A 288,358-nucleotide genomic window follows, 5' to 3' on the forward strand; every position below is an offset into this window, starting at 1 on the left:
TGGGTGCTGTTAGCTCAGGCCTGTACTCTTAACTGTTCAGGAGGTTGAGTTCTGAGGATCATGATTTGAAGCCAGCCTGGGCAGGAAAGTCCATGAGACTCTAATTCCCAATTAATCATAGAAAAAGCTGGAAGTTTATTCGTGATTCAACTGATAGAGTGTTAGCCTTGAGCAGAAGAAGCTCAGAGTCAGAGTCTAGGACAGAGGGATAGAGGCTCAGGGACAGAGGCTAGAGACAGTCCTGCGTTCAAGCCCCAGGACTGGCAAAAATAAGTTTAAAAAATCAAATTGCTCTCTTAGTTTTTCTTTGCATGACTTCAATTCCGTTTGATTTACTTTTTGTTGTTGTTGTTGTTGTTGTTGTTCTGGGGCTTGAATTCTGGGTGCTGTCCCTGAACTTTTGCACTCAAGGCTAGTGCTCTACCACTTTGAGCCACTGCTCTGCTTCGGGAAATTGGTGATAAGAGTCTCACAGTTTTTTTTCTGTTCTGGCTGGCTTTAAACCACAATCTTCAGCTCTCACCCTCAGATTACAGGTGTGAACTACCAGTACCTGGCTCAGTTGTCTTTTAATTTAGAGACAAGAAAAGCATTACAAACTGACTTCAAATTTATCTTTTTTCCCCCCTTTAAATGACTGAGTTAGCTTTTCACGTTCTTTCATTTCAGCCTTTGGGACTTCCTTTAGTATTTCTTACAGAGTGTGTCTCAGAAAACAAGAATAAACATAAAATAAAAAAATAAAATAAAATACAATTCTGATTATTCTTTCTCTTTTTAATATTCTTTTTTATTGTAATTAATAGAAGGGTTACATTATATTCACCAGACAGAAGGTGCATTACTGCACACACATTGATTGGTACCCCTTCTCATGTTTTTGTCCCCATTTCCCTTCCCCTAGCCCTATCTTTGTTTTCTTGTGGAAAGACAGAGTCTGGGGGAGAAGTGTAAGGAACCTATATGTTTATACACATTCCTGCACACATGTCAAACTCAGAATGTTAGCAATGGCTTTTCACCGAATCCTGAGCTTTTAACTCGTTGTTGGTTTCCAGTTGCTAGCCATCTCCCTGGGAGTGATGAATTCCATCTTCGCCTGGAAGCATCCCCACCCAGAGGGTGAACGGTCTGGGCGCGTCTCAGGGTGGCGGCTCCTTTAAGGAACCTTTTTCCCCGTGGGGCACTGCTGTCGTTCAGTGCGGGTGTTCAAGGATTCTTCGCAGGTGACTCGGTCCCAGAAGGTGGGATCCGAAATCAGCGCCGGCGTCTGGGGCACCCATCTCTGCTGCGGAGGAGGCGGGTCCAGCCAGGGGCGGGGCCGCGCCCACCGGGGACCGCCGGGTGCGCATGCGCGGGGAGGGGGCGGAGCTTGGGCGGGGCCGCGCGCGGTGTCTGGAGCGGCGGCGCCTGTGGTGGTGGCTGAGTTGGGGCTGCGCGCGGGCAGCGGGTTCGCGGCCGGAGCAGGCGCCGCGGGCCGGGGCTGGAGGACTGGCACCTGAGTTCCCTCCGGACTTCCCTACCACGCAGTGACGCTGTGGCGAATAGGCCCGAGCGCACCGCCCGGGACGACGGAGGACGGCCGGGCGACGGGTGCCGCGGGCCAGGGCGCGCCAGGTAAGTGGGCCGGGTCGGGCCGAGCAGGGGCCCGAGCCGCGCGGGGGCTGCAAGGAGCCCGGCGGCCCGGGGTGCGGAGGAGCACATCCCGGTACTGCTGGGCCGGACGGGGACGGCGCCCGCGGTTGTCATGGAAATGCACAGCCGAGCAGTTCCGGACGCTGGCGTCCGTGGGGCGCAGCCCGAGCCCGGCCGAGCTGTACCCCGAGGAGGACCGGTCGCCCGGGGCTGGCGGGAGCCGCGGGATGCCGGGCGCCGCGCCTGCCTGGTGCGTCTCCCGGGTAGGAGCCAGTGACTCCAGACTGCGAAGGCCTCGCGCTGTGCAGAGTGTCAACAGAATCGCGTAAAAATAAACATGCGACTTGGCGCTGGAACTGGCTCTCCTCCTCCAACGCTCCTTCCCCTTTCCTCCAGTCCATACCCACCCCCCGGAGCATTTCTGGAATTTTAGCTTTTTATGTTTTATTTCCCTTTGGTTTTGCCCGTCAGTGAATTGAGGCCTGAGGGATTTGCTGGGATCTGTGGCTGTCTTCTGAAAGCAGGTCATGAAATGTGTAGGCCATCCTTGGAGACCGAAACACTCAAAATGTCAGACGTAAATTTATATCTTTGTGGGAGAGGAAGAGCAGTGTTGATGGGCTCCACTTCCCGACCCCTGACGTTACATAAGGATGGGTTCCTGCCCAGGGTTGACAGGTCATGCAACTATTCCTCTGGGTACCAGAGGAGTGTAGGCAGTTGCAAACGCCTTCATCTGGTCTTTTGCTCTGCCTCGCTGAATGTGTCTTGTATTGAGAGGTTAAGAGTAAAATGTAATTGGTCATCTGCCCATGAGGGCAACTGAACCAAAGGAATGGGGGTGGGGCAGTGGATGTTGGGGTGTTCCAGTGGAATTTTGCCTCGTTCATCTGTGTTTACAGTGGGTTATGTGGCGTATGGAATATTTACACCCAGAACTGCCCTGGGTGTGAATTCTGGCTTCTGTCACTTGCAAATTTTGGCTTTCAGTGTTCGTGTGTGTGTGTCTGTGGCTGTCGGTCTTGAACTCAGGCCTGGGTGCTGTCCTTCAGCTCTTTCTCTTTCACACAAGGCTAGAGCTCTACCACTTTTAACCCACATCATCACTTCCCGTTTTCTGGTGGTTAATTGGAGATAAAAATCTCACAACAGACTTTCCTGCCTGCTGGGGCTGTCTTTAAACCAAAATCCGCAGATCTCAGCCTCCTGAATAGCTAGGATTTACAGATAGGAGTCACCGTTCTGTTCTCAGCTAATGTTCTCATTTTTAAAAGGTGAAACAGATCCTCCTTTGCTGAGTTTGTTTTGAAAGCTAGATGACTTAAGTATCGGTACACAATCTAAGGTATAGATTATCCTAGAATTACGCCTCATTTTTCTGTGGTTGAAAACAATCTTTAATAGAGATTTTATCTTTTGATCTAGGCTAGGGCCTTGTTTTGGGCGTTCTTTACCACAGTGTTCAGCCATGGAAAATTCTTTCATTGGTCTCTTCGGCTGGTTCCCACAAAGCAAGTCAATGTGGTGGCTCTATTGGAGTGTCAGTGTCAGGAGATCAGGATGCCTGCCCAGGAGTGGCATTGCATGTGAACAGAGCTGCTCAGGGCCTTGATTTCTGTAGTGTCTTGTAAACACTCTACCAACAAGCTGAAGTTACTGGCAGGGTCTGGCCCAGAGGCAGGTATTAAATACCTGCATTCTGGATAAATTCAAAGAGAAAGGAGGCCTGTATTTGTGCTGAGCTCTCTGATAGAATTAGCTCTACTTACTGGGCTACAGTCCCTTATCCATTTGCTTTTCATTTCTCATCTTCCATCTCAAAGTATTCATTTACTTAGCTAAAGCCATCTCCCATGGCTGACTTATAGCCAAGGACAGAAATTATAGTTTATTGTTGTGGAAACTAGACATTTTGTAATACCACTGTTAAAATGAACATGCCTGTATCCAAGCTACTCAGGAGGCTGAGATCTGAGGATCACGGTTCAAAGCCAGCCTAGGTATGAAAGTCTGTGTGACTTTTATCTCCAGTTAACCACTAGAAAACCTAAGTGGCACTGTGCCTCAATGTGGTAGATTACTAGCCTTGAGCTGATGAACAGCGCCCAGAGTTCAAGCCCTATGACAAAAAAGAAAGAATATTAATACTTTTAAAAAGTTACTTTAGGGAAATGCTGAAATGAAATAATATACATAAAAGCTTTGGGTAAGTGGTAGAACAGCAGAGAGATGGTATGACAGAGAACTAGTGGCCCAGCAGGTCTCTTTAGCTGGCTGCCTATCTGGAGCATTCAGTCAGCATCTCTGGGAATGCACGATAGGAATGGATTGGAAAACAAAATTACAGCTCCCTCCCTCATTGTGTGGAAGCAAAAGCTCTATGAGCACAGACCTCTTTGGGGAGAACATATTAACCAGGCTTGCTATATTTTGCCTACTGGTCTCCCTGATTATAAGGACAATTTTATCCTCAGGAATATTTCTAAGCACACATACACTCAAATCTCCTTTTTATTTTTGTTTTTATATTTTGATATGATTTCAGACTCACTTAAAAGTTGCAAGAACACGGGCCGGGAGTTTGGCCTAGTGGTTAAAGTGCTTGCCTAGCATGCATGAAGACCCGGGTTCGATTCCTTGGTACCACATACATAGAAAAAAGCCGGAAGTGGTGCTGAGACTCAAGTGGTAGAGCTCTAGCCTTGAGAAAGTCCAAGGACGTTCCTCAGGCCCTGAGCTCAAGCCCAGGACTGGCAAAAAAAAAAAAAAAAGTTGCAAGAACAAGCCAGGCACTGCCTGTAATCTTACTTACTCAGGAGGCTGATATCTGAGGATTATGGTTTGAAGTCAGACTGCGGATGAAAGTCTGTGAGACTCTTATATCCAATTAACCACCAAAAAGCCAGAAGTGGAGCTGTGGCTCAAGTAGTAGAGAACTAGTCTCTAGTCTTGAGCACCAAAACTTAGGGACAGTACCCAGGACCTGAGTTCAAGCTCTAGGACTGGCACCAAAAAAAAGTGCAAAAATAATGTAAGAAATTTACAGATATCCTTTCTCTAGATTTTATAATGTTAACATTTTGTTATCTTTTATTCTCTTTAATATTTAATAGCAATTTGCAGACTCTGTGTTTTTATACCTCTAAATATTTGTTGTGTATTTCCTAAAGACAAGGATATTCTCTGACAGGACAGGAAAATTAATTAATTAATAAAATGGTATTATTTCATGTAAGGTCCTTGCCAATTGACCCAGTAAGTTTCTTTTTAGCCAAAGAAAAACCCTAGTCCTTTCTAGCAAAAGAAAACCCCCTAACTCATTTGTGGCACTAAGTTGCACCATCTCTAGTCTTCTTCTGTAACAGTTTCTGAGTCTTTCATTGTATTTTATGACATTGACATTTGAAGACTACTGCCTTATGTTTAGATAATGTCTTTTAGTTTGGGTTTCTTGTGGTTTCCTGGTGATTAGAGTTAGTTTATGCATGCACTATGCTAGTAAAACAGTACAGGCTGGTGCTGCAGTTTTGCTAGTCCTTTCCCCCCACCCCTGCCCTTAATCTAGCTGAACATCCCAAGATTTATCCCATTCACCGGCCTTGTTAACTTTCATGACTTGATTAGGATGGCATCCACTTCCTTGAAAAGTTATTTTCCCTTCATAATTAATATATATCTCCTAGAGAATGACTTTGAGACTGTGTAAATACACTGCTGCTTCTCATTCTCTTACCCACTAGTTTTAGAATCCATTGATACTTGATTCTTATCTGAATCCTTATAAGAATTGACAGATGGTGATTGTCTACCTACTCATTAACTTCTACATGTATTAGTCGGGATAATACTTGAAAAGAACTTTTCTTTCTACCATATTTATTTACTTTTTGATTTATAACCCTGGATTCATAAATTCTTACTTAACTCAACAGATTGTAGTCTGTTACTCCCACTATGCATCATATTGCTCAAATTGTTCCAGATTTGGCCAGTAGGTGCCCCTTCAGCTGGCTGTTTCTTTTGAGTTGTCCCCCTTATTCTTTGAGTACTTCTTTTCTTCCTAGCACAAAAATCTAGACTTGGCTTGTATTTTCCTTGCCCTAATCCTGGAATCAGCCATGGTTAGAGCTCATTTTCAAAACTCCTGGTTCATTTTGGTGGGAGCTAGTGTTAGAAACTAAGCTGTGGGCAGTAGGTGTGCTGACTGCTTCTTAAGTGTCATTGCTTTCACTTTGTGTGTGGGGAATGGGGGCGGGGGAGGGGGAGTGCTAGGATTCAGCTCAGGGTTTCACACATGCTAGGCAAGTTCTCTACCACTGAGCCATGTTCCCATCCCTTACATCATTGCTTCTAGACCTATTTTGTTAATTCAGTACTCTCATTGCAAACCTAGGTATAGTCACATTATACAATACTTTCTGTGTAATTTTCTTTTTAAAATTTGATGGTATGTCCTGGAGCTTTTTCTGGACTGACAGGATAAATTTACTCCCACTCTTTTGTCGTGTGTGTGTGTGTAGTCTACATTCTAAATTGTGGGCATACCATAGTTTATTTATCCATCTACTGATGGGCATTGAGGTTGTGTCAAATTTTTGCTCTAAAAATGGCCAGGAATCTATGAACTACATCATCATTAACACTCATTTCTGTTTTCTAGATCTCTAGAAGAATTTCTGGGGCAAGGAGTCATTTTAAGCTGATGAGTTTACCAAATTGTTCTCCAGGAGGTTTTATCAATTTACACTCCTTCCATTAGTGGGCAAAATTGTCTGCTTCCCTTTGACCTGGCCAGCATTGAAGAGAATACATCTTGTTAATGTGGTCAGTCTGATGGATAAAGAAGACTTCACATAGTACTTTATCAGCAGCTTAGTAATTTCATCAAGGACCTACCTACATTCTTCTCTCCTCTCCTCTGCACAGCCTTCAAGGCTGATTTCTCTGTAGGCTCAGTCACCTCATGGCTTTTAGATGGTCATTGGGAGTGTGGTGGTTTGCTGCTGCTCTCCAGTAAGAGCAGGAAAGGAGACATATGAGCTGGATCTCCACTGCAGTGTGTCCCAGAACTTCCCTCCCACTGTGGAAGTTCAGGGGCATGTACCTTTCCTGGTCCACTCACTAACAGAGGGCTCAGAGAGTGCTGTGTGCTGATTGGCTTAGGTCAGTGCTTCTTACAGTGTTGTCTTCAGACCACCATTGTCTTTAACACCTGAGAATTGGTTAGAAATGCATTGTTTTGGGCCCCATCCAAGCTTCAGCAATGTCAGGACAGCTTCTAGGTCACATCGGCTGCTTTAAGGCAGATGCATTTTTTTTTGATACAGGGATCAGTCTGGTTCAAATAAAAAATGATATGTTTGGTATATTTCTCTGTCATGGGGGAAAGGTAAAAATTGAAGTATGGGTAGAAAAGGTCAGGATGTGAATGGTCAAGGGTGGGGGAGGGGTGAAAGGATTGATATAAAAGAGAAATTTGTGATCTTAAGGACGCTTCTAGACCAGTGCAGCTAGAGGTCTTAAGGCCACTTGTTCAGTTTTACAGCCTCCAGTGTTTCTTCCTCACCTTTGTCCCCATTTCAGAACCCTAGTTCTGCTTCCTGCCCAGAGCACCTCTTGGCAGGGAGGAGGGTGATGTTAAGAAAAGAAGGCCAGCAAAAGTCAGGGAGAAGGATGTAGGTGGGGTGTGCCTGTGCCTGTGCCTGGCAATCCTGGGGCTAATTCTCTACCACCTGAGCCACAGCTCCACCTTTGGCTGTGTGTGTGTGTGTGTGCGCTTATTTGCAAATAAGAATCTTGTAGACTTTCCTTCCCTGGCTGGCTTCTAACTGTGATCCTCAGATCTCAGTCTCCTGAGTAGCTAGGATTACAAGGGTGAGCCACAGGCACCCAGACAGAAGATTAAGCACCTTCTATCTGGTGAATATAATGTAACCCTTCTATTAATTACAATAAAAATATATGGAAAAAATAAAACTCCAAGATATAGAAATAAGAGGTAAAAAAATAAAGTATAAAAACTTGTGGTTGTGTGTGAAATGTTGAATATTATCACCGTTCTTAGTTATTGCTTTGATTTTTGTTCTCCCTATATGACTGTCACATATGAAATGATCACATCACATAATTGGGTGGTAATAGTGATGGTGTGATTAGTAGAACTTCATTATTATGAGATTAAGTGCTAAGAAATGTCAGTGTATCCTGAGTCTTTCCCTGGTTTGGAAAAGGAGACAGAAGTGGGAGAGTAGATTGTACTCTTGAGGGAAGCATCCAGCTGGTAGATTTTGTCCACCTCAGGTCAGAGGGAAGAGCTAGTAGTCTCATTTGGGTTTGTTCCCAGCTTGCCCATAAGGTCTAATCATGCCTAAATCTTACTTCCTTCCCTCCTACTCATGTTGAGAAAGTGTTTCTTCCATTTCTGTCCTCAGCGTTCTCTCCAGTGGCAAAATGGAGGTATGGTAGTGCCTGAGGGCTGTGTGGATGGAGTGTTGGGTATTCTTGATCTGGTTAGCATTGGACTGACATACAATGTGTCTATTTAGGGAAGTCCTGCTTCCCTGGTTTGTTGCCTTGGAAATCCTGCCTCTTCTCCTTTCACTTCTCTCCTCTGTTCAGTGATTCAGCAGTAGCTTTCTAGAGTAACAAACTCCTGTGAGTCAGAGGCCCTGAAGTGCCCAGGGGTGTTAGTGGAGAGGGGAGCTGCCTGGGTATTGTGGATTATGCTCTTCTGAGCCTACATAGGGCATGCAGACCCCTCCCTAGATCCCCAGCTTGCTCCCTATCGTCAAATACCTCCTTCTGAGATTTTGGCAGACACTTCCCAGTATCTTCCAGGGTTTATGTTGTATTCCAAAGCCTTGTCATTTTCTTGTGAACAGATGGGGATACTTACCACTTTACTCCAGCATGCTTCCCCCTAATAATTTATACACACTTACCTGTTTCAGGTCTGGACCATGTTTCTTTCCTAGTGGCTGGATAGTTTCTTGACTCCTTCACGAACCTCTTTCTTTCACTTTGGTTTTTTGCCAATTCTGGGCCTTGAACTCAGGGCCTGAGCACTGTCCTTGGGTTTTCTCAAGGCTAGAACTCTTATCACTGGAGCCACAGCATTATTTCTGGTTTTTCCTATATATGTGGTACCAAAGAATCGACCTGGATCTTTGTGCATGCTAGACAAGCACTCTTATCACTAGGCCAAACTCCCGGCCCCTCCTTCACATGCCTCTTTCTATGATTGGGTTTTCTCCTATTTTTGGCCTATTTTATTTCCTTTTTTTATTTTTGGCAGTGCTGGAGTTTGAACTTCAGGTCTTGTGCTTGCTAGGCAGGTGCTCTACCACTTGAGCCACCCTTTTTGCATTAGTTATTTTCAAATAGTACCTCATGCTTTTTGCCTGTGCCAGCCTTAGACCATGATTCTTCCTTATAGCTATGATTACAGGTGCATACCAAATGCCTGGTTTGTTCACTCCGTCCCCCAATAAATAATGTTTTTTATATTTTTATTATCTTTAAGTAGTTGCATGCAGGAGTTGTCATTCAACAAAGAAGTTTACAAGTATTGAGCATCTTGCTCACTGAACCGCTTTCAACATTTTCACCTGTCTCTTTCAACCCACCCCTTCCCTCACTTTTCTTAATTTTGTAGGATAAACATTGAATTTTGAGTGCTACATCCTCCCCCTCCTTCTCTTCATTTGTCTCTGGTTTGTTGTTTGAGATAGAGTTTTATTAGCTTTTTGCCTGGGTTGACTTCACACTGCTGTCTTTCAATTTTTGCCTCCCAAATATCTGGAATTACGATGTGAGACACAGAGCCTAGCTTATTTTTAATTGACACATAATAATTGTACATATTTATAGTGTATAGTGGGATACTTCAGAATCTGTATACAGTGTGTAATGGTTAGATCAGTATAATTGGTTTGTCTGTCAGATCTTAGACATTATCATTTCTTTGTGTTGGGATCATCCAGAGTCTTCACTATTTAGTTATTTTGAAACATTCTATTAGTTGTCAACTATAGTTATCCTATTCCACTACAGTCTGCAGGGTAGGGTGGTTACAGAAGTTATCCTAACCAGCTGTGCTCTGTACCCATGTGTGTTCTCTTTCTAGCTGCTTTTCCTCTTCCCAGGTTCTAGTAGCCAATATTCTAATCCCTACTGATTGAGATCAGCTTTTTAGCGCCTACATACAGGTGACAGACAAAATGTATTTTGTTTCTATCTCTGCCTGACTTGTTAACATAATTTCCTCTAGTTGCATCTTTGTTTCTGCAAGTGACAGAAATCAATCTATCATCTAGAGGTTTATTATTTTTGGCAATGTTAAGGATTGAATTCAAGTACTAGGCAAGCATTCTACCACTTACTTGAGTCACATCCTGGGTCCCTTTTGATTGTGCATATATACATTCTCTTTATTCATTCATCTTTCAAAAATACCTAGGTTGAATCCATGTCTTGGCTATTATGCTGATTTTTAATACTGCAATAGGGACAAGAGATGCAGCTGTTTTTTTACAATAACTGATTACAATTTCTTTGAATGTATAGTCTATAGTGGGATTGCTGGATCATATGGCAGATCTAGTTGTGTTTTTTTTTTTTTTTTTTTAGGTGCCATCATACCATTCTTCATACTAGTGTGTGAAAGTACATCCTTGCTAGCATATGTTTCTTTGTGTCTGTGTGTTTGTCTCTCTGTCTCTCTGAGATAGGGTCTCATTATATTGTCTGGTGCTCCCTTCTGCCTCAGCCTCTTGAGTACTCGGTCTTATGGGTTTTATCTTTGATAATAACCATTCCAATTGAGGTGCAATTCTTATCACTGTGGTTTTGATTTGCATTTTCCTGATCAGTGATGCTGAGCATTTTTATATATGCTTGTTGGTCATTTATACATCCTGTTTCAAGAATTTTTTTTTTTTTTTTTTTTTTTTTGCCAGTCCTGGGCTTGAGCTCAGGGCCTGAGCACTGTCCTTGGACTTTCTCAAGGCTAGAGCTCTACCACTTGAGCCTCAGCACCACTTCCGGCTTTTTTCTATGTATGTGGTACTGAGGAATCGAACCCGGGTCTTCATGCATGCTAGGCAAGCACTTTAACCACTAGGCCAAACTCCCGGCCCTCAAGAAATATTTATTGAGTTTTTTTCCCCCCTGTTGAGTTGTATTCCTTCTGAATGCTAATTCCTTGTTCAATTAGTTTTCAGACATTTTCTGTAGATTGTTTCTCTAGTTTTTGGTTGTTTCTTCTGGTCCACTGAAGCTCTTTTTAGTTTGATGGAATCTCATTTGTCAATTTTCTTCTTGTTGCTTGTGCTTTTGGGGTCATAGCCAAACACTTTTGCAAAGACTAATGTCTTGAGTCATTTCCCAGTGAATTTCTTTGTAACTTTCTTTATAGTTTTAGTTCTTATATTTAGCTCTTTGGTCCATTTTGAAGTGACTTTCTTTTTAATATAGTAAGGGATAAGGGTCTAGTTTCTTTCCTTTGAATGAGTAACAGTTTCCCTGGCACTTTTAATTTTTTTTTAGAACAAATAAGATTTTTACTTTTAACCAATTTACATTCCAATTGCAGACAGATACACAGAAGACAGTTATAACATCTTTTATGTTTCTTAAAATATTTTTTATTTTCTCTAATGCCATTTTTTTCTTTATTATGTTCTGAATTCCATGAACTATAACCATTCAGGACTTTTTTTCACCATATTAGCTAAGATTACTATAACCACGTAAGTTTAAATAGACATTATTTTAAATGTTCTCTGACTACCATAATTTTAATTTAGGTTCTGTGTATTGTAAATGTTGGCATATTCAGGAATATATAATATAATTTATGAGACAAGCTTCAGACCCAAAAGTCTTACTTTGAGTCCTATGTCTGTCAGCAAGCCAACCTATAAAAACCTTGAATCCACAACCATGAAGGACTATTATACAACACACCCTGCTTATGTCACAGGGTTGCTGTATGAATCAATTAAGTCAATATATTTAGAGTTCTTTTGATGACTATAAAGTTCTTAGAATGATAATTACAGAACAACTAGTAAAGGTGGCCACCAAAATCACATTCATGGCTGTAACCAGAAACTTAAAAAAAAAATGAGCAAGCTTAAATGTGGTCAGGTAAGCAAACGAAGGCTATAATACACGATATGTTTCTAGCCTACTCTACTGAGTCTAATCTTTGGGAAAACGTAATTTATTGTAAGGGAGAAAAAAATACCTCAACAAGATACAACCATTTATTCAGAAAAAGGAGTGCTTTCCCCCTGAGAAGAGTGCATTCTTTAATAGAACTGTATTTGAGTAAGAATTCCATACAAATAGCATACCTTAACACAGAAGAGCAAGGAATAAATATTTTATATTACATTGAACTTTCAGGTGATTTGATCAAGTTATCCCTCCAACCAAATATGTGTGTGTGTGTGTGTGTGTGTGTGTGTGTGCTTTTTAAAAACTATTATAGATGTTAACAGTCAGTTCTATATATACCATCAATCACAGTTTTTACATGTAGTTACGTGAAGCACACTTGACTGTTTGCAGGGAGACACAATGTCATCTCTGTTTCAGAGGAGCTGGAGTGATTGAATTACTGCCCACCTTTCAATGTTTCAACCAGCCATTCCATTGCCTCATCAAGGCCAGTGCCTTTGGTTGCTGACGTTTTGAATATCTGCCATTTCCAATCCTTCAAGGCATATAACCCAAGTGAATTTGCCATCTCTGAGGGTGTCATATTCTGCTCCTGCTCCATGTCCTGCTTATTTGCAAACACCACTAAAATGGCTTTTCTCAACTCTTCCTCCTCCAACATGGCAACTAATTCTGACTTGGAAATGCCAATTCTGTCCTGGCCACAGCTGTCTACCATGTAAATGATGGCATCTGTGTTTGAATAATAACACCTCCAGTATGGCCTGATACTTGTCTGTCCTCTTAGGTCCCAGACTTAGAACTTAAGATTTTTGTACATTACTGTCTCTACATTAAATCCGATAGTAGGAATAGTAGTAACCACTTCTCCAACCTGTAATTGGTATAAAATGGTGGTTTTTCCAGCACCATCTAATCCCAAAATCAAAATTCTCATTTCCTGGGTTCCAAAGAGACTGGAAAAAATACTTGAGAAAAAGCCACCCATGGTGAGCCGCCTGTCCGCCCTCGTCCATCCTCACAGACAGGCCGGGGCTCGGCACCACCTCCGCTCACCTGGGTCTCCTCGCCATCCCGGCCTTCCTGCTAGCACTTTTGATTAAAAAAAAAATTTTTTTTTTGTTATAAAGGTAACGTACAGAGGAGTTACAGTTACAAAAGTCAGGTGATGGGTACATTTCTTTTGGGACATTGCTATCCCTTCCCTCTCTCTCTTCCAGTTTTTCCTTTTTATCCCCTCCTTTTCCCCAGCATTTTTATTGAGGGAGTTTCCCTCTCTCCAATTATATTTTTGCTGGCTTTAAAGAAAATCAATTAACTGTAAATAGGTTGGTTCATGTATCTTTTTTTCTCTGCTCCATTGGTCTGTGTATTTTAATGTCAGCACAATACATTGCATTATGTAGCTTTGTGGTATGTTTTGAAGTCAGGTATTGTAATGCCTATAATTGGTTCAGGGTTCCTTTGGCTACTTGGAAGCCTATTTTTAGTAGTGATTCCCCCCTCCCCATTTTCAGTGAAGAACACCATTGATAGTTTATCATTGATTTTATTTACTACTAACTTCCTGACTTGTTGGAACATGATAGGTGGGTTTAAACTTATCAGTTCAAAGGTAAACTGATTAAAAGGATACAAAGAATTTTATATGGATATAACTACCTGAGTATTTTCCTTTCAGGAACTGTCCTTAAAGAGCTTATTAACACAATTCTTCATTCCTGTGCCTCTCTCCTCAAATACCACAGAGCCCATAAGGGCAGGGGCCTGTCTCATTTGATAGGGCACATGGTCTTGCATAGCCAGCCATCAGCCATTGCCCAAGACACAAGTTTTGAAGTTCTCATTATAGGTGGAGTGAAAGTGTATGGAATTTTGAATAAAATCTCTTATTGAACCAGGTTAATTATTTACTCATTTTTAACTTGTCAATAACGTTTGCCAAGCTAGGTATTAATCTCTTTGGTAAAAGGGAAAAGAAAAGCCAGTGGGAAGTGGCCTTTTGTAGCACTGGGTTGGTTGACTCAAAGAGAAAGGATTCCTCAGTGAGAGCAGAACCACTGGAAATGGCTACAGTACCGACTTGATTATTAAGAAGCATGCAGGTTTTAAAGTTGATCCCAGTCATTTCTTCCTGTGGGGTGACTTTGGTCTTGGTACAGAGGATTTGACTGTAGAATTGCATCCCTGTCTGTATCCCAGTCCTGATGCTGTCAAGGCACTGGCTACCCTGTCTAGTATGTAGAAAACTACAGCTGCCAGTACCCATCCAGGTGATAGCAAAAAAGCGTTCTAAGTTGTAGTAGATGTAACTCATTTCAAAGAGAATTAGATGAGAAATTTTGAGATTAGATGAGAAATGAAGAAACTAGATGAGAAATTATCAAAGTCAAATTCCAGGACAGTCATCACTGTGTCATTCTGTGAAACCTGTGTTATAGACTCAGGTTGGCAGTTTTGTAAATTGTTAACAGTTTACTATTATTGATCCTGGCAACCAGCAGTTATGGTTTATATTATGAACATAAGTTAGTGGACTAAATGTAGTAAATGAAAATGGGTTATTTTTACATTATAACCTAGATTTGTCTGCACTGAATATGTGCAGCAAGCTATTAAAGTTTTGGGGCAGTACACAGGAATTTGGAATGTGAAAGCTGTTTTCACTGGCTACTCAGGCTGGCCAGAAATAGTATTGATAGCTTTTATAGGATTATAACTGTTGATTATATTAGGGAAAAACTGTATTATAACATAACTCTACAATAGATTGAATCTTGTTATGCTTATAAAGGCCTCATGAGAATACTCTCACACTATTCTGGAGCCTAGGGTACATTCAAAAATGTTTCTACTTATTAAAAACCTCTTTCTGGAGTTGTTACTAAGCTTAAGCCTAAAATACACCATTAACTGACATTTCTCTATCATTGATATAAATGACAAGTGGTGAGAGCATAGAGATTAGATATGGCCACACAGAAAAAAAAATCTGCAGAAAAAGAGAGTTTGGATAGGCATTTGTTTGTCTACCTACACTGAAGTGTGGAGATGAGCACTCAGAGCTTGTTTCTGACATCCAGAGTGAGGCCCCGGGGCCTCATCTCCAGGATCCTTGCTTGAGGTTTAGCCAGATTGTGGTATTAAAAAAACGACAGCTATGGCTGAGATTTAGTTCAGTGGTAGAGTACTTGCCTAGAAAATTTTCTAGCATTGCATAATAGTAGTAGTAGTAGTAGTAGTAGTATTAGTGGTGGTAATGGTGGTGGTGGCAGCTGCATTCCAAAAGGCACATTTCCTGGAAGTATCTCATAAAACTTCAGTCTTACAGCTCACTGGCAAGAATTGAACTCCTGGCTAATCCAGCCTCACTTGAGGTGGGCAGCCTTGAGTTCTGGATTTGTTACAAAGGATAAAGGGGAGAATGAAGATACTAATGGTAGCTAGCTATACTGCTCTTTCAAGTTGTTAACTTCTTTGAAAGATGGGCATTTTTATTTGTTAAGAAAATGTTGGGAGAATGTTGGGGTAATTTCTTTGGGCTAACAATTGGGAAATTTAAAAAAGAACTCTTGTCACTCCTGTGTGTGCTTCCTTGATTGAGCTTGAAAGAGGTCATTTTATTTCTTTGTGCCTTAGTTGCCTTATTTAAAGAATAGATATAGTATAATTCTAATCAAGAGTCTCAAAGGGCAATGCTGAGACTCTCAGACCAGAGCTGTTTTCACCAGGACCCCTGTGGTATTTCTGGACCTGAGGGATGTATCTAGAAGGAAAGGACTTCATGGGTCTTAGAGGTGAGTTGTACAGTCAGAGGTCAAGGTCCAGATTAGTGTGGAGGATGATGATGCCTGAACTGAGAGGAATTCCAGAGTTAAAGGAGTACACAGGGAGACAAAGTCTCCTGTGGTTACCAGGGGAGGAAGAGTTTGCTTCTCTCCCTGAGTCTTCCATAGACAGTCCCCTCCCTTGAATAGGAAGGTCTACCTCCTCAGCTGAACTGAGGACAAGTGTTTGTTTGGTTGTCTCTCTGTCCTTCCTTTACCCCACCATATCCCAAGTTTCCTTTAGGAGGGTAACTTCATGTGCCCTATCTCAAGTAGAAGAAATCTAAAACTTACTCTAGAACCCAGTGAAATTGGGCATATTGTTTTTGGAGAAGTTGCCTTTTCAGAACAGAAGTACTAGTGGTTTCTGAAATCAAGAGAAAGGTTTTTTGGAGGGATATCAGACCCAGGAAGAGGCATGGATAGAAGGAAGTTCGGACTTTCCTTGTGCTTGCAAACACTCATATTTGGTCAGGCCAGCTACTCTGTCACCCCAAATGAGTGGGCATATAGAAAACACACCATTCTCACACACCCTGTGCAGTAGGCCTGGGCGATTGGGCTTCTAGAAGGAGCCATGCTTTGCTTGCAGGCTGCCTAGAACCCTGTGGATTTAGGGACATAAATGTGTACTGCACATTCAAAAATCTTGTAGAGCTGGGCGCAGTGGCACAAGCCTGTAATCCTAGTTACTGTGTAGGTGAAGATGAGGGTATCATGTTTGGAGCTGGCTTGTGCAGCAAGAAGTTTGTGAGGTTTTAACCAATGGCTGGGTACATGCCTATTAGGGGAAGCACAATAGTTAGGTATCAGTGGCTTGCCCTTATATCTCCACCAACTCAAAGTAGAAGGATCACAGCCCAGGAGAGTCTACTAGAAACTAACCAAGACAAAAGTGGGATAAGAGGCATGACTTACGTGGCAGGGTGTCTGCCTACCAAGCTAAAGTCCCTGAGTTCAGTCAGTCTCCAGAATTGTGTAGAGGACCAGTCCCTAAATTCATGTTTCAAAATAAGGATTATGTTTCCAAAACCAATGACTAAAATTTGCTAATCTGCAACAACCATTTCCCCCAGCTTTGTAGTTTTTTTTTCTTCTGACTTTTGGTACTGGGGCTTGAACTCAAGGCCTTGAACTCTTGCTTAGCTTGGTTGGTTGGTATGTACTCTACCACTTGTGCCATACTTCCTTTTTAGCCTTTTTGCAATTAATTGGAAATAACAATCTTGTGGATTTGTCTACCTAGGCTGGCTCTGAACCTTGGTTCTGAAATCTTAGCCACCTGAATAGCTAGGGTTATAGGTATGAGCCTCCTGTTCCCAGCAGAACTTGACTCTCCCCCCGCCCCACCCCTCCTGGATCCTGGGGTTTGAACTCAGGGCCTGGGCACTGTCCATGAGCCTCTTTGTGTTCAAGGCTAGTGCTATACCGCTTAAGCCACAGTGCCACTTTTGGCTTTTTCTGAGGAGTTTATTGGAAGTAAAAGTCTCATAAACATTTTTACTTGGGCTGGCTTTGAACTGTGATCCTCAGAGCTCATCCTCCTGGGTAGTTAGTATTTTTTAAAAAAATTTCCCCATATATTTTTATTGTAATTAATAGAAGGGTTACATTATATTTACCAGATAGAGGGTGCATTACTTCACATACATTGATACCCTTTCTCATGTCTTGGTCCCCATTTTCCTCCCCCCAACCCCCACCCCTCATCTTGTTTTCCCCCTTCCCTATCCGATTTCAAATAATCAAATGCGCATATATCCAAAATATCAAATAACAAGGTGAAATATTGTAACAATATGAGAAAACCAAGGGACAGCAAAGGAGATGAAAGATAACATAGTACATTAAGGACAACAATCACTCATTATATGGCTTTTGTTTCAGTATCCTGGAGGTCCTTTCATTTAGGTTCATACTATATGGCCTTATGTATCTAGGGTTTTCTCTATTGTAAATCTCTGCTAGGAGAGCCCAAGGTTACTACTGATTATGACAAATGAGGGAAACCATTGAGCCTATGTTCCTTTGAGTCTGGCTTACTTCACTTAATATGATTTTTTCTAAGTCTTTCCATTTCTTTACAAATAGGGTGATGTCGTTCTTTCTGACAGCAGCATAGAATTCCATTGTGTACAAATACCACATCTTGTTGATCCACTCATCAACTAAGGGACATCTGGGTTGGTTCCATATCTTTGCTATGGTAAATAGTGCTGCAGTGAACATCGTTGTGCTAGTGGATTTAGTATGTCCTTGTTTCTGGACAATTGGGTAAATGCCAAGTAGGGGAATTGCTGGATCATAGCTCTATGTTTAGTCTTTTGAGGAACTGCCATACTGCTTTCCATAGTGGTTGAACGAGTTTGCACTCCCACCAGCAGTGTAGTAGTGATCCCTCCTGGCCACATCCCCTCCAGCATCTGTTGTTATTATTTTTTTGATCCTGGCTATTCTAACTGGAGTGGAATCTTAGCGTTGTTTTGGTTTGCATTTCTATTATGACCAGAGATGTTGAGCATTTCTTCATGTGTCTATAGGCCATTCTTATTTCTTCTTCAGAGAAGACTTTGTCTTTGGCCCATCTTTTAATGGGATGGTTGTTTCTTTGGAGATTAGTTTTGGAGTGATTCAATTTTATAAGCTGTTGATATATTTTAGATATGAGGCCTTTGTCCGTTGTATTGTTAGTGAAGATCTCCCACTCTGTATCTTTCTAGTTAATTTGCTAGCTATGTCCTTTGCCATACAGAAGCTCTGCAGTTTAATGCAGTCTCACTTATCCAGACTTTCTCTCATTTGTTGTGTTTCAGGGTCCTTATTAAGAATGGTTTGACCTGTGCCAAGGAGGCCTAGTGTATCTCCTATTCCTTCCTGTAAAGTTTTTAGTGTATCTGCTTTTACCTCCAGGTCTTTGATCCATTTGGAGTTGATCTGGTGCAGGGTGACAGTCCTTTCACTCACTTGATCTGTTCTTGGAGTAGCTTCTGATAGGAGTAGATGAGCATATCTTTTGCAGTATCCTGCTATGAATTGTTGGTATTGACAGTGTCTGAGCTAGTAATTATCTTCCAGGTGGTATTCATCTTTGATAGTGAAATCTTTTGCTTAAAAGGGCTTGTTGCACACCAAATTCAATAGAAATACCTTTCTTCACCTTTCACGGGTATGCTGATCTATGTGTAACTTGGGTCTTACCCTCTTTAAAAATTTTTTTTTTATTTTCGGGGTAATGTATAAAGGGGTTACAGTTACATTCGCCAGCTAGTAGGTGCATTGCTTCTCACACATTGATACCCCTGCTCATGTTTTTGTCCCCATTTCCCTCCCTCCACCCCCTCCCAATCATCTTGTTTCCCCCTTCTCTTTCCTATTTCAAATAAATAAATAAACGTTTATACAATATATTAGGTAATAATGTCAGATACAGTAACAATATGAGATTAACCAAAGGGTGAAAAAAGAGAAGAAAAATAACATAGTACATTAAGAGCAATAATCACACAAGATAAAGCTTTTGCCCTCTTTTTGACTATGCTCTAGGTGGGCATCTGATCCTGACAAATGGGTAGTTGCACAATTTTTGGGTAGGAAACAAACGCAGGTAGGACATGCAACATATATGCAGAAAGCCAAAGGCCTGGGCCAGGAAGGAAGTAGATCTGTCTTCTGCTCTTAAAGGGAAAGGAACCACTGATGGAGAGAAGTGCCCATGAGGCTATGATTCTCAAATGTTTGGCCCAGTGTGGAAGATGACTCACTACTTCGTGTGGCTACTGGCTCTGGACACACTTGTTAGTGATATACATAGTGGACTCAGGAAACATCAAGAGGGTAATCATGACACGTATAAAGCCACGGAAGCACTTGGTTTTTAGTGACCTATTTGTCACAAGTGTGATTGGAGCATCCACAGGACGCACAGGACACAGAATATTGTATATTGTAATAGGTGAGGATCATAGTATGCTTTGGCAGAACTTCGTCATTCAGGAGCTGTGCTCTTGGAGAATAACCTGGGCAGTGCAGGTTTGGAGCTCATGGGAAGAAGTCACATGGACTGGCATTCCTAATCCTATAGTCCCTGTCCTGGTAAAATTAGCATGCTGAATACTTGGCATGAATCCTCTGCTCATTCTTCCCCATTCCAGCATAGTACACTCAGAGGGTTCATAGTTCCATGAGGATGGGTTAGAAAAGTGATATTAGGAAGAAAGGAATGGCGGTCAGTGTTGGCCAGCTAAAAGGCAAAATAGCATAAAGTAATACACTCTACGAGGCACACCCTGGCTCACCCATACCCAGGCATGGCCAGCTCCCTTACCCACCCCTGGTGTATGACCCCTCACAGTTATTCCTGAAGGGCCTGATGAAATCTTTTACCATGTTAGAATCTGTCTTTCTGTGTTTCTTGGGGAACTAGGTGGCCCCCAATGGCATTCACAAGGGTGAAGATTGCCAGAGCTTTCTGAGGACATGCTCTGTGAACATTGTGGATCTGGGCTGCATAACACTTAAGTGTTCTTCAAGGCAGGGACAATAGCCCAGCTCTCCTGTATCTCCAGAGTATCTTATAGTGCCTGGCATAAAGTAGGTACACAGTCCGTATTTGTTATAGTAAATGGGCAAAGTCAGTCATTATAAGTAGCAAAAAAAAGTCTTTTATCCTCTCTGAGAAGATAGTCACTTACTAGAAGTTTAGCTGGGCTTTAGTCCATCTGATGAGAGCGAGCCCCAATAAATTCTTTGGGTTCAACAAGAAAGTTCACCATATCTCATGGTGCTGGTCACAGGCATCAGCTTCTTCTCAGCTCTGCTTCTTTTTTAATCCTTAGACCCAAGGACTCTCATCCAAAGGGCCAGAGCCTAGGGGCTGCTCTGCTCTTCTGGGTCAGAGGGTGCCACTTCCTTCAGTCTAACCATCTTGTTTTTGGATTTGCTTTTTAAATGTAATCAATTTAGAGTAAATTTCTCCCCATATACATGTGTGTATGCAAATATATGCAAGTACTGAAAGATCAAGAGAAGTCTAGAAAGGTAAAGAAACCAGGAAAGGTGGTCTTCTCCCCTAATGCATTTGGGGTTGCATCATGAGACTCCATGGAAGGATGAGTTCTGTGTCAAGAGAGGTAATGGGTCAAGCTGGGGTTTCAAGAGAGAAGTGAGAAGAGCTTAGGTGCTTGCTCACCTAGGGGCTTGAGGTCTGTCAGCTCTTTGCAAGTGAGTTTTTAAAACTCAGTGGTTCTTAGTGAAAGGGCTGGGACTTCATTTCCCACTAGAAAGTCTAGATATATTTTTATCTTGGTTTTGCTTTTGTCTGTATTATTGTTTTAGATGACAGAAGCTATTCTACTGAGGAGATCCTTTCATATAAATCATATTTAGGCTCTAACTACCCATCTTAGACATCTTTGAGCCTTGCCTGCATTCAGTGTCACTTCTCCTGGAGTGGGCCCTCAGCACACTCAGCCCTGAATGGTGATGGGTCCTGACAAGGGTGGCTGCAGTGTCCAACCACATGCAACGCATCCTAGATACCCAGTGTCAGAGTTGATGCCATATCTATGAAACGATAGAAATGAAATCTATACCTCTTCAGACCACCTGTGAAATGTTGCTGACTGTGAGGAAGAGAAAGCGCTGGGATGTAACGAACCTCAGAAATCTGGGTTCCTGGACAGCACCAACTGCTGTGGGGCTCTCCTCGCAGAGCTGAAAGGTTAACTTCCTTACCACCCAGTATCCTTCTTGTGACCTTGTGGGATCTCTGCAGAAGGTATGGTGTGGACATAAAACACAGTGAGATCCTTTGGCTTGTGGCTCTGAGGGGTGGTTTGATAGCGAAAGATACTGAGGACAGAGGCTGTCTTGTGATTCTGCTATGCCACCCTCCATTTCTAAGACTGTGTGACTTGGAGCATGGAATTTACTGTTACCTAGTGTGACAGCAGGGGAAGGAAAACAGTGGAAGGAGCTGTGCTGGAGAAGGAGGAAGGGAAGGCAGAGAGCAGGAGATGCTGTCTGTGGTCAGGTGATAAGCAGTTATCACCAGCAGTGGTGGGGTCCTCTCTTTGCTTCTCTCACTTAAGTGTATGAGGACAGTGCCCCAGAGAAGGTCCCTTAAAGTCCTTTGTCCTCTCTTCAGGGCTTTGCACTCTCACTTGGTAAGAGTTCTTTTTTTTTTTAAACTTATTTTTTTATAAAGTCAGGTTACAATTATATAAACCTGATAAAATTATAAAGCAGGACTGGAGATGTGGCTCAGCAATACAGTACTAGTCTAGTATAACCAATCCTATGTTTCATTCTCCAGCACTAGTAAAAATTATATAACCATATTTGTGTTACAATGTGAGAGTTCTTAAAAACTGATGGTTCTTAGTGTGATTTTACAAACTTAGTAGTACACATACACACATACACATATGTGTATATATATATCTATATATATATCTGCCTCCGCAATGAAAATGTTTTTCCAACTGAAAAAAATAAAGTCTTAATAGCCAGGTGCTGGCTCTGCATGTGGTTTGACACTGCAGCCACCCTTGTCATTCAGGGCTGAGGGCCCAAGCCAGGAGAAGTAACTCTGAGTACAGGCAAGAAAGCTCAAACTTGAGCTACAGATGCCCAGGATGGTTAGTTAGAACACACATATGGTTTATATGAATGGTTATAATCCAAGAAAGGATCTCCTCAAACTACAAGAATGACAGTAGAATAGCTTCTGTCATTTAAAACAATAATACAGACAAAAGCAAAACCAATATATATGTATATATATGTATATATGTATATGTGTGTATGTATATATATATATATATATATATTTGTTTTTTGGCTGGTCCTGGGGCTTGAACTCAGGGTTGGGCTCTGTCCCTGAGCCTCTCTGTGCTCAAGGCTAGCACTCTACCACTTGAACCACAGTACCACTTTCAGCTTTTTCTGAGTAGTTGATTGGAGGTAAGAGTCTTACAGATTTAACTGCCAGGGCTGGCTTTGAACCACAATCCTCAGATCTCAGCCTCCTTAGTAGCTAGGATTACAGGCTTGACCACTGGATATACATTTTTATAGCTAAAAAATAGTAAGTTATATCAGGTGCTGGTGGCTTACAACTGTAATCCTACGTTGAGATCTGCAGATCATGGTTTGAAGCCAGCCCCAGCAGGAAAATCTGTGAAACTCTTATTTTTTAATTAACCATTCCAATTTTGGAAGTGAAACTGTGGTTCAAAGTGGTAAAGTGCTAGCCTTGAGCACAAAAGCTCAGGGACAGTGCCCAGTCCTTTAAATTCAAGATCCAGGACTGAACAAAAACAAAATGTAAATTACAGCAGGATATATAGTTAACTCTATCTCCTGTCCCATCCTCCAGCCTTCCAGATCCCCTCCTCAGAAATACTAGTGGCATATACTTCTCAGGGTAATTTATATGCAGGCCACCAGGCACACATAAACATACCTTAAACAAGTTTTACTTTCATTATGTTATGCTGCACAGTTGCTACACATATTTACTTTTTTGAGCCACAGTTCCACTTCTGGTTTTCTGGTAGTTAATTGCTGGTTTTCTGGTAGTTAATTGGAGATAAGAGTCTCAAGGACTTTTGTGCCCAGGTTGGCTTTGAACAGTGATTCTCAGATCTCAGCCAAGTAGCTAGGATTACTGGTGTGAGCCACCGGTGCCTGACCATATTGACTTTTATATTACAGTAGATCATTGGAATATAAGGAGTTTTGCATTCTTTTGTCTAGCTGCATGTCTCCCCATTGCCACCTGTGTTGTAGTCTTATCTGGTGCTTTCTGGGTGCAAGTTAGGCTCTTACTAGCCTGTTCTTGGCACCAATATGTTAGCTTTTGAAGGAGGCTGCTCCCTCTCCCACTCCCCTGGCTAGGGACCCTGGACTCTACCCCAGCTGGAAGGAGAGTGTGCATTTATATTTCATTTGGCATTATAGATAAATTTTATAGAGCCATGTGGAAAGGTTGACTTCAGGTTCTATATCTCTAAGATGCTATAATAATTGTGTGAAAGTATGTCACATAAAAGCAACAGTATCATGGAGATTGATAAGACTCCTCTGTGTGGTCTACCTTCAGAGCCAAGAGGTTGATAAGCTTCTGGGAACACACCTGCCTCTTCTTACCCACTTGTCTAATAAGTTTGAGGGTATAAAGGAAGTCATTATTGCTAGCTGGCCATGCAGATTCACCAGAGAGCAGAATCTGACAACCCCTTCCAAAGAGCTCTCAAGTGTTTGCTTATAAGACTGCTTCAGGACAGATTAGAATCCTAAATAAGCCTCTGTGGGTGAGTGAAGGTCTTGCAGAGTTTAGCTATTAGCCCTCCAGAGTCTACTTCATGGATGCCATTGGCTGAGGAACACTGGGCAACTCTTGCTCCTGGCTCTGCCCCCTCTATCAGCAGTGCTTTGGTGGTAAATTCAGCTACCTTGCAGCTAAGGTCTCTGTTGAGTGAACCCAGCTCTTGAGGAAGGCCACAGAAGAATGGGTGCAGAGAAGATAGCTCAGAGGACTTGCAGATGGCACTTTCCAGGGAAGAGACAGTTTGGTTCTTTCTGTTCATTCTCACCCCCCTTAAATACTCTTGAGGTTTTAAATTTCTGCATTGGGATCATGTTGGGGTCTGTTGACACAGTGAGAGAGATGCCCATCAAACCAAAGCAGGGAAGAAGGGTCCTTGTGATCATGGGGCTTCATGCTTCAGCAATCCAGGAAGCTGAGCCTCTGGTTTGCACAAGGAGATCCAAGAACAATGGAGGAAGTGGAAATTTTACACATAGTAGATTTCGACACTTGTACTTAGTCTTCAAGAAGGAAAGTGGAGAGTTGGGTGGAGTGCATGGACCAAGAACTGAAGAAATTAATAGGAAGAAGCTTTAGAGGGGAGGGAAGCCTCTTTGCATGAAAAGATGCTAAGAAGCACTTTGAGGGCCAGCTGTTAACTAATCCTGTCTTTCGTTTGTCAGCCTGTATTTTTTCACTGTGGTCCAGCCTTTGCCTTGACAGTTGCAGGGCCTGTGGACTAAGAGAAGGTTTTGGGATGTTTAGTTAGGTGAGGTGGTTATAGTCACAGTCCATTATACGTGAGATGAGGAGGGTCTGCTCTTTGAGATCTCAGCAGAGGACATCCTTTGAACTCTTCTAAAGTTAATTGTACTGGACATTTTGCTTATGGCAAATTAGGTTTATGTGGAACAAGCTGAGGGTCTTTAGGCAGCTTTGGAGCCATCTCTCCCTCCTTTAAGGACAAATTCAAATGAGAGATGTTACAGAAAGGAACTTTAGTGAACAGGGTGCAAAGATTGCTTTTTAAGCAAAGGCTGTAGGTTTTTTGCACAGTTTTTGGGGATGGTCTAGGCAGTATCTTTCACTAATTGGATTTCTAGAGACTTTAACATATATACAGTGAGCTGATTGCCTTATTGTATAGCCTTTCTATCGAATCACTTGTATCAGTTTCCTATGGTTTCTATAACAAATATGGTAGCTTAAAGCAACAGAAATGGGAGCCAGGAGTTTGGCCTAGTGATAGAGTGCTTGCCTAGCATGCACGAAGACCCGGATTCAACTCCTCGGTACCACATACATAGAAAAAAGCCGGAAGTGGTGCTGAGGCTCAAGTGGTAGAGCTCTAGCCTTGAGAAAGTCCAAGGACAGTGCTCAGGCCCTGAGCTCAAGCCCAGGACTGGCAAAAAAAAAAAAAAAAAAAAAACCCAAAAACAAAAAAACAGAAACGTACTCTTTCACTGTTCTGAGGCAGAAGTCCAGAATCAGTGTCAACAGGTATAGCCATACTCTTTCCAGGTAGCTGAAGGAGAAAACCATACCTTAGTTTTTTTGTCTTCTAGTGGTTTCCAGTATTCCATACATAGCTCATTATCACCTTCCTCCATCTTCAGAGTCACCTGTCCGCTGTCTTTTCTCTGTGACTCTCTTTTCCTCTGCTTCCATTATATGACCTTGTTCTCTTCTCCCTGAAATCCCCCTCTGCCTCTTTATTTATGATATAATTTAAGGCCTTCTGGCCTAATATAAAATAATCTCTCTGTATCATAACCTCCAGTTTAAATTACTTGGGTAGTCTTTTCTATGTATGGTAACATGTACAGGTTCCAGGGATTAAAAGGCAAACACCTGTGGGATAGAAGCACTATTTGACCAGCATACAACGGACACAATGAAGGCTCTGCGGCTTGATTAATGGAAAATGTCCTTATTTTCCTGAGTTTGTTAAATTGATCTGAAAAAAATGATTGTCCAAGTCAAGTACTATGGCTGGGTTTCTTTTTTTGTTGTTGTTTGTTTGTTTTGGCCAGTCCTGGGCTTGAGCTGAGAGCCTGAGCATTGTCCTTGGGTTTTCTCAAGGCTAGAACTCTACCATTTGAGCCACAGCACCACTTCTGGCTTTTTTCTATGTATGTGGTACTGAGGAATCGAACCCTGGTCTTTGAGCACGCTAGGCAAGCACTCTACCACTAGGCCAAACTCTTGGCCTCTACTATGGCTATATGATAGACTTGTTTGTTAAATGAACAGATTATAGTTTCATTTCATTTTCGTAATGATGTTAGAACAACCAGTGGCCCCAGGAAGAAAGGGAAATGGAATTACGTACATGGCATGAACCAGCAAGGGTAACCTAGGACAAGTCTGTGCTGGATTCTTATTTAATGCAAGCTCTTGGTCCCACGTGAGAGAGATCAGGTAACTTAGAGGACAGACTGTTTCTATCTGAGAAAATAGTACATTATTAGGAGATATGCACTCACTTGTTGAATACCTTCTTAGCTGGGTAGCCTAGTAAGTAAAAGAGAAGTAGTAGATAAAATACACAATTTTTGTTCTGGTGAATGATAATCAAAGGATTTTTTTTTTTTTTTGGTGGGTCATGGGGCTTGAACTCTGTCTGGCGCTGTCCCTGAGCTCTTCAGCTAAAGGCTACCACCCTACCCTTTGAACCAAGCCCCACTTCCTATTTTCTAGAGGTTAATTAGAGATAAGCCAGAAAGCTTGGGCTGGCTTTCAACCTTGATCCTTAGATCTCAGCCTCCTGAGTAGGATTCTAGGCTTGAACCATCGTGCCAGCTTAGAAATAAATATTTCTTAAAAAAATCATATCATTTCAAAGTAGAAATAGAAGAAAAGTACTCTTAAAATGAATATGTATATATATATATATTTGGTGAAAATTCACAATAGTTCGTGTTCCCGAGTATGTTTCATTTGTTTGTTTCTCCATGCTCAAGTGTTGCTTACAGGTCACCAGATTCCTCAGCTACTGGTTATAAGTAACTGAAGTTTCTAGTGGTTGGCTTTCAGGTTTCTGAAAGGCGCTGAGTGAGTACTTTCCTTGCTTAGAATGATGGAAGCTACTTCCTCTTTCAGCCCTGTGCTTGCCCTGGTTCCTGTTGAGGCTTCTAGCTTCCCTTGGCTTCTGTCAAGACCTTCAGTGAGAGTCCCTTGGCTTTCGTGTGGCCTGGAGTTCACTTTGGTACTTTCTTTGTGCTTCTCCAGCGAACCCCTTCCAGCATTTCTGTCTTCACTGTCTTTCCTACCGTCTTTCTCTATTTGCTTAGGAAGGGACCTTCTCTCGTATATTTTAAGCTAAACCTAAAAAGCACTCACTATGCATAGTAGGACCATTTAAGTGTTTGGAACCTCACTGAATTCTGGTTTTTGATCTCAGCCCCAGTAAGCACAGCTTCATTTACTCCTCTGTGCTTCCTGTTTGGTGTCTGTCATCCTAGTTTCCAAGCAAGAGGCTGGAGCCTCCCAGAAGTCAGTGGCAAGCAGGATTCACAAAGCTCACATTTGTGGTTATATAAGTGAGTCTGTCTAAGCATAGATCAGCCACCAAATTCACAGGATAGAGGAGTGGATCTATAGTTGACAGTATCTGCCTTTTTTAATGGAAACTCACATTTTTCTTTCCCCCTCCTTCTCCCCACCTCTTTCCCAGCCTATTCTGGGCTTCTCTGCCCAGGTTGGCTTTGAACCACGAGCCTCAGATTTCAGCCTCCTGAGTAGGATTATAGGCGTGAGCCACCAGTGTTTTTTAAACTGCTTGTTGAGACAGGCATGTTTTCTCACATTCTTGAGGAACCACCCCAGGCTTCTGAATTCTTAGTTTCTTAGAGTGGCAAGAGAGAGGTTCTTCTCTCTACCCATGCCATTCACACCTCTCCAGAGGAAAGTGAGGCAGTGAGACCACCTGTTCTTAGGCTACAAGGGGGTCTGGATTGGGGGTCTTCCTCCTTGATGGCCAAAGGCTAAGCACTGAAGGAACAGGAACTGAAAGAAATCTGATGCCATACCAGAGAAAAAAGTGGTGGGAAGTTGAGTGGTTACTTCCTTCCTGCTGCTTCTGGTCAGGTGTGGTTCTAACGGGCCTTCTTTTCATTTCTGGTGTGCTTCCATGGTATCATGTCTGCCTTTCCTGATGTAGGAGTGCCATTCATATGGATCGAGACCTGGGGGGCGGGGGGAGGGCGGAGGGTGAAGGTCATTGGGCTATGGAAGTAGTGGAATGGGGGCCCGTGGTGAGAGAGGATGGCTCAGAGTATACCACTATGTTCTACCAAACTGTGTTCCTAATAGTCCCCTTCATTGTCCGGAGAAGGAACAGCAGGAAGAATACACATAGAGGGCAGTGCACACAGACTTGATCCTTCTTGCAGATGCTCTCTGTTGTCTCAGGCCCTCAATTTGTACTTTCTCAGAAGGGAGATGAAGTAACAGTTTTCTGAGGAGTCAATCTGCCATGGAGAGATGAACCCAGTGTTTTGTATTGAAGGAGCCAGGGTATTTTGGCTCCTTATGTTGAAGAAATATCCTTCTTCTTGTGTAACTTCTCTTCATGGGTTATTCTTATACTCTGAACAATGACTTCCTGAAGGAGAGGCCAAAACGGACACTTTTGTCACTTCCCTCAGCCTCAGCCTTGGCTTTATGGAGATCTGCTGTGGTGTATGTTTAGATTGAGGCACCTCCAGCGTAAATCATCTGAGGAAAAGGGAAGTGATGCTTAGCTTTCAGAGCTACTCCCTTTTCCCTTAGATGAGGTCCAGAAAGGGAGAGGACCTTGCCCAAGTCTACAGGTTTATTGGGGGCCAGGTTTGTTGAGAGCCAGACTTGAAGCTTTCCCTCTTGGTGATCATAGCACTACGACACTGCACCAGTAGAGGAGAGGCACAGCAGGTGCCTGGAGCAAGGCTGTTGTTTTCCATGTTGCAGCAGGTGAGAGTAGACTTTTATCCTGCTAGGTATTGGATAAGGCTCACCAGAAGGGTTTTTTGTTGTTGTTGTTTGTTTGTTTTTAAAAGGATCCAACCATGAAAGCATTCTTTGAAGTAGTTAGGATTGGAATTTAGTTGCTGTGGTTTATTACCTTCTTTGTAAAGTAGGCTCACGTCCATAATCATAGCTGAGAGTAGGAGGATCTTAGTTTTAAGTACTCCATCTCAGCCAGTACTTGGTCATGGTAATTCACCTGTCATTTCAGTTACAAATAGGAGGCATCAAATTAGGATTGTTGTCAATAGGAAGATTGTGTTGTGGGCAAAAAGTGAGGCCTTATCACAAATAGCCAGAATAGAAGAACTAGAAGCATGGCACCTGTCTAGCAAATGTGAAGCCAGAGTCCAAACTTTAGCACCATTGGGGGAGTGGGGGAGGGAAATAAAACCAGGCGTTGGTGGCTCATGCCTCTTAGGAGGCTGAGATCTGAGAACTGCAGTTCAGAGCCACCCTGGGCAGGAAAGTCTGTGAGACTCCCTCCACCAGAAAAGTGAAAGTGGCACTGTGGCTCAAAGTGGTAGAGCACTAACCTTGAGTGAACAAGCTCAGGGATATATATAAAAATGATTTTCTTTCATATAGTATGAAAATCATACTATAGAATTTATTTGAACTATGTATAGTTTCTAGAATTTTTTTGCTTATGTGACTCCCATTTTGGGTCAGGTATTGCCAGGACATACATAGGCCAGGGTGTGTGTGTGTGTGTGTGTGTGTGTGTGTGTGTGTGTGTGTGTGTATGTATGTGTGTGTGTGTATACATATGTATACATACCCCCCATATACACAGGTAAATATGTATATATATACATATACACACATACTGGCCTGCCTGTTTGCCTTGGTAATACCTGGCCCCAAATGCGTAATTCTAGACATATACATACACATATATGTATGTATATGCATACAATACATATATATAATATACACATGCAAATGTATGTGTGTATATATGTACACACATATATATTTATGCACATCACCTGAGTGGCTGTTCAGTCAGGCTAAAATGCAGAAATTCAGTCCTGTGTCTGAGTAGTGATGGCTAGCTGTTGGAGTAGCTGATGAAGGGTTGAACCCAAATCCAAGTGCTCCTTAGATCACAGACTCTCCTGTCCGAGTGAATCCATGACTCTGGGAAGAGACCTCCCCTCCTATGTGTAGGGTCAGGAAGGCCCCACAGCTGCCACACTGCAACCCAACACAGGGTGAGTACATAGAGGAGACCTGCTCAGGGAGACTCAGGAATGAGTTTCCTGGAGGCCTTTCTTTGTCCCTAAGTGAGTTCAGTGTTACCAGAGTGACTCTGGTGAAACAGAATCACCTAGAAAAGGTCCAGCCTGCCTTGCGTCTCTTCTAGAAATTCTCAAAAGATTATCCATTCTCTTTCTGCCTTGTGAGTACACTTTTTACTTTCAACAGCTGGTTGGCATCATCCTAGTCCTTGCTTCCTCTTTTCCCTGAGTACTTAAAACTCCTAGTTTTGAGGCAGTGCCTCAAAAGGCTAAACATAGAGCTCCCCTATGACCCAGCAATTCCACTACTTGGCATTTACCCAACCATCCAGAAACTAGGGCATACTAAATCCACTACCACAACAATGTTCATTGCAGCATTATTCACCATAGCAAAAATATGGAAGCAACCTAGATGTCCCTCAGTTGATGAGTGGATCAACAAGTTGTGGTATTTGTACACAATGGAATTCTATGCTGCTGTCAGAAAAAAACGACATCACCCCATTTGTTAGGAAATGGAAAGTCTTAGAAAAAATCCTATTAAGTGAAGTAAGCCAGACTCAAAGGAACTTAGGCTCAATGGTTTCCCTCATTTGTCATAATCAGTAGAAACCTTGGGCTCTACTAGCAGAGATCTGCAATAGAGCAAAACCTAGATACATGAGGCCATATAGTATGAAGCTAATTGAAAAGACCTCCAGGATAGTGAAACAAAAGCCATATAATGAATGATTGTTGTCCTTAATGTACTATGTTATCTCTCATCTCTTTCACTGTCCCTTGGTTATCTCATATTGCTACAGTATCTCACTTTGTTATCTGATATATTGGATTTATTTGTATTTGGTTATTTGAAATTGGATAGGGAAGGGGGGAAAACCAAGACCGGGGGGTGGGATGGAGGGGAGGGTAATGGGGACCAAGACATGTGAAAGGGTATCAATATATGTGAATTAATGCACCTTCTATATGGCAAATATCATGTAACCCTTTTATTAATTACAATAAAAAATATTTAAAAAAAAAAGAAGCTTTAGCTCCCCTCTACCCCATGGCCATTCCTGGAATTGCCCTTCCTTACGTTGCCTACTACTCCAGATCCCATTTTGTTGTGAGCTCTTCTTTTCTCTCTGTGTGTCAGTCTCTGGAGCTTCATTTCTATGGGCCTTATGGATAGGCATAACCAAACCCTTTACTCTCCTTATGAGCCAGGGCCCAATGTGGCTAGTAGGATGGAGGAAACATGTGTAGGGAATTGGGCTGAAAGGGGATGCAAGAGGCCAACACAGAAGACAAAACCACTGGTTACTTAAGTTACTTCGTAGGTAGGGTCATGAGCTGTTGTTTTTTTGTTTGTTTGTTTTTTCACTGACCAGCCTTCGCTTACTTATGTCTCCCATATAGTTGGCTGACAGCGTTGAGCCACCATACCTGGTTTCTTTTGCTGTGTGAAAAGAATCTTTACTATCAAAATAGTTTCCTTCTTTTCTGTTAAATCTTGAGAGAATGGTTTTCCTGAAGGTTCCTGATTTGGCCAGATGGGTTAGCCTTGTTAATTATATGTTTTCGTTACATCTTTTTCCTGTGCACTTTATTTTAGTTATATCCTGTTAATTAAGCCACATCATTTTACAGATTATGATCCTGAATTCAGCCAATATGAGTAGAAGGGCAGGGCCTGCTGCGTTAGGGACAAAAAGGGAGCAGCCTGCGTGCTCAATGTGCTTGTTTGTCTGCCTTTTGGCTAATGGTGCACCCTTTTGCCTTCCCAGTTGGTGTCCTTATTTCCATGTGACACCCCAATATCCGGAGCTATTTCTAACATTGCTAACTTTTTAAATCAGACTGGCTTCAAACCCTGAATCTCCTGATCACTGACTCCTGAATATCAGCTTTGTTTCATTTTGCCTGGCCCTATTTACACATGGAATCATATCCTTCATTGGGAAAATTTGCCAGAGTCCACACAAAGGAGCCCAGGCTGCTTGTGAGAGCTATTTGGAAGAGGTTTCTCCTTGAATTTCTCCTTATAACTCCCTAAAAGGCTCATTTGCTAGCTTTTTGTTTTCTGAATTTCTTCATGGATTACTTAATGGATCAATATTCCTTTCTGGAATTTCATTTATAAATTGTAATTACAGAGTTGCACAGACATTGTGGGCACTCTTAAAACAGTTAAGAGTCGGATATGTCTAACTGGAACCTTGTGAAGCAGCTATAAACTCTGATGTTCTGAAAGTCCAGGATATTTAGAAAATCATCCCCCTTATCCCATGTGATACTTTCCTGTGCCCTCTCTCTGTCCACTTGCTTTCCTTGCTCTTGGTGATCTTCTGAAAGATGAGAACCTTTGATTTTCCTGTTCCCTGTCAGCTGATACAAGGTTAACTATTCCTTATCCAAGATACTTAGGACCAGAAGACTTGCAGATTTTGAAATTTTGGAATTGAAATATTTACATAGACTTTAACTGATTTAGTATCAATAGGATGCTCACAAAGCTTTGGATTTGATAACATTTTGTTTTTTGTATTTGCAGATTGGGGTTTTTCAACTTATATTCCTTTGATTAAAGCATCTGAAGGACCTCAAAAAGGTGTGAAAATTCACATAGTTCATATCAGGCTTGAGAGAAGCTCCTCACATTGATTTAGAGGGTCTGTAGTCTGAACTGCGGAAAGCAGGTCTAGATCAAGGGCTTTTCTGTGTAGGGCTGGATTTCTGCAGACAAGTTACATCAAGAAGGCTGGGGGAAAATTATCCTAGAAATGTTATTGCCTAAGATAAAGTGGAAGGAGTCCTGCAAATACCAGCTGCTTCTCAGATGTCTCAACTTCTCTGCTTTTGATAGCTGGAGGAAGCTGGCAGAAGGATATCTGCTTGTTTTGACCTGCAGTGTTGACCTGAGCCTTGTGCACCATTGTGCAGGGAGTGGGCTAGGGTAAGTCTGGAAGCAAATGCCAATCCACAAATGGGTACTGATTGGTTCTTAGGGTGGCCAAAGATAGCTAAGTACTAGTGGGAGATAAAGTGTGGCTTACCATCTTTGCTTTTTGCAAAGAGAGGAAAGGCTAGTTGATTCAGGCTTAAGGATATTTTAAAAACAGACCTTTAAATTTTAGAATAGTTTTAAATTTACAGAAAAGTTCCCAGTCAATACAGATACAGTCATTCCCTACTTCCCCTCCCACTCTCCTTACCCCCTTTGTTCCCCCTACAGTTATCTTTTTGCTTGGCAAGGTACATTAGTCATAACCAAAATTGATACATTACTAACAAAGTGTATTTATTTAGATTGAGATTTCTTTAGCTTTTTACTTAGTGAGCTATACCTGCTCCACAATTCAATGCAGCCTAAAACATTGTATTTATTTGTTACATCTCCTTGGATTTCTCTTAGTGCTTGTTTTTCAGGATATCATTCTTTTAAAATGTCCTTGACAGTTTTGAGGGCAAGTAGTCAGGTATTTGTAGAACACCTGTATATTTGGCTTTGACTTATGTTTCTAATACCCTTAAATTGGAATTATTTTTATGAAGAACACCATAAAGAGGAAGTATCTTTTGTAGTATAAGACATCAAAAAGTACATGATGACCATGAAATGGCCACCTAACCAGGTCATGTTCGTTAGGGTACCTCCCCTGTAAAGTCATGCTCTGGAAGGCAGTAACTGTTCACTCAGGGATTGGAGTCTACTTTTTGAGTAAGGAATACATACATAAATTATTTGGAATGCTTCTGATGTAGATTTGCCTCTTTCTCTATTTTTTTCCAAATCTTTTATATCAATGTGGATTCCTGGCCCTTTGTTTTATTCTTTGGGTTATAATTCTATGCTAGGTTAATTCATTGCTCACACTGCTCTGACTTTTGCTACTGGAAACACGGTTGGCTTTGTGTTGTCTTTGACGTGCCACCATTGTTGGAGAGCCTTTTGTTTATTTACTTAGCTTTGTGCTGGTCCTCTGGCTTGAATTCAGGATCTGGGTACTATGAGTGTTTTTGGCTCAAGGCTAGAACTCTACCACTTGAGCCACAATTCAACTTCCAGCTTTTTTTGGTGTTTAATTTTAATTAAACTTTGAACCACAATCCTCCGATCTCGGCCTTCTTAGTGGCTACGACTACAGGAATAAGCAACCAGCACTCAGCTCTTTTTTTTTTTTAAGCACTTTCTTACATTTTGACAGTATAAGGGGTTCCAGGTTCATTTGGCATCATTGTTGTGCAACCTCTAGAATGAGCTATTTTTCCTAAGAATCTTCATTTCTTTTATATAGAAATTAAAATCTGGGTACCAAGTGACTAAAGTTATTATAATTTTGATCTTTGTATACTGAGCTGAGAAGCAGTACAAAACCTCTAAGTTATAAGAGCAGCAAAAAATAGCTGAGAATTCCTTTCCATGTAGCCACTTCTTGCCTCTGGACACATAGTTGCAAATTGTGTGCTTCATTCTGAGTTCTGTGTCTGAAATTGTCTGTGTAGTGCAAATAATCACATTCCCACTCACTGTGGTGGCTCTTGGTTAACTGCAGGTTAGATTTCTAGCCTGAGGGGAAAAGCCTGAGAGAAAAAAAGTTTCCTGCATAGTAGACAGGAAGCAAGTAGGAGCTCCTTAGAGAGTTAGCTTAAAGCTGGATTTCAGGAAAAAGGCTTAAGAGGTGGATTGATGCTCATTTCTCCTATAGGTGCTATAGAGTAGTTATATGGAAGAATATGCTCCAGTTTCAGAATTTTTTTTTTTTGCCAGTCCTGGGCCTTGAACTTGGGGCCTGAGCACTGTCCTTGGGCTTTCTCAAGGACAGAGCTCTACCACTGGAGCCATAGCACCATTTCTGGCTTTTTTCTATATATGTGGTACCAAGGAATTGAACCTGGGTCTTCGTGCATGCTAGGCAAGCACTTGGTCAGTTTGACCACTAGGTCAAACTCCCAGCCCCCAACCTGAGGGTTTTTGTTTTGTTTTGTTTTTGGTCAGTTGTGGGGCTTGAATTCTGGGCCTGGGTCTTGTCCCTGAGCTCTTCAGCTCAAGGCTAGTACTCTACTACTTGACCATAGCACCACTTCCACTTTTCTGGTGGTTAATTGGAGATAAGCATCTCATGGACTTTTCATACCCAGGCTGCCTTTGAACCATGATCCTTAGATCCCAGCCTCCTGAGTACAGGCATGAGCCACTGGTGCCTGACAACTTGAGGATTTGCAGTGAGTGTATTTGCATGTATATAATATAGTCTGTGGGCAGGCAGCCTCAGAATGGGGCTAGTTTCTTTAGCCCTAAGTGGAGTACAGGTGGGAATAGCAAAAAAGGGTAATAACACCAGTAGAGAAGTCTTAAAGGAGACTCATTTGCTAGGTATCCGGATTACTTAGAGGTGGGACTGGGCAATAGGATAGTTATTAGGGCCATGGTGAACGATTTAGACATGGGTGTGCCAGATACCCATAGTGGATAACATTGGCAAGGTGAAAAGATCAGTCTTGGTCCAAACCTGTCCCTGTCCCTTTATGTTAGGAAAAGTGTGATCATACTGAGTAAATCACATAGGCCTTGGGACACTGAAGCATCAAGTGAGACCTCTTGTCTTTAACACAGCATCTACAGACACTATTGATAACCAATGGTGTCAGTTCCTAAACTTTGGGGATTCTGGGCTAATGTGCTAAAACATCAAGGTACTTTTCTCCTTAAACGGTCCCATTCTGAGAGGAAATTTGGCACTTATGCTTTTTAGTACAGCAAACTGCCCCCTTTTCTTCCTGAAGGGATATAGAAATGTGTTTTGTTCCTAAAATTATGAAGATGTAATAAATTTCTGGAAGGTAATTAAATGAAGGCATCTTGAACTGTTTGGTTCGAATGTTTGTTCTTGAGTGATTTAGGAGATTCACATAGTATTTGTATATTTCCCTCTAAGGGGTCACCAAATTTGGACTGCATTTCCCCCTCCTTCCATTTAGAATTAACATGTGTTTGTGGGGTAGACAGTCCATTAAGGCCAAGAATATTGGGGCTTATCCAGAATTACCTGTGACATCTTCAGATATAATGGTTGGGATCAAGGTGTGGGAACCATAGGGAGAAGTGCTCCAGTACTGACTGCACCATCAGAACACATGCAAGGACTGAATGGGGGTGTGGAAGGGGTTGATGCAGGAAGGCAAGGCTGCATTTTCGCAGGCCTTTCTGGAGAACCGGGATGGCATCTTCTGAGGTAGAGAAGACCACAGACAGAGCAGGGCTGGACATGGGCGCAGCATGCACACTCATAGAAAGTTGAGGATCCCCCATGTGAAGGTCTGGGGTTGGTTTTTTTTTTTTTTTTTTTTTTTTTGCCAGTTTCCTTTTTTCTGACTACCGTTTATCACATGGGAATCTCTCCAAGCAGATATTTTAATAGTACCTTCTCTGGAGAAAGGGACGCATATGAAGATAACTGGCTAGAATAGTGTCCTTAGGCCTTGGGCCTGTCATCTCATGGTTAGATACTGGAGAGCTGACACTGAATCATGTGTGAGGTCTTTTCCGAAGTACCTGGTCTTTCTTCATTCCTGACCCTTTTTATCATCCTCATGGGGTTGCATTCTTCCCTCCCTTGTTCTGTGTAAAATGTACTCCACATCGCTTTGTCTTGTGATCATAAGCTTCCTGGGCATCCCCCAGACCCAGGGCTTCTAGTAGCAGGATTGAAATAGCTTACTGCTTGCTCTCTTCCATGTAGGTAGCCACAGCAAGGAAGGGTAGAGAGTGTGCCTGGGACTGACCAAATAACAACTGAAGCTTTAGTATAGTTCATCCTTTGGATGTTACATCATTAGAGATCCCCCCCCCCAGTATTATTTCTACAGTGGGTGAACTCTGGTTAGAAAATAAAACGTGTTCAAAAGAAGATACATTTCCTTATATTAATGGAGTGAATAATGAAAACCCAAACTGGGTAAGATAGAAGATAGTAGGAAAAACAAGTTCTGTTTGTATCGAATTGCAGCCAAGACCCAGTTAATAAAAAAACACAATATATTCCCCAAAAGAATGAGGGTTCGTTTTGTGCATTTCCAGGGGAATATTACATCTAGATTATAAGTAATATAGATGATAGGTGTTTCTGAGTTTTGAGTAAGGTTTCTACTTATGGTAACTGCCACCTCTGAAAGGGCTGCTGTGCCCTGACCTCATGGCAAAGCAACATCCAAGGTAGGAGCATCCCATGAGGTGCCAACTGTGACCTTAGGGCAGGGTGGACCTGGAAACAGAAAGGAAACCTAGTGTTCTTGAGGCCTAGCTCTAATCTAGGAACTGTTAAAGTCTTTTCACAGCCTTTTGGAGAGTTTGGTTTTCAAGCCTCCAACCTGGGAGAAGCAGCACATTTTTATTTGATAAGAACACTGAAAACTGGTAAGTTAGTGGCATGTGAAAAGAGTGAACCTATCTAATGAGTAAAGGTAAAAACAGAAAAGGGACAGAAAGCTAGGTGTGTTTAATATGGAAACAAGATCCTGTACATCCCAAGAGATGACCCCTCTGTATAATCACAGCCCTGAGCTATGTTCATCTTCTGCCTTATATGATAGGAGTGGTACAGTAGAACCCCAGGGAAATGACCCTCAGGTATACCAGTCATGGGTAGGGTTGGCTCTGTATTCTAATTTAACTGTGGTTCAGAATATTTCTTAAAATCAGAGAAGAATAATGTATTCAGGATAATTTCTTCTAGTGTGTGTTGCTTTTAAACCCCTGCCGCCCAAATTGTATCTTGTGACCAAAAGCCATGGCCAAAGGGTTCCCTACTGTAATGTCTGTTTTGTCTAAAGGAGTTGACCCAATGGTACACTGTCCCTGGAAGGACTGTACTTCATACCCTTGGACAGTCACTCCCATTTTATTCTGAAGTCTATGTTACTTGCTGTCTGAGAGATTTCAAAGAGTTAAGAGGCCAGGAATCTAGAGACCCTGAGGCTCTTCAGGGAAGACTGGCTTGGTGTGATCATGAAAGTGGTCACAGTCCTGCCTGTGGGATCTGAACCTGTAATATATGCCCATAGGTGCCATTTAAGAAGCCTTGGAGCTTGTGGTGTCAAGCTTTTATAGGTGAAGATATCACATATGGGACATAGAGCCCATGGAGCTCCTATCCAGTAAAACAGCAGCTATAGTTTGCTAAATACTGACTTTGTAGGTTGTTGAGGATTTCCATATTTTAATGAGGAATCTGTATATGGATGGTATCTTGTTCTCCATCTGCTGAATGACATAGCAGAGATAGCACTGGAGCTAGTATCTATATCTCCCCTAATACTGTGAGCCAATAGGTTTGTCCTAAAGCTTCAGTCTAAGGAGCATATCCCCCTACCCATACCTGCCCCACTAGGTGCCCATCAGGTGATAGTAGTTGGCTAGCATCTTCATAGCTCCAGTTCCCTCCTCAATTCTGAGAATACCATCTACTATCCCTTGGGACTAGATAGTACATGATGACTTGCAAGAACATGCTGGTGACTCACTTTTCCCAGGCCTGACTTTCTAAGCCAATTGTTTATCAGGTGGGTGAGCATGATATTTGTTTTGAATGTTGATTGGAACACTTGGCTTTCTTAGATGAGTGGCCCAGAATGAAATAACGCTTTCTGTAGAGAGAGTTACCTGAAGGCAGTTTACTCTCATGGTAGCAAATTTTTCTCATATTTTACAAATCAATTGCTAAGTAAAATTTATGTCTGAGTGACTTATTATTTTTTTAAGCAAAAAATGTCTTTTTAAAGTCATGGCTTAGTTCCTGCTGGGGGAAAGTTTCTTCACAGTATATTTCATTTCCTGTTGGTTAATGTCAGCTTTCTTAAAATGGAGCATTAGAATGAAATGAATTTTACATGTAATATTTTGTTCATATATATTTTGCATATAGTAGTTTGCTTAAAGATGAAGAAATTGAGAATAAGTTTTTTGGGATCCTTTTTGGAAATGGCAGTTTTAGGGAATTTGTGAACCTATTTGTCAGTAAAACCAGAGCAACTGGTGAAAATTGGTTTAGAAAGTACCCAATTAAAAAAAATAAAAAAAAAGAAAGTACCCAATTAAATTCTCTGCCCCAAATCCTAATGATACATAAATAATGAATAAACATCTATTTGTGAAATTCTACTGAATCTTAGTAAGAACAGCAGGAGTCTTTGGGGAATTGAACCATCACCCAATCGTTCCCTTTTCGCAAGCTCCATGTGATAGAGGCTAAGTTCCAGGAGAGTGTGAGCCTCTATTTTATAACAGGCTGGTGACATGGGGCCCCCAATAGCCATCCATCACCCTACCTTACTTATAAGGTGAAGGCTTCTCATCTGGAAAGTGAAGCTAAGAAGGCCACTTAGGACCCTGGGTTGACACTCCCATCCAGTACCCCTTTTATGACATGTAAGTGTCACTCTGAGGCCACCTCCAGAACAGTGACTAAGAGCAGTGCCAAGTAGGAGAAGTGGGTTGTCAAACAGAAAGCACTGGAGTATTGGCTTTATTTATAATACAGTGAAGAGGGAGTTTGAGCCTAAGAATACTCTCAATAAATACTGAGATTTTGGTGGTAAGCAATTAAGAGGCTGGCAGCTTCATGAAAGCAGCTGAAAACACCGTGGCCAAGCAATGAGGAAAGGAACAGCAAACAAGAATTGTTCTTGAATCAGAACAAACCTCAAGGACTGAGAAAATCTCTCTGCAAACACATCTAATTTGACCAGACTTAGAGCAGTTTATGCACACTGCCTTGTCCAAAACAGTAGAGAAATCAGACAGCAATTTGTTGGGCCCAATATATGGGTGAGGTAACATAAGAGACAGATAGCCAAAAAATTCAGAAAGGGCACAGTAAAAGAGAACCCATGTAAAAGCACTGTCACCAGGGAGAAACTGTTGTGTACCCTCAAGGTGGTGCCTTCTGTTAGCAAGATCAGGCACTATACACTGTGGCAGCAGATGAGGATGGATTCCACTAAGCTAGCCCAGTCTAATCACTCAAAAATAAAGCAAAAGCAAGCCCTGGAGGAGAGGGATGATGATCCAGAGTGGCTACAATGTCATTTTTAACAGGAGATTATAAGACATGTAATGAAATAAGAAAATATGACAGGAAAAAAAATGTTAACAGGGCTGGGAGTTTGGCCTAGTGGTAGAGTGCTTGCCTAGCATGCACGAAGACCCAGGTTTGATTCCTCAGTACCACATACATAGAAAAAAGCCAGAAGTGGAGCTGTGTTTCAAGTAGTAGAGCTCTAGCCCTGAGAAAGTCCAAGGACAGTGCTCAGGCCCAGGACTGGAAAAAAAAAAAAAAGTTAACAGAAGCTGTCTGAGAGGGGGCCCAGATTTTTATAGTAAAGAATTTGTGAACTTGAAGATACAATAATAGAAATTATGCAATGCAGAGAAAAGGAAAAAATGAAGAAAGTAAACAAAATCTCAGAGAAGTAATAAGACAGTAATGTGTATTAAGAGTACAAGGAGGGGAGGAGAAAGAGATAAGTATACGAGCAAAAGATACCTGGAGAAATAATGGATAGAAACTCCTCAAATTTGACAAAGAACATTGATAATCAAATTCAAGAAACAATGAACACTGAATAGGTTAAATTATAAAATATCTAGTCCAAGGCACATCATAGCAAAAAGTTTGAAAGACAAAGAAAAAAAACTACTCATTGTAGGAAGCAGTCCTGTATTTCTCATTAGAAACAGAGAAACCTAGAAGACAATATAATAACAAATTCAAAGTCCTGAAAGAAAAAGAACAAGCAAAGAAAAGAATATGTTAACCCAGTATATTATACCCAGCAAAACTACCTTTCAGAAATGAAGGTGAACTAAAGACATTCTCAGATTTAAAAAGGCCCAAACCAAACATAAACAAAAGCCAAGTGCTGACAGCTCACATCTATAATCCTAACTGCTTACAGTGTAAAATACAGAGTCTCAGTTTGAAGCCAACCGAGGTAGCCAAATCTATGAAACTCTAATCTCCAATGAACTGTGACTGTGGGAAAGGGATCAAGAAGGGGTGTGGCTCATTAGGTAGATCACCAATCATGAGCAAAACAATGGAGTGAGAGTGAGCTGCCTGGAGGTCATCCCACTAGAATTGGCACAAAGCAAAAACCAGAACAAAAAGATTAAACCCCAGAATGTATTATTGAGTAGAACTACCTAGTAGGAAATACTAAAGGAAGTTCTTTAGGCTGAAAATAAATGACCATTGACAGCAATTTAGATTCAATGAGAATGAAGAAACTGTGCCAGTAAAATAATTATGTAATTACAAAAGACATTTAAAATGCATAATTGATTCCTTTTGTCTTTTAAAATGATTTTATAAGGCAGTTTATGAAATTATATGCACATAATTATGTTGTTGGGCCTACAATATTTAGAAAAGTAGAAGATCTGAAAATAGCAGCATAAAGGAGGCAGATGGACCAAATCTGTATTTGAGAGGAAATGATAAGCATACTTTAGAATGATGAGATCCAGACATGATCCTCAAGAGGTTCAGATAGCTAACTCTGTAACTTTGTACTTGCTGTCCCCTCATCCTGGCATTGAAGATATCAAGTCACACAAAGTAATAACTGTAGACCTATATTTTGGAGTTTATAACATGTTTAGGTGTAACGTATATGACAGTAACAAATGGTAAAGGGGAAAGTGGGATTCAGGTACATGGGAATGATGTTTCTGCATCTCGCTGGGATTGGAGGAGGGAATAAGAAGTGGCACTAGAAACTCATCTTAATGCATAGGGGAAAGCATTCACAGAGAATTGAGGAAAATGAGGTAAAGAAGTCTATGCCCTTTCCATCCTCAAGGGGTTTGTATTATAAAGGTAAAACAAAGTATTAAAATTTTACTGTGTTAAAAAATCTTACTGGAAAAGAAATATCAGCTTTCTGGATGTGGTCTTTAGCCCTCTGGTTTACTGTGGGTCCAGTTTTCTGTTCTAATCACAACATGTGCATACCTGACCTTGGGTTGTGAAGATAGAGGGATCAGACCTGCAGTGTGGGAGACACTTGAGGCCTGGAGTTTACACATTGGGCTGGAATGTTCTGCTTCTGCTCTTTGCTTTGTGACCAGGAACTAGTAGCCTTTCCCCCTGATCTTGGGATATGTTGTTACGAACTAACTTGTAGCCTCCTCAGATTCATGTGTTGAAGTTCTGACCTCCATTTGCTTGCTTGGGTCTGTAAAGAAGTAAGGTTAAATGAGGTAATAAGAGTGGTGTGGCACACAGCTGTTGTTCCAACTACTTGGAAGGTGGTGCTCAAGACAATTATGGTTGGAGGCCAGCCCACCCCAAAAGTTGCAAGATCCCAATTTAGTCAGCGGGTCAGGTGTGGTGATAATTTGTCTGTGGTCCAACTTCTTGGGAGGATTAGGGTCTGACGCCAGTCCTGGGCAAAAACATAAAACTCTCCTAATGCTTTGTGGATGTGGCTCAAGTGGTAGTGTGTGTGGGGGTGCCCAGAGTTCAAATCTCAATGCTACCAAAAGAGAGAGGGGGAAATCATATAAAACAGCAAAAAAGCACTGTATGCCAGCCAGAGAGAATGAAGGAGAGGGTAATAGGGGAAGGCAGGGGAGAGGGAGAGGGAAAGGGAGCTCTTTCCAGGAACTGAATCAGCTGAACTTCTCAGCCTCCAGAACCATGAGAAAATATATTGCTGTTATTTAAACCCCTAGTCTGCGACTCTTTCTTAAAGCTACCTGAGCAAACAAGTGCATGTCTGATGTGGAGTCACAGTGTTCTTTCTCAGTACCCACCAGCATTGCTGCCAATGTCTAGCAGGGAAAGCAGCCTCCTTCCATGTTATAAAAATATGCATATGAATAGAAGAGGCAAAAAGGCTGTTCTGGAGACTGTCCTCTCTATGTCTCCTTTCAGATCTATTTACTGGTCAGCCTAGTAATAGATGCCGTCTGTCCACTTGCTGTGGGACTGTCTGGTGTCAGTGGCCTATGGGAACAAGATCACAGGTAAGCAGAAATTCTGGATTTGTTTTGGAGTTTGTTCCCTTTATTTTTTCTCCAAAGCCCAATGGTGGTTCATCACTCATCAGAGAGTATTTTTAGAATGGCTTTTACACTTTCTCTGTTTTGGTATAGGGTTTGATCCTCTTGTTTGGTATAGGGTTTGATCTATAGAGTGCTACATTTATTTGACTTCATTTGAAATTTTAAGGCTTTTCTTGAATGTTGCTCCAAGTAATCAGATGAGTGCAGAATTCTAGAATTTGTGCTTTAAAAGGCTGAACTGTTGACAAGCTAAAACCCACTTGGAATTTATTTATTAGTTCTTTTAGTATTTTGGATCAGTTTTAGGAACATAGTAAAATGGAGGGAAAGTAGCTAGGGTCTCATGTCTCAGACTCCACACAAAATCTTTTGATTACTGCTGTGACCTTTCAAAGTCAGGAAGAGACTCCCTTTTGGAAAAGCAGAATGCTTCTTGACTTGGTTGATAACCTTCATTGATCAAGAGGGTACAGATTTCAGACTGTCTAGCCTGGTTTGTGGGTTTGTAGCCTAGGGTTCAAACCATCAAAGCCATAGGTATCATTGGCAGGACCATATCTAATTCCTAGGTAAGTCTTCCCACTTGTCACATTAGGTTGTCATTCTTCGGAACGTGCAATTTAAGATTTAAATATGAATTCTACCTCACATCCTGTTCATTTAACCTTTAGCAAGGTCTAGTGTTATTAAATGTAGTGACATGTGGCTTATAAAGCCTTTCCCTACTTTCTTTTTTTAAAATTAGATTGTTTTATGTAAATGTCATATACAGAGGGGTTACAATTACATAAGTAATGAGTACATTTATTGTTGAACAGTATTACCTACTCCCTCGTTTTCTCCTGTTTCCCCCCTAGCTCCCTTCTCCCCAAGTTGTAAAGTTGTTTCCAACATAGTGTTCTGTGCATATCGCTGTTGCATTGATTCATCCTTTGTCTCACCATTTCCGCTTTATTTAGTGTAGGAATATCTTCCATGTTTTCTGATAGTTGAGTTTGGACTCAGAGACAAGCTTTCTCATAGAGACACTGCTGGTTGGGGTTGGGATAGATATGGTGTGCTACTACAGGTTCTGTGTTTCTGAAAGGTCATGTCTGGAGTTGGAGATGGTAAACTGTAATGTCAGTACTTGGGAGGCTTAGGCAGACAGGTCTTGAGTTTGAAGCCAGACTGGGCTACATAGCAGGTTAAAGCCAACCTGTACACACTGAGAACCCATCTCTAGACTAGACTATGCTAAACTGCATGTCTGCCCTTAACAAAAATGCTGTTCAGTGATGTTAAGTTAAAGTGCAGTAAGGAAGACATTATTCAGGACCATCTCTATAGGTCCAAGGACCAGTATAACAGAATGTGACTGGGCAGGATGGCAATTGAAATGACTCTGAATATAGCATAGATATGGAATTTATATCCACAGAACAGAGTAGGGATCAGTTGATGGAAAATTCTGAAGAGGAAACATAAGGGGCCAGAGGATTCTGGTTATGCTAGACTGTCAGGATTCTTGATGATGACAGACCAGGGTTACCAGATATCTCCTGGAGTGTACGGGATAGAGGTTACTGGAGTCTAAGGAACCTGATCAGATATAGATGGTGGCTAGACATCAAAGACAGGAAATTCTTGCTAAACTCACTTAGCAGGGCTCTAATCCATTTTGCTAAAACTGGATTTTATAAGAAAGTGCACAGATGGGGCCAAAGTTCAGGAGCCTAAGTATGGCCAAAGAGAGAATCTTTGTCATTGTTTCTGATGGGATAGTTGCCAGTTATTAAACTTGAGTAGTATTTATTTTACACTTACATTCTTAGCTAATTCAAATACTCCAGGTAATAATACTTCTAAAAATGCATTGTAAGAATGCCCACAAACCACAGTGCAAAGTTATGGTGGAGGCCATAGCTCCATGAGTGCCTGCAACTCAGAAATACTGTAGTTTTTTTGCCCACAGTGGAGATAACAGAGTAGCATAGTCCTGTCTGTCACAGACGTGGGAATTGTACATAGAACGATTAAGATCAAGATATTACCCGTCATTAAAAATTGATGGCCTCACTGAGACAGAGTAATGATCTACCTGAGCGGGCAAGCTTTTCTGTAAGGAGCAAATGGCAAAGCAGTGTAAGCATGTTATTTCGTGTATCCTACTGATGTGGTGTAGTATTTTGGAGGAAAGAGGTGAATGAGTCCGGGCAGGAGGGATCCACATCTGGCAGGAGGCACTAAGTGCTCTAAGTTGTGATTTGCCTGAGCCTGGTGAGCCTATGAAAGCCTGAGCCAGACCAAGAGCTCAGGGGTCCCACGTGTATGTCATTTCTGTCTGTCAGCTCTGCCTCTCACTTGTGGTTGATGAATATGTGCTTTGGTGATGGGCTGAGTGACTGTGTGAGATTTCAGCTGCCGATATTGGGCTTACCATCTTTGGTTTAGTGCAGAGTTTCTCTGCCTTCATACATCAGTTCCTTCCCAAATAGTACTCTGGAATGACGTGTGAATGTGTTCACACCCACTCATGGGTGTGCAGCTGGCCTCTAAGAGCCTAGTTCTAAGTCGTGTTTACAGGGTCTGGTAATAGTCCTACCATATTAGGACAAACCAGTGTTCTCCTGGGTGCCTGAGTTCCTCAGAGGAGGGGGAGCATCCCACCTGAGGGAGGCCTGCCCTCTTCTCCCATCAGTGGTCTGACAAGTGCTGAGGAGGTGGGGTGATAAAGGAGCATTGAGAGACTTGGAGGATGTGCCTGCTACCTTACAGGTCCCACCTTTTAATTTCTCTACAGGTTTCTTCCTGTGGGAGATGGGAACAGTTATAAAAAAAATTAATTTGGAAGGTACATTTTCTCTGTTCTCTCTATTACAGAATAACAAGAATGCTTTTAAAAATGTAAAAGCATAGAGATTTTAATTAGCTTTTACTGTCACTGTTCCTGGTGATAGCAGTTTTACATGCAATTTGTGGCAGGCAGACAATTGTTGGGGCCTGTTTCTCAGTGCATCCTTTCCAGTTCATCATTCAGCTGCAAATTTTGGGAAATAATGGGAAAATTAACTCCTGACATTTTTCTTACAGTTATGCAGATATCCTGACTTTCTCATTTTCTTTGGAAACCATGGCCACAGTGACAATGAAGATGGTTCTAGCAACTTTCTTGAGCAGGCTTATTGTTGCACTGTTTAGGTCAAAGTTATCTAGGAGGCCTGGCTCAAAGGTAAAAAGTGGCCTTAGTATAACGTTTTTGCTAATGAAGCTGAAACTGAACAGTGTGTTGAAATGCAAGGTGATTTTAGTTTAGTTGCTGTTGATGCTGTTGGGTTTTTACTTTAAACAATTATAGCTTCTTTCAGAGCTAATCTGACTTGAGACTTAGTTGTTTGATGCCAGATTGATCATTGGAGTTCTCCAGAGGCCTTCTGGGACACAGAAGTTGCTCTCTTAGTGTTGGCAGGGAGTGTTGCCCATCTATTTCTTAGTGAGTATCATCTGAATCCAGCCTTACGAAGCTGAGGCTGAGCAGTGTCATGATGCTCGTCAATGTGATCCTTGTAGAGTGGGCAAGTTTGTACTGAGTGAACAATGTTTGTTCTCAAAGGACCAGTTGGAGAGTTCTAGGAGAGCATTAATACTTCCTGGATTTATTTGAATGATTACAACTCTTGAGAGTTCTGCGTTGCCCATAAGCTGAAGCCTAGCCTGACGATCTGATAGTAAAAGTCCCCAGAACTCACCCTATCCCCATTTTTTTTCCTGTCCCTTAGAATGTTGGACATTCCTGTTCCTTTCAATTACTTACTTTCACTGAGTATACCTGAAGCATTTGAGCTTATTTCTGTCCACACCTTGCCTGGGGCCTCTTTTGCCAGGCTTTAGGATTCCTTCTTACTTGCTCCATAGCACTGGGCAGGTGATTTATTTGTATTTTGGTCTTGGATTATTTCAGTGTCTTATTTCCTCATTATACTTCTAGATCCTTGCAGAAAGGGATTACTTCTTATCCAGCTGTGTGTCCTCTGCATGTGCCTGGCTTGGTACCTGTTAAGAAAAAGGACAACTTTGAATCTAAATTTTAGGCTCCTATGGAGTCCCCTTAGAGGGTGTTGAGACCATTGAGCCCGCTTGCCAGTGAAGGACAGAAACTTCACCTCTTGAGGACAGAGCCCTCAGAGCTATTCTTTGTTCTTTGCTTCTGAGTCCCTCCTTTATTGGCCTCATCTTCACTAATGTTTGAGTTGAAATATCTGATGCAGCAATGAACAATGCTCCTTCTTGAGCATGAGGGTGCCAAGTGTCAGCTGGCACCTCTCCGGCCTATTTGAAGCAACCGCAGCAGTGGGCATTTCAGAAGGATCCCCCAAAGAAACACATGGGCTTTAGAGTCATTGCTTATGCTTCTTTTCCTAAAAAAACTTTTTTTTTCTTAAGTTTTTAAGATCCCTGCCACTGTCATCTTTAAGAGCTATAGTCAGGCTACTAGGGGAAAGAATCATACAACTATAGCCAAAGCGTTAGACTTCTCTCCAGAGACATCCTGGAATAAAGTCTGAGGCTGTTGTCATCATCATTTGCTGCTGCTGCTGTTCCTCCTGCTGTTCTTCTGCCCTCCTATCCCTTTCCCCCTCTCCCCATCTTCTGTCTCCTGTCTCTTCTCCTTTCTCTCCCCTCCCCCTCCCCCTCCCTGTCTCCCCTCCCCTCCTTCCTTTTTCCTTCCTTTTCCCTCCCTCCCTCTCTCCCTCCCTCCCTCCCTTCCTCTTCCCCTCCTCTTTCTTCTTAGAACGTGGAGTACTAAAGTCCTTTTAGGTCTTAACCAAATGTTCAGCCAACAATGAACAGTCAAACAATATTCCATTTTTAAAGCTAAAGCAAGCATGTAACTTCACTTTGCTAGAGATCTATGCATAGCAAAGCATGCAAAATGTTTCCCTTCATTTCCAGGTAACCTAGAGGACTGGGGCATTGTTCCTTAATTTTGATATTTTGGTGAGGAGGCTAGAAAACAGAATTGGTTGATGCTACTAACTTGAAGGCTTAGGTCATCCCTAGTTTTCTGGCTTCCTGCCTTGTTCCAAAAATAACAGCCTTCCCATCAATTCATCGATCTGTGGCTGTTTTGTCACATTCAGAACCCTTTATGGAATTTTGTTGCTGCTCAGAAAATGTCATGTTTTCTCATGACTCAAATTTTGACACTTTTTATGAATTAGAAAATAAGCTTTCCAAGTAATGGATCTAAGTTTAGTCTTAAAGAATTTGGCTTGTATTTGCAAATTCCTGGGTTCATCCACCAGGGCCACCAAAACAACAACAACAATAGCAACAACAACAACAACAGCAACAACAAAAAAAACATAATGAAAGAATAGAGAGGCTTTCTTAATGATTATGAAGATAATCTACCCAACTCTAGTCATATGAAGTGCAATTAACTTTATTATAAATTCTCTTCACTCAGTAGTGATCTATAAGTAAACAATGTTTTTGAAGTGAATCTGCCAGTGCTTCTTCAGGCACATATGCCCTCCTACTGCAAAGAGAGAGGCAAGGGGATGGAGGAGATTGGCAGGAGTACTGTGAGGAACTGGGCTGCTGGTAGGTTTGGCTGGAGGTTCAGTTCTGTATGGTGTGATGCAGCACACAAACACCAGCACTTGTAGTGAGACTGAAACCATCTTAGGGAATAAGTATCTTCCCTTTGTTTTTCCAAAGCTCCATTAGTATGCCCAGATAGTAAGATAATTACTCACTTTCAAGAAAACCAAAGCCTGGCTTTCAAAGTTCCAGTGGCAGGACTTCCAGAGTGTGTTACTTCTCCTCAGCTTCCCATTGTTATGACCAGCCAAGGCTCAAGTAGTCAGCTGGCTCACTTTCTTTGTGGTACTTCCTTTGAAACCTGAGAGAGGACTTGGGGCTGGGGGTTTAAGGAAAGGGAACACATGTTTTTCTATTGAAATATGGAGTATGTGTGTCTTAGTGTGAAAAAGAGGAAGATAAAGGCTATTTTCTCAAGGGACCTTGACAACAGTTTTCATTTGCCAAATCTGTACTTTAGTGAGTGAATAAAATATGTTGAAATTAGAAAAGGGAAAGAAATTTTAATTTTAAATGCTATATAGAAAGAATTAGAGGGCCCTGTCACCACAGATATCCAGCCCTGTAGTCAGGGGGCAGTGTATTACCCATTCTAGATATTTACTGAAAAACTCTTTTTTCTGTGCAAGATGTTTGGTAGTGCCATCTCCATGGTCAGAAATGGAAGACATTTTTGCATTACTGTTTGTAGATATTGTCAATCTTGTTCACAACTTCTTATTTTTTTAATGTGTATTTTGAAATATTTCTTGACAAAAATAATTGACAAGCCAGGAATGGGTGGTCCATGCTAGTACCTACCATGCTTGTTAAGCAGAGGCAGTAGGATCTCAAACTAAAGGTTACCCTGGACTGCATAGTGAAATCCTATCTCAGAAAAAAAAAAGAGGATATTGGCAATATTTTTTCAAAGATTAATTATAACTTAAGAAAAGAAAATCAAGCATCAATGATACAAAGAAATGGCTCTCACCCTCTAGTCCTATCTTTTGTCTTCTCTGGGAATAATCAGTTCCTCTTGCTATACGTGTTGCTTAATGAGCAGGCTGGAGATCTGATCCGAGCCTGGGCAGCCACATAGGAGTGCCTCCCTGTAAAGATGATGGGGAGGGCCAAGGAAGGAAATACTGTTTTTATGTCATGAATCTGAAGTGTTTCCTTCCAGCGGGTCAGCTAGGAAGAAGAAAATAATATTCTGGCAAACAATGTAGGATGGAACTAATGCATGTGCACATACTTGAAAAATGAGCCGGTTATGGTGGCCCATTCCTGTAATCTTCATTATTTGGGTGGTGGAAACCATGAAGGTTGTAGTTTCAAGTCAGCCAAGGCAAAACATTCAAGGGATCCAATCTCAACATGTGGTAGTGCTTGCCTGTCCTCCTAAATTATGAAAGAAGCTTAATAGGAAGGTCTTGGCCCAGACCAACCCAAGCATAAATGTGGGACCCTATTTGAAAAATAAGCAAAAGAGCTGAACAATAACATAACAACATTTGTTTGTGAGTTCAAACTCCAATACTGCAAAAAAAAAAGGAAAGAAAAATCAAGTGAAAAAGATGATGTTTATAGTTAGCATTTGGTGGTAACTTGAATTAATTAGCTCTGTGCTTTATTTTAGATAAAGGAAAGAACACTGGGCTAGGAAGGCCTGTTTGTTTGTTGTTTTGTTTTTGTTTGTGCCAGTCGTGGAGCTTGAAATCAGGGCCTAAGTACTATCTCTGAGCTTTTGTGCTGAAGGCTAGTGCCATGTGTGCCACCTATCTTCTTCCTGGCTTTGTAATATTTAGTTGGAAATAAGAGTCTTACTGGACTTTCTTCCTGGGCTGGCTTTGACTTGTGATCCTCAGACCTCAGCCTCCTGGGAAGCTAAGATTATAGGCCACCAGAGCCTATGTTTAGGTTGTAACTTTCGTTAAAGCGTGCCCTTGAGGGAACCCTCTACCAAGTATCATCTCAGGCAAGGAATGTAGCTCAGTCATTAGTAGAGCTCATGGGAGAAACTTTAGGCTTAACCCCCAGCACCATAGAAACAGACAAAACGGATGGACTGACAAACAAAAGTTTTGAATGCTCTATAGTATGCTTAAGGATCAAGTCAAGGAATCAAGTGACAGGGAAGGCGCTTAAAAGCCATGTCATGGTTGTGTCTCCTCCCCAGTGAGAATTACTATCCAAAGAGATTTTTAGGGGACGTGTATCTCTCTCTGGAGGCCAGATGAGGCAGGAGAGCTGTCAGAAGCATGATTGGCTTGGTAGTCCTTGGTCTCCTCCTCTCTAACCTTCTCCAGAGAGTTGGAAATAAGAGAATTGATGAAACCCTGGAGGAACATTTACAAATGGAGAAGGAAGGAGTCATGGGCATCGTCTTGAGTTTGCCACCTAGACTGGCCCTTTTTTTTTGCCCTGGTTATTTTTGAGATAGGGTCTCATTTTCTGCCCAGGTACAGGCCTGTCCCATGATCTGCCTATTTTAGGTTTTCTGTTGTTGCTGGGATAATAGGCATGTGCCACCATGCCCCAGGTTTTTTTCCATTTAGATAGAGTTGTACAGATTTTTCTGTGTGGACTAGCTTGGAACTTCATTCCTGCTAATGTCAGATTCCAGAGCAGCTGGGATGACAGGTGTATGCTGTTGCACCAAACTATTGTTTGAGAAGGGAATCTTATGTATGCCCAGACTGGCTTCTGACCATGGTTTTCCTAATCTATCACATAATTTGATTTGTAAATAGACTATTAACATATATAGTAATTGTCATAGTTAAATAAGGATTTCTTGAAAACAAGCTCTTTGATATTATGCAGTGGGTCTCATAATTGAGATGGCTTTTAAATGTATAGGCAAGTAGCCTATACATTGAGAGGAATAGAGGAGACCGGACAAAGGAATGACTCATATTCCAGATAGTATCAAGGAGGATAGTTTGAGATTACATTATTCCCAGAATGTCAGGAAGTTTAAAATTTATGAAATATTTCTAGATTTAATATCTTCAACTGTAGTTGGTCTACAACCTTGGAAACTGAAACCACAGATAAGGGTGACTGCTATGTATGGTATTTTGGTGAGGACGTGAATCTTCAGTACTATGACAGCCTCATGGCTGAACCCCAGAGAGTCTAAGCCTGTGGTTCATAGGAAGCACTATCAGGGTAAGGCAAAGGGCATTGCTGTGGAAGGGGCCAGGTCACTGCCTCAGGAATCTTCCTTTTTTCTGGGGCTGTTCCTGGGGAACAAGAGCAACTGTGGCCCCTCTCTTCTACAGGGGAAAGAGAAAAGGAAAAGCAGAGTGTGAAGTGGAGGCTACCATGGTATGTGGAGGTCAGGGTCCATGTTGCACTCATCATCTCTGGTTAGGAGAGGTTAGAAGCCTCTGCTCCAGCCTTAGGTTTGGGTAAATGAAGGAATGGAAGGAAAGAGACCTGTTTCATGCAAAGGATGGGCCATACCCAGCTTGCTATTGAAGTTTGGAAACCCCCACCAGCCACAGAGGAGCCAGGGTGGGTTTATATTCTATAGTCTTCCTAGAACCCACCTTTAATAAGTGCTTGGGTGGGTAAGGTACATCTTGAGTATGTACCATGTTTATGTGTGATCTTTATGGACCCATACTCAGGGATAAGCTAATCCACATGTCACAGAGAAGCAAGCTAGTTTCTTCTTCAGTTGACTCTTGTTCTGGGAACTGCCTGCCTTCTTTGAAATAGGAGTTAATTGAAATACTAGATAGTTTTTTCTAGTCTTTTTATACACTTACCTGGAAATTTCAATGGCTTTAATTGAAGGCCATTCTGGCCAACATTCGAAGGAATTTTCAGTTAATTGTGTGAGTGCTTCAAGTGACTTGAGTTGACGTTGGAACAAGAAATAACTCTTGTCAGAGACATTGGCAGCTTCAGGAGAGAGAAGACAGCAGGGACACTGGTAGGCATTGTCTAGGGACTAAATAGGCAGTCCTGGACTGTTGGGCTCAACACAGTGATTCCATTATTTTTGCTGTGTTGGGAAACTTCCATGATAATTAGATGACAAGTGAAGTTGCATGCATTGGAGTGAGAGAGGGAATGGTTAAGAACCTAGATTGATTCATCCCAAGAAAATACCCACAGAATCCTTGGTACTAGCCCCTGGGGGCTTGGGAGCCCTGCCTGGAAAGGAGCAGCAAGCTATGTGTTTAATAAATTGGGGAGATTTTAGAAAAGGATTAACCAACTCTAATATGACCTCAGATTGCCTTTCATGATTTTACTAGTTTATTTTTTGCCAATCCTGGGCTTGGGCTCAGGACCTAAGCACTGTCCTTGGGTTTTCTCAAGGCTAGTGCTCTACCACTTGAACCACAGTACCACTTCTGGCTTTTTTCTATGTATGTGGTACCGAGGAATCAAACCCAGGTCTTTGTGCATGCTACTCAAGCACTCTACCACTAGGCCAAACTCCTGGCCCTTACTACATTTTTTTGTGTCATGGTTCCTGATGAAGCCTTTCTGTTCATTTTTGTGTTCCTAAGGCCTTCTCCGTGATGGGTCCTCTTTCAACTTTTCATTAAAATGATTGCCAGCTCATGAACACTAAAACAGCATGGGGTACAGAAGCAGGAAAGTGTAGGCATTTAGGAATCAGTGGCTCAAGTGTGAGAGGGTGAGAGAGTTTGTGATAGCATAGGTGTTCCGGCAGTGCTCTGCCACCCCCATCCACAGCTGTTTGGCACTCCCCAACATTATATCTACCATCTATCTCTATCTACCATCTTGAGCCCATTATTCTCATCTTTTAGACACTGAACATTTAGGACTTGATGGTATCTTTGTTGCTCGGCACAAACAATTTAAAACATTTTTTTCAGGGCAGATTGTTTTCAGATTACTTCCTCAGAAACTTCTCTGAAGGTTCATGATTTGTAGAGGATCTACAAGTAGCTGGGCTGCAATTCTACGCTGGAGTGCCCTTCAAGAGTCTCAAAGAAGCTGAGATTCAGGAAGGACATAAAGAAACTAAAGGCACTATCCTGCTATCTTCCCAGGAAGATTATGGTGGCTTGGATTATGGTGGTTTGATCCAAGCGACATTAGGCAAGGTCTAACCAACAGGGAGGTGTGGGGGAGACAAAATGAAGATGCAGCTGGAAGGTGCATGGCGTTAGAGGTGGTGTTGTAGACAGACTGTGGAAGGGATGGTGGTCAACAGCTCAACTGAGCAGATCGAAGTCTGTATCTGTGGAAAAGATGGAGCTAACAGAATTGGGATGTGAGAAGAGGATGGGGAGTAAGCTTGCCATTTTGCTTCTTGTCTAGAACAAGGAGAAGATGGAACTACCATTGACTGAGATGGGGACACTTCAAGGCCTGGATAGGAAAAGGAAGCTGAAAGACAGTCTGGACTTTTTCTGCTCGGAGGGAACTCTCCATTTTTCCGTTGTTTAAAGAAATGTCCATAGACACTTCAGAGATGTCTCAGGCATTATGGGCTACTGTAACCAAGTACCTGAGACTAGGTAATTCATAAACAACAGATATTTATTTCTTATAGTTCTAGAAAATGATTAGTTCTAAATGCTAGTATTAGTTAGAAATGCCAGTATTACATGTTTAGTGGAGGCTTTTTTTTGTGCCTTCACATAGCAAAAGACAGAAAGGCAATGGACTTACCTAGCTAGTTCTCTCTAGCACTTTCTTAAAGCATCAATCCCATCTACAAAAGCCCTAATGATCTAATCACCTCCTAAAGCTCCATATGTTAATACCAACACATTGATTATTTTGTTTTAATGGATGAAACTTGAGGGGACCCATATAGACCAAAGCACTAGGTGATTGACCTCCTGAATTAGAGTCGAAATTATATCAGTTGTCATACTCATTAAACTAATGAGGCATGTTAATTAAATGTAGTTAAATCATTCCACTGCTATTTGTTCATAGTAGCAGAACAGAGCTTGGAGAATTGGGAGACAATAGGTCCTCTTTATTGGACTAAAGTCCAGATTGCTCATTGCTTAAAAGCCAATAGTCCAGAGCCAACACTTGGTAAAAAGAAATCACATTTAAAGGTCAGTGTATAGAGTATTGTCTTAGAACACCATCTTGGAGAACTGATGAAATACAAAGAGCTTGAATAAAGAGGTTAAGAAGTGAGACAGTGGGGGCCGGGAGTTTGGCCTAATGGTAGAGCGCTTGCCTAGCATGCACAAAGACCCCGGTTCTATTCCTCGGTACCACATACATAACAAAAAGCCAGAAGTGGTGCTGTGGCTCAAGTGGTAGAGCTCTAGCCTTGAGAAAATCCAGGGACAGTGCTCAGGCCCTGAGCCCAAGCCCAGGACTGGCAAAAAAAAAAAAAAAAAAAGAAGTGAGACAGTGGTCCAGAAAGCCACTTGCTGAGTGGGTCTTTGTCACCAGGGTCTGTTTGTCCTTCCCTCCCCCTCCCCCATCCCTAACTTTTTTTGCAAGTTAAATCTCACAACAGTGTATATGCTTTGTGTTAATTGATGCATGAAGCTAGATAAGGGGGATTCTTATATATTTTAATGATTTTGATGTCCTGGTTCTCTACCTCTAATGAATGTATTACATACATAAATTCATATGCTGAATTGAAACCTCTGTACAACATTTAAACATAATTTTTTAAATGATTGAAAATAAAGAGAAAGATTAGTTTGCAGTTAATATCTTAACTGTTTGGGTGAGGCCTTTCTTTAGAATGCTAGGCAAAAGAAGAGATGTAAGACTACTGAAAAAATTACTGAGGGGAAGTAATTTGGCTGGGGGAATGGGGAAGGAGATAGCCCAAAGGAGTGGTACTGTCACATTCTTTTGGTGAGACTGTACAAGAAGAGCTGGGCCCTGACTCATTGAGAAGAGGGCAGAGACCTCTCCAGAACAGGTGAGACACTGCTCAGAGTAGAATCTGTTTTCCTGGAAGCTGGTTTCTCCTCTGATATTCCAACTTCCTTCCCCCCCCCCACCCACTTTTTTTGGGGGGGGGAAAGAAATCTGTTCTTTTTTATTTTTATTTTATTTTATTTTTTGCCAGTCGTGGGCTTGAGCTCAGGGCCTGAGCACTGTCCTTGGACTTTCTCAAGGTTAGAGCTCTACCACTTGAGCCTCAGCACCATTTCTGGCTTTTTTCTATGTATGTGGTACCAAGGAATCAAACCCGGGTCTTTGTGCATGCTAGGCAAGCGCTCTACCACTAGGCCAAACTCCCGGCCCCCTATTTTTTTTTTGTGTGTGTGTCAGTTCTAGGGCTTGAACTCGGGACCTGAACACTATCTTTGGGTTTTCTCAAAACTAGAGCTCTACCACTGGGTCCTCATGTATGCTAGGCAAGCACTGATAGTCCCCTTTTTAGAGGGCCATGAATTCTTCCTGTTAGCACTTAGACCCTTATTTTACAATTGAGCAAACTGATTCACAGGGTTGTACTTGATAAAAGATTTGACATGCTTCCTCAGATGTGGTACCAGTGCTTATTCCTCCCACCAAATAGTGTCTCCTGAATAGCCTTCCATGTACATATTTCTTCCCAATAATACCCATTAGATTTAGCTTTTGATTTAGAAGACATTATAAATGGCAGCCCAAACAAGTGCTATCTATGGACCATGGTGAAGACTCTGGTTGGAAGAGTTCGAGAAGGCCAGGAAATTGAATAAAACTGTGGCTATAGGAAAAAGCCTTCTTGGCTCACAGTTCAGTGCCTCCGGAAAGATGGAAAAGGCCAGGGCGAAGACCCAGTTGAGCACTAAGCTCAACAGCAGCTGCTTCAGGAGCTGCTCCTTACTGTGTCCTTGTGAGATAGACACTTTTCTCCGTACAGAGATGATTAAACAAAGGCTCTAAGAACTGGGCATCTCTAGCAGTCACATGCAAGGAGGAAGGGGGCTCTGACGTTGCATTAACTGAGCAAGTAGTTGGACTCATGAACCTTGGATTCAAAGATTCATCCAAGATCCAGGTTGCAAAAGAGCAGGTGATCCTCTAGTGGGTGGGGTAGGGACTAGAGTAAAGGACATGATGAAGGCTTTTCTCTACCCTTCCATCCAAACCCTTGGTCCTGGAGCATCCGGTCTTTGTTGCCCAGCTATTACCTGAACCTTTGTGGGAGGCAGCATTTTTTTCCATATATTTTTTATTGTAATTAATAGAAGGGTTACATTACATTTGCCAGATGGAAGGTGCATTACTTCACATACATTGATACCCTTTTCTCATGTCTTGGTCCCCATTTCCCTCTCCTTCACCCCCACCCCTCATCTTGTTTTCCCCCCTTTCCTATCCAATTTCAAATAACCAAATACGCATATATCCAATATTTCAGATAACTAAGTGAAATACTGTAGCAATATGAGATAACCAAGGGATAGCAAAAGAGATGAGAAATAGCATAGTACATTAAGGACAACAATCACTTATTATGTGGCTTTTGTTTCTATATCCTAGAGGTCCTTTCATTTAGCATCATACCGTATGGCTTCATGTATCTAGGTTTTGCTCTATTGCCAATCTCTGCTAGAAGAGTCCAAGGTTTCTACTGATCATGGCAAATGAGGGAAACCATTGAGCCTATGTTCCCTTGAGTCTGGCTTACTTCACTTAATATGATTTTTTCTAAGTCTTTCCATTTCCTTACAAATGGGGAGATGTTCTTTCTGACAGCTGCATAGAATTCCATTGTGTATAAATACCACATCTTGTTGATCCACTCATCAACTGAGGGACATCTGGGTTGGTTCCATATCTTTGCTATGGTAAATAGTGCTGCAATGAACATCGTTGTGTAGTGGATTTAGTATGCCCTTGTTTCTGGACGATTGGGTAAATGCCAAGTAGTGGAATTGCTGGGTCATAGGGGAGCTCTATGTTTAGTCTTTTGAGGAACTGCCATACTGCTTTCCATAGTGGTTGAACAAGTTTGCACTCCCACCAGCAGTGCAGTAGTGATCCCTCCTGGCCACATCCCCTCCAACATCTGTTGTTATTAGTTTTTTTGATCCTGGCCATTCTAACTGGAGTGAGGTGGATTCTTAGAGTTGTTTTGATTTACATTTCTTTTATGACCAGAGATGTTGAGCATTTCTTCATGTGTCTATAGGGCATTCTTATTTCTTCTTCAGAGAAGACTCTCTTTAAGTCTTTGGCCCATTTTTTAATGGGATGGTTGTTACTTTGGAGATTAGTTTTAGAGTGATTCAAATTTTTGAGCTGTTGATATATTTTAGATATGAGGCCTTTGTCTGTCGTATGGTTAGTGAAGATCTTCTCCCATTCTGTAGGCTTCCTAATTAATTTACTAGCTATGTCCTTTGCCATACAGAAGCTCTGCAGTTTAATGCAGTCCCACTTATCCAGCCTTTCTCTGATTTGTTGTGATTCTTGGTGTATTGTATGTGGGAAGAGGATAGGGCATAAGTCAGACATTAAGTCCAGGTAGTGGTGATTTGTTTACTCAGTAGGTACATGTTGGACATGTAGTCTGTGTGGCTTGAACTGGATATCTGTCAGGATATAGGAGTAAAGAGTTTACTTCTAGCGCTTTTGAGACACAAGTACCTAGATGATCCTTACATAGTCACATAAAGATGAGAACTATCACGAAGTATAGACAGCTTGTCTGTTAGGGGAACCCTTGTAAGGAAAGCCACAAGAAAGGCTTCATGCAGAAAGGGGGCACTTGTCTTTCTTCAGTTATTACTCATTTGGGGACTAGTGAGTGTTATGACAGACACTTCATTGGATCTATGATTTTTAGCTACCCTGGATTTGGAGTTTGTAGGGAAAATTCCTCCCCCCCGCCTTCCCCTTTGGCCAGTTCTGGCACTTAACCTCGGGACTTGGGCACTGTTCTTAGAACTTCTCAAGGCTAGTGATCTACCACTTGATCCACAGCATCACTTCTGCCTTTTTCTGTGTAGGTGGTACTGACAAATTAAGCCTAGGGCTTCGTGCTTGCTAGGCAAAGCACTCTACCACTAGGCCATATTCCCAGCCCCACTTTCTCCCTTTTAAAGTAAGCTATCCTTCGAAGATTGCTATGCATACTGACTCACTCAGGACTTTTGTGATACTTTCTCTCCCACTGGCCTTTGTGTGTGGAGAGTAGAGGCAGTTCTTAGTCTGTGTGTAGACACAGAGCCAACAATACATCTGAGGGAGTGGGCGGGCAATAGGATTGGTTTCCTATTTGGGGTTTTTGCTTTGGGTTGATTTGGGCAGTTCATCTTTCACTTCTTTATGACTTTGACAAAACTGGCTGCACTTCCATACCCTCATCTGTGCAGTTATTTTCAGAAGAATGTTAACGCATAAAATGGATCAAAATGAAGAATGGCAATTTGTAAGATGGACCAAAGAGTGCTCATGGTTAATCTTCCAGGCTCTAGCTCAAAAGCTCATAAAAGATCGCTGAACTTCTGAACTCCTTCCTGGCCTGAGATTCCATGGAGGAAGAAGGCAGTCAGATATTTCCCAAGACTAGCTTAGAAGATGCTTCTCTACCCCTGGCGAACCTCATTCTCTATACAAATACCTCTCTGTTCTCAAGGCTTTCCTCTACCACCATGGCTGGGCCACAATGGAAGGGGATTGGTGCTGTCCCTCTGACAGGAAAGGAGTAGGGAAAGGAGCAGTGAGTTTTTATGAAATGTTGCTACTCTCTTTTCTCCAGCCTTCTGAACTATTCCCACACCTTTTCTGTCCTTCATATAGGTGTAGTTTTTCTTCTTCCTAACGAACTCCTATCTTCAAACAGAACTGAGTAAAAATGGGGACTTGGGGAATATAGGAATTCCTTGGTGAATTACCTTAAATTAATGGTACTAAAAAGGGAAATCAAGCTCAGCTGTGAAAATTAGCTTCTCATTCTAGGACTCAATAACTTAATTTGCAAATGATAATTAAATGTCCCAAATAACTGTGTAGTGATTGCTAAGGTGTTTTTGACCTAAAAATTTCTGTGACTTATGAACCAGTGCAAAATCGGTCTGTAGATGCTCCCCTTTAAACGTTTCTATCTCTAATGATATCACAATGTCTATCATACACACTGCACTTCTGAAGGAAGAGCTAGGTTAGGTAGATTAGGCAAGAGCCTACCAGGGGAGGAGAAGAGGAGCAAGATGGGTTGGTTGGGAGTCCCTTCTTCTTCCAGAGCAGGATCTCAGGGTTTGGATGTGTCATTTTCCTTAGATGGTAAGTCTTTGTTGTTCCAAGTTAAAGGGCTCACTGGTACCTACACTATAGGGCTGAGCAGGGCAGCAAGACAAGTGGTATAGAATGATAAGAACCTGCTAGGAGGGAGGCCAAGAGGAAGAAGCTGGCCTCCTGATTAGCTAGGATTGCACATATGAGCCACCGGCGCCTGGCTTAAACTTTGGATTCTTGTCTGTATTTTTCTCATCTTCTGTTCATTCCTCTATCCCTTTTTGAATACCCACTTTCTTGTATGCAAGTGTATTCAACTGTGTTAACTGAAATATGGTAGGTTTAAGGGAGATCTCAGTTCCTTGGAAAGGCAAAATCAAAGTTCAGCAAACTAAATGTACTGTCTGTTGAGCTACAAAAACCACTGGTGGACAGCTCAATACATTTTCAGGCAGTTCCAGTACATTTCTGGAGCCAGGACTCTTCTGATGTACTCCGGCAGCACCCAGTCCTGCACAATACCACTCTCCTTACTTCTCATACCTCAGGCTTATTTGGTCTTTGCCTGCGCTTCCCACAGGCAGGCTCGCCAACAGTGGAATCTTGTTCCTCTGGCTTCTCCCATGACATTGTTTCTAAAGTTCATTTGTGGTGTCCCATCCGTTTACTATTGATAAACATTTGGATTGTCTCTAGGATCTTATTGTTATGACCATCATTGCACTAAATAAATAGCCTCTGTGTTTTACAGCGAAGTTAAGGATGTGTTTCTATTAGCAAGTGCAACCTGAGTTGTAGCCCAGGGCAGCAGGTAGACATATCTGCAGATAGAGTAGACTTCAGGTATCCACGGTGGTCACACCTCTGAAATATTATTATAAATACAGGAGAATTCTCTATAGGTTTCTTCTGCCTTCCAGCCGTGTGTATTTTTATTAGAAGAACAGACCAGCATTCTTTGGAGGACTAATTTAGGTGAAGATATATATATTTAGAATTGCTTTATTATAGAGTTTGACCTCTTTAAAAAATATTAACATGTGTATTCCTGTCCTGAATTCCTACCATTTTACACTCGAATTACCAGTGAGATTTTTGTTACCTTAAAATGCACTTTTTTTGGGTGCCAGCCCTGGGCTTTGAACTGGACTTGGAAACTGTTCTAAGCTATTTGTTGTTGTTTCGTTTTGTTTCTTCTCAAGGCTAGCTCTCTACCACTTGAGCCACAGCTCTACTTCGGACATTTTCTGAGCAGTGAATTGGAGATAAGAGCCTCAAAAATTTTCCTGCCTGGATAGCTTTAGCAGCGATCCTCAGATTTCAGCCTCCTAAGTAGCTAAGGTTAGAGGTATGAGCCACCTCTGCCTATCTAAAATGCAGATTTTAGTACTTCAGGTGCTTACCCAGTTTTACCTTTGTATAGTGGGAGTGGCCTGGGCATTCTTTTCTGAAGGTATGTACCTGGTCTCCCAGGCAGAGTGGCAGTGTGAGTATGTGGGGGGGGGAGGGGCTGGCAGAGTCTGTAGAGAACTTCCTGTTGTTACACGTTTGTCTTTGCAGAAAGCAGTTTCCCTGAGCCCGTTTGCTGCTCTCAGGATCTGTATTTTCTGATCAGAAAAGCTAGGACTCTGCTTCACCTGGTTTTCCCTGAACTTTCCTCAGCTGTTAACATGTTTCTTTAGAGCAGACACGTGCTCTCTAAACAGTTCACTGAACTGGGGAAGATGACTGTGTAGACTGTGTACTTTCTCCTCCTTTTGGGTTTGAGCCAAAAGTTGGATGCATGTTTAGAGGTATAGAGTTCCAGTGAACATAAAATAGAATAATAGTTCTTGGCTCCACACTTTTTTAGTCATTGTGTTTTTTGAGATTTGCATATCTGGTCAGCTTATTAAGTTGATGCTTTTCTGTTTGTAGGTGATAAATTTGGACATGCCACTATGAAGAAATGCCACGTGGTCCTGGAACAAGAATGTCCAGTAAGTTACTTGATCATCTGAGTCAAGAGCCATAGCCCAGGTTCTTCAAGCACAGAGGCACGGACTTTCCTGGAGAATATGGGGTAAATCTGGATATATAGAGACCTTTGAGACAGTGTTTTTAACCAGGCCAACGGCCCTCTCTAATGATCCGAACCTGTAAAGAGTGCTTCCTTCCAGAGCCAGCAGGAACACACAGGATTGGGCAACCCTGAAACTCCTCTCTCAGTGCTTAACCTACTTCTGAGACAAGACTCTGTGCTGCCCTAAGACAACCTCAGTATAATTCAGACTTCAATGCTATTTTGCCCACCGTGCCCTCCCCTCCTGAGAGGGCATGTCAGTTGACTTTTTACAGGAAAGATATACCCTAAGCCTCCTTTATATAGGAAGTTTGTGTAGCTCAGGGAAGAATAAACAGGTTAATAGCATCTCTGCAGTGTTCTGCCACGCTGGGTGCTTGCGGGCAGCAGATGTCTTCATTTATATCTTGTACTTCTGTCAGAGGTTGTGGTGAATTCATGTAAGGTTGTAAAGATTGTTTTTAAGATTAGCCAAGCGAGCATAATAAAGCAAGAAAATCTCAAGAAAAAAACATATTTTATGATTACATTTAGGCCATCATTAGTGTGATGTATCTTCGTGGAGGCAGGCATGATTGCTTTATGAGATTCCTATGGGTATACTATGTTGGGGAGTGAGGAAGAAAAAGTGACTAGAAGGGGTGGAGAGTGGCAGACAGTCCACTCTAGTTTCTTAACAGAAGAACATGAGCGTCTTGCCCATATTAGGTCACATTTTTTTTTTTCTTTATGGGAACACAGTGTTCACAGTCATCATCCTTGGCTTCTTACCAGTACTTGATTCTGTTTCTTAGGGTTACTGCTACCTTAGGAAACTTGGGTTTGCTAACAGCACTTGCCAGGGAATCAGGTGTGGTTTGACCCAGAAGCAAGAAACACATCATCACCAATGACAACATGACAGCAAGAGAGCACAGCCCTCGCCATGGCGCCAGGGCCCGTGCAATGCAGCGGGCATCCACTATTGACGTGGCAGCTGACATGCTGGGCCTCTCTCTGGCAGGTAATCCTCACAGGACCTGTACCAGGGCTCTGGTACACACTTTCAGCATGCAAGTTCTATACTGTAGCAGTTCTGGGAGGCTCTGTTCTGTCTCCTGGATTATGCAGTGGACAGGTAGAAGGAGCATGCCCTATGGCATTCTGTTAGTTGAATTAGTAAATTAGGAGAGGAAAGCTGCCATCCTTCTGGGAACCAGTGTGTTGGAATCTGACTGCCACCAGTTACTTAGTTTAGGTAAGCACTTCTGGGCTACCTGCCAATCAATAGGAATGTTCACAGTGCTTGTGTGACAAGCACTTAGCCATGAGAAAAGCCCTCCACACTGTAGGAGGAATAGGTTTGGTCTTTGGATCTGAAGTATCTTTGGAATCTCTGAAGCAATGTGTTGAAAAAAATGTGGAAATCAAGCTGAATATGATTGTGCATGATTGTTATCCCAGCAATTGGGAGACTAAGGGAAGAGGATTTGAACTCAAGGCCAGTCTTAACTACATAGTGAGTTCTAGATGAGTGTGGCTTACATAGGGAGAACCTGTCTAAAAATTAACAGATTAAAAGTATATGGAAACCGATAGTAATTTGGAATGGGAGAGGAAGAGGAAGAAAGTAGAGTTGTTTTTTGGGAGGGGATATTAAAATTAAAGCTGGGAAAAGTTTATCGAGGGTGATATTCTGTCTTTTTTCTGTTTTCCTCAGGAAATATACAAGATCCAGATGAGCCCATTTTAGAATTCAGCTTAGGTAGGTATCTTACTTTTGCTTTTGTTTAAAAAATACATTGTTTAAGAGTAAAAACATAAACTCACTGGGATAAGTTTGCCTCTGGGAACTTGCTGCTGCTGCAGCTGCAATATTTTTTCTTTTTTTTTTTTTTTTTTTTTGTGGGTCATGGGGCTTGAACTCTGCCTGGGCGCTGTCCCTGAGCTCTTCAGCTCAAGGCTACTGCCCTACCCCTGAGCCAAGCTTCATTTCCCATTTTCTAGAGGTAAATTGGAGATAAAAGTCTCAAGTCCTTTTGTGCCCAGGATGGCTTTGAACCATGATCTTCAGATCTCAGCCTCCTGAGTAGAGCCACTGTGCCTGGCTAAACTTGTCTCCCTCCCCTCCCCTAGTCCCGGGGCTTGAACTCAGGGCCTGAGCACTGACCTTGGGCTTTTTCCTCAAGGCTGGTACTCTGACACTTGAGCCACAGCACCACTTCCAGCTTTTCTGTGTGTGGTAGCAAGGAATTGAACCTGGGTCTTCGTGCATGCTAGGCAAACACTACCACTAGGCCAAACTCCTGGCCCCCTACTGCAATATCTGAGAATATGAGGTAGTACACTTCCTGTGGGCAGGAAAGAACCTTGGAGGACATAAAGCCCACAGAGCTCTTGTCTCTTCAGCAGGGCCTACCCTCCTTACAGCTCTAAGTGGCCAGTGAGCTCACGCAGAGCTTATAGAGAGACTGCTGGATTCTTGAAGGATTGAGAAAAATGGGCTTCTTGCTCTGCTTTGTGCTCTCTGGATGGTTAAGAATCTAGCTTTCTAAGCCAGGTACCAGTGGCTCATGCCTATCATTGTAGCTACATAGGAGGCTTGATATCTTGACAATCAAGGTTCAAAGCCAGCCAGGCAGAAAAGCTCAAGAAACTCCTTAATCAACCATCAAAAAATAGCTGGGCTGGAATTGTGGTTAAAGTGGTAGAGAACTTGTCATAAGTGTAAAAGCAAAGTGAAAGCACAAGGCCAGAATTTAAGCTCCCCACTACCCCCAATTTAGCTCTCGAGTCCATAGATTCCCCTCTGTAGAAGAAAATGATGATGTCTGTGTGCTGTCCCTTTCAGGGAGGATCAAAGGAGAGGATTTTCCCATTCAGCGTTCAAGGTCAGGGAAAGCATAGCAGTACTGAGATCTACATAAGAGGCTGGAGACCTCCAAAGTCCACATTGTCCCCTGTTCTTCCTCTCTTACCTCCAACCCTTGTTAGTGATCAGCATTGGTTGATAGCCTGGCAGATGTTCACGAGGTAGAGGGTCATAAAAGAGCTACCTCTGAGGAGTTGATAACAGACTCTGGTTCAGCTCTGCCAAATCAGTAGGGTAGCTTCAAGCTGCCAATGAATCTTGTGTAAGGACTTTTCTCATCTGCTATGTAGGGGGCACTACTGCTTGCTCCAAAGATCAAAGCAGTCAAGTTTCCTTCCCCAAGAAAGACTTAGATAATTTGTTTCTAGACAGTGAGCTGACTGCAGAGGACTGTATTCCTAAGAGCCAACCCTAGCCCTTCTCTGGAGATAAGGGGCTGGACAAGTTTAAGTCTTATTAGACTTACAAGCTTGTATCCCTCAACCTTGCTCTCCCCCTCATTCTGCCAGACATATGCCTCTAGAGAGTCAAACAGCTCTTTTTTCATCTGTATTCTTAAATGAATATACAGTGAGCTTTCACACGTTTTTTGAGGGGTGACATTGCAGCAGGTTAACTGTAGAAGCACGTAGAGAAATCAAACTCTCTTCTCTTTAGACATAGAAGCTTGCAAAATGACAAACAACTCTACATCTCTCACTATGCATTTTCATTTTGTTTTCAAAAGACTCTTTATGTGGAAAAAGCAAACCACCCATTCCCCTACAAAGAAACAAAGAGATGCTGACTTTTTGGATCCCAAACTGAAATAGACATAGATTTCTACTTACTATGGTGGAGCCCACTCAACCTATTCTAAGTACTCAGTATCACAGAGTCTTCTAATGCATCATTCTTAAAAATGTGGAATATTGCCCACACAAAGATTGCTACACAGATGCTCATTACAGCTTTGTTTATAATCATTTGTGCTAGAAACAACTTGAATGTCCAAGAAGCTTTAATGAAGTGGAATAGTTAGTGATGAGAGGAATTCCATTCAGAAGGAAAAGAAATGAATGACTGATACACATAACTGATAAACAAAACACAAGGGAAGAAAGAAGCAATGCAAAGAAAGCTATGTATTGTATGATTTCTATTTGCATGAAACTCAGGAAGGTTGATCTATATTGATTTATATTGATTGTTCTGATTGGGGTGAAAATTGACTAGAAATCAGCAAGGAAACTTTTTGGGGTGGCAAAAATATTCTGTATCTTTACTGTGGAAGTGATGTAAATACCATATTCACTGACTTGCACTCTTAAAACGGGAATACTTTATGATGTATCTTAAAGTTGATCTTAACCTAAATGCATGACTAGTCAAAAGACCCATAACTGTGTATGAGAGGCTTATATCATGAAATAAAAAAAGAAAAAACTAGAAAGAAGGAACAGAGGCATTGTAGAAGAAAATATCAAAGAAATTATAATTTATATCCTCACGAAATGAAAATCTATCCATGTGTGCCCAAGAATATAATTCTATAAGGAAAAAAAAGCACTTGAACAAAGGCAATCTAATTTAATATTTCATATCTTACAGATGAAACTTGGAAATTTAATAAAATTTGGCAGATGTTTAAAGAATTCTTTCATAAAGTAAAAATTTATCCAGGCGCTAAAAGTTCACACCTATAACCCTAGCTACTCAGGAGGCTGAGATATGAGGATTGCATTCAAAGCCAGCTTGGGCAGGAAAGTGCATGAGACTCTTTTTTTCTTTTTAATTTACTCTTATTGTCAAGGTGATGTACAGAGGGGTTACAATTACATCTATAAGGTAATGAGTAGATTTCTTGTCGAACATTATTACTCATAAAAAGTTGGAAGGGGGAGAAAAACAGAGGGAGGACGTAACCATGAGATTTTTATCTTCAATTAACCACCAGAAAACTGGAAGTGGCACTGAGGCTCAAAATAGTGGAGCACTAGCCTTGAGTAGTAGAGTTTAGTGCCCTCACCCTGAGTTCAAGCCCTACGACTGACAAAAAAAAAAAAAAAAAGAAAAAAGAAAAAATGCAAAATCAAAACAGAAACTGGAAGATGAATGGGAGTGGAAAACAAAAAGTTAATCCAGAAGGTCCAACATTAAAAGAGAAAAATAAAAAGGACTATAAGAGATGAAATTACTAAAAAATTATACAAGGAATTATACAGAACTAAAGAACATAAATCTAGGCTAATGGTACCTTCCAAAACCTAGAATAATGATTTTTTTTGGGGGGGGGCAGTCCTGGGCTTGAGCACTGTCCTTGGACTTTCTCAAGACTAGAGCTCTACCACTTGAGCCTCAGCACCACTTCCGGCTTTTTTCTACGTATGTGGTACCAAGGAATCGAACCCGGGTCTTCATGCATGCTAGGCAAGCACTTTGACCACTAGGCCAAACTCCAAGCCCAGAATAATGATTTTTAAAAGACATATAACAGGGCACAAATGATGAAATTACAGAACTTAGGCAATAAAATGAAGATGCTAAAATTATCCAGAAGAAAAGAAGGCTTTATTCAAGGATCAGGAATAGAACTGGTATGGAACTTCTCAGTAAAAAAGGAAACATGGAAACAGCAGTAGAATACTTTAATTATATTTTTAAGCTAGAATTTTCTATTCAAGCAGACTATCAATAGAATGAGTGTAGAAGGCAACTTTTTAGCTCCACAGAATCTCAAATAAATTGACTTTTTCTAGAAGCTATAGGGGATAGTCTGTCTCCCAAAGTGGGACTAAATAAATTAAAAGATAATATGGTATACAAGAAAAAGGATCTAACCTGGAGAGAAGTGAAAGAAATCTTTTGTGGCTTGTAATATTATTTGCTTAAGTTTAATCTTATAAAATGTAAATTTAACAACAACAAAAACAAAACTATTAAGAGAAGATAGGAGTGTATAATTGAATAAAAAATTTCCTATAATACAATGTTTCTTTTCTGTTCTGTTCTTTTCTTTTTGCCAGTCCCAGGAGCTTGAACTCAGAGTGTTAGCACGGTTTTTTGGCTCTCTCAAGGCTAGAGCTCCACCTTTGAGCCACAGCACCAATTTTGGCTTTTTTTTTTTTATGTATGTGGTACCAAGGAATTGAACCCCAGTCTTTGTGCATGCTAGGCAAGCACTCTTACCACTAGGCCAAACTTCTACCAGACATTTCTAAGTCTGACAAATCAACAAATCAGGAGCAGTAAAACAGTCATGTTAATTAGAATGTGGAGGATATAAACAGGATGGATTTTATGTTAAATGAATTTTACCACAGTTTTTTTTTTTAATTTTTGTCAGTCATGGGGCTTGAACTCTGGGCCTGGGTGCTGTCCCTGAGCTTTCAGCTCAAGGCTACGGCCTGGAGCCACAGCCTCACTTCTTGTTTTTTAGTGATTAATTGGGGATAAGAGACTCATAGTCTTTAGTGCCTGGTCTTGGCTCAATCCTCAGATCTCAGCCTTCTGTGTAGCTAGGATTATAGGCCTGAGCCACTGAGCCCAGCTCATGGTTGTTTTTTTTTTTTTAATAGGTAAAAGGAATATGATGTTTGGGCAAATATTTGACTTCTGCTAGAAAAACAATCAGTAAAAGTTGAAAAATTTAGAAACAAACTAAATATGTACACATCATAAAATCATTGATATATAATATGTAGGTGAAAGAAAAATGTTGGAGAGCTTGTCAGTTAGCATTTTGGTTAGTAATTAAATGTGAGTGACTCTTAGGTAGGCTAGGTTGCCAGTGAATGATGTCAGGAAATAATGTCAATTGTAGAAAGGCTACAAGGTGTTTGGATGCTAGCCAAGGGACCATTGGCCTTTAAAATGGTATTTGTCTTTCTATTCTTTGATCACCTGAAACCTCAGTGGAAACCAGAAGCCTAGAAATCACTGAGAGACAGACTGGAGGTACCTATAAAGCCCCATTCTCAGAGAGCTATCTTTACTTGATGGCCTCTCTTGTAGGACTTGGCCTCAGAAAATACCCATTGGGAACTTTTTCCCCCCCAAGTGTGTTAGTGAAAAACAGTGACCAGTGCTGAGTGTGTAGCTCAGTAATAGAGCATCTGTTTATTATGAGTGAGGCCCTGGTTCAATGTCTGGCACCACATCTAACAACAAATAAATCATTGGCATTTAACAAAAACATTTTAGCTACCCATGTAAGTTAGTACTAACACTTGAAGCAAATAAGAAACAAACCTCCTCTTTCAAAAAGGACAGTAACTACAACCCCAGAACTTAAAAAGGAAAGTGGAGAATGATATGTTTGTTCACCAGAAGCTTTGAAAATCTGGTATGTTCATGGATGCCAGCTGTACCCATGTTCAGGGCTGTATACATATTCAGGACTATTTATGTTCTCAGGGAAGACCTGAAAAAGCTATCAGAAATTAACCTTTAGGCTCAGGACAAGCAGGCAGTGAAGAGCATTTATAAACTGCCTGACTAAATATTGAGGATATGCCCCAATATGTACACAGAAATTCCTAGCAAAAGCCTTATCAAAAGATATCAAAGGTCCACCAAGTGCTAGGGTAACTCACACCACTAATCCTAGTCTCTCAGGAGACTGAGATCTGAGGATCACTGAAGCCAGCCAGGGCAGGAAAGTCTCTAAGGCTTATCTCCAGTTGCACCCCAAATAGCCAGAAGTGGAGCTATATATCAGTAGTAGTATTCGTGCTACCTTTGAGCAAATAAAGTTGAAGACAGTGCCCATGCCCCTGAGGTCAAGCTCCAGAACTCTACAAGAGAGGATATGGTATGTCATACACAGGAGAATAGAAAAGCAAAGCAACCACTCATAGTAAGATGAGGAGATGTTAGACTTGCTAGACTAAGATTTTAAATCAGCTATTTAAAAAATATACTCAAAGACTAAAGGAAACCATATTTAAGGAACTAAATTAGTAAATAATGAATAATCAATATCAGTGAAGAGTCACATGAATATTAGTGAAGAAACAAATAATAAAAAGAACCAAATACAGAGTCTGGAGTTCAAAAGTATAATAACTGAAGTGAAAATTTCATTCAGTGGAGTTCAACTGTGGACAGAAAAATTACTCAGTCCAAAAACATTAAAAAAAGAATGAAAAAGAAATGAACAGCTTGAAAGATCTGTTGGATACCATCAGTTGAACCAATGTAGGATTAATGGGAGTTTTAGAAGTGGAAATTGAGAGGGGGAGAAAATATTTGAAGAAATAATAGCCAGAAACTTTCCACATTTAATGGAAAGTATTGAACTGCAAGGATAACCTCAAGAGAGATGTGTCCAAAGATGATCAGAAGCCAAAGACAGATTTTAACATGCAAGAGAGAAGTGATTTCCTATGTACAGGACATCTCCAATAGGAATAATGGCATATTTCTCATCAGAAACACTCTATTTACAAGACAGTAAGATGATGTTGAAATTCTGAAAGAAAGAGACAGTCATCAGGAATTCTATATCCATAAAAAAATTTCCTTGAGATGGGGGAAAACAAGATGAGGAGAGGGGGTGGGGGAGGGAAAATGGGACAAAACCATGAGAAGGGGTATCAGTGTTGGTGAAATAATGCACCTTCTATCTGGTGAATATAATGTAACCCTTCTATTAATTACAATAAAAAATCATTTAAAAATTTTCTTGAAATATAAGAGATGAAGACATATATCCACACAGAAACTAATGTTTACATAAACAGTATTCATAATAATCAAACTGGAAACAATGAAAATATCTACCAGTTGATAAATGGATAAACAGTACATGTTATGCTCATTATTCATCAGTAAAAGGGAGCAAAGTACTGGAACTTGCTGTAGCATGGGCGAGACTTGAAAACAGGCCAAATGGAAAAGGCTAGACACAAAAGGCAATATATTGCACAATTCCGTTTATATAAAATTTCCAAAGTAGCCAAGCCAAATCTGTACGGAAAGAGATTAATGGTTTCTAAGGGATTAGGGATGAGAGACAGTGAATACTGATAATGGATCTGGATTTTTTTCTTTTGAAGCATTAACAGTGTTAAGGAAGTGTAGATAGTGATAATGGTTACATGACCATAAACTCCTAAATTGTACATGTTGGGTGAAATTTATAATATTTGACTATGTCCTATTAATAGTTTAAAAAGAAAGTCAAAGATAATCTACTGAAAACTATTGTAAACTCACAAAGGCAAATGAAGGAACAATCTCACATCTTGAAAATAAGGCATCAAGAGGCAGAAATTTTGAGAGAAAAGCTGTGACACAACCTGGCATTATAGTATTTGATAGTTAGGATACCCAGGAGAAGAGACAGAAAGAGAGACAGCAGGTTCCAAGTAATCAAAGAAGAATCTTTTCTAAGTGAAAGGTAGATTTAAGTCCCAATATGTTCACCAACAGCCAGCCATCTCCTCCTTGTAAAACTTCAGGGTTCTCAGAGAAAGAGGAACATTTTACATGCTTCTGAATAAAAAACAGATAAGCAAAAATGAAATGTTTCTTTTAAGGATAGTTTAAGAAAAAGGAAGACAATCTAAGCAATTCCTTGTCCTTGTTTCCAGAGAGCTGATAGGAGAGTAAAGGATCTGAAGATAAGAAACCTAGTTACTCTTTCAAGGGCTCATAAATCAGACATGTTTTTCTGAATGAAAAGCAGACGAACAAAATAAAATCTTACCATTTAAGGACTTGACTTTAACAAACTATTGACAATTTATTCTGGAGGGACATACAGAATCTGGGAAAGTAAAAGAATTCACCCCCTATGAACTTTACATTGAACAGAGACAATATATTACACAATTACTTCCCTGAAAGTTAAAAAAAAAGATAGCAACAACCACCCTCCTCCCAAAACAACAGAATAACATAAATTTTAACAAATTAGAAAAATAACACAATGATACCTTAATTTTTTCTGTGAAAACCTCTAATATTTTGTTTATCATTGAATTCAGATGAGTAATTTTTAGAAAAGTTAAAAATAAGAGTTTCCTCTGTGCCTTAGGCAGATAGCATGTCTATAATAAACAAGTTACATGGAGAAAAGGTTAGTTTTGACTCCTTGTTTCAACAGTTTCAGTCCAGGGGACTTAGCTCCCTTGCATCATGGGAGAGGAAGGGAAATGGAGGAAAAGATTTATTCATCTTATGACATTGAGAAGTAGACAAAGGAAGAAGATAGGCTGGAGTCCCAATAAAGATTTGCTGGACCCGCTCATAGTGATTTCACTTCCCTCTCCTGGATTCCACCACCTTCCAATAGCACCACAGGCTAGCAATCAAAATATGTCATCTCAGGAGTCATTTGCTAGACCCAAACTCTAGCAGTGTTTATTTGCAGTTAAGGGTTTTTTTTTTTTTTTAAAGGAGCAAAATTTAAGTAATACCTTGTCCTTGTTTCTAAAGAGTTGATAGGATAGTAAAGAATCTGAGGTTGGAAGCCCAGTTATTCTTTCAAGGGTTCATAGTGACTTCCAAGAGTGAGGCTAAAGGGTCTAGAGGCTGGGCAGTGCTTTAAACAGCCTCTCAGTACTAAAGTAGTTGTACAGTACTAAACGCATGTATCATAAGACTGTAAGGGGAGCCAGGCAAGGTGGCTCATGCCTGTAATCTTAGCTATTCAGGTGGCTGAGATCTGAGAGTCACAGTTCAAAGCCAACCCAGGCACTACTAAGCCTTGAGACTCTAATCTCTAATTAATCACAAAAGGGGAAATGGGCTGTGACTTAAGGGTAGGGCAGTAGCCTTGAGCTGAAGAGCTGAAGGACAGCACCCATGACCCCCCAAATAAAACCAAAAAACAAACAAACAAACAAACAGATTGTAAGGGGAGGGATGCTTGATAACTCAACTCTCACTTATATGTAAAATCTGGAAGGCTATACTTTCACAAATGGGTATTCATAGGGACTTGAGGTCATCCTAGTCCTTTAAAGTGCCAGCTTAGAACCAGGAGAAAGACAGCATCAATCTAGTCTTCCCAGCATGGCTTTGAACCACAATTGTCAAATCTCAACCTCTTGAGTAGCTAGGATCACAGATATGAGTCACGAGTACCCTTGCCAATAACATCTTTAGTCCCCTTTAACACAATGATACAGACTGTATGCACCTCTCCCCTCACCCCTACCCCAAAATACATTAAAATCTTAACTCTCTATGTTATATTAAAAAGTAAGGCCTTTGAAGGACAAGGAGATCATCAAAGTAGAGGTCTCAGGATGGGACTGATGCTTTTAAAAGAAGAAACAAGAATATTTGCTCCCTTTGTTCCACTCTCTGCCATATGTGTATACAATGTGATACTTATCTGCAAAGACAGCAAGCCAGCTCTCACACTATATCTTCTGGCACCTTGACCTTGAATTCCCTAACTCCAGAACTAAAAGAAATAAATTCTGTTATTGAAGCCACCCCATCTACAATATTCTGTTACAGCACCCCACACACTAAAACAAAGAAAATAGTTATTTTAACATGTATCTAAATTAACTCTAGTATCCATAGGCCCCTTTTACTGCTTGTTATTTCTGTTCATGTTTCTTGTCTCCTCACATTTCTAAGAATTTACATATTTGTGCTTAATAGAATACTTGAAAAACTGTTCAGCCAGGCACCACTGGCTTCCATCTATAATTCTAAAGTTCATGAAACTCCTATCTCCAGTTAACCACCAGAAAACCCAGAACTGTACACTTGAGCTGTAGCTCAGTGGTAAAGTGTTAGCCTTAAGTAAAAAAAACTCAGGGACAGTGGCCAGGCCCTGACTTCAAGCCTCAGGACCACACAAAAACTTAAAAAAGATTGAACTTTTCACCAGAAAAGTTGAAACATAAAAGAACCTACTAGATATTCTAGATTTAAAAAATAAGACAAGTTAAAAATCTGTGAATATAGGGGCCAGGAGTTTGGTCTAGTGGCAGAGTGCTTGCCTAGCATGCATAAATACCTGGGTTTGATTCCTTGGTACCACATACATAGAAAAACCAGAAGTTGTGCTGTGGCTAAAGTAGTAGAGCTCTAGCCTTGAGAAAGCCCATGGACATTGCTCAGACCCTGACTCAAGCCTGGGACTGGCAAAAATAAATAAATAAAAATCTGTGGAGGTGGGCTGGGAATGTGGCTTAGTGGTAGTGTGCTTATCTAGCATGCATGAAGCCCTCAGTTCAGTTCCTCAGTAACTCATAAACAAAAAAATCCCAACAGTGCCCAAACCCTAAGTTCAAGCTCCAGGACTTGGGGGGTGGGGAGGGAGAAACTGTGGATGGATCTACAAGCAAAACTGACACAAGAAAACTGATGATTTTTAGAGACAAATGAAAAAAAAATATGAAGAGAGTAGGAGGGGAAAGGTGAGGCAGGGGAGACAGAGAGAGAGGAAACAGTACAATAAACAAGAGACTGTCGAATGCATTAATCTCATTAACTTGTGTCCAAGAAGAAACAAGGAGTCAGAAAAGTTAATAAAATAGTATAAATAAAAATAAAATATTCCTAGATACTACATAGTGAAACAGGACACACATTACTACATAGTGAAACAGGACACACACACACACACACACACACACACACACACACACACACCCTTCTAGTAGCCATAATTAGACTAATTTGTGGTTTTATAACAGAAAAGATAGGAATCTAGAGATGATATATTTAAAGGTCTTACAGAAAATAATTACTTAGAGGGAATATCTTTGGAAATTCAGATATGGTAAAGATGTTTTGGAGCAATAAAAGCTGAAAGAATAGAACAATAAAAATGAAAGAATATGTCAGCCCCAGGCTCTTTAATAAGGAAATTTCTTATTATTTATGAAATTCATAGTTTAATGACAGTAGGCTTTGTTTTTTTTCATAGTGCCTTTTGTCTTAGGGAATGTGTTAGTGAAATGTAATAATTTTTCCTATGGATCACATCTATGATAGAACTATTTGAGCCTTGTAATCTGTTTCAAAGTTTGATGCATTTTCCTAACTGAACTGGTTCTACAAGGTATTGTTAGTTCCAAAAAGTAACTTTTAATAACTTTGCATTTGATATGAATTGTATAAGGCGAGTAAACTGGCATTAAACTGGCTTTTTATTGCAATTAATAGAAGGGTTACATTATATTCACCAGATAGAAGGTACATTACTTCACATACATTGATACCTCTTCTCATGTTTTTGTCCCCATTTACCTTCCCCCATCTTGTTTTTCCCCCTTCCCTATCCTATTTCAAATAAACATATATTTTAAATTTATTCTAGCGTCCATCCATCTACATACTAAGGCTTGTGGGAAACCAAACATTCAGCTGTATTCCCTTTAGGACACAGGCATGGAGAGCTGTCTTAGACTTTGTGATCCCTTGGCTTAGTTTGATAGAATTCCACTAGTTTTTAAGGTCCAGGGGTAGGATATACAGTCAGTCCTGTCTGAGATCACTGGTTCTGTGTTCCATTCCTAGGACATGGAGAACCATCCTTAATGCAGTCTTCTCCTGTACTGATTGTCCTACTATCTTGTAAAGTAGAAGGGGGAACATTTTAAAATCACTTCTCTGCAACAGCTCACAAATTGATCATCTGATCCTTTCGAGTGTTGCTTTAAAAAAAAATTGTTTGGAGCAGATAACTAATTAGACATAGTCTAAAGTGATTAACATTTCTTTCCCATCTTCCTCTTATAGCTTGCAGTGAGTTGCATACTCCATCACTAGATCGAAAACCAAATAGTTTTGTAGCAGTGAGTGTTACCACCCCTCCTCAGGCGTTCTGGACAAAGCACGCACAGACAGAGATCATTGAGGTGGGTGCTGTTGGTATCCTTTCCTCGAGGAAGCTCAAGTTGTACTCGTGTTATTTGTAGCCCTGGTGAAAGAGCTGTGCAGTTCCTGGGCATCTGTAGCTATGTTTTTTTCTAAAAACAACTCAAACAGAAACTGTAAGGAAATGTGGTAGAAGTTAAAGGCAAAAAAGAATAAAAAAGTTTAGGCCTATATAGTATGATGCTAAATGTAAGGACCTCCAGAATATAGAAACAAAAGCCATGTAATGAGTGATTGTTGTTCTTAATGTACTATGTTATCTCTCATCTCTCTTGCTGTCCCTTGGTTATATCATATTGTTACAATATTTCACCTTGTTATCTGATATATTTTATATATGCTTAATTGGTTATTTGAAATAGGATAGGGAAGGGGGAAATCAAGATGAGCGGGGGAAGAAGGGGAAGGAAATGAGGACCATGACATGAGAAAGGGTATCAATATTTGTGAAGTAATGCACCTTCTATCTGGTGAATATAATGTAAACCTTCTATTAATTACAATAAAAATATATGAAGAAAAAAGTTTAGGCCTATGTCAGGCATGATAGAAAATAAGTTTTTTTGAAATCCAAAATCAGACTCAAGAAATACCACTTTCAGAATGTCTTATTGGACTAGGTATGCTTTTGTCTTGGATGAAACAGATTTTATTCTACTTTGTTTCTTGACAGAAGTATTTTTTCAAAGACTCCCTTTCAGTTGTTTTATTATCAGAGAACTATTTTCCTCAATTCCTTTGCTTTTCCAGTTTCCAGATTCTTAGCAGAATACTTTTTTTTAAATATATATTCACCTGTTTGGTCATTTTCTCTAAAGATAAAAATACTATTTATAGATAATACCTGCAGGAGAAGTTTCTGAAGTGGAACTTGCAGTAAGAATTTATGATTACAGACATGATAGATACAGCACCAAAATGTAAGCTGAGGTTTTTAGTCTACTGGGGCCTTCACCAAGAATGGTGTGGGGAGAGGTTGAATCAAAGGAGACCCCAGAAACCCACCCCCCAGGTGGAGCTGTCCAGCAGACTTTGATGCACTACATGGGAGGTCCCAGTTAGAGGCCTCACCATTATAAAAGGTAGCAACAGTAATGGTACAGAGTAACCATTCAATCTAGAGAAAGGGTATATAAATATTAAGAAAACTTGTAGGCAGAGCTAGGCTACCAGGAAATAGCTACCTTTGATCTAGAAACTAGCAAGCTGGTCTTAGATCACTTAAAGCAAAAACAAAAACAAAAACAATAAACCAACTTCAGTTATTCCAAACAGAAGGTTTTTGAAATAATAAACAAGTAAAGCCATTCATTCCTCTTTCATGTGCTTGTTTGTACATGCTAAAGAACCGCCCCAGGTTGTATACCCAGATATATAATTTATAATGTTATAACACTAAAAATATACTTGGATTTTAGACACACTTCAGTTTTAGAAAGTTTTGTTATAGTATCTCACTTTGTTATCTGATATATTGAATTTATTTGTATTTAGTTATTTGAAATTTGATAGGGAAGGGGGGAAAACCAAGACAGGTGTGGGGTGTGGGAGGGGAGGGAAATGGGTACCAAGACATGTGAAAGGGTATCAATGTATGTCAATTAATACACCTTCTATCTGGCAAATATCATGTAACCCTTTTACTAATTACAATAAAAAAAAAGAAAAAAAAAAGAAAGTTTTCCTTCCTTGTATGAAACCCTTAGAAATGAGTCCCAGCATAGCTCATATAGTGAGCCTGTTGGTTGTGTCTGGGTTTGTAACATTCTAGATCAGGCTACATTTGCCTCTTTTGGAAGAGGGTTTTGTTTATATGCATCCACTTATGCCACCATTAGCAGTTAGATGTCAAACAAGCAAAAGTGCTGGTTGCATATTCTTAAAATGTTGGTGTATTTGAAGAACAATTACTTTAAAAATCTAGCTCTGATTATATTCTTTTCTATTCTAGGGAACCAACAATCCTATATTTCTAAGCAGTATTGCCTTCTTTCAAGACTCACTTATCAATCAGATGACACAAATCAAACTGTCTGTGTATGATGTCAAAGATAGATCTCAGGGAACAGTTAAGTAACACCGGATTCATGGGATTTTTTTTTCCTCTATAGATATGCAATCATTTGAGTGAGAATTGAGCACCAGAGTTGTTTTACTACTGGCTCACAAATTAACTCATGCCTTTATATGTATTTGTCTTTGGGAATTTTTTTCTGAGCATTCCTATTGGACCCCTGAGAGGAAGGTGGGAGGTGTGGTGAGAACTAGCCAGACATCCGTGGGCCACAGAAATTGGATCAGAGGCAAAACAAATGTGCTTATGCTGCATCTCCTTCCTCGTCCTCAGATGTATTTACTGGGCTCTGGAACATTCATTGTCAAAGACCTGCTCCAGGACAGGCATCACAGGTTACATTTAACACTAAGGTTGGTATTCGGTTATCAGGTTGTTTTTTGGGGTTTTTTTTTTGGTCAGTCCTGGGGCTTGAATTCAGGGCCTGAGCACTGTCCTTGAGTTTTCTCAAGGCTAGAGCTCTACCACTTGAGCCACAGCACCATTTCCAGCTTATTCTATGTATGTTGTACCAAGGAATCGAACCGGAGTCTTCATGCATGGTAGGCAAGCACTATACCACTAGGCCATGCCCCATGCCCCTGGTATTCAGTTTTATTCCTTTGAAGGGATCTGGAGTCAAGGGTCCAAGGACACACAGACTAAGGCCCCATTCTTATTCTGAGAGAACATTCAGGCCCTTTCCAGGAGCTGATCTGGAGTGGAAGTAGTTGTTCTCAGAGAGCTTGTCAGAATGGGATGTGCAAGGAAATGTCTGTAGGACTATGTTCCAGGAATAGCCATAGGAAATATAAGCACAGCTATAATTGGCTATCCTGCTGCTGACAGCACTAGAGCCCTGCAGCAGCGGTCTTAGTATGTACAGAGAACTTGATATAGAAGGGATCATGTGAGAGATCGTGTGCCAGAACTAATCTAGTTGGGTCAGAGAAATGGACATCTTCATTTTAGAAAGAAACTAGAGGGTGATTCAACAGATGACGCAGGAAGGACTTTCCCAAACTTGAGAGCAGTGTGGGCGAGAGAAAGTCATAAAGGAAATGGTGAGTAAATGGGATGACATAAATATTTAGAACTGGACTGAATTAGGCAACATGACTGAATTAGGCAACATAACTAAAATACTTGAGGCTTCCCAGGTTGCCTAAGTTGGATGTAGGTAGCCATCACAGGCCTTGAAAGAGCCTAGGGGTTGAGCTGACCAGGCCTTCAGTTACCTGAGCTGTATTACCTCAGGATTAGTAAACTCCAGGAAATCCTAGGATGCCTCATTTGATTTAAGTCCAGGTTTGCACTTTGAAGTTACTCAAAGCTTAAAGATGAAGTGGAAAGGAGAAGAAAGTGCCTAGCACTGGAAAATGTCCTTCTCAGCCATGTCCTGTGGCATGTTCTCATCACCTCATGACTTTCTGGGTAAAGTTGGTCCCAGGGGGCTAGCAGCATCTCTGGAGCACCAGTAGCTCATCCACTGGGCAGCTCCTCCAACCTCACCAGGTACATCTTTCCCATCCCTGGTCAGACAGCTCTCCGTTGTGTCCTGTGGTTTCTTTGTTTGCCTCCGTTCAAAGGTACATAACAGTGAGTGTTAACTGGTTGATCAGCTGGCTGGGCCTTGCTTCTCTAAGACCATAAAAAAGGCTCAGGATGTTTGAACTTTTTTTTTTTTTTTGCCAGTCCTGGGCTTGAGCGCAGAGCCTGAGCACTGTCCTTAGACTTTCTCAGGGCTAGAGCTCTACCACTTGAGTCTCAGCACCACTTCCGGCTTTTTCCTACATGTGGTACTGAGGAATCGAACCCGGGTCTTCATGTATGCTAGGCTAGCACTTTAACCACTAGGCCAAACTCCCGGTCCGGATGTTTGAACTTTAAGCAGAAAAAGTACAGTCTCTGTGCAACTCATCAAAATATAATGTTCATTGTAGGTCTGCAGAGAGTGACCGTGTGGGTAACATCACAGTGATCGGCTGGCAGATGGAGGAGAAGTCAAATCAGCAACCCCCTGTGACCCGATCTGTGGACACAGTCAATGGAAGGGTAAATAGACTCTTTCCTCTTCTCCCTCAGATAGACTTGTGGATCTTTCCTTGTACAGACAACTTGTGTACTCAACAAACGACAGAACCTGCTAATTGATGCTGCATCCCATGGAATACTCTGGTCCTCTCCAGACATGGTTCCTAGTAGGTAGAAAGGACTCCTGCCCAGGCCTTTGAGACTGCTGCCCTACAGCCTTCCTCTGCTCCCTGTACCATACTGCTACTTTTAATGAGCAAGGACAAGAAGACAGGAAGTTGGCCAGGAGTGGCATTGTGAGAGAAGAGGCGATTGAGACCTGGATCCTCTGTTCTATTCTGGTAGTAACTGTCTCTCCCAGACATTGACATGTTCCAGTCACCTGGCATACTACCCTTTTTTTCAGCATCTTTTCTATCTCCTCTCTCCAGCATGCACCTTTCCATACAGTCTCTCATACACCAATGCCCTCAAATGAAAATTCTAACTTAAAGAGTCCCAACACCAAGTAGTCATTGTTAGAAAATACAAAGATATTTTGTTTTAACCAAAATAAGCCCAAAACACTATCCTGAGGAACCCTTAGCATCACTTTGCACATTAGAATTCTCAAATACCAAGTGAAGTGACTCAGAAGACATGAATGTGAGGAAAACCGGCTATGTATGGAAAATGCTCAGTATGTCAAGAGGTGAATCAGTTTGTGGCTTGGGCAGCATATTCATTGTAGAACTAATGGTTGGTACATACTGAGTTTAGATATTATGCATGAAGTCTCCGTTTCTGTGGGCTCTGCAGTCACCTGAGTCTCCACGTTTCTTTTATCAGATGGTTCTGCCTGTTGATGAGAGCCTGACTGAGGCACTAGGAATCCGATCCAAATATGCTTCATTGAGGAAAGACGCTTTACTGAAATCAGGTAAACAGCTTCCTCTGTTGGTATTCTTGCCACTCTTGTGAATGTCCACTTAGTCCTGTGGTCACCTCCTGCTCCCACCATCTGGGATTGTCATAGTCATGCCTTGATCATTACCTGTCCACTGCTCATCAATCTGCTGTTCTTTCCGCAGCATATAGAATTAGCAGTACCCTGAGGGAAAGGGGATGCCTTTCTTTTCATTCTTTCTCCTTTCATGTTGAATTCAGTGACGGCCTCCCCACCTCAGCTTTTGGCACTTTAGAGTTAGTCATCTTCTGGGACAAGAAGATTGCATGTCATAGAGGATGAACATCAGGTATAGTCAGTTCATGGGGCTTGTTTTCTGAGCTTAAACTCCCTTGAGAAGAATAGAGAGAGGTCTTAATGGTGCCAGCATCACTGAAAGCCTGCATGGGGAACCCATGGGCAGGTCTTTAGCCAGCTTATCTAGAGCCTGTCTCCTTTACCTTCCTACCTCAGTGTTTGGAGGTGCCATCTGCCGCATGTACCGATTCCCAACCACTGATGGCAACCATCTGAGGATCCTGGAGCAGATGGCAGAGAGCGTGCTCTCCCTGCATGTGCCCCGGCAGTTTGTGAAGCTCCTACTAGAAGAAGACGCAGCCAGGTGAGGCCATATGGGAAGAGTGGACACCCATCACCCCATTCTTTTCCGAGGTGTAGTGGGCAAAGACAGGCTAGGCAGCAGACCCTATCTCTGCTACTTGCCTGTGGCTTTCTCTTGCCATCTGTATTTTGGGTCCTTGATGAGGATTTCATTAGACATGTGTTTGAAGCCCCAGAGGTGAGCCCAACACTCTGTCTCTTCCCTTCCCTTCACGTCCTTCAGAATGTTAGAGACAGCTGGTTATTCTTTAATCATAGCTGCTCAGAAGTTTTCTAGATTGGAGCACTAGTACTCTGGGTGGGCACCTGGAATGGCCAGAAAGAGAGAGAGAAGGTAACCACTTCCAGATGTGCTAAATACGTCAGTGTATTTCCAACATTGAAAGTGGGGAGCTACGGCTGGGAACTGGAGGCTCACACCTGTAATCCTAGCTACTTGGGAGGCTTAGATCTGAGATTCTTTTTTTTTCCCATATATTTTTATTGTAATTATTAGAAAGATTACATTATATTCACCAGATAGAGGGTGCATTACTTCACAAACATTGATACCCTTTCTCATGTCTTGGTCCCCATTTCCCTCCCCCTCCCCCCACCCCTCATCTTGTTTTCCCCCTTCCCTATCCTATTTCAAATAGCCAAATAAGCATATATACAATATTAGATCTGAGATTCTTTTCCCCAGTTAATCATTAAAAAGCTGGAAGTGGAGCTATGGCTCAAGTGGTAGAGCAAAAAGTTCAGGGACAATGTGCCCAGGCCCTGAAGTCAAACCCCAGAACTACAATAGAAAAATAAAAAAGGAACTGGGGGAGAGAGGTGAGGTAGGTCTTTGGGATATGGTAGCATTAGCTGACTCCAGAGGCATAGGGGATGGCCATATACAGAGGCAAAGACATTCTCTGAGAGTGGCTAACAAGAGAGGCAGACAGGGCTCCTGTGTTCAGAAGTGGTCTGAAATCAGCAGACTGGTAGCTGCCACGGATTAAGAATCTTGGTTTCACTGTAGCCCCACCCTCACTGGGTTTTATTGTACATCAGGTTTGCTACTTTAATAATAATAAAATGACAAAACAGGTTTGCTACTTGAATAATAATAAAATGGCAAAACTTTTAAAAAGCTTTAAATAATTCAATAGATTTCTAAAAACACTTATAAAAATTGTTTTTTCTTTCAAAGACATAGAGCCCTGTACTTTTCTGTTTCCTACAAGCAATCGGTTAATGGTTGTAATGTTTACTGCTATATGTATTTTTTAAAATTGTTTTTCTGTGCTAGTCCTAGGACTTGAACTCAGAGCCTGGATGCTGTCCCTGAGCTTTCTTTCTCAAGGCTATTAAGTCTACCACTTTCAGTACAGCTCTACTTCTGTCATTATATTGGTTAATTGGAGATAAAGTCTCACAGCGTCTGGCTTACTCTCTGTCCTTTTAAATGTGTTTAAAGAACCCTCTATCATTTTCTGGGATTAGTTACTGATTTCCTGTGATGAGGTACTTAGGCCTAATACAGTTGTCTATTTTTCAAAATACATCTCATGTTTTTGTTGTTTTGATTGTGTTGCTACTATTGCTGAGCTAAGAGTTCATATTTCAGCTCTTACTCACAGCTTATATTTTTCTGGAGATAATTTGTTATTCTTCTCTTCTTCCCCTGTCCTCCATGCCTTCCCCTGTCCTGACATGCCTCCATGTCAAGGCATACAAGTAGAAGACAAGGCTAGAGACAGTCTTTGTTTTCCTTCCATAGGCAGTGAAAGGAAGAATAGCCAAAGGCACCAGCTCCTAATGGGCTGTTTCTCCCAAAAAGGATGACTTTGAGTTCAAAGGGACTGATGATGAGAACATCCATTGCTGAAGAGCCACCTCTAGGCTTCGGCCCAGCAGTGGGGTAGGGGTAGAAAGCCTGCACCTCATGGGAACCTGGGAAACAATGAGACACTGTCCTGACAGCCACTGAGCAGGGATGGGGAGGCACGTGGAACATGTGCTCATGACAGTTACTGATCCATCTCTAGTGCTTCTCCTCTGGACAGTCACACATCATCTTACTCAGCTTCAGGAAGGCCATGCCAATGTCAGCGTGGTAGTGTGTATGTGTGTTTTCACTGGGATACCATTCCAGAGACACTTCCTGACAGCCTCTTTCCTATCACTGTCTCCACTGTTTCTCTTGAACATTCTACTGAGTGCCTTAAAAACCTCTTTGGTATATTTTCTCATGTGTGGTCTCCCTTTCAGGTAGCTATTCGTCTGTCACCCCCTCAGCTGCTCTTTAGGTTGGCAAACCTAGTTTGCTCTGGTATCAGTGCTCCTTTTCATATGTCTCTTGTTCTTTTAGTAAGGATTCCTGGATTTCTCTGAGGAGGTGAGCTATCCCCAAGGACCAACAAGTGTGTCTTCTTTGCAGAGTGTGTGAGCTGGAAGAGCTTGGGGAGCTGTCCCCTTGCTGGGAAAGCCTCCGGCGCCAAATCGTCACCCAGTATCAGACAGTAATCCTCACCTACCAGGAGAATCTGACTGACCTTCACCAGTACAAAGGTGGGTGTGACCCATCCTCTCCAAGCATGTGCACTCCCTACTTTCCTGGCCAGAGAGCTGGAGCCCAGGCTCATTCGTATACTCTCACTGACACTCTTGAGAGGGGTTTTAAAAATAAATTTCATATAGGTGTGAATTCTTTCAAATGTACGTGTTCCTATCTTAATTGAAAAGACAAATCAGTGACTTGCACTGAAAAGTCCTTCTTTGATGTCATCTACCAACACAATCACTGCAGGGTGAAATTTAGAGGAGATAGAATCACAGCCTATTAATGGTTCATGTAACATCTTCATCCTGCTTTAATGTCCCTGAAATGACCAAAAGGATATAGGCCATCTGCATTGAGATGAAGCAATTTGGTAGACTTTCTGGTTTAATTATGCAATTCTACTTTATGGAGTATATAAATTGTCAGAATGGAGCTCTAGTTTAAGGCTAAGAAAGTGAAGTATAACCACTTTTTTTTTTTTTTAACTTTCAGTGCTGGGGATCTAGGTTCTTACCCATGACAGACAAGTACTCTGCCATTGAGCTGCAGCCCTAGCCCTACATTTTTTTTCCTAGAAAAATGCCATTTGATTTTCAAAACTCGAAGGTTAGATTTAGAAAATGATTCTGAACACTTTCCCCTTTTATTCCAAATAGGATATAGTTTTTGGTTTTCATTACTTTATTTATGGATTTAGTATTTCAAAATGATTTTCTGTCTCCTTATTTGTCTTTCTTCCACCCTCCACTTTCCTTAAACTCTGAAAGAATTTAAGGAAATAAGCCCTTATTTTGGTTTTGACACAGAACATATAAACATGTTCATAAACTTCGGAAAGAACAAGCTAAATATAGGTTTGACAGAATGGTATATATGAGGTTGGTTTGAGCCTGAAGAATAAGCCTTAAGTGCATTGCTAAGAGAAATGATAGCATTTGTCTGAAGGAGCAAGAAATCTACCAATGAGCCTGGCAGGTGGTTCACACCTGTAATCCTAGCTACTCAGGATCTTGATCTGAGGATCAAGGTTCAAAGCCAGCTCAGCACAAAAATACCTGAAACTTTTATCTGCAATTAGCCCTAGTAAGTGAGAAGTGGGGCTTGGCTCAAGGGTAGGGTGGTAGCCTTGGGCTGGAGAGCTCAGGGACAACACCCAGGCCCAGGGATAGGGTGGTAGCCTTGAGCTGAAGAGCTCAGGGTCAGCGTCCAGGTCCAATTCAAGCCCCATGACACACACACACACACACACACACACACACACACACACACACACACACACACACAAAGACAAATGCTCCCTGGGTAAGTGTGAAAGTCACACAACTTTACATTGTCTAGAATAGATCTCAAATATCAACATCCAAATCCTCCAAGAAAAAAGAGCATGTCTGGGAGTCTGCATTTTTCACAACATCTTGGTGTCTGCATTTTTCACCCACACTTGCAGTGTGAGTTTCAGGCCTCAGGGACTAATTCCTGTGATAAGATATAAAGAATTACCTGCTAATCTGCACAGTGACAAGCAAACTTTACTGTTTTTTTTTGAAGGATTTTATTAGCACTGATTTTATATCATATTTCAAATGTCATGTGTAACAAATAAGCATTCAAGAAGGAAATTTCTATATGCAACCACTGGGACATAGATTTTAGAACATAATTAAAATTAAGCTGAGGGTTTGTATATCATAGATACATATCAATCTATATAACATAATCTATATAGATATAACCTATTATATCTATATATATTTATATAACATATATAATCTATATAGATATAACTTATTATATCTATAGAGTATATATCCCATCATAGATTTTTATGGCTATGTAGTTAAGTTTCTATCTCCAAGACCATGTTCAGAACCTTGGGTACTCAAACAGCAGAAGAGTGATAACTTTACTGTTTTATATGAATTGGAATGTTAGTTTATTCTACAGTTCTGTCATTTTAATTCTTGGTTTGTTAGGTCTGTGGTTCTTCACTTAAGTAGTTATGGATTCTGAATTCTGATCATAGAAATGAGATTTTAGAGACAGATTACAAAACATCATTCAACCTTCTTACCCAAAGAAGTATAACAGGAACATTTGTTGAAGTCTGTGTTTTGGAGGGCTGAAATCAGTTCTCTGTTGCATTTACTCATCTTATTGGACCTGAGTACATATTTTTATCCCTTTTCACAATTGAATTACATTGCTTTAGGTGACCCAGTTTCTCAGATGTTGGGTGGTGGCACTGTGGAGTTGGGACAGGTAGTTTCTCTCATGGACCTGTTTACTTTTTTATAGTGGTGCTGGCATTATGTTGCCCAGGAATACTTCTGTGTGTCAGGTCTTTGAGTTTCGAGCTGAGTCTTAGGATGAGCTGGTTTTCTCTGGCTCTGTTTACCATCTAACTCAGAATTGATCTTGTGGCAGTAAGTAGCCACAAATGGAATGTGTTCGTGGACAATTTAGAATTTTCTAGGCCATTGTTGGAACATGCAGCCTACATGCAGCAGCAGAAATGAAGAGTCATTTACCTATAATAAGTGTTGATGACCTTTGTTTTTTTTATCTTCCATTTTCTAGGTCCCTCTTTTAAAGCAAGTAGTTTGAAAGCAGATAAAAAGTTAGAATTTGTTCCCACAAATCTTCACATACAAAGGATGAGAGTTCAAGATGATGGAGGATCAGGTATCTATTTTTCTGTTCTTGTAATTGAATTGAGTTGCATTTTTCTCTCTCTCTCTTTCTGCATAGTTGGTTTTTGTTCTGTTCCATATCTGCCCCAGTTTTCCTGCCATTGGGTGGCTTTGGCAAAAAAGCATATTATCCCAGTTACATCAAGATGACTTCTGAAAGGTTTTGGTTAAAGAGCCCAAATCTGTGGGTGCAAGTGACTTATGCCTATAATTTTAGTTACTTTGAAGTCTGAGAGCCAGGCAAGAAAAGTTCCTTATACTTATTGGGTGTGGAGGTATATACCATTCATCCTAGCTTCCTGGGAGCTGAGATTTGGAGGGTGGTGGCTTTAGGCCAATCTAAGGCAAAGAAGTCCATAAGACTCTCTTTTAACAGAAATAGCTGAGGACATGCCTGTCATTCCTATCTGGGAAGCCCTAAGTAGGGATATCTCATTCACATTTGACCCTAGGTAGGAAGTGAGAAGCCATCTCTAGTGCATCTCTCACCAGTAGAACATCTGCCTACCAAACATGAGGCCCTGAGTTTTAAACTCCAATACCACCAAATAAGAAAAAGACACTGGGCTATAATAAAAAGGCACTCAGGCCTAAGTTGTGAGGATTCTTACAACTTAGGAGGATGAAATTTGAGAAACCAGTCCAGGCAGGCAAATCTATGGAATTTACCTGTTTACCTGCAATTAGCCAGTCCATCCCCAACTCCCCTACCTCCCCCACCGAAGGACTTTGAAGTGGAAGTGTGGATCAAGTAATTCAGTGCCAGCCATGAGCCAAAAAGCCAAGCAAAGCTGGTTCCTGCAGCTCAAGATCTGTTACCAGCACAAAAATAAAAGAAACTGATCCCCAAACCCTTTCTTTGTGTCTCTCCTCTTTCCACTTCCTTTTGTATTTCTGTGGCAGAATGTTGCCCATCAGTTATCCTTTCCCAGGAGGCATGAAAATGAGCATTCGGAGTTGCTTCCTGCAGTCTCATGTGGCTCCATCTTGAAACACTAGACATTCTCTTTGCTGAGATAATGGTACTGAACTCTAGCAGGTCCTCATAAGATTAGGGAACTAAAGGCTGCTTGGATATAGATTAGAGGGCACAATCCCAGAGTATTGTGCATATCCTTATAGCTGGCTTGACTGTAGATCTGAGTCCAAAGTAACAGGAGAACTTTCTGTCATTTAGATCAGAATTATGATGTTGTCACCATCGGAGCACCAGCAGCACACTGCCAAGGCTTTAAGTCGGGAGGTCTCCGCAAAAAATTACACAAATTTGAAGAGACCAAGAAACAGTAAGTAGAAGGAGGGGATATGTGGCCCTTGTACAGCTGTCTGATGCTTCCCAGTTTAAAAAAAAGTTCAAAATATGAACGCAAAACATTCAGCTATTCGATCTGCTTTTGCGTGGCGGAGGAGCTGCCTTGTAGAGCCTGTGCTGCTCTGTGTGTGCATGTGCGTATGTGTGTGTGTGACAGTGACAGCTGAGTGACTAATTAGGCACCTCATTAATTGATACCTTCCTTTCAAAATGGGTAGCCTGCTGCCATCCACCTCTGAGAGGTCAGGCAGAATCCTACTGAACTCTGTTGGCTCAGTGTCTTTTGGAGTCCCTCGTTAGTGAGTGGAGCACCAGAATCATACATTGTCTTTCCTTGAAAGAGCAGTGGTCAGCATTCCTGATTTGAAAAGATGCAGGAAGCTGCCTGGAGCTTCCATCCTGAGTAGAAAATTTCCAGGTTGGCAGAGTGGGGAAGGACGTGTCAGATGAGGGACACAATAGATAAGTACATGCAATGAGAGAAAAGCCATTAGGGATACAGGCTAACAGGATCTAGGCACGACTCTAGGGAGCTCAGGTTCCTATCTAGTAGAAGTCTTATCAGTATATATGGGTATCAGCATATGTGGGTAAGCAGTGCCTGAAACTAGCCAAAGCGGGTACTGGGAATATGGATCAGGGTATTGACCACGTCTTTGTTGGGGAGTGCCACAAATCTCAGCTGTTGTATTGGACCTGCAAAAGGCATTCTCTGCTGATCTTCGAGAATGTCACATGCCGCAATGTAAATAGATCAAGAGGTACAGATAAGAAGTGGGTATGTATTATGAGTACAGATGATCCTGTGAGGACCTTGGACAAATCATTGAATTAGAGGAAGCATCATGGAGTTCTCAGAATAATATGTGCATAGGCTGTTAGGGAAGATGAACATGAGTAAAGGTAAGGTGGAAGAGCACTGGTGAGGTGAGTTGTGAAGATGTAGAAGCAGGACCAGACAGCTTATCCCAGAAGGGAGAAAGAGATGCAGATAGAGTTGCAGAGAGGTTTTAGAGGTGAGAAAGGACAATTTAAACTATCAGTGGATATACCTCTGCAGAATATAATCTTGAAAGGTTCTGATTTACCAACTGAAAATGGAATGCTTTAAGAGAGCTCAGGGGCACCAGAGAATCCTGAAAGATGGGTAAAGGAATGACAATAGGTCATTGCCTAGTTCTGCTGCCATAACCAGGAGTCAGGACACTGCTTGAGAAAATTGACCATAAGCTGCAGCACAGAGGAAAAGGCTAGATTTGTGGCTGATCGGTGGTCAAGAGGGCCATGGAGGTGGGGGTATGAGAGAAAGCAGCATCCCTTGTATGAGCAAGGTTCGATGCCTGAGCAGGGAGCATAGGGGAGTACATTCTGAGCATTGACTATTCAAACATGTGCCTAGGTGATCCCAGGCTAGCTCAGAACTGAGTGAGCCCAGGGGATGGGAGAAGTGAGGAAGGCCTGGTGTGAGTAGTGGAATCTCATCATTTTCTGGGATGCCTCTAGGAAGCCTACTTGACATTGATTAATCCCCCACCAAGCAGACAGACCAGGTGATCAAACTTGGTCAGTCTTCCTCTCGAGAATAGGAAGAAGATGAAACTTTCTATGTTGTGCCTACCCCATCTCTGTATAGTCAGCCAGAAAGTGTGTATCTGTACCTTTGCTTGTTGCTGTGTGGAGACAGAGTGTGAGATCTGAGATGGTGTGGTTGCCCTGAAGGAGAAAGCTTATTCATTCCATGTGGCCAAGAGGGGCCTCCTGTTTGTCCCTGTCCCCAGGAATATCGGTGTTGACGCTATTACTCTATGTTAGCACAAGAATTGCTTATCTCTACCGTAGTGTTTTTCCAATATGCAATGTAACTGTTTTACTTCCTATTAGCCCTTACAAACAGGGTTCTCATCATTTGAGCTTTCCTTGAAGGGCAGGTGTTTCTTGCCCTCAGAAGGATGCTGTCTGTGGCTTAAGCACAGGCCAGGAAGTTGTTTGAGTAAATAAGTACATTGGACTCTTAAGTTTAGTTGTCCTTATAGTCATGGCCTCAAATAATTTAAAGCATCTTGACAAAATAACTTGGCTTTTAATTTTTTGTTTTGTGTTTGGTATTTGCTAACAAATTCCTAATATTTCATTTTGGTTCTTTTTTTATAGCAGTTTTGAGGAGTGTTGGTGAGTTTTCTGTCTGTGGAGAGAGTGTCTGTGGGTTCTTGCTCTCATGCAGAGAAAGCCTTTGCTGTCCCCTACCTTGCCAAGCTGTTGCTTTATCCCTTGGTGCTGAGTTCCTGAGCTTTCCATTCCAACTGCAATGTTCTTTGATAATGAATAGCCACTCCACAGTCTACTGCTTGTCTTCTAAACCTAGCAGAAGTTTTATTTTTGTGCTGTCTTTAAAATAGGACCCATTTCTGTTTCTTCCAGAATGTAAACTAGCCTAGCCCAGTGAAGGGCCCGGGTGCTAGAAAGTCACATCAGCCTACTGGAGTGGTATTAGAAACCCCTTTCTGTTTTCTTCCACAAGGATCTTGAGGATTCTCAGCTTTCCCTTCATCCTCACCTCTGTACTGATGCAGTCAGCTTATGTTTTCATGCCATTTTTTAGAATTAGATGACAACTAGAGGCCACCATGTCTGGACATAGTATTCCCTTCCCTATCTCCAGGTCCAGAACAGGGGCTTAGTGATAGCCTTTCAGAGATTTCAGTAGCTCTTGGGAAATGCTTCCATGTTTGAGTGACTCATGAGGCTCCAGTGCTGTGGCTGGGCACTGCCTAAGGTGCCAGGACTCTGCTGGGTTCATCTGCTGGTAGGAGGTCCTTAGAACCCCAGTATAGCCAGGGTAAGGCCTCTCAAACTTTCCCTTGAGAGAAGGTAGCACATCTGGTAGCACATCCTCCTGCTTCTACCTCAGTGAGGAGATGCATAGTTGCTCCCCCCCCATCTTTTTTTTTTTTTTTAAACTGGGGTCCTGTGGAAAGCTCTGCTTTTCCAGTAGCAGGGATGAGTCGAGTTCCAAGGGGTTGGATCTGAAGGATGTGGCAGTGAGGAATGGGAAACAGAGTCAAAGGCATAGGTGCTCCTTGGGAAGTCCAGCCTCAATATTTTAAATGAATCTTACCTGGAAAGCTCTCCAAGTTTCCTCTCAGCTGAGGAAACTAGACATTTCATAGTCCAGCTGGGTACCCCTCCATTCTCTTTTTCATATAGAAGATATTCCTGAGACAGGTCGGGGATGGAGGACATTTCTGTCTGAGACAGAAATTTCTGCCTTGAGGACCAAGTCCCAGGCTAAAAGCGATTATGACCCTGTGTGAGACCCTGCTCCATGGGGTGTCGTCTCCACAGAAGTTTCTAGACTGTTGCTCATCCACTGGCAGCCAGTTCTGGCCTACATCCCAACTTCTTTACCCTTACATTTACATGTACCTGAAATTTAGCCCCTCGATCCATTCAGAGTAAGTCTGAGTTAATAGGCCTTGTGGAGGCCTAATACAAACCCTCCCAAGCCCCTCACTGTCTCCTGGGGCTGCCCCAAGCATAGCTTCTTAGCTTGGATAGTGGGACTGAGAGGCCCCTTTCCTGAAGTGAAGCCTTTCTACGCAGTCCTGTGGTGCCAAGCTGTAAATCCTCTGCAGCCCAATCCCACTGTCTGCATGTGGCTGCCTGTTTCTGAAACTAGGTATTGAGCACATGTACTTGTAGATTCCTGTCATCCTTGCACAGCAGCTCTTTGTAATTTACCCTTTCTCACCCTTACTACATGCTTTCAAGATCAGGCCCAGGTACCATTATTTGGAAATGACTTTATAGGAGCACAGGGGTATGCCTTGACGTGGGTATGGACCTGTTGAAGTATGTACAACTACATACACAAAAGTAGATGTATGTACAGCACATTCTCCACATGGACTCTAAATATTGAGAGCCCGAGCACAGTAGGATAAAATTCTACTTTGAGACATAATTTTCAAGACTGAATTGTGATATATGGCAGCTATTCATTTGGAAGAGTGATTGCAGATGGAAGGTAGCTGTGTGTACATGGTGCTGTGGAATGACTTGTGTGCACAGGCTCAGTTGCCGTTGCTGCATGGGCTTCTGGCACATCCATCATTTTTCACTGTGGTGTGTGGGCTTGTTGTGGTAGTGTTTCTGGGGTGCTTTGGTTTATGGTGTTTGCATGTTTGATCTGTAGTCCAGCGAAGAAGAGACAGCAGCAGTTTCTTCATGATCCACTTCTGGCCTTCCTTGGAAAAGGCCCAGGTGACCTTCACCTTCAGCGAGTGGAGGAAGGGGTCGGAGGGGGCTGTCCTCTGTACTCCACCTTCTCCCTCATACCCAGACCTCAAGAGCAGCAGGGACAAATCAAGGTCCCTGTCCCCAGGAGGGAAGGGGCGCCATTCTATGCATATCTCACAACCTCAAATTTTAGAAAATCTCTGCCTTGGCAACTTGTACTTTTCAGTTTAGTTGGCTTCAGATGGTCTGAAAAATAAACTTTCAATGTCAGATTGATTGAGATGTGAGCTAAAAGAAATGCAACTTGGCATTGCCACCTAGGAGAACTACACATGCTGATTCAGCCCCATGCGGCCATGGAGTGTGGTAGCTGATCCCAGCTCCTGATTGTGCTGTGAAGTGACTGGGTAGTCAGTGGACACCGAATCCCTAGGGAGGAGGAAGAACCAGAGTTTCAAAGGCATCAAGGTCTTGGTGCCTAGCCTCTGCTTGGCACATTCTTCACTTTTTCTTCTGATGGCATGCTATTTTTCAGAGTAAAGGAAGTCCAGTTTCTGGGGACTCACTAGGGCCAGCAGACACATGAGAGAAAAACACTGAATCTGCTCACAGAAAGTTTGAAGTCCTTTTTGGCCAAGCAAAAAAAGCAGGGTTTGAGCCATTGTATTGTTTTAACTGAGTGTCCCCCCACAAAAAGTCAAATATATAACTGTCATGTGATACTCTCAACTTAAGAACTACTTATAGTGGATAGATGAAGTTCTTAGGTAAAGGTGGTAAGCATTTGGGTAATTACTGGGTGTGACATTCCAGTGTCTGTAAATGCACACACATTTGTGTACACATAAGTATATGTAAGTTTTCTATGTACATAGACCCATACACAATGCAGATAAAAGGCTTAGTCTTGTTGTAGTAGTTCCTGCTTGTACTGTCTAGATGAAAGGGTTGGGCATGGTGGTGAACACCTGTAATGCTAGCTAGCACTTGGGAGGTAGAAGCAGGAGGATTTATTATTTATTTATTTATTTATTTTTAGTTCAAGGCAAGTGAGAGCTTATTTTCAAACAAAAAACAAAAAAAATCTTTTTAAAAGCTTTTTCTCCTAAGATTTTTTTTTTTGTCCATGTTTACTCTGGGAAACATCCCTTTCCTGGTAGAAGAACACTTTATTTTAAGGCTAGCTGTGAACTGGGATTGAGATGCTGCTATTAACTTCATCAAATTTGAGAGAACTCCTTAGAATCTATTCTTATCCTTTTTAGTACATCATCTAGCTGCCAGTCTATCATCTATATACCACAAGACATCGTCAGAGCCAAGGAGATTATCGCTCAGATCAACACCCTGAAAACGCAAGTTAGTTACTATGCAGAGCGGCTTTCAAGGGCAGCCAAGGACAGGTCTGCCACTGGCCTTGAAAGGACACTTGCCATCTTAGCAGATAAGGTAGGAAGAGCTTCCTTGCTACTTGTGGGGTGTGGCATTCCCTTGGGTTTCTATAACCCTCTTGGTACACCAGGGCAACCTAAGTGAGCCTAGATGACTTTGAAGGTTTGTTTTACAAAGGCCCAGGAAGGTTTTATGATTTGCCTAGGGTCAGGGCTGGATGGACACATGGCTAGTGACTCTAAGGTCTGTGGGCTCTGGCTCATTTTGTTCGATTTGATGCAGCCTATAATTTAGTGATGGCCTAACCAATTTCAATAATTTATTTTGTACATGAACTTTAAAGAGAAACTGAGCTATACTACACACAAGAAAACTACAATATAATCTTGGTGGCATATCTGTCTATCTATCTTAATTGGCATACCTTTATATTCATTAAGTAAGCCAAATCTTTTTTTAACCATAATTTGATCTTGTTTAAAAGTAATTGTAGCTGGGCACCAGTAGCTCACACCTATAATCCTATCTACTCAGGAGACTGAGATCTGAGGATCGTGGTTCAAAGCCCAGGCACTAAAGTGTGTGAAACTGTCATCTCCAATTAACCACCAGAAAAAACCTGGAAATGGCACTGTGGCTCAAGAGGTAGAGTGATAGCCTTGAGCTGAAGAGCTCAGGGACAGTGCTCAGGCACAGAGTTCAAACCTCACGACCTACAAAAAAAATAATAAAAATAAAAATAATTGTAAACAGGAGGTTGATATCTGAGGATTGCGTTTCAAAGCCATTTGGGGCACCAGAGTTTGTGAGGCTTTTATCTCCAGTCAACCACCAGAAAATCAGAAGTGGCACTGTGGTTCAAGTGGTAGAGCAATAAATAGCCTTGGACTGAAGAGCTCAGGGACAGCACCCAGGCCCAGAGTTCAAGCTCCACAACCGACCAGAAAAAGAAATTGTAAATGTTGGTCCACATTGAGAGAATGAATATGTAAGGCCATGTTTTTATTACACCATTTTGGTGGGTGATACCTTTGTTCACATCACGCGGTCTCAAAACACACACCATTCTGGTCACACTTCCTTACCCACACTTGCTCTGCTGCAAGTATGCTCCTGTTCCTAATCAGAATGTGTTCTATCTTTCTTATGTGTTCACACAGCAAAAGGATTGAGAAATTAAATCACAGGGAAAAGATAAAATGTCACCAATAAAATTATGAATCAAAGAACTCCTGTTGCATACAGAATTCTCCTAAACCAGAAGTTCCAGGAGTCTAGCTGTTCAGAGCCAAAGAATTTAGGTATTAAATGCTTAGGTACAAAAAGAAAAAGCTCCAACAGTTGAACCAAAATAATCCCTGGTCCCTGAGACCTTGTTCCTTCAAGGCTAGAAACAGCTCTGAGCTGGTTAAGTCTGGAACATTGACTCTCTTCAGGCCTCTTCTAGTGAGTTGGGTCAAAGGCAGGTAGTGGACAAAGAATGTTGGAGAAGATTATTCAGTCTCCTCTCATCCTCTGTGTGTTTTCTAGTTTAGGGAGAATTTCTTATGGAAAACTCAGACATCCTGAGGGGCTGCAACTCTCTAGTTGCTTGTCATCATAGAGCAGGGTAGAAGTGGGGAGTGCTGGGCTTCCTCGCATCCAAACCTGGGTAGCCTTTGTTCGGGATCAGAATTCCAGTTCTGGTTTTGTACATCTACAGACCCGGCAGCTGGTCACAGTTTGCGACTGCAAGCTGCTGGCCAGCTCCATCCATGGACTGAATGCTGCACGACCTGACTACATTGCCTCCAAGGCCTCCCCCACCTCAACCGAGGAGGAACAGGTGATGCTTCGGAATGACCAGGACACCCTCATGGCCAGGTGGACTGGGAGGAACAGCCGATCTTCCCTGCAAGTGGACTGGCATGAGGAGGAGTGGGTGAGTTCGTTGCCCATGGCCTATTATCCTGCTGATGACTTTGGTTTACAAACTACAAACTACAAATCCACTTACCAGTTCTTCCCTTCTATAGTACAGAAAGGATTGACTCCATTGTGAGAAAGTTCTAGGCCTCCTTCCCAGATGTTTTTTTGGGCTGTCTGACACATGGTGGGAGATGTGGAGGAGGGTTTTCTTTTTTACTCTCTGAATGTGTTAAAGGCCTTCCTTGTTCTCCCTAACAGCTGTGTCCTTTTGTGGCTCCTGTTAGCTGTACTTCTCTTATTTCCTTGGTGCTCTGTGGCCCTTTGCCTTTTCAGGACTGTTTGATGTGGAAGCTTAGGTGCTAGAACTACCTTGGCATTGTGTCACATGACTGATCCTCCCAAAGATGGCCTTTAGGGCAGAATCTGGGTCTCTCAAGAGAAAGACCACAGTATACAACTTGTCACTTGTTGGGACTAGAGTTTAGAGACACTCTGAAGTAATCCAGTACTAATCAGCAGCAGAGTGGTCCTTCAGCTATGGCACCTATCTGGTAGAGTTTCTGAAAATTACTTCCACCTTCCCTCTCCTCCTCCCAGCTTCTCCATCTTCCCCAAATAGCTGTTTCCATTTCATTCCTTGGGAAGGAGATCTTAATCTTCGTGTGTGTGTGTGTGTGTGTGTGTGTGTGTGTGTGTGTGTGTGTGTGTGAATAGAGGGGGCGTGTAATGTCCTGTGACATTCCTGGTGGTACTAAAAGGCTGCATGTCTTCTATACAATTATAAACAATCTCAAACTTCCAGATCAGTGACATAAACTTGTCTTTGAAGAGCAAATGCAACTTCAATGGGAAATTAAGAATCATCTTGATATTTCTTATCTTGTGATATTTTAATGAACATGATGACCTGAGGTGTGGGATCACAGAGGGATTCGGTCTGTGTTGTTTTTTCCTTTGGAGTCACTGAGTCAAGTGGGCTGTCTTTGTTTGGAAGGAGAAAGTGTGGTTAAACGTGGACAAGAGCCTAGAGTGCATCATCCAGCGAGTGGACAAGCTGCTGCAGAAGGAGCGCCTGCATGGCGAGGGCTGTGAGGATGTCTTTCCCTGTGCAGGCAGCTGCACCAGCAAGAAAGGTAACCGGAACAGCCATGCCTACTGGATCAGACCAGAGGACCCCTTCTGCGACACCCCCTCCTCGCCATGCCCCTCTTCCATGTCCATTGCTGCATGCCATCCTCACCCAAGCACACGTGCGTATGCATTCATGCGTCTCAGGCTCTCTTCACCTCGAGCTGCATCACTTGTTTGTCTTTGTTTCTGATTCTGTACATCCCTTTCCTAGGCAGACTGCAGGGAGGATATTGGGTTAGGCAGTGTGAGTGTGGATTAATCCATGCAGCAGCAAGCAAGTAGAGGGTTCCTGTTGTCTCTCCTTGCAACAAGACACTACATGTGAATCTGCCTTTCCTTCTCAGGCCCTTCTGGGTGACACTATCACAGTCATAAGGGCCAGCAGGTTCTTGGGCTTTCCAGGATTGTAAACCAACCTGAGAACCTGAAGGAAGCTGGATGCAGATGCCTCTCCGTTGCAGTGTTTATTGCTTTAAGAACTGGTAGTTGAGGGAAGTGTGGGTTTTACAGGGACACTGCTCGATGAAGATGTTAGCGTGCTCTACAGACTTGCCCAAAGGCTGCTTATCACTGGCGCAGCATGCCCTTATCTACTAGAGACAAGTTATCTCATAACTTGTAACTCAGGAAGATGGTGAATCTTCCTTCCTGGCCTCTGGAGGTTGAATTGGGTTCATCTGTTTTGGTACCACCTTTTAAGGGGACTTTTGAGTATTGTTATGAGACAACAAACAGTCTTTTGTCTACAGAGACCTGGGACACATCTATTCTGTGAATACACTTAAAACAGGCTGTGTGCTTTCTAAGTAAGCAAATCCTGCATCCCTTCCTCACAGATGCCCCTCGCACTTTTTCCTGTGACAGTTGGAAAGGATTTGAGGCCAGTAAGTTGAGTTCTGACTGCAGACTAATCTGCCTCTTGTTTGCTCTTGTTGGAGGCATATTAAATAAAACCAAGATGTACCAAGGATTAGACTTCAAAAGATGTGGGCTTTCAAATTCTCAGTCTTCCATTCAAGACAGAATTGTGGTACATTGTCAGAGCCTTTTGATAAATCCTTCTTCTGTGTAGGCGATGCCCTTAATCTTCATTATTTTGCCTGCAGTCTGTTCCACCTGAGCCTCTATTTCAGCAGTATCCATATCATCTACTTCTGCATCTACCAGGGATTATAGCTTGAATTTTCCCAAACCTATTGTGTTCTTTTTTGATTTTTTTAAACATAAATTGTGTCTGTTTTTGCTGTTTTTCTGAAAGTTCATTAGAAGAGAGAAAGATGATATACACATACATAGCTTGTTTGTAACTTTGTTTTTTTCTGCAGATATCAAGAGTAATTTATTTGTTTTTTTATATTTAGCAGCTAATTGGTTTAGTTAGATGTGCTAGGTGTCTGTAACTTAAACATTTTCACACACATTTTAAAGTTACTTAAATGAGTATCTGTGTTATTTTCATTTGACTTGTAATTGTGCGTGTCATCAGCATTAGCTCTGTGTGATGACAGGAACATAAAGCATGTACCTGAGAGAGCCTCACTCTGCTGGCCAGTCCCTAAAGAGAGCATTCTCAATTTTCAGATCTTAAAGAATCAGGAAGTTCTTTAGACTGCAGTGTAATCAAATCACAAGGATCAGAAAGGATGAGGCTTAACCTTGGTTTCTATGGTTGTACCCTAGTTCATGGATCCCTAAGATTATATGCTGAATTCTACAAGCACTTGAAGGCAAAGTTCACAGTAACCATCAAATATCAAGGGACTTCATTATCTAAAACAAGTTAGACATCACTGGTCTGGGAGTACCAGAGGAGACCTGTTTCTCCTCTTTGGTTATGAGTTTAGAAAGTTGAGTTTGAATCTTGGTCAAATTCCCACAGGTATGCTCCCAACCTAGCTATTCAGAATTACCACAGAAGCTCATAAAACAGGCTGCTAGACATTCCTCTCTTGTTCACAGACTTGGAGGGGTGAGAAGGAGGCAAAAATCGATGCATTTTTAAGGTCTAGGGTAATTCTAGTTAGCAGATAGAGCTTTTAGAGTTACTTATCTGTGGGGCTGTCACCTTTGTTGCCTAGATCCTCTTTGGGTATATAAGTTCCAACAAGAGGCAGAAATTGCCAACTCACAGAGAGAGACCTTTATATTATTTATCCCCTATGCTAGCTTAAGAAGCCATATCCAAAGGTTAGAGAAGAAGGACCTGGACTTGACAATATGGAGAAGTCCTCTTAAAGCTGGTTCTGGTTGGTTTTAAGAATATGAAATGGCTTTGTTTCAATCACCTAAAGAAACTCTTTGAACTAACAAGTTCAAAGAATGTGAACCAGCTCTTGCTTCTGTGACTCCTTCTCAAACATTTTCTCTCAGATAGCATACCCAATTCACTGGGAATTTTAGATTTTTTAAGGAAGACTATATGTATGTCAGTTATGACTCAGTAAAGAAAATAGAATAAAAATTGGAGTTCTTGGAAGATCTATCTTAATTGGAGACTTCCCTCCAAACCTACTATTTTACATTTAGCTTAAATCTTAAAGATGGAGACTGGTGTTCTTTCTGGCATATTTGTTGTATTACTGGATCTTAACATTTCGGATCTCAGTAGTCTTGAGCCCAGGCTTCCCAGTGAGTCAGGGCTCGTGGGCTCTCACGTGGGCCATGCTCAGTGAGCTAGTTAGTCTCTCTCATTTGATGTTGTGAGCTAACATGGGATCCATTACTACAACATCAATGATGTAGCATGCATCATATTGTATATGTTGAATCACTCATCCTGAAGACCATTTTATGTGGAAACATTAGCACCATAAATGTTGACACTGGTGAATCTGCACTGTTCACTGTTGACAGAGCTCAGCTACTCACAGCAGCTGGAATGCCTTTGTGAAACTTCTGGAGAAGAGGCGGTCGGGCCCCAGACCTCTTCTCTGTGTGTTTTAGCCACCTTACAGCCTGCTGCTGCAGCAGCTCTGAGATTGAGTTGCTCATGTTTGAATTGTCTGCTGCTCCTTAATCATCCCTGTTGCCCTCCATTTCTGTGCAGATACCAGTCCCCCTCCTGAAGAGTCCAGCCCAGGTATGTGGTTTCCATTCAAGGCTCCTGCTGGTCTGTTCTCAGTGTTCAGGTAGTGTCCATAGCTCAGGAATCAAAGTTTTCTTTAGATTTCCCTACCTGGGAAGTTTTATTGTGAGGTTTGATGAGGGACCAGTGGGGATGAGGGAATTGTGACTTGAAGTAAGCTATCACATGTTTTTTTGTTTTGATTTTTATATCCTAAGACCTTTTCACGTGATTAATATTTATGAGTGTATTGACTTCCTGAAGTGGATTAGAGAATTACATATTTGTAAATTGAATATATAGGATGTATATTCACTTGAAATTGTGAGTAGAACTCTGAAGACACATCAGATAATGGGTATCCACTGAAAGTTATGACATTTCTAATTATGAAATATCCTTTTTTTCTAACATTTCTAATTATGAAATATCCTTTTTTTCTAAGTCGGGATGCAGCGTCAGAAATTTTATCAGACATTGCTTATGGGCCTTAGTTGGAATGGAATTAGTGCTAGAAATAGAATCTATTCGCTATATTTGCATGTTGCTTAACATTTATGGTTCTTGCTCAGGAGTTGGCAAACTGCAATTCTGAGCTGAATGCTGGCTATACCTGTGATCATGAAAAGGCTTTCCTGGAAACCAGTCACACCCATTCACATATTGTGTGCCAACCCCAGAGTTGAGTTAGTGCAACAGAGATGCTGTTGCCTTCAAAGTCTAAAATATTTATTGGCTAGCCTTTATTAGTAAAGGTATGCTGACCCCTGATCTAGTTCACATTGAGCTTCTTGATATGGCTTATGATTTTTTTTTCCAGAGTGTGCATGTACTCCTCAAATAATATGGTCCTTTCCTCTCTAACACCTACCCTGGGCCTAGGTCTTACCTTCCTTTATTTCTATCTTCTTGTTCCTCTTAGCATACCTATATAGCAGGCTGAAGGCTGGAGCCTTCAGACAGAGCTGACTCCACTGAGCCTCAATGATAGAGGTATCTGGCCTGCCACATCCAGCAGTGAGGACCAGGGAAGGGCCCTTGAGCCTGCCCCAGGTGCCCTAAGGATTTGTCAGCACACAGACTGTCTTTGGCTCATAGAAGTATTGCTTTATCAGTTATGTCATTTCTAGAAATGCTAGTGGCTTTCGTACAGTTGATATGAAATTATTGACTAGGTCCTTTGCCTTATTTATAAGCTCTTACAGAATCTAGGCAAAAATACACACATACAAACACACCCTATCTCCCTGACTCCCCTACTAATAAAAAAGTAGACTATTTGAAAGAACCCTTTAAAGTTATTTTAAATGATGCAATCAATTTGTAAGCTGATTCCCAAAAGCAGATCAGTTGTATGACTTGGGTCATTGCTTAGCTGAGCTGATGGTTTTAAATAACAGGACTTTCTTACTGAAGGAATCAGATTGTTCACCTCATCATTTTCCAGTTAAAGTGATCACTATTTGCATATTAATTGTATATGAGTCATGATTAGAAATACAGGTAAAATTGGCAACATTTTTCTCTAGTCCTGTAGTAAACAGGACTAAAGAGAAGGTTTAGTGACTGTTCTTCACTAAAAAGAGTGGTTTTTTTTTTTTTTGCCAGTCCTGGGGCTTGAACTTAGGGCCTGGGCACTGTCCTTGGGCTTTTTCCTCAAGGCTAGAGCTCCACCACTTGAGCCACAGCACCACTTCTGGTCTTTTTTTGGGTGGGGGGGGATGTATGTGGTACCAAGGAATAGAACCAGGGTACTTATGCACACTAGGCAAACACTCTACCAGCAGGCCAAAATCCCAGCCTCAAAAAGTTTTAATGACTACTCTTCCCTAAAATTGTTTTTCTTCCCTGAATGATTTTGCTAGTAAAACCTAATTTCCCTTTGCCACTATTGTCTTGGATTTAACAGACTTCTTCAAAGGAAAGAAAAACCCAAACTTATTTTCTGAGAATTCAAGGCTAGAGAAAGGCTCGATTCTCTTGTTTTCCCGAGAAGGCCCATGTGGCTGGGAGGTCTGGGCCTTGCCTGTCCCTCACTGGGCAAAGGTTACTTGGGGTGTAGGATTCAAAATTTCCCAGAGTTTTATGTCACCATAACTTAATTTTCTAAGATCTTTTGCTGTGGTCTTTCTAAATTTAGCCCGTTTTTTTCCACTGCTGATTGTTCCACTACTCTTGTTTACATGCATTTCATTTTACCTCCATGTCCAGTATAGGTCATTTCTAACCTTTGACCCATTACCTATGCTTAATTGGCACTAACCAAATAGCTCCTTTACCACATGCCAGGTATTTCTTTGGGTTTCCTTCCCGACAAAGTGCTTACTGATGGTTTGAGAAAGCCAAGCCAAATCTCCTTATTGTTTTTTATATTCTGTGTATCAAAGACAGGGTTCACCCTTTAGTAGTACAGGAGTGGTCTGAGACTCTGTGGCTTACATTTCAGCTTGTCAGGCATCACTCCTTGCTTCTAGCCATGTTTGGAGTGGTAGGTTTACCAAGTAAGGATGAAAATGCCTATTTCTGGACTTAGTAACTTGTTAAAAATGTAATGGATGAGAGCATGTTTTCTTTAAATGCCTTCCAAATAGGAGCAAGAATAGAGCCCAAACCAAAGATACCCTTCACCATGTTTTCTCCCTCAAGATTCTATTTTAAAAAATTGTTTTGGTACAGGTTTCTCATCTTTCTAAAGGAAAACTGAGCTCAAATAAGATAGAAAGGTGATGAAAAATGTGAGCATAGGAGGGTCAGGAGAACTGTGGGGAACACTAGAATTAAACTAGAGGCATATAAGGCCGACAGAGGCAGCGATAGTCCCTTGCTCTGGAAGGACAAGGACAGGGACAGGAAAAGTGAGATAACATAGTTATTTGGGGAGAGGAACCATGGTGCTTTAGAAGAAGGTTGGCCTCTGAAAAGAGGATCACTTTCTAGGATCATCATGATGTGAAGAAGGTTTTTGTTGTTTTCTTCAATCAACAGTGTTGAGTATTGCACTGGTGGTCCCCAGTGGTTTCAAGAGATCAGACATGAGTTAGCAACTTCAAACTGCTTGAAGTTACTGGAAAGACTGTAGGCTACAGGGCTGGAGTCAGGACTGGCCAAATTTTGTTCTAGTTCCAGGATTGAGGGTGGGACAGACAGGGTCAGAAGATGTAGACATGTTAGGGGGAAGGAGTAGGAAGATGGGACAATGGTTAGGGATGAATGGCTTAATAACTCACAGACCTGATCCATAAGATCTTCCTTTCTAATCATAACTCCTTTATTTGTGCCCAGGTGAATGGAGTGAAGCCCTTTACCCGCTGCTGACCACCCTCACAGACTGCGTGTCCATGATGAGTGACAAGGCCAAGAAGGCCATGGTCTTCCTGCTCATGCAGGACAGTGCCCCCACCATAGCCTCTTACCTGAGCCTGCAGTACCGCCGCGACGTAGTCTTCTGCCAAACCGTAAGCTGGCCTGGGCCAGCCTCTAGAAGGCCTTTCCCTCTCCTTCACTTGTGAAAAGCACGAATAGCAGTCTTTTCTTCCTGTTATGCAGATAGTGGTCTTGTCTTCCTCTTGCCTTTCAGTGTATGTATAGAGAGGCTAGATTTCAACACAGGACACACACTACTCCACTGATAAGTGTTGGTTTCTTCTGAAGGGCTGGCGGTGACAAGTGGTGGCTGAAGCCAAGGACTCCGCTGTTCCTTTTGTTTCCCCTGGGAAGGAATTTAGTGGGAATACCATAGATGGTTGCTATCTGTGTGTTCTGCTTTCTCATTTATAAAACATCAAGTATTTAATTCCTGAGGCTTATTGCAAAAATCTGTTTTAATACTATCAGTTATCATTCATTGAGATGAGTATTGAAATGAATGTCATAAGTTAAAAAAATGCTAGTTACAGTAATGAGCAGCTGTGTTGGTAGGCTAGGGCTGGGCAGTTCCTGCTCATGCTGGTAGGCCTGTTCATTCCATGGGGAACCTCCCACTCAGGACTGAGGGATTGTGCGATTTCTCATACCTATTCTTAAATGATGTGGGTCTATGAATAAACAGAACCTTTTGCTATAGGGAATTGATTCTGGGCTTCTAAAAGATTCTAGCGTAGGAATAATCCTAGGCAGGTCAGGTCACAAGCTAGATCAAAACCAAGCTCACCTTTGGAGTGACAGGCACAAGCAAGCCCAGAGTATTTCACATCATCTCAATAACTTCTGCCCACTGTGACCCCAGAGCCAGGCACTCCCAGCACTCCACGCTGCTGCCATCCCTTTGAGCAGTGAAACAGACAGATTCAAGTGCCAGGGCTTAGGAAGCAGGTGACTATACCCCCACCCTGTGCCTTCCACAGCTGACTGCTCTCATCTGTGGCTTCATCATCAAACTGAGGAACTGCCTGCATGATGACGGCTTCCTGCGGCAGCTCTACACCATTGGACTGCTGGCCCAGTTTGAAAGCCTCCTAAGTACCTATGGTGAGACTTAAGTGGCTGCACACACTCGGGCTACCAAAGACCCAGGGGGGTCACAGCCGCAGGTTCATTTGTGATTTCTACTTTTCTTCCCAGTTATTAAAATGATTCTAAATATCACTAGAATATGTGACAAAGAACTGATGAAACGCTCCTTGCTCTCTGGTGCTGTTGATCTTCGTCTGTGTCTTAAATATTTTCCTAGTTGAGGATAGATGATGGTTCTTTAACTAGGGACTTGTGTCTGGACTTTCTGGGCAGTGACACCTGTACACAGAAGGTACAGACAAACCCATCCCACAGCCAATAATTACTAAGAGTTACTCGGTGGAAGAGTAGGAATGTTTTAAAAACCTAGTGACATTTCCAAATTGGCCTTGAGAGATCCTCTCTTCTCCTAGGCCTTGTTTCCTATTATTCCTTCTAAGAAAGTGACAATGGACCATTTTTCAAAAGTACTTGCTAATTAATCTTGGAGCTATGGGATATACCAATTGAATACCCTTTGCCTTATGGCCACAGAGAACGTATGTATTGTTTCTTCTCCCATTCTCAAATGGCTGGCATTACCTTCTGAGCTCCATGCATTTCCCTCTCCCTCCCCACAGTTCTGAGCTTGACCATGAAAGGCTCAAGGAGGATAGTACCTGGTTCTACCAGCTGCATTTGTAATGCCAGCATGAAGGGGAGATGTCAGTGTCAGACTTGATTGACGCAGTAGTGAGTCACAGAGGATGGGGCTTAGTCCTCTGTCTTATATCTTTACCCCTTTTCTCTCTGCTGTCCCTCACAAGAGTGGAAGGCCTCTGCTGACAGCCTCCTTTTTTCTCTTACATCCAGGAGAGGAGCTGGCGATGCTGGAGGACATGAGCCTTGGAATCATGGACTTGAGGAATGTGACCTTCAAAGTCACACAGGCCACTTCCAGTGCATCAACTGACATGCTGCCTGTTATCACAGGAAACCGGTAGAAATATTTACTTAAATTTTTCCCAGTCAGAGAAGTGTTTGTGTTTATGTTAATCTTTTGAGGTGCCTACTTCTCTTGGTTTTATTCTGTTTCATCCTGTTAAAAAAATGAAGATCATAGCCCCTTGTGTTAATTTCATCTCGTTTAAAATTCTTGCTTGGGGTTTGGACATCACTAAGCCAGAGACCACCCAGGGGCTCAGGCTAAACTCTGCTTTGGGTTCCTGCTTGCCTATCTAGTGTCTTGGTCTCACCTCCTCACCTCTGTTTACCCTCCTTTGGTTTTCTTTCAGTGATGGGTTCAACGTGCGGATCCCTCTACCAGGCCCACTTTTTGATACCTTGCCCAGGGAAATCCAGAGTGGCATGCTGCTTCGGGTGCAGCCGGTCCTCTTCAATGTGGGCATCAACGAGCAACAGACACTGGCTGAGAGGTCTGTGCTGCCCTTCTGGGATCTCCATGGCTGGGGTGCTCAGTGTCTGGGTCTCTGGATGTGGGTTCACCTGCACTTTGGAAATGTATTGTGGTCACTGGAGCACATTTCCATTTCCATTGAACTGTTAGTAGGCCAGGGCACAGTCATGTCTACATGTGAAATAGGTAATTATGCTGGCTCTGGGTCAGTAGGAGTTGCTAGAGACATGTGATGAAGTTGCTAGACAGATTAGGCTACAGGCAGCCTGGATTGGATAGTGTAGAGGATAGTGTAGGTATTAGAGGGAAGATTTGTAAAGAGAGTGGACTGTGGCTCCAGGCTTCAAGTCAGGTGAATCAGTGCCCTGTTAAGCTCCAGTCAGGGGTGAGGCAGAAAAGGGGTTTGTTTAGGGCAGATGGTGAGCTGGGTTCAGGCTCACCATGCCAGGAAGCAGAGTCCACTAAGCCAACAGTAGAGTTGAGAAGTTCACTTTTAGGAGATCGGCCTTTTCATGGGAGCCATAGCTAAAGATGTCCTGGGAGATAAAATGACCTTCCTTGCATCTGGCAGCTGTTGAGCAGTTTCTGGGAAGGACTGAGGCAGGGCCAGCTGTGTTGAGTAGAGGAAAGTGGGGGTGGAGGAGAGAACAGGGTGAGGAAGAGCTGGGTCTTGGTTTGGTTTGCTTGGTCCAGTATCTAGTGCATTGGGTTTCTGAACTGTGGAGAGATTGCACAGAGAGTGAAGGCTGTAGGCCCGAGGACAGGACCAACTCCTGAGGGAGTAGCTGACTGAAGACAGAGTCATCGTGGGCAGCAGGGCAGATGGGCTATGATACATGGGAGGGCACTAGGGGCTTCCTGAGAGGTCTCTTAAAGGCAGGTGATGAAGCAGGGACATGGTCACCTGGATTCGGGAGCTAGTTCTGAGACTTAACAGCCTTCATTTTTTAATGACCAGCTTGTGCCTTCCTTGCAAGTGGCATCCACTGCTTTTTCCTTTTTGGTATAAACACACTTGCAAAATGCTAGTGTACACAGGACACAGCTGAGTGCAGAGGAAACAATAAGTGGCTTGGTCATTCCAGAGGGACAGTCAGAATATTCACAAGCAGGACTCCAGATTCCAGTTCAGGGCTGTGTCTTCATTCCCCAAGCATGTTCTGTAAAGTTCATCCCCTCTTCTAAGTCCCCTGAGGCTGGGAGACATGGGGATTCTGAGCTTAGTGGCTGTAGATGGGAGTTTCTGTGCCATACAAGGCAGACCTTTCAGGTTCTGGGTCTGGCACTCTGTTAGTCACTTCCTGTCACTGTGACAAAAATGCCTGAGAAAACAACTTAGAGGATTTATTTCAGCTCTCAGTGTTAGAAGTTTCAGTCCATGGTCACTTGGCTCCGTTACTTTGGGGCCTATGTATGAGTGAGTCAGAATATCATGGCAGAGTATGAGGTAAGTCAGGGTAGACAGGAAGCAAAAAGAGAGCAAGAAGAAGGGCCTGGGAAGGTCTGCTCTTTACAGGGAAACCACCAGGAATCTACTTCCTCCAATTAAGCCCAACCTTTCATAGCTTCAGTTCGTTCCCTCATGATTCAATCACTACTTAGTAACACTACCAGTGGTGACCATTCCTTTAATACATGAGAAGTTTGTGGTGGAAACTTCGTATCCACACATAACAGGTCATGTTCTGATAATTTCTTAGGTACATCTATCCAACTTATACATGCTTCCTGCCCATGAAATTTAAGCTTGTTGCTAACACCATAGAGATGATTTCAAGCTCTGGAGCATGAATGTGGCCTAGGATTTAGATATTCACAATAAGTATTTGAGTGTATCCATTTTGTTAGCTCTGTTCGAGTGTGTTAGAAGGAAGTAATATGAGCCAGCTAATGTTGTCACCTTAATGCCCAAAGATTTGGTGATACGTCTTTACAAGAAGTTATCAACGTGGAGAGTTTGGTGCGGCTAAATTCCTACTTTGAACAGTTTAAGGAAGTGTTGCCTGAGGATTGTAAGTATTCCTGTTCTCATAATGGTTTCCACCTGCTTGCCAGTTTATACTTTGGGTCTTGGGAAAGAAGCTGCCTGCTTACTGCCCTTCAGATGCTGTCTTCCTGCTATGGAAGTTCATGTGTATATGTGCATGCATTCATGTGTTTGAGTTGTTCCCTCCCTGTTCATTCATCTTGTCAAACACTGCCTGATTTGAATTGTACCCAGAATAGCTTCCCTGGTGCTGCAGCCCCTGGTTGTCTCCTGCAATCAATTACCTTCCACTCTACACAATATGGGGCTTCCCCAGCACTGTTGTAGGCACCTCCACTCACGGGTACATTCATAGGCAGGCTCAGGACTCTCTATGGTCTCATTAACTTATTTCTATGGAGCTTAAAGAGAAGATGCTGGGAAGATAATTTCTTACTTTGTATTGAGAGGCCAGTATGGCCCTGTTGTGGTATCACCGAGAGATAGACAGAATTCTATCATTTCTCTGATTTCACACAGATGGTCCCTTTAGCTCAGGGAGGGGCACAAGGATACACAGTACAACTTTTCATAATGTCCTAGTCTCTTGAATTCAGTTTAGGAAATCACTGAGCACCTGCTATTTGCAAAACACAATAGGTCCAATGTGGTCAGAGCTAGCTCCTACCACTCGGAGAATCATATAGGAGTTAAAGGACTCACTCTTGTCATGGAGCTAAAATGAAATTCTCTAAAGAGGCCCAAAGAGAGCAGGCTTCCTTTGCATTCTGTTGGAAGATGCAGCAGATTTAAAGCGTTTAGAGCTGAGAGTGAAACAGCAAAGTGAACATTCCCAGGTGACTGTTGAACCAGGGGCTGGGCTAAGTGCACTGCACACTTTTCACACTCATTGTTGTCAGTCCCACAACAACCATGAGTGTTAGTGCATGTGTCCAAATGAAGAATGAGTGCCTGGTGCTAAGGCCTGTGTGCTTGAAGAGTTCACAAACTTTCCTGTAGGGGAATGGGAATGATACTTCCTTAGTGTTGACATCACATGTACAAGGGAGGAGGCATTCAGGAAGGGTCTGACTGAGGTTCTGACTGAGAATCAGCTTCAGCTTGATTCCTGAAGCCAGTGCTTGAAGTGAGGGATGCTGAAGGATTTGATACTAGATAAGGCTGCCAGAATTGGAGGTGGCAGATGAATGTTTCTGCTGTATGGAGAAGAGCAAACAGACTAACCCAGCTTGGGTTCCAGATGTACATGGACTGTTGGGTGTGCAGATACAGAGCTTCCAAGTGGAGCCCAAAGGTAGCTCAGGTTACTGTGTGACAAGACAAGAAAAGGGCTTAGGACCTAATTTAGGAGATTTTGCTGAAAGGCCACAGGAGAGGAGCAGGATGCCTTGAGAGTATCCAGGTACAGGTTGGCCTCTGCATTGATGGACTAGGATTCCATAGTGATTTCTCAGCAAAATCACATGACTAGTGGATGACAAAATGGGCTATTTTGAAATGGACTTTTCTGACTCAGAGATGGGCAGTCACTAGAGGGTCAGGGTGAGGAAAACTTAGAAACACACCTTGATCTCTATGGGTGACATCAGTCTGCTTAGATCTGAGAAAGAGGAGCAAGAAGATAGGTGAGTTCAACAGACTAAGATCTTGGAGAGGCCAGTTGGAGATGGCCTGGTAAAGAGGAAAGGGGCAGGAGGAGTAGGGATGGATGGAAGCAATGCCAGAGCTCAAGCTGGATCCCCTCAGTCCCCAGTAAAACAGGAATTCTTTCACACTGATATGAGGGAGGTACACACCGAGCCAGAGCCTTGAGCAGAGTAAGATGTAGCATGGATGGGAGCTGTCATGGCCATGTCACTCAGCTCTGGCTATACAGGAGTGGCTGGGTGAACTTGGATACCTGATGTCTGAGCCCTGGCTCACATATGATGGGTACAACATGGCTGGCCCCACCTCAGGTAACCCTGAGGTGCTGTGACCAAGGAAGAAAAGGACCCACAGAAGACTCAGCTGAAGGCTGTCAGTCAGTGATGCAGTCACAGAGGCATCCTTGTATTCAGCGGTACATAGTTAGAAACAACAGATTCTCATGTTACTGCTCTGTGCAAGGATCTGATTCCTACAGCAGCCCTTTAAGGGGAGTACTGATCTCACACATACCTGGCAGATGAAGACACTTAAGCCAAGTTAGCAGGTCTCCCCAGAGGCTACTCCAAGCCTGGCTCACCTTATTCTGACTATTCTAGGGGAATGTGGCTAGGTGAAGGTGAGCCCACGAGAGAGGGACCAAGTACACACTGAGGACAGAGGGAAGACAGGAGCAGTGAGAGGAGGCTTCGGGGAGTAGGTGTTTTCTGTATCCCAACATTTTGGAGTTGAGCAGTTTCAGTGTTGCTGAGATCCTGGAGATGTTGAAGTAGACTGAAGATGAAGGCCAGGGAAGGGTGAGGCTTACAGGAGTCAAAGCTAGGAAGCTGGGCAGGTGCAGGAGTGACCCATGTAGTCTTCATCTCTGAGAAAGAATTGCTGGTGTGTGAGGCTGAGAAGATGGAGCTTACCCACCTGAATACTCACCATTTTCTCCATATGTTCTCAGGGGGAAGGTTTTCAGTCAAATGAAGGCTGTAGAGAAGGTCAGATAGAGGTGATGGTCGAGGTTGCTCCTCACCCTGAGGGACACTGTCCTGATGCACCTTCAGCTGTCCTCCTCTGGGCTCTCATAGAGTGACCCACTTCACACAGAGGAGTAGGAAGTTGTCTGTGAAGGATCCTGTGTATGCCAGGGTGGAAGCTATATGTGGTTAGATCCCAGGAGGCCACCATATGTTTTATTTGATTTGAGGACCCAGGCATTATTTTCCTTAGTTATGACCTTGAGGGTCATCTCTTATCTTTATAGTAATTCAATGTGTAGAAACTGGAGAGTGCTTGATTGATTGAATAGTTCATTGGGAATGATTAATTTTTTTTCCTCAGTTTAATCTCAGGTTTCTTAGGTAAGTTGATCTTACAGATTTTAGAGCCTAGGGAATTCTGGAATGGCTCTGAGAATGCCAGAGTAGAGGAAGGGAGCTGTTAGAAAGAACATAGAGCTCTCTCAGCTATTCTGAAATGAGACCCTCCAGTTATGGCTCAAAGTTCCCCTGAAGGAACTTTTCAGATTCTCCAGGTTTTCAGGTCCACTTACTGGCCAGAACTTACTTCTAAGCTATCCTGAATTCTTGGTGATTTTGGAGACAGATACTCCTTTCCACTCTCCCTTCCTCCATCCTCCCTAACTGCTTTTTTTTTTTTGTTTTTTTACAAGGACAATAAAGAAGTTCCCAAGGTGTCTGCTTTCTAGCCCCTTGGGTTTGAAGCAACTTTTCCTTTGAAGATGACAGTAAAGGAAATGCCAGCCTCACCATGCTTAGGAGCCATGTCCACTCCCTAAATACCTGTCTTCTTCTTGCTACGGTATCCTTGAGTGGGCTCCCACTCTTTCTATTCTCTTCCAGGTCTACCTCGATCTCGGAGTCAGACCTGCCTGCCTGAACTGCTGCGCTTTTTAGGCCAGAATGTACATGCCCGGAAGAATAAGAATGTGGACATTCTGTGGCAAGCTGCTGAGGTACTGGTTACAGTGAGGAGGGAGGTTACAGTGTATTTGCTACCACCCATTGTAACAAAATAGGGATCAAAATCTGAGCCAGGGTGGAAAGAACAAATGGCTCACTATACCAGGGCACAAGGGACAGTCACCAAATATGTTGAGAGGCTCTGGAAGCCATGGATTTTGCCTGTGAGCTCATCCATTAAGACTTCTTGGATTCTGATATGCTCGACACAGTCTGTCCCTGGGGCGTTTACAAGCCAGGCTGATAACAGTTGTCACCTTTCTGAAGTCTGTGCAGTCGATAACAGCTGAGTCTCCCTGCCTACTGCAGCTTTAAGTAGGTACAAGGGAGACTATGGTGATCTTTCACAGCTCTTTCAACAACCCTTATCCTGTATTCCTTCTCTGATTGTCTTCCCCAAGTATTTAACACTGCACACATTTTCTCATAACTTAAACTCAGTAGAATTCTAAGCTCTGAGCCTGGGTATGCAGGCATAGCAACAGCAGCATATTCTGTCTAGCACTGAGACATGAGGTTATGAGGGGTCCACACTGACATTCTAGTTCCCAGCCTAGACCAGGATGGGGAAGGTAAGGCACAAGCAGGAGCTGGCCTGACTCTGTCTATTGCAATGGTAAAACGTCAGCCCCCTGTAGCTTCCCTGAACAGCTCGTCTGTATTTATAATGGTCCTTCTTGTCAGGAAACTACTTTTCTGACCTAGCAACTGGTTATAGCTGGTCTTGGTACTTGTCAGCCATTCCCAGACTGTATGCTTGCTAGACCATGTTTGAGACCCACCCTGTCTTCATGGGTTGGTTGGTTGGTTTCTCATACTGAGGTTGAACTCAGGGCCTCTTGCTATGCAAGTGCTCTCTCACTTGAGCTATGGCCCTAGCTCGACTCTGTTGTCATGACAGCCCTTTTCTTGAGTGTGTTCTGCAGTGTGGATTATTGATAGCTACGACTGCTCCCACACTATGTTGAATGAAGCTTTTCAGAGTGAACATTCTCCTTTGTGTATAATCTCGTCATTTCCTTGTAGCTGCAAGACACACTCATGTAAAATGTGGGCTAAGTCATTAGGTAATTATTCCCCTCTCTGGCCAAGCTGCCCTTTGACAGTACATGTACTTATGTGTGTGTGTGTGTACATGTATATAAGTGCATGCATGTGCATGTGCATACTAGTACTGGGGCTGAACTCAGAGCCTACTACTCTTTTTTTTCACACTATAAATCTCATACTTTATTGATTATCGGGATGTATTTGTGGGAACAAGAATGTCTTAAAATAGAGCCTACTACTCTTATTCAGCTTTTTTTATTCATTCTGGTTCTCTACTACTTGAGCCATATTTCCATTCTGGATTTTTTGGTTGAATGATTAGAGATAATCTCAAAGATTTGTCTTCCCAGTGTAATCTAAAACCAGGATTCTCAGATCTCAGCCTCCTGAGTAACTAGGATTGCAAATTTGAGCCCCTAGTATCAGTCTAGGTCTTTGACTTTTAATTTGAAGCATTTGTCCTGGAAGCTCACAGCATTCTCTTGCTATGGGGCTCTTCTGTTAGTGTTTGCTTAGACAACACCCACTGGATATGATGGGACATTCACATCAGGGCAGAAGACCTTAATGTTCTTTTATTTCATTTAGAAGAGGGGGCAGGTGTTGTAATATCTTCCTAAAACCAGTGCCTCTGTGAATTTCAGAGTCACTGGACAATAGCATGGGACATTGCCCTTCCTTCTTCATTCTCCTAAACATATAGCTCTATAGCTGAGAGTGGAGACAGAGACCTGGGAATGCTTTGCTTGGGAATAATGGTTCTGTTTCTCTGTTACCATACATTAGAAAAATCATGAATTAAATGTAGGGGCAGTTGACCATCCTATCACCAGGCCAGAAAGGTGGACTATGTTTGTTCCCAGCTGAGCACTGAAGTGTCAGAGCATAGACTCATGAGGCTGCTGGGGACTTGTGGCTATGTCCATTTTCATGTTGCCCACGGAGCCCCGAACATCCCTAGGGTTGGATGATTGGGGAGAAAACAATGCCAAGCCACTCAAATACCACATTTTACAGTTTCTTTTCTGGGTCTTACTTCTTTTTATTTCGGAGTACAAAGAGTTTCTGGCTAAAAGGCTAGAGTACTTTCCGTCAGAACTAATTCCTCATATAACAGGTAGCCAGTACTGACCTTCTTCTCTGGGATGGCCTTTCCCAGGCTGGGTCTAACCTGCCCCCACCTACATGAGCCCTGCAGGCCTGCAAGTGTGGAGGTGGGGCAAAATGATAAGAGCGCTCAGAAAGCTCAGAAAGCAGCTCTTCTAAACTGTTCGAATCTGTGTGGGTAAAGGAGGAGAGTGGCAACTAGTAGGTTGGCTCTTTTCCAGAGGACTGGAGACTTGGCCAGGGACCAGAGGACCCTTGATGTGGCCCTAGCCCCCTAAGTGGGCAGTCTCAATGCCTTCTTTCCCTGGGGGCTTGACAGTAAAAAGCCGGGTGTCCCAGGAAGGTTCCAGTATGGTTTGGATGGGAATAGCTGGTAAGAGTCAGTGAAGAATGGTGGTAAAGACTAGAGAGTGAAGGAGAGGGATGAGAGAGACTTAGAAGAAGGGGCTTAGATACAGGCAGGATAGAGTGGCAGGGGTGGAGACAGAACCCTCAGACAGCATGGCCCATCAGTGGTCTTACTTGCGAATGACTTGGTTTCTGATCCAGCTCAGGGGAACATGGAGTTGGGAGAAGCTGAGACAGACTAGGATTGAGAGTGAGTTTCTCCCTGTGTCCTGACAGGCCTTTGGGAGCCTCCCTCTTTCTGTGGACTCTGCCATCCTAAGTTCATCTTGTTTCTTGTTGACAGGTCTGCCGCCGTCTTAATGGGGTCCGGTTCACCAGCTGCAAGAGCGCCAAGGATCGCACAGCCATGTCTGTGACTCTGGAACAGTGCCTGATCCTGCAGCACGAACATGGCATGGCCCCACAAGTCTTCACACAGGCCCTTGAGTGCATGCGCAGGTGAGTGCCCGGTCAGGCTGCTGCCTGCCTGACTAGCTGCCCGCCCATCCACCACCTGTGTAAACTGCAGATGAGATGGTGCCGGTGCCCTTGCCCCACATGGGGCCAGATACTCTGACACTGTCTGTTGGCCACTATTCCAACAGCTGGCCCTGTGCAATCCAGGTAGATTTCCTTAGATGGCAGGTGGGGGAAGATCCCACAATCTTCTGAGCAGGACTGTACTGAAGCAGAATGAGGGGCAGGCTTGTGAGTCACACAGTTAGTTCGGTGGGGATGGGGAGCAACACTTGGCTTCCTTGAGGCCACCTGCCCAGATGTGGGTGGGGTCTGGGGCCACACTGTCTATGCAGGCAGCTGCTATTTGCTATTACACACTGTATATTTCCAGTCTTGAGTGAAGAACTACGTCTGCAGGTTGCACTGGTTTGCTCTGCTTCCATTTTAGCAGTGGACAAAGTTTGCTTCTACGAGCAAAGTGTCTACTGAGTGTTTTATGGTGACAGCTATCAGTGTGCCCTGGCCACCTCACCCTCATGACACTCTGATTCTGAGGCAGCAGGAGTGTTTGCAGAATGAAACCCATAACTCAAATTGTCCACTGTTGATCAATGCCTTGTTTCAAGCACTGCTGGGCAGATCCCTACCTCACATACCAAAAGAAAGGATAAGAAACCTGGTTTTCCTGTCTCCTTCAATGTAGTCACCAATGCTGTTAAAGTCTCGTTTCCAACGGTCACTTCTACTGAATGTTCTGTATCATTTGTTCTCTCACCAAATTCTTTAAAGTGTTGTAATTCTCTTATCCTTTCTGTATGTTTCTGCTGTTTGGCCTTCTCACAACAATGCATAAAATGATGCATGAACTCCTGCCTCTTGATAGCATTTTGTAAAAATGGCCTACCTTTGTCTGTGTTTTGTCACCTGAAGTTCATTAAAGCCTCTGTAGTGGCTCCTACTCCCTTTGTTCCTCTGCGGCTAGCAGTGGAGAAGCAATGGAGAAGCAATGGAGATTTAGAGATTCAGGGTATTTTTTAAAACTAATTGACTGAGAGCCCCACCCCCCTAGAGCCTCAGTACCCCTTGAGTACCACGGCCAAGGTAACCCTGGTGCTGGAGGGCTCAAGGGGTGCATCTACACCATTAGCTGTACCGTCAGGGTTAGCTGCCAACTGCCAGTGAAGAAGTGAGGATGAGCCAGAATAGAGATCCCTGTGCCTCTGGAAGCAGAGGTCACAATCACGTCTAGTCAGTAGATGAGGCCCAAATTAGTCTTAGCGGCCCTCCAGTTTTGAGCTCTTAGGCCACATCTGAACGCCCAGGTCTCAGGAGGCCAGGGGCAGAGTGACTTAAGGGAATTCCCTTAAGTGAATGCTACGCCTGCCCAGCCTTATACACAGGAGGGTCATCTGACTCACTTACTTTGGCCCATCTGGGTTTTTTGTACAGGGTGGGTAGGTGTGTGTGTGTGTGTGTGTGTGTGTGTGTGTGTGTGTGGAATGGAACCTAAGGCCTTGAGCTCTATTACTGAGCTACATCCCCAGAACAGGATAGTGATAAGTATTATAACACAAAAAAACATTTCTTAGCAAATGAATAACTGATTCTTACAGTAGGAAAATTAATAAATGGAGTTGTTTCCTTTTTCTCCCTCTTCCTCTCTCTATCTTTACCTCCTGCTCTGCAAACAAATATCTATATTCCAACTATTTTCCCTGCTAACATTTTAATACATATTCTTTTTAATGATACGATCATACACACATTTCCAGTCCCTGTAAAAGAAATTCAGTCCCAGTGAAAACATGCAGATGTACACACAGTTATATGTACAGGTTTGCCTATTGTCTTAGCCTACTTTTTCCACTTACCTGTTGTAATTGTACTTTTATATTAATAAGTATAGACCTTGTCAGTTTTAACATATTTTTCTAACTTTTCACTGACAAGTTGCTTTTGATTTTCAGTATTTTAATCAAAGATACAGTCAATATATATTTTTCTATCCATGTGCAATAGACTTTGTCGTTATTGTGACAAATACTTGAGAAAAAGAAAGTAGGAAAGCTTTGCTTTTGGCTCACATTTCAGCTGAATAGTACATATTCAGCACTGCTTTTGGGCCTGCGATGTGAGGCGGAACATTCCTGGCAGAGAGGTGTGATGAACCATATCTGTTTAGGGGTGAGTGTGGAGAGAGACAGAAACAAAACCATAGTACCAATATAATATCCAGAATGACGGGCTGCCTTGACAGTCCTTGGATTAATAAATTAGTCCATTCCACAAGTCTCAGGAAAAGGACAAAATGAAGACAAAGTCTTTGCTAGAATTTAATGAGTAGCCCCACTCCATTTCCTGAGTCCCAGTTCCCATCTGAAACCTGAATAGTTTTTACTGTCTGCATTTCTATAAGCATTCTGGTCTTTGGAGCTCCCACTATAATTGCCAGTTAAACTCTACTTATAGCATTCAAGATTTTTCCAGCCTGCTTCTCCAGGTTATTCCAAATTTCTTGCATAAACCCGTTACAGAGGCTTTAGGAAAATCACATTTGTGAGGGGTTTTCACAGCAGCGACCTCATTTTTTTTTTTTGCCAGTCCTAGGGCTTGAACTCAGGACCTGAGACTTTCTCAAGGCCTAGCACTCTACTACTTGAACCACAGCACTACCTCTGGCTTTTTCTATGTATGTGGTACCAAGGAATCGAACCTGGATCTTCATGCATGCTAGGCGAGCAGTCTACCACTAGGCCATATTCCCAGCCCACTGACCTCATTTTTTATTACCAGTTTTCTGTTCCATCACTGCTGTGACACAGTCCCTGAGAAAAGCAACTGATAGGAGGAGGATTTATTCTGGCTGACTGTTGAAGAGGCTTCAATCCATGACTAGGTGGCTCTATTGTTGCTGGACCACAGTGAGATACACACATCATGGTAGACAAGCATGGTATAGCAAAGCTGCTCACCTAATAGTTGCCAGGAAGCAGAGAGAAACACAGAAGAACAGGTCAGATACAAGATACACCCTTCAGAGACCCACCTCCCTCAATGACTTACTCCCTCAGAGCAGGTTCCACCTTCTACAGTTCTACTACTTCCCAATACTCTGCACATTTTTTTATCCAGTCATTATATTAACCTGATCATGAAATCAGAATCCTCATGGTCATTGCCCAATACCCATCTCTGAACACTGCTTGCCCCAGGGACAAAGCCTTCACTCTATAAACTTTTTAGGGGAACACCCCATATCCAAACCACATAGCATGTTTACCAAAGTAGTTCTTTAGGTTAAAGAGCATACACCTTTGTAACACTTTTTAATAATTTTAATACCAGTTAGCAAGCTGCTTCCATACTAGTCACACTCCTGTCCACAGCCTCCTGAAGTGTCAGCCTCCACCCTCTCCTGTGCTGTCATTACTTTCTCCATTCTAGACTCAAAGGCTGTACAGTTAGGGCTGTCTTTCTGTATTCTGGAGGGGACGGGAACCCAAGACTCTGAGAATGGAAGAACTTTCTTCATATGGGAGTGGGCGCCATTCCCTGACCTCTCTCTGCCTCCTATCAGCTGCCTCCAATTATAGATAGCACCAGCAACTCACCTGAGAATCCTGGGAAAGAGAAATTAAATCTCACTCATGTTCTTGAGCAAATGAGTGCATTTTGGTTTTCTTGCTTTCTTATATCTTGGAAAGTAGAGCATTCAGGTAGTGGTAGATGTCGGAACAAAGCCCACACTTTGCTGACCCTTAGAGGCCCAGGGGAAGAGTGGTCAGAGTTAGACTGTTCAGCAACCAACTCTCTACACATTGATCTATAGTTGTTGACAATTTCTGTGGCATAAATATGTGGGCCATGGGGCCAGGAGTTTGGCCTAGTGGTTAAAGTGCTTGCCTAGCATGCATGAAGACCCGGGTTCGATTCCTCGGTACCACATACATAGAAAAAAGCCAGAAGTGGTACTGAGGCTCAAGTGGTAGAGCTCTGGCCTTGAGAAAGTCCAAGGACAGTGCTCAGGCCCTGAGCTCAAGCCCAGGACTGGAAAAAAAAAATACATGTGGGCCAGTTCATTTTAGATTTCCAGAATGGCACTACTGAAGATGGAGTTGGGAAGAGAATCGCATACTTAGCTTCTAAAAAATACAGACACAACTGATTGGCTAGTGCTGAGGGTAATGGGACAAGCAAAAGTGTCCCTTTGTCCCTTGTCAGGGGCTGAAACCCTCGCATAATGGGCCTTCCTGAGTAGCAATGACCTACCAAACTACCCTAGCATGGAATGTGACCATCAGTCAACAATTGCCAGCTTGGAAAATGTCTCTTCTTAGAACAACACACTTTAGCAGAGCCATTCCAGAGCTTCTGGGTTCTATCTCGCCTCAGAACATTTCTTTACTTCCTTCTGTCCCTTCGTCCCTCTGTCCCTCCCTCCCTCCTTTCCCCCTTCCTTTCTTTTCTTCTCTTCCTTCTCTTCCTTTCCTTACTTTTTATTTCTTGAGTCCAGGTCTGATGTGCTTTATCACTGACTTGTATGCCCACATTTCCATTCCTCCTTTGCACCAAACAAAGGAAAAAAATCTGAAACATTTTAGTGTGGAGTTGAGTTTCTTGGGGATCATCTTGTAGGAAAGTATCTTGCAAGGTATACCCTGCACTGGTCAGCCTGAGACCCAGTAAGGGAGAGGATGCATTAGGTTCAGACCTGGGATAAATGCTTTTTCTTTGTGTTCATCAAGGGGCAGTTTCGGCCAACTCCATTGTTGTCCCAGCTCCTGCCCAGGCATCTGTGAGAAGGCCAAACCCCTGTGGTTCTTCATGTTCAGCTTGCTTCTCAGAAATGCCCATCTGCAGCATGTGGGGCATGGCGGGCGGCATGGAGCTGTGCTTGGCCAACCGAGAGAGGGTGAACATGGAAAACCATTTCTTCAACCTACGTGTGTTTAATTTCAGTAGACTGCAGTATTTTTTCTTATTTTCACTTCTCTTTCTCTCCTCTTTTCCTGTAACTGTGCTGGTTTTGTTTTGGTCTTCCTTCCACACCCTCCTTTGCACATCATCTTTTCTTTCTCTTGTGGCTTTGTTCCATTCTTCTTCTTTTTTTTTAAATCTTACCTTTTGGTTCTCTTTTTTTGCATACTTTTGGATAATATCCATCGCATGTGTATCCTTTTCTTTCTTTTTCTGCTTTTTTTTGTTTTTTTTTTTTTGGCTTTTCCTTTCTCCCAACCTTTTCCTTTTCACAGCATTGGAACACGGGAGGTAGTCACTCAGAAGAACTTGAGCGGCCTGGTGCCCATCCGAGACTTAAGGCTAGACCCCAGCCTCCTCTGTTCCATTCCTCTATTAGCTCTGAGCCCCAATTTACTGATTGTGTGGCTCTTCCTGAGCATAGCCTACCTGGTGACCAAATTGCGTTGTAAATGAGTATTATTGTGACAAATTAATAACAAAAGTGCCCGCATATGTCCAGCCACCGTGTACCTAATTGGACAGAAGGAAGGTGTCAGAGCGTGGTCTGCCAAGAAATATCTCATGCCTTACAGTTTGATGTTTCATTCTTCTGAACTGTAAATACCTGCCAAATTATTTCGCCAAGAAGACTTGTTCATTTCAATCATGCAGCGTCTCCAGTGCTTGTAACATGTTCTTATGGTGCCCTGTTACTGCATTATTTAGCTGGCCTGGAATTACTTGTATCAAATCTCTGGCCTTATTTATGTAAAACTATTTATTATTATTATTATTATTATTATTATTATTATTATTATTATTATTACCTGTGCATATCATGTACCCTGTTTCCAAGAGAAAGGGATTCTGTCTGAAAAGAATTTGTATATTTGATACTGTTCTCTAAGTGTATTGGTAAGCTTTCCTTTTGAAGAAAAATAAGAAAAAAAAGGATAGATGCTTTGTAACTGGCTTCTCTAGACAAACCTATTTAATAGGACATGTACTTTCTGCTTTCATTTTAAAGCGTAGTCCCTGGATTATTGTAGCAAACAGTTTGCAGCATTATAACATCTCCTTGCTTATGCTTTTTTTTTCTAATTGGGGATAGTATAGCTGTGAATACAGTAACACATTGTACAGTGTCCGGAGCATATAATATCAGTACATGTGGCTTCAGACCTACTCTTGACTGTGGATTCTTAAATGGATTCCAGGAATTAGTGCACATAGTAACAAAAGGCTGTTCAAGTTATATACGTTTATTTTTTTGAAATAATATTTTTCATTTAAAATTACCTAGTTTCAGATTAAAATCTAGACATCTTTTATCTTTCACTAACCAAGTAGAATTAATAATAACTAAAACTATGAAAAATAACTAAACAAAGGAGACCTAACTTGTGTGTAGTTGTGTCAACTGTGAGGGAGGCAGGCTCACCTTCGAGTCTGCTGTTATCACTAGCAATGTTGTAAAACAGGTGACTTGAAATGTTAGCATTCATATGTGGCAGAGGATAATTATAAAGAGAGCCACAGAAAGCGTGAGGGGAACAGTGTTCCCCACATCCTGAGAAGAAACGCAGTGGCTCCTCTGTCTTCCAGTTCATGATACCTTATACTTCTATTTTGTTGCCCTTCCACTAGTTCTACTGTATTTTATGAAATGGATTTGTTTTTTACCAGTCTGAAAAACTGGAACGAGTTAGAAAAGCATGTCTTTCTAGAATCTTCAGCCTTGTACACATAAACACAGTCCACCACAGCATCTGGCCTCTCCATTTCTGTCTCCAATCCTTGCAGTTCTGTGGAACCACCACCACGTGCAGGTTCTAGGGGTCCTAGAAGCAGTTGCCAGCTTTCAGGTGTTCCAGTTGGCAACAAATGGAAAATGTTGTACAGTTGAAATTTGGCAGTGTAAGGCCATTCTAGGAACACACTTCTTCTAGACCTCCTGATGACTGCAGGATCCCCAGGGACCTCCCTACCACCCTGTTTGTGGATGTATTTGTCTCTTCTGAAACAAACGTGGTGGCTGTCCTATGGCATCCTTTGGCAGTCATACTGACGGTTCATCACTTGATAGTGTTGTAGCAGCATGACACTAGTCACTTGACAATGGCTAGTTTATGATTCTCTGAAAGACATGTTGCACACTTATCCTCTTTGACTTCAAGGTATATACTTTAGCTCTAAGCCACTTTGTTGACATCATCTCAAAGAGGGAGGAGGCGTCCACAGCCATTTCCATCAGCAGGCGATCCTTGCTCTGGGTAACACCCCTCTCATGTCCATGGGGGTGGCTCCAGTACATGTTCTAGCCTGGCAGGGCAGGGAGCACACTTAGAAGAGGCTAGATCTCTGATTACAAGACAGTCTTTCTGTCCTAGAGCCTTCTCTCATGACCCACTGCCCAGAAAAGGCAAGCCACAGCTTGCCTGATGAGCTCCTCCAGGTCAGGGCCCTTCAGGACACCACAGCCTGATGTCCTCATGGCTTATGGAGATGGCTGGTACCACCTTACTGTCCCATATGGGAGAAATGAGAAGGAGAAAAGAGTAAGTTCTTTGTTCTCCACCAGGCACTGGGCAAAAGGCAGTATACCACCACTCTGTAGCTGCCGTTAATTAGGGGACAGGGCCAGGCAGGACACTGCTGTGGCTGAGGTGGGGAGGCTCTCTAAATATCTAGCTGCCCTTTATGCTGAATTTTAATGTTGCTAAGACCTTTTACTCATGAATCAGGACAAATATATACTCAAAATCTTATTTGCCTTAACAGAAAATAGGTAGGATGAATGTGGGAGAGGGAGATCATTTAAGAAAGGGGATCATTGCTGTTTGGTGTTGATTTTTAGATTGCTGAGGTATTAGCCATGTCATTCAGCTTTTTAGCAAGTGTGACTGTCACTGCTCACTCTACTCCTATGCCTTGCTTCAAACAGACATATTAAAATGGCATTACATTCTCCCTCCACAAAGCAACTCCCCAGAGTCTGCTGTGGAATTGCCAGAATGCTGGGGCATCTGGATGAGCTCTAACGTGGATGATCCCCACACACATAACCTGCGAGGGAAAGCTAGAGGTTTCTGTACAATTAGTTATCATTTGGGGTTTCCATTTCAAAAATAAATGTCCATGGGATTGGAAGAGCACTTGCCTAGCACGACCACGCTCCAAGTTCATCTCCATCATCAGAAAAGAAAAGAAAAATGAGCATCCTCTGGCCAGGTATGGTAGCTCACACCTGTGATCCTAGCTTCTCTGGAGGCAGAGGCAGAAGGATCTTGAGTTCAAGGCCAGCCCAAGAAAAATTCAGGATCACCCCCAGTATCTGGGAAAGGAGGAGAGATGTTTGTACTTGAAAAGAGGCATCATTTCTTGGTAATTATGTTATAGCATGTAGCTTTTGGATCATTAAGTTCATCTTGCTTAGATTGGAAAGACCTTCTCAACATGAGTCATTGCCTCCTAAAAACCATGCAACCCATATGTTTCTTGAGAGCATTGTCTCCCAGGGCGCAGACCGGCCCTGCAGCAGAAAACACCACTACCAGGGCCTGCCCTCTTCGTCTCACCTTGTCCCAGGCTTAGTGCCAGCTCACAGGCATCTGGCATCACGTGAGGATACTGGCAGCATGCAGAACAGGTACCGCAGCTAGATTTGATAAACATAACGATTTGGGGAGAAATAATTTAATAATGAAATGAGCTGGTAATCTTGGTTATAATTTCATGTACATTATGTTCAGCCTTCCACGTGTAAATATAAGAAAAATGTTGAAGTCCACAAATCATTCTTCCTTCCTCTCAGGGGAGTTTGGTATTTACTAGTGATAGGTGGGTTTTCAGAACTTTGTATAGATCTATGTAATTGAGAAGCCATATGTGAAATAGTCTGTTACTGTAAGGGCTTCCAAAGATAAAAGGAGATTCACTGTACATAGGATCCTATATTCTGCTTTAAAAGTAGCATTATGTTTTTATCAGAATGTTTAAATACAATCATCTGTTGTGGGTACTGGTGATTATTGATATGGTTCAGGTGTTTTGCTCAGGGAGCACACAGCTAGCTGAAGGTTTCAGATTTTGAGATAAGAAAACATTTAACTCAATGTGTTGGTTAATAGCAATGAGAAGGATGTTTTTCTAAAAAGAAAACATTTAATTCAATATGTTGGTTAATAGCAACAAGAAGGTTTTTCTAAAATACCTATTTTACATGTTCTTGATAATGGTATGTTTATCTTCTAATGGTGTGAACAGTTGCCAATGATTTTTTTATATGTATAACATGTAGTCTTCATACAAATTGAGATATTTTTCTTAAAGCACCATTTCTTAGTGATTGGCAATTCTATTTCTCATAAGGGGATTTTATACTGAACTTCATAACTAGTTTTCATTGCTGGTCTTAGAACAATAAGGAAAGAAATCAAGTTAAACTGTGATTTGAGAAGGCATTTATGTTGAAAATTGCTTTTTCCTGTTTTATGTCTACCCCAGAACACTGGGAAAGTGAGGTGTGCCCTACTGCTCTTCCTCTTGGGCATCATTTCTTTTTTGCCAGTGGGTTGCCATGACAATTCTCAACCAAATTTCATAGGGATATTGTTGGCAGTGAGTTTCCTAGGGAAAAGCACCAGCGGGCTCTCACTAGCATTAAGAGGTGACTGCCACTTGAAGAATAATAGCTGGCTACCACCAAAGACCTTAGTGGGGTCATCCCCACATAACACTCCCTGCGAGGCAGACTGCATAGGCCTGTGGGGTTGTTATACCTGCCTAGCTGTCTCCCAGTTGGGGATGTTCATATCAGCCTCATCAGCAGACAGCTTTGTTATATAATGAACTCTGCAAGCAAAATGAGCATTTTGAGTTGGATGTGATTATAGCTCTTGCTTAGATCTGAAAGCACAGCTCTTAAAAGCTTTGGTAAGAGTAGCTGTATTTTTCTTTTCATACTAAATTTGTCATAAACAGAACCATTGAATCTCTAGTTATAATAGGACCCCAAATAACTAGCCCACAAACAGAAAATCATTAACTTAAAAACAACAAACAATCTGCTTCCATTTAGACACTACAGTGCTTTCGGAAATGCAAACCTCACAGTCCCACACTCGTGCGTGCATCTCTGTGCTTCTCCCTGGCCTCATTCAGAAGCCTGCCATCTTATGTCTGTATTTGTTGAAATGGTGTATTCAGCACCCATTTAAGCCAATCAGTCTTTTTTAATGCTATGGAAATAATCAATTCATTTCATCTTAGTTTAAGTCTTTTCTTTTTTCCTTTTTTATTGCTGTCATTTCTTGTGCTTGTTTTTTTCCCCAGTGAGGGTTGTCGAAGAGAAAATACAATGAAGAATGTTGGAAGTCGCAAATATGCATTTAATTCCCTGCAGCTGAAGGCTTTCCCCAAGCATTACAGGCCTCCCGAAGGGACTTATGGAAAAGTTGAAACATGAACACACGGTGTCCTCTAATTAGCTGTTACATAATAAATGTGGGTACCCGCTAGTGCACATATGAATTCTTCAAGAAGATCTGAAGGATTGCTTTCCTTTTCATGTTTAAAAATATTTCACTAAATAATATATGGAGCATGTTTTTATTTTCCTGTTGGAAGGTAATAAGTGGTAATGTTTGGCTCAATAACTTGGAAAACATCAACCATCTATGTAATTAGCAGTTCGCTGTAGTTATACAGCTTGCATCTGTAGTTACTGATAAGAATCCAGCTAGGTTTGTCTGAAATGCCAGAAGACTTTTTCATATGCCTCTCTAGGCACTGCTCACCTAACCTATTTTTCTACTGAGTAACTCAAAAGTGAGCATTGACTTAATCTCCTTTTAAAAAAAATCTGAATGTAAAACAGTAATACATTAAACAATTAGATCCCAGGCAGACCCATAAATGTTAAGTCAGGTTTTGGGGAAAGAAGCTGGAGCTTATTGTGTAGTGAGAATGGCTGGTTCTGATGAATCACCTAATACCCACCACCTGTGAAACTCAAAGTTGAAGGGAAGTCTGGGCTTCACCGGGACCTAAGATTTTATGAGATAGCACTGGCAAAGGAGCTCACATAGGTGGAGCCACTCATTTTGTCCCTCATGAGCTACAGAACAGGGTGAGGGCTGTGAGCTAGCTAGCTCACAACTAGTTATGCCCACAGGGCATCCTTCCCGTTTCTGGATGTTGAGTTGTAGCAAGGACCTTAAATGTGGCATGTCTGACTTCTGAGAGAAAAGACTCAGAGGGAGAATTTATAGTAGAGATAGTGGAAACTTGATATTTTCAAAACAAAGGTTCTTTTGCAACATTTACAATAGATCTTCTAAAAGACAATATGATCATGTTTGAATGTCTGATAAAAGTGTCTTATTTTTAGGTTTGCAATAATTGATACTTTTCTTATCTGTTGTATGACTACTAAGAAATGGTGGAAATTACCTTCTCAAATGAGATTTTGAAAGGGATTTATGGGCCAGGAAACTAAGGAATTCCATGCTCATCTGTTATTAGGTGATTGTGTCTTGTATGCACAAAGCACAGTTTTCTTTCTTAGGAGTTTATATGTCTTATCAATTCTGTTTATCATGATGTTTACATGTTGTTTAAGACTGTAAAAGAGATATACATGGGTGGCAAACATTGATAATTCGTAAACACTTTGGAAATTCTTAAACCTAAAAGTCTAAATCATTTTGTTTTGGTTCCTTTAGAAACATGTAACAAACATGGCCTGGTGCTGAGGCACAGGCAGGTAGAGAGGGCCTGCACCAGGTGGTCTAACGTCAGTGTAGGAACAGCCTGCTGTCTCACGGTGCCTGCCCGGAGGAAGGCCCACTTTAATAACAGATGGTCACAGTTTCCTGTCCCTCCCTAAAAGAGCTGGCAGTAGAGAGTCAGTGGCGATCCTTCCATACGGGTGGCTGCTTGTGCTGGGAATCCTTTTTAAAGGTACTTATTTTGTGATATGGCCGAATTAGCTTTTCTCTCCCTGCTATTTCATTTGACTTGTACTTTTTTTGTTCTATCTTTTCTCATTTTGACATCAGTGCTTTAAAGAAGGATTCCTCAGCAGAACACGGGTGGCTCATGCCTAGAATCCTCTCTACTCCAGAGGTTGAGATCTGAGGATGGCCATGTGAGGCTAGCCCTAGCGGGAAAGTCCGTGAGATTCTTATTTCCAATTAACCACCTAAAAACAAAAGCTGGAAATAAAGCTGTGGCTCAGGTGCTAGAGTGCCAGTCTTGAGTAAAACCCTCAGGGATGGCATTCAGGCTCTGAGTTCAAGCCCCAAATTCTCAAAATTAAATGTTATTCATATTATTTTCTAATTTTCTTGTTGTCCAAAGAGCATTAACTCTACATTTATAAAGGGAATATAGCAAATGTTGAGTCATGTGACAGCAATTTTGCATGTAGCACCTCTACATGAAATTTTCCCCAATTTTTGCTTTAGATTATGTCACCTTAAAACTTGGTTACTCTCATAAAAGACTCAGGCTTCAGTATTCTCTCTGAAGGTTTTGTGACCTATACCCAGCACGTGACACAGGGCCCAACGAAGGCCCAGGCCCCTCCTGGCTGCATGGAGGTGTGATAAGTTGTTTGCTGGAACCAGGAAGACAGCTGTACAGGTTACCATACAATAGAGGCTCCGCATAACACACCCCATCTATTTGTAAAGAAAAGCTGAGGCGGATGGACAGCTGTGAAGGTCATGTGGGTTCTGTCAGAGCCCCTGCAGCAAGTTGCCTGTAGTTCCCCTTGATGATGTAAAACTATTGTATAATACAGTTTTCCCACACACAATTGTATTTGCCAAGCTTAGTGTATTAAAATACTTTTATTTATTTGTTTGGGGCAGTATTAATATATATGAACATATAGTTTCTGTTTTATATATTCTTAGCTCATTCAAAGCCATGTATGCTGTAAATGTGCTAGTCTTTAGAATAACAAATCATAATAAATAACTGACAAGAATCTTAAACTTGGTCTGGTTTGGTTCATTCTCTTTTTTGGGAAGGACTAGTTGTATGGCTGGCATTTGGCTGGACCACAGTCACTGGGCAGGGCCTGGAGTGCTAGAGTGCTGTATGCACAGAATTGGGGTCACAAGAAACGAATGCTTTATAATCTTGTTTTCACTTGCTTTGAAGCAGAGGGCTCGCAGGATGTGGGGTTAAGAGCCTAGACCACAGCAGCAGAACAGCAGTCCAGGTTCGGCCATTCACTGGCCCATTACTTAGAGCAAGTTGCTGTGGTCTCTGAACCTCCGTTCAACGTGTGGATGACAGCGGTAGGTTCCAGATGGCAAAGCTGTGAGATGCTGTGACAGTGTCATAAATGGTAACTTTCCTTCCTGTCCTTAGCCCTTTGTTGACTTGCTAAAATGTGGTTCATCGCTTGTTGCTTTTTTTGTAATTGCCAGGACTGCGTAGAACACCTCTGTATGGTCACGTGGGCTTACATGCCTAGAATATGGCAATATACGTATGTTGGGGCAATGCGAGTATATAGTGAAGATAATATGTTTTCAAATGTTTTTTTAACTTTCTAAATGAACATTTTCGTGATAGTCCCAGAAATTTAAGTTACTACCTGGGGCAGGTGCTTCTCTAAACTCTTTTCATTGATGCATCTGGTTTACTCTAAATTTATCTATGAACATCTAACATTGTTTTTACTCTTGTATTTATGTTTACTTTGTTTCTAAACTCAGAACCTGCACTTGTTAGGCTGGCACTCTACTATATGAGCCATCTCTCCACTACTATTTTTGGATCTCACGTTTTACCAAAAACGTGTGTCTGAGCTGCGATTTGCCTGCCTAAATTTAGCCTTCCTGTCATTGCTAGGATTGCAGGTAGATCCACTGTTTCTAGACTTGGAGTTTGAAGACTTTTCCAGACTAGCCTGGAACTGCGATCCTCCCGACTCCTGCTTTCTACTGCACCAGCCATGGGTTGGGAAGGGGTCTCACGCTTTGCTGCCTAGTGTTGTCTTAAGCTGTGATCCTCACAATCTCAGTGTCTCAAGTAGCTAGGATTATAGGTGTGAGACGCCAGTGACTGCTTCATGTTTCTGTGACTCCGTTGGAATGTTGGTCTTTTTCGTAAGTGTGTGTGTGTGTGTGTGTGTGTGTGTGTGCCCGCGCGCGCGCGCACTTGAGCACGCATACTGCTCCTGAGGCATGCACTCAGGTCCATTGAGCTTCTTTTGCTGAAGAGTAGCAGTCTACCACTTGAGCCATTGCTCTGCTTCCAGCTTTTTAAAAGTAGTTGATTTGGAAATAATAGACTTTCCTGACCAGATTGACTTTGAACTGCAATCCACAGATCTCAGCCTTCTGAATAGCCATGATTGCAGACATGAGCCTGGCTGCATATTGTTTTTAAAAATATGCAATACTTAAAAACTATAACTCTACATTACACATTTTTTCAAACCTATTTGTTAGTTATCTTTTTGCTTCATTTATGGTAGGGATATACAAAAAAAGAAGTTTTAAGATTTTTGTAGCTAAATGTACCTATCTTTCTATATTTGCTGCTGGTTCTGAAGTAGTTTTGGCTTCCACACCAAAGGTGGCAGAGATGAGGCACTTTGTTCCTGTCTTGCAAGGGATGATGGTGTGTCCTGTGGGGCTGTGCTCAGGTGCTTGACCCATCATCTGTGTTTTCATGCTACTCAGGATTTCTGCCTTTTTGCCCTATCCAAGTTTGTTTTACAGTATTCATCTTTTCTTGGTTCTTGTTTTGCTGTGGTTTAAGTTTTATACAGTGACCAATTTACCTGGAATTATTTTGGCTTATGTCACATGCTACATTTAGAATTTGCTGCAAGTGGCTTTTTAGCCAGCCTTAAGTCAGAACATCCATATGTCAGCTTAGACTTTATCCTTCTGTATCCTTCATGGCCTTTCTGGTGCTACCCTGGCTGGGTTTCCTTTTCAGCCTCTGCTTAGTTGATAGGTGAGTGCACACTGGCTACCCAGTACTCAGGGAGCTTCTCAGAGGTTTTGTATTAGAGGAAGGTAGAGCAGGCTGGGGAGTGGAGCTTTCTCCTCACAGTCCCCCTACTCCCCAGGAGAATAAGCTACTGAGATGGTTGTTATTACCTTGCAGATTGTTCTGTTGGTCAAACCCTCCAGTTTATTATAAGCAACATTAAATCATTAAATAGCAAGTTGGCCTCCTTTTTTTTTTTTTCCGGTTGGTTGTGGGGCTTGAACTTTGGGCCTGGGCACTGTCCCTGAGCTTTTCAGCTCAAGGCTATCGCCCTACCCCTTGAGCTACAGCCCCACCTACCCATTTCTAGTGATTAATTGGAGATAAGAGTCTCTTTGTCTTTAGTGCCTGGGCTGGCTTTGAACCATGATCCTCAGATCTCAGCCTCCTGAGTAGCTCAGATTACAGGTGTGAGCCACCGCACCTGGCAAGTTGGCCTCATTTCTTAGAGGTCTCTCACAAAGTGGGAGTCACTATTGTGTGTTTCTCATGCTTCAATAGTAAGCCATAGGGCTTCCTGAGCTATAGGTCTTCCTGTGGGGCCCGGTGACCCTTTCAGTCACACTGAAGAGCTTTTCTCAGGGCCACAAAGGCCTGGACTCATGCCTGGATATCCTGCCATATTCCTACACTGGCTCTTGTCACTTTCTCTCCCCACACCAAAAAAAAAAAAAGCATTTTACAAGCCCACACAGAAAGCTGAATCTTCAGGAATCTGCACGGGCTTTGCTGTGTATGAAATCTCACCCAGGAACCCAGGGCTCCTAGGAGCACTCAGTGGTGGTGGGATGACTGGCAGGGGACAGGCTGCCGGACCCAGCAGAGCTTTGGCTTACAGCTGTTCATGGTAATTTCATTTACTTTAAATGCAGCCTTTTCACAGAGACCCTGAATTATGTCCCAGAGTAGAAAGTGAATATGATTCAGTATTTGTGGCCAGTCAGGAAGATAGGAAAGGAAAATCCTTTTCTATGAGAAGAGTAAGCATGGAGCAGAACAGACTTTTGCAGAAGAGGGAAAAAGTAACCAGTAAAAATGGAAACTCTTAGTAGGTTCTGTGCTCCTCACAGAAGCTTTGGAAGCAGGATGTCTCTGGGCAAGATTCGTTTTCAGACAGAACTGGAGATGCCCACACCATAGAGGACTGGAAAGGTCACTTCTGGCAGTCAAGCCATCACAACTGAACAGTTCAGTGTCCCCAGCCTCATCAGGACCCTCCCACGCAGCTCCATCCATCCCAACCCCAGGACCCCACTCGCCCAAAAATCAGTGCCCTTACTTGGACTTGCAGGTGTCAGTTAAACTTGCATTGTAATCCAGCTCAGGCCTGTGTTGTTTGGATTTGGATTTGGGCAACTCAGCCCTATAGCTACAGAAGTCTTCCTTCAGGGCACACTGAGAGGCCTTTAGTTCGCTTGTGCCCTTCTGGAGTGGGGAAGTTGGAATCTCAGAGCTAGTTCCTTTCCTTTGTCACTGGTGGCAGAAGCAATTAGCCAACATCACTAGATTTCTTCAGTTTTACAAAAATGTTCATTCCTGGTCTCTCACAAGCGATTGATTAATAGTAGCAAATTCATTTACTTTGAATTTCTATTAGCAGCCCTAGCCATAGGTTATCAGTGTTCTCTGTACTACCACAAGGAGTCTTCAGCAACTTTAAATCGAATCCAGTTACCTAGGTCTGTTTCGCTAGGACCATTCTTGGTAGACAGGTTAAATTAGAGATGCTGAGGCATGAGATTAAAAGCAGAAAGTTAAAAGCATGAAAAAAAATTCAACATAAGCTAAGAGCCAGGAGCTAAGAAATCTCTCACTCCTCACTAAGCTACAGTAGCTAACCATACTTTCAACCAAACATTAATGACTTGCTCTAGATAAGGACACTGTAATTATATCTAGAAAAATATATTATAAATTCATCCTTTGACTAATAAGGGACCTTGTTAAAGGGAGAATAGATATTTCCTAAAGATGGGTCTTAAATTAGACTCATGAAAGGAAGACTGGCATATTTTCAAATATAAAGATACAATTAAAAGACTGTAAAATTCAACATTAATAAAGAGTACACTTTTTTTTCTAAACACTCACTTTCCCAATTAAATAGGATTGTTATAGTTGCTCTGACCTTGCTCCAGTTACAGGAACAGGAACCTATCACCCTTTATTTAGCATTATCACTGCAGGCTCACTGTCTCCTTGCTTGGGTTATAAAGCTAAGATTTTACAGCAGCAGAATGATTTGAATATTACCAGATGCCAAGAACAAAACACATGCTTACCTGGAGGAAAGTTTAAATTCTCTGGGACTACTTGAGCCTTATAAATATATCTTAAACAAGGACTTGGCACTCTTCATGTGCTCACATCTCCAGCCTGTTGGGATATACTTTGTATTCTGCTTTGTTTTCAGTCATACTTCATACAGAAGTATGCTGCTAAATAATACTAGATTCATTTTGAAGTTCTTTTCTATGACAGTGCTGTGAACTCAAGTCGGCATTGTTTTGTGAACATGGCACCATAGCTCACAAACTGCATACCTTTGGTGAAGGCTCTTGCTCTCTGGGAACCTCTTTGGGCTTGAACAATACTAGTTCCAGTGACACTGATACCAACGTCTGTATTAGATTTTTTGAGAACAGAATGAAAAGAATACATATATCACTGTAAAATGGGATTTACTGGATCAAGTTACATGATCAGTTCCACACTGACTGCATGCTGGATAGGAAGAGACCTTGCTAGTCATTGTCTGTGAAACTGCACACCTGAGAACAAGTGTGAGCAATGATGTAGCCCTAGTCTGAAAGCTAAAGAAGCACCCTAGAGAGTCACTGGAGTGAGTCCATGCAGAAAGACTGAAGAAGCAGATGTCTGATATTGACCGGCAGCCGCCGCTGGAATTGAGTTATATACTCAGGAAGAGTGGGGCATGCACACACTGGCTTTCTCTTTTTCTAACATCGAATTTTATCCTATCCAGGCCTCAAGCCTATTGGGAGGATGGTACAGATTTATGACTGGCCTTTCACCTGCAGTTCTCATGTCAATCTTTCCTGGAAATACCTACCCCTTGAGCCACAGCTCTACTTCTATTTTCTAGTGGTTAATGGGAGATAAAAGTCTGACAGTCTTTAGTGCCTGGGCTGGCTTTGAACTGCAATCCTCAGATCTCAGTCTCCTGAGCAGCTAGGATTACAGGCATGAGCCACCACGCCCAGCATGAAATTATTTTTTTAAAAAATCATAGACCTAAATGGAAGATGTGAAGTGACAAAATGAGTACTTTTCTATAATTTAGGATTAAGAATGATTTTGAGACACAAAAAGAAAAACTGTAAATTCATAAAAATTTAAATTATGCTTCAAAAATCAACAAGGAAGTAAAATCAAATTGGGAAAAGTACATTTGCTGATTATCTTTAAAGCATTTGAATCTACAGCATATCATAAACTCTTAGGTCAACTATAAGGAAGATTCTCTAACTGAAAATTGTACTAAGGAACTAGACATCTTTGTCAAAGATGACATACAAATGATCAGTAATGGATGGGAACATTAACCATTATGGAACACAAAGCACAGTACAAGGTAGATACCACTGTATGCCCAGGCAGATGTGATCGGTTAGTGCGGATGTGAAGATCCAAGAACCCTCACACATGAATGGGAACATGAAACCTTGGTGTGGCCACTGAGGGTGTTCTTGACAGTTCAGTGAAACAAAAAGCTACCACACAATCCTGTAATTCCACCGTTAGGTATACACAACAGAGAAGTGAAACATGCAATGTAAAACTTGTTCAAAATACACCAAGTCATAACAGGCCAAGAGTGAAAACAACTCAGGAGTTTTGGATGATGTCAGCAGTGATGAAATACAGGCTGATGCTACATGTGGATAAACCTTGAACGTAAGTGAAACTTTAAGGTAAGAGGAACCAGTCACAAGAGGCTGTACGTTATCTAGTTTGAGTTACTTAACAGGTCAAGAGTAGACAAAACTAGAGATAAAAGGGAGAATGGGGAAAGACTGCTAATAAACAAGTTCTTGGAGTGATGGATATATTTTAGAATTAGTGATGAATGGATACTGTGGATACATCAATGAATCATGTTTGAATGGTGAATTTTGTGGCATGTGAATTTCTCCAAGTGCAGCTCTCAATAAATATTATTAAAAGCAATGAAATTTTATAAAAATGTATTTTAGACAGTTTCTTGTCAAAATTACTTTTAATGAACTGTGTAGCACTTGGAGTTGGGTAGTGTAAATGGTAGAGCACTTATCTAGCAGGCATAAGGCTCTGAGCTTCTTCCCAGCCCCCCCCCCCACACACACACTATAGCACTTAAATAGGTATACCACAATATTTAAAAAGTCAATTTTCTGGGTCGGGAATTTGGCCAATTGGTAAAAGAGTGCTTGCCTAGCATGCACCAAGACCTGGGTTCGATTCCTCGGTATCACATACATAGAAAAAAGCTGGAAGTGGTGCTGTGGCTCAAGTGGTAGAGCTCTAGCCTTGAAAAAGCCCAAGGACAGCGTTCAGGTCCTGAGTTCAGTCCCCATGACTGGCAAAAAAAAAAAAAAAATATATATATATATATATATATATATATATATATATATATATGAATGAGTCAATTTTCCCTTTGGTGGAAAGCAGTATACACAACAGAGCAGACTGAGGAGTCCTCATAATTCTAGATGAACTTCTAAAACAGCATGTGAACACATAATATCTTGATTTTTTACCTCCAATAAACTGTGGAAGCTATGTTGTTTTTATTCTTGAATTCCAAACATGAAGTTAAAAGTTTCAATTCTTACCTGGCAATCTCCTAAGTGATCAGAGTGAAATTACTATAATTTCAAACATTCTCAACTACTTCATCTCTCTCACATTTTCTGCCATGTCACAGCAAATGTTTCCATGTTCTCCAAATCCCTTTCCTCAAGGGATGAGTGTCGTCACTTCCCTAATTCTGATTGGATACCCATTAACAATACATAAAACCAGGCCTGACTAAGACTACAAGAGTGAGATGCAGAGGCTCGTGGTCCAGAAAGACCAGTATAAGTAATTTTAATTTGTGGGCTGGAAAGGGAAGTTCCCTTTCTGGGTCAGAGTTCTTAAGGATGTGGACTTGCTACTGGTCCATTGAAGAGGGGCAGTCTAAAAATGAAACCAGGAAACAGGAGAAAGTCAAAAAGAAAAGTGAGGACGCTGGCTTGGCATCCTTTAGAGAGTTTTAATGTTTATTACTTCAGTGCATCTAAAGCGCTTCTTCCCCAAGTAATGAAATACAATTATTTTAGAGCTATATAGAGCCAACTAGATATCCTCAGCATTCCTCCAAACACCACCTAGATAAGTGCTGAGAGACCAATGGTGTCAGTCATATCAGGGCCCTCTATAGATATGCAAACTAATTTGAAGAATCGGGTTTGAAAATAACAATCTTTCCATTCTTTGAACTTTAGGACAACTCTCAAAACACATTATTTCTACTCCATAAGTGTTCAATTAAATTTATCTTCAATCATGGGAATCATTTACTTGAAACATTCAAAAACAAGTTCATCCATTTTTTTTCCTAGTGCTCAGTGGAGGGAAAGACTGGTCGCACCAACTTGATACAGTACAGGTCATGTTTCCTATTTTGGTTCTTCTATGATAATGACCAGAGAAAATCTCTTGTTTTCTTCTTGCTTTTGGCATGATGTTATCAATATCCTTTTCTTCCTCGGAATCTTGATCTGGCATCCAACTGAAAATAAATGTACAATTACAAAAGTAAATGTAAAAGTAAATTTGAGCCAGGTGCAGTGTCTGAGTACAAGAGCTGTACTTTCTGAAAATAATGAAAGTCTTTAAACCTAAGAATGATCAGGACAGTACACAGCCCATACTGAGGGAACAGCATATTGGAATCCCCATGTGCTCTGAGGAGGGTTTACTCTGTGAAACAGCAGGCAGAAGAACCTATATAATGAAACTTGGTTCTGGATTTCACCAAGCATTAAATGTGGCATCCCTCCATTTCAGTCTAGTAGGAAGTGTCTGAAAATCTGCTCATGTATCAAACAATTCCCCAGATTGCTCTTTTGGTGTCAGAGGGCCAAGTGATGCTTGTCTGTGCTGATATACCAGAAGCACTTGCACTGCTTATTCAGTTGCTAAAAATTTCTCAGTAGGTAAACTGCAAAAAATTTTGTTTTATTTTTGTAGAACAAAAATAGATTTATGCAATTGGATAGGGAAGGGGGAAATCAAGATAAGTGGGGGGAGGGTGGGAGGGAAATAGGGACCATGTCATGAGAAAGGGTATCAATGTTTGTGAAGTTATGCACCTTCTATCTGGTGAATCTATTAATCACAATAAAAATTATTAAAAAATAGATTTATGCATTTATGCAGATAAATTCACTCACTTGATATGTTACATAGTACAACTCATCTAATACAAAGTTTTGGGGTTTTTTTTTGACTTCTCAATCATCTACTACACATGCCTTTGAAATTCCTGACAAATATAAGGCTTGCTTTTATGTGGAATGGAAGTCAAGAAAATCCTTCTCTATACCTTAAATGACAGGAAAATGAATTAGAGAATTGCCACTTGACAAAAGAGACAGCATGGCCAAAATTAAGTATATCTTTGCGGAATCTGATCAGCTGACCAACATGCTCAAGTTCTATGTTTGGCCTCTCCAGGCTCAGAATAATATGTTTCTTCTGCAAATGAAAGCAAAGGATTTACCAAATGGTTCCTAAACTAACATAAGCAGACTTTGGACCAAGTGTTTTTTCTTTAAAGGGTGCTCCCATTTCTAACTTCAGATTTTTCCTTCTTCAAGAAAAGGTTCTTGGAAGTGGTGCTGTGGCTTAAGGGGTAGGGCAGTGGCCTTGACTGCAGAGCTCAAACAACAACAACTACAACAAAAACCTCTTATTTTCGGTTCCAAAGATCATTGTGCGACTTTCAAATCAAAGAATGTTAGCATAGAACTCCAGAGATTGGTGATGTCTTTCACTATCCATCAAATTCAAAATTAAAACCAAGATACAATTCTCCCTGGTCACATAAAGTAGAAGGAAGAACATGTACCTACCACCTTGACACTGTAAGTTTCTGTGTAATTGATACATGGCCTGAATTAACAATAACCACCATGTGCTTCTATACATTTCTGTTTCCTTCTACCTCAGAAACTCATGAAGGTTGGCAGCTGTGGTTTGCAAGGTGGAAGATTACAGGCTAGGAGCTTTTATGAATGCTGCCTCACGTTTAACTCACTGCAGTAAGAAACAATATCCACACCTTCCCCCCCCAAATGTTGCCACAACTTATGACTATGAAGTTGGTCACATATGTAGATAATTTCTAATATGTTTTCAAAACTCGTTAATCACTCACCATTGATCTTTTACACTCAAAAAATGAATACTGTAAAGCTCTGCAGTGCCCTTCCTTCAGACACTGCCGAAGGGACTTTCCTTCCTGTAACACACAGAACAACTTAACTTCAGGGACATCTCTGCACAGAGTAGAAACAACAGTCCTGAAAATAGGTTTTTATAAAACATTAAGACGAAGACAATTATGTAAGAAATCAATTCATTTTGACTACTGATACTTAAAGGGCAGAATGAAAAAAAGATGTCAGGCACTTTAAGGGAAGCCTTTGAACTTTGGAAAACATTGGTTACTGTGTAGTTTTTCATTATGCTTCTATGAAAATCTAGGAACCTGTGTTTCTTCCTTATAGATGAAAACTGAACCAGGCACCCTACATTCACAAAATTTTAAATGTTGATATTAAACATATTGCCTAGGTGTTAATGAATGTAAGCCAAATTGTCAGGTAAAAATTCAGTCAGGGTTTTCCCCTCCAGCAATTTTTGACTCATCAGTCTTACCAGCCCAACTACTCCCCACACCCTTATTTTGCCAGAAATAGCTATTTTCAATTTGAAAAAAGTACAGAACACCATGTGCTATTTCTGCTACTGGGAACATTGCCACTTCCTAGTCTGTGTGCTTGGGACGTAGAATTCAATGGTTGTCTCCATCAGTGATTCTCAGAATATCATGGTAGCAAGCTCCCTTGCATTGAGTTCCTCTCCAATTCTGCAACACTGATGATTAGAGTTTTGCCTACATGAACAATGAAGGCAGACAAAAGACTATGTAGAAGACTGTGTACCTTTGCCACTACTGTTCTCACTTGTTTACTACCAGGTGAAAAGATCCACCTAGATACACTTAAGAGAAAAACACTGATGCTTACCTACCCCTTAGTAAAAGTAACAGTTGGCTAGTTGTTCCATACTATCCTTTTTATTTACTTATTTTTTAAAATCAAGCATAGGGCTGGGCCACCCTTACAACTGGATATTGTCATGTGACTAAGTTCTAGGCAAGGTGATGTGTAGATAACAGATGCAAAACCTCTGGTTCAGTCCTTAAAGGAAAGTGGTTTGCCCTTCCCCTCCAGTATAATCCATAAGGTTAGGTAACCTGATATGGGAATGTGGCACTTGGACTGATGAAACAGCCCTGACAACCTCACAACTTAAGAGTCAAAATCAACAGTGCCTGGATTCCTGGAAGTGCAAAGGATGCTACCCTGGCTCTATTTATATGTGAAACTAAGAGTTTTTATTTGCTTATTTTAAGACGGAGTCTCATTATGTAGCCTGAACAATCAACTAGCTTCAGCCTCTTGAGTGCTGGGATTATAAGCCTGTGCCAGCACAGAACTACTTCATTTAGGTGTCTGGATCATGTACTTCTGAAGTTGTAATTGGTACACTCCCAAACTATTTTACCTTCTGAGGTCAAAACCTGACTTTGTCTAAACACGGACTTGAGAGTTTTAACTTATTAAAGGGTGAGAATAACAAGGGAATCAACTTTTAAGCTTTCTTGCCCCCAACTCCAGATGATTTTTTGGGGTGGGGGGCAGTGCTGGGCTTGCGCTCTGGGCCTGAGCACTGTCCTTGGACTTTCTCACCTCAGCACCACTTCCGGCTTTTTTCTATGTGTGTGGTACCGAGGAATCGAGCCCAGGTCTTCCTGCATGCTAGGCAAGCACTCTACCACTAGGCCAAACTCCCAGCCCCAGATGATTTTTGAAGACGGCTCAGCAGTTAATGGAGACACAAACAGGAAACCTGTGGTGAGCTTCCCCTGGCAGTTTCAATCTTTTGATATCCCAGAAGCCATCAAATGCTATACCTACTCCAGAGATGTCTCTTGAATTTGTGTTTTCCTAGACGCTCATGTCACCCAAGGTTAACCACATAATCTCTTACAACAACTATGGAGTTTCATGAAGATACTGGGAGTCAAGCATGGCTGATGGCTAGAATTAGAAGCTCAAACGTGCCCAGTGTCAGGAACACTGACATGGGGTGGATACCCATTTTGGTGCAGCTGGCATGTCTTTGAAATAAGAGCATGTACACGCAAAGATATTCTCACGCAACTGACTGCCCTCCCAAAGGCTCTCAAATTGGAAAAGGCACGAGTGAGTTACTTGGGCTGCAGATTAGAATCTAGGCCAGCTGAATTTCAGCGTAGGGTGAGTGAAGGTAGGGGGTCGGGGCGAGCTCTACACGCTAAACGTACGGCAATAAATAAATTCGGACGAACCAAACGCGACCCGGGTTTACACGCCATCTCCCTGCACACCGCGGCCCCCGGCTGCGCCGCACTACCTGGAGCACACAGTCCGACCGCAGCAGACAGGCGCCCAGGTCCTCCTTCACGCCCGCGCACGCGCCACTCTCCGGTTTGTCTTCGTAATACCGGGGCATCACCGCGCCCTCAACCAGCGGCAGGCCAGACGCGCAGCGGTCACCGTCGCTTCAGCTGCACGGTACCAGCGACGCCTACCGAGAAGGGACCCGGAAGCCGTCACCCCCGCTTCCGCTAGGTGAGCCGAGGTCAGGCCGGAAGAGTGGCGCGGCCCAAGGGTTCGGCGCATGCGCGGCGGGCCCGGGCGCCCGTGACGTCAAGTCCGGGCGCCGGGGCGCCGGCGGCGTTGCGGGAAGTTTCCTCTCCTGCCACTGGGCTGGGCTGTGGCGGAGTTGGCGGGCGGTCCGGATCCGGGTCGAGGCGACCCCAGGGTCAGGTAAGGCCCGAGGGGTGGGTCGGTGCGAGCACAGTGGGTGCGGTCGCCGGGGCTGTGTTTTCGGCTGCTCGCGGCCTGGGCGCCGTGGAGACGCTGCAGTGGCCGCGCGGCCCCGGGGACCTGTGCGTCCCGGAACCGCGGGGGAAGGGCTGGGTTGTGTCCGCCTCCGTGCTGGGTAGGGCACGCACGCAGGCACGCACGCAGGCAGGCACGCACGCGCGTGCTGGAGCCCGTCGCGCTGCTTCCCCGTGCCGGCGTACCTGTGCGCCTTTGCGGGTTCTTCGTTGAGCCGGGCCGGATTCCGCGGCCCGTGGCTGACAGGGAGCAGCTGCTGGGCGCCGCTGCGGGCTGCCCGGCTGAGGGCTGGTTTGACTGCGTTCCCGCCTGCCATTCCTCCGTAACTGTTCGGAGAGCAAAACCGGGGCCGCAGACTCCGAATCCCTGGTCTCAGCTCTCTTGCATTTTGGTGAACGGATCGATCACGCTCTGATCCGCTCGCTGGCCACCGTGGATGGACTTGAGTGAATAAGTGATGCTTTCTAGTCAGCCCACTGTTGTGCCTTCACGGCGTGGTCGGTAACAGTCACCACCGGTGCCCTTTTCTTTGACTGCAGCTGCTGGGAAAAGTGTCTGAGAATTGAGTGAGGTCCAGTGTGGAAAGCCATGGGCCCTTGATGAGTGTTACTAGATGGCCTGAAGGGCGTGGCGCTGCCCTTGCGCCAAGTGCAACTCAGCAGTCCTCCAACCCCCAAAACAAGCCTCCGAACCAACTTCATTGCTTTGGCCCCTGGCGCTTCTGAAAGGTGAAGGAAGTGTCAAATAACCTTCCAGCTAACAACTCAGAAGAGACATGCTGGTTGCCAAATGTTTCTTCAGGTAGCATGCAAAAAGCAAACGAAACGGCGCCGGGTGTGGTGGCTGCTCAGGAGGCTGAGATCTGAGGGTCGTGGTTCGAAGCCAGCCCGGGCACTAAAGTCCGTGAGACTCTGATCTCCAATTGACCACCGGAAAACCGGAAGTGGCGCTGTGGCTCAAAGGGTAGGGCGGGAGCCTTGAGCTGAAGAGCTCAGGGACAGCGCCCAGAACCAGAGTTCAAGTTCCACAACCGACAAAAACAAACAAAAAAAAACCCTTCTTCTTCCTTGTAGAAAGATGTTACCGAGTACTTCAGTGAATTCCTCAGTGCAGGGGAATGGAGTCTTGAATTCCAGGGATGCTGCAAGACACACAGCTGGAGCCAAACGCTACAAATACCTCAGAAGGCTTTTTCGGTTTCGGCAGATGGACTTTGAATTTGCTGCCTGGCAGATGCTCTACCTGTTCACTTCTCCACAGAGGGTTTACAGAAACTTTCATTACCGGAAGCAGACAAAGGACCAGTGGGCCAGAGATGACCCTGCTTTCTTGGTCCTATTAAGTATCTGGCTGTGTGGTAAGTGCTTATTTGCCCCAGTGTTGGACAAATTGAGTGTTTCAGATTAGGCTTGTCATTTGTATTATCTTCCATTAGATTATCTTGTGAATTAGAATTTGGGGATATCTGAAGTGTTTTTTTTTTCCTGAAGAAGCTCATAAATTGCCTCCTTGGTTCTACATGTGTCAAGCAAAATAAGCCACTATTTGAAGCTTTCACAAAGCAAGGAAGGGAATTCAGTTTCTGTTGCTCTTTTTTGTTAGTTTGTTTACTATTTGGGGATGGACCCCAAGGCTGTATTGTTGGGCAGCTTGTAGGTGTCAGAAAATGAATAGACATACAAGAGATAAGATTTCATCGAGGTATTTTACGAATGTACAGAGAGCGTCCTGCCATTATTCTCCTTAGCTAGGCAGTCATACTGGAGAGAGTGGTCTGCTCATTTTTATCCTAACCCAAAGGGTGACGTTTTCTTTTCTTCTCCTTGCTAAGGGATAGACACTTTTTTTTTTTAACAGTTGGTTACCAGGGTGGTGAAGTAATACAAGGAAGTTAGAAAGCACCCTGTTAGTGAAAGGTCCCCACTGGGGGAGACACTTTTTTGGAGGCAGAGACACATATTCTCATCTCCTGACAAGCCCAGAGTAGTCCTATTATTTAGCTCCACTGATAAGAACTCAGGCTCTTAACATGAGTAACCAGGCTGGCTGGTTACAAAGACACAGATGTCAGTTAACATGGAAAACATGTAATTCCAGGAAATGTCAATCCTAGGATGTATCAATGCAGATTAGTGACTGGTTACAAGTTGGAGACATTTTAGTTTGACAGACAAGATTGCTTTTATGCACTCTACAGGTGCTCAGCAGCACTCTGCCACTGAGTTAAACTCCAACCCTCAGAGTAAGAGTTTTGAAAGACTGGTTACAACCTGAAAAGCTACTTTCAGGTTGTCTAGTAGTCATGAAAGACTTCTAAGATGTTGAAGTGTCTAGGGTTTTTCCTCTTTTACTGGATTTAAAGTTTTTATGTGAATGCCTTCCCTGTATTGGAGCTGTACTGAACGCTTGGGTAATGGTGGTGAATTATCTTCACAAGGTCACTTTTGGTAAACATACTTACCAAACCATGCCTCCCAAAATGGTATATATCAGTTATACTTGTCATATCTTGGTTTTTTGTTGTTTTATTTTTATTTTGTTTCTTTGTTGTCTGTTTTTGTCAGTCTGTACTATGGAAGCCAGGAAATGTGTCCTCTATCCTTAAACCTGTAAGAGTCCCTCAAAGATTTTGTTGTTGTTGGTCAAGGGGCTTGAACTCTGGGCCTGGGCGCTATCCCTGAGCTCCTCAGCTCATGGATAGTGCTCTATCATGCAGAGCCATAGCACTACTTTTGGTTTTCTGGTGGTTAACTAGAGATAAGAGTCTCACCGACTTTCGTGTGCCAGCTGTCTTTGAGCTGCTATCCTCAGGTCTCAGCCTCCTGAGTAGCTAGAATTACAGGTGTGAGCCACTGATGCCCAGCCCTCAATGACTCCTGTTAGAAATCTTGTAAATTTTTCTTTCAGTGTCCACTATAGGATTTGGCTTCGTGTTGGACATGGGATTTTTTGAGACAATAAAGCTTCTTCTGTGGGTGGTATTCATAGATTGTGTAGGCGTTGGCCTTCTGATATCAACTTTAATGTGGTAAGTACTGTAACTTGGTTGTTCGGATATTGTAGTGCTTCCATTTTTTTAAATTTAAAAGTACAGTAGCTGATTGAAACCAAAGTGTATTAACTGAAGCCATTATGGTTGGCTGCCAAGATTATTTTAAATGCCATCTTGTGTCAGTACCCATATCAGAAAATAATTTAAAGGATGCTCTATAGTACCTCAGTGGGATAAATCATAGATATGATTATTGCATGGTAACAGAAATCCCTAATTTGCAGAAAACCATAGTTGTGATTAAGTTGTATCTGTGCAGAAGCATTTCTAGGTATACATATGTTTCATACAGTTTACATTATTTAGATCTAGAGTTATCTTAGGAAACTGTATTTTGAAGTTTTTACATTTAGTTGAGTACACTTTTTTTTTTCGGGGGGGGGGGGTCATCCTGGGGCTTGAACTTAGGGCCTGTGCATTGTCCTTGGGCTTTCTGAAGGCTAGAGCTCTACCACTTAAGCCAACTTTTTCTATGTATGTGGTACTGAGGAATTGAACCTGGGTCTTTGTGCATGCTAAGGCACTCTACCACTATGCCAAACTCCTGGCCCCTCAAGCATACTTAAAAAAAAAAGACTGTTAATACTTAAATGTGGTACCCTTCTTCTGAAAATCATGAACACATCTAATTTTGTCTGTGACTAACCTATTAACAGCAACCTGCACTGTACTGGTATAAATGTAGTGCTTGTTTTTCACTTCTCTCATAGACCACACCTTAGTCATTGGTCTGCTGAATAGAGAGAGCAGTGGATGAGGTGATCTCAGTAGAGAGCCACCAGTGGCAGAGGAGGGAAGGGAGTGGTCATTGTATCATTAAGGAAACCAAGAGCATTACAAGCCCAGAGAGACCTGTGTTCATACAGTCATTGTGTGACTCTTAATGTCATCTTTGAAATGGAGTTATTTTGTTGGCTTTTGAGATCATTGTGGTATGATAAGCAGTCAAGTTTCGGTGTATGATAGCTCTTAACGTTTTAACCAAAACCCCAAGACTAACTAACCTCTGATTATATCAACCTGTTTTCCTTTGTAACATCGGACTAAAAAAGCACAGGTTTAGTTTGTCCTGGGTAATTAACAAATGCTATGCACTATCTAAAATTAGTACAGCTAACTAATATAACTCCTCACATTATTTATCAAGCTACCCATGGGGGAAAAATCAGTGAATAATGGTTTTGATAGGGAATATCTTATAGCAAGCCATAAATATAGCGATGGAACAGGAAAGACAGAAAACAAGTCACTGTAGGGTTTAGAACATTTAGCACAGTTTGTATCAGTTTGAGTTAAACAGAATTCTTTTTTTTGTTGTTTTTTGTTTGTTTTTGTCCTGCAGCTTAAACTCAGAGCCTGGGCACTGTCCTTGGATACTTTCTGCTCGAGGCTAGCACTCTGCCACTTAAGCCATAGCGCCACTTCCAGGTTTTTCTATGTATGTGGTTCCAGGGAATCAAACCCAGTGCTTTGTGCATGCTAGGCAAGCACTCTACCACTAGGCCAAACTCCTGTACTATTTCTGGAAACTCATATTGTGTGCCATGTGAGAAACTAGAAATGGAAATGCTTATGTATAATTGTGAACATACCAGAAGGGCCACAGAAACCGAGGGTAGCAGAGATGGCTTTAAAGGAAATGTCAGATTTATATTTTAAGAAAGAAGTGTTTTGCATGGCTGTGATGGAGGATTGAAAGAAGTGAGCCAGGTCATGCACCTTTTCAGAGGTTCCTGTAAGAGCAGAGGATCTCCAGCGCAGTGCAGGGGTAACAGGTAGAATTAGGCAGAGATGGGTTCCAGAACATGCTATGATGACATGATGCAGTAAGGAATGGGGAGCGGCAGCAGCCACTTTGGGATGGCCCGGAAGTTCTGTGCATGTGACTACGGGGCGTATGTGAATGAAACTTTCGCACTGGCTGTGCTGAGTCCAGGGAGCTGAGTTAGTGGTGGTAGGAGGTTTCTGGAGACAACAGTCTGGCATAGGATCCTGAGTGTGAATGGTGATATTTACATGAAGGTTCGGGAGAGGGAGCCAGTTGACACTTCTCTGAAGGAATGTCTGTATTCAGTTATGGGATGAGCAAAGGGACAAAAGCAACAGCTGGGGGTGACTACAGAAAGGATTTCTTGGGCCGTAAGCTACATGTAATTCCATAAAATTATATTCTTATACAAAATTCATTGTACATATTTGTGGAGCTCTGGCTGATAATTCTATATATGTAGATAGTATAAGGATCAAACCAAGGTGATTAGCATTTCTATCACAAAAGTAATTTTTTTGGTGTTGGAAACACTGAACTTGTAGTTCTTAATGAAATGTATAATGAATTGTTTTGAACTATAGTCAAGTAGTCAACCTCGGCTATACTGTGGGATACTAGAACTAACTTGTGTCTAATTCCTTGACCTCATTTCCTCTCTCACCGCCAAGCTCCTTAACCTCTAGTGACAATGTATTATCCCACCTTACTATAGAGGAACTTTGTCTTACATATGAACTTTGTCTTTTTGTGTGTAGCTTATTTTATTTTGTATGATTTTCATGACACATGTTCTTGGCTAAAACAATGTTAAAAATTCATTTGTTCCAGTGAAGCAGCATTATTTTAACATTGCTCAGTAAGTGCCAGGACTGTTCATGATTCTGCACCATGTTTGCTTTATTTTTTTATTGTCTATAATTTTATTGTAGGAAGAGCATTTCAATTGTATCACTGAAGTGCAGTGACATAAAAGGTACATTGAATTTTCACAGGTATAGTTACAATAAAAAAAAAATGTTTTGTTTGCCAGTCTTGGGGCTTGAACTCAGGGCCTAGACACTGTCTTTGAACTTTCTCAAGGCTAATGATCTACCACTTGAGCCACAGAACCACTTCCAGCTTTTTCTTTGTATGTGGTGCCAAGGAATCAAACCCAGGTCTTCATGCGTGCTAGGCAAGCACTCTGCTACTAGGACACACTCCCAGCCTTGATTTTTTTTTATTTTTTAGAGACAGGGTTTTGCTGTGTAGTCCAGGGGGCCTTGAACTCTAAATTTACTCATGTCTCCTCAGCCTTGAGGTGTGGAGATTAGACTCAGGTCTATAATATCAAGTGATGATCTTTTTCTTTTCTGTGTTCTTCTACTTTGCATGTAGGTCACTTGTGGAAAGTGACATAAACTTGAATAACTGTTCTTGTGGCTAATATGACATTAGTACCTCTTTCCTGTCTGTTTCTATTTTCCTCATGTTTAATGGGGAGTTAAGCACAGGTCTTACATCTTTGCATCTACTCATTTTTTTTGTTTTGGTGATGTCATCCCAGCCCATAACTTTAAATTTGTACACATAGATGAGTTTAAATTGTAGACTTTATTTACACTTCTTTGTAGGAATACACGTTTTAACATAATTGAACCAAATCTAAACTTGCTCCCTCTTCCATTTGTTCTATGGCAAAACTTTCTCGCCTTTGTTCATGTCCCATCTCCAGTACTTAATCTTTCAGCTCTATGGTGTCACACTTGCTGCTACCTGTGTGGAGTTACAGGCTGCTGCTTGCTTTCTATAGGCACTGTAGCTTTTGTCTCCACTCCCACTTGTCCCGTGTCTTGGCCACCAAAGAGCCCGTGAAAAATTCCAGACACTTCTTTGCAGCTCCACAGATTCTTTTCACCCAGGAGTCAAAAGTGTTAAAGTAGCCCAAGGCACCATACAATGTGGCTCTTTTCTGACATCACTTCTTAGAGGCACAGTGGACTTTGTACCCAGTCCTTCTTAGTGCCCTTAGCAATTTTCCTGAACATCACTGTATAACCAACCATCTTATTTAATGCATCTCAGCTTTGCATTCTCTCCTCTTACTGCCATAGTTTTGCCCATGGTACTGTCTGACATACATTTGTTTCTAGTAATCTTCTCTCACCAGCTTGAAAGGGATTTTTGTTTTGTAGCTCCAGAGTTCAGTAATTGACATATAAGAAGTAGCAAGTATTAATAGAACTGATTTTATTGTATAATGCAAGAAATTTTAATGTTGCTTTTCAGGTTCATCTCCAACAAGTATTTAGTAAAACGGCAGAGCAGAGATTATGATGTAGAGTGGGGCTATGCCTTTGATGTGCATCTGAACGCTTTTTATCCACTCCTAGTGATTTTGCATTTTATCCAGTTGTTTTTCATCAACCGTAAGTATAGTAAGTTTTTCAAATGTTATCAAAGTCTTCATATGTGCATCAGACTCACTGTGTGCATTTCTCCTGCAGATGTCATCCTAACAGATACATTTATTGGATATTTAGTTGGAAATACCTTATGGTTGATTGCAGTTGGCTATTACATCTACGTAACTTTCCTAGGATACAGTGGTAAGTTCTCAATCCAAACATTTTAAAACTGCTTAGCATGGAACAGCTTTAAAAAGTTGGAGCACCACTTCTAAGTGCTGGAAATGCAGCCTTGGCTCCATAAATAGTTAAATCAATGCATGCATAAATGAATGCCTGAAAAATGATGGTGCACATTAGATACACAAGGGATGAATTCATAAATATGTTCTGGCATTTAACATCTTGGAATGTTATTATGAACATATTATTTTGCTTGATTAAAAATATAGAGCATTAACAAGTTTTAAATAAGCCTGGAAAATCTGTCAGCATTTAAAATAGAGCAAATGTTATTAAACATTAGGATAAGAGTTCAGAATGATTGGTTACATCTCAAAATGCTGATTTTGAACAGTATTTTTAATTAGAAGTTACCTTTGAGATAATTAATCATCTTACCTCTAGACTAGAAAAACCAAATCTTTAAATTCAGTTCTTGCTTTTAAGTATACCGTTATCTCATTTTGGCAAAAGACATGAGTTGATTGTTTTGTTTATGGAGGTTGGTTTGGTTATTGTTTATGATGATTGAAATGCCAAGCTCTTGGTATTTTATATTTTTCTGTGTGGCTGTATTAATTTCTACATGTGAGGTCATAAAAAGAATCAAAAACAGTTGAATAAAGTGTGGACTAGTGTTCACCAGGGCCAGAAAGACAGGAAAGGAGGAGGAGAGAAGGGAGGAGGAGCCCAGGACTGGCATTCTGTAGTACTGTAAGATTACAATAGCTCACAGCACATGCTATTTGTTATAAAGTGAAGTAAGGGAAAGACTAGTTCTAAGAAAATTACCTTGTTTTCACAGCCAACCCAGGTGATGAGGGCTGTCCACCCAGCTTCCAAGCCATCCTTTGAATTGCAGCTATATCATGTTGTTTAGACTGGGAGAGGATATGTAGATGTACCATGTTGTTTAGCCCCAGGGAAATCCTGCTCCTGGTGCCTGGCTCAATGCCTTTGTCTATTACATTGTGGCATCATCTCCATCCCAACATATGATTTCTATATTTAAAAGGTTGGTGTAAACGGTATTTCTGGGCTGCTAGCCTTTGAGATAGAGAAGCTGCCATGTAGTAGCTGGCCTTCTAATAAAAACTCCCAAATCAGTCTTTCAAAAAAAAAAAAAGTTGGAGCACCGACAGGCACTGTTCAAGAATTATTTCACACCTTACTCATTTGAAAAAATAAACTTAATCACAGAAACTAATTTGTCCTGGCTTTCTGCCAGTAACCTAGAGATATCACAATGATTTACCATCGACAATGTTCTTTTCTCCAAGGTTCCAAGTTTATGTGCACTGAAATATTTTTGCATCATTTCTATGTTTTTTGATCACAGATGATCAGGTCCAACTTTTCCTAATCTCAGAATGTATTTGCACATTGACTTTCTTGTGGGGAGAGCAGTATTGGTGATTGAATGGTCTGGCCTCATGCTTGCAAACCAGGTCCTAACACTTAGGCAAAAAGGGGCTAGAGGATTATCCTGGCTCAAGGGGCTCAGGGTGGGGTCCTCTTAAGCCTGGCCAGCCTGGGCTGTGATCCTTTCTGTGCTTCCCCTCCAGTGAGGATAATGGGATAATATTGTGCCCAGCTATTGGTTGATATGACCTCTTGATCTTAGTCTCAGCTTGGCCTTAAACTTTCATTCCCTCATCCCCCCCTCTCAAGTAGTTCATACTGTAGGTATGAGCCACCTTGCCCAGTTGTAGTTACTCTTAAATCTTGTCAGTTCATTTTTCTTAACCCGAAGGAGAAACATTTTCATGTTACTTAAGAAATGCATGCCTGATCCCAGTTACTCGGAAAGTGATAGGAGCAGAGTTGAAGGCCAGCCTGGACTAAAGTTAGCAAGGCTGCTTAAAAACAAGACTGCTGGGCAGAGGCAGGGTTGTAGTCTGAGGCTAAAAGCGAATAATCCTACCTGGAAAACAAACAGCACAATGGCTAAGGTGTCTCTGAACTAAGCTTAGATGCTGATGCCTGCAGTCTATGGCTCAGAACAGCCCTCAGTGATGCTTGTAGGGCCACGTCCCACTCACTAAGCAAGGAGCAAGCAACATGGGTATTTGTTTCGAAGCTTTCTTCAAGTGTGGAGTATTAGTGGAGTGTGGACTTTGATAATACTGCAGAATTGCAAATGGCTCTTAAGTTTTTCCTCGTGTCTTCAGAGCTGTCTAAGACAGGCAGTTGCTATCAATAAGAGCTGTGACATTAGGCCCTCTGTCCTGATGTGCCTCACCCAGCCTTGTGTATTGTTTCTCCTCAGTCCTAAATGAGAAGGAAGTAACAAAAGTAAATTTGACTCAAAAGATACTTTCATTTTGGACACTACTTCAAAATGTTCACTTGGTAATCTTGTTTTCTTGCTTAACATATCACTTTGGGTTTCTTTTCCAGCACTGCCATTTCTGAAAAGCACAGTAATTCTTCTCTACCCATTTGCACCTCTCATTCTACTGTACGGGCTGTCACTGGCACTAGGATGGAACTTTACCCACGCTCTGTGTTCTTTCTACAAGTACAGAGTGAAATGAAGACGTGACAAGCACTACTCTCTGCAGTATTGGGGAGTGAGTTTTTGTAAAGCTTGTAAATAATTTTGTAGATATACTTTAGATGTAAAGTGATAAGGTTAACACTATTGTCAACATTCCTTAAGACTAATTAAATGTACATTTCTGTAATAAATATTTTTAAAGCATATTTGATGTACTACTATTGGTACACGTATACAATAGATAAAATAAGGGTATGGGGAAAATATAAAGTATTTTCAATAAGCATTTTTTGGACATATCACACATCTACCCATCCTGTTGACAGTCTACCTTATTTGTGCAGGGGGTCTAGCACTTGAGCCAAGTCCTGGCCTAGTGGACAAACATACCTTGTCTCTACTTCCCAAGTCGCTAGGACTCATAGCTGGAGTCTATCCTCATGTACTTTAAACACAGGCCATACAACCATAGTCTCCTCTTTCAGTAACCTGAAAGTACAGCTTACACAAGAACCACCATAGTACAGGCTCTGCCATTAACACATGATAACCTACTTTAAAAACCCTGTTGTGTGCTTTAAGTTGAAGAGGCTCATGGAGCTATTTTTAGAATATCTAATAATGCTAACATACTTAAAGCTGTACTATTAAGACAGAGTTTACCAGTGCTAAACAAAATCTAAAAAAACAACAACAACAACCGTCTTTTACTATTTGTTTTACCCATCTTATTGGAATCTTGCAGTCATGTGGTGTTATAAACTTGTTTATTCAAATACATGTGAACGTTTGTGGCACAGAGAAACAGTGATGGAAGGCACAGTCAAGAGACCAGTTACTCGGTTTTCATTATAGCAGCAAACTTGAAAATAATCTTCTGGTAAAAGCTGAACAGGTACCTAAAATATTACTACAGATGTTAACCGACCAACCCATGAAATTGTCCTAAGAAAAATATATACAATACATTTAAGAAGGAAAAACAAATCTGGCAAACCCTAGCAGAGCGATTCCTCAGGCAGCTTCTCCAGAGGGTGCTTCCAGAAACATCCTCAAATGCAAAGACAGCCTTCTAAAGGAAGTGTTGTGAGTGAAATACACTTTACTTTTTAATCCCAGCAGTTAAACCATCATTAGGTATAGTAGATTTCTGAGTCTTCCTTAGGAAACATTCCTGTCTACTGAAAAGTACCACATCTTACAGTACTGTCAGTATCAGCCATTTTTAAGGCTCACAGTTCCTGTCTTTAAAAGTTTTTACACCACATTGGAGTAAACAGTGTTTCACATAATGGAATGCCAATCAAGTTAAAGTATCAGACCATTGATTCTGGGACGATTTGCTAACTACTAAAACACCAAACTTTTGATTCTAGAACAATTTGCTAATTACTAAAACAATGGAACAGCTAGGAGCAAGTGATACAAAATAGCCTCCCTAATATCCAAAAGTATTAAAATATTCCCCATACCAAATAATCCTTATTTGAGAACAGTGTTAGCACCACTAGTCTGTACATCTTTACTGCAGTGTTAACAGTGAGAAGGATAACTGCACAGTCGCTTCCCTCCGGCATTCTGCTGTCTGTCTGGAGAGCGCACTCCTGCTGCCCTGCTACTGCCCTGACCACTAGCTAGTGGGAACTCCAGCCGGAGAAGGGAAGGTTTCAGGTGAAATGCTGTGATGTCACAGGGGCATGTGTAACAAAACCCTTAAGTTGGATGCTTTTTTATAAATCCTTTTGTAGTCTTTTTGTATTGTATGTTCACATGCATTAAAGAACTAAAGCATACTAGTTATCATAGCATATATTTTAAGATCAAAATTTTAGTTTTACACAAATATTACTACATTGGCTGGCAAAGTCCTTTTCTACAAAAGATTGGACTGGAAATCTAAAATCCTTTATAACATAAACGTAAGATTATATAATTTTTCATAGGGTTAGCCCCTGATTATCTAGCAACATAGCAAAAATAAGCACAAAAATTAATGAGTAAACCAAAATGAAAACTGGACTTCATTAGCATGGCATAGAGGCACATGTATTTTGGAAAACATTCTCAAATAACAAAAATTTGATTGACACAAGTAGGGTCTGATCTGGACTAAATAAAATAATCTACCTAAAGGCAGAAGTTACTTCTCTTCATGTCTCATTTAAAATACCACTGTTTATCATTCTTTACTTCTGATAGGCCCAAAGCAGCCTGACTAAATCCTCATGTAGGAAAAGGGATACACAATATAATCCTAGCAGTTCTTTTACAGAACACTACTAAAATGTTGGACCTTTATTTCTTTTTTTTGGCATAGGGGTTTGAACTCAGAGCCTTTAGTTTCCTAGGCACTATACTATTTAAGCCATGGCCCCAGCTCTGTGCTGCAACTTTTACTACCAGTGAAGACAGATCTTTTGTGGAGAACATCCTAGCTGAGACCAAGAAATCATGACACCACTAAGGACTCTGTTTAGCAAGAAATACGCCATCAACTAGACATATACTCTCAACATTTGGGAAGCTAAGGTGGGAAGATTGAGTTCACAGCCAGGCTGAGCTACAGAGCAAATCCTGTCTCAGAAACTAAATGGGAGGAGGGACAATGTGGGGAATCAAATAGGAAGATGCAAGTTCCACCTCTTCAAAAAATTCATTTTCTACTATATAAAAAACTACTATATTTCTAGCAGCTTAAAACTATCCATTTGTTATCTTACAGTTCTGTGGAGTCAGAAACCAGACAGGTGTGAGGTCTCCAAAAGCTGTAGTCAGGTGTTGCTGATCAAGTAGACTTATCCAGAGACAGATTCTTCCAAACTTGTGGGTGGAAATCAGTTCCTGTGTTGGCAGGACTGCAGGTCCCACTTCCATGGCTGGCAGCTCATCAATACCTGTATTCCTTCCCTGTGCGTCCCTTCCACTTGAAGCTAGCTTGATCTCTTGACATCTGCCAGCCTGAGAAAATTGCTTTTAAAGGGCTTGTGAATTGAACTAGTCATCCCTAGATAACCTTCCTTTTGCTAGATAACATGGATCGTATTCACAGTTCCACTTACAGCCGAAGTGACACAGTGTCACATGGGGGACTGTTAGAATTCTGCTTACTACAAATGTACATTGCTATTAACTGGAACAATCTGAACATGTTGCTCACATACAACCAAACTGGTATGGTGTTCCATATAACCAAAGCTTTCTTTAAGGGGCAGCATTATTGGGAGACAACTTTGTTCATTATTATAAAAGTTTTAAAGGAAAGCCTTTATACTTTTGCTAATTTTTTGAGGTTTTTTTTTGGGGGGGGGTAGTCATGGGACCTGAACTCGGGGCCTGGGAGCTGTCTCTGACCTTTTTCTTTCAAGTGTAGCATTCTACCACTTTGAACATAGTGCCATTCTGGTTTTCTGGTGGTTAAGTAGAGATCAGAGTCCCCCGGACTTTTCTACTCCGGCTGGCTCTGGACAGCTATCCTCAGGTCTCAGCCTCCTGATTAGGTAGAATTATAGGCGTGAGCCATTGGCGCCCAGCCTTGCTGATGATTTTTAAAGTAGTCACACCAATCTTTTACTGGTGCAGCCACCAAATCTTTTGCACATCTGCCCCTAACCTCATTATCAGAATCCATTACTTCTGACTTCTAAAGTGTTCACATTTGTATTGCTGACAGTACTAACCAATAAACTTCTTTGAATAACGGCTATGTTCTGTGTCTGTGCCCATGTGCTGACCCACTAGCAGCATGTGGTCACTGAGTACTTGAGATATCAACACGACATGTATATGAGTACTTTAAAATGAATCATATTTTAAAATAGAGTGTTAAAAGTATATTTGAAAGTATATATGAATACTTTCAAAATTAAATTTTTACTTTAATAATTTAAAGTTACCAAGTGCCTTGTGGCTACCGTACAAGACAGCACTATTCAAGGGTTTACATAATTTATCTGAAATGCACTCCAGATGTGTATAATCAATCTTACCATTTGCCACTTTCCCTATTCACTATTTTGCTAAGAATGGTTCAGTTCCAGTCCCCACCACTCTTCACTTTCTCCAACCACTGCTCCTGCACTACCTGACAAGAGTTCTTGCAGAAAGCAGCCATGCGTCATCCTATCTGTTGTGGTGAGGACACAGTGGTAGAGTTGTTCCCTAGAGCTCTAAGTTTGTTAAGAGAGAAGACATACCATCCTCAATGAGACTATATACCTAAATGTGTGTGTTCATATGTGGCAAGCACGGCTGGCAAAGGGAGCGAGGTAAAATAAAGAGGATGGCAGAGGGAGCCCATTGGTCCACCAACATCTTAATGGAACCTGCCAGGCTAACCCTAAAGGAAAAGATTTGCTTAAAATGATTCCTAGGAACAAGAGGGATGAGCAGAGCTTGTGTGGAAGCCAAGAATGGCATCAGGAAAAAGCTAGCTAGACAGGCTGTGTTTCTCACAAAGCCCTAAAAAAAATGGCAGGGAACACATCCTTTCTCCACCTCGATTTTCAGAACACTGCCTTTCTTGAAGTTGCAGCTGGCTACTGAAGACCTATAGACCAAGGGGACTCTAATACATGGCAAATGGTTTACCTTCTCATTCTAAGTTGCTTGAGCACTAATCTACTAATCCAGCCCAGTGCCAACACTTTATAACAAAGGGTTATTCCTTTTTTTGAAAAATTTTTCTTGTGAACACTGGATTAAGGAAATTATAGAAGAAAATAAAAAGTAAAGGCAATGAAGCCTAATAGGCCCAAATAAAGATTCTAGCTATATATAAAACCTGTCGTAATCATTTGACATACAATTATTGACAATGATTAATTTTTCAATCAAGAAAAGTAAAAATGATGATAACAGTAAGGAAAAGAATTGCAGAATCACAACTCTGACCGTGCTTCCTGAATTTCCCTGTCTTCACAGCACACAGAAAGTGATAGTCTTTGATGCTTTTGTTCTACATAGTAGGTAAACAGTGATGCCCCTGCCCCTCTAGCTAAGCTGGAACTTTCTACAACCCTAGACTGTCACCTGAGCTGGCCAGAAAATCTGGTATTCAACTTCTGCACACTGGCAAGTCACCTGCAACCTACTGGGTTTTTGTCAAAGCACACTGGCTAAGAACCAATGTGAGAATTTATAATTATTTGAAATACTTTTGTAAAGATTACTGGTTGTTGACGTATCTTGGCTGATACTAGTAGTATTTGATAACATTCTTTTAATATTCATTTGAACTCTGGAACTGTTTAAGAGCTATAAGCACTCATTTGGATATAGGATTTGTAAGTTTATAATGCAATAGAATAAATCATCCTGACAAAGCATAAAACTACTTTTCACCAAAAACCCAGTATTACAATTTTGTTTTTCTTTAAAATTATGTCCATTATTGACTCATACAGTAGCATTGCCTAGAAAACAATGTCAGAACTAGAAATGAGTAAAGCTATAAAAGAGTGAACAGGAAACAACGTATGTGACTCATAGACTAAAGACATTAAAAAGGAAAGAAAAGTCTGTCATCTGCCACACCGAAAGAAATGTAATGAGTGTAGTTAAGGGCATTGTACTGGAACATTGACATTTATCACACTGGTTTTATGTGGTTACATGGCATACATGATACAGTAAAATAACCCTCAAGAAGGACATTGGTCTTTAAAATCTTGGCTTTAAGGAATGATAAATGCTGTTGAAAATATTTTTTTCAGAATCACTGCGATTATAAAAGTACTTCAAGTTAAGAAATCCATCTATAATCAATCTTAAATGGCAGTGCAGTTGAAAAATGGCATTGATCTGTAATGTTTGCATTTCCAAAGAAAAATATAGAAAGAACTTAAAAAAGCAAGGTATATTGTTTTCAAAAAAAGTATCGATTCAAAAATTTACTGCACAAAAATATGTACTTTTAAGTGTTTCTAATAAATTAACTCCATAACATGTCTATTTATATATTATTTATATATATCATCCCTGATAATCTATAAAAGAGGGTCTATAATAGTAAAATAAATGAACATCAAAAGTGCCCCCTTCATAAAATGTATTTAACATTAGTTTTTTTCTCAAATTTAAGGAATGTAACAATATGTACAACTCTTATGTATTAGTATAATACCAAAATAGTACAAGTCATATTAACAGGCTGTCATAATTGTAAAATGTTTGTGTCAAGTTAAAATTGGAGGACAGCTGAGTTTCAAATGAATACAGTTATCCATGGGAGGTTTACTTTCCAAGTGGAAATGATAATTGTCTTATCTACAGTAGATTTCACAAGAGGTAGTAGTCAAGTTTTTTTTTTTTTTTTTTTTAAGTACATGCTTAACTATCTTAACTGACAGGATCGAGGGGGGGAGGAGTGTTGGTTTCTTAGAAGCTCAATTGGTGATTTTTTTTATATGAATCTGAAACAAAAGATAATGATAAGGCTGTTAATTTGATAAAGTCCTTACATGCAAAGTTAAAGCCTAATGAGCACGTGCTACCTAACAGATGTTTCATCCATTTCTTCTTACCTCATTAAGAATGGCCCACACAGCAGAATTGTGAATAACTGAAAGTCGAAAGGCTGAAATGGGATTTAATCTTCGGTCCACCATTCCTTCTGCAACACCATTTTCAAATTTTCCTTCAAAGCAAAGATTACTATTTGTTAGATGTGACATAAACACATATTAAGTGTCACTGACTCAAAGCCATGAAGGAATTCAAAGTATGTCTAGTAGGCATCTTAGACAGGGAATAAGTGATTTCCCCCTTTTCTACTTTTATTCATCTTTTACAACTTTTAACTTTTCTGTGTATATATACACTACTTCCACATGCACTATTTAATGTACTATATGCCTAAAAACATTCAAGCAACCAGCTTAAATAGGCAGAGGTATACGTTTACCCATTGTACATTTAAAAATTTTTAATTTCTCTGGCATAAACAACTTTTAACCTACAGATTTTTAACACGTAGTATATCAACGTCTGATTTGTAACATGGCTCTATCTGATTGCTTTGGAGGGCAAGGGAGGAGTGACAAAGCTCCATGTTTTGGTTAACCTTGAGCAGGAATTCTTAGATTCAAGGGCACATCACACAATTCTCACATCAAGTTCTGTGAAAAACAATAAGCTAAAAACACTCCCCTGTAGGAACAGGGACCAAGAACTTCTGCTGAACTTAACTCTTCTTAATGTAAGGAATAATACCCCTTTTCCTTTTTTTTTTCTTTGTTTTTTTTAAATGAGGGAAATCAAGCAACCTATATTTCTTTCCAAGTCTATTTCCTTAAAAACAGTACAATATAATTCTTTCTGTTGGAAGCACAGAATTCCATTGTATAATTCTTCATTTTCTTGATCCCTTCATCCACTGAGGGAAAAATGGGTTTATTCCATATCTTGGAAATGGGTTACAGGTGAGCTCTATGTTTAGTCTTTTAACCACCATTCTGCTTTCCAGAGTAGCTGAACCACCAGCAGTGTAGTAGCACTCCCTTCTGGTGACATCTTCACCAGCATCTGTTATAGTTATTTTCTTAATAATGGCCATGCTAACTGGGGTGAGGTGGAATTTGTTAAGTTATTCAGGTCTCTAGACATTCACACTGTGTGACCAAAGGTGGAGATTCACGGGAGCACATCACAAAGGCTCAGTGGTTACATGCATATGATCATATAAAATAATGTTTTCATGAAATGAACTTCAAGAAAAGGAAATGAGATTTTTGTTGTAGTTTTGCTTTTCTTCCTTTTCCTTTTGTCTTTGGGAAGGCAAGGGAGGCACAGAAAAGGTGGAACAAAGGTGGAACAAAGGGTGAACAAATAACAACAGTGGTATTCCCTAACTATGGAAAATGAAGTATAATCTTGTGGGTAGGGACAGGAAGGAAAAACTGGGAGTGAGGAAAAGGGTGACATGATTCACAAAGAACCGTGCTCATTACCTGACTTAGGTAGCTATAACCCTTCTGCATATCACCTCTACAATAACAACTCAATATATTTTTTTAATGAGAAAAAAAAAGCACTCAGAAAAGTGAGAAGAAAATGGTTTCCTTCTGAAGAAAATTTCTCTAAGGCAAGGGTTGGCAAACTTTCCTTAAAGGGCAGTCTGTATTCAGTTGAAAACTGAAGATATTAGAGAAAATGCAATTTCTCCATATTTTATTGATTTAAGTCAATATATATTAACACAAAGTACATTTTATTTTGTTGGTCCTGGGGCTTGAACTCAGGGCCTGGGCACTGTCCTTGACTACTTTTGCTCAAGGCTAGATAGAGCAATACCACTTGAGCCACAGTGACACTTCTAGCCTTTTCTGTTTATGTGGTACTGAGGAATTGAACCCAGGGCTTCATGCATGCTAGGCAAGCACTCTACCCCTAGGAGAAGAAAGCAACTCCTTTTCCCTAGGATAACATTTCCCTGTCATCAAATGTTCACATTAATGCTCATCCACCTTTGAAATGTCCTGTCACAGCCTAGAGACCGCCAAGTACTTAAGTCCATCCACAAGCATGTGGTCTAATGGAGCACATTCATGGCCTGGAAGCGATTTGTAGAATTCTGTTCAACTTCTCTCACTGATACTCACCTTCTGGCATATGACTTCCCTACACATAAATCACTTCCATGTGACAACAGGGGAAACTGTCGCCATAAAATAGATTTTGAACTATGTATATTTCTTTTTCATTTTCACTGAGGTCCAAAAAAAATCTCTACTGGGCCTATAGTTCTGACTTAGAAGATGTCCTGACTATAAACTTGTATGCTTCCTGTAATTCCTAACAGCATGAGACATGCATAAGAGCTGTATTACAGCTGGATGTGGTGGCTCATGCCTATAATCCTAGCTACTCAGGAGGCTAAGATCTGATGATCATGGTTCAAAGCCAGCCCAGGCACTAGAATCCATGAGACTCTTATCTCCAATTAACCACTAGAAAACTACAAGTGATGCTGTGGCTCCAGTGGTAAGGTGGTAGCCTTGAATTGAAGAGCTCAGGGACAGTGCCCAGGCCCAGAGATCAAGTCCTACGACCGACCAAAAAAAAAAAAAGTTCAGTATTACAATGAATAATTACGATCTTGACTGCCACCAAAATGACTGGATACCATAGTTCTATAAGGAAGCATTATTTTACAATTTTAGGTAGAATTCATTAAGAAATTTTGCAGCAAAAACTAATTTTCAAGGTGACAATAATATATGGAGGCACTTATTTGGAAAATTTTCAATCTTGTTGCTAAGCTAAAACACAAGTCTATCACATTGAACTATGGAGTAGGGAAGGTCAGAATATTCATTACTTTTTTTTAAAATAATTTTTATTGTGATTAATAGAAGGGTTACATTATAATCACCAGATAAAAGGTCCATAACTTCACAAACATTCATACCCTTTCTCATGACATGGTCCCCATTTCCCTCCCACCATTTATCTTGATTTCCCCCCTTCCCTATCCAATTTCAAATAACCAATTAAGCACATATGAAATATATCAGATAACAAGGTGAAATACTGTAACAATATGAGATAACCAAGGGATGGCAAAAGAGATGAGAGGTAACATAGTACATTAAGGACAACAATCACTCATTATATGGCTTCTGTTTCCTTATCCTGGAGGTCCTTTCATTTAGCGTCATACTGTATGGCCTTATGTATCAAGGTTTTGCTCTATTGTGAATCTCTGCTAGAAGAACCCAAGGTTTCTACTGATTATGACAAATGAGGGAAACCATTGAGTCTATGTTCCCTTGAGTCTGGCTTACTTCACTTAATATGATTTTTTTCTAAGTCTTTCCATTTCCTTACAAATGGGGCAATGTCGTTCTTTCTGACAGCAGCATAGAATTCCATTGTGTATTCTTGTTGATCCACTCATCAACTGAGGGACATCTGGGTTGGTTCCAGATCTTTGCTATGGTAAATAGTGCTGCAATGAACATCATTGAATATTCACTTCTTATATCCAACAAAAATTTACATAATGTCTAAGTCCATGAGAGAGAACAATGGTATAACCGCCTTCATTAAAATACTTCCAGCAACTTCATTAAATCTGTAAAGAATTTAAAATTACTTTAGAAACTAGTCCAGAAAAAGAGTACATTTTCCTAGACATTACCTATTCTGAAGTAGCCATCTTCTAATCGTTTCTCTTTGGTTTCTTTGCTTATTTCCAAACCTTCACTCTAAAATAAGACAAAATTATCATTTTAAAACTAGTTATTTCTATTAAAACCAAATCTAAGTCACCTATCTGTCTAGAGCCTTCATTAAATAACAATCTCTGAACAGAGAAAGGACACCTGTCTTCAAGCCTAAAAGTATGCTAGTAAAAATGCTCTATACATAAAATACTAATGTTTGAAAAAGAACATAATCAACTTAATAGAACATTATTTCCTATTTAAAATATATAAAGGTAAAGAACTATGTATTAACTTGGGGGGGAAGGAATCCATATATTCCTTATTGACTAGTATATTAACTTTGTTTAGCCATCAACAGACATCAAGATACCTATATGGTTTGTGAAACTCCAAATACAAACAGCAGGAAAACACTGAGGTAAAATTATAATTCATTTACTGTGTAACCTTCCATAGTATTTTCCAATAGAAAACAAAATGAAGGCTCTATGAATGAAGCAAATGGGTATATTAATACTGAGTGGTCCACATGTCAAAAGAAATTCCTGTCCCATGCCTGAGTCGCCCCCATCCTGAGCCATTCACTCATGTTATAAACAAACTCGGCTCAAATGAAGACTTTCTGGTTTGGTCCTCAGTGGAAAGTCAGAGGAATAAACACTCATACCTGTAAAGGCAAAACATCAACAGTTGTGTTTAGCAGAATGTCTCCTGGATGCTCTTGGTTGCCACTATGGAATAAATAACTGAAAATACAGACAGAAAAATTTCAAAATGAGTTGGAACAGATTTTACTGATTCAAGAAAACATACATGCAGAGTAACCTTGTTGTCATAAATCTAAAATACACTTTGGATCAGAGTATAATATTATATTTTGACAATAAATACTAACCAGTGAGTACATTTATGCATACAGATAGGACAAAGTATATCTCACTATAAATCTAACTTTAGTTACATTAACTAGCTAAAAATTTAGATTAAGAGTAAGAAAGACCTTATTTTCTAGGATTTTCACCTTTATCAAATTTAATTGGCCTTCAATCATTATTTTCTTCTATCCAATAAAGATAGTCTCACTTATCATACATGACTGTGCCAAGGAATTTCTAAGAACAACATGCACCCTGTGTATTAAGAAGTATCTAGGGGCCGGAAGTGTGGCCTAGAGGTAAAGTATTTCCCTAGCATGTACAAAGTCTTAGATTTGATTCCTCGGTACCACATACACAGATAAAAGCCAGAGTGGGGCTCAAGAGGTAGAGCGCTAGCCTTAAAGCTCAAGGACAGTGCCCAAGCCCTGAGTTCAAGCCCCTGGACTGGCAAAAAAATAAAAATAAAGGAAAGTATCTGGCCAATTTAACAATACCGGATGGTAGTACAGGGTGTAGTTAGGTACACATGGACACAAATCACCTATGCTAAGAAACTGATTTTTAAACTATGCCGAAAGTTCTTTCCAACATTTCTAAATGAGAAATACCTTCCTTTTTTATATTTTGTTTTTGAGACACAATCTTGCTAGGCTACCTAGTCTGGTCTCAATTCCTGGGCTCAAGTGGTCCTCCTGTCTCATTGTCCCAAGAGATTGAAACTACAGGCTCAAGTCACCATGTCTGATGAGAAATATACACAAAAGCCATGCTCAAGTTGGAATTCTGGTTTATACAACCACAAACAATTCATGAACTCCATCAAATTATGAAGGAAAAGAAGTCATTACCAAGAAAAGAGCACAGGAACATAAGCTAGATATTGGACAGACTGATTAAATGATGTTCACCACGCAATAATTCACAATGAACATTTCAGTGCCACCTAGGAAGTGTAACATTCGGTGAAGAGGAGCACAGCGCAGGACCCGAGCTGAAACAGCAGTATCGTCAAAACGAACACCCAGATTCATCCAGCTAAGTGTGTGCTTAACACTTCCCACTACTACCAAGAACAAAGAAAGGACGCCTGCTTTCACTACTCTCATTCAACAGAACGTAACCACAGTTCTAGTCTCTGCAGTGAGCGAAAGAAGTAAAAGGCACATAGACTGGAGAAGAAACAGAACTTCCTGTTTTTAGCTGACAGCAATCTATCAAAAAGAGTCCTAATATTCAAGTTCAGCAAACAAGAAAGCAGGAATCACACGAACGTACAGAAGCCAATGGGCATTCCAAATACATTGTGGGATGGCGAACCACATTCTATTAAATCTGCCCCGGCATTCTGGTCTGTATACCCAGAAGGGAAAAAAGGCTGACTCATGAATTATGATTGCCACATAAAACAGGGAGGAAAAAGTTCCAAATTTCACAAACGGAACCCTAATGTTAAAAACACAGAATGTTTGTAAATGCTATTAAATAATCACAGTTTATCAGAAACCGTCGTAGTACAGAGTAGTTCAACCAGAGCGTGGGGATCGTCACCTTGTGATCACATGGGAAGGATTTTTCTGAGATAAGAGCTTGACTATGAAATGCTCCTCCCCAGCCTCGGTGCTCAACACGTGGCCCCTTGCTAATGTTATTTGGAGAGGTTCTAGAAACTTTGGGAAATGTGGCCTATTGAGAGGAAGTAAGTCCGTGGGGACAGGACTCCAGGGAGACACCGTTTCAGTCCTTCCCCACGCTCTGCTTCCTGACACGTGCCATAACATTATTCCTCACAATGGGCCAAGTGGCAACACACTGATGCTACCAGCTAAAATACATCCTTCCTCCCTTAAGTGGTTTGTGTCAGACATTGAATCACAATAAAGCTAACACACACAGAGACATGAAAACTATTACATAATTTTGAGAGACTGTGTTTTAAAAATACCAAAAAAAAAAAAAAAAAAAGCCAGTCTTGGTGGCACATGCCTGTAATCCTAGCTACTCAGGAGGCTAAGATCTGAGGATCAAGGTTCAAAGCCAACCTGAGCACAAAAGGACCTGAGACTTATCTCCAGTTAACCTCCAGAAAATGGCAAGTGGGGATTGGCCCAGGGGTATGGTGGTATCCTTGAGCTGAAGCCCTCAGGGACAGCACCCAGGCTGAGTTCAAGCCCAAGATATACCCCACAGAAACACAAAACAAAACCTAAAAAATTACATTATAGACCCAGAAATACCAAGAGAATCTCCTAAATGTGTTAAATGCTGTTATTATATCTGAAAACATGGCTTTAATATAACCAAACATTTTGAGAACCATTATCTCTCCAGATCTGTTATACACAAAAAATCCTATCACAAGTCACATTATAAGTATGGTTGTAAAATCTAAGTCTGAAATCCAAGACCAAAGATACTTCCATAATCACCAACCTTTCTACATTGACTGGCTTATCAAATTTAAACAAGATGTAGTCTCCGGCAGTTGGGGTGATGGCCCAGAAGAAGTCCTCTCCCATGTAAGTTTTCTCCAGTGTGTGTCCCTGGTAAACTTTCAAGGAAGTGGACACCTCTGCAGGTGGGTTTACATGGATTTTAAGAAGTAATGGTTTCATGTAATCTTTATCCTAGGGGAAAGAATATATTTGCACTAAACAGCATATGGTTTCTTTACACTTAAGAAGAAAAGTAACAATTATACACTAAATAATAAACTGCACATCCATTAAAAAAAAACAAAACCAACCGTGAGTTTCTGAATTTTCCCCGACAGTGATGAATGCAGACCAACATGTTGAAAAAGGGAAGGTCTGAATCGAATTCGAAGATTTGCTTTCTGTCTATCACAATGTTTCTAGACATAAAAAAGGTCATCATTATTACATAATTAGCTGAAATCTTATCTGGAAAAATAAGAAAATCTTTTAGAAGAAACAAAGAAAACACAATTTAAGTCATAATCCCACATCATGATTTTTTTTTTGCCAGTCCGGGGCTTGAACTCAGGGCCTGGGCACTGTCCTTGAGCTTTATCAAGGCTAGAGCTCTACCACTTGAACCACAGCACTACTTCTGGCTTTTTCTGTGCATTTGATACCAAGGAATCGAACCCAGAGCTCCATGCATGCTAGGCACAAAGCCTACCACTAGCCCACAGACCTGGTGCCTCAGAGTTCAAGCCACATGACTCACACACACAAAAAAAGAAATCCATGGCTTGAACTTTGGGTCTGGGCGCTGTCCCTGAGTTTTTTCTGCACAAGACTAGAGCCTGTACTGCTTTGAGCCACAGCTCCACTTCTTGTTTTCTGGTGGTAAATGGGAGGTAAAAGTCTCATGAACTTTCCTACCTAAGCTAGTTCTGAACCACAATCCTCAATCTCAGCCTTTTGAGTAGCTAGGATTATAGGAACGAGCCACTAGTACCTGACTGCATTTACATTTTTGTTTACAACTGCTATATAAGAAACTGCATCCTCTCATCCAGCTCTGGTACAACTGAAACTAAACACAAAATATAATTTTTGAGACAGGATCTTGCTATGTTAAACAGCCTAGGCTATCATTAAACTTGTGATTCTACTGCTTTAGCCTCTTGAGTGCTAGAAATACAGATATGGTACCATCATGCTCAACATTCTAATTACTTTTTACAGTAAGATTTCTTTGGAAAGAATATGCTATCTAAAAGACCAAAACAAACATGATCATTCACATATCTGTTGGTACTCTCACCCTAAGTTTGTATATTGCTCTGTTCCTTGCAAGTAATATAGTAAAATACTTTGGCTTGTCATTATTTTGACATAAAATATCTCAGCTATGTTAGGGCCTGATATTGTTCCTTGAATATGTGCAGAAAGATTTCAGAGACTAGAAGAAAACAAACACCCCAGATCTGATCAATATCAATAGCTAATAGTTAACAGAATAAAAAAAAGAGCCTGAAGACACTACCAGCATTTACCAACCATTTAGAGAAAAGTTATTGCCATTTAAGGGATTTTCTACTATTTAAAAATCTTTCTATGCCCAGCTACGGAAAGAATACAAAGGATTATAAGAAAAGCTGTCTCCCTAAAAGTCATCTCTTAGAGTTAAACATAGGAAAGCAGCTCCCTCCACCTTCAGGAAAAATTCACTTACTGCATCTTTTTCAGGGTTGCAGACTTTCACCCAGAGAATATGGTCCAATAGCCAATCAATGGGTTTCTCCTTATAGAACATAAATATGAATTCTACAATCAGAGTGAGATCTGGTGCTTGAAACATTTTACCTGAAAAGATATTCCCAGTCAATAGCTGTAATAAGAAACTTAAGAGTTTTCAACTATCAGCATCATTAACAGTCATCAAAAGCAAGCCAACATGCTTCAGCTAAACATTCTCTTCAACTGACATCTGGTAAACAGTGGATTCTTGACACAATTATAAAAGTTACAACTATTGGGCCAGGAAAAGTTTGGCCTAGTGGTAGAGTGCTTGCCTACCATGCACAAAGACCCGGGGTTCAATTCTTTGGTACCACATACATAGAAAAAATCTGAAAGTGGTGCTGAGGCTCAAGTGGTAGAGCTCTAGCCTTAAGAAAGTCCAAGGACAGTGCTCAGGTCCTGAGCTCAAGCCCAGGACTGTCAAAAAAATCCTCTAAAAGTTACAACTATTGACTCATAGGAGAACAGAAACAGCAAGCCAGGTTTTTTTTTCTTTCATATCTTACTAAGCTACTTCCCTTAAAAGAACTTGAGAGGCTTAGGTTAAAAAAAATATCAAAATCAATAAATGAGAAACAACAACAAAAAGGTTTGTTTTGTTTTCATTGAAAATGTTAAAACTAGAGCTATTTTCTGAATCTCAGTAAGTTATTTTATTTTGGTGCTGGGGACAGAAGGCCTTCATACATGCTAAGCACTACAGCCTGAGTCCTAATATTTGACTCTCTCCACAGAACTGTAGCAATGCTGTTGAAGGACACTATTGGGTTTTTTTTTCCCCTTAGGTTTTGTCTGTTGTGGCGCTGGGGATCAAACTCAGATCCCTTGCACATGACAGACAAGCATTGTACTAAAAGCCTCAGTTTTTTCTGATAGGGTATGTGCTGCCAAGTCGTACTTTTGTTTCCTCCTCCAAAACAGGGTCTCATGTTTACTAGGCAAGTAGTCTACCACATGAATCATACCCTGCCAAGGCCTTTTATTAAAGTGCTTTTCAGACAAGTGTCCACCTCTACGTAGCTGGGATCAATTTGATATCACTTTCTCCAATTTGAGTATGTTTTTTATTGTTGTTATGCATGTACTTGGGGCTTCAACTCAAGGCCTCACATTCTTTCTTGGCTTTTTCGCTCATGGCTGGCACTTTACGATGTGAGTCATGCCTCTAGTTCCAGCATTTTGCTGGCTAACTGTAGATAGGAATCTCTCCTATTATCTGCCCAGGCAGGCTCTCAATTTTGATCCTCAGATCTCAGTCTCCCAAGTAGCCCGGATTATGGAGGTGAGCCACTGCTAGCAGGCTTCTGAGTATTTTTTTAAACACTTGTAAATTCCTTTAGCTCTTCAGCTTTAAACATACTCTTTTCATTGCTGGTTTTTGGAAAATTAGCCCCCAAAGTCCTTAAAATGAGCATCCCAACTAGTTAATGAAAGAAAGACAAAAATTAACCATGCTACAAAAACTTTATAAGGTAAATGAAACAGCAAGAATTCACATATTAAAAGAAATCTCGTGTTTCCAGGACTACGGTTGGCATGAGCCACTCTCGAGAGAACTTGCAATTCTCTCCCGAGAAAGCTCCAATTCTGTCTTGTTCATTATTTCACACAAGTTAAATTTTTCTCAGAAATCCATTTCCATAGAAAAAAGCTTTAGGGGGCCAGGAGTTTGGCCTAGTGGTAGTGTTTGCTTGCCTAGCATGCATGAAGGCCCAGGTTTGATTCCTTAGTACCACATTCACAGAAAAAGCCAGAAGTGGTGCTGTGGCTCAAGAGCTAGAGTTCCAGCCTCGAGAAAACCCAACGACAGCTCTCAGGTCCTGAGTTCTAGCCCCAGGACTGGTAAAAAAGAAAAACAAAAAAAAGCTTTAGGACAGAAAGGACAATCAGCTTAAGGTTCTAAAGCCTGATTATTTTTGAGAAGTGAGTAAGTCGGAAAATGTTCTTACCAATGAAGCCTAGCTGGGAAAACTCTAGAATCATCCATTCTTCAGAAGAAAGTTGAAGCGCAAAATTTTTTATAGTATTAAAATAATTCTGTTTGACAATAATATCATCTTCAAGCTAAAGAAAACAGAGTATCAATAAATCCAATAAGGAAAAAAGATGCAGACAACATTTTATGGGGGAAAATCAAGCACATTTTCATAGTGAAAATCAAGAAACAATGGTCCAAAATGAAAATTAAAACTTAGAATTCTGTTATTAAAGAGAAATGTGGAAGATAAAATGAAAGATGCTTTCTGTAGGTAAATTAAACCACTGCCTTAACTGTAGAAAATAATAATGTAATCCTGTGAATATTTTTTTTTTGCTTTGCTTTTACATTTTATAGTGCTCAAGAAAACCCTTATCTGTCTTTTGAAACAAAAATGTTTTTTCAGGGATTTTTTGTACTTTTCACATAAACATGTACCTGCTCATAGAAAAGACCTTATAGGCCACCCCTGTCTTTTTCCTACCTCTACTTGACTAGTTGAGATCAATAATACATAAAAGTTGGTTTGTGCCAGCTAGACACCTTTTGTTACTGACAGGCAGATACATATGTGAGGCTTCCATCTCTACCTATTTACCAGAACTGGGAACAGTCTCATGTGTGCTAGGGAAGCAGTCTACTAGGAACCCTCATCAAGTTTTTAAAACCATGCCTAGTGGTTCTTGCCTATTATCCTACCCACTCAAAAGGCTGAGATCTGAGGATCAGGATTCAAAGGCAGCTCAGGTAGGAAATCCCGTAAGATTCTTTACCACTAATTAACTATCTAAAATGCTGGAATCAGAGCTATGGTTCAAGCAGTAGAGTGCCTTGAGCAAAAAAAAAAAGCTTAGGAATAGTGCCCAGACATGAGTGCAAGCCCCAGGACTAGCACCAATAAGTGTGTGTGTTTATTTGTGTGTGTGTATACACATTTATATGTTAATTATATACATATTAGTATATAAAGGTAATTGCAGATTCACACTAGATTCACTTGCAGCAGTTAAACAACACACTGAAGTCGTGAAAACCCATCCCCCAGACCCTCCAGCATATTCACAGAAGAGATCCCCGCCAGTACTCAGATGCAATTCATTTACTCAAATGTCATCAGTTTTACTACAATTTTCCATATATGTAAATTTGTGTGACTGCTACCACAGCAAGCACACAGAGGAACCTGTCCTGAGGATCTTTAGGGCTACCTGTTTATATCCCATCTGCCACCTTACTTACTTCAAGTTCCCAACACCTGGAAATCAGTAACTACTCTTAGCTCTACAATTTTGCCAAATTAACAATACTCCCGAGTGGGGCCTCGTTGCCCATGCCTATAATCCCAGCACTCTGAAGTGAGGAAGGAAGTTCTCAAGCTAGAGGCAATCTGAGCTACGTGGAGACTTCACCACAAAACAAAACAGCAATAACAACAAAAAACAGAAATAGAGGCTAGGGAGTTTAGCCTAGTGGTAGAGTGCCTGCCTAGCATGCACAAAGACCCACATTCGATTCCTCGGTACCACATACATAGAAAAAGCCAGAAGTGGCGCTGTGGCTTAAGTAGTAGAGCTCTAGCCAAGGACAGTGCTCAGGCCTCAGTTCAAGCCCCAGGACTGACAAAAAGAAATAAAAAATTAACCCAAATACAACTGTTTTTGTAATTATATGGTTTATAACCTATTGAGACTGTTAGGACTAATTTCCTCGTGATCTAATTTGGCGTGTGTAATGCTTTCTTTTAATATCCTTTCTGTGGATGAGTCATAGTTTAACAAACCTGCCTGCTGAAGCATGCTGAGGTGATTTGCACTTTGGAGGTATTGCAAATAGAGCTGCTATGCACACCTACATGCAAGGTGTTAGTGAATCTAAGTGCTTCTCAGACATCATGGCAAATCACTGAAAAATTCTACTCTATCTCTCATTAGTGACTGGTAGTTTACAGAGAGAAGCTAAAAAGTAAAATGAAAAACATTTTCCAAAAGGCACCAGCAGAAGGAAGGAAGGAAGGAAGGAAGGAAGGAAGGAAGGAAGGAAGGAAGGACGGACGGACGGACGGACGGACGGACGGAAGGACGGACGGACGGAAGGAAGGATTTTCTACAGAATTCAAATGTAGTACCAGAGAAAGGGGCTATTCTTTATTTGCTTAATTTTTTAAGTACAAGAAGAAACTAAAACCTAATGACTGTTACCCATGGGGGCAAAGGGAAGTAAGGGGAAGGGGGACAGAGATCAAAGTGAGATGACTGAGAATGTAACTTGCTTTAATGCAAGCTTCATCTCTGGAATGCTATGTTTTACATAGCTAAGAAGGAAGGTAAAAAAAGCTAACAAAAATATAGAAACCAAAACAAGTGGAACTAGTTTTAGATTAAGCTAGTGGCATGGTCACAGAGGATAAAGGATTACTCAGGTAATTTTCAGGTGAATCACTTTCACATGTGATTCAGATATCTGTATTAGAATATATCCTAAAGGGGAAAAGCTCAAAAACAGTTCAGTAATCTTTTCAATAGTGACACTGCTACTGATACTGTGAATGCATTTTAGTTTAGAGACACCAAAAAGATAAATAAAAGTTATTTTATCAGGATGTTACTTCTTGGAAAAGAAAACAAACATTTCAGTGTAAGGGAACACCAAATGTTTAAAATTTAAAAATAAGATTCCAATAATCTTATATGTGAATTGGAGATATCAATAAAAACTTCTGAAAAATAAAATATCCTTTTTGTTGCTCAATGTCCTAGAAGCAGGGACACAGCACCTCACATGCACACACCATAGCCTCCAAGAGAGAGGGGCTTCTTCAGGCAGTGACTGATTCCAGAGCTGGGACAGGAAATGAACAAGAGACATCAGTCAACAAAGAAGTTATCAGACATCCCTGACTTAAACAGGAAGGCTATTTAGTGAACATGAAGTGGTTCCCACTGAAGAAACACACTGAACAAGCACAAAAACTAGCAAAAACAGTATGAATGCAGTTTTGAAGACTAAGAAGGTTGTTTAAGAAACCCCGCAGCTGGAAGTCCCTCAGTGCCTGTATACCACCGAGCCCCTGTTCAGGTGTCCCTAGAATGTGGGAAGTACCTTGCCTCACCTAGCTGGGCTAAGATGACATGAGAAGTTCCACAAGGGCTAAATACGTCAGAAGGGATGTTCTTTTGTGGCAAACACAAAACCTAGGAAATCTAGGAAGATAAGAACATGTGAAGTATGCCAGAGATGATAACACAATCATCACCTTAAGCAACACATGAAAACTTACGTCCCAGAAAGGGTGTATATCCTGGAGAAGCCTATGGTAGGGCCTACACTACTGTGCTCAATCTCCAGAGCTGCTCGTAAGACTGAAGGTAAAAAGGTCCACATTACTAAAAGTGCCCTACATATTTAATGTAATTCCTACCTAAATCTTCATGGAATTTTCACAGAAATGGGAAAAGGTCCCCACATGTTATATGAAATCTCAAGAGACTCCATAGCCCAAATTCTGGAGAAGTAAAGCTGAAGGCCTCACACTGATTCTAAACATACTGTAACATAATAGTAATCTAATGTAGAATTAACATAAAAGTGGATACACAGACAATTTGGTGAAACAAAGCCCTGAAAGGAACCATTTCATATACAGACAAGTGATTTTCCACAAGTGTGCCAAAGATACACAATGGGAATAAGGACAGTCTTTTTCAACAACACTGCTGAGAAAACTGGATATTGCAATTTAAGAGTAAAACTGGACCCATATTTTATAGCATATACAAAAATTGACTCAAAATAGGTTAAAAACAAAAAGAAGAGCTAAAGTTACAAAACTTCTAGAAAGAAACACAGGAAAAAGCTCCGGAGTATTGAATTTGGCAATGATGGCTTAGACATGATAAAAAAAAATGACAACAAAAATGAGCAAGAGTACACCAAAGCTTACAAACCTGAGCTGGGTATGGTAATACACCACTGTAATTCTAGCACACAGGAGGCTGAGGCAAGAGAATGTCAAGCTGGAACACAGCCTGAGCTACACAGAGAGTCTAGGCCAGCCTGGGCTGCTCTGTTGTTTTGCTGACTCAAAAACAATAAAAAGTCACAAACTTCTGTGTGTCACCACAACAAAATTTAAAAATACAACTGGAAAAGTATTACAGAAATAGATAAAATAATTGCAAATAATATGCTTAATTAAGCAGTTATCCAAAATGTTAACTTCCACACTCCCAACAAAACAACCCAACAGAAAAATGGAACAACCTCTTAAATAAACATTTCTCCAAGAAGATACATAAATTGCAAAAAAAATGATGCTCAACATTAATCAAAGAAAGGGAAATTAAACCACAATGAAATGTGAGCACGCATCCATGATGGTAATTGGATGGGGTGTGAGGAGCACTGAGGGCACCCACTGAGGGCACCCACTGTGCACTCTACATACCCTACACAATGCTCGGAACCAAACAGCAAAACTCTGCAATGCTGGAATTTAGCAAATAAAATGCTTCCCTTATTATTATGAAAGAGAACAAGATTCCTCAGGGATTTCAATGTAATGCACTGTCTCAATCTAGGACTATCAGGCTTTTGCATGCAGAACTCAAAGACTATTAAGACACAATAGTTATCGTTTACAATTCTTACCTTGTGAACTAACAAAGTTTCATATTTGACTGTAGCTGGCTGCTACTGGACCCTGAATGTCTTTCAAAGGTCCATGGGTTAACGTGGTTTTAGTCCCAAGAGGCAGAAGTGGGAACAATAGAGCCTTTTAGGGGTGGGGCCTAGTAGGTCTTAGGTCACTGAGTTCATGCCTAGCAGGGTGTGGGTGCCCCTCTTTCTATTTTACTCTCTGGTCACAAAGTGAGAGTGGGTTTTTGCTCTTCCACACACTCTTGCCTTGATATGAAATCCTACCACAGGTCCAAAAGCAAATGGGAGCAGCAATTAGTCATTGAATGAAACCTATAAAACTGCCAGCCAAAATAGCTCCTTCCCTTTTTAAGTTTATCTTGGTAAGCTGATGTACAACTGACTCTAGGTCAGATGTCATAGAGATATTCTAACCTCAATTTATTTTCCTTCCCTGTGAAGTCAGGCTGTTTTCTTCTATCCTCCTCTCTCCAAAGCTTCCCAGCTATTTCTTTTCTGATTAAGGGACCAGAGTGTCTTCTAACTACTTTCATCAAAACCTTCTCCTGAGAAAGGATCTTAGGATGTTTATAGTAAAGAAGGAAGAGGAGGAGGAGGAGGAAGAAGAGGAGGAGGAGGAGGAGGAGGAGGAAAAGGAGAACAACAACAACAACTTCTACCACTACTACTACTACCACTACCACTACCACCACCACCACCACCACCACCACTACCACTACCACCACCACCACCACCACTACCACTACCACTGCTGCTGCTACTACTACTACTACTGGAAGACTCACTGCCACACCCAAGGGAATTTATATTTTCAACAAGAAGAAATAAAATTCAAATTATAAAACTTAGACTTAAGTCATTAAGAAAAATGATATTTGGGAGAAGTAACAACTCCCTAAGTTTTGTTTGTGTGTGTGTGTGTGTGTGTGTGTGTGTGTGTGTGTGTGTGTGTGTGCATGAGTGCACGCCAGTGCCAGGGCTTGACTGCTATGGCTCTTCCAACTCTTATCACTACTCTGATATTTTGCATGTTGACTGCAGACAAGGTCCAACTTTTCTGCCCCAATAGCTTCCAACTATCTGATCTTAACTTCCTGAGATTAGCAGCTACAAGTGTCCAAAAATTTATACCAATACAGTTCTTAGATCCTTTCCTAGGAGATTTTGATGAGAATAGTCAGAAGACACTCTGGGTCCCTTAATCAAAAAAGAAATGGCTGGGAAGCTGCAGGAAGAAGAGAATGAAACAGCCTCGTTTCACAGGAAGGGTAGATAAACTGAGGGCCGAGTAACACATTCATTCTGCTTGCATAGAGTTAGGGGCACATTAAAATTAAGATGTCTGCATTGAATTGCCAATTCTATTACCTTTACATAAATGAAACTACAGGGGCCTGATACCAATTAGTCTACCATGAGATGACTAGAAAATTCTTTAAAACATGTGAAATAATTGCAGTTCACTATAACAGTAGAGAGAGGAAGAGGGAAAGAACAGAAGTGGGGAGATCAAAGGAGAAAGCATGACTCAGTGGGCTGTGCACATGTTCACATTAGCACCTGGTGACAGGCTGTGTACTTGCTGAGCCAGGAACCTCAGCACCCACAATCTCAACTGTCATGGAGAGCCTCTGCTCTCGAAGATAGTATTAGAGGCAGAAATTGCTAAGGAAAGTTTGTGGTTGAAAAATATTCTATTTTATTGAAAATATGTCCTTACTAGTAATACTTTTTCTTTAGAAGTGGAAAAAACATTTTTTTAAAAAATGCATTTACCTGAATGTAATAAACACCCTTTTCCTGAGCATACATCATTAGAAAACAGTAATCCAAGTTTTGCTTTGTTCTCCATCTGAAATAATTTCAAAAGGTAGGTTAGTAGTCAGCCTCAAAGATTTTGTACTTGACCTCAAGTGTCTATTGTAATAAACATACACAGAAATTTCATTTTCCCTAATGAAGCCTTAATGAGGGTGTAATCCTAAGAACACTAATTCTCCAGATGACTAAAACAGGAGTCTCCCATCAAAGTCAGTATGGAAACCACTGTATATGAGACCCACTTCTAGAACTGTATGATTACATTAGAGGTATCAAAAGATCCAGTAGTAAAGAAATAATTTTGTGGGGCTGGGGGTTAGGGGCCTTGAGCTCCGGGTGGGGCAGTGTCCCTGAGCTCTTCAGCTCAAGGTTACTGCCCTACCCCTGAACCACAGCCCCACTTCCCATTTTCTAGTGATTAATTGGAGATAAGAGTCTCAGGGTCTTTAGTGCCTGGGCTGGCTTAGAATCCCAAACCTCAGATCTCAGCCTCCTGAGTAGCTAGGATTACAGGCATGAGCCACTGTGCCCAACAAGATGTAACAATTTTTGATAGTGCTAAGAATAGAACCTGGAGCTCCATACAAGGCTATTTAGGTGCTCAATCTCTGAACTACTCACTACCAGTCCAAGAAAAAAAAATCTTATTTTTCCAAAATGCCTTGATCATAGGCCTTTCTTTCAGTAGCCTCTTGATACTTCATTGAACTAGTTCCTTTACATTGTAAAGATTACTATTCTGATGCCCAGAGCTGTGTTCTACAAACAGGTTCAGATTAGTATTTATTGAGCTGAGTACAACGGTATGTATTCAACTGTGCACAGTGGCTCATTCAGGTAAGCCTAGCTACTCATGAAGTGAAGATCACAAGTATCATGATTCAAGGCCAGATTGGAGCTAATGAGATTAACAACAAGTTGAGCATGCTGAAGTATACCTGGCCCCAGAGCTATGCAGGAAGACGAGGAGGATACTAGTCTGACACTAGCATAAATTTGAGACCCTAACTGAAAAAATATCAAAAACGCAGAAAGGGCTTGGATGTTCAAGTGATATAGCAAGCACAATACCCTGTGTTCAAAATCGTAGTATTAGTTGGGCACAAATGGCTTACACTTGCAATCCAGAAGATTACAAAAAGCTCTTCAGAAGGCTTAGACCTGGAGGATTTGGGTTAAAAAGTCAGAGGTAGAAAAGTCTGAGATTTAAAAAAAAAAATCTTTTTTAGCCAGCCAAATGGATAGAGGCATGGCTCAAGTGGTGAAGTATCACTTGGAAGAAAGGTGAGCAAAAGTACAAGGCCCAGCGTTCCAGCTTGCATCCCCCCCCCAAAAAAAATCAATTCTGCCAAAAACAGGTGTATACAATAAATGAAGAATAAATATGAACTGAAAAATATTGAATTTATAATATTAAGTCCTCTCGTGAATTTCTGATGCCCTACTGACCAGTGTTGAGCAAGAATGGCTCCAAGTCCTTTCAAGAAAATACAGTAAGGAGCCAGCACCGGTGGCTCACGCCTGTGATCCTAGCTACTCAGAGGATCAGGATTTGAAGCCAGCCTGAGCAAAGTCCTTGAGACTCTTATCTCCAATAAACTACTCAGAAAAAGCTGTAAGTGGAGCTGTGGCTCAGGTGGTAGAGCGCTAGCCTTGAGCAAGAAGCAGCTTAGGAATAATTCCCAGGCCTTGAGTTCAAGACCCAAAACTGACACACAAAAAAAATGAAAAAGAAAAGAAAAAGATAATATTAAAGCTCATATTAAGCTCTCGTTCAAATTAAGAAAATTCATCCAGAATGTATTTCACAAGAAGTCCGGAACTTAAAATGAGACCACCTGGACTATTTCTCAAACTTAATCCCAAAATATTCTGAACTTTGATGAACAACAACTATTCTAGACATCATACTCAGAGTATTTTAAATGACATACAGCTCACCTTACTCTTTCTTTAGAGTCTCCAAATGTCTCCTTCAGGTTTGTCAGGTCAGGGTAATAGCTTTCAGGAGGCGATATAATTTCCACCAAACCAGAACTGATTTCTTTAGAAAATCTATCATGAGAAAGGTCACCTGAGTTATTTAAATTCTATGAGATTTCATTTATCTAAGGCTCAGTGTACTGAATCGAACATAGCACAGTGTGGCAGGCCATGCGACCACAATGTGTTCACTGAAGTAGCTCATCACTGACTGATATCATTCACTAGAAAATGCAGGTTTCTTTAGTAGCCCAAGTTTTTGGCTTTCTTCTTTTCCTTTGTTTTCTTTTGTTTGGAAAAAAAATATGTTTTTTAAAACAGTACAAAAATGCTACTATCCTTAAAGTGGCATAAAAACCCTGGGTAAACTGTAAGCATTACTTTCCTAAAACTAGTCATAATTTAAAACATATGCAAATTAAAGAAAGCAAACAAATGAGTATTTGTGTGCAAACAAATACGTTGTTCAAATTTGAAAGTTCTTATATTTTAGTTGTAGGTCATAGTATTCAGGGCATCCTAAATCAGTGCTTCTTAAGGGGAACAACTTCATCCTTTCTGGGGACACTGTACTTGTCATAACTGATGAGCAATAACACCCTAACAGCTTATGGATAGGCACACAGAGCCTGTCCAACATTCCAAATGCACGCCCCCTAAAATAAAGAATTCCCTACCCAATGTCGGCAGGGCTTATGCTGAGCAAACCTTTGCAAAGTTTTGAAATCCTCCCATTTCTTTACAAATGGTACAGTATCATTCTTTCTAATGGAGGAGTAAAGTTCCCTTGTGCACATATGCCACATTTTCTTGATCCATTCGTCCACTGAGGGGTATCCGGGCCTATTTCATACCTTTGCTATGGTGAATAGTGATGCAATGAATTTGGCTATGTTGGTGGCTTTCCTGTACCTTGATTTGATATTGAAATATCTTTTAGATAAATGCACAGGAGTAGAATTGCTGGATCATTAGTTCTGTGTTTAATTTTTTGAGGAACTTTCACATTGCTTGGTTGCATTGGTTGGTTGAACAAATTTACATTCCCATCAACACTGTATCAGGGTTCCCTTCTGGCTGCATCCTCACAAAATCTGTTGTTTTCTTGGTAATAGCCAGTCTAACTGGGTTGAGGTAGAATTTCAATTAAAACACAGAGGGGAAAAAAAGGATGCATATTTTCCCTTATATGTGGAAGCTGGATTTAAGCTTATAATTTTTTTTGGCCAGTCCTCAGATTTGAACTCAGGGCCTGGGCCCCGTCCTTAAGCTATCTCAAAGGTAGTACTCTACCACTTGTGGCACAGCACCACTACTGGCTTCTGTGTATGTGGCACTGAGGAATCGAACCCAGGGCTTCCTGCATGCTAGGCAAACACTCAACCAATAGCCCACACTCCCGGCCCTTAGCTTATACACTTTTAAGGAAATATGTTGAGTGGTATGCAAGTGTATTACAAATGTATTAGCTGAAATATGGTAGATTCAAAAGAAAACTCAAATAGTGAAATTCCTTAGAAAGGCAAAATGTAAGTTCAACAAAATAAACACTAGGAAGCAGGTACTTGACAGGGATGAGTGGTGTCAAGGGATGCAATCAAGAATTCAACATATATCCTATAAAAATTAACAAGACTGGGGGAAGTGATAAGAAGGGGATGGATAGGTGAGAATGCTGAAAGGGTGACATTAGTCAAGATGAACTGTACTTATAACCTGCTTTAAATGGCAACTCCTTTATATAACTACTAAAAAGTTAATCAAAGTTTTGAAATCAATTCACAGACTCAAATGTAAGTCTTTTTGTATTCTCATTTTTCAAATCTTCACAAAATGAGTGTGTATCTGCCTTTGCACAATTTTTCTTAATTCTTAATCATACTGTTATTCCCCTGGCTTTGCCTGCACATTTAGAAAGAAGTAAATCAACAAAATAATTACATATGCCTCCAAAACCTGGCCATGTGGTCTCTAGGAAGGAAAACCAGTAACTGTTATTCTGTTTCCTCATTTAAGGGTCTTACACTAGTGTACTTCTATACAAACTACCAAAAGACTGAGCACTTAAAGAAGATGGAACAAATTTAATCCTGAACTATGGATTTTTTTGAATCTCCAGTTTTAGCATTTTGACAAAGTCAGCCAATTTTAAGTCTAGAGTTGTACCAATTCTAACCTTTATGATATATTATTAAAACAACCAAGCCAACATAATAAAAAGCAGTAATGCTTGAAACTTACTAAGATTTCTCTAAGTTACCTACTAGAGACTTTCCCACAGGAAACTGGTAACCAATCTTTGCCAAACTGAGCAGATTTAGACACAGTTTACAACACTGGGGTTATAATGATTATATTAACAGCTGTCCTGAGAGCTAAAAAATATTTTTTATTTAAAGAGTACAATATTTAAACAATCTCATAAAACTTTCCATATCCACTGCTTTTACGAATAAGCCATTAATTGACAGTGTTGTATACATATGGTATTCAAATCTCTTCTACAATATGCCTATTTTATTCCCTGAGATAACTGGATTTTTAATGAAAATTTGAAAAATCACTGACAGTATAAACTCCACAGAGAAATGAATAAAGACATTGTCATAGCAAAAAATCTAAAGATAATAGTAACAAAAATGTTTCCATTTATATCTCAGGAAGGACTTACTCTTTTTCCAAGTTGGTTATAACACCATGGACATAATCAATATCTGTCTGGGAAAGAAAAAAATTACAGCTATAGTCATGTTTTTATAACCTTTAGTTTAACCTATAATAATTAAATGAGCAAGAGATAAATGATAAAACATACACTGAAATTATACATTAAATTTCTAGACAATGTATGACATTTGCATTTCCATATTGTTCTACTACACTGCATTTGTGTCACTGACTACCCACTAATAAAAGCAGAACTTGTAAGTTTATTATTTCAAATTGTCAATGTTCAATTCATTACAAAAGTAACACAGAAACAATGTCAACTTCTCCTGAAATATCCAAATTTTAAGTAACAAGTGTCCACAGTGACAGAGACAGTGATCTTACCTGGAATCAAGAAACATGGGTTCAATATTTGCCTCTGTTAACTACAGGACTGTATAAAAGTTAGTTGCTTTTCTGACCTGTAGCTTTTCATATTAAAAATATAAGAGGAAAGAATATTTCAGGGACTATGAAATTAAATAACAGTCTAAAACAAAAAATTGTTATATGTTATTATACTGATACTGAGATCCCAAATCAAAAGCACTTTATCTCCATTTAGAAATCAATGGTTATCAGACCTATATTCAAGTTATAAGTGACTGAAAAATCCAATATTCATTATTATAAGTTCTGTAACAAGTCATACACATTCATTTGTCAAAGCATATCCATGATACATAAAGGAATTTTATTATCAAGGCTCAAACATTTAATACCAGAGGGGAAAAATATGCAGATTAACCCTGGGATATGAAAGTATTTAACTATTAAATCATTTAGACTGCACATGCTGGTGGCTCATGTCCATAATTTTAGCCACTCAGGAGCTAACCTCCAAGGATCATGGTTTGAAGCCAGCCAAGGCAGAAAAGTTCCTTATACTCTTGTCTCCAGTTAACCATCAAAAAGCTAAAAGTGGAGCTATGGCTTAAGTGGCAGAGCACTAGCCTTAAACAAAAACAACTCAGGGACAGCACCCAGACCCAGAGTTCAAGCCCCACAACTAGCACGCAAACATATATAAAAAAGTCATTTGGGGCTGAGCTGGGGAAATTGCTCAATGGTCACTTGCTCAGAAAAGGTGAGATCTAAGTTAAAACCCCAGAACTACCCATCAAAAAGGAAGTATTTTAACTATAATTTTTATTCATTAGAATTTCAAATTTTTATTAAGTTTAAACACTTGAATTTCAAAATTTTTATTAAGTTTAAATATTTAAAATAACATAGTTCTGCATATTCAAAAAATGTTTAAAGGAATGCTGAAGAAACAAAACACATACAGATAAAAACTCATATTCAAACATTTACAAGAATGTATGTAGCCATTCAGGCTATAATTTTGAATACTATAGTTAACCACGGTTCATGTAAATAATATATTTATTAACAACCCGAACTTCAGTTTAGCAAGCATTTAGTGAGTGCTAAATTTTACCTAAGGAAAGGGAATACAAAGAAAAAGACTGGCTCCCTCTCCCCAGTAAGCTGTCTAAAGAAAAGAATCAAGATTAAGTTTATAGATCCATTATGCAACGTGCAATACCATTTATGAACCAAAGTGATCCATACAGAATAAAACTCAGAATCCCTATGTTGCTTGGTAACATACCTAACAAAAGATTCATTTAAACAACTGTAATTGGCAGCATATTTATACAAGAGATTGGTTCCTTCTGGTTTCTGCTGGCAGGACAGTTCTGGACTACACTAAAGGAAGATAAACCTATGACCGCACAGGGAATATTGGAGACAGTGGCACAAATAAACCACCACAGTCAGGTAGAAGCAAGGAAAGGAGACAAGTTACAGGGACTACTACTTGGACTATAGTGGTATTTCTGTATTCCTATCAACTGCGGTACCTAATCAGAAATAACAGCTAACTTCCTATCCCATCCACAAAATTGAACCCGTCATCGCTGTTCCACCTACCTTGGGTTACTGAATGAATTTCCATGCCCAGCAGCACAGCCAACACCAACGATGACAACCATCTCTGCACACTTCCCCAGAACTACACCTTCATTGGGGTAGACCTGTCCAGCCCCAAAAGCAGAGGCTCCTATTAGCTACAAAGCCCATTAAGACCTCCCTGTAGGCAGGGAGATTCCCACCTCTACCCATTTCAGAGAAATCCAAGCCTGAAGTTGTTTGACCTCAACTCAGTTAAATGCCCAGACTATGGGACCACTCTGATGGCAAAACAGTCTTCACCTATGCGTTTCTCAGGAGTATAGCCTCCAATTTGCCAATACTGAATAGCAACTCTGCCATACCTTAGAGCTACATCCGTACTTCTGCCCAAGTACAGATCCCAGATAGTGGAATTGTGATATACCAAGAAGTTATCGGAGTCAGCCACCATTAATTATATCCAACTACAGAGCTCAAAACAACTATGTTCCTCTAGCACCATCACCGGTGCCTTTTCTTCAGAATCTCAGATTGGTTAAGCAATAGTGAAGGCATGTCTATAAAGAATATCTGAAAAGGCCAGAAGAGGGAGCTGTCTCCTCAAATGCAAAGAAACCAACTCAAGGTAAGGAACAAGGAAATCATTACACCTATTCCTCATGGTGGGAGGAGGGGCTGAGGGGGAGTGGGATGTAGGGACAAAAAGCAAAAACAGCCCGGAGTTTGTTCTACTGGTACAGTGCTTGCCTAGCACGCACGAAAACCGGGGTTTGATTCCTCGGTACCACATACATAGAAAAAAAAAGCTAGAAGTGGTGCTGAGTGAGGGTCAAGTGGTAGAGCTCTAACCTTGAGAAAGTCCAAGGACAGTGCTCGGGGCCTGAGCTAAAGCCCAGAACTGGCCAAAAAAAAAAAAAAAGACAAGAAAACCTAAAATTCCTAAAGACATCTCATAGAAAATTAAATGAAGTTTGGAAAATACAAAAAAAAAGCAAGAAGTTAGACAACGCAACAGAAATTTTAAAAGTAGAAATACAATGAACTAAAATGTTTAACAGAAGGATGAAACACTAAATTAGATCAAGCAAAGCAATGAGTAATTGCAAGACAAAAGTTGGAAATTACAAAGAGGAAAGGGCAAAAAGAGGAAGAAAGAATAGAGAAAGACCATATGAGGAAACTATCAAAGTCCAAATCTTCACATAATTAGAGCTAAAAGAAGAGGAAAGGAGACAGAAAGTATAAAGTAATGGCTGAAAAAATCTTTCTAATTTGGGGGCAAAGAACAACTAGGTACACACAGTATAGAGGTTTTCAATAAAGTTCAGAGGAGTTTACCAAGACACATGATAATCAGGCTATCAAAAATGAAAAATAGCTCAGTAGTAGTGGCTCCTGCCAGTGGCTACTTGGGAAACTGAGAATGGGAGGACTCTGGTTTCAGACCAGACCAGACCAAAAATTCAACTCCTTTTCAAACTGTGGCTGACCAAAGTGGCGTGTGCCTGTCCATTCTTAATTATGCAGGAAGCAGAAATTGGAAGCATTGTTGTTTCAAATCAGCCTGGGCAAAAATGTTCTCTAAACTCCATCTCTTCAGAAGGAAGTTTGATATGGTGGCACTTAACTGTCATTCCAGCAACTATAGGAAGCCTTATAGTCAATCTCAGTCCAGGCGCATACTGCACAAGAACATCTAATCTTTAAAAGTAATCAGCAAAAGACAGGCTAGAGGCATGGAGTAGCAGTTGAGTGCCTGTCTAGCAAAATCAAGGCCCTGGGTTCACACGTGGGAACTGCTTTTAAAAACAGAAAAAGGACAAAAATAAATGTATCACATATAAAGGATTACCAACATAACAATCAACTAATTTCTCAGCAGAAAACCCCACAGAGTATAATTTTATATTTAAAAAATATGTAGGAAAAAAGTAGTCTTCCAGAAACATAACATTAAAATTTCCCTAAAGAAGGGCCAGTATTGTGGCCTAGTAGTAGAGTGTACCAAGCTTTCGGTTAGATTCCTTGATACTACATACACAGAAAAAGTCAGAAGTGGTGTTGTGGCTCAAGTGATAGTGTGCTAGCCTTGAGAAAATGCAAAGAACAATGCCCAGGCCCTGAGTTCAAGCACCAGGAAAAAATTAGGCAAAAAATTCCTTAAAGTTAATGGAGTTAATTATCTTATAGGAATTGCTGAGGGGAGTTCTTTAAGCTGAAACAAAAAACCTCTCAATAACAGGAAACATACAAAAACACAAAAATTCCATGAGAGAAGTAAAACAGCCATATTCTGAACATGCTAAGACTGCATTTGATAGTGAATAAGTCACTTTTCTCTCTAGTGTGAATATTAGTGACTATAAATAAAATTAGTAACTAAAGGTAAAATAAATTGCCAAAGGATACAAATTACAAGATGATATAAATTTTCATGTCAAACACAAGATGTGAGGAGAGAATAAATGTGATCAAAGTTAAGTTGTTATCAGCTTGAAAAAGATGGTTACAGGTATAAATTGTACTATATACACATCATAGTAGTTGCAAAGCAAAAATCTTTAACAGAAGCAAAAACCAAAGAGGTACTGAAAACGTACCAGTACATTAACTACAAATATCAAATTGCAAAGAAAGACAGGAAGAAAAGGAGAGGTATTTATAACAAAAAGAAAATAGCAAAATCATAGTATTAACTCCTTATCACTAAGTGCCTTGAGAATAAATGAATTAAAATCACCAATTAAGGATTAGTTGGGGGTTAGTAGTGTGGCCTAGTGGTAGAGTCCTCACCTAGTATGCACGAAGCCGTGGCTTTGATTCTCAGGTACCACATACATAGAAAAATCCAGAAGTGGCACTGGGGCTCAAGTGGCGGAGTGCTAGCCTTTAGAAAAAAGTGTCCAACGACAGTGCCCAGGCCCTGAGTTCAAGCCCCAGGACTGGAAAAAAAAAAAAAAACTTGGTTGACTGAAGGATTAAATAAAAAATTTTAAATACCATGACCCAACTACACAGCTACATGCTGCCTATAAGAGACTCAATTCACTTTTTTTTCTCTCTTTCTTTCATATTTCCTTTTTCACCCCACTACAGGGGGCTTGAACTCAGGGCTTCATAGTCTTACTCAGCTTGTTTGAGAGGCTAAAGAGGCAGGAGCTCTACCACTTGAGCTATGTCTCCGATCTGGCTTTATGATGGTTACTTTGGAGATGGAGTCTCAGAGTTGTGCTACTCCAGGTCTCAGCCTTCTGAATACACAGGATTACAAGTGTGAGCCACCAGCACTCAGATCAACTCACATTTAACTATATAGTGAGAAAATGAAGGAATGGAAAAAGTTATTCCATACAAGGCATTCCCTTATCAAAGCCAACAAAGTAGCTGTACGTACATCAGACGGAATAGACTTTACTAAACTACCAGGGAGACAAAGAAAGTCAATATATAACAATAAAAGTCCTCTCATAATAATAATTGTGAATATATATATATATATGCACCCATCAGAAAATTCCTAAACAATCAAATATTGAAAGATCTGAAGCTACAGATGGAGCACATACACTAAAACTGATGGCTGAACACTTGCCACTGTGGCTGCTCCTATCATCAAATGTGAGTGTTCCCAATACTCAGCTTACAGGCTCTGGGTATTCCTTCACCAGGCTTGTGGAGTTTCACCAGAAGCATGGATGGCCCAATACAGTAAACATTTTCTGTGAATAATATTCTCCTTTCTAGAACCCTCTTCTGCAATTTCTAGCAGTTGTTTGGTTTTTCCCTTTCTACACTGTGATATAGAATATGTTACCAAGTAGGAAGTTAGGGTGATGATAATGCTTATGCCTCTGTTGGGTAGCCACATCCTGTACTGTCTGTTGAGAATGGCTGATTCACAGAGCTTGCCTAGATTTCTAGTTGCTGTGATCAGAAAGGTGTGTCCAGTTCTTGCTTGCTAGCTCTATCATGATTGGAAATATCCAGTTCTTGCTAACTCCACTACGGCTGGAAATATTTTTTATAGTAAGGAACCAATGAAAATTCCACAAGCATAATTTGAATATGTGGCAAATTAACAGGACCAAAATGACAGGCATATGCCAGAATGGGCCTGGAAACTAGACTCCAAGGAAGAGCAATTACTGTCCACACAATGCTTGATTTTTTTTTCTTTTGCCAGTCCTGGGGCTTGAACTCAGAACCTGGGCACTGTCCTTAAGCTTTCACTAGCACTCTACCACTTGAGCAACAGCACCACTTCTGGCTTTTTCTGTGTATGTGAAACTGAAGAATTGAACCCAGGGCTTTGTGCATGCTAGGCAAGCAATCAATCTAGCACTAGGCCACACTCCTGGTCCTTGATTTTATTCAAAAAAGGCACCACAGTATTTTACTTCACTTTACTAGTTTCTAAAATAGTTGTGTGTTAAAAAAATATTAAGAGTAAGAAAGTTCAAATGTTATATTTGTAAATATATCTATCATTTCCTTCTCCTAATATGTTGATACTACAGCAATGTTTTCAAATATCTGAGCTCATTTAGTTCAAAACGTTTTCATAAAACTTCTAATTACTGCCATGGATGACCAGTCTAAGCCTTACTTGGATTAAAACAGTTTCTGCCCTTACGTAAGTAAGCCAGTGTCATCCACATAAGAAATATGCCACATTATTTTGACCCTAACAACAACGTAATCATGAGGAAAATAGATATCCAAACTGACCTTTGGTAAAATAACTGACTAAACTCATTAAAAGTGTCCATGCTCAGGAAGCGGAGCTGTGGCTCCAAGTGCACAGTGCTGGCCTTGAGCAAAAGAGCTCAGGGACAGTGCTCAGGCTCTAAGTGTAAGCCCACAACCAAAACCAACAACCAAAGTGTTCACTAAAGAAAATGCTGAATTGTTGCTATGGATAAAAAGAAATTGAAAATTCCAACAACTAAACATAATGTGGGACTCTACAATGAACATATAAACTGGAATATATAAAACTCAAAATTTATAGTTAAAAGATAATTATAACTTCCTGAATTATAGCTACATAGGTTGTTAGCATTAGAGCAAGCTGAGCAAAGGGAAAAATTCATTTCACTAGAGCACCTTTTCCTTAAATCTAAAATTACTTCAAAGCAAATTGTTTTATGTCTTAAATAGTTCAGTAGTGTTTTTTACCTGAAATTCTAAAATTGGCTCTATTAGAGCAAATTTTGGTAAAACATCTTCTACCTGCTATCATAAATTAGAACTTTATTAGAACGAAATCAATTTTTAAATGAATGTAATTCACATGTATTAGCCATGCTGTTTTCAGGCTAAAATGGTAATTGAACGGCTTCAAAAGACTCAAAAGACTCGAAGCCCCCTCCCCCAAAACGTGTGCTGGCTTCCATGACTTAAAACAATACAGTTCTTATAATGACCTAGCGTCCCTTGTGATTTCGCCCACCCTCTCCTTTCTTGACAGCCTTCTATGGCTGATCCCTTCCTTGTCATCTTTACTTCCAGTCATTCACGGATCTCTCCTGCTATTCCAAAACTGAGCCCAGCAAAGCTGTAACCTCAATGCCTTTTGCATATAAAACTGTTCTGCTTATATTTTTCCACTAGCACATACTTCAGGTCTTTGCTCAAATGTCCTAACTACCCTAATAAAACCTTCACACAGCCATGTAATAACTACCTTCCTTGTCCTGACTTATCCTCCCTCCACTTATCCTTATTACATCTAATGTATTACATAATTGATATTCTCCTTTACAATGTAAGTTTTAATGAGTAGAGGTTTTTACTTATTTATTTCTTATGTCTAGCCACTATTATTCTTTCAGTAAATATAATCATAGGCAAGATTTAGGAACATCTTCTATGTATACTTTCTCAGCAGTCATTTGTATGAATGCATAAATTTGTATGAATGCATAAATTGTGTGTGTGTATGCACACACATGTACATGCACATGCCAAAGTGGGGTTTGAACTCAGGGTCTCAAGTACTTGTCTCTAACTTGGCATTTTTTTGCTCAAGGCTGGTGCTCTATCACTTAGGCATATATCTACTTCTAGCTTCCTGCTGGTTAATTGGAGGTAAGAGTCTTATAGATATGTCTGCCAATGCTTCAAGCAGCTAAGATTACAGATATGAGCCACCTAGTGCTCTAGCCTACATAAATGTCTTAAAATCTATCTGCTGATTAATTAAAAACCAAACTATTACCGACACATGAATACAGTAATAAAATCAAGAACAGAAGTAACTTGCAAAAGGATAATCTTCAAATACACAAGACTTAAATGACACATTTGAAGGGCGAACTTCATTTTGCCTTCTCAAGCTTTATTTCCTTCAAAACCTTGCTTTTCTGCAGTCATTTTGGATTCCAGGAACAATGATCAATAAATATCTTTATGACAATTGACTAAAGCTACAACAAGCCTCAGAAGGTAGATTATCCCATGATGAGATCATCCCCACCCTAAATGAAAGCAATTATCAGGGATGGAGAAGCTGTGTGTATCCCAGATCAGGTAATCATCTCATGGGAACAAGACTGCTCCCTTCAAGTGATGGCAGGGATAAAAATTTATCTAGAATCTACTGTAAAACCAGAACAGAGATGATTATCAGATCACTCATCTGACCAGCTAGGTACACCCCAGCCCGTTCCCTTTGTTTCCTGCTCCTACAAAATCTCAAAGGTCTCCTCATGAAGATTTAGAGATCACTGAAGTCCTTTTATCTGCTCTGCCAAACATGACATGTTGACTAAAGCTCCATTCTATGACCTTCATCACTGCTCACTGGTGTGAGAGGTCAAGCCTATTTCCCACAGAGTGGGGCTCTTGTCCTAAACTCTGGTAACACTATTCACCAATCTGACCTAATTAACATTTATATAAAGAGTAGTCTCCTTTATTAAAAAAAAAAAAGAGAGAATCCATTCTTCCTAATCACACATGGATAGATCAGGGTAGACTGTACACTGGGCCATTTACAAAGCACTGACATGTTGGGTACTTGGGTGGCTCACTCCAGTAATCCTAAGTCCTCAGGAAGATGAGATCTGAGGATCATGATTTGAAGCCAGTCCAAAAAGGAAAGTCCATGAGACTCTTACCTTCAATCAGCCAACCAAAAAGACAGAAGAAGAGCTGTGGCTCAAGTGGTAGAATCCTCAGCAACGCATCCAGGCCCTGAGTTGAGGCCTGAGTTTAAGTTCTTACTAGTACTTAAGAGAGAAATCTACAGCTCTAAATAGCCTTAATAGTTACAAAACAAATTGCAAACCTATAATCCAAGCATTAATCTTAAAAATCTAAACAGAAAAATTCTACAAACAGGCAGCAAGAATGAGATAATGAAGATCAGAGTAAAAAATCCCTGAAAAAGAAAACAGAAATGATAAATATCAATGATAAGTTTTTCTACTTGACCTGTAGCCAGGCATGTAAGAGGACTTAAAGCATTGAAAAGGAAGAGGAAATAGTCAAAGGAAGTGGGTAGGGTAGAAAAGGAAATAGTCAAAGGAAGTGGGTAGGGTAGAAGAGAAGAACAAAGACAGAAGCCGAAGCTGGCATAACAAAATTTGTACATGTACTGATTCTTCAGCAACACAAACATGTAACATATCTTTTTCAATCCTCCTCCACCACACACACACAAAAGGCAATGACATAGAAACAAATACTCTTGAGCTGGTTCAGGCCTGTAATCTCGAAACTTGGGAGACTAGCCAGGTGTGGAGGCTCACACACGTAATCCTAGCTACTCAGGAGGCTGAGATCTGAAGATCAAGGTTCAAAGCCAAGCCCGGGCACAAAAGGACCTGAAACTCTTGTTTCCAATTAACCTCTAGAAAACGGGAAGTGGGGCTTGGCTCATGGGTAGGGTGGTAGCCTTGACCTGAAGAGCTCAGGGACAACACCCAAGTCCAGGTTCAAGCCCCATGACTCTGTCAGACTGCTACATAAGCAAAACACTGTTCTGTCTCAAAAAAACGAATGAAAATATTCTGTGCAATGCTAGACTTTCGGGGTGGATTTTTAAATATTTTTTAAAATTGCCAACATCCTCCTTATTTTGGGCTTCAATAAATCCTTGGGTCAATGAGTGAAAGAATACTAAGGATGGAACCTGTAGTTTGCCCTATTAAAAACAAGACAAATAGGTTAATTACGAGAACTTGAGGAAAGGGAACTGCAGCCAGGCTGTTCTCAGGTGCTTCGAGGTAGGAAAAAAAAAATATCTCAAAACTATCCAGGTAACTATACCCTTGAAGAAAGGGCACAGAAGAGTCTAAACAGGAAAGACTAAATTGCTTAAGAGTTTGGGGTATGTTTAGAGAACTGACAGTATTTTTCATTCAATGTACAATTATCAGTAAGAACCAGATGCATAAACCATAATTTCATTTTTATATATTAGTAACTGAAATTTTGAAGTTCAAAAGAATCCAATTCAGCTCCAACAGTCAGAGGTAACATAAGCAACTGCATGGATTGGACTCTGTGACAGAAGACAGTCTTTGTTTTATTGTAGTAGGGTTTTTTGTTGTTGTTTTAAGAAAAAATGAAAATAAAACAATTATATTGCAATACCCCCTCACCCTATCACAATGCAGTAGAGCCTAAAAACAAATCCCCTTGAATACTGAATCAAAGAAAAAGGAATGAGAACAGGAACTAGTTTTTTGTTTTCTTTTTTAAAAAGAAGTGCAGTAAATCTAGCAACAAACATTATCTTTCTCCTTGTCACACACATACAGAAATGAAGAAAAACTGTGGCCAAACCTTTCAACACTCATTTAAAAGAAAAACAATCACAACAGTTGCAGCTAAGAAAAAGTATCAAATTATTACAAATGACTGCAATGATGCTAAAATATGTAAAAATTCTAAGGATATAAAGTATCCGAAGCAAAACTATAATAAAAAAACAAAATTAAAAAACTTGCTCTATCTGGCTTCAATATTTAACATAAAGCTATTCTGGCTGACACTAGCATACAGAGTAATCTTGTAATCTTTGGAATATATCTACTATTTTTATAATTTTATGTCAGTTAAAAGTTATTTCAGGAAGTGGTGCTGTGGCTCAGGGTAGGTAGCCTTGAGCTGAAGAGCTCAAGGGCAATGCCCAGGCTCAGAATTCAAGTCCCATGACTGGCCAAAAAAAATTCAGGGCTGGGGCCAGGAGTTTGGCCTAATGGTAAAGTGCTTGCCTAGCATGCACGAAGACCCGGGTTCAATTCCTCGGTACCACATACATAGAAAAAAGCCGGAAGTGGTGCTGAGGCTCAAGTGGTAGAGTGCTAGCCTTGAGAAAGTCCAAGGACAGTACTCAGGCCCTGAGCCCAAGCCCAGGACTGGCAAAAAAAAAAATTCAGGGCTGGGAATGTGACTCAGTAGTAGAGTGCTTACCTAACACACATCAAGCCCTGGGTTCAATTCCTCAGTACCATATACACAGAAAAAGCCAGAAGTGGCTCAAGTGGTCTACCGCAAGCCTTGAGCACAAGCGAGGCTAAGGGACAGTGCCCAGGTCCTGGATTCAAGTCCCAGGACTGGCAAAAAAAATATTTCAAAGTTTTTTTTTTAAAGTGAAATGTGGGGCCAGGAGTTTTGCCTAGCATTCACAAAGACCCAGGTTCAATTCCTCAGTATCACATAGATAGAAAAAAAGCAGGAAATGGTGCTGAGGCTCAAGTGGTAGAGCTCTAGCCTTCAAGAAGTCCAAGGACAGTGCTCAGGCCCTGAACTCAAGCCCAGGACTGGCCAAAAAAAAAAGTGAAATGTGACACTTTCTCAAAAAAGAAAAGAAAAAAAATCCAGAAAGCAGATTCTACCAATTAGAAATTGTAAAAACTATCTGGACCATTTCCTTGGTCAAACACAAAATCCAAATTAAAAACATTACAGGCTAGTAACAGTGAAGAATACATTTACACATTAGCTACACAAGCTCAGAAGAATATTCATGCAATTTTTTAACAAAACAAAATAATGAAAATCTGTTTAGTATTTGGGCCAAGATGCATGAAAACTAAAAAGAAAAAAACCTGTTAAAGCAGATGTTAAAAAATTAGGGAAACAGATCCCAAAATGGGCTTGGGAAATACATATAAAAACAGATACAATAACCAAGAATGGGAAAGAGGAACAAACATACCTCTGCACAATAATCACAAACAGAACAAAATCTGCATTGCTCCATTTTTTTTTGACAGTCATGGGGCTTGAACTCTGGGCCTGGACACTGTCCCTAGAGCTCTTCAGCTCAAGGCTATGGCCCTGCCCCTGGAAACACAGCACTACTTCCCATTTTCTAGTGGTTACCTGGAGATAAGAGTCTAATGGACTTTAGTGCCCGGGCTGGCTTTGAACTGTGATCCTCAGATCTCAGCCTCCTGAGTAGCTAAGATTACAGAATTGAGTCACCACACCAAGCTACTCTGCTCTATTATATATAAAGAAATTTCTTAAAGCTTGGATGAAAATTTTCTAGGAAACTATTTTATCAAAACTGAAAAAAAAAAATCTAAGTACAGGGCCGGGAGTTTGGCCTAGTGGTAGAGTGCTTGCCTTAGCATGCACAAAGACCTGGGCTCGATTCCTCGGTACCACATATATAGAAAAAAGCTGGAAGTGGTGTTGAGGCTCAAGTGGTAGAGCTCTAGCCTTGAGAAAGTCCAAGGACAGTGCTCAGGCCCTAAGCTCAAGCCCAGGTCTGGAAAAAAAAAAAATCTAAGTACATTTACACCCTAACACAAAAACTTAACACAGGAATAAGACCATGACGTGAATGTGTTCCACAACAATAACAACTGTTACAGCACATCAGTAAATCCAATGGCTAAAAAACAGTGGAAAGGAAACTTCATTGTATACAACACACATGTGCATGTATACACACATATATATACACATACAGATACAATTTGTTAAAAATCATATGACTTTATTGTTCAAAATATTTAAAACAGGAAATAACAGCTCTTAATGTAAGTAAAATATACAACAAAATAATAAAAACTAAAAATGTCAGTACTTTTAACTCTCTACTCAACCTCTATATTCACTTATAAATTTATCTCCTTTATAAAGTTTTGCCTGTGGTCTGGTTATTACCTTTGTCAAACCAATTAGGTCAAAAGCAGGCATAAAAATACGGTGCATGGTGATGTACATGTATAATCCCAACTACTCAGAAGGCAGAGGTAGGTGGTTTGAGACTAGCCCAGGAAGTTAGCTCATGACCCTATCTGAAAACCAAACTAAAAACAGAAAGACTTAGGAGCATGAGCCTTGCCTAATGTGCTCAAGACCTTGAATTTAATCCCAAGTATAGAGGGCAGAGAGAGGGAGGAGGCATAAAGGCCTCAAGGTCCCTTATTGTAAAGCACTAAGTAAAAAGACTGAAAAAAATAAAATGGTTTTCACATTGCATACTCAAAGCTTCTGAAGCTAGAAATTGTCTAAATGCAGTTTTTCAGAGCCTAACTGTAGGTACTTTTCCAACATGGTCAACTGGTTCTATCATTCAACTTGATACTTGAGGACTTTGGAATACTAGGCACATGGCAGAAAAATGTGAACCATCAGGATGATATGAAAGGCATGCTAGCTCAGGTTCTCTTTACAAATTCTTACCCATCATTATGGTTATCACCAACATCACCTGATCTGGGAACAGCATTTACACATCTACCCTGCAGCCCTACTGAATGGCCATTCTGTTTAGTGGTAGTCACAAAAATATTTGGGTTATCTTTTAACTAGATACAACCTGTATCAGTCACAATCTTAGGGACAACAGGTAGAAACAGCCTATGGCAGAAGAGTCAGAAAAATGATCTACTAAAGGTGACTGAAGAGAGTTCATCAAATTTCTACTTGGGCCAGATATCATAGAATGTTCGAGAGCCACAATGTATAGATCCTCACACTGATATAGGTGCCTCTGCACCTGCCGTGTGGTCCTTGGAGAGACACTGACTCTGCCATCATTGTCTTATCACCAGAACAACTGTCCATAATCCTCACCACCCTTTCTTTTCTGATGTAAAGAATATAGCCATCTTGCTAGATTCCTGTTATTCAATATTTTGCCTCTTTGTTCTCAGAGGTTTTCTGTGTCATCTGAAAATAATGAAGCTGTACTTTTTGAGTTCAAAATGAGGATACACAAGTGTCTGAATCCATGTCACGAGCATGAACTGTGAGGCAAATAAGGCATTTCTAGTTTCATAGAAAGACAGAAGTACTTCATCCCACCAGGCCTAGTTCAGTGATTCCCCAAATATAAGGTTGGAGCAGGACAAAAAGAGTTGTTCAAATCCAGAATAGCTGAAGGAAATATTTTTTTCTTGAGTGATAAAAAATATGTAATAATACAGCATAGGTAAAATCCTCATTCATGTGATTGTTGGCTTAAGAATTCTAAGCTGGGCACCAGTGGTTCACTCCTATAATCCTAGCTACTCAGGAGGCTGAGATCTGAGGATTGTGATTCAAAGCCTGCCTGGGCACAAAAGTTAACCACCAATTAACCACCAGGAAACCGGAAGTGGCACTGTGGCTCAAGTGATAGAGCACTAGCCTTGAGCTGAAGAGCTCAGGGAGAGAGCCTAGGCCCAGAGTTCAAGCCCCTCACTACCACATGCCCCCTGAAAAAAGTACAGAAAATGGGTAGAGCAAATAAACAGATAAAATCCCAGTGTAAGCTGAACCTTTCATAGGTTTCAGGACTACTGAAGGACATGAATGAGAATTTCCAAATTGAGGCTTCAGAGCTAAAACTGTAGATTCACTCCTTAAGGTATTTGTGGATAATAATATCACACTAATAACAAAATTCCTGCTTTGTAACTCCAGAAAAAGTTAAAGCAAACATAAGTTACACTGACATTAAAACTATAAGGTGGCATGTACCACCCAAATTTACTTACCACTCTTCAAATGCTTATAAAAGCATGTTTAGACTACAGTTGCAACTCTTATATGTGGTTGAAAAATAACAAATAATTACCTCTCCTATGAAGACTACTATAACACAGTCCAACTTCTCTTCAGGATAGAGATTATCAATAAGAGAATGAAGAGTTTCTATGAGGTAAGATTTAACTTCTCTCTTCACCGTGGGGATTCCCATTACTATTGAAACTGAAACAAAGAAAAGTATACAAAAATATTTTACAAGAATATAAAAACACTACTATGTTCAAAATTCATAGGAAACATCCAATATCATGGCTATGTTATTCTTTACCTTTGGTTTAACATGGTGTGGGAAGAAGGGGCGGTTGGAAGGTGGAGAGAGGGAAGGAGAGTAGTCGGGCAAAAGGGAGAAGAGAAGGTGAAATAAGTGATAAGAGATTAAATTTACACTAAAGAATGACTATGATGTGTAGTTGACCAATTTTTATGGCCAGGAATTTGGCCGAGTGCTTGCCTAGCATGCACTAAGACCTAGGTTCGGTTCCTCAGTACCACATAGTAGAAAAAAGCTGAAAGTGGTTCTGTGGCTCAAGTGGTAGAGTGCTAGCCCTGAGAAAGCCCAAGGACAGTGCTCAGGCCCTGAGTTCAGTCCCCATGACTGGCCAAAAAAAAAAAATGACTTCCGAAAGAAGACTGTGCACTAGTTCCTGGAACTTGTGAAGAATACATGGGTTTACATAGCAAAATGAACCTTTCGGATGTGACTAAGTTAAGCATCTTGAGATGAGAAGGTTATTGTGAACTACCAGTATGTTCAACATAACCACAAGGGGCTTTACAAGAGGAAGGAGAAGGGTCAGACTGACAGATGTGATGCAACAACAAAATCAAAAGGCTTACAGGGAAATATTTGAAAAAGCTATCCTCTGAAAATAACCCCTTGCCTTTCCTAATTTCTACAGGCTACCTACATTCTTTTGTGCCCTTTATTCCTCTTCAAAGCATAGTATTTTCAAATCTCTCTCTGACTGTGACCCTCTTGTGAGACAATATCAACTCCAATAGGTTCCAGATACTTTAGATACTTTAATGTTATGACTTTTGCCCTCCAATACTACTAGACAATAAGCTTCTTGTTTTAAGAAATTGAGCTTGTGCCCCAGGAAAGTAATACACCCGTCTTCACCAGTAAACTGCATTTTCTACTGGTCTCAGATCAAATACATACTCTTCCACAACTCCTTAATTAGGTCAAAGCCCTTTTTATACACCCTCAAAGCATCCTTTATATCACTAAATGTGATTACATAATTACTTGTGTAATTGCATATTTTTCCATTATAAATAACGTTCACAAGACTAGCATTCGACTTTACAAATTAAAGTGCCTGGCACAGGGGAGTAGCTCATGGACTTTGATTTTAGCACCAACCAGGAATTCCATTTTGATTCTTACCTACAAGAGTCTTTCGTCAGCCATCATGCTTGGTACTAAATGGGTCAAGACCTGGGTATTTCTTCAACCCAAGAATTTGTCTTCCAGTATTTGATTTCCCTCCCTTTGCTTTTTTTTTTTTTTTTGACCTATTATGTGTCGAACGGAGTTTCTATGTCCTTCCATTCTTCGAGCACTTCATGTTTTCTGGAGGAACGCTACAGCTTAATCTTTCTGACCACTAAAATGATCTTCTTCTGGATCTATTCTTAATCAGGGTATGAATATGGAAATTTTAAATACAACTACTGAAATGAAAAATTGATTTCTAACCGATCCTTTATAATAGTCATTTTTTTTGGTTTTTGTTCTATCTAAAATATAACTCTTTAGTGTTGTCATCCATGAAACTTATCTTAGATTTCAGAGAACTTCTACTTGTAGAAAAGTGCACTCCTGGGGACTGGGAGTTTGGCCTAGTAGTAAGAGTACTTGCCTAGCATGCATGAAGACCCAGGTTTGATTCCTTGGTACCACATACCCAGAAAAAAAGCCAGAAGTGGTGCTGTGGTTTAAGTGGTAGGGCTCTGGCCTCAAGAAAGCCCAAGGACAGTGCTCAGGCCCTGAGCTCAAGCCCAGGATTAGCAAAATAAACAAACAAACAAACAAACAAATAAATAAATAAATGTACTGCTTGGTTGGGTAGGTGACTAGCTTTTGTTTTCAGCTTTTGTTTTTGTAGTCCTAGAGATAGGACCCAAGGCCTTACCCACGCAAAGCAAGCAAACCATCACAGTGCTACATTCCAGCTATCCTCTACTTATGGCAGTTGCTGTGTCTAGTCTGAGAAGCTACCTCGAAAAATTACGTGGGAGGATTCAATGTGGTGCTGGGTAAGTGGGCTAAATTTTATTCTGGACTTCTCAATTCCGGTCCTTTCCTGAGGTCAGTAACCACTTCGATCTGCCTTTTCTCTGTAGTCTTAGGAAGGCTAAGTGCTGTTACCAAACTGCTGAAGAATAGAATTTTTAGAAAGCAGTAGTCTTCCTCTAATGTAAAAAGCAGACATAATACAAAGTCCCTAGATTGTGAGATTTCATGCAATTCCAGAAGTTATGTGCAAAAAATGTTTTTCTATGTGCATTTTAAAAACATAGCTTGGTAGCCTACAGAGACAGGAAAGAGTTGTGCAGCTTCAAACTATTAAAAACTGAGAATTTAGAGAGAAAACAATTTCAATGCAAATTTACATTTTCCTGCACCCCACATCCCAGCCCCATTCCTGTTGTTTTTTTCTATTTTATAAATATGTTAACAACTGAAAAGTTGGCTGATCCGAATTTTGTTACATTACTATTGATGATAGGGTCATATAAATAAATGAGATAAAAAAGTATCTTCAAAAGAAAAGTCAAATTCACAAAATTATTAAAAGCAGACTATTCTTTAAGAGCCTGCTAAAGGCAATGAAAGTTTGCTAGGGTTTTTATTTTGAGGTTTTCAGTTTGGGCTTTTTGTTTTTCTTTTTTGAGGGCTTTCTGGTAGTTCATTCTTTTGTTTTTTTCAGGGTTGTAAAAGTGATATGATGTTCCCAGATACTTTCCATCTCATTTTCTAGATTTTGGCTCTTTCTGCAGTCTTGGTATATAACCCAGGCGACCCTAGAACTCATAATCCTTCTGCTTTAGTTGCCGAGTGCTGGGATTACAGATGCTTAGAAATATGTGTATGACACTACTCCTACTGAAAGTTTAACATAACTTGAAACTACTACTTTCTCCCCTCCTCACCCCCTTCTACTAAGGTTTGTACTTGAGGCCTCAAGCTTGCTTGTCTTGCTTGCTTACAGCTGGCATTCTATTACTTGAGATATACCTCCAGCCTGGCTTTTTGCTATTAACTAGAGATGTTGGTTCAAAGTCTTTTCTTCCCAGGCTGGTTCTGAATTGCAATCCTTCAGATCAGCCAAGCTTACAGCCACTTGTGCCTAGCAAAAACGTCTGATTTCATTTTGTTTGCTCTTCTTGTTCGGCTGTTATTTAAGTAGTTATACAAAGGGATGTTATTATTAAGTAGTTGTGCAATCCCATAAGTCAGGTTATGAGTGCAATACTTCTTGGTCAATGTCTCCCTTCCCCCCTCCCATCCCCACCACAAGTTACATAGCTCATTTTTACAGTGTCCACACTGACTACAACCACTGCATTTGCTCACCCTTCCTCCCTCACTCCTGTGTCCCCTGCGGATCTTACTGATAAATACTGATGAATATTTCTTACTGACACAGTGGTTGGTAAATAGAGAGGGACAGTATCAGCCTCAAAAAATAATTAACCATGTTCTAAGAAAAATAGCAAGAGTTACCCTACATATTTGTCTTTGTATATCTGGTGCATACAGAATGGAGGGCTTAATAAATATTTCTTCAATCAATTTTTAAAAATGGGTGTGAACATGATTTTTTTTTAAGTTACTGCCTACTTAGAAGGATGGCATGTCTTTTGTTTGGTTGATTGTTTGGGTTTTTTATTTGTTTTTGCCAGTTCTGGTGCTTGAAACTCAGGGCCTGAGCATTGTCCTTGGGTTTTCTCAAGGCTAGAACGCTAACATTTGAGCCACAGCTTTACTTCCGGCTTTTTCTGTGTATGTGGTACCGAAGAATTGAACCTGGGTCTTCGTGCATGCTAAGCAAGCTCTCTACCACTAGGCCACACTCCCAGCCCTGGATAGCATCTTTTAAATGACTAATAGAACAATAATAGAACTAAAACTAGATGCAAAAGCCTATACTTATAGGTTAAATAATATGAGAAAATGTGACCCCCCCCAAAAGAGAGAGGAAACCATTTAAGATTCCTACTGAATCAAAAGCCCAACTAGTCCAGAAGTATAGTTCAATAATAAAGTGTTTGCATAGAATACATGATATCCCTGAGTTTAATCCTGGAACAGCAAGAAGAAGAGGAAAAAAAGTGAAATAAATCAGCTTTTTGAAAGCATTAACACAAAAATGAATGTCAATCTGGGCAAAGTTGTTCAGCCCTGTAACCTCAGCTACCTGAGAAGATAAGGTAGATATAGCTTATACTGTTGCCAGTCTAGGCAACAGTGAGATCTCAGCTTGAAATATAGAGTTGGAAAGATAGGGAAGAAAGAAAAGGAAAAAGGGAGAGAAGGAGAAGAGGAGGGAGGAGGAAATGAGACAGGGAGAGGGAGAAAAAAAAAGATAAAAATAAAAATTACACTTCAATGGCTATAAAGTAATGAGTTATATAGGAGAATTAAGTATCATCTAGGTCTTTGACAATTTAAAAATTACAAAGAAAGAGTGTAAGTTCAAATGTAGGATTAAAATGTAGCAAATGTAATCAACAAATCCTACAAGGAAAATTCAAGAAGCAATAGTGAGACAAGGAGAGAAAAATGCCATAAATTTTTTTTGGTATAGAGGAAATAAAATCCAAGTATCGCATGAAAAGTTAAATAAAAGTGACTACTCCCATACATCTTAAAGAAAAGTAGGGTAAGCATAAGACAAACTTTGATATGATTGTATGAACTACTAATGTTGAAGTAAGATACAAGGTAGAAAATCACCCATGACCCCAATTTTCAAAATGAAGAAGTACAAAGGTTTAGACATTTGTCTATCTAAACTAGGGATTCTTTGATCATATTCTGGTCTATAAGAAGAAATACACAACTCCCTTCCCCACAGAGTTTGGAACGAACCCCAAACTATTGAGCACAGACAAAAAAATTTTCTTCTCTCATCTTCCAGTCATCAAAACTAATAAGACAAGCCATAATTCAGACAAAAGGTACACCATAGTAGGAAATCACAAAATACACATACCTCCTGTTCTTCCATTTCCAATCTGTACAGCAGGATGAAGGCTCTTTTCATTTTGCAATAAATGAGGCAAATGATAATAAATACTTGGCACTTGAAGGGATTTTTTGCTTGTTAACTCTTTTAGTAGCTTTAAGGTATTATCTGAAACACAGAAACAATTAAGCCACAAGCCACAGGAGCTTGTACCTTTACAAGTTGCTGACTTTATTTTTAAGACAGCAGTACTTATGAGAATTTGAACACTATATCTTTTTACGTCTAGCTTCCTTTTATAAAACTTATCTTTTAAATATTCAACAAATATTTATTGTTTTCTATCTTATAGGAATGGTACCATGCATATGAAAATCAAGTCATCAAAATATATAGATATATTACAGAAATGTAATATATGAAGATGTTCATAATAAAATTGAAAGACAGTGGACAGCTCATTGACTAATTATAGAAAATGCTTAATATATTCAGCTATATTATTCAATGGACATTTATAGCTATTAAAATAGTATTTCAAAGAATATTTAATGACAGGAAAATTGTTCACGGTATAATTTCAAGAAAAGAAAAAAATGCAGGGGAAAACAGACTAGAAGGAAACAAAAAATTGTTTAACAGGAAGCACCTGACTCTGGCTCACAGGTGATTTATTATTTATACCATTCCATAATTTTACACAATACTATAATAAAATATTTATCATTGGAATTGGATAGGGAACGGGGGAAAACAAGATGAGAGGTGGGGGATGGGGGAAGGGAAATGGGGACCATGACATGTGAAAGGGTATCAATGTATGGGAAATAAGGCACCATTTATCTGGCAAATATCATGTAACCCTTCTATTAATTACAATAAAAAATATATTTAAAAAAATATATATATATTTATCATCAGGAAGTTAAGTAAAAAAATGTAAAGAGTTCAAAAGTAAGGTAACAGATTTCAAGATTAGAACATTTGGTTTGTCTATTTGTTTAGATCAACATGGTAATCACAAAAGATCACACAATTCTAAAGACAACTGATTAGAAATTTGCCTCACCCTAACAACTAAATAAGAGCACAGAAACAGAGCAAAAATAAGTGGTTCATTTTACTCTGACCAGAAGATCTCAGATAACAAACAGATTAGATATCCTCAAAAGTGTTCACAGCTGGGCGTGGCGGCTCACTCCTATAATCCTAGCTACTCAGGAGGCAGAGATCTGAGGATCGTGGTTCAAAGCTGGCTTGGGCACTAAAGTCCATGAAACTCTTATCTCCAATTAACCACCAGAAAACTGGAAGTGGGCTGTGACTCAAGGGGTAGTGTGGGAGCCTGGAGCTGAAGAGCTCAGGGAAAGTGCCTAGAGTTCAAGTCCCATGACCAGAAAAAAAGAAAATTTCACTATAAAAACAGGTATTTTCCTTATAATTTAGATTAAGAGTACTAACTGTTTTAAATTCTCAAATTCTTGAGAGGAGTTCTAAAATGTATCTACATGTGTATACACATGTGTCTATATATACATCTATATGTATATATATGTCACAGGAATATGCATAAACACTCAAATTTTAGTCTCATTTTGAATTAAGTCTTAAATGATACAAGTTCTTCACCACTGCCAATGAAACTTACACAACTAAAAATTTACCTTGATAGTATTCTCTTAAAATCAGATTTAGCAAATAAAAGTCCCTTTACAACTTACTAGAAAGTTTTACGTGCTCTTCCCCCATCTCACACTCTGAAAAGGATCACAAATGAGAGCTGATACACTGTTCAACTTTGAAATAGCATACTCCAAATCAAATAACCCCTTAAAATGCATAATCATTGTATAACACAAAATATATCATTTGTACCTGAAAACTTATTCAATTCATCCTTACTTCCATTTGTTTCTGCTCCTACACGTCGGAACTGTTGTACAATGGTACTTAACTCAGAGGATCGTTGGGAGATTCTGTGTTCAGCTATTCGAAGACGCTCTTTTAAAGCAAGAAATTCTCGTTGATAAGCAATAAGTTTTTCTATAAAAAGCAAAACCAAAAAAATAAGTTTTAGCATATCTGCTCTCTTTTTGAAGGAGAGAAGAAGGTTGAGACGGGTTCTTACTATGTTGCTCAGGGTGGCTTCAATCCTGCAATCTTCCTATCTCAGTCTCTGGAGTGTTGAAATTACAAGATATGCCATCATGCCCAGCATTTATATTGCCCCACCAAGGGAAACTGATTAAAAAAAAAAAAAAAAAAGGCCAGGCTCGGTGGCTCAGGCCTATATTCCTAGCTACTCAGAAGACTGAAATCTGAGGATCAAGGTTTGAAGCCAGCCCAGGCAGAAAAGTCTGTGAGATTCTTATCTCTAATTAATCACAGAAAAAGCTGGAAGTGATACTGTGGCCCAAGTGGTAGAGTGCTAGCCTTACCTCAATAAGCTGGATGTACAACAACCCTAGTTAAACCACTTATTTTAATAATTTGAGACAATCACAGGTCAAGGAAACCTGTTCTCACCCAGGCCTAGAATTCGAGTCCTACAACTGACAGACAAAAAAAGAAGAAAACCTGTTCCAGGAAATAAAAATGGACTTATAAGGATGAACACAGGCACTGAAATGATAAGTATAAATGCGATTACTAAGACACAAATACACAGTAAGGAAAGGCCCAAGGACAGAACCGGTATTCATATTCATACATCAGCAGTATGAACAGTAGTTGAGGTACTAGGAGTGGGTATTTCCACAACCTCCTTAAGAAAATCCTAAAAATAGTTTTCAAATTGTCTATCAATTTTGTTAGCCTAAGGCTAATACTTTAACATTAAAATTAAACAAATATTAGAAAGGCTGCTTTTTATTTAATATTATAATTTCTATTCGTATAGACGGGAATAGATCTGAATGCTTGGTAACGTTGGCCCTAAACAGTTCACTGAGCACAGTAGCTCATACCTACATCCTGATACTCAGAGGCAGAAATCGAGAAAAATCTCAGTTTGAGGCCAGCATGGGAAAACCCACCTCAACATCAAAAGCTGGACATGGTAGCATGCACATGTCACACTAGCCATGCAGAGAGTACAAACAGGAAGCCAGCAGTCTAAGCCTGCCTAAGGCATACATAAAGATTCCTTGTCAAACAATAGTTAAGCACAATGGCAAATGCCTGTCAACCCAGCTTCATGGTTGTCTGAGACTAGGAAAATCGAGGTTCTAGGCAAGCTGAGGCAGAAAAATTCACAGCATTTAGTTCAACAGAAAGAAGCGGAGTCTGATGGTATATGCCTGTCAGCCCCATGATGACAGAAGTATAAAGTAGGTTCATCATGGTCCAGGCATGTGCCTGTGCAGAAAGTAAAACTCATCTCAAAAATATCAATGAAAAGAAGGACTGTCGGCCTGGCTCAGTGATGGAGCACCTGTCTTGCAAACTCTGCCCTGATTTTAAACCCCACTACTGTTAGAAAAAAAATTTTAATTAACAGATAAAGGGAAAGTGTAGCTTACAGTTGAGTGTCAATTAATAAATGCAGAAGGAATGATGAACACGGGAAAAAATCACCATTTCAATCACCATAAATATAATATAAAATCAAAAATGAATGTTTAAGTGGAATGTCAGTGGCTCACGTCTATAATCCTACACTGGAGGCTGAGATCTGTGGATAGACCTTCAAAGGCAGCTCAGGCAGGAAAATCCATTAGACTCGTATCTCTAATTAACCACCCAAAAGTCAGAAATGGTGCTACAGCTCAAGTGGTAGAGTACTAGCTTTGAACACAAGAGTGGTAGGACCAGCACCAAAAGAAAAAAAAAGTTACATAGCTAGTGTTTTACTAAACCAGTGGTTTATAATCTTAGCAACTCAGAAGTGTGAGATCTGAGAATCTTGGTTTAGAACTTGGCCAGGCAGACAGATCTAAGAGATCTAAGAGACTCTTACCTCCAAATAACCCACTTAAAAGCTCAAGTGGAAGCTTGGTTTTAGTAGTAGAGCACCAACTGTGAGTAGAAGCAACTTCAAGCCCCAGTACCAGTATTTCTTTAAAAATGTCATAACTAGTAAGTACAAGTCTGATGAGGAACAGGGTATTGGCATCAACTCAAAGTATCTCCCCACAAAGTACTCATTTTATGGCGGGACAGATGTTAATTCTATAGTAGACAAACATGGCACCTAAGGTACACATAGCTCAAGCTTGGCATATGGCATTTCTGCTGAAAATACATAATCCGAATCTAATCTTAAGGAAACAGCAGAGATGGGGAGTAATGTATAAAACACATGGCTTGTTCTTTAAACTGTGTGAAGGTCACCAAAGACAAAGGCTAAGGAAATGCCCAAGACTAAGGGGAGTAAACAGAAAATGGACAGCACAATCCTGGAGTGGATCCTAGACCAGAAACAAATGATAGCAAGAAACTATTGGAAAGCCAACAAATATAGGATAAGAATGATCTAAGAGACCTGAATAGACTTTGGAATGTTGGAAACATTCCCTTGGGGAACTTGAGTCACACAGATTCCACTGTGGTCCCAGATGCTATTCTTAATCCAAAATTCATGGCCACAAAAAGTCATTTTCCATCTCCCCCACATCCTTTGTTTCTATTCTACCCTTCTCTGTTCAATGAGTTTATATTAAATTTCCTGAACTTGACAGTTGTACTGTAGTAATGTAAGAGTAATGCTTCTGTTCTTAGGAAATAAACACTACATCATATAAGAGTGAAGAAGTATGCTTCTATAAATTACTCTCAAAGACTTCTGGAGAGAAACAAATATCTATGTGACCAAAAGCTAAAAGTTGATAGTAGGTAAAAATCCTTGTAACTCTTCATTTCCTCAAATTTTTCTCATAAAAATCATTTTTAAGTGAGTAGGAAGATGGGATGGCAAGCACAGGCTGGGTCTTTCTTGGGTGGCAGTAAGAATATGAACATAAATGTCCTCCCTGTCCACATGCATTTTCTTGGTAGTTTTTGAAAACTAGTCTTCCAGAGACTTTCTCGGAGAAAAATATTAAGAACGAAACAAAACCTACAGTACTTTTAGAGAAAGACTTCCACCTGTAATTCCAAACTGTTCTGATTTGAGGGGACCTAAACGTACTTTTGGAAATCAGCCCATGCACTCTTAGTATCTAAGGTCACAGATTTTCTTTCTGTTCCAGAGGCTGTTCGTAGTCTGATATATACAATTATGAAAAGGTTCCAGATAGGTTATTTCTCATGTCTACCACCTCCTTACTTTACCACCTCTTTAGTTTCTGATTCCACCTTTCCATACTAAAAGTCACTCACAACATTGGAGTCACAAAAAATCAAGAAAACCAAGTGTGTATTCTAAAAATTTCTAGAATTTTCTCCACTTATACATTCCATAATTCCACACTTTCTTGAGAAAAGCATTTTCAGTCAAACATCAGTATCATACACAAAAAAGTTCCTCCAATTACTGATAATTTTTAGTAACTCCCTATTTTCAATAGTAGTAAGAAATCCCTTATACTTGCTTTACTTTCAATTATTTGTTTTTATGGGGGAACATGGTAGGAAACTGATGGACTCTTACCAGGAAGTACCTGGTTTTGTTTAGTTTTGTTACCATAGACAAAATGTTTTTAATTCTAAAAAATTATATATCCAGATTAGACAAAAGAAGTACAAATCATCTTTTTGTGAATCTAAGGTTCTATATATATAAAACAACACACCAGGTGTGGTGGTATATGTCTGTAATCCAAACTAATTGGGAGGCTTACTTTACATTGATTGTGGCTGGAAAGTGGGCCCCAGTCAAAAACCTAAGTAAGACCCTACTAAAAATTAACTGAAAGTAAAAAAAAAAAAAAAAAAAAAAAAAAAAAGAGCTGGAGATGTAGCTCACGTGCCAGACAATCTACTTAGGAAATGCAAGCCCAGTATTGTAAAAGAAAAAAATCCAAAATAATGGGTTGGAGACATGACTCAAATGGTAGTGTATGCTTGGTAAGAGCAAGGCCCTAACCGAAATTCAAGCCTCTGTGCCAAAAAAAAAAAATCCAAAACAGGAATTGTGGATAGTTTATCCTCTTTGACAAAAATGACAATTTCAACACTTTAATAAATGAGAAGCTCAAGTAGTAGAGTACCTGCCTAGCAAGCATGAGGCCTTGAGCGCAAATCTTAATACTATCAAAAAATCAATGAGGGCTGGGAGTTTGGCCGAGCAGTAGAATGCTTGCCTAGCATGCACAAAGACCTGGGTTTGGTTCCTCGGTATCACATACATGGAAAAAATGCCAGAAGTGGTGCTGGGGCTCAAGTGGTAGAGAAAGCCCAAGGACAGTGCTCAGGCCCAAAGATCAAGCCCTGGACTGGGGAAAAAAAATTAATGAGACTTTGGCTTCAGTAATTTAACATATCAATAATGCAGATGATTAATAATTAATATAAGCACAAAGATGACCTAATGAATGCTATAGAAAATCTGATTTTTCAAATAATAACTGGCAAGATATGGGGGATACCACTGATTCCAATGACTGAACATTAAAACTACCCCAAAATAAAACCATTTTTAATTTTCTTTTGTGGTACTAGATATGGCCTTGCACTTTGCTAAGCAAGTGCTCAACCATTAATTTCTCCATTTTTAAAAATGCAAACCTTAATAAATAGTAAAATTCTAGCTCAAAAGTATGTTGGCATATCATCTGTTCTTTAGTACTACAATAAACTACTTCATATAAAGAAATAATTTTCTTAAAAGATATGAATGGAGCCAGGCACAAGTGGCTCACATCTCTAATCCTTGTTACTTAAGAGGCTGAGATCTGGAGGATCTTGTTTTGAAGCCAGCCCAAGCAGACTATGTACAATTAACCCGCTTAAACCAGAGGTGTGGCTCAAGTGCAAAGCTGTGAATTCTAGCCCCTGCACAAGAAAGGGGGAGGGAGGAAAGGAAGGCAGGCTCAAAAGAAGGAGAGAAGGAAGGAAGAGGGAAGAAGGACTCTTCACAGTAGTGAAAATTCTAAAATTTAACAAGTTTTATGTTTTAAGAAGTCACTACCTTCAAAAGCGCTTTTGGTGGGGATGAGGGAGAAAAACTGGGAAAGATCAAGGAAAGGAGTGACGATGTCCAAAAAGAAATGGCTCTTTACCTGACATATAACTATAACCCCTCTATGTATCACCTTCATAATAACAATTTTTAAAGTTTGGGGGGGAAAGTGGTTTTAAAACCTCAGGAACAGTGCACAGGCCCTGAGTTCAAGTCCCAGGACAAAAAAGGGGGACGGGGATGCTTCATTTGTTTAATATCACATTCATGATTTTTACAATCAATTGATGACAAAAAAAGGGGTCTGGGTGAGATCACAGGGAATTTCCCATTTACAAACCTCTAAAATACAAAAATAAAACAAAAAAAAAACGAGAAGAATAAGTCACAGGGAGGTTTGAGGACTGATGTCTAGAAAAGGCAATGACACAGTGAGCTGGAATCTGAACAAGATAGGTCAAAAAACAGAATTATATGAATAGACAATTCTAACAGAGCCAAAATTTAAAACAAACAAGAGCAGACATCTCAGTTTCCTAAATTCTCTCCTACACAGGAACCACTTGGGCTTGTAAAAACAGCCCTGTGGAGTCTACCTCCAGAGGTATAGATTCTATGGGTGTGAGGTATTCCAGGGTGAGGTTGATGTTACTTGGACCACCCACTGAGAAGGGGGGGGCTAATATTGTCACCAGGGGCTAGACTCAAGCAACCTGGAAATAAGCGTTCTTCTCTCTTAGCTCCTTCTATAATTTTCAAGATCTTATTTGGGACAGTGAAGGGTTTCAATACATCCAGTGGATGTATTGAAGTTGTATGGAATTATCCCGGTCATTCCCTGTTTCCCACTAAAATCCATCACATAAGCAAGGACTCTGAAAAGGCCTTTCTGAGCTCAAAAATGAAAATGGGCCTCACAGTTATACAGAGCCATATACTTTACTCAAGTTACAGTAAGACCATAATTCATCATTTCCCCTCTAATAACTTCACTATACTTACAAAGCAGGATTTCAACCAGTGAATGTATGATTGGAACGCTTCTGGAACACAACCACTATTGCTCTAAGTTGTCCCTAACGTAACATAATCATTAACAGTGTAATTAAGAACAAACTTCTAGGCATAGGTTTAATAAGTTAAAAATCTATCTAGTGACCTTGTAAAGCACACCTTAGGACAAACAAATGATGCTGCCTATACCTATGAGACACTTCCTTAGAAATATATTCTCAACCTAAATGAAGGTAGTCATTTCCCTTGATTTCCTTTGGGGAAAGGAAAATCTCCTTTTAGTAATTTCATCACACAGCCATAATTCTATTATCATAGTGAAATGAGGGGAAAAAATAAGTTGTGTAGCAGAGGATAACATTCACTTGAATATATTTAGATATGTTTGTTTTTGTGGGTCATGGGGCTTGAACTTGGCCTAGATGCTATCCCTGAGCTCTTCAGCTCAGGGCTGAAGAGCCAACCCCCACTTCCTTTCTCCTAGAGATTAGCTGGAGATGAGTCTCTGGTCCTTTTGTGCCCAGGCTGGCTTTGAAATTTGATCCTCAGATCTCAGCCAAATGGATCAAAGACCTTGAGGTAAAAGCCGACACACTGAAAACTTTACAAGAAGAAATAGGAGATACACTAGGCCTCCTTGGCACAGGTCAAAACTTTCTTAATAAGGACCAAGAATTACAACAAATCAGAGAAAGTCTGGATAAGTGGGACTGCATTAAACTGCAGAGCTTTTGTATGGCAAAGGACATAGCTAGTAAATTAATTAGGAAGCCTACAGAATGGGAGAAGATCTTCACCAACCAAACAACGGACAAAGGCCTCATATCTAAAATATAACAACAACTTAAAAAAATTGAATCACTCCAAAACTAATCCCCAAAGAAGCAACCATCCCATTAAAAGATGGGCCAAAGACTTAAAGAGAGTCTTCTCTGAAGAAGAAACAAAAATGGCCTATAGACACATGAAGAAATGCTCGACATCTCTGGCCATAAAAGAAATGCAAATCAAAACAACTCTAAGATTCCACCTCACTCCAGTTAGAATGGCCAGGATCAAGAAAACTAATAACAACGGATGCTGGAGGGGATGTGGCCAGGAAGGATTACTACTACACGGTTGGTGGGAGTGCAACCTTCTTCAACCACTATGGAAAGCAGTATGGCAGTTGCTCAAAAGATTAAACATAGAGCTCCCCTATGACCCAGCAATTCCATTACTAGGCATTTACCCAATCGTCCAGAAACAAGGACATACTAAATCCACTAGCACAACGATGTTCATTGCAGCACTATTTACCATAGCAAATATATGGAACCAATCCCTCTCAGTTGATGAGTGGATCAACAAGATGTGGTATTTGTACACAGTGGAATTATATGTGCTGTCAGAAAGAATGACATCGCCCCATTTGTTAGGAAATGGAAAGACAGAAAAAACCATATTAAGTGAAGTAAGCCAGACTCAAAGGAACATAGGCTCAATGGTTTCCCTCATTTGTCATAATCAGTAGAAACCTTGAGCTCTCATAGCAGAGATTTGCAATAGAGCAAAACCTAGATACATGAGGCCATATAATATGACGCTAAATGAAAGGACCTCTAGGATATAGAAACAAAAGCCATATAATGAGTGATTGTTGTCCTTAATGTACTATGTTATCTCTCATCTCTTTTGCTGTCCCTTGGTTATCTCATATTGCTACAGTATCTCACTTTGTTATCTGATATATTGAATATATTTGTATTTGGTTATTTGAAATTGGATAGGGAAGGGGGGAAAAAAAGATGAGTGGTGGGGGTGGGGGAGAGGGAAATGGGGACCAAGACATGAGAAAGGGTATCAATGTATATGAATTAATGCACCTTCTATCTGGCGAATATAATATAACCCTTCTATTAATCACAATAAAAAATATATGGGGAAAAAAAGTCTCCGGTCCTTTTGTGCCCAGGCTGGCTTTGAACTTTGATCCTCAGATCTCAGCCTCCTGAGTAGCTAGGATTACAGGTGTGAGTCACCACTCCCAGCTTAGATACTTTTTAAAATATTTATTTTTAAAGATGATTTTACTCAATCTTTTTTTTCCTGTTTTGTTTTGTTGATAGTGGGACTTGATCAGCTGGGCGCTGTCTCCGTGATTTTCAGCTCAAGGTTACTCGAGCCACAATATCACTTCCAATACTCAATCTTATGTTGTGAAATGCAACAGCCATAAGAAATTTGACTAAAAAATTATCAAATGGTTATAAAAATGGTTTTTCCTTTAGTCCTTAAAACTTTTTGGCTAGCAATGTTCCGTAAAACTGGTTTCATTCTCGAAGAAAAATTTAAAACATTAGGTATTCTAAAAGATAATGCTGTCTCTTTTTATGAATAATTCTTAACTCTGAGCATTTCATTTCACAGTAGAACCATATTTATCTAAAAAAGCAGAACACTGATAATTAACCAGGCCTACACTATGGAATGGCTCTACCAATCTACAAGATGTTCTCTTGTCTTTCTCTATTTTGAGCTCCTTGTTTCTTCTATTATTTTACTCCTCTTCCTTCCATTTGCCCATATTCCTGTTGTTTCTTAACTTCTATCTTTCCCTTGTAATATTCTTCCGTAAAATCCTTTTCAAATCACCCATCCTATTTCTTCTCTGAACTTTCCATTTTATCTACAAAACTTCATTTCTCTCACCTTTTTTTTTGCTTGATCTACTTATCTCTAAATACTTGTACAAAGGGGTTTCAATTCAACATTACAGTTTACAAAGTATCTTGATAATGTCACCCTCCCATCATTCTCCTCCCTGTCCCAAATCCACTTATCCCAAGTTTCTTGATTCCATATTTCCACATACATATACTGAACATTAGGATGTGTTCACCATACCTTCCTCTCTTCATTTGTGTCTCCCTCCCTTTAACTCTACCTTTACTCCCAACAAAGCGTATTTTAGCTTCCTTCACCTCTTTTTTTTTTCCTATTATTCCTGCTCTATACCCCAAGTCCCATCTACCTCACAATGTCTCAAAGTCCAATCTACTGTTGTGTGTGTGTGTGTGTGTGTGTGTGTGTGTGTGTGTGTGTGTGTGTGTGTTTGGTTTGGGTTTTGAGACAAGGTCTTACTGTATAGAGTAGATTGGCCTAGGTCACTCTCTAGGTAAGCTTCCTGTGCCTTTACTTAGGACTTTTTTTCTCCAATTCGTTTTGTATGGAGATTGAATCCAAAATTTTGAGCATACTAAGCAAGCACTCTACCATTGAGCTACATCCCTAGCTTCAAACTAAAAGATTTAAATAGCCCATCTGCCCCATCTGCTAGATTAAAATTACCGTAGCTATCATATCCAACACCAACGAGTGCTTCTAAGCAGAAGGACTCTCACTTTAACTATGGGAATTCATAAAAGGGATCTGGTAAACCCAAAGATGCTCAGATCAAGAACAAAAACCAAATGGGGCTCTGACTGAGACAACAGTGAGAATAGTGAGCTGACAGAGCTTTGGCCTCCCTTTGTCCAAGTGTTCACCTGCAAGAATCTAGCACAGACCTGTAAGGGTACAGATTGGTAGGAGTTTACCTTTCCTTCCTACCTTATCCTACTCCTTTTTAACCTTCAAGCCCAGGCTATGCATCCAAATTTACCTATTCCGTTTCTATTCTTAAACCTATTTTGTTTCAGATCTTTTTAGTTTTGTAGTTTTTTGGTAGAACTTCGTTTTCAGCTCAGGGTATGGTTCTTGCTAGGCCTGAATTCTACTCCTCTAGCCACACCTCCATCCCCTTTTGCACTGGTTATTTTGATATGTGCTCCTGCTTTTTATCTGGTATGGCCTTGAGAAAAGGTCAATTGTCCTATTTTACATATTCCACTTCAAGACAAATACCTCACCAGGCCCATCTTCTGGGGTTAAAATGGCACATCAAACATTTTTGGGGGGAGGGGAGCTGTGCTGACCTGGAACTGTGATCTTCCCATCTCACCCTGAGTAGTTAGGATTCTAGGTGTAGGCTACTACCCCTGGTTTAAAATTTTTTTCTAAGGACTAATATTCCATGACTTCTAATCTTTCTAAAGTCTTCTATAGAAGAGTTATGTTTACAGTTACCATCAGAATTTAATAAATCTAAGGTGCTACAATAGTCTCTAAAGTAATACAGTGGTCCTTGCCCATCTGTATGCACAACCTGGCATAAGCCCTACTCCCCATCCCAGCCCCACTCCACTCTACCCTGCTCTGAGTACAAGCTGCAACTGTCACCTGCTCCTAATGAACTAACAATGGCAAATGTAATGGGTATCATTTCTGGGATATTATGTGTGGGACTCTGCCTTGCACTCTCTCTCTAGAGACCTTCTACCCCCATTTTCCCAAAACCCTGCATTTGAAGAAGTAAGCAAGCAGACTAGAAGATCTATAACAAAAAGGTCAGAACTACTTCTAGCCAACAGCCAGTAAGAACTGGTGCTCTGAGTCACACAGCCACAAAGAAATGAATTCAGTCAACAATCTGAATGAACTTGAATAGTCTTTATTAATCAAGTCTTAAGACAGTAATTTGGCAGCTGACACCTTCAGCCTAGCTTTCTGAGACCCTAGAGCTTTCAGATCAACAAGGAGTCAGGCCCACAAAAACCATGAGATCATAAGAACATGCCATTTTTAGCCACTAGACTTATGGTGATTTGTAAGCATCCATAGATAATGAATGCACATATATTATGGGATCTCAATGATCCTCTTTTTCCCTATCTCTTAAAGCTTTTTACAATCTCTTTGTACTAAAAATTATAACTACTCATCCATTATTCCTGACCATGCTTCTGAAAGAAAATGAAAATGGAGCAATGTCAAACACTGGGAAAGATGATGCCCAGCTGCCAGGTGCTGACAGGAGGATACTCAGGAGGCAGGGACCTAGAGGATCACAATATTAAGTCAGCTCAGGGAGAAAAGTCAGCAAGACTCCATTTCCAACTAACCAGCAAAAATTCTAGACTGGAGGCATGGCTCAAGTGGTAGAATACCAGCCATATGCAAGAAAGCTAAGCAAGAACAGAGGCCTTGATTTAAGCTCTAGTACTGAAACACATACACATATACTTGTGCATGCATGCACACACACACATGAAAAGGAAGATGCACAGTGACTTTAACTGCTATTACATCATTTAGAATCTTAGTTTTCTCCTATTGTTCAAACTATTATATCACTTTCAGGATGGCAAACAAGTTTGAAGAAACTAATCTTGCAAACCTTTTTGTAACCTCTGCTGAAAGCAATTGAGGATTTAGGATTGCTTTTTCTTTTTTTTTTTGGCCAGTCCTGGGGCTTGAAATCGGGGGGCCTGGGCACTGTCCTTGAATATTTTTTGCTCAAGGCTAGCTCTGCTACTGAGCCACAGGTCCACATCCAGCTTTTTCAGGAATCAAACCCAGGGCATCGTGCATGCTAGCCAGCACTCTAGCAGTAGAACACTCTTGGCCCTAGAGTTGTTTTTTCTTCCCTTTTTTGTTTTGTTTTGTTTTACACTCATTGTGGCAAGAAGAAAACTGACAAGGGAAAATATTTCACATCTTTTTGTTTGAATCCAGCCTTGTACTTGCTAGTCAAGCATTTTTGTACCTACATCTAGCCGTTTTTGCTAATTCATTTTCAGATAGGGTCTCATATTTTTCTGCCCTTAGGTCACAAACACCCTATTCATCTCCCATGCACCACCATGCCCAGAGTCTTAATATATTCTGAATAAAAAAACACTACTTTCAACATAGGCTCCATGGTTTCCCTCATTTGTAATAATTAGTATGAGTCGAAGATTTTCCTAGCAGAGGAGTGCAATAGCCCAAAAGCTATGTGCATATGGTCATATAGGAAGAGGCCATATAGGAAGCAAAATGATCTCCAAGATAGGAAAACAAGAGATTTACTTATTCTTTGATTGTTGTTTTTAATATTCTATGTGAAAATATTGCTTTACTCTTTTTTTCTCTTTTTCTTTCCCTTATGGTTCATCCTCTGTTGTTGCTGTATCCGTGTGTGGCACCTGGTACATTGTATATACATTTATTTTGTGTATTTGAATCAGGGAAGGTAAAGGGAAAAACATGATGATAAGACACAGGACAAAGGATGAACCAGTACAACCGTGATAATCACAAGACAATATGTTGGAAATGAACTCTACAACTTAGGAGAGGGTTAGGGGCGAGAAAGTGGGAGAAAAACATGTGAAGGGGTAACAATGTTCAAGAAGTAATGGACTCACTACTTTACAAATGTATCTGTAACCCTTCTATATATCACCCTGTAATAAAATAAAACTAATAAAAAAGAAAAACACTAATCTCTCATTCACTGAAGGATTCCATTCATATAACATTTCCTAAATGAAAAAACCACAGTCATGGCCACAGGTATGACAAAGGAGACCTCTGTAATGTTGCAGTTGCTCTGTAATAGTGGTTAAAGTGATCTACACATGAGACGAGTTCTTATAGCAGTATTTATCCATAATACCAACACCTATTTCCTGATTCTGACAATCTGCAGTATATAGACATGACTTAGGAAATGAAAGCCAGGGGAAATCAGATGAGGATTGCACTGTTTCTCACTAGTATCCTGCTAAACTTATTTCAAAATAGTCTTTTAAAAGCCAAACAAGCTCTAATCCCAGCTATTCAGGAGGCCATGACCCTGGATCCTTATAACAAACTTGTAATAGTATTCTGCTTGTTGTGTTTTTCTTTGTTGTTTATTTGCCAGTCCTGGGGCTTGAACTCAGGGCCTGGGCACTGCCCTTCAACTTTCTCAAAGCTCTGCCAGTTGAGCTACAGCACCACTTCTGGCTTTTTCTATGTATGTGGTACCAAGGTACTGAACCCAGGGCTTCATGCATGCTAGGCAAGCACTCTACCACACTAGGGCCAAATTCCTGGCCCTAGTATTCTTGTATTCTTTTATGTATTAAACATCTGTGCAACAAGATTTCCCTGATAAGTTCATAAGTATACAAATATTGAAGGCTGGTGTGCATACGAAAGTGTTTAGAAGAGATGAAATAAAAACTACTTCACTAGGCCAAGAGTTTGGCCTAGTGGTAGAGTGCTTGCCTAACATGCACAAAGACCTGGGTTCGATTCCTTGGTACCACATACATAGAAAAAAGCTGGAAGTGGTGCTGAGGCTCAAGTGGTAGAGCTCTAGCCTTGAGAAAGTCCAAGGACAGTGCTCAGGCCCTGAGCTCAAGTCCAGGACTGGCAAAAAAAAAAAACTACTTCACTGATTATTCTATTCTATTTTCACAGTTACAGCACGAAGAAAGCCCATTCTCTTTCCAATATAATTTTGAAATGCCAGTTTTCAAAATTATGTCTGTATGTGTGTATGTATGTGTGTGTGCGCACACACTCACATGTGCTCATGGATTTCATTTGTGCAAGGTTAGTGCTGTACCACTTGAGTCACGGGTCTACGTCTGACTTTTGTAATTCATTGGAGATGCTGGCTTCAAACAACAATCCTCATCTCAGCCACCTGAGTAGCTAGGATTACAGGTACGAGCCTGTGGTACCCAGCTCGAAAGTTATGTGTCATGACGATGCTAGTGCAGAACTAGAAGCAATGGAAAGCTAGAATATATTGAAGATACACACTAAAATTAAAGGAGGATGCGTTCCAGGCTCATGTACAACAGTTAATGAACAATTTGTTCTAGTCAAAAAGACATCGTCAAGTGTCCCCGGGACCGTTGGCGAGAGACGGTGAGCAGCGACTTCCGTAACTTCTCGAGTCCCAGGCACTGCGACCGATGGAGTCAAGCACGCGGGGCTGGTCAGCATGTCGCGTTATGGGTGCTATGGAGGAGAAACCAAGGTGTATGTTGGTAACCTGGGAACTGGTGCTGGCAAAGGAGAGTTAGAAAGGGCTTTCAGTTACTATGGCCCCTTACGAACTGTGTGGATTGCCAGAAATCCTCCAGGATTTGCCTTTGTGGAATTTGAAGATCCTAGAGATGCAGAAGATGCAGTACGTGGACTGGATGGAAAGGTGATTTGTGGTTCTCGAGTGAGGGTAGAACTATCAACAGGCATGCCTCGGAGATCTCGATTTGGTAGACCACCTGCCCGACATCCCTTTGATCCCAATGATAGGTGCTATGAGTGTGGAGAAAAAGGACATTATGCTTATGATTGTCATCGCTATAGCCGGCGGAGGAGAAGCAGGTCACGGTCTAGATCACATTCTCCATCCAGAGGAAGGAGATATTCTCGCTCTCGCAGCAGGAGCAGGGGATGGAGGTCAAGATCAGCATCTCCTCGGCGATCAAGATCTGTGTCTCTTCGTAGATCGAGATCAGCTTCCCTCAGAAGATCTAGGTCTGGTTCTATAAAAGGATCAAGATCCCGGTCAAGGTCAAGATCAAGATCCAGGTCTCTTTCACGACCAAGAAGCAGCCAATCAAAGTCCCGATTGCCATCTCCAAAAGAAGTCATTCTCCATCAGGAAGTCCACGCAAAAGTGCAAGTCCTGAAAGAATGGACTGAAGTTCTCAAGTTCACCCTTTAGCGAAAGCTCTTTTGTTTACATTATTATAAGGGATTTGTGATGTCTGTAAAGTATAATCTAGGAAAGATCTTTCAACCATCTAATCAGAATGGATCTGGATTATTACTCTGTAATAAATTCACAGTAGTAAAGTATGTTTTTTTGTTGAATGTATTAACATCTTATGGTCTGAAAATGTGGGTTTTTATTTGGCACATTTAAATAAAACGTTTCTAACTAGATTTTGATTTGTGTTCAATATTAATTTGGTAAACATCAAGTATCAGACTTGATAATTGTTAATTATATTTCTACAGACTTACAAAGTTAAGTGGTGTTTAAGTCTTGAGCAACATTACCTATTTATACAATAGCGCTTGGTAAGGACCTTAAGGGACTTTGAAAATCCCATTTTACCCTATACATTTGGTAAAATGATCTTGAGTCCCCTGTAATGATAGCATGAACACATCATAACATCCCTAGGTTGATTTTAAAGTTGGTGTTGAGATACTGTACAACCAATGATGTCAAATCTGTCAGGCCAGAGGGACCACTGATTTACTTATAAATGAGCTTAACAGGAACTAATCAAAAGTTTCTAAAGTAAATGTGTGGTTTAAGGTGTAGGGAGAAAATTATTTCTGGAGGCTGTTCAGTAGTTAATTGGAACTTTCAGGCAATTAGGTAAGATGATTTCTACTCAATGTTCTTTTGTTTCATTGCTTTCAAACATTAGCCGATTTTATACCAAAAAATGCATGCTTGCCGCAGAATTGTCTGAGGTTTAGAACAAACTTTGTAAACTAGCTTTGCAAAATTTTCAAGCCCAAATATTCCTTATGTTTCTCTGAAATGGACTGCCTTATTTTGTGCAAAGACCTGTTATTATCCAAGCTATATTTTGCAGTTCTCAAAATTCATTCTTATTTTGCCAAGCTGGTGTGAAGTAATTTAAAATGTCAACCAGAAATGTTAATGAGACTAAAGCAGTTCTGTAAACCTCACAATTAGCAACACTTTTTTTTTAAGTGTCTGGATGGTATAGCCAGTAGGTTTTTATTCAGACTTTAAATATATTAAGCATAGTAGGGGTCGAAACACCTATTTAAGAGTTGTTCTGATAAGCTTTTACTCTAACCTTGGTGTGAAAAAGGTGGCATGGACTGCCCTTTATTTTCTTAGGATTTCAAACCGTTCTTGGATATTGCAGTTTGATAATTTGTTTGGTATGAGTGATCACTCTGTTGGAAGTTTTTTGGATCCTTTTTGGAATTTTGACAACTGGTTTAATTACATGGTTGGTATAAAGCTATATGTAATTGGCAGGCTTATTTATCTGTTGAATTTGGTTAGCTTTAATTGTCCTGTGTTATATAAAGATAAGTTTGCTAAACAATAAATCTGCAGCAATTGAAAAAAAGACATCGTCTACTTCAGCCTAAATAGATCTACCAAACAAGAAATATGTAGAGTAAAAATATGGCTGTTTAGTGTTCAAATTCATATTAAATTTAAAGTTATTTGTCGCTATCATTTATCTTATTTCTGCAGTATTTGCAAAATGACTTACAACTAAAACAAACTGAACCCATACAGTAAATCTGAGCGTTTTTTCCCCTAATGTAATAAGGACTTTAAAAATTGACCTTAGGTTGTCAGGCACAGTGGCTCATGCCTATAATCCCTAGCTACTCAGGAGGCTGAGATCTGAGGATCACAGTTCAAAGCCAGCCAGGGCACTAAAGTCCATGAGACTCTTATCTCCAAAATCACTAGAAAATCAGAAATGGCACTGTGGCTCAAGAGGTAGGGTGGTAGCCTTGAGCTGAAGAGCTCAGGGACAACATCCAGGCCCAGAGTTCAAGTCCCATGACTAACAACAACAACAAAAAAATGAGCTTTGGAAAGCTGTCAAGCTACGCCTATCCATCTCTTCCCATGGTGCTCAGTGCTAACACCAACGTTTAGGAATCCTCACCTCTAGAATTATGACATCTAAGGATACGAAAAATACAGAAATGCAACACTTCATGATTTCATTCTAACAGCTCCTAAATTGTTCTCTACCCTTTATTAAGCCAGCTCTAATTCTGAGGTAAGGGGACAATGAAGATGGGTTTTTGCTTCCAGATAACAGATTGAAGCTGCTATGAATATACAAATTCTAAAGTCATAAATAGACTGAGGTCAACTCTCAGAAATTCTGTAGGCCTTGCTTATCTTTCTGATTTTCACCTTCAGAGTGTGTGTGTGTGTGTGTGTGTGTGTACGTGCGCGCGCAAGCGCTACTATTGGGGCTTAAATTCAGGATATGGGCATTGTCCCTTAGCTTTCTGGCTCAAGTTTGGTGCTGTACCCCTTGAGCCACACCTCCATTTCCAGCATCTTGTTTGTTCATTGGAGATGAGTCTGATGGAGGGCCAGGAGCATAGCCTAATGGTAGAGTGCTCACCTAGCATCCTCGGTACCATATACACAGAAAAAAACCAGAAGTGGTACTGTAGCTCAAGTGGCAGAACACTAGCCTTGATCAAAAACTGTTCAAAGACAGGGCCCAGGCCCTGAGTTCAAGCCCTAGGACAGGCAAAAAAAAAAAGTCTTGTGGACTTTCTTGCCCAAGTTGGCTTCAAAATGCAATCTTCATATCTCAGCCTTCTGGGTAGCTAGCATTACAATACTGAGTCACTAGTGCCCAGCTCCCATTCAATTTTAATACTCTGAAATTCCCCTGCATTTGCTTATTTTGGTTGGTGCTCATCAACTTTCTTCTCTACACAGAGAAGCCTACGTTTTATTTCTCATCTGTTCTCCAGCTCCTCTTATCTTGCTAATTACACACCTATTTTGTGGCTTGTACCATAGTTACACACCTACTTCCTTTCCACTACTGCACCGTGAGTTCTTTGTGGCAGGAGGGTCCCAGACCACCCCCCACCAACATCCCTCCTCCAGGACTAAGGAGATAGTTATTAGCAAAAGGAAAAGGCACATGAATACAAGTTTGAAGGACACCAGGTAAAGTTTCTAGGCGTTATATTTCAGTGGAGTTGTACAGAATACAAATAAACACATGCAAATTGGTGAATAACAGAGAAATTTAAACAACTCAGTGCCTGAGTCTGTTATTGGGAGGTGGTCATGTAACAGCTTTTACTTGGCACATTACAAAATTCCAGGTTCCAAGACAGAAAGTAAATGCTAGTTAAACCACATGGCCTCTACAAATAGTTCAGGCAAAATGAGTCATTCATATTATGTAGGTAAGTATTAATATCAGTATTTATCAGCCAAGTTTCCAGATGCCAGCCAAAGTCCCATCTTGCAAACAGGCCTTTCTGATGGAAATACCACATGAACTTTTCTGGCCCAATAGGAATAGTATTTTAACAGTTATTTTTCTTTTTCCTGTGTCACTGGTCTGCAGGACATGAGCAATTACTAGCAACTAGTCACCCGAGGAAAATAATCTTCAAATTTAAAATTATAAGAAATGGATTGATATCACAAAATGTATCACAACATTTTTATGCCAGTTCTGGAACTTGACCTCAGGGTCTGGACACTGTCCCTGAGCTTTTTTGCTCAAGGTTAGTACGCTACCACTTTTGCCACAGCTCTACTTTCAGCTTTTTGGTGGTTAATTGGAGATAAGAGCCTCATGAGCTTTCCTACTGGTTTTGAACCTCCATTCTCAGATCTCAGCCTCCTGAGTAGCTAGGATTGTAGGCATGAGACACCAGTTTATCACAACATTGTTCATATAGTTTAATAATTTTATAATATAATATTAAAGACCCATTAAAATTCATGGGAAATACTTGTGATATAGTTAGCAAAAACTGAAGGCTACAATATGTATAGCATGAGGAAAATTACATCTTAAGAGAGATATACTAGTATATGTATATAATAATTTTCAGACTTCTTGATCTCAGAATTCCCTTATACACTTCAAAATTAGTAGAGTCCAAAGATCTTTGGTTTATATGAATTTTATCTGTTAACATTTATGATTTTAGAAATTAAAGTTAATAAACATAAAATACTTAAAATGCATTTCAAAGCACATCACGTTAGAATAAGGACCAAGAAAAACAACTTATTTTTCTAAAACAAAAAAATAATGAAAAGAGTGCTATTTGTTCAAAGCCTTTTAATGTCTGACTTCCTAGAAAACAACAACGTGGGGGTTAGGAGGGATGGGTGAAAATGATGAAAGAGGTGATATTGATCAAGTTGCACTGTACTCATAAACTGACATACTGAAGTGTAACCTCTTTGTACAACTACTTAAAGATAATAAAAATGTAATTACAAAGCTAAATTCTACAATCTGCTTCTATTTCTTAGTGCTCCGCCACTTTTGAGCCACAGGGACACTTCGGTTTTCTGGTAGTGAAGTGGAAGTAAGGATCTCATGACTTTGCTTCCCAAGCTGACTTTGAACCAAGATCCTCTGATCTCTGCCTCCTGAGTAGCTATTACAGGCATGAGCCACCAGCACCAGGTAGCTTCTTGAGACTGAAAAAGGCAAACAAGCAAGTAACATGTCAGTATTATTAGTTTAATAGTCATGCTTCATGAACCTCCTGAAATCCTTTGAGATCTACTATCAGAAAAATGAAAGACAGTAAAAGCGGTAGCATTCATCTAGTTACCAGATTCAGTTCACTTGCACTTTAAGATTTTCAAATAGCCAGTTTTTGAGTTCCTATAATCCTGACTACTCAAGAAGCTGCAATCTGAGAATCTAGGTTCCAAGACAACCTAAACACAGAAGCAGAAATGTGTCATAACTGGTAGAGAGGCTACCTTGAGAGAAAAAGCTTAGAAAGAGCACAAGACCCTGAGCTCAAGCCTCACTACTGGCACAAAAAAAATTATGTATTGTTTGTTTATATTAAGTAAAACTGGTTAGTCCCTTTTTTTAATGCTCAAGCCATAACTGGCTTCAGACTACAATGTTCTCTTTACCCATGTATTTTATATACTCTGAGTCTAAAGACTGGACCAAAATCTCTTATCACCCAAGTCTGATAGTAGACTTTCTAAACTAGCATTAAAAAAATTAGTTATGTTCTGTAATAACCCAATATTCCCAATTTAGTCTCCTCTAATATGTCAGCCATGAATAATTTCCTCTCAAGGAATATATCAAGCGTAGATTCCAGACAACCTCTGAGCATAGCACATGCTTAAGATTGGATTAGCTGGCTGTTTTAGCAAATGGATGCTAGCCAACTGAGCTGAACACAAAATAACCACCATACCAAGTCTAGGAAACCAAACTGTCAACTTTAATACATTAGTAAGAAAGACTTTGGCCATAATAGCAAAGACAAATCTATAATCCAGCCCCTATTTAGATGTTGTTTTAAAATTAGGTCCTTATTTACAGTGCCTCAGACCTTAACTGTTTTATTTTGGAAAGCAAAAGCTTTACTATGCTATTATGTGTATATATTTAAACCTAGGAAAGCTAGGGGCAAGGTTCTCTACCCTGATCACCTGCAGGAACATTAGGAATTACTCTGAATTCTGGCCTACATGTAAGGGGAGGCCCATAAATTCTTCTCTTAAAAAGCAATTATGAAGCTGGTCAAAATAGTCAAAAGAGTCATTTCAGTACTCTGCAAATGAACCAAACACATTGAACAGACTGAGAAGTGTTTATTTATAAAAATGACGAACTTGAGCTAGGCACAGCATAGTCTGACTTTGTTGCCAGAAGCTGTCCTCAACCCTCCCCAATTCTGTCACTCTAAAAGGCCAGCAAGGGTGGGGCAGACCTGGAACACCAGCTTCACAGCTACTGCCAGAGGGGACCCAGCTGATTTGGGTATTAGCAGTCCTTGCAACAATAAAGGAGGCAAGTGGACTTGAAGAGCCAGAAGCTCTGCTAGCCTGGTGCTTCTGTTTTACTTGGGGCAGGCTATGAACTGGCAAACTAGCCAGACACTTGGCATGAGTTTTTAGGCGGTAAAGAGCTTTAAAATCTTTTACAGTCGGACACCAGTGGCTCAAGCCTGTATTCTAGCTACTCAAGAGGCTGAGATCTGAGAATCTCAATTTAAAGCCAGCCCAGGCTGGAAAATCCCTGGGACTCTCATCTCCAATTAACCACAAAAATTCAGGAAGTAGAGCTGCGGCTCAAGTGGTAAAATGTGAGCATAAAAGCTTAGGAATTACGCCCAGACCCTGGGTTCAAACCCCAGTACTAGCAAAGGAGCACCTGCACACACATGCACACACATGAAAAGAATCATTTTACAAATCTGAGACTGACTGGAGGCTAGGAGCAGAGAAGTCCAAGTCCCACACCCACTGACCAATAGAATATGTGCATACAGATAAAAGAAGAAACAGCCAAAAAATTATTCTGGAGTACACACACAGATGTAGGCAGGCAAACAGACACAGACACAGACACACAGACACACAGACACACACACACACACACACACACACACACACACACAGGAGAGGAAAGGAGGGGTGGGATACTTACAAGAGGTAAGGGGAAGAGAGCAATAACAAAATCACCACTATCTTCAAGAGCACAAAGTCAAAATCTAGAGCTGAATCAGTATCTAAGATATAAATATAAAATGTCAACAAAACTTTTACAAGACAGGCAGAAAGAAAAAAACAATGCAACCTATAGGCAGTAGTTAATAGAAGGGTTTCTGACTAGTTCCAGCTATGTGCTTAGTAGATGAAGCCTCTAAAACAGATACTATAAACATGCTAAAAGAACTAATACTATATTTAAAGAATTAAAGGAAAATAGGTCAAAATCTAATAGATCAAAATATAGAGAAAAAAGTCAGAAAATATAAAGCAAAATAGAAATTCTAGACTTGTTACAGTGATTAAAAATTTAAAAATTCACTAGCTAGGCTCAACAGATTTCAGATGGCAGAACAGAGGAATCAATGGACCTGGCATCACACTACAAATAATCTAAAGAACATGGAGAAAAATAGATCAAAGGAAACAAAACAGGAAGCTACAGAGCATGATATATCATCAAGTGTGCCCAGAAAGAGAAAAAGTAGTAAAAACAGATATCTACTATGAAAGACGTACAGAAGCTAGGCACATTGACTCATACCTGTAATTCAACCTATTTAGGAGGCTAAAATCAGAAAGACATATTTAAAGGCCGGTCTTAGGAAAAAGTTTTAAAACTCCATTACAACTATTAACAGCCAGACCTTGTGGTACACATCTGCCATCCCAGAGAACATAAATAGGGACTAGGGAAACTCAGTTTCAGACACATGCCCAGACAGAAGCAAGCCCTTGCCACAAAAATAACCAACATTAACAAAAGGCTGGAGGTGAGGCTCAAGTAGTAGACACTACCTAGCAAAGCAAGGCCCTGAGTTCAAATCTTAGCAATGAGAAAAAAAAGAAAAAAATAATTCGCATCACACTGATGTGAGAAACTGGATTCTTCCCTTCTTGAGAAAAGACACCCTCTTAAGATCAAAAACAAGGCAAGGATACATCCCCTCTATCATATTCCAGTATGACATTGACTATAATATTAGAAGTCCTACATAAGGCAATTAAACAACAAAATAAAATACAAAGTGTACAGAGTGAAAAAAAATAAAATTCTCTTTGAGGATAACATGTTTGTCTACATAGAAAATCCAAAGAATATCAGGTCAGGATAATGACTTTTCTTTTTTTTGGGGGGGGGGGGTGGGTCATGGGGCTTGAACTGGGCCTGGATGTTGTCCCTGAGCTCTTCAGTTCAAGGCTACTGCCCTGGCCCCACTTCACATTTTCTAGAGGTTAACTAGAGATGAGTCTCAGGTCCTTTTGTGCCCAGGCTGGCTTTGAACCTTAATCCTCAGATCAGCCTCCAGAGTAGCTAGGATTACAGGTGTGAGCCATAGAGCCCAGCTAACTCTTATTTCTAAGGGGATAAAGCATGAGCTCTAAAGGACTTGGTAATCTAGCAAGTTTGGTTGCAAAAAGGATCTGTGTTAGTCAACTGTCTGCTACCAGTGATAGTCAGGAAAGGTTGTTTTGGTTCATAGTTTTAAAAGTTTCAGGCACTGTTGCTCCGGGCCTTTGGTGAGCTAGCATATCCTATCAGGAGCACATAGTGAATGCAAACATTCACCTTGAGCTGATGGCTCAAACTTGTAATCCTAGTGACTCAGGAAGCTGAGAGATGAGGACTGCGGTTTGAAGCCAACCAGGGCAATCAGTGAAACTTATCTCCATTAAATTACCAAAAATCTAAAAGTAGAGCTGAGAATCTACTGAATGCCAAGGCCCTGAGTTCAAGCCTCAGGACCAATACCAAAACAAACAACAAACCCCATTCATCTCATGCCAAACCAGACAGAAAGCAGAGGAACCCAGGAACCCCTCTGGAGCATGCCTACTGTGAACTAAGGACTTCTCACTAGGCCCCATCTCTTAAAGGTTCTACCACTGCCTAATACTGCCAAGTTGGGGACTTGGGGGGAGGAGGCAATATTTAAGATCCAAACAACAGTAGAACCCAACTAGATCCCAAAAAGCCCAGATGAGATCTTGGAAAAGTAACCGGTTCTCTGGGTTTGTTCAATATTCTCTCAATCACTTTGATCCAGCTTAGCTTGAGTAGACTTAAAAGAAAGCAGTTTTTGTCCAAGTAGGGAAAGAGGAAATAAAACTATCCCTCTTTGCAGATGACATGATTCTGTATTTAAAGAATCCTATAGACTCTACTCCCAAGCTCCTTGAGCTGATTCAAAGCTTTGGAAGAGTAGCAGGCCATAAAATCAACCCTCAAAAATCAACTGCCTTCCTTTATGCCAACATTGAGAGGAACGAGGCAATAATCAGGAAAGAAACTCCTTTCACAATAGCCTCAAAGAAAATAAAGTACCTAGGAATTAGCTTACCTAAGAATGTAAAGGACCTTTTTGATGAAAACTTTAAAACCCTAAAAAAGGAAATTAAAGCAGAACTAAGGAAATGGAAAAACTTCCCATGCTCCTGGATTGGAAGAATCAACATTGTGAAAATGACAATCTTGCCAAGAGCTATCTACAAATCCAACGCAATACCTATCAATATCCCAATGTCATTCTTTAAAGAAATAGAAGAGGCAATCCAAAATTTCATATGGAATAATAAAAGACCCCGTATAGCAAAAACACTTCTTAGCAGAAAGAACAGCGCTGGAGGAATTTCAATTCCAAACTTTAGACTCTATTACAGAGCTATAATTCTCAAAACAGCTTGGTACTGGCACAGGAACAGGCCTGAAGACCAATGGAATAGAACTGAGGACCCAGATATTAAACCACAGACCTATGGCCACCTAATCTTTGACAAGGGAGCCAAAAAAATAGAATGGAAGAAAGACAGCCTCTTCAACAAGTTGTGCTGGCAGAACTGGTTAAGCACCTGCAGAAAACTAAAGCTGGATCCCTCTTTGTCACCTTGCACTAGAATTAACTCCAAATGGATCAAAGACCTGGAGGTAAAAGCTGACATACTGAAAACTCTACAGGAAGGAATAGGAGATACACTAGGCCTCCTTGGCACAGGTCGAAACTTTCTTAATAAAGACCAAGAATCACAACAAATCAGAGAAAGGCTGGATAAGTGGGACTGCATTAAACTGCAGAGCTTTTGTAGGGCAAAGGACATAGCTAGTAAACTAATCAGGAAGCCTACAGAGTGGGAGAAGATCTTCACCAACCAAACAACGGACAAAGGCCTCATATCTAAAATATATCAACAACTCAAAAAATTGAATCACTCCAAAACTAACCTCCAAAGTAACAACCATCCCATTAAAAAATGGGCCAAAGACTTAAAGAGAGTCTTCTCTGAAGAAGAAACAAAAATGGCCTATAGACACATGAAGAAATGCTCAACATCTCTGGTCATAAAAGAAATGCAAATCAAAACAACTCTAAGATTCCACCTCACTCCAGCTAGAATGGCCAAGATCAGGAAAACGAATGACAACAGATGCTGGAGGGGAGGTGGCCAGAAGGGATCACTACTACACTGTTGGTGGGAGTGCAAACTCGTTCAACCACTATGGAAAGCAGTGTGGCAATGCCTCAAAAGGCTAAACATAGAACTCCCCTATGACCCAGCAATTCCACTACTTGGCATTTACCCAACCATCCAGAAACAAGGGCATACTAAATCCACTAGCACAACAATGTTCATTGCAGCACTATTCACCATAGCAAAGATATGGAACCAACCTAGATGTCCCTCAGTTGATGAGTGGATCAACAAGTTGGGGTATTTGTACACAATGGAATTCTATGCTGCTGTCAGAAAGAATGACATCACCCCATTTGTTAGGAAATGGAAAGACTTAGAAAAAATCATATTAAGTGAAGTAAGCCAGACTCAAAGGAACTTAGGCTCAATGGTTTCCCTCATTCGTCATAATCAGTAGAAACCTTGGGCTCTACTAGCAGAGATTTGCAATAGAGCAAAATCTTGATATATAAGGCCATATAATGTGAAGCTAATTGAAAGGACCTCCAGGATAGTGAAACAAAAGCCATATAATGAATGATTGTTGTCCTTAATGTACTATGTTGTCTCTCATCTCCTTTGCTGTCCCTTGGTTATCTCATATTGGTATAGTATCTCACTTTGTTATCTGATATATTGAACTTATTTGTATTTGGATATTTGAAATTTGATAGGGAAGGGGGGAAAACCAAGACGGGTGGGGGGTGTGGGGGGGGAGGGAAACGGGTACCAAGACATGTGAAAGGGTATCAATGTATGTGAATTAATGCACCTTCTATCTGGCAAATATCATGTAACCCTTTTACTAATTACAATAAAAAAAGATATTCTAAAAAAAAAGAAAGTTTTTGTTACCAACTTATTAAGATTTTTAATATCATAGAAAAATAAAAAAATAATTTTCACAATCATAACTTTGAGCAAGTCTAGAAACTAAGGAATGAAACCTATGGTATTGATACCTTTGAATTAAATATAAATATGATCATAAGTTTTACAGTATTTATACTTGCTTTGTCTACTGAGTAAAATGTTTTAAAATTCAAAACAGTGACTTTTACTATCAAGCAACACATAAGACAAAAAGACATTCATATACATGCATAAATGCGATATCAGCATCTCCTATGCCCCCAAAGTACTTATTCAAGAGATATTTTACAAGAAACTTAAGATAATAAAGTAATGACACTCTCCATCAACCAGCTCCACCAGAATCTTCAGATATTACCATTACTGCCAACGTACCAACTCTTAGAGCTAACAAATTTTTTAGTCCCTATTGCCTCCTAATTATCTCTGTCCCTTCCAGCACCCCTTTCATAAAAAGAGAGGAACTCTTCAGGCCAAACTCTCTGGCCCACCTGATCAAACTCTGTCATTCAATCGTCCACCACTCAGACATACCTTGTTTCAATCCAGTGTTATTGCAGGGAATGCCCGTCTTCTAATTCCTATTCCCCTTCTAGAAAACTTGAATAAGAAGCCTTCCCTTATCAGAATGCGCTGCTTTTACCTCAGTCCAATGGCAGCTCTCTGCCTGCACTTCAGTGAGTGACACTGCTTATTCTGACACTCTTGCTGCCCTTTCACAGTGACCACCTTCAGCAGGCAGGTTTTTTATCACAGCCTCTTTGCCTTCCATCATTCAGTGCAAAAGCACACAGAATTCTAGCAATGTGGGGAAAGGGTATGTAGAAAGGCTAAATACCAACTTCATGAAACAAAATGAACCTAAGACCTGGTTCCTTCAGAGAAGCACCATGAGAAAGACTCCTTTTTAAAAAGATGTTGATAACCCAAAGAATTTAGTCACAGAAGAGGAGGAGAGGCACTGGACTATGCTATTGGTTACATGCTCTGACAACCCAGCACTTTTCACACTTAGGTTATACTTGAATTAAAAGTTATACATTTACTTAAAAAAAAAAGCTCTTCTGAAAACAATGTCTGAACCTACTGAACTAAAGACAGATTTATATGCCAACTTTGCTTTCTCTTAACTAGAATATCCTATCATCTCAATTGTGCAGGAAAAAGAAAAAAATAAACCCAGCATGTAAATATTTGTGTATTTGCTTGTGTGCTGATCCTGAGGCTAGAACTCAGAGCCTTGGTGTTCTCCCTGAGCTATTTTGCCCAAGGTTAGTGCTATACCACTTGAGCCACAGCTCATTTCCGATGTCTGTTTTTGGTGTTTTGGTGGTGGTTAATTGTGGTTAATTGGACTAAGAGTCTCCTGAAATTTTTTGAGTAGGCTGGCTTTGCACTTTGACCCTCAGATCTCAGCCTCTTGAGTAGCTTGAATTACAAGTGTGAGCCACCAGAGCTCAACAACATTTAATATTTTTATAACTGGAATAATCAACTTCAGAAAAATGGAATAATGACTACAATTTTTGTTAATTTCTAACTTCAAATTTTGGTTGATGAATTGACTAATCGGACAGGGTTTCACTATGCAGTCTAGACTGACCTCGAATTCACACTCCTCCTGCCTTAGCCTCCTCAGTATGAACCACCATGCACAGCTTGATCCATTTTTTATCTTTACATTTTGTCAACTAAAAGTTATGTTTAAAGGTAAACAAAATATAGTTCAGAAAAAAGTGACATCGATTCTGCTTTTCTTGAACAGGGCACTTAAAACTAAATGTTAATCAAATCAGCTCTTTCCAGAATTTCATGCTTGCAACATAAAGGGGAATTCTTCTTCCAAAAATTAACTTCTTAATTTCCCATGAAAATTAAGGCCAGTCATGTACGGTGGCTCATGCCTGTAATCCTAGCTACTCAGGAGGCTGAGCTCTCAGGATCAAGGTTCAAAGCCAGCGTGGGCACAAAAGGACCTGAGACTCTTATCTACAATTAACCTCTAGAAAATGGAAATGGGGCTTGGCTCAAGGGTAGGATGGTAGCCTTGAGCTGATGAGCTCAAGGATAATAACAGTCAAGCCCAGGGGTAGGGAGGTAGCCTTGAGCTGAAGAGTTTAGGGACAGCGCCCAGGCAGACATCAAACCCAATGACCCACAAAAAAAAAAAAAAAAAAGAAAGAAAGAAAGAAAATTAAGGCTAAAATTAGACCTTAAAATGAAACTGTAAACTAGACTTCCATTATTCAAAGCCCTAACATAAACCTTATAAAGTATACTAAAAGAATACTAAAAAGTGAATAACTACTGAGTAGCTGAGAAGAAACAATGAACTATTAATAAATATGCAGTGATTTCTAGGATATAGTGTCAAGTGAAAGAGGCAATGGACAAATGGTCTTCCGTATGCTACTCTTCATCTAAAAACAAGGAGGAAATAAGGAAATGTTCAGGTATCTCACCTTGTGCAACAAGAAAGCTAGGCAGGTTAAACAAAGTAATAACTGAATGGCTATATAGTGTAGTTAGATAGAAGCTAGGTGGAAAGAAGGGAGACAGTATGGTTTTAATTTTTTTAAGTTCTGACTTAATATAATTAAGATTTTGTTTCACAGAACCAAAATGTAAAAAAAATTCAATTAGACAAAAAGGGGAAAACCCAAAATGGAATATGAACAATAATGGACCTAAATTTATTATAAATAAATAATAGCAGAGAAAAAGACGAGACTAAGAAAAAAAGCCAAGTAACTTTGAGAAATTGCAGTAGACTAGATTACAAGACTAAAAAGAAAAAACTGTGTATAAATGTTGGGTCCTAGTAAAACTAAGTTTCACTTGACTATGGACAAAATTCCAATTAACAAGTGTAAATTAAAATGAATGGTAGACAATGTATTTGGCCAATGTACAATAGTTTCTGTGACACTGTATCTGATTTTGCTACCTTGTGTCTTACATATACATTTATCTAAGTTAGGGAAGGGAAGGGAGACAAAGGGCGAAAGGCGAACCAATACAACAGCGATCCTCACAAGACACTATGTTGGAAATGATCTTTACAACTTGGGGGGAGGGAAAGTAGGAGAAAAACAATGGAGAACATAACAATGTTTGACAAGAAATGTACTCCATTACATATGTAGCTATAACCCTCTATACATCACATTGACAATAAAATTAAATGTTAAAAAAAGCATATGAAGAAAGGTTAGAAAAAGATAATGGTAAATTTCAAACTAAAAAAAGTTTCAACACATTTGCTATTGTTTAAATTATTTAGTTCTTCCTAGTTTTTCAGCTTTCCTCCCCTACAATGGGCTAGAAATGGTCACTAATGCATCCCAGAACCTAACAGTGCCCAGCAACAGAAGAAAATTTCAGTGAGCTAGAAGGATGATGACATACTCCAAATCTTACACTTGTTATCCATTTCCTTTATGTCCTAGTAAGCTTTGTTTATTCTACAAACAAAAATGTCTAAAAATTTATTTATTGCTCTTGTTTACAAATAAGACATCACTTTTAATAAGATGGTTTAATGTTTATATCAGAAAAATCAATCTTACCTTTCTATGGATTCGTGCAGCTGCTTAGTGCTGACGCTTAGTCCCAGGGAAGTGAGGATGGAACAGAGGTCAGTATACTGAGACTACTGAGGCATTAACAGCCCTCTCAGGGACTTATGGGGCAGTAGTTCCATACCAGAGAAGCAGAATCAGGGGAAGGTAAAACTCCTATTCCCATCTACTGCTCGACTCCCAGAGTAGTGTCAACTCAGAGATGCTTCTCACTGTCCCCACTCCCTGGTTCAAAAATATTGCCTGAAACCATACAGTTCCTATTCTCTTCCCAAAGGAACTGACTTCATCTGAAACAGCCTGGACAAGACGGGAACTTGGAGAAACAGACATCTAATAGAAGCACAGACTGGGGCGGGAAGTTTGGCCTAGTGGTAGAGTGCTTGCACAAAGACTCAGATTTGATTCCTTGGTACCACATACATAGAAAAAAGCCAGAACTGGTGTTGTGGCTCAAGTGGTAGAGCTCTAGCCTTGAGAAAACTCAAGGACAGTACTCAGCCCCTGAGCCCAAGCCCAGGACTGGCAAGAAGAAAAAAAAAGAAAAAGCACAGTCTAAGGAATAGCTAGTTTGGAGGAAAAAAACTAAAAAGAGTTAAAAGATAGAAGGAGCCCTATCAGGTCAAATAAATATTAAACATGGAACCACAATGTGATTACTCTGTAGCTGAATTACTATAAAAAAGAAATCAGCCAATAAAATGGAAGAGACCTCTACTAGAAACAATGGTTTAGAAGACTATGGGCAAATCCACAGCTGTGCCACCCCAAGAAGCAACATCATATGCAACACTTTTAGAGGAACAGGTGTTGCATTAATCAAGCCAATCACTTAGCAAATAACTGTAAGTCCTAAGGACAAGGAGAATCATTAAAATGTATTTACATAAAATGTTCACTATCCAGCAAAGAATTATATGCAAAGAAACAAGAAGCATGTGGGGGGGGGGGGAAATCACACAACAGAAAATGCCCAAGACTGCTACCAGATAATGGATTTAAGAGTATGTTCCATGACCAGAAGCTTATTTAAGGAAGTATGAAGTCACTGGTTTATACCCATAGTCCTAGCTTATCAAGAGGCAGAAATCAGCAGGGCGCTGCTGGCTCATGCATGTAATCCTAGCTACTCAGGAGGCTAACATCTGAGGACTGTGGTTCAAAGCCAGCCCAGGCAGGAGACTCTTTATCAATGAACTACTCAGAAAAAGCTGGAAGTGGCTCAAGTGGTACAGTGCTTGCCTTAAGCAGAAAGAAGCTCGAGAACAAAGCTCAGGCCCAGAGTTCAAGACCTATGACCAGCAAAAACAAAAAGCGGAAATCAAGAGGATTATGGTTAAGGCTAGCCTGAGAAAAAAGTTTACAAGATCTATTCGTGTAAATAGATCTTGTAAACTTTGGACATGGCAGTCCAGGCCTGATATCCTAGCTACACAGATAGCTGAGATCAGGAGGATTACAATCCATGTTTGTGTGACCTTTTCTGGTCAGTGGCATGCTCCTTTCACCTTAGCTATCAGAAACAGAGTTTAGTCCAAGTTAGTCCTGCCAAAAAAAAGGAAGACCTATCTCAAAAATGACCACAGCACAAAGGGCTAGAGGCATGGCTCAGGCAATAAATAGTTCAAGAAGTACAGCTGAGAGTGGTGGCTCACACCTGTAATCCTAGCTACTCAGGAGGCTGAGATCTGAGGATCGCAGTTCAAAGTCAGCCTGGGCACTAAAGTCCCTGAGACTCTTATCTCCAATTAACCTCTAGGAAACGAGAAGTGGGGCTGTGGCTCAAGGGCAGTAGCCTTGAGCTGAAGAGTTCAGGGACAGCATCCAGGCCCAGAGTTCAAGCTCAATGACCAACAAAAAAAAAAAAAAAGTATAATACCTACCTACAGCACCTGCCTAGCAAGCACAAATCCCAGAGTTCAAGCCTGAGTATCATTCAAAAAAAAAAATCTGGACATCCATGGCTCACATTTATAATCCTAGCTACTTCGGAAGCTAAAATCAGAGAACTGCAATTTGAAGCTGGTACACATACACACAGTCATCCATCCTAGTTTCTCAAGAAAATCCTGATAAACTGGACAAGACTGGCTCACCTGTAGTCCTAATTACTCAAGAGTCTAAGATCTGAAGATTGAAGTTGACGCCCAGCCCAGGCAGAAAATTCTGTGAAACTTGATTTCTAAATTAATAGCAAATACCAAGCCTTAGAGGTATTGCTTAAGAGATAGCACATCAGCCAAACAAGCATGAGGACTTTAGTTCAAACCCCAGTATAACAAGAAATAAAAATAAAACAAAAATCCCTGACTAATATAACAGTAGAATTGAACTGGCAGAGGAAAGGATTAATGTCAATAGAAATTATGTTAGCTGAAGAATAGAGAAGAGAATGAAGAAAATGAACAAAGCCTCAGATTTACTGCAATATCGTATATGTAGTAGGAACACAAAAAAGAGGAGTAAGGTGAAGAAAAATATACTTGGCATTTGGTGGAATACTTCACAAATTTACTGAAAAATAACTTGCCTATCTAGAGCTCAAAAAAATCCAAGCAGAATAAACACAGAGCCCCACAAATATACAATGGTAAAACAATAAATTAAACAAAAGAATACCTTGAGGGGCCAGGAGTTTGGCCTAATGGTAGAGTGCTTGCTTAGCATGCAGGAAGACCCAGGTTCAGTTCCTCAGGGAACCCAATAAGATTAATAGCCGATTCTCAGAAGACACAGAAGTTAGAAGTCAGTGCTCAAAAACAAAACAATAACACTGTCAACCAAGAATACGTGTTGGAAAGATATGGAAAGATATCCTTCAAAATTAAAGGTGAAATAAAAACATTCCAAAATAAACAGAAGCTGAGAGAATTTACCAAAGGGAATCCTTCAGACTAGAAGTGATCCCATACCAAGAGCATCCAAAATCATGTAACTAATGCACTATGGATGCATGCACTATTCCTCCCTTTCAGTTTTACTGATTTAAAAAGCAAGTGTAGGGGCCAGGAGTTTGGCCTAGTGGTAGAGTGCTTGCCAAGCATGCACAAGGACCCGGGGTTTGATTCCTTGGTACCACATACACAGAAAAAGCTGGAAATGGTGCCATGGCTCAAGTGGTAGAGCCCTAGCCTTGAGAAAGCCCAAGTAAGGACAGTGTTCAGGCCCTGAGTTCAAGTTCCAGGATTGGCAACAAATAAATAAATATACAAATATAAAAAGATATACAAAGCAAGTGTATAAAATGGCATACAGATATAATGTATTGTGCCTGTAACATATGGAAATACATGAATAATATAACAGTAATAGCACAAAGGAGAAGAATGTAAATACAATTAAAATGGACTAAGGAAACAATGACAGATGGTAAGATCATAATTATAACAATACATAATGACATATGGTAAAATCATAACAATACTCCATTCAGCTTATAACATTAATAGATGTAAATACATGCAACAATAACACCAGGAAAAAAGGGTAAAGAGAATAAAGCTACATCAAAGTAATGTTACTGGAATTCAGCTAATATAATTCTGAAGCTAATTTTGCTAAGTTCAAAAATTGTAAGAGAATACCCCAAGCTTGGCAGGTGGTGTACAGCTGTAATCCTCAGCTTCTTGAGAGGTGAAGGCTGGAGGTTCATGATTCAAAGCAAGCTTAAGCAATGCTATCACAAGACCCCTTTCTAAATTAATAGGCTAAGTTCCTGAGTTCAAACCTTTGTATTATGACAAGAACTAAAAAAAAAAATTCTAAAAATCATAGAAGTCAAGCAGTCAAGGAAAATTTCAAGGAATAAAAAAAATGTATGTGAGGGGGGGGGGAAATGGGGACCATGACATGAGAAAGGGTATCAATGTATGTGAAGTAATGTAATGCAGCTTCTATCTGGTGAATATAATGTAACCCTTCTATTAAAAAATATATGAAGGGCCGGGAGTTTGGCCTAGTGGTAGAGTGCTTGCCTAGCATGCACGAAGACCAGGGTTCGATTCCTCGGCACCACATATGTAGCAAAAAGCCAGAAGTGGTGCTGTGGCTCAAGTGGTAGATCCCTAGCCTTGAGAAAACCCAGGGACAGTGCTCAGGCCCTGAGCTCATGCCCAGGACTGGAAAAAATAAATAAATAAATAAATAAATAAAAATATATGAAAAAAAAAAGTATATGTATGCAGGTGGTGGTGGCTCAGGCCTATAATCCCAGCTACACAGAAGGCTGATAGCTAGGATTAGAGTCTGAAGCCTGCCAGGGCAGGAAAATCTATGAGACTCTTATCTCCAAATAATCATCAAAGACCAGAAGTGGAGCTCAAGTGGGACAGTGCGAGTCTTGAGCAAGAAGGCTCAAGGACAACACTCATGCCCTGAGTTCAAGTCCCAGGATCTGAACCAAGAGGAGGAGGGGGAAAGGAGGGAAGAAACGGAGGGAAAGGAACGGAAGAAAAGAAAGAAGGAAAAAAGAAATAAAGAAAAAGAGAGAAAGAAGAAAGACAGAAAGTGAGAAAGTAAGAGAGGGAAGGGACTGGGAGTGGCCTAGCGGTAGAGCACTTGCCTAGCATGCAGGAAGCCCTGAGTTCAAGTCCTCAGTACCACATACTCAGAAAAAGCCAGAAATGGTGCTGTGGCTCAAGTAGTAGAGCATTAGCCTTGAGCAAAAAAAAAAAAAAAAAAAAAAAAGTATTCAAGAACAGTGCCCAGGCCCTGAGTTCAAGCCCCAGGACTGGCTAAAAGATGAGAGGGAGAAGGAGAGAGGAGGAGGGAGAAATAAGAGGCATGAGACATAAAAAAATGGCAGAAATAAATCTTCACTACATCAAAATTAAATACAAATAAACTAAAAGTTAGAGACTATCAGAGTGGACTTTAAAAGTATGAACCAGAGGCTGAGAGCTGAGGATCACCGTTCAAAGCCAGCCCAGGCATGAAAGTCCCCATGAGACTCCAATTAATTGAAACTTGTACTGTGGCTTAAGTGGTAAAGCACTAGTCTTGAGCACAAAGAGGCCCAGAGATAGCGCCCAAGCCCTGAGTTCAAGCCCTACAATCAACCCCCCCACACACAAAAACAGCTGGACGCAGTGGCTCACACCTGTAATCCCGGCTACTCAGGAGGCTGAGATCTGAGGATCAAGGTTCAAAGCCAGCCCAGCCACAAAAGGACCTGAGATTCTTATCTCCAATTAACCTCTAGAAAAGGATAGTGGGGCTTGGCTCAAGAGTAGGGTGGTAGCCTTGAGCAGAAGAGCTCAGGGACAACACCCAGACCCAAGGGTAGGGTCACAGCCTAGAGATGAAGAGCTCAGTGACAACGCTCAGGTCAAATTCAAGCCCAAGCCCCATCAAAAAAAAAAAAAAGAATGATCTAATCATACATAGTCCACAGGAAACTATTATGGATTCAAAGACACAAATAGATTGAAGTAAAAAAACGAATTAAAAATGTACAATTTTCAACCAATTTGATTCAGCCACTAAGATAAATATTCTGGCCATTTCTCAAATGATTAATCATAGAATTTCTTGTATGATTCAACAGTTCTACTCAGAAAATACCTGAAAGCAATGTCTGTACAAAAATAAGTGCATGTGCACATACACATTCCTTGATATGTAAAGAATATTTGAAGCAGCATTAATCATTTATAAGAGTCAAGAGGTAGAAACAACCCAAATGTCCATTAACGGATGAATGAAAAGCTGACTGAGAGTGACATCCACAGATGGGAACATTACTCACTGTGAAAAGAAAGACTGAAAAAATGACACAACACAGATGAGCCTTGAAAACATGCTAAATAAAAAAGGCAGTTATAACAGATCATACATTACACAATTTCATTTCTATGAAAACTCAGAATAAGCAAATCTACAGAGGCAGAAAGCAGATTAGTAGCTATCTGGTATAGCAAGGAGAGATGAGTGAAACCTAAGGTAGTAATATCTAAAGCGTAGAGAATTTTGTTTCCTTTTTTTTTTTTTTTTTGCAGTGCTGGGGTGGGAGGGGGAAGATGGGGCCTTGACCATATTAGGCAAACATTTGACCTATAAGCTACATCCCTAGCCCAACAGAATTATTTGAGTGGCAAAAATACTCTAAACTTGACTGTGGTGATGGTTGCACTATCTATGACCAAAGTAAGAAACAGGTGAATTTGTTTAGTCTGTAAATTATGTATCAAGAGCTAAGAGCACAAGCTCTGAAGTCTGCCTCCCTGAATTCAAACAAACTCCTCTACCACTTAATGCATGGTCTCAACAACTTTGCCTTGATTTCCTCATCTACAAAGAGGAGGCAGTATTTCCCAGGATTATTATCCCTGTAAGATTTATGGCACATAAATCTTTTAAATGACAGATACATGTTTAGAAAAGGCAAGCATTATTATTGCATCTATCTCATCTATTTGTTGCTATCATATGATTACATGAATTACTTCCTTCCTAGTCCCTGCTCAAAGGCATTAAGTTTCTTATCCTTTTCATATTCATCGCATGTAATAATAGTGCTAAACACAGGACACATTTTTGCAAGGGACCAATGAATGAATGACGAAACTATCAGTCCAACAATGTCAATATCTCCAAAACAAAAATTAGAGAACACAAAATTGAATATGTAAAATCTGGCCTGTCCTGGAGAATGGAGAATCCAGGCTGCCTGTATGAACTATCGAAAAAGAAATCCAAATACTATACAGCTAGAGTGGTTGCATAAACAACAGCAATTCAAGCCAGGGGATTTTACACAATCATAACAGAAGACCTGTGTTTATCCCTGAAAGAATCTGGATAAAACATTAAGAAGACCTAAGCAGAAGAGCATGTACAAAAATTGTAGAGCTAGTCAAAGAGTAATAATCACATGGATAAAGAACCTTTACATTCTTCAAATTCATTTTGATATTAAAAACAGTTTAATAAGAAAAAAATATTTCTAATGCCTTTATCTAGGACACAAGATAAATAAAATAAATAAAAAATACAGATACAATGAGCTGAGTCAATTTCTCCATTACTGTTATTTTCTGAATAGGCATATTTCTAGATATTGAGGAAAAAAAAGAATATTTTTTGCTATGGTAAATTCTCTTTAGTAGACTTTTAGCACACAATTGTTTTGCTTATGCCTAGGACAATAGATAAAATGAAGTATTCAAGAATCTTTCTAATAATATTTTCATTTGGAACAATTAAAAAATGACATATGGCTAGAGTTGTGGCTCACGTGGTAGAGCATTCACCTAGCAAACACAAGGCCCTGCCTGAGTCAAAGCTCCAATACTGCAAAAAAAAACCCGAAAATCTGAAATCACTCAATATTTGTGTACAAATTTTTCTTTAGCATTTTTTTTGCTTATTTTTCCCTAAGCGTCCCCAAATTAGAGCCCAATTCTGCAAAACATGAGAAATACCACCATTCTTGCCAAAAGCACAGAATATGTTTTTGTTTATATCTGCTTATTTTATATACATATGCACATAATATAAAATACACATGGACAGACACACATACTTGTTTATATACAAGCATACATCAGGAAAAAAAAACAGTCATCCAACAATCCTTTCAATTGTGACATGAATTAATAAGATGAAGAGAATCTTCAAATACTCAGCCCCTCCACCTTTCTTAGTGTCAACATTCCTTAAATTAATATTTAAGGAATTTAAGTAAAAGGAATTTACTCTAAATACTTTCTCTTCCAAAGAAAAAAATAGGGTAAGAGGAGGGTTAGGGAGAAGAAATGCATCATTGGGAAATTTAATTCCAAATGACAGCTAACTTACCTTTAAAACTCAATAGAAGAAATTGAGCTTTCTTTTTAATATTCCAATGACAATTCTCATCGCCCACTTCTTAAATACTTTTACAGTTTAAACAGTTTAAATGATTAACTATATAATGTCAAATCACTAGCATATGGCTTGTAAATTTCATGAAGACTCTGAATGTGCATTTTTAAGTGTTTTATACAACACCCAGACCAAGATTATTAAGCAGAGAGCAAGCAACATGCAACTTGCTATTATACTGAACTTATGCATTCCTGCATCAATTAAAATGTCAAAAGCCAGGCAAGCATTAGTAGCTCATGCCTGTAATGCTAGTTACTTCTCAGGCTACTGAGATCTGAAAATCATGGTTCAAAGCCAACTCAGAGAAATCCATGAGTCTCTTATCTCCAATTAACTATCAAAAGCCAGATAGATGTAGAGCTGTGTCTCAAGTGGTAGAGCCCTAGCCTTGAATAAAAAAAAAGCTCAGGAGCAGCAGCCAGGCCCTGAGTTCAAGCCCAGGCCCAACACACACAGACAGACACAGAGACACACACACCTCAAAAGAGGAAATTTGTACATCATGCAAACTTCCAGAGCCATCTTCCTTACCTTTCCCATTTTGCCATGTAGTATACCAAGACAAAGTAAGGAACGATGTGATAAACGCTAAAGCAGTGGCTACAGTTCCATTTCGGAGCCTCATCTCATTTCACCATCACACTGGTTCATATGTTTGTGATGACAACAAAGGACTCTTCTTTTTAGCCTGAAGTCAACTGAATCCAGTACTTCTGGCTTGGTGAGGGAGGTTCATGTCAGGTGTTCGGCAGAAAGAGTCTAGCAGCAATCCCATTCACATCTGCTACTCAATTCTCTTCAGTTTTCATATGCTGATGTCTCAGGTTTTCTTCTTCGTGTTTGGGGTAGGGGGGATAAAGAAAATGAAACATTATAAACAGACTTTTGGTACAATATTTTATGAAATCATCTCTACAACTAACCAACTCACTGGACTAGAATTATATGGTCTTCCCCCTCAAGGACAAAAGCTTTAAACTATATTCCCTCCTTGCCGGTTTTCTTTTGTCGGTGAAAAAAAAAAGTCATGATTACCCATTTAAAGAGAAAATTTTTTTCTGAGTAACAATCTTCACTCTCCCCAGTTTCCATTTGGCATAATAAACAAATTTAAAGAAAATTGACAAGTGACAGTGTATTTTTTAGGGTTGAAAGACCCAAATCTCAGCTCCAGTTCTCATACAACTCAGCAGTTCTCCTACCTAGAGCTCCAACTTTCGTCTATGAAATAAGAAAACTGTAGGTTCTGTCTCCTCTTTCACATATTAACAAGTCCTGCTTCCCCAGTAATAGTTACACATTTAGGAAAAAGTAACAGTGCGGTTCATGTTCCGAACTAGGGCCCATTTGTCATTTGCATTGCTTTAACTCAGGAAATGTGAAAGATCTTCACCTATCAAAACTGGTGAGAAAATTAGAAGGAAATGAGGTTGTCAGAAATAAGTAAGCAGAATCTGATGTGGTAGTGCACACCTGGAATCTCAGCGTTCAGGAGGCTGAAGCAGGAGGATCGTAAGTTCAATGCCAGCCTGAACTAAAAAGCAGTTCCAGACCAGACTGGGCTACACAGCAAGACCCTCGCTCAAAGAAAAAAAGTAAAAAGAATTACTTAACTATAGTGCCCATCTATAATAAATTCTCAATACATGTTTACTGTATTAAAAAAAAAATCAAACAGGCAAATGCAGCCAGCCTTAGTTCAGTCCATCCTGCATACCTAGCCACATTCCCTAGAGGCCTGGCAAGCAGTGCAAGATGTACTTTGATTCCTGTGGTCTCAAGGGTACCACAAGACGGTCTTGGTGATTTACTAAATGAATTCTAGTGAGGTAAGTTAATGCACCTCTAAAAATGCCTAATAAACCCAGGGGACAACTGTCTCAGTGAAAGAGCATAGAGGATTAAAGCAGCCATTTCCAGGCAACTGAAAAACCACCACCTCAGCTGCTTTCCACTGAACATTACTAGAAATCTCCACTAGAAAAGAAAGATCATGGGGGCATATTACTGATAATAAGGATGATGACAGCCATGCAACTCACTGGATGTTTCCTATGTGCTGAGTCCATTATCTCTCAACCTTCACAAAATCCTGTATGATAAACATTATTAGCCCTATTTTGCACATAAGAAAACATACCTAGAGGGAAAACCTTCATTCGTATGGCTCAGAAGTTCCCTCAAATTCAGTCACCTAAACCTCAGCAATATAAACATTATTACCAGGAAACACTCCTAATCTCAGGTAAAACTGAGGAATCTTCCAAGCATGTTAATTTTGCCCAACAATACAAATGAACTTATTCTGAGTACCAATGACTCATGCCTGTAATCCTAGCTGCTCAGGAGGCTGAGACCTGAGCATCCCAGTACAAAGCCAGCCCAGAGACTCTCATCTCCATTTAACCATGAAAAAGCCAGAAATGGAGCTGTGATTCAAGTGACAGAGCGCTAGCCTTAAACACAAATGCCCTGGGACAGCACCCAAGCCCTGGGTTCAAGCCCCAGGACCAACACGCACATACACACAAAGTGAACTTTTAAAATGTTATATAACAAACATGGATCTAACTTCACAGCAAACTTCACAATTTTCAAATCTAAACACAACGGGAAACAACTTTCTCACGTTCTGCAGCATTCAAGTACTGAGAACCAACAAAATATATCTGAAGTTTCCTTCTTTGGCCAGCAGCTGTAATTTCCACACAACATTCTAGAAACACAAATCTCAATTATATTGCTTCCTCTTGCCACCTAAGCAAAAGAAACTTCAAAGACTTCTCACTTCAAGTTAGTGCTGCCAAGAGCAAACAAAATTCACCTTCTATAGTTAACATCAAATAACGCATTCTACAAGTTCAGTATTAAAGTCTGCATAGCAAAAACTAAATTTTTCAAAACTACACTCTTAAGGGCCGGGAGTTTGGCCTAGTGGTAGAGTGCTTGCCTAGCCTGCACGAAGACCCGGGTTCGATTCCTTGGTACCACATACTTAGAAAAAAGCCAGAAGTGGTGCTGAGGCTTAAGTGGTAGAGTTCTAGCCTTGAGAAAAATCCAAGGACAGTCCTTAGCCCTGAGCTCAAGCACAGGACTGGCAAAAAAAAAAAAATAATGTACATTCTTAAAACCTGTAAAGTGCCTGATACATTGTCTGAAATCGGGGACCTGGAGTTTGACCTAGTGATAGAGTGCTTGCCTAGCATGCACGAAGACCCAGGTTTGATTCCTCAGTACCACATATATAGAAAAGGCTAGAAGTGGTGCTGAGGCCCAAGTGGAAGAGCTGTAGCCTTGAAAGCCCAAGGACAGTGCTCAGGCCCTGAGCTCAAGCCCAGGACTGGCCAAAAAAAAAAAAAAAAAAAAAGCATTGTCTGAAATCAACAGGCACCCAAAAATGAGTTCTCATTATAAAACTATAGGTGATAACTCAATTACATCACTTGAATTTTTTTTTCTATGTATGTAGTACTGAGGAATCGAACCCGGGTCTTCATGCATGTTAGACAAGCACTCTATCACTAGGCCAGACCCCACAGCTTGAAATTTTGATATTTATATAACATTACACAAAAGTGATTAAAACTCTGTTGCTATATACTTGGCTATACTTTGACATCAGGAAGAATTGAGTATTAATAAAAGATACAGGGGCCCAGAGTTTGGCCTAGTGGTTAGAGTGCTTGTCTAGCATGCACAGAGACCCGAGTTCCAGTCCTCAGTATCACATACATAGAAAAGCTGGAAGTGGTGGTATGTATGCCTCAAGTGGCAGAGCACTAGACCTGAGGAAAACCCAAGGACAACGTCCAGGTCCTGAGGAAAGCCCAGGACTGGCAAAAAAAAAAAAAAAAAAAAAAAAAAAGATAAAACGTCTACAGGGATTAAAAATCCATCTAATAGTCAGAAAGGTACAAAGTACATGAATAATATGTGTATATATATATATAGATAGATATATATATATCTATATATATATATGTTGTTCTTGTTTTTTGGCCAGTCCTGGGGTGTGATCTCAGGGCTTGAGCGCTGTCCTTGGGCATTCTCCAGGATAGAGCTCTACCACATGAGCCACAGCACCACTTCTGGCTTTTTCTGTGTATATGGTGCTGAGGAATCAAACCCAGATCGTCATGCATGCTAGGCAAGCACTCTACCACTAGGCTAAATTCCCAGTCCGTAAAGGATATTTTTTCAAGTTTTAGTAAATACAAGTTTAGATAAAATCCAGTGTAATGGAGATGAGTAAAACAGACTAACATACAAGAATACTATAGATGTATTATTCATAATGTGTAAAAGCATAAGCAATAGTAAGAACTGGGTCCAGGAATTAGTAAACACTGATTTAAAAAGATGATTGAAGGGGGCTGGGAGTTTGGCCTAGTGGTAGAGTGCTTGCCTAGCATGCACAAAGACCCGGGTTTGATTCCTTGGTACCCCACATACATAGCAAAAAGCTGGAAGTGGTGCTGAGGCACAAGTGGTCGAGTGCTAGCCTTGAAAAAGTCCAAGGACAGTGCTCAGGCCCTGAGCCCAAGCCCAGGACTGGCAAAAAAAAAAAAAAAAAATGATTGAAATCAGCTGAGCTCAGTGGCTCATGCCTCTAATCCTAGCGAATCAGGAGGCTCAGAACTGAGGATCATAGCACCAAGCTAGCTCAGGCAGGATGGCCCATGAGACTCTTCTCCAATTCACCACCAAAAAGCCAGAGGTGGAGTTGTGAGGTTCAAGTGGCAGAATAATATAGCCTTGAGGGACAGCACTCCAGCCCTTAGTTCAAGCCCGAGAACATTCACAAAATGAACAAAAAGGAATAGATTTTAGTAATAAAACTTGAAATTTCACAAGAAAAATATGAGTGCATTTTACTCTGCATGAATGCAGTCATGCATTTTTAATTAGGGTTTTTAAATTGATGAAGTTTAACTGCACAGCACAAGTGAATGAAATGTCCATATGAGAGCAAAAATTAACAAGCTACATGCTTTGAGAACATAAACAAGGCAGCTCACAGGCTGGCTTGTTAGGCACGGGTGAATATAATTTTTCAGTGTCCACATCTGCCAACACTTGAATGTAGGTATCACTAAAAGACCATCACTTAACAAATATGAATCTTAAAGAACAACAAAAAAAATGGCAATGGAAAAAAACCGCTAATCGTTTCTCGAAATGAACGGAAGAAGATGAAAGGAACTTTCTCAGAATAAAACATTAGTTTTGTTAACAGACTTAACAATCTTGTATCAGTCTTAAAAAGCAAATTCTTACATTACTGGCTACAAAACCTTCATGTAAAAGTGTTCCCTAAAATCCTCGGTATGTTCCATGGTTCTGAGAACACTTTCCTGAACATTTGGCAACACTCCTCAGTCAGCAACCCACAGAATGAACAATAAAAGAGGTACCTCGGGAATAAAAGCCTCAATTCATGCTATCAATCGTGATGTAAATCCGTACAACTTTATACACCACAATTATGTAAAATATCATTTCTTTCCCATTTATAAAGGATTAGTACCTTAATCTAGCTTACATAATTTTTCCGTTCCACTGCATTTTCGAATTTACACTTGTGAGTTCAAGAAACGTGTATTAGTAAAACTATTTTTTTAACATTCAGGAAAAGAGATGATCACAAAAACAACCCAAATTATTCTAAATTTAGATTTTTTTTATATAACTTTCGAGCGGATGACTGGGTCACTGCTTATCATTCATCAAAGAATCTGTCCCACAGCCACAGAGCACGGGGGAAACGTGTCAAGAGCACACATTGTGCCTACTTTCTATTTCGCAATTCGGAATGTAAGCAATGAATGGGCTCCGGAGATTCGCAACGTTGCAAGAAATAAACGCGGGAGCGCGAGGGTTCCCCGGGCCGGGTCACCCCGCACACCTCAGGGAAACCACCCAGCCGCCAACGGTCCTGCCGGCGGCTTGCTCCAAACCGGGGCAACCGCGGCCTGGGGAGCGGGGAGGCGGGCGGGGGGCGCTCCCGCCGGCTGCGCGCTCCGTCCCCGCGGCGGAAGCAGCCCCCGCCCCACCTGCCCCAAAGCCCCGACTCTGGAGGGGCCAGGGACCCGGGCCGCCAGGCGCCGGGGCCCGCGGGCAGCGGTCCCTCCCGCTCCGTGCCCCCCGTCCAGGCTCACTTTGCTCCACTTTCCCCCAAAGTCAGCGAGTCCCGAGACGCCAGCCACGCACGAGGCGCCAGGCAGGCCACCGGGAGAGCGCGCGGCTCCGAGGAGAGGAGGTGGGCAACCCCGGCCGGCCTCGCGCTCCGGGGGGCCCCGGCGCCCGGCCCAGCCCGGTCCGGTCCGGCCCGGCCCAGCGGCGGCGCGGGCGGCTCCGTTACCAGCAGGTGGATCTCCCGCAATCCAGGCGCCGCAGAACCCGGCCTCCGGCACCGCCCCTCAACCCCGCGCCCCTCAGCGCAGCCTCCCCGAGATCCTTTCGCCGGGCCTCCGCGCGCTGCCTCCGAGAGCCCCTCACCTGCCGCTGGCGTGGGCACTTCTGCCGCAGACTCGGGCAGAGCAGTGGGAACCGCCGCTGCCTCCGTCGCCGCCTCGGCCGCCGCCTCCGCCGCCGCTGCCGACCGCCCCGCCCTCCCCGTGTGTCTCCGCCCCCAACGCCGAGCTCGAGACCGCTCCGCCCCCGGTCCCGCCCGCGACCCCTCCAGCCATTGGCCGCCGCCGGCCGCACGCCGACCACCACGCGCCCTGCCGCCGCCGCCAGTGGTCCGCCCAGTTGTCACTCAAGGGTCCCGTCGCGCAGCCTATATAAGGCTCCTGAACCCTTCCAGTTGGATTTTGGATGTTTCGACGAGGTCTGGCGCGGTGCCTCGGTCTTGGGGCGCGCGTCGGGGCGCTCCAAGCGGGTCCCCCACCACATCTGGCTTCAATCCTTTCCTCCCGGTGTGGCGGCAGCTCCCGCTGGCAACCAACAAAGGCCCGGGCGAGCCTCCGACGCGCGCCTCCGCCTCCCCGGCCTCGTCCCCAGCCTCCAGAACTGTCCTGCCATCCCAGGCGAAGGTCTAGATGACACGACCGACCCGAGCACCGCCCACCGACGGCCTCAGCGGCCGGTACCTTCACCCCCAAGTTAACGACAGGGAAACAGACTCAGAATGTTAGGTTAAGCAACTGAGGAGCTGTGTGAGGATGAGTTGGACTTAAATGTGCATTGTTTCAGTGCGAACACCACGCTATTCTGCCCCCTTTCTCCTGCGCCATATCCACATCTGTCACCGTCTATGAGGTTAACTTCAGACCCAAACAAGATCTAAAGGAAAGCCTGATTGGGCTATTTTCTTTCTTTTAAATATCTATCTGTACCGTGGCTTATGTTACTAGTAACTACTTTGGGGTATCATCTTTTAGATAGTTACTACACCAAGCACAGGGTTAAGAGCTTTAATTTTAAATTATCTTTTTAATCCCCATTTTTCATAGGAGGAAACGAGCTCAGGCGTTTGAAGAGCTTACCTCAGGTTGCACAATTAGTACGTGATAGACCTGGGTTCAAATAATGTTGTTTTCTGCTACAATTATCCCTACAACAACCCTTCAAAGTAATATATATGTATGTATATATACATATGTGTATATGTAATATATATAGTAATATATGTATGTGTGCATACATACACATGTATACATATATGTGTATATGTGTATGTATATATATATATATTTATGCTAGGCGCTGGTGGCTCATGCTTGTAATCCTAACTTACTTAGGAGGCTGCGATCTGAGGATCATGATTCAAAGTCAGTTGGGGCAGAAATGTCTGTGAGACTCTTTATATAAAACTACCCAGAAAAAGCCAGAAGTGCCATTGTGACTTAAGTGGTAGAGTGCTAGCCTTGAGCAAAAGCAGCTCAGGGAGGGTGTCTAGGCCCTGAGTTCACTCCCCAGGACACTCAAACTCACTTTCTCTCTCTCTCTCTCTCTCTCTCTCTCTCTCTCTCTCTCTCTCTCTCTCTCTCTCTCTCTCTCACACACACACACACACACACACACGATAGAGACAGCTTTGTTCCTGCATAAATTCTCAAGGTAATAAATGTTAATATACAGTTTGATCAAAGAGCAATAATTTGAAGGTTGAAAACTGATAACATCAATCAGAATGAATTCCCCCCAATGAATTTCCTTTTTTATCTCCAAGATAAGAGTAGTTAATACTTAACTATGTTATGCATGGGTTCCAAGGCTTTCCCATGGTGAGGTTTCTTTCAATCATTGTTAAACTGTCCCAAATGAGACCTCTTCTGGGGCATCCCTTTATGTCCCCTGTCCAGATCTGCAGATATAACTTTGGGCATGACTGCCATGGTACCTAATGACAACTTGGCTCTCCACTTTGGGGGACAGAGAGCCAGGTTTTTCAATATTCACTGACACACTTCCAAGTAGCAAGCAGGCAACAGATTTCATGACACATACAAGCAGTAAAGACAGAGATCATTCCTTACTTCAGTCTTAATATATTGTTGAAAATATCTTTGCCAAAACACCTAGGAGAAGAATAGTCTAGTCCTTGCTATATAGTTCTTAATGACAAAGGTATAGTCTGTTTTATTGCCATTTGCTAAGAGAGAAGGAAAAAAAGCTCTCAAGGCACTTCTGCAAGATCAGCCAAAAAAGAAAACAGCACAATTTGCTGTCATTCCTGTGTTATAAAGAAAGAAACCAAGGCCCTGAGGAATTAAATAATTTGGAAGATACTAATAATAATTTAGGTAACTACCAATAGCCAAATCACAATTCAAATCCCTATCTGATTGCAGAACCTTTATATCACTATACTACACAATGTCTCTGGTTGCACCTTTAACAACTGACAAAATTTTACTGAGCAGATGAGTATTTAAAAGATGTATTTTTCTCAACTTCCTTTTTTTTCCTCTTGCAAAAGAAGGAAATGAAAGCATTCACCAACATGCTATAAGGAGAGACATATGTCCGAGGAGAAAGGAAAACCTCAGCTGGCTCATTCAGGAAGAGGGCCGAATTTCCCTCAGTCCTCTGGTTCATGAAGAAATACAACAGAAGATAAAAGCGGAACAGAAAACAGTGGGCCTTCCTTTGGGGGACCCTTTATGACACTTCGTTGCTACTCCAACTGGTCCCAAAAGGGCTGGTTTTCTAAGAAATCTGGAAATATAGTTACCCTCATCTCAAGCAATTCATAGTATTGCTGAAGAAAAGTAAGGATTTCTGTTACTTTGCTTAAGAAATGAGAATATCATGAACTATGCCTCTGAGGGAGGGAGTAAAATTGATCCATCTTAATGTTACAGAATACATAGTCTAGGCATCTATTTAAATAATAGTCAGAGGCAGTTGATCCAAACGCCACAATTTTAATCAATCTATTTCTTTTTCTTTTGTGCTGGTCATGAGGTTTGAACTTAGGTTCTGGACACTGTCCCTGAGCTATTTTGCTCAAGGCTAATGCAGTAGCACTTGAGTCACATGAACTATCCTGCCAGAGCTGATTTTGAACCTCTATTGGAAAGTCACAGCTTCCTGGGTAGCTAGTTTTACAGGTGTGAGCCACCAGTGCCACACGGGTGTGTGCGTGTGTGTGTGTGTGTGTGTGTGTGTGTGTGTGTGTGTGTGTGTGTGTGTGATGCCTTCCCTTCTGTACCCTTCCTGTTTCTTCTCTACTTCGAGTGTTTTGGTTTTTGTTTAACCTCCTGGACCTTGACTTCACATTATCAATGTACTGTGGTCAGTACGTTCTGCCTGTGACTTCACCATTCTGTCTCCAACAAAGCTTCAGGGTGTGGCCGTTGAGCTTTCTACAAACCTTTTCACTCTCACACATACTTTCTCTGCTTATGCTTACTGAGGCAACTCTCCCTGTTCAGTGCTGGGAGACTGACTACTAGGAGACACTGCTAAGTAATTAAACCACAAGCCAGTGCCACAAGAACCCAGTGCTAGGACAGCAGACAGCACAGGGCCATTAATCAGAATTTTCAGGGCAGGGAAGGCTTCCTGGAAGTGACATCCAAGCTAAAAGCAGGCAACACACAGGAAATGAATCTGTTCCTTTTATCTCTTTGATGGTGAGTGGTTGGTGGTAGGGTCTTGCCTATATGAATTGGGTTCCAAGAAACAAACACAATTACTACTTTTCTACTCTGTCCCTCCATGCATTAGCAATCACACTTGCATCATTTATGAGTGTTTATAAATGTGATTCTGATGTCTTGCCTGCTGGCTCAGATGGCATCTTTGTTTAGTGTCTGTGTTTCAAAAGGAATCACACTAAGTTGTTCTTCCTGCCTCTAAAAAAAAAAAATTGCCACACCTGGGGCTTGAACTCAGGGCCTGAGTGCTGTCCTTGGGCTTTTTCAAGGCTAGAGCTCTATCACTTGAGCCACAGCACCATTTCTGGCCTTTTTTCTATATATGTGGTACTTAGGAATAGAACCCAGGTCTTCATGCATACTAGGCAAGCAGTCTACCACTAGGTCAAATTCCTGGCCACTGTATTTTTTAAGGGTCTCTGAAGAGGAAGTAGAAGACATCTCATTTTATACACAGGGCTCTCTTTTACTTACAGCTAGAAGCTATAGTGAACCTAATCCAGGATACTGTCATGAGTTTGTTAACCCTTTGTTAGCTGCAGAGTATTCAAGATACAATGTACAAACCATTTCTGTTGTATAATCAAATAGGTACAGTAGGTCCAAGGAATTAATGAGTCAATACAAATAGAACTAACCAGCAAACTTAACATTCAACTCCATGTAGACATTTAAGTCTATTCATATGAAGGACAACAGAGAGCTGAATTGTTTTCATTTTTAATTGTTATCCTTCCTACTCACAACTTCGTTCATCAAAGCTATCTTTGAAGAGCACCTTTCTAAACTGGGATCAGTGTCTATAAAGTCTAAAATCCTAGCTACTTTGGAGGTGGAGATGTAGAAATAGAGGGGTTTTTTGTTGTTATTTTGGTTTGGTTTTTTTTAGAAATAGAGGTTTGATGCCAGCCCAAGCATAAAAGTTGGAGACTCAGCCGAGTGTTGGTGACTCATACCTGTAATCCTAAGTACACAGAAGGCTGCAATATGAGGACCATGGTTTGAAGCCAGCCTGGGCAGGGAAGTGTGTGAGATGCATATCTCCAATTAACCACAAAAAAACAGAAGTAAAGCTGTGGCTGAAGTGGTAGAGCCCTAGCCTTGTGCACAAAACCTCAGGGACAGTGCCCAGGCCCAGAATTCAAGCCCTAGGATCAGCAAAAACAACAGAAAATGTTTATGAAACTCAATCAGTGTTTGGGCTTGGAGCATGTGCCTATCATTTCAGTAACAAGGAAGCACAAATGACAGTACTAAAAGATAAACCTCTAGACCATCCAAGGGCAATAAAACAAAACCTACCTTGAAAAACAACCAACACATTCAGGCACTAGCAGCTCCTGCCTGTAATCCTAGCCATTCAAGAGGCTGAGATCTGAGGACTGGCAAGCCAGCCTAAGCATAAAAGTCATGAGACTCTTATCTTCAATTAACCATCATTAAGCTAGAAATAGAGCTGTGGCTCAAGTAGTAGAGCAGCAGTGGCCTTCAGCATAACAGTTCAGAGATAGTACCCAGTGCCAGACTTCAAGCTCCAGAACCAAAACAAAACAAAACAGAAAGAAAGAAGAGGGGTTGGGGAGGGAGGGAGGGAAGACGGTCTGGTCTTGAATTCAAATTCCAGTATAAAAAAGACACCTTTCCTAGTTCATACTGATATCATTAGAGCGGATATACCCATAAGATTATTTACAGAAAAGCCAGACTTATTTGACTACCTAGTGATGGAGTTTTAAGATCTTGCTATAGTTAAGTGTTGTGGCCAGTGGTAGTTACATAATGTGTACAGAAAATGCTAAAAAAAAAATTCAAGCAAATACTACAACAAAGAACCTAACTACCTTATTGGGGAACAAGCTCCTTTCCATGCAGAGTTAGAGCAGTCCGCATTCCTATATGACAGCAAGTCTCCGCCAAGATGACCAGTAAAGTTTAGAGCAACTGGTCATATAATTAAAGCTGACCTGCTTGTCTTTATTATATTTGATATATATTCAGAAAAGAATTGTGTGCCAGGGGATTATAGAGCTTTGGGATTTTTTTTCCTTTTTCTTCCTTTGTGAATTTAGTATTTTTAAAGGATGCCAGATCAAAAACAATACATCTGAAATCTATCCGTGCATAAAATCAACTTGAGCAATTCAACTGTGTAGACTGATCCATTTCAAATAGGATAAAAACCCACGTTCATATACTATATCCAGGAATGTGACTGTCAATAATGGGGCTATGGGTATATGGACAAAAGAATCTTCCTTTTTATGGCGATGGGTATTTCTTTACTCTCTTAAGGCTGCAAAATACCACTCAAACAAGCAAATGTATCAGAATTCAGTCACTAAGAGGAAGCAGAGAGAAGGGAGAGTGAGGAGGAGGGAAAGAGAAGACAGGGAAGCAGAAGAACAGGAGGAGAGGGAGAAGAAAAGAAAGCAGGACAAGGTGGTATTTTAGGTATTTTGTTCTGAGAAAATATCATATAAGGGATATTACATCATACAAAAACATTAAAAGGGTGGAAAATGGAACGAAACCAGAAGAAACCTGCAGAGCAAGGAGGAGGTAATATGGATACCCAAGTCATTGCAAAGGCCTCTGGGCTAGAGACCCTGAGCTTGCATCGCCTCGAGAGCCACTGACGTTGGTTCTGGAAGCCTGAGAATATGCTGCCGCAGCCTAGAGACACCTAAGAGGAAGAGAATCCTCACACCCACTGCTCCTGCAGCTGTTGACAACTTCCAGCCACTGTCACACTTGTGGAGGGAGGTAGAATTAAGAAGCTTCCTCTTCTGTCTTCTGAATCTCATCTGTGCCCCTTCCTTGCAGAACCTAGCAGAAAGCCAGCTGATTGTGGAACACTGAACATGTAGCCCGCCAACCCCAGCACCACAGAAAAGAGTATAAGGTGAAATAGCCACTCCAGTAGGAATTAAACAAAGTCTTTTTTAGGCATTTTCTCAAACATTTATCCTGAAAACACAAGGGCCTAGGGAACCGTAAGCCTCTCTGATTTTCAAGTTCAACAGGACTCATACAAGTTTCAGAAAATACCTCTCAGATTCCTGCTCCTCCTAAGAGATACATGTGTCTCTCCTAGCAGTCCCTACAACCGTCTTACTAGTAGAAACTTGTCCATTAAACAGTAGAGCTTATTGAACTCTCACTGTATGATTAGCAGTTTGAAACAAACAGAATTGCAAAATTGGCCTTGGACTTCAAGAAGTTCCCAGTCCCAGGTCTGAAGCATGGCCTAGTGGTAGAGTACTTGCCTAGCATGCAGGAGCACTGGGTTCCATTCCTCAGTATCACATACACAGAAAAAGCCAGAAGTGGTGCTATGGCTCAAGTGATACAGTACTAGCCTGAGAAAGATCAAGGATAGTACCCAGGTCCTGAGTTCAAGCCCAGGACTGGCAAAAAAAAAAGTTTCCAGTCTTGTTGGAAGAATAAATACTCAAAATCCTCCTCCCCTGGATTCAAGTACTGAACAAAACAAAACAGATCTCAGCCATGTACCACTATAGTCCCAATCTAACTTCCGTTCCTCAAACTGAGCTACTTGGGAAGTGAAGACGGGGTCAGCCTGGGCATAAATGTTTCTGTGGCCAAGCACTGGTGGCTCACACCTGTAATCCTAGCTACTCAAGAGGCTGAAATCTGATGATCATGGTCCCAAGCCAGGCTGCCCAAGGCTGCCTATGAGATTCTTATCTCCAATTACAAATCAAGAAGCCAGAAGTAGAGATGTGGCTCACATTTTACAGCACCAGCCTTGACTGAAAAAGCTAAGAAGTCAGGCCTAGGCCCTGAGTTCAATTGTCAATACTTGCAACAAAAAACCATGAACAAACAAAAAAACTATTTCTGAAATTCCATCTCAACCAGTGGCTGGGCACCATGATGCATGCCCACTGTCCCAACTATAGGAGAAGCACTGGGCACAACAGCACCTGCTGTGAAGAACAAGTAGCAGGACCACAGTCCAGACTGGCCCAAGTATAAAGTAAGGCCCTATCCAAAACACAGGCAATACAGTTGGGCCCTAGTAGCTCACATCTGTAATCCTAGCTACTCAGGAGGTTGAGATCTGAGGATCATGGTTCAAAGCCAGCATGGGCCAACAAACCAGACACAGAGCTGTGGCTCAAAATGCTAGAGCAGTAACCTTTAGCAAAGCAAAAGAGCCCGAGGACAGTGCCTAGGCCCTGAGTTCAAACCCCACAACCAACAAAAAAGTAAGCAACGCCACTGGTAAAGCAGCTCAAGTGGTAGAGTACCTCATAGCCATTGTGAGGCTCCAAGCATAATCCTCAGCACCAAAGCCAGAGAGATTCTCAGTGTATTCATCAGTGTTTTCCAAATACAAGGGAGCCTGTTGCAAATGGTTGTTGACAAACTGAAGAAGGACTTGGGTGGAAGAAGAAAGACTTGATCTGAGCCTTGAAGAACAGGAGTAGGATTCAGATAAGTTGAGTGGAGAAGAAAATAAGCCTTACAACGAAGAAGCACAGTTACCCAAGGCGGGGTCACAAAGGCAAGGGGTACCCTTGCTTTCGTTGGTGCCTGGCTATGCCAGACCAAGATGCAGTACATGAACAGAGAGCATCACAAGAAACAAGGCAGTCATGGAAACTACGTAAGCTATGTGGGAGAATGTGCACCTTATCTTCAGTAAGGGGCACGCATTGGAGATTTCCCAATAGAGAAGCAACATCATAACAAAAATATTCAGTGGTGAATATTTTAACATAAACTGTATGAGGAAGGAACAGATTGGGAAGAAGAAGCCTGATATCACTGATGCCAACTGGAGCTTTACTACAGTATTTTAACCTGAATAAATAAAAGGAGTCTTATGATCATCATACTAAACAGCTCTGATCTGTCTGGACTCCATATCTCAACTAAAGGCACTCAGAAAGTAGCTTCACACCAGTTTGCTTTATTTTCTCCTAACTTAAATCTTGCAGGGGTCTGGGAGCAACTCCAGAAGGCCTCGAATGGGTTAAATAAGAGTACAGAAAGATAGCTCTCCTCAGGACAAGACTGGATGTTCTAAGCTTAGAGTCCCTAAGGGCCTTGAAAATGCGATGTCACTTCAGAAGTAAAACATAGTGAAAACAAAGGCATCTCCAGCGAAAAAGATTTTCCTGAATTGTGATGATACCATTTAGGAGACTTGCTCAATTATGTATCCATATAAGGAATATTGGAAGGCAGGAAAAGCAAAGGAAATCAAGAATATTCTCCATTGGGAATATAGAGCAGTGCCTACAGTCCTATCCACAGTGGTAGAGTGCCTGCCTATCATATGCTAAGCTCTTGGTTTGAATCCTTATACTGAATCAAAAAGAAAGAATACTCCTTGAAGTTAAGCCAGGTGGCATACATCTGTAATTCTAGCATCCAACACCCAGAATAAAAAAAAACCCACTGAACAAGTATAAGGCCTTGAGTTCAAACTCCAGTACTACCAAAAGAAAAAGAATACTTTTGAAAATAAAATCTTGGTCTATAGACATCAATAAAATATTGCAAGATAATCTCCACAGAATAATAAACCTAGTTTAAATTTTTCCTCAAAGCATTCTTGGTAGCAATTTGTCTTGTGTCCATCATACATGTTTGGCACGGATGGACCCTGTGTGAGTAGACTGCTTCTGGCTGTGCCTAGGGATGGAATGGAGGAATGGCTAACATTCAGATCTGGTCCTGGGGGCAAAAGGGATGTTGGCAAGGCCTTCCCTGAGCACAGTGGAATTACAACACAGAGGCATCTTTTCTAGGGAAATTCAAGTCTTCCACCAGCAGGGTTCAGGAACCCTGGACAGCAGGCTCCTAGCAGTAGGCTACCCTCCAGCCAGTACACTCTCATTTCCGGAGATGATGTGTTTCTCAGTTGCTCCATCCTTAGATCACCATGAACGATTTGTTCCTGTTGCTTCCCCTTCTGTGGACTCATGTGAGCTGAAGCTTTTGCACACCAAGCAAGCAAATGTGTCAAGTGTCATTTTCCTAGTATTGACCAGGAAATTGTCAGCACAGTCACGTCATAGGAGTTCTATTTGTAACTATGGTAGTTCTGTCATAAAGATAATCAGCCACTCACAGAATTGGGAATTTTAACATTTGGACCCTTCTCCCCCTAAGAATTATGACTGGACTGAGACCAACAGGACTTTTCCACTCTATCTTCTGAAGGCCTCTGGAACAGACATACATACTCAGAGCTGAGGCAGAAACACAGAAAAAGGAGCAAACAGAAGCCAGGAGGGAGCCAAACAGAAGCCAACAGGCACAGAGGAAAGTAGAACAGAAAGAAGGAAGTCGATGCAAAGGGGGAAAAAGCAGTTAGGTAGAAGGAAAAACCCAGACACAAGTGAACTGGGCATGCTGGTGCACATTATAATCCCAGCACTTAGGAGACTGAGACGGGAGAATCTCCTGGGGACCAATTTGGTTCCACAGCAGCACCTAGTCTCCAGAAGAGAAAGAAACCGTGAGACAGTTGTAGAATTGTTCTTGGAACTGAGATGCTTCAAGACACCAGGAGTATCTGCTACCACAGGCCTGGGACAAATTTGTCCATGAAACTGCAGAACATTCCTCTTTGGACTCTTGGCCTTCTATTCTATGTGAGTGGTGGCAGAAAGGGGTCTGCTTGTTGAGAAAAGGTGTTGTGTTCTCACACTAGATTTGGTGTGTGTGTGTGTGTGTGTGTGTGTGTGTGTGAAGGGCTGTCACTTTATGTCACTGCATGTCACTAAGACATGCGGATTCGAAGATAAGCAAAACATTCCAGAAGCAAAGGAACATTCAAAGGAATACACATGCTTTTAAAATTTATCCATGGTGTATCTTACTCCTTCATCTTCCTATTACCCATTAGTTGGAAAAAAGAAGTAGATGACATACTTAACGTCATTTTTCACACTGTGTGTGTGTGTGTGTGTGTGTGTGCGTGTGCATATGCACACTAGTCCTGGAGCAGTTTTTTTTTTGCTTTTTGCTCAAGGCTAGTGCTTTACCATTTCCAACTTTTTAATGATTAATTAGAAGTAAGAATTTCATGGATTTTCCTGCCTAGGCTGCATTATAACCTAAATAGATGAAATTACAGACATAAGCCACTAGTACCCAACTATTTTTTTTATATTGAAACAGGTCTCACAATACAGCCCAGGCTGCCTGGATTGTGCTACCTTTCTGCCTCAACCTCCAGAGAACTTGGATTACAAAAATGAACCATAATACCTACCAGATGTCATTTCATTTAAATTCAAAATTGAAACAACTGAGCAAGAAGTAGAGGGATGGAGAAACAAAATGTCCACTCTCATCAAAGCAGCCAGAGTTCCTATCAGGCCAAGGTCTCATAAATGTATAACTTATCCTTACAGAGCCTAACAGCAGCTAGAGAATAGAAATAATCTATTTCTAATCATCAGGATCATAATGTTTTTATTCTAGCAATTTTACCCAAATTCTAAACACCATAAAATGATCCAGTCACAAAGATAAATTCTCTTTCAGTTCAACACTCACAGGAACCATCAATTTGTTATGTTTTAAAAATCATTTTTCTAATTTTCTAACCTGAATCCTATCTCACTGGCCACATTTATGCTGCCATTCAGCAGTAACAGAGAGCCTGATATTTAGACATATTGGGGAACTGGGCTCTGAATCTTCTAGCAAGATGTGGATTTGGCACTATATATATATATATATATATACATATATATATATATATATATATATGAATGGCTCCCAGCTAATGGAAAAGTAAATTGAAATCATACTAGGGAAAACACCCAAAAGAACTCACCTCAAATGAGAACTGGTTTCTTATTAGAAAAACCTGTATACATATATCCACCCCAACCATCTAATAACCTTTATGTTTTATTATTTCACTACTCTCTACCAAAGGATATTGCACCTCTATGTGTAAGTGCCTGTGTATGTGTGTGTGTACTGGGGCTTGAACTCAGGGACTGTGCACTCCTGTCACATAGCTTTTTCACTCAAACTTGGGGTTCTACAACTTGAGCCAAGGCTCCACTTTTGGCTTTCTTCTGGTTAATTGGACTTCGTTGCCAGGAGTGGCTTTGAACCACAGTTCTCAGATCTTAGACTCCTGAGTAGCTAGGATTATAGATGTGAGCCATAGACACCCAGCTCAAAATTACCTTCGACCCAGAAACCTAAACCTGCTTTCAGTCAAAACTTCTAGTCTTGCAGTGTAAGTCCACAAGCCAATTTCTTCATCTTCTCTACACCACTTTGGAAAAGCCACCACCTTGGCCCCTAGAGGGAAGAACTAATATCTAGGAAAGCTGCTTCCTCATGAACTTAGAACTTGGCATCATCTCTATTTATCATACTCTTTTTTTGCTGAAATATTTATTGAATGGTTTCCTTGTGCTGGCCCAGGCAGGGTGAGGCAGAAATAGGACAAGAATTGCGCTCCCATGGAAAGTCAGGGATGGGGGATCTAGGTTTTGGTTTTTGGAGTACAGGGACCCTGTGTTCAGCAATGAGAAACCATTGAGTCTCTTGGATAATCTGGTCACAGCTGAGGTCGGGAGATCTTCCTGGTGACAGTCGTTGAGTGGAAGAGACCCGTGAGCCTGAGTCAGTAAGCCATCCTGACGCACCACTGCTTGAGGGCACTGAGGCATTCCAGTCTAGGAGGAAGATAACTTGAGGCTGATTCTACCGAATCTGATTGCTACAAACCACGTCAGTGCTGCTCTTTGGCAGGATTGGGAAATGAGCATTAGGACTTAAAGATTAGGGATATAAGCTAGAAAAGATGAAGAGAGATGGAGAGTGAGCCAAAAGCCAGGTGGTTTCCCTTCCTGGTCACTAGTGACCTTCATAAGAGCCATTTCAGTACAGCAACGATAGCTAAACATGGCCACTTTTCAAGGACATGGGGGTAGAAGGAGGCAAAGACCATTTGAAAGCTTTCCAGCATTAAGAACATTTAGTCAGGTACCAGTGGCTCAGGCTAATAATCCTAGCTACTCAAGAAGCTGAGCTCTGGGGATTGAAGTTCAATGCTAGCCCTGGCAGGAAAACCTGTGAGACTTTTTTTGGGGGGCTTGAACTCAGGGTCTGGATGCTGTCTTTTGCTCAAGGCTAGTGCTTTACCATTTTGATCCAGTTTTCTGGTGGCTAATTGGAGATAAGAGTCTCACTGACTTTCCTTCCCAGGCTTAGAACTATGATCCTCAGATCTCAGCTTCCTGTGTAAGTAGGATTAAAGGTGTGAGTTACTGGTGCATGCCAGGAGTTTCTTGTCTCCAATTAACCACTAAAAAGCTAGAAATGGCACTGTGTCTCAAGCCCCATTGGCAGCCTGGAGAAAAAAAATCTAATGGACAGTGCCCATGAGTTGGGCCTGAGTTCAAGTTCTAGTGCCAACACACACACACACACGCACGCACACACACACACACACACACACACACACACTACACATATTAATATTAATCTTTATAACAGCCCTAAAAGGTTGGAACTCTTACTTTATAGATGAACAAAGTTAAAAAAAAGTTACAGCAAGGGCCGGGAGTTTGACCTAGTGGTAGAGTGCTTGCCTAGCATGCACGAAGACCGGGGTTTGATTCCTCGGTGCCACATACACAGAAAAAGTCAGAACTGGTGCTGTTGCTCAAGTGACAGAGTGGTAGGCTTGAGGAATGCCCAAGGACTTTGCTTAGGCTGTGAATTTAAGCCTCAGGCCTGGCAAAAAAAGGTTACAACAATTTCCACAACTAAAAAGTAGTTGAGTAGGCATTCAGTCCAAGCAATTTGCTGGGCTGTATGTTTTCATACATGTTTGTTTGTTTGTTCTGAGGCCTGAACCCAGGGTCTCCCATTTACTGGGAACTTGAACTCTGCCCTCCACTCTTTTGCTTATGTATTTATTTTTATTTTTTATTTTTGGCAGTACTAGGGGGTTTAGTCCAGGGTCTCACATTGGCCAGGCAGGGGCATTGAGCCACACCATAAGCCTTGCTTATCAAAACTAGTTTTTTGGGGTTTTTTTTTTTTGAGATAAGATCGCACTTCCAGCTGGGCTCATCAGCTCAAGCCTAGCTACTCAGGAGACTGAAATCTGACAATTGTGGTTCAGAGCCAGCCCAGGCACTAAAGTCCCTGAGACTCTTATCTCCAGTTAACCACCAGAAAACTGGAAGTGACGCTGTGGCTCAAGGGATAGAGCGGTAGCCTTGAGCTGAAGATCTCAGGGACAATGTCCCGCCAAGAATTCAAGTCCCAGAACTCTCTCTCTCTCTTTCTCTTTCTCTCTTTCTCTCTCTCTCACACACACACCACACACACACACACAAACACACACGATCCCACTTTCTAGGTAAGTGTCTGGAACACAGTCCACATAGTCACGTAGTTTAGGCTTCCTGGCCTTGCTGGGATGACAGGCTCGTGACACCATATCCAGGCTTCCCTCCATAGAAATGGAGCCTCACTGACTGTTGCCCAGGTGGGTCTCCAACTGCAGCCCTTCCATTATCATGCTCCGAAGTAGTTAAGATTACACGCATAAGCTACTGACACAGCATATCTTATTTTAGAGAGAGTCTCCCTAACTTCACAGGTGCTGCTCTTGGACTCAAGATCTTCCTACCTCCATCTCCCAAAGGGATATGATTACAGACACGCATGCCCACACCTGGCGGATGGTCTGTGCTCTTCATTAGGATGCTGGCTACTTCCAACCATTGCAAAGGAGCCTTGGGAGTTTTGCAAAAACTAAACATATAGCAAACTTTCAAGCATTCATTTTGTTTATGTGCTATATGACTTTAGAGGGTGACACAGACTAATATGAATACCACTGTAGCTAAGAGTTATGGAAAAGAGCCATAAAGTCTGCCAACATCTTAAGCCTAGAATAGTGGACCCTTGAAGACTCCCAGGTCAAGGGCCTTTTTTTAACCAAAGGAATGCATAAAAGGAAACTACCATTTGAAGCAGTGAAGAGCAGCTTGACCAATGTTGTATCATGGCTAAGGGCCAGCTGGAATCATTCTATTGCACCCAAAGGGGGAGGAAACATAGAAGAAGGGTGCAGGGAGAGAAGAAGATGACAACTGGAGTGGGACTAAAGTGTGGAACTCAGCACAGTGTCATTGGCTTGCTCATTGAATACAACCTACATTAAGCCTCAGAATATAATAATATGTATCACGAGAAGTGGTCTCGAGTTTGAATGTGCCTTTATCCATTTAGCGCATCTCTAATTTTTTTTCTCTCACTATATGGAAGATCTGGCACATTAACTTAAAAATTTTATTTGATTCGTGCATAAGGACATGGTCAAAAGAGTTGCAGAGAAAAAAGTAGCTTCATGGAATTCCTCTAGTTCTAGCAGGAGAGCAAGAATAGAATCCCCTTGAATCCTAAGTGACAGAACTAGTGATTTAAACTGTGTGGTGTTCATGCCGGTATTTTAAAGACTCACTCATTTTTCTCCTGTTGGTACTGGGGTTTTGGGGTAGGGCCTTCAGCTAGTTACAGTTACTTAAATCAAACCTCCAGCCCTTTTTAGCTATAGTTATATTAAGGGTCTTGTGTTTTGCCTGGGGCTGGCCTCAGATGGCAATTCTCCAGACCTCTGCCTCCCTTGAAGCTAGTATGACAGGCACGCCACTGTGCCTAAGCCTCCTATACTTTGTTTTTCACACTGAAATGCCCAGTGTCTGAGAGGTAAGTTTCACCTTTCAATGACATTTCTTTTTGCTGCCAATAGGCATGGAGCAATGTGAAAACACTAAATATGTGTCTCTTGTAAAAACAACTTTCCTCCAAAAGGAGATTTACTATGCAAACATGGTTGTTCCCTAACGGCCCTACACATAAGCCAAGAAACAAAAAGCACATTTTGCAAAATGACCACCTCTCCTAAAACTTTTACAAGTTCTTTCTGAGGGTGGACTTAAATCTTGTGAGGAAGAGAGGGAGAAGTGGTTTCTATCTAATGATCATCTGCATTCAACTTGAACGTTGTTCTACTTGTACAACCAAGTTAAAAGACTTAAGGGATTATAAAAGCACTTGTTTTTAATATCTCAAGTATAACTATTTTCTAGTGTAAATCTGACAGTGGACAGCATGGGAAATTCTTTTATATGAGTTTGATTAGTGACACTAGGGCAACCTAAAACAAAACATACTTGTCATCAATTCTCTAGTGCCTGTGAGCACATCCTAACGATCTAATCTAAAGTAACCACTTCCCAAAGATCCCACTTGGACACATCAGAGTAGAATGAAGTTTCCTTCCTTGAAACAATTAACGTAAGTTGTTGGGGGAGCCAGAAGTGTGGCCTAGTGGCAGAGTGCTTGCCTAGCTCTGGGCTCAATTCCTTGGTACCACATACATAGAAAAAACCAGAACTGGTGCATTGGCTCAAATGGTAGAGCACTAGCATTGAGAAAGCTCAAGGACAGTGCTCAGGCCCTGGCAAAAACAAATAAGGCACTATGTTATCTCTCATCTCTTTTGCCATCCCTTGGTTATCTCATATTGTTACAATATTTCACCTTGTTATCTGACATATTTTATATGTGCTTAATTGGTTATTTGAAATTGGATAGGGAAGGGGGGAAATCAAGATAAGCGGGGGGGGGGGGGGGGGGAGGGGAGAAGGGAAATGGGGACCATGTCATGAGAAAGGGTGTCAATGTTTGTGAAGTTATGCACCTTCTAGCTGGTGAATATAATGTAACGCTTCTATTAATCACAATAAAAAAACAAATGTTGGGCATTCAAGTCCTGTGTAAGTTCTGAGGCTCAAACCATACCTATGTACACAATATGTTTCTTGGAAGTCTTGGTAACTCCTATGGGTTGCATGCTCTGGGAAAGCACTAAAAACTAGGGCCTCCTAGACTCCATACTATATGGAAAAAAACATGTCCTAAGAGTAGCAGAAGGCAGGCATGATTGGGAGCAATGACCGGCAAACAAGGGTGGGGGAGTGTTTTGGAGCAGCCACAGCAGGAATGCCAAAGATTGGGACCTGCTTACCTGCTTTGCTCGCCTCATGTCATGTCTCTTGTTTCCACGTCTGACTCAGGGAGTCTTGAAGTAATGCATGTCATTTCCAGGAGTCTTATCCCCTTCCAATGGGACAATGGTAAATAGGAAGGGTGTGGAGTGGCAGAGAAGTGCTGGGGACAGAAAGTGGCTTCAGTCTGGTGGATCTTCATGCTGTAGAGACTAGGGCAGGTGCCACCTTCCTGTCTCCCTGTCTTCTGCTCTAGCCCAGACCCATCCAGGCTGTGAGCACATGATGTTCAGCCAAATAAAAGCAATATAATCAATAAATGAAATATAATCCTGACTCCATGAAGAAAGGTTTATATACACACATATAGAAAGCCTCTTGTACAAGGCACAAAAATGTAGGTGAGGGGGTTGATAGAGTTCCAGTTTTACTTTTATGCTGGGCAAATTGGCAGACTTCTCCCAGATCTATGAATAGCCAAATCTGACATCCATCCTCTCCTATCTGGGTCCCCACCTCTCCACAGCTGCACTGGTGGTGGGGGAATCTGGGCTTTTTCTGGATCTCTATATGCTCATAATGAGCCTGGCAGCTGGCTGAGCTGGGCTGGACTGGGAGCCCTTGATTTCAAGCCTGCCACTTCTTCCTTGTTTTCTCTTAGATATTATGCCTTCCTCCTCCTTTGCTCTGTCAATAGACACTGAAGTCGGGGTTTCAGCCCCAGGTCTCCCTGGTCACTTGCCTTTCTCCCAGGGCATTCCTCCAATCCCACCTCTGCCCTCATCCCTGAACCAAAGATATCCACTGCCTCTTTATCTGACTGTCTCACTGCAGTGTGTGACACAGAGCCAGCCTACAAGGCCCGTTCTTCAGGAGATGTGAGATCCGGACTTCCACACCTTTCCCTCTAAGCTCAAGCTCATTTACACTCCAGGTACATCTCCCTGCTCTGACTGGATGGGGTGTGTTCAAAAGGGCTCATGTGCTAGAAACTGGGTCCCCAGTGTGGCAGTAGGAAGTGGTGGTGGCATATTTAAGGGTGCCAATACCGGTGAAGTAAGGAGGTTAAGTCTGGCTAGTGTTATATTGGCCACATAGTGTATAGCAGGGTCTGGCATCTTGTCTTCTTGGTAAGAAAGGTGAAGTCCCTCCTCCCAGCTGATGGGCGTGCCTAAATTCCTGGAGGCAGGTGCAGGCGCTCGGCTGATAGGTTACTAAACCTGTCAGTCCAGTGCCTGGGACTGGGAATTTCCTGTGACCCTGCTTCCTGACCTGATCCTATTTAGGCCTGACCTGCTCAAGTGCAGGAACACCATGCCATTTGTCACCATGCCATTTGTCACCATGACACTTGTCTCCAAGCTCGTGTCCTGTATCCTGTCTCCTGGCTGGTCTCCGGTCACCATGGCGACCCAATTCAGCTCTCTATTGGAGTTGAATTGGTTGGATGGTATGGTTTTTGTTCTTTCTTTCCTTTCTGGCCTGTTTCCTAATGGTGTTGAGTGTATTTTCCGGCTGCTGCTCTTTGAGACTGGAGTCCGCCATATAGTCACTGGCCTTTTAAGAATGACTCCAGGATTCGACCTCTCAAAATGTGTTTCTCTGTATTCTCACCTTACAACTCTGGAAGGTGATTGCACCATTAGATATCACCCTTAGAAGGGACTAACTTAGTTTTCTTTCCTCTGTGGTACTAGGGATCAAACCCAAAGCCTTGTGCATTTCCAGTCCTTGGGTTTTTGAGAAAAGATCTCACTGTACAGTCCAAGCTACATAGATAATACATATGGTCAGGGTGGTCTCCAAGATAGCATCCTCCTATCTCTGCCTCCTGAGCTGGGATTATAAGTACACACCACCACACCTGGTCCCAGGACTTAGTTCTTGTGAGATTCAAGTTTGTTTTATGAGAATGAGTTTTTACAAAAGAAGTAAGCCTGGCCCCACCCTATTGACTTACTATATGATCTCTCCATGAGGTCCTTATCAGAAACCACATGGATGAAGCCACACAATTTCAGATTTTCAGCCTCTAAAATTATGAGCTGAATAAATCTGTCTCTGTATATAGTACCTAACCTCAGATATTTTGTTATAGCAACAGCAAATACCCTAATACATCCTGCTTACTTCCCCACTTAGGGTAAAGCATTCTCTTGCCTACAAGACTACATCTCATATCTCAGGATAGGTCTCTGTTTTTCTGAATTTCTTCCCCTGTGCTTCGATTCAGCTGCCCACTGCCATCAGCGTGCCTTTATTTAGCTGTCTTGGGGATGTGTATTCAGATCTTCAGTCTCCTCCTTATAACAAAGCTGTATGACTTCAGCCTGTGATAGTGTTGCAAGAACCCCGGAAATCCAGCTTACATTTAGGAAGGAAGTATATGTCGTTTCTTGGGACACTAAAACCTGGAATGGGAACCCAACTCTGTGGGGAGCATCCGGGAATAACAAGTTCTCCTTCACTGAAGAAGACTGGGGGAAGTGGAGTGGGAAAACTTCTAACCATCTTAAAGGATGGGTCAAAGACATGAGAAAGGGTATCAATGTTTGTGAAGTAATGCACCTTTTATCTGGTGAATATAATGGAACCCTTCTATTACAATAAAATATATATATGAAAAAAAAAAAAGGATGGGCCAGCCCACAGCCGCCACCAATGCAGTTTCCTTCCTACAAGACTAGGGTTTTGTGCACATTGTCTCAAAATAAACACCATGAACATGCTTGCTTGTTTGTCATCCTAAAATATGATCTAAAATCTTAAGATGTTTTACGACTTAACAATAAGGTATGAAACAAAATAAATGTCTTTCGAAGATGAGGATCTCATTTTCAACAAGGCATATACACACATGAGATTCACAATGCCCTGATATTTTTAAAGTGTACAGTTTGTTTCATTTATAATTTAGACGGGATGGCATGAGTTTCTTCCACTATATACTAAAGAGGTTCCATGATGTAAAGGTATTGGGTCTCAATGTTTATATATATTCTCTAAATTCCCATATAAGAAGCCCTCACATCTAAGACACATATCTGCAGGCGGGACCTTTGGGATGTAATTTGGTCATGACAGTGGAGGCCCCATGAATGAAATCATTGCTCTTGCAAAAGAATTCCAGAGAGCAGGGTAGCAGTGGCTCATACCTGTCATCCTGTCAGTTTGGGAGGCTGAGCTTGTTGGGACTGCAGTTCAAGACCTGTCTGGACAAAAATGGTTCATGAAACTTCTCCACTGACTTTCTGAACAAGGTTGTGTATAGGTAATAGTCTATCTATTTGGAAGCCTAGTAAGTGGACTGTGTCCAGACACACCTGGGTGGGAAGTAAGCCTCTATCTCAAAAATAACTAACAAAGCCAGGCTGCAGGCATGGCTCAGCAGTAAGAGTATCTAAGCGGTAGGACTGAAACACAAGCCCCAGTACTGCCAAAAAGAGGGGGAAAACATCCCAAAGAAATCACTAACTCCTTCCATATGTAAGGAGAGCAAAAAAAATGGCTTTCTGTAAACCAATGAAGTCCTCTTCAGTTGCTGAATCTTCCAGGGCCTTGTCTTTCAAGTTTTCAGAATTATACAGAATAAATTTTTATTGTTTATGTTACCCAGTTAATTAAATGTTATAGTGCCCAAAGTAGACTAAGACAGAAGGGAACTCTCTCTATTATGTATCTGTTGTATTTTGCTTAGTAAGTACCTTTGTGGCAAAAATTAGATGCATATGCCATAATGATTTGCTGCCATTTTTTTGGTACTACTAGGGATTGAACTCAGGGCCTTGTGCTTTGGAAGCAAAGGGTTTACCACTTAACCCTTTTTACTTTGGATTATTTTTAAGAGAAGATCTCTTACTTTAGCCCTTGAACCACAATTTTCCTCCCAGTACCTTCCTTTCAGTTTACCCCCAGCTCTTCTTCACCCATGATTTTGGTGAAAAGCAATGTTCTTGACTACAAGAATATTTTCTATCCTACTTTTGCAAGTAGGGAGTGGCAATACTATGATGTTCTTGTCATTGGTACTTAAGTAGAACTTTAGGTAGCTTTTAGATATAGCATTTACCTTTAGCTTTTCCTTCCCCTTGTCTGGACTGTAGATTGACATCTGGAGCCTAAGCACTTATTTGGTGGCTGAAGACAGAATGATAGTAGAACTTAGAGCATGAATGAGTTTGGGTTCTTAAAGCTTTACAAAATTGCCACACCAATCCCTGATTTGTCTAAACTGAAATTTGTTGTTATGTCCAAGAAAAATATGCCCCTCCTAATCATTTTTTTGCCAGTCCTAGGGCTTGAAGTCAGGGCCTGAGCACTGTCCTTGGGCTTCCTCAAGACTAGAGCTCTACCACTTGAGCCACAGCACCACTTCCGGCTTTTTTTCTATGTATGTGGTACCGAAGAATCAAACCCCGGTCTTTGTGTATGCTAGTCAAGCACTCTACCACTAGGCAAAATGCCTGGCCCCCCTCCTAATCATTGATTCCCATCTTTGGCTGTCCAGTGGTCTCACTGGGGGAGATTTATAAATTATTGCTACCTGCATCTTACCTCAAAAGACTTTGCTGTAATTGTTACAAAATGCAGCCCCAGCATGCAGTCTAGTCCATCAAAGCTTCCAGATGATGTTTCAAAAGTTGAGAATCACTGCCTGTTCCATTCACTGCTCAAAGCCAGATGAGGCAGGAAAGTCAGTGAGACGTATTCAATTAACTATCAAAAAAAAAAAGCAAACAAAAAACAAAACCCACTGGAAGTGGAGCTGTGGCACAAGTGGTAGAGCACTACCTCTTAGCAGAAAAAGAAAAAAAGTTCAGGGACAGCACCAAGGCCCTGAGTTCAAGCCCTAGGACCAACACACACACACACACACACACACACACACACACACACACACGAGCACATGACTGCTAATACCAAATGTGGCCAAAAATAATGGTGTAACCAAAAATCCCTTACAAAGGTGGTAGGAGAGTAATTAATACAACCTCTTTAGAAAAATAAGGTGGTCTATAAAAGTGAAATCTTCCGAAGAAAAGTGTAGAATAATTTTGGACATCTTTTATAGCCACCAAAAGTCCTTTCCCTACCCTCAAATTTAAAATACTTTAAAAAGAAAGGAAAAAAAGCCCCTAACCCTCCAACTTTTGACACAGTGTGCATCAGAGGATTCAGTCTCATGAGGTGTTTCGAGTAATGACATATGGCAGTGCCATCTTGGCTAGGAAACAGAAACATCCCCACCCTACCCCAGAATAGATTATAAACATATGAACATATCCCAGTAGAAAATGCGTATGTACCTTGTTTATATTAACAGCATATATACCTTGTTTATTTTAGGACAGCTCTGGTTGCAAATGGCAGAACCCAATTCAAATAAAATAAAGCCAAAGGGAAGATTTTAGGTTTGTGGACAAGAGGCATGAGCACCATGACCTCCTGACCACCAGGATCTGAGCTTTCTGGAGATGCTCTCTTTCCCCTCTCTGGATCACCCAGTGTGGCCTCACTCTTCACTTCAGTTGTAGACTTGTCTTTGTCTACTGTGAATTACATCCACTGGGCACACAGTCATTCCTTCTCATTCGCAGTTTATAAGTCACGGGGAAGGAGGCTGTCAATGTCACCCATGAACTCAGTGAACCCTGAGTTCAAAGGCCAACTCCAGTCAGCCATCCAGTTTTCTGTCAGTTGACCAGAGCCAGGAAGCAGATTATCCAAATGCATGGGCCAGAGATGTCAGGAAGGCAAGATGAACTAGTGGCCAAGCAAGGCCAAGAAACACCCAGTGACTAAACAACAGGAGGGAGACTACTCAGTGAAATTCACATTTTATTCTTCACGCCACCAAGTATGTATTTGTGTCTCAGTACAATCAGATCTCCATGGCAGCCCTGCTTAGGCCTAAGGCTGGCGGAAAACCAGTCACAGCTGCTGCTATAACTAGGTTGAACCTGGGGTGGCTAAAACACAGTGTACTTACTAACTTATAAAAGGGCTGGGACAGGGCACGTACTCAGAATACAAACTGTCATCAAACACCCGGCATCAAACAATGTAAAATAGTACTTCAAAGGTGCGAGCTGAAGTCCAGTTACAAATGGTTAAGTAACAAAGGAATAATCTGATAAAGTTCGGGGAGATAAGAACATGTCCAAAGTGTGGACTACATTTTCTAGAGGTAGCCAGCTTGGGAGATGACAAACACAGCACGTAACTGTGAGCTGCTCAAGACAAGCTACGTGCAGTGGATCATATCTGTAATCCTAGCTTCTTAGAAGGCTAGGATTGGAAGGATTTTAGTTCCAAGCCAGTACAGGTAAAAGATTTTCAACACCCTGCTCAGCTAATATATCTGAGCCCAGTGGCATGCACCTGTCATCTCAGCTAATACCAGAAGTATAAACAGGAGAACAGGCAAAAACATGAGACCCTGTCTCAAAATAATCAGTACAGAAATGAAATCTCAGAAATGGAAACAAGAGATTGTTGTTGTTGTTGCTGCTGTTATCTTGTCTTTTCCTTTTGTCTTCTTTGTTAGTTTGTCTTTGGGAGGGTCAGAGGGGACAACAGAAAAGGTGGGGCAAAAGGTGCAAGCAGTGCTACTCACTGGACACTGTGTGGAAAAAGAACTACACAATTTGTGGGTGGGGACAGGAGGAAAAAACTGGGAGAGACCAGGGGAAAGGTGACACTGTCCAAAAAGAATTGTACTCATTATCTGACTTAAGTAACTGTATATCACTTCTATAATAACAATAAAATATATTTTAAAAAATAATCAGAACACAAAAAAGTCTTGAAGGCTAGCAGAACACATACCTAATAATCAGAAGCCCTGAGTTTTAACCTTGGCAATACACACACACACACACACACACACACACACACACACATGCATGCGCGCGCACACACACACACACACACACACACACACATGCATGCGCGCGCGCGCGCAATGTGCTTCCATAAGTATAAAACAATAAAGCACAATCTCTGAACATACAAAATCCTAAAAAAGTGATTAGATTGTTCTCTTATTTGCATGTATGGGTTCCTGAATTCTTCTTGGAAAATAGGAAGCTGAGTGGGCCTCTTTATAATACCTCATCTGGTGACAACAGCGGCGTCCTATCTCTTCACCGAGTGGATGGACAGGTTGGATTTCCTGCTGCACGACAGGCCTTGGGTCAGATGGAAGCAAATGTGGCTTTACTCAGAGTTTCTCAATTCATTTCCTGAGAATGCAACTGTCTTCTTTCAATTCCCCAAAACTGCATTGTTAAGACAGTAATATTGTAATTCCTGAGCATCACTAAAGAACGGTTTATGAGGAGAAAAGAGGGACCCTACTCTACTGCTGCTGATCATGTAAATTATTACAGTCACTATGGAAAATAGTAGAGGAAAGTATTGAGGAATTAGAACTAGAAATAGAAATACCTTATGATCCATCAATCCCAATCATGAGTAGATATCTAAGGGAAATAAAAATCTGTCAAAGACATTTCTATACTTGTATGTTTTTGCACAATTATTCAAAATAGTCAAGATATGGAAGACTTTCAACCTCAAAAAAGAAAGAAATCTAGTTATTTGCAGTAGCACATGAACTTGGAAGACACTATGTTGAGTAAAATAAGCCTTTGAGGTTACTTATATGTAGAAGCTAAGAGGGCTAAGAGTGGAAGGGGGGTGAAATGATTGGATGTTGGTCAAAGGCTACAAAATTTCATTTAGACAGGCCTTAGTGGCCTAGTTTTTAACATCATGATTGTAGGTAATAATATATATTTGAAAATTGCAGTACATGTTAATTAGCTTTTACCAACTGATTTAGCCAAGTGATGGTGGCTTACTCCTGTGATCCTGGATACTTGGGAGATTAAGATCAGGAGCACTGTGACTTAAAACCCACCCAAGGCTGGGAGTTTGGCCTAGTGGTAGAGTGCTTGCCTAGCATGCATGAAGACCCAGGTTCAATTCTTCGGTACCACATTCATAGAAAAAGCCAGAACTGGTGCTGAGGCTCAAGTGGTAGAGCTCTAGCCATGAGAAAGCCCAAGGACAGTGCTCAGGCCCTGAGCTCAAGGCCAGGACTGGCAAAAAAAAAAAACCCACCCAAGCATGTGTGCGAAGTCCCTTCTCAACTAATAGCTGGGCACTGTGGAGCACATCTGCCGCCCTAGCTATGAGAGGTTGAGATCAGACAGAAGACTCCATCTCATAGAAAGAAGCTGAGCATGGTGCTTTACTGTGTTATCCCAGCTGCAGAAGGAAACAAAACATGTCTAGGCACATGCTAAGCAAGAAGTTTGAAATCCTATCTCAAAAACAACTAGTTCATAAAAGGGCTTCAGTTTACTTAGCAAGTTTGAGGTTCTGAGTTCAAAACCTAGTACTGACAAAAAAAAAATGATTAGCTTACTTAGTCATTCCACAATATAAACATATATAAAACAGTATGCAATGAACATGTACAGCTTTATTCATCAATTAAAAAGAAAAGGTAATCTAGATCTACTTCCTGTTGACAGAAATCAAATAAACCACCTATTAAAATCAACCTGGCAGGACTGGTAGTATGGTTGAAGTGGTAGAATCCTTGCCATACAAACGTAAGTTTCTTAGTTCAATGCTCAGTACCACTGTACCACCAAGAAAAAAAAAGACAGACATTTTCCTAATAAATTGTACTGAAAGATTTTCAGTGCTGAGCATAAACAGCCAAGTTAACTTTGGGACTCCAGGGTTTGTCAGCGAAGATAAATTATGTGGGTGAATGACAGAGACTGGTTTTCATTACAAAACAAGCCTCAGAAAAGGAAGTGTTTTGATGGATGGGGTGACACTGCATTGCACTCATAAACTGACATTTGAATTGAAATCCCTTTGTACAATTACTTAAAGATAAAAACCACTAAAACGAGAGGCTCTCCAAGATGGTGTCACATGGACATCTGAGTATGACAATCATAATCAGTAGAGAATGGGTATGGAGATGAGTCTTAAGATGGTCTTTACCTGCTTATTGCTGCCTTAAAACTAAGAAGAGGCATTCTAGACTCTATCCCCTCGTCTCTCCTGAGCCCTTGCTACCCACAATACCCTGATGATGAACACCGACACATAGAAAGAGAGATTCATGGGCATTTTCTTAGAAATGAAAGAATGTGGTCAGAGAAGGGCCAGTCCTGGTTTCTGTTCATGTTTCCCTTCCTCTTGGTGTCTGGAGAGTTTTGATAAACAAGAACACAAGAATAATCCACAACAAATATCAAGGTGGCAAGTTGGTGTCTAATTTTGAAACTTGTAATTGGTAAAAAAAAATTCCATGTAAGGAGGGGTAAGAAGTAAAATGAAAGTGAATGTGGGAGAAATTTAGATGCTTTCCACGAAAAACTGCCATTTATGTAAGTAAACAAGATCAGAGACTCTGACTAACTCAGACCATTTGGCAGGTTTATTCAGCCTAAGATTTCAAAAATCCAGAGATTTCCACATTGCAATCTGGGATGACAGACAGACAGACGAACAGACAGTAACAGAGACAGAGAACAGCCACCAGGCACATCCTCAGGCAGTACTTGCCCTTGCAGCTGGATTCCAGCATCTATCTCCTTAGGAATACCCAGTTTCCATCACTCCCCGTTGTCTTCTTCCTCCTCAATATAACTGTTTGGATCCTATAGGAATTTGTAACTTCTGAACAGGACATAAGCAGCATGAAATTATAGGACAATTTTGTAAATTCACCAAAAAAGACCAGTTTAGTCACCCTATTATTACATGGCTACCATAAATTCTTTGTGGGAAGAGGCATAGCATGTGCCAATTCCATAAGTTATTTTGAGTTTTTTACTCAGGAGTACTGGGCTGGCTGTTGGATAAATTTGTCTTCTGGCTGTTAGACAAGGAAACCTAATATTAGGGTAAGCAGATCGGTAGACATGAGCAAGACCAAGAAAAGGCCCAGAACTACAAGATTCTATGTTCTAAGACCCCAAATGGATCCCACCCATAAAACCCCAGAGGACTCACACCCTGGCCCAACAAGTAAGAAGACTTTCTTTTTGGTGCCAATGATTCGAGACTATAATCCTCACTACTCAAAAGGCTAAGATCCAAGAATAATGATTGGAAGCTAATCCGGGAAGACCATCTGAGACTTTGTCTGTGCCAGTCCTGGGGCTTGACCTCAGCCTGGGCGCTCATTATTCCTGATTTTTTTTCTCACAGCTAATGCTCTACTACTTGAGTCACAGCTCTTCTTCCAGCTTTTTGGTGATTAACTGGACATTAGAGTCTCCTAGACTTTCCTTCCAAGGCTAACTTCAATCCATGATCCTCGGATCTCAGTTTCCTGAATAGTTAGGATTCCAGCCACTGGTGCCTGGCTAAATCAGAGAGGCTCTTATCTCCAATAATCAGCAAAAAGCCAGAAGTGGAGGCAGGGATCAGCTCATAGGATGGGAACCTTAACAAAAACTTGAAGCCTAGAGTACAATCTCCAGTACCAGCACACACACACACATGCACACACACACACTCACTCACAAACCCTAAACCAAGTGTCATTGGGTCACACGTGTAATTCTAGTTACTTGGGAGGCTGAGAATGGGAGGACTGAAGCTCAACACTACTGGAAAGAAAAGTTCTTGTGATCTCCTCAATCTGTAGTAAGGACAATAGTGTGTGATTGTCATCCTAAAGTATGTGGAGTCCAGCACAGGCAGAAAAGTCTGTGAGACCTCACCTCCACGGGAAGAGGGTGGGCGCTGGGCTCATGCCTGGGATCGAGCGATAATGAAAGCCTAAGGCAGATCATGGAAAGGAAGGAAGCTAGGAAAGGAAGCATTGTATCTTAAAAATAACCAGAAAACAAAAAACTAAAAAAAACACGACTAGAGGTAGAGTTCAGCATGCCATCTAGCAAGAAGGTGCCCTGATTTAAAACCCTGTACCACCAAGAGGTGTGTGTGTGGGGGAGATAATGGTCCTATATTTTCTTATGATAGCCAGCTCCCTAAATCAAGGTCGTACATGTGGTTTGAGGTGCAAAAGCACCTTCCCTCACCTCAAATGCACAGGCGTGTGACCTCCCACACCTGAATTTGTTGTGCAGTTGGAGGGCCGTGAAGAGAGAACCCTGGTTTCTCAATAATTAGTAATCCTACCCTACTAGATAGTAAAACCCCAAGCTCAGATTGCCTTTCTTTTCCAGATGTCATTCTGTTTTGCTAGTAAGCCACTCCCTATTATCTTTCTATTGTCAATGTATCTGGAGTAGCATCCTAACTATAGTTGCATCCTTAGTTCCAAGGAATATTTGGAATAACCCATCCCCTGGTAACACCAACTGTAGTGGCCAATTAGGGCCCAAGGAGGCTGTCATCGTGAAGAGGATGAGAGGTGTTGATTTTGTGTGTAGCAAAGCAAGTGGAACTCTGGACCTCACATCAGCTTTCAACATAAGGGGTATGTGGAGAAATAACCCAGCCACAACACAACCAGTGTGATGCTCTATGAACTTCAATCGGGATAAATTACCCTGTGTGCATTTCCTGCATAAATATCAGTGTATCCTAGGGGTGCTGTGTTGAGCTTATGAATGATTCCTGCTTAGCTACAGGAATTTACCTCCAGTTTCTAGTTTCTAACCTGTTACTCAAACTACATCATGAAACATATAAGTTTAAAAAATCATATCTCTCCTAAACAGGAATCTGGATGGAAATAGAATAATGATTATTAACTATCTGGACCATGAAAATGAAGGTAGGAGAAGACTTGAGTGTTCTGATAAGGAATCAGGGTGGGAAATAACTGAGAGAATACTTACCGGATCCTAGGGAACTAGGTAGAACCTCAGGGCTTCGTTATAGACCAAAGGAGAAAAGCAAAACAGAACCAAGAGTGAAGTAAATCACACAATTGTTTTGATTTTGCAGTGCACCAGAAAAATAAGGTTTACACTCTGCTTTGACTAGTATATGTGTAGTAGTAATATACAGAGAAGAAAAAATTTACACACCTCAAAATAAACATACTTCATAAGAATGAGCATGCCTCTCAGTGGTAGAGCATTTACCCAGTCTGTACAAGGCCTTACATTCAATCTCCAGCACTGAAAAGACTATTAATTAAATGAATGCTAATGGCCAAGTGCCATTAGTTCAAACCTTAATCTTGGCTACTCAAAATGCCAAGATCTGTGAATTGAAGTTCAAAGCCAGCCCATGCAGGAAGATCCATATGACTCAGATCTCCAATAAACTACCATTTGCATGCCGGAAGCAGGGGTAGAGCACTAGCTTTGAGAAAGAAAGCTAAAGAACAGTGCTCAGGCCTTGAGTTCAAGCTCTAATTCTGGCGTGTGGGCACACACACACACACACACACACACACACACACCAAATTTCTATTAATCACATTTCAAAAAAGGCAAAAGTTGAAGAATGAAACTAATTCAAATTATATATTTTGTTTAGCTCAGTAATAAAAAATGAGCACTGAAATACATAGCTGATTTTTTAAGTTACTAAGGAGATACTTGCTGTGAGTAGTAGTGCATGCCTGTAATAATATCAACGTTTAGGACTGAGGCAAGAGAATTGCAAGTGTAAAGTCAGCCTGGGGAACACAGCAAGAATCTGTGTCAAAGTTAAGTACTTCACAGGGGTTTTTTAATGTGTTTTTTGTTTGTTTCTCAGTTGCCACCCACCTGTAAGCTCTGAGTCAAATATATTTCAAGTTTCATGGCCTTAGACAACCTGCTCAGCTTCTTTAGGCCTCCATTTCCTCATCATAAAGTGTGAGTAATAGTTTTTTTCTGATTCATGTATGTCTGTTCATTTTCTCCTAAGTCACAGGATAACAGATTAACAGGACACAAGCGTCACTGTGCTACAGGTGCCAGTTCAGACAGGGCATGATTATATTCTTGGCATAATTTAACTTTGTATATCAGTTGCAGATAGTATGGATCATTAAAAGCTGATTTTACAAGCATATTGACCCCAGTGTCCTTGGGAGAGGCATAGTAGCATGTCAAGTCCTGGTCAGATTTCACCAATTTCACCTGGTGGGCAAGTTTGAATGGTACCAGGCTAAGAACATTATTTCTGAGGAACTGGGAGATGATAATATTTTGAGCCTTATTACATACTTTTTCATAGTGGTTTCTGCACCAAAATAACATGACACATGTTGCACCCAACTTGGATAATTCAAGTTGTTTTGTTTCAGGGAGCAAGAAGCATAATTATTCAAATCAGTATCCCTGCACCATCTTAATGCCTCCAGCAGTATGCTCTCTCCCCAATAAACTATTCTGCCTGAACCATGTGGCAGTCTCCTTTCTGCTGAACCTTACATATACCTTGAAAATGGAAAATATGCTTTGTATTTTTAGGAGAGATTTAAATGGATAGCACTATAAATATTAGTTCTCCATCAACAAAAAAGTATTGGTTGAAACAATTAAGAGACAGCCTCTCCAGCAAATGGTTCTGGCTAATTGGCTATGCATATGTAGAAAGTTGAAGTTGGGTCCTTATTCATCACCCTGCACCAGAATCAACTCCAATTGGATAAATGACCTTAACGTAAAATCAGATAACCTGAAAATACTATAGGAAGGAATAGGGGAAGTGCTGGCTTTCTAATAAAGACCCCGATTTGACCTCTAAACATATGGCTTCTCTGTATCTCCCAATTGAATTCCCCAATAACACTATTCACAAATGGAAATTCTGTGAGGTATGTTTGCACGGAAATGTTTGATGGGTATCATGTTTGATGGGTATCTGCTGATGTCTTTAGGATGGATTGAACAGGGCAGATTTAAGGGTTTTTAAGTGACCCTGATACAATGTTACAAAATCACCCTTAGAAAATTTTAACAATTGACCACTTTCATGTATGAATGATACTTTTTCTACCTTCTGGCATCAGAACCAAACATGCATCCACATTTCCAAAGGAATGGAATGAGAATGGATGGATTGTTGATGCATTTTGAAGGTTCTATTTATTTTCTATGGTACTCCAGATATAATTTTCCAATCTTTGTAATTAGGATGCAGGGCTGCAGAAATTTGGGAGTGGGCCAAACTGTTTCCTGAGAAGGGAAATGTGCCAAGCTGGGACCATCTGTCAGCCCCAGGGGATTAAATACAATTAAACACTAAGAAAGAGGAAGTCCTCAACAAAATTGCAAGATACTGGGTCAGCCCACAACCTTGAATGGGAAACTTGTTCTAGAACATACTTCCACCCTTGGCAAAGGAAGCTTCTGGATTCCTGCCAATTATAATCAACAAGAAGCAGTGCATCATGGGAGAAGCAGTAAACCAACAGCAAGGTTAGGGTGGGGAACACTTTTGGTTATTCCTGGCACTGTTGGGAAGGAGTTGTGCTCAACAGGACTCCTTTCAAGGCAGTTCTAAGGTCAAGCTCAGCCTGGCCAGTTGATTGTTGTTGCTACCAATGGTGTGCTCCAGGTTATGTGTGAATCCAACATAAAATTAGGAAGTTGGAGATGACATGGAAAGAGAAAAAATTCATTTAATGCATAAATCACAAGCACCAGGTATTTAGAATAACTAAATGAGGGCTGGAAGCGTGGCCTAGTGATAGAGTGCTCGCCTAGAATAACTAAATGATGGCCATTGTTTGGTACTTTTGGAAGAATTACCACCGTCACTAAAAGTAAACACTGAGAAGAATTCTAATACTTGATTGTAAGTGGTCACAGTGGGTCACTCTCTACTTAACATTCTCTAGAATAAACAGAGTACTCTTCACTAGGACTGTGGAAATAAATTCTCTTGGATTAGACTATCTTTTCATCCATGATGGAAATAGAGGGTAAATACATGAACAGAAGAGACATCCCAATATGAAGTTAAATTTACTATCAGTAAAGCAACCACATAAGGTGAGGAAAGGAAGAAGACAAGACATAAGTACAGTTACATAGAATGAAGTTTGAGAGCGTCAGACAACTTTAACGTCCAACCATTAGCTGGGTACAAGTGGCTCATGCCTATAATCCTAGCTATTCAGGCTGAGATCCAAAAGGTCAAGGTTCCAAGCCAATCCAGGTAGAAAAGTTTGTGAAACTCCACCTCCAATTGACCAGCAAAATTTTAGAGTGGAGGTATGGTTCAAATGGCAGAGAACTAGTCAAGTGAGAGTTCAAAACTCTGAGTTCAAGACCTGGTACTGACAATACACTCAAACACACACATGGAAAGATGAACCACTTAAGAAAATGGAGCAATATGGTACAAGTGAACAGTTAATACCTGAAGCCCCATGTTCAGATCGGTCCAGAAAACTAGCCACATTTCTAGTAGTTATCTTCAAGCATCTTAGGTTTTATCTACTCTGAATGGATTTTTTCCCCAAAACATTTCATTTGTTTCTCTTCTTTCTTAATGCAATGAGTGGAATGTAGTCTTTTCTTATTGATTTAGGGCAATCATTTATGACCAAAAACTGTATTTCAATTCAATAAGCACTTACTGAATCTCCCTGTTTGTGCCAAATATTGCATGTTGACTTTAGTCAATTTACTTTGAGGGGTGGAATGTTGAAGCAGGGCCTTATTATGGAGCCCAGGCTGTCCAGGAAATCATGATTCTCCTGCCTCAACCTTCTGAATGCTGAGAATAAAAGAAGTCAGTCACAAAGTACCATATACTATATGATTCCTTTAGCAACCAAAGGCATCACTATCAGTAAGAGTTCCTGTCAAATGGAGGGTTTTTTTTCTTTTAGTCAGTCATGGGGCTTGAAGTCAGGGCCTGGGTGCTATCCCTGAGCTCTTTTGCCCTAGGCTAGTGCTCTAGCATTCTGAGCCACAGCACCACTTCCAGTTTTCTTTTTTCTTTTGCCAGTCCTGGCACTTGAACTCAGGGCATGGGCACTGTCCTTGGGCTTTCTCAAGGCTAGAGTTCTACCCTTAAGCCACAGGGCCACTTCCAGCTTTTGCTGTGTATGTGGTACCAAGGAATCAAACCTAGGGCTTCATCCATGTTAGGCAAGCACTCTACCACTAGGCCAAACTCCCAGCCCCTCACTTCCAGTTCCAGTTTTCTGACAGTTAAATGGATATAAAATTCTCATTCTATCTGGGCTGGCTTTGAACCTAGATCCTCAGATCTCAGCCTCCTGAGGAGCTAGGATTATAGGCATGAGCCATCAGTGCCCAGCTTGAGGTTCTTTAATGAGCAGCTTTTCCTAAAATAAAAGAGGAAAAGTAACAAACACTAGATGAGCATCTACTCAGTGCCACATGTTTGTCATGCAGTATCATACCCAATACTTAATAATCACATAAAGTAGGTAGCAATTGTACCATGCACTAGACAGGCACACTGAATGCCCTTATACTGTGCTAAGGTCACACGGGGATCCACTTAATCCTCATCAAATCCTGTAAGAGTTTCCACTGTCATTCCATTTTATATATGAGCAGACTGAGGCACAGAAAAGAACGAATGAACTCATTCAATGTCACACATATGAAGTCATAGGTCAGGGATAGAAACAAGCCTGACCTCAGAGTCCTTGTTCTTTCAACATCTGTGCTGTCCACTCAGAGCACAGCAGAGGGTCTTAGTGGTCCCATAGCTAACAGGTAGATGTGTGGTGGAAGATGCAATCAACACACAGGGTATGGAAGAAATGAAGCCTCAATCAGGTAGCTGGCTCTTTTTGAGTGAAATAAGGGAGCCCCGAAGAAGTTTCACTGGGCTTTCTAACCATCTTATCTTTCCTATTTCTTTTCCTTTTTCTTTCAGCTTAAGACTATTTGTGGTTTGAGGTTTGTCAAAATGGCTTTTGCCAACAGTGAGAAATTAGTAGGCTGCAGGTGGCTGTATTTCTGACTCTGGCTCTCTGGTTCACCCTCCCTGCCCCCACAAGAATTTGAGAAAGGACGTGTGAACTCAGAAAAATGCCACTTCCTCTCCTGCCATTCCTCATTCCAGAGGCCAGACTAGTTTTCCCAGCCTCTGCACAGTGTTAAAAAGGTCAGCCCTCACTCTGGTTGGAGCCATCTGTCTCCTGATCTCCAAGGGAGCCCTAAATGGGGGGAGTAAGAGTCCTGTCCCTGCAGCTTGTACAGAGTGGCAAGTTCAACATCAGGGGTAGGATCAGGCAGGTCTCTTCCTTGTTCTCAGAAGAGAGGCTGGTAGCCAGCTGCTCCAGTGTGTGCAGAGCCAACAGGCTCAGCAATAGATGTCACACACGTCATGCATGTCTTCCTCCTGCTCCAGAAACCATCTGCACCTATCCATCTCTCCCAGCCTCCTGGGACAGGCCAATTTGACAGGGCTGTCAGTGGCCTAATAGCAACTGCATTTCCTTGCTTTCACTGTCATGGAGGGGGGGGTTCAGTGGAAAATGTTTAAGAATGATTTTTCATGGCTGATAGAACTAGATGGAAAAAACTATAGGGCTAAAAGTATGGCTCAATAGTATAGTGTCTGTCTAGCAAATATGAAGCCTCCGTTCAAATCCAAACCCTATAATATGCAAAAAAAAGCTTTCTGCAAAGCAATTTCTCACAGGAGAAATAATAGTTTTGGGGTTCTTTTGCTTGTATTCTTCCATTCATAAAGTGTAATTCAAAAAACCTTACAATCACAGTCTAGCTAATGCCATTCCAGATTGTGGGACAGGTGTTCTCTTAAATTTCTCTCACCCCCACCGGCAGTGCTCCCCATTGCTGTAAGCATAAAGGTCAATTTCTATGATGAGGATGGAGTAGTGGAAGCTCAGATAAGAGTCAGGGTGGGGCCTGGCAGCAGTAAATATTTAACTCCTCAATCACAGGGCCTAAGTTCAAAGATTTCTCAGGGAGGACCATGTCCTTTTACAGAACTTGTGGACATACTCTGTGGTGGAATGGTGTGAGATGTGTCCAACAGGGACAAGACTCGGTGAACAGGGACAGAATAAGGGGCTCCTACGTTACCCCTAATCTTCTGCTTCTGTGCAGCTTGACAAGAAGGCACAATACCTTGATCAGTACCTCTCAACTAAGGGTTTTATTTGGGGGAGCTGGGTCAGTGTGTACTCACACTCACAGGAACACTAAACTAGACAGCTCGTCCACTGGAGACAACCACAGCCCAGTTACCAGGCAGTGTTTTAAAGAGAGGAAGGAGTGACAGCCACAGACCCCCTTGCAATAAGGGAGGTTGGAAGGACCTTTTGAAGGTCTTCAGACATGGAGGGAAAATGGGACAAGCATAGATATTATTCTGCTTGGGCAACCCCAACAAACCACCACAGACTGGGTAGCCTCAACAACAGACAGATGTGTATTCATTAATTCTAGATGCAAGGGGCGATCTAGGTGTCGGCAGGTTGCTTTCTCTGAGGCCTTTCTCCTTAGCCTCTCTAAGGTGGTCTTCTTTGGTGTCTCTCATGGTCTTCGCTCTGCATGTATCTGCGTTCAGTTTCTTCTTATAAAGGCACCAGTTGGATTGGATTAAAGCACATTTCGTTTTAACTCTACCATAAGGCCTTATTTCCAAATATGATCATGTTGTGAGGTGCTGGCCTTGTGGCTTCAAAGTGTGAATTTGGGCAAGAGAGGGGATCAATGGCAGCCCTAACAGATAATGCTAGGGACAAAACTCCAAACATAGTTTTCTTCTCAAGCTGTCTACGTTGGTGCCATATGTCCCTGCCAGGAATTCTCTGAAAGATCTATAGGTTTATTTATTTGGCAATACTAAGATCTGAACCCAAAGCCTCAAGCTTTCTAGCCAGACATTCTACCACTCAAGCCACATCCTTAGCCCTAGTAATACTCTAAGAGTATGTCCCAGGCCTGCAGTGTTCCACCTTTAAGAAAGTATATTAGGCCAGGTGTTAGACACCTGTCCATCTCAGGCTGCCCAGATGTCTGGCTTGAGCAGTAGATCTAGGATCACTCAGAGACAATCTATGTACCACATTTGTGAAACACACTAAAGGGAAAATCAAACTCCATACTAATTTAACAGGTATTAATAATTGATGACACCCATTCCTCAAAGATTGTTTGCATGGTGCACAGAAGCTCAAGAAATGGAAATAATAAAATCTTCTCATATGATAAAATTGGGCTAAGAATTACTCTGCCTCTCTAAAATGTTCTGGTATAAAATATTCATTTTAAGTAATAAACTAATAAACAAAGATGTCCCCCAAGGGATTCCATGTGTCACACTCTAATAGGGTAAGAAGAATAAAAGTGCAATCAACAAATTATAAGACAACAATCATGAGCTACACAATGAATAAATTATTAGCGTTGTGGGGCAACACAAAGAATGTATACAGAACAGGATGCAGAAGAAGCTAGCCCCACCTTTTGTGGTCTTATGTGTGCGAGCCCCAGGGGTCTGGGTCCAAGCAACCTTCTGTTCAGCCTTCAGGCACTGTACTAGGCTCACAAACCATATGCATTCCTGATGGACTCCATCCCCTCCCCTCTCTTTTAAAGTGAAACCACTAGGAAAGGGAAATTTTTGTTTTTGAAGATATGAGTCACTGTTTGCCTTCTAAGACTTCCTCATTTCTAATCCCTAGTGAAGACACTTCTTTGTCGTCGTTGGCTCTCACCATCAGTTCCTCTTTGTCTCGTCAGCCTCAAGACACACAAATCCCTCAGGGTATCCACCAGCTTCCCTTCATACATCCATTGCCTGGAAAATGCCATTTCACAGCTCAGTGGTACTGAATGCTTAGCATGCACACAAGGCCATGGGCTCCACCTCAAGAACCCCAACAAGAGGAAAAGAAAAGATCTATGCACTTGCTTGGAAGACAGAGAGAGGAGGAACAATGCCAGCCCAGACAAAAGGTTAGTGTAATTCTAGCTCTCAAAACAAGCTTGTTATCTGATATACTTTATATGTGCTTAATTGGTTATTTGAAATTGGATAGGGAAGGGGGGAAATCAAGATAAGCGGGGGGAGAGTGGGAGGGAAAAGGGGACCATGTCATGAGAAGTTATGCACCTTCTATCTGGTGAATATAATGTAACTCTTCTATTAATCACAATAAAAAAATTATTTAAAAAAATAAAAAGAGTGGTCAAGGAAACGGGGAGTGGCAGATGAATGGATAGAGGAAGAGCAGGAAAATGTAGTCAAAATATTCAATGTACATATGTGAAAATGGAACTAGGTAAATTGAGGGGATAAGGAGGCTTGAAAGGGATGGAGGAGATCAATGAACTAGCGTATTGAATTGAAACCACTTTGTATTATATTTAAAGATAACTTTTTTAAAAAGATACTTATCTTGTTTTTGATAGCCCTCTGTGGAGAAGCACAAGCTTTCACCATAGAGTCAAAGTTTAGCCTGTTGTTTGCTCAGGAGGTTAACTTTACTTGGTAGTTTGCTGCTATTCATAGCAAATAGTAAAATCAAACAAAAATATGAAAATAAAAAATCCCCGCCTTCTTGTAAAAAAAAAAAACAAAAAAACAAAAAACAAGCTAGATAGTGTGGTATATGCCTGTAATCCTAGCTACTCAGGAGATGGAAGCAGGAGGATCCGGGTCAGAGGATGGCTTCAAGTAAATGCCTGAAACTATCTAATAAACAAAGACCAAAAGAACTAAGAGCTTGCCTAGAAAGTGGAAGGTCCCGAGTTCACCCTAAACTCCTCAAATAATAACAGCAACCACCACCACGACAACAAATAACCTACACTGGCACTCTCATTCTTTCTTCAGGTACTAAAGATGGCACCCAGGGCCTTACACATGCTGGGTGCATGCTTTACTGTGCCAACCCCCCACCCATACTTGCACTTTATATCTCAAGTGAAAGTGTTCCTCTGAACCCCAAACTCACACATCCATTTCTTTGACCTCTTGGCTTCCTGAAACCTGGGCTTCCCAGTTTCAGCAGCTCTGCCTCTCAGTAGTCTTCCTCCCAACAGCCAACTGAAACACTCATTTGCTCAAGAAACATCCCCCAGAGGCTCCCTTAGTCCTCACTCCCCGTCCAACCCATTAGTGATTTCTTTCTTTTCTTCTTTCAAAATATATCCAGAAACCAGGTGTGGTGGCTGACCTCTCTAGTCCTAGCTATTCAGGAGGATCGCATCTCAAGACCAGCCTGGGAAAAAAGTTCACCCCCTCTCATCTCAATCAATAAAAGCTGGGTGCAGTGACACATGCGTCATCCAGTCATACAGAAAGAGTAAAACAGGGAAAGTGCAGTCAAGGCTGACCTCAACATAAAGGTAAGAACCTACGAAATCAATGACTTAAGCAAAAGGTCTGTTGACATTACATCTGCTTAGCAACACAAAGTTCAAAACCACAGGGCTACAAAAAGAAAGAGTCTGGAATCCTCTCCTGTTCATTTTGGGCACTGCACTGGTCCAGCCACCCTCCTCTCTAGATGAGACTGTCCCAAGCCTCCCAGTGAGTTTCCCCACTGCCACTTTACCTACCTATCCAGCAGCCAGAGATGAGAAAGAAAAAAGTCAACCGTGCAATGCCACTCTCATCTTAGTTGACATGAAATGCTTTGGTAGGTCACATTGTCACCCTAGCATGATAGCCAAGCTTATTATATTCAAGGTCCTGACCTCCTTGATCCATTCTTCCCTTTCTCAAGACATTCTTTTTAAGCTGGCTCTGATTGACCTTGAATACTTTCCTACTTTGAGTTCCCACATGTACAACCTCCCCATTACCAGCAATTTGTTAAAAAACCCCAAGCCCTACTCTAGATGCTATGGAATCAGAATCTGCCCAACAAGATCCTCATGTGAGGCATATATAAATGAGAGCTTGAGATGTACCCCACAGTAGATTAAAGGCACAGATGTTCATGCTTCTCCCCCATATTCCAGCAGGATGCCCTGTGCACAACAGTGGTCATGTGTGTCACTGCAAGGGAAGACCTCATGCTGTCTATGCCATGGGATTTGCCCACTTCCTGTGTCCTGTGCGCTGACAACCCCCTCCCCATCACTGTCCTCTGTGTTTCCCCCGAGCATGCCCAGTACCTGGCTTATGGCAGATGTTCAAAAATTACCTATTGAAAGAAGTTATCATGTGATGAACTTTCAGGGCTCCTATGAATGCAAATCCAACTGCTGGTGTTGGAAGTGCCTGACTGACTCCTGGCCAGACTCCCCTGATGCTGAACACTGTGTGCCCACAGAGGCAGGAGAACTTTGAGAGGTGCTAGGGACCTGTGCCATTTCTTCCTTCAGCATGGGCCTCGCCTTTTCCGGCCACATTTCAAACAAGTCTCTTAGCACTTAACTGTAGCTTTTCCCAGGCCAACCCTAGGTAAATAGCTATTAGGGCCCGCCTCTCACCCATTGTGCTTTATTAGCATTTCTTTATTGGTTTGCCTGCAAGTCTGTGTGGCTCTTGTACCATTCAGAAGAAGAGTGAAGAACTTGGGGATTTAGTGTCTGGCAAGGGCCCCTCTAGTTCTCTGGAGTATCTCTGGGCCTGCTTTTTTTCCCCTGTGTGTGGAGGAGGTGGGGAACAGGGAATGGAATCCTGGACCTTGTGATGCTAGGCAAGAGCCACCACTGAGCCATAACCCTAGACTCACACATGTTCTTTATTAACCTGGATTCATTGGTCAGCATCAAGGTATTCCAGGAGAGTACCCAGATGAGAGACTATAAGTGTGTGTGTGTGTGTGTGTGTGTGTGTGTGTGTGTGTGTGTGACAGAGACGGAAACAGGGACAGACAGACAGACAGACAGACAGACAGACAGAATAATCCTGGCCTGTCCTCTTGAGTCACCCTAAGCTCAATTCTGCTAACAATGGAAAAAGCAATTACAGATTCCCTTGGGCTATGGCCTGGTGTGTTTTGTATGAGACAGGGCTTCACTATGTATCCTAGATGGGCCTTAAACTCAAGATCCTTAAGCTGCTGCCTTTCAGTTTTCACCCTCCCTGATATTTTCACAATTATAAAGGGGGGGTCATTTTGATGTGTCCACATACGTACACAATGTACCCTGAGCAGATTCACCCCTCCATCACTCTCCCTCATCCTCCCTCCCCCTTCCCAAACCAACCATCATTGTTTGGTTTTCACTCAAGCACACCAAGCATTTTGATCAGCCTCACTCTCTTTCACCCTCCCCTTCCTACCAGTGCCCATACTCTGAACAGAACATGTTTCATCTTCCTGATATTCATTTCACTCATTGTTCAAAGGGGTTTCCCTGTGGTATTTCCACATATGTACATAGTGCTTTCATCAGAATAACCTCTCACTTCCTCTTGCTTTCCTCAACGCCTCACCTACTGTTATTCAACAGCTTTCAGTCAGTTTTATTTTACTGCCTTCGTTCTATGCTTTGGTGTTGATGAAAGCAAAAGACTCCAAAAGTTTGTCCTGAGAAGCCCCATGACCAACTATGCTTTACAGATCTGGATGACCTCAGAGGCCTTGAACTACAATCCTGGAGAACAGTGGAATAGGTGGAGTTGTGCGGGGCGGGGCGGGGGGGGGTTGATTGTTGTTGTTGTTGTTTTGTACTGGTACTGAGGTTTGAACTCAGAGCCTCAAACGCTTGCTTGGGTTTTTCTTTTATATTCATGGCCACTCCTCCACTTTCAGCTTTCTGCTGGTTAACTGGAGATAAATGTCTTTTGGATCTGTCTGCCCAGGCTGGCTTTGAATCAAGATCCTTAGGCCTCCTCCTGAGTAGTCTGCCTCTGGTTTGTCAGTGGACACCCTTGTGGCATTCCCTCCCAAACACCTTCCTGTCCCCACACTGCCACACCTAAGCCCATGTAGTGGTGACATCATCTCTCAGTGAGTTTTGCTTCCTTGCTGACCATAATTCACCAACATGTTTCTGAAGGGGAGGGAGGATTATAGCTGGAGAAATTTTCAGTTTGGACAACTCAGTGTCAGCATAGGGACAGACAAGGTAGTTGTTGTTCTCACGGGGTATTAGAAACCACTACCCTACTGAGGGTTCTCCAGAAAAGCATAAACAACAGGACACACACACACACACACACACACACACACACACACACACACACAATCTTCCACTTAGGGACAGGGTTATGTCCTCATAAAACCATTATAGGTTGAAAATAGTGAGTAAAAAAAATGCCCTCTTATATCTAACCTAGTAAACACCACAGCTTAGCCTGTGTTAAATACGCGCAGAACACTTCCATTTTATCTGCAGGGGGGAGAAATAATCTCACCTGATTTACTAACTTGGTATTGAAAGTGGAAAGCAATGGTTATATGGGTGCTCATCTAAAGCCCATAGCTGCAAGCTTGCTGGGCCTGAAGGATGCTACAAGCATTGAACTACAATTAATTGCTTCCTGGTATCGATGCCATAGCAGTAGAGCCATGCACTTTTTGTTAGGAACTGCTGCACATTGTAAAAGAGCATTGTACTTCATATGGCTAGCCCAAGAAAAGACGGACATGGCTGGGCACTGGTGGCTAACATTTGTAATCACAGCTAATCAGGAGGCTGGGATCAGAGGATCATAGCTCAAAGCCAGTCCCAGCAGGGAAGTCTGTGAGACTCTTATCTTCAATTAACCACCAAAAAGCCAGCAGAACTTTAGCTCAAATGGTAGAGAGCACCAGCCTTGAGCAAAAAGGTTAAGGGCATTAATGGCTGTAATTCTAGTTACTTAGGAGGTTGAGATCTCCAGGATCTTGGTTTGAAATCAGCTCAGGCAGGAAAGTCCTTAGGACTCTTATCTCTCATTAACCAGCAAAATACTAGCCAAGAAGATGTGCCTCAAGTGCTACAGCACTTGTCTTGAGCAGAAAAAGTGAAGGGACAGTGCCCAGGCTTTGATCATTGATATCCCATTCTCTGTCTCTCTATCCTCTCTTTGTCCATATCTTTCTCTGCCTCTGTATGCATTGCTTTCTTTCTCCCTTCTCTATCTCCCCCTCTCCCCCCCCCCTCTCTCTCTCTCTCTCTCTCTCTCTCTCTCTCTCTCTCTCTCTCTCTCTCTCTCTCTCTCTCTCTCTCTCTCTCTCTCTCTGTATAAGGCACTGATTCACCCAATTATGAGGCTAAGAAGTCTCATAATCTACTCTCTGCAAACTGGAGCCTAGGGAAACCATGGTATAATTTGGTGGCATGAGAGCCAATGGCATGGATTCCAGTGAGTTTTAAAGCCTTTATTGAAGGCCTGAAAGCCCAGAGCACCCAGGGCAAGGAAAGATCTATATCCCTGTTGAAGTGATTAGCAGAGAGAGAGTGAATCTTTCTCTATATTTTTGTTCTATTTGGAACTACTTCAGTAGGGCTATCCTCACTTAGTTTTCCCATCCAAATGTTAATCTCTCCAGGAAACAACCTCTCAGACATATCCACAACTAAGGTTTAAGCAGCTATGTGGGCAACCCCTGGCTCAGTCATCACAAAACATTAGCCATCACAAGTGATCACAGTGGGTTGTTTTGTTTTTGTTTTTGCCCTTCAAAGAACTGAAACAAAGATTTATGATGCAAACTTTATACCATTACTAAGAGAACAAGTGAACACTGTATTTCCTGGCACTGGGAAAACAGACTCCCTGGACTGGTGTGCTCCTGTATCCATCCTCACAGTGGTCTCAATTCTTCAGTGCAACTCAGAGCAAGTGGAGCAATTAACATATATAGATAATATTTAAATGATGCCTTATAGAAAATAAAAATGTGCCCTTCATTTATTACTATTTTACATAACAATCTTGGCAGTGGTTCTGTATGTTGAAAAGAAGACTTCAGTAGTTGCTGTGGAAAACACATCTAAACACCTACTAAGGCCTGAAGAATCATGACAATCATCAAAGACTCCTGAAGATACTGGCTTCACAAATGCAGTAATAAATCTGCAGTTGAGTCTTTTTTGGGGAAAATGTGAATTACAAATCAATTGACCTCAGATAATTCATTTATTTAATTTATCCTTTGGATTTATAAGGATAGCCAATTAATGTTAAAATGCTTTCATTGGCACTTGCTACTCTAGATGCTTCTCGGTAGGGAATATTCCATTCCTGGAACCAGTGACTCACATCTTTTGTTCCTGTGCATTACACTCAGTCCCTTAAATACAGAGTTCTCCACCTCAGTGGTCAAGGCATTAACCCCTTCAGCACTTTGAAAGGGACTTGTTATCTGGGCAGAGGGGCCAAGGGACTGTTTCCCAGAAAGAAGCCCATCAGAGGTGACAGGCCTTGTTGTGGAAAATACACATTCCATCACAAATGTAGACAGAGACATAAAGAGAGTTTCCGATGAACATAAGGCCAAGATCCTTCCAGCCAGAGTGTTGGAGCTCAGAACTCCTACAGGAGTGATCCACTCCATTCCTTACGTAGCACTGGCATCCCTTTTAGCTTTCCAGGCTGTTGAAATGATCAATGATATCAACATACAGGGAAGAAGGAGAAAACAACTTTGCCTAATGGATTAATCAGAGTTTCTTTTTAAATACCCCAAGCTATGAAGAGCTATGGAGAATAAGGAGAAATCAGTTAAAATGCTGCCTGGGAGGCCTTTACAAACTAGCAAATCTTTAGATTTAATTTTTCAATGCTGTGAACAGGCTCTTACTTCCTCTTTTTTTTTTTTTTTTACCAGTTCTAGGGCTTGAACACAGGGTGTAAGCACTGTCCTTGGATTTTCTCAAGGCTAGAGCTCTACCATTTGAACCACAGCACCACTTCTGGCTTTTTCTATGTATGTGGTACCAAGGAATTGAACCTAGGACTTTGTGCATGCTAGGCAAGCATTCTACCAGTAGGCCAAACTCCTAACTCAGGCTCTCACTTCTTATTATATCTATCTTTTTTTTGTCCTGGGACCAGCCTGAACTATGATCCTCCTATTTATGCTTCCTACATAATTGGGAGGCCAGGGGTATGCCATAGTGTCCAGCATTTTACATAATTCGAACAAGGTTATAACATTTTTTTGCCACAGCTGACCTTGCACTGCAGTCTTCCCATCTCAGCCCTCAAGGAGCTAGGATTTCAGCTCTTTTCCTTTTTGTCCCTTTTATTTTTAGTAAAACATGATTGCTTATTTTCAGCCAATAAAATACACAAATAATTGTTTTTGTGAAACTAATGTTATTCATAATGTGTATTTGTAGGAATTATTTGCCTTGGTAAAATGATTTTCCTCATTTCAACCAGTGGGTATCCAACAGTTTTGGGGGTTCTCAAAGCCACCCAATGGTTTGAAAGGCAGAAAGGCTGACACCCGTCACCTTGCTTGCTTCCCAGAATCCTGCTGAGAATGCTGTCAAATGGAGTTTGAAACAACATCAATCCATGGGAAAGCAGAGTCCAGAAGAAGGTACCAGCAAGCAGGCGAGATTTTGATGCAATTATGCAAGGCAGAAAATATCACCCTACCCATGATGATATTGCCTACAGCAGAGAAGCTACAGCTTAGAAAACTGCAAAGGAGAAGCCAAGAGACAGCCTTTGTTCTGGCTCCAGAAGAAGAGTGACTGGAATATGGCTGATTCAGGAAGGTCTTTGGAGAACTCCAGCTTTGGCTAGGCCTGTATAGTACTTGCTGCTTGTGAACTACCAACTCAGTATGGCTGCTCTCCAAAGTCACGGAGTGACTTTTATTTGGGTTTTATTTGGGCTTTGTTAGGGGGGGGAGGGAGGAGTAACTAAGGTGATTGTTCCTATCCAAGGACTTTATCTTCCTATTCCAGAAGAATTGAGAAAGAATTATATCAGTACAGAGGAGTCTACAGCTCACTCCTCAGAGTAATGTGCATTTTTTTTGCTTTGTTTTGCACAATGGAGCTTGAACTCTGGGCCTAGGTGCTATTCTTGAGCAAAAAGCACTCTACTACTCAAGTCACAGCTCCACTCTAACTTTATTTCTGAGGTTGATTGGATGTCTCATGGTTTTTCTTGCCCAGGCTATCTTTGAACTGTGATCCTGAATAGCATGAGCCATCAGCACTTAGCTTGTGTGTGTGTGTGTGTGTGTGTGTGTGTGTGTGTGTGTGTGTGTGTGTGTGTGTGTGCGTGTGTTTGCAGGGGCACCAGTACTAGGGCTTGAACTCATGGTCTCTTGCTTGGCTTTATTGCTTGAGGCTGGTGGTGTTCTACCATTGGAGCCACAACTCCATTCACAGCTTTTTACTGGCTAACTGAAGATAGAGTATCGCCTAAGCTGGCTTCAAGACACAATCCTCAGATCACAGCCTCCTGAGTAGCTAGGATTTCAGGCATAAGCTTCCAGCTAGTCTGGTTTTCATTCATCCTTCCAGAGCCAAGGCAGCCTTGAGAAAAGCCAATGGTTTCAAAGAGAAGAACCAAGATGATGCAAGGGTGGTTCTCAGGGCAAGGAGAAAGAATTTAGGAAATAAAAAAAGCCCCAGAGTGCTAAAAGGACATTGCCTCAGTGGAACAATAAATTAACCTGAAATAGGACTGGAG

At 41.0% G+C, this 288,358-nt stretch overlaps 4 protein-coding genes and 2 pseudogenes across 16 annotated transcripts; 3 read left to right on the top strand and 3 right to left on the bottom strand.

The window, feature by feature from the left end:
- Positions 1-1,399: 1,399 nt before the first annotated feature.
- On the top strand, positions 1,400-125,567 carry Inpp4a (inositol polyphosphate-4-phosphatase type I A). Of its 12 annotated transcripts, none has more exons than XM_090336467.1 (26): positions 1,400-1,617; positions 61,918-62,062; positions 62,857-63,065; positions 63,762-63,806; positions 75,609-75,727; positions 77,698-77,814; positions 78,094-78,173; positions 79,743-79,854; positions 80,662-80,752; positions 81,233-81,380; positions 83,790-83,920; positions 86,490-86,594; positions 87,780-87,888; positions 90,066-90,083; positions 93,416-93,599; positions 95,245-95,463; positions 96,445-96,700; positions 99,628-99,660; positions 102,928-103,100; positions 103,989-104,112; positions 104,950-105,076; positions 105,372-105,512; positions 107,408-107,505; positions 110,978-111,090; positions 113,946-114,100; positions 119,353-121,916. In XM_090336467.1, the coding sequence occupies exons 3-26, from the start codon at positions 62,960-62,962 to the stop codon at positions 119,531-119,533; spliced, it is 2,985 nt and encodes a 994-aa protein (XP_090192593.1). In that variant the 5' UTR covers positions 1,400-1,617; positions 61,918-62,062; positions 62,857-62,959; the 3' UTR covers positions 119,534-121,916. The 12 variants fall into 12 exon arrangements, with proteins under 12 accessions (XP_090192593.1, XP_090192592.1, XP_090192599.1 ...); XM_090336466.1 differs by having other exon boundaries at positions 61,918-61,979; XM_090336473.1 differs by having other exon boundaries at positions 61,918-61,979; positions 96,445-96,583.
- LOC150060307 (ADP-ribosylation factor-like protein 1 pseudogene) lies at positions 12,257-12,808 on the bottom strand (annotated as a pseudogene).
- Positions 125,568-134,160: 8,593 nt separating the features above from the next.
- Positions 134,161-139,029, bottom strand: Coa5 (cytochrome c oxidase assembly factor 5). Its single transcript, XM_090336480.1, has 3 exons — positions 138,818-139,029; positions 136,512-136,595; positions 134,161-134,861 (listed from the first exon to the last, which is right to left on the bottom strand). The coding sequence occupies exons 1-3, from the start codon at positions 138,914-138,916 to the stop codon at positions 134,820-134,822; spliced, it is 225 nt and encodes a 74-aa protein (XP_090192606.1). The 5' UTR covers positions 138,917-139,029; the 3' UTR covers positions 134,161-134,819.
- A 66-nt stretch (positions 139,030-139,095) lies between these two features.
- On the top strand, positions 139,096-149,446 carry Unc50 (unc-50 inner nuclear membrane RNA binding protein). The gene is made up of 6 exons (XM_090336479.1): positions 139,096-139,233; positions 140,382-140,665; positions 142,216-142,336; positions 146,400-146,539; positions 146,618-146,719; positions 149,141-149,446. The coding sequence occupies exons 2-6, from the start codon at positions 140,386-140,388 to the stop codon at positions 149,275-149,277; spliced, it is 780 nt and encodes a 259-aa protein (XP_090192605.1). The 5' UTR covers positions 139,096-139,233; positions 140,382-140,385; the 3' UTR covers positions 149,278-149,446.
- Positions 149,447-151,205: 1,759 nt separating this feature from the next.
- On the bottom strand, positions 151,206-237,569 carry Mgat4a (alpha-1,3-mannosyl-glycoprotein 4-beta-N-acetylglucosaminyltransferase A). Of its 2 annotated transcripts, none has more exons than XM_090336482.1 (15): positions 237,268-237,569; positions 199,671-199,811; positions 197,796-197,936; positions 192,596-192,729; positions 177,605-177,651; positions 174,892-175,005; positions 172,906-172,981; positions 166,445-166,559; positions 164,428-164,558; positions 163,028-163,135; positions 162,715-162,908; positions 160,074-160,152; positions 159,379-159,445; positions 155,762-155,874; positions 151,206-155,650 (listed from the first exon to the last, which is right to left on the bottom strand). In XM_090336482.1, exons 1-15 carry the CDS (start codon positions 237,359-237,361, stop codon positions 155,624-155,626), a joined length of 1,581 nt encoding a protein of 526 aa, XP_090192608.1. In that variant the 5' UTR covers positions 237,362-237,569; the 3' UTR covers positions 151,206-155,623. The 2 variants fall into 2 exon arrangements, with proteins under 2 accessions (XP_090192608.1, XP_090192607.1); XM_090336481.1 differs by having other exon boundaries at positions 199,644-199,811.
- LOC150060311 (serine/arginine-rich splicing factor 7 pseudogene) lies at positions 213,609-214,492 on the top strand (annotated as a pseudogene).
- Positions 237,570-288,358: the final 50,789 nt, after the last annotated feature.

Source organism: Megascapheus bottae, chromosome 7 (genome assembly GCF_031878675.1).
Source record: "Megascapheus bottae isolate mThoBot1 chromosome 7, mThoBot2.hap1, whole genome shotgun sequence".
Taxonomy (NCBI): Eukaryota; Metazoa; Chordata; class Mammalia; order Rodentia; family Geomyidae; genus Megascapheus; species Megascapheus bottae.

What these genes read in the sequence shown, in the direction of transcription:
- Inpp4a (XM_090336467.1), top strand. Translation starts at nt 62,960, where the DNA reads ATGACAGCAAGAGAGCACAGCCCTCGCCATGGCGCCAGGGCCCGTGCA. An exon ending in GCTGGGCCTCTCTCTGGCAG is followed by an intron (nt 63,066 to 63,761) that starts GTAATCCTCACA and finishes TGTTTTCCTCAG; the next exon opens with GAAATATACAAGATCCAGAT. An exon ending in GGAAGTGTTGCCTGAGGATT is followed by an intron (nt 107,506 to 110,977) that starts GTAAGTATTCCT and finishes ATTCTCTTCCAG; the next exon opens with GTCTACCTCGATCTCGGAGT.
- Unc50 (XM_090336479.1), top strand. Translation starts at nt 140,386, where the DNA reads ATGTTACCGAGTACTTCAGTGAATTCCTCAGTGCAGGGGAATGGAGTC. An exon ending in CTGATATCAACTTTAATGTG is followed by an intron (nt 142,337 to 146,399) that starts GTAAGTACTGTA and finishes GTTGCTTTTCAG; the next exon opens with GTTCATCTCCAACAAGTATT. An exon ending in CCAGTTGTTTTTCATCAACC is followed by an intron (nt 146,540 to 146,617) that starts GTAAGTATAGTA and finishes TTTCTCCTGCAG; the next exon opens with ATGTCATCCTAACAGATACA.
- Mgat4a (XM_090336481.1), bottom strand. Translation starts at nt 237,361, where the DNA reads ATGAGGCTCCGAAATGGAACTGTAGCCACTGCTTTAGCGTTTATCACA. An exon ending in TACATGGCAAAATGGGAAAG is followed by an intron (nt 199,812 to 237,267) that starts GTAAGGAAGATG and finishes TGCTTTTTATAG; the next exon opens with AAAAACTTATTGCTTATCAA. An exon ending in TTGATGTTTTGCCTTTACAG is followed by an intron (nt 159,446 to 160,073) that starts GTATGAGTGTTT and finishes GTCTTATTTTAG; the next exon opens with AGTGAAGGTTTGGAAATAAG.
- Coa5 (XM_090336480.1), bottom strand. Translation starts at nt 138,916, where the DNA reads ATGCCCCGGTATTACGAAGACAAACCGGAGAGTGGCGCGTGCGCGGGC. An exon ending in GGTCGGACTGTGTGCTCCAG is followed by an intron (nt 136,596 to 138,817) that starts GTAGTGCGGCGC and finishes TGTGTGTTACAG; the next exon opens with GAAGGAAAGTCCCTTCGGCA. An exon ending in TTGAGTGTAAAAGATCAATG is followed by an intron (nt 134,862 to 136,511) that starts GTGAGTGATTAA and finishes ATTTATTTTCAG; the next exon opens with TTGGATGCCAGATCAAGATT.